This window comes from Molossus molossus, unplaced genomic scaffold (genome assembly GCF_014108415.1).
Source record: "Molossus molossus isolate mMolMol1 unplaced genomic scaffold, mMolMol1.p scaffold_m16_p_1, whole genome shotgun sequence".
In the NCBI taxonomy this organism is placed as follows: Eukaryota; Metazoa; Chordata; class Mammalia; order Chiroptera; family Molossidae; genus Molossus; species Molossus molossus.
The window spans coordinates 197,687,695-197,976,052 of record NW_023425344.1 but is presented as its reverse complement, the minus strand read 5'-3'; the positions used below and the strand labels follow the sequence as shown (position 1 = coordinate 197,976,052).

General features: G+C 41.6%; 2 protein-coding genes across 8 annotated transcripts; both read left to right on the top strand.

Annotated features, from left to right (window-relative positions):
• The first annotated feature begins 93,115 nt into the window (after positions 1–93,115).
• Positions 93,116–194,108, top strand: RORA (RAR related orphan receptor A). The gene is made up of 10 exons (XM_036252348.1): positions 93,116–93,255; positions 152,643–152,728; positions 168,962–169,103; positions 171,548–171,943; positions 177,428–177,549; positions 179,097–179,229; positions 180,066–180,173; positions 181,826–181,936; positions 183,380–183,492; positions 184,871–194,108. Exons 1-10 carry the CDS (start codon positions 93,225–93,227, stop codon positions 185,033–185,035), a joined length of 1,407 nt encoding a protein of 468 aa, XP_036108241.1. The 5' UTR covers positions 93,116–93,224; the 3' UTR covers positions 185,036–194,108.
• Positions 194,109–199,138: 5,030 nt separating this feature from the next.
• ICE2 (interactor of little elongation complex ELL subunit 2) lies at positions 199,139–272,309 on the top strand. 7 transcript variants are annotated; one of them, XM_036273156.1, is made up of 17 exons: positions 199,139–199,237; positions 200,401–200,532; positions 202,052–202,171; positions 202,295–202,399; positions 216,342–216,603; positions 217,841–217,960; positions 232,320–232,457; positions 233,320–233,436; positions 233,606–233,765; positions 234,742–234,923; positions 243,797–244,796; positions 245,513–245,688; positions 251,794–251,923; positions 259,911–259,995; positions 261,346–261,396; positions 266,053–266,311; positions 271,593–272,309. In XM_036273156.1, exons 3-17 carry the CDS (start codon positions 202,164–202,166, stop codon positions 271,713–271,715), a joined length of 2,916 nt encoding a protein of 971 aa, XP_036129049.1. In that variant the 5' UTR covers positions 199,139–199,237; positions 200,401–200,532; positions 202,052–202,163; the 3' UTR covers positions 271,716–272,309. The 7 variants fall into 7 exon arrangements, 6 of the variants coding, with proteins under 6 accessions (XP_036129049.1, XP_036129041.1, XP_036129024.1 ...); XM_036273148.1 differs by having other exon boundaries at positions 202,019–202,171; XM_036273131.1 differs by lacking the exon at positions 202,052–202,171.
• The last annotated feature ends 16,049 nt before the right edge of the window (positions 272,310–288,358 follow it).

Genomic DNA, 288,358 nt, shown 5'->3' with positions numbered 1-288,358 from the left:
ATTGAAGAAAATATATTTTCTTTTTTTTATTAATCCTCATCTGAGGACATCTCTCCATAGAAGAAAATACATTTTCATGAATCGCAGAGGGAAGGGGGTCGAGAGAGGGGTGACGGAAGAGATTAACCAAAGCACTTATATGCCTGTAGGCATTGCCCATGGACATAGACAGTAGTGTGGGGAAGGCCTAGGGCAGAGGGGAACCAGGTGGAGGGGGACCATGGGGGAAAGAAGGGGAGACATCTGTAATACTCTCAACAATACAAAAAAGTGAAGTAAATAAAGTAGTGTTTAAGCTAAAAAAAAAAGTTCACAGGAACTCTATTATATTTCACAATTTCATGTCAACCTACGATTATCTCAATAAAAATTTCAATTAAAGATTAAAAAAAATAGCCCTGGCCAGTTTGGCTCAGCAGTTAGAGCATCAGCCCACTGACCAGAGAGACCTGGGTTCGGTTCCCGCTAAGGGCACGTACCTCGGCTGCAGTTTGTCCCCAGCCCCAGTTGGGGTCGTGTGGGTGGCAGCCACTCAATGTGTCTCTCTCACGTCGATGTTTCTCTCTCTCTCTCCCTCCCTCTCTCCCTCCCACTCTATCTCAAGATAAAAATGCAAAAATGTCCTCGAGTGAGGATAAAATAAAATCTCAGTTGTTTTAATAAAAATGTAGAGAGATTTTTTCCCCCTTCTTTTCAGAGATAAGGAAACTGAGGCTCAGAGAGAGATTTTGGCCAAACTCAAGCAGCTGGCAAGTGGCAGAGCTGAGACTGGAGTCAGGTTTCCTGACTCCGAATCTCATATGGAAAATAGGTGACCTGATCGGAGAAGCATCCTACCCGACAAATTCTGTAAATGCAAAGGAGACGCCTTGGTGACTCCTTTCTTTGCTTGAACTGTCACCCACGAGGGGCCAAATACAGGCACCCTGTCTGAAATTCCGTCAGCAGACGAGAGTGAAGAGGCTACACACACATATTTAATTGACGTTTTCTTCTTCCTTCTTCAAGATAATACAGTTATCCCTCACCACTTCGCGCTTCTATACTGTACTATACTATATACTATACTGTATTTGAAAAAACCGCAATAAAGTGAAGCTGCAAAAGTTGAAGTGCAAAGTGGCGAGGGACGACTGTGCATAAAGAATCCTACTTCGTGGAAATTCATTTATCGTGGTAGACTCTGGAACTGATTGACGGTGATAAACGAGGGCCGACTGTCATTCCGAGAACCCCTGTGCAGACCCTCGGTGTCCTCTGAGTTAAGGAATGGTTGACGCCTCCTCTCCACTTTTCAGTATTGATTGCTATCCCGTTGATTGGCGCCTGGGCTCGTAGTGCTGGCCCTGCTTCTGACAGTGGAACTCATTTTCCCCCAGCCTGGAACCAAATCCCGATGGTTTCCCCTTCAGCAGGTTCCCTCTTCTTTCTAGGCGATTCCGGACATGAGTGAATCCCTGGAATTGTTTCCTCTCTTGCCAAACGACACCCCTGGTATATCCATGCTTCTCCCATCAGTAGCAGAATTAGTTTGGGGTAGGTGCAGACCAGGTGAGCTTTTTTCAGGCATTACTTGCCTTGATCTGGTAAGTTGGCCAGGATCCATGCTCCGTGAGGTGTGATTTAGGTTGGCTGCACAAGGGTGTGATGTGTGCAGCATCCGCAGTGCCTGACTTGCTCTGGGGCCGAAGCTCTCTAACCTTTGGGTCATCCTCGCCCGACCAGTTCTGGTAGCTCTGAGTGTGTGGATTGCAGCTGTGGCCACGTGTTACCATCCCGGCAAGTCACCTACAGACAGTTCAAGTCAGAACCTGCCCCTGTTCATGACAAAGATAAACAATTTCAACAGATTTCAGAGGTACAAAAAGTAAAGCATTTCCTGGAAATGTGTGGTAACAACTGCTGATCTTCACCTGAGTTGTACTATGTACTTATAAGATAAAACCATTTCATTCTAAAAGGTGAAGTTGGAGGTGTTGCTAGTTGTCATTTCTCACATCCCTGCTCAGAGCACCACAATCAAATTTAAGTCAACCGAGCAATAGCTCCTGGGTAGCTCCATTTTCCACATAGAGACTCGTAAAAAGAAATCACTTTGAAAGAACAAGAATTCTTATTATTCTTACTGTCCATTAGTGCTAATCAAGTACTTGGCACCAGTAAGTCATAGGAGGAGAAAAAAGCTAAAAGAAAGTTCACAGGAACTCTATTATATTTTACGATTTCATGTCAACCTACGATTATCTCAATAAAAATTTCAATTAAAGATAAAAAAAAAAGTAGCCCTAGCCAGTTTGGCTCAGCGGTTAGAACGTCAACCTTTCCTAGCTATGGACTTTTCATCATGCATTGAATAGTAAACTCTAAGACAAGATGGGAGTTTCCCAAATAGAGTATCAAATTTTCTTTCTAGGATAAACTGAGGGTCTCTTTATGTTGACTTTGCTGAGGGACCAGGAATAAGGTTTTGTCCTTGGAACTGTGTTGTCAAAGATAAAGGCAGGACTTGAAAGAGGATGTAGCTTTGGCCCGTCTGTCCAAAATTAAAAGATATGTCTGGGTATAAATGTCAGGGCATATGAGCTAGAGGTGGAAGACAGTCACACACACAAAAAAATTTTAATTCAAAGAACAGAAAAAAAAATCCCTTATCCATACCAATAACCATTTTGCAAACTAAAATGGATTTTTTTTTCATGTTGTAAAAAGCACCTTGACTGGTAAAAGAACTGAAATATTACTGAAACAACTCAACCTAGGCTCAAATCTGACATAAAAAAAAAAGCTCACGTTAAAGTATTATCTTCATAATTAGCATTTCTAAATGATTTTTAAAGGCTTTTTATGCAATTACTAAATGTTTGATTGTCGTAACATCGCTAATGCTTTGATGCCTTCTGAGTGTTGTCCTTGGTCCCTGCAACCCTGGCACATGATTTATTTCTCTTTTGAGTGAACCCTAAGCATTAGTGTCCATTAAGAATTTTTGAAACAAAGTCCAGAGATTACTTGGAGCACTTTCAGTAATATGTACTGATTATCATTAATAGCTCTTTTGTCCTAGACAAGGACATTGTTTTGTAACATCATGTTGTTTGGTGAGGCCCTTCTCGGCTGCCTTCCTGATCCACCTTCTGCAGAGACTCTCCTTGACCGTGTGCGGAATGGAGCAAGCGCTGGGCCGACTCCGGGTGTGGGGGGAGGACAGGGCCAGCACAAAGTGACATTTTGTTCTTCATGAAACAATTGTTAGTTATTAAAAAAAGAAAAATAAGAGCCTAAATGTTGAGCCTTGTTTCTTCACTGGTGTTCATGCGCCGCTTTTAAACTGCTGTTTTAACCACTAGCTTCTTACCAGGAGGAATCACAGACAAGTACAGGTGGGAGCAGGTGGACGCGGCAACTTTCTTTGCAGGGTGCTTGTGGAGAATATGCTGGGAGGGAGGTTCTGTGTTCCAGAACCTCCTTTGAAAGTCTGTCTGAGCTCTCCAACACAGGTGAGCCACCTGTTTAACACCATTGCCCTAGTGGGCATGTCCGACTATTGCATGCAAAGCGTCTGCCACCGGAAGCATCTAGGAGAGAGGCCAGGTGTCCTTCGTGAATTCTCTTATGGAAGTCTTACTCTAAACTTGGCACAGAGAATTTCATCCCCATTATATAGAAAAGAAAACAAAGGCTCAGGGAGGTTGAGCCATTTGCCTGGGACCTCACGGCTTGACCAGGGAGCATCTTATTCCACTCAGGGACCTTGTGAGGAGGGAGAATAAGCCTTCGGAGCGGGAACCCCCCTTTCTTAGAAAATAAACTCAGTCGACGTGTGGGGCTAGTGGAAGGGCTAGTTGGCTAATTAAAGATTTTGTTAATTATCACTTAGTACATCTCCCCGTCCCTGCCATACAAACTCACTTGAAATGTGGAAACACGGGCATATTTTAAAACAAAAAGAAGAGAAAGAAAAGCTTCACCGCATTTTATTTTAGGTACTCTTTGCTCTGCTTGTTTGTTTTCCTTTTTGTTTTTTATTCTAACACAGAGCTTATCCGTGTTGAGCAAATTCTTTCTCAACAAGTATTTTATTTTGTAAGAGGATAAGAGAAGATGCACAGGCTGAGTATTGGTCAAGTGGCAGCTGGGGACCTGTCCAGACTGCAGGGCCTCTGGACATGCTAGTTTAGGAGTTGGCATGTCCAGGGAAGAGGAAAGATGCCATTTCTTACCACCCTGCCCCCCACAAAAGTTAAAATAAACTTGGTACCCAGAAACCAAGAATTGCCTAGAAACCAAGAGACAATAAGAAGTCCATCGAGGAAGTTAATTGGTCCAAGATTTGGCACTGAATGAAAATATCAGATTACATTCCTAAAGTGCTCTGCTCTGTGATGACTATAACTCTAAAACTACTGATAACTGTGACAGTGATAAATTCGTGGTATTTTCAGCACATTTCCTTTGCTTTACTTTGAAGCATGGTTGACGAAATAGAGTCAGGCAACCTTGCTGTATTAGAAACCCTACTCTGAGTAGAGTATTTGTGGAGATTTTTTCTCTTAGCTTTAACAGTATTAATTGGCAATTTAAAGTTGCTGTCATATTTTTAAGTTGGAAATTAAACTATTACCTAGAAATAAATCTCTCCTCTGTCTCAGTTCTGGGCAAAATATAAGGAGTCTTGCAACTTTATCAAAAGGTACCATTTTTCTCTAGCCCAGATAATTTTAAAATATCACCCAAAAGAAGTGTATCTTTTACTTATATAACCTTTTGTGAGTACTGCCTTCTTTATTCTTTGGATTTAAAGGCAAAAAGGAAAAAGTTTCAGGTGGTTACCTTTGATTGTGAGCTACATCAGATTCCGTACGGCAAGAAATAGACCTGGCAGCCTGTTGCCCAGAACGAGGAGGGAGGCATGCTAGCCAGAAAGCAGGGCGAGGAGCCACTGACCCTGAGCTAGAAGGAAGACTAAGGATCATGCAGTTCATCTGCCTCGTTTGACAGATGAGAAAACTAAGGCCCAGAGAAGTTAAGTGACTTGCCTAAATAATCCAGTAAGTGCACTTTGGCTCAGGGTGTGTGAGTGCTTTGGGTTTAAGAAGTTGGTTCCACCCTCTCTCACCTACAGCTCCATGAGGCGTCTATAGGGAGCATTACTCTGCTCCGTGGCCTGTTTGCAAATCTTCCGGGAGAAATCCCAGTGTCCTTCCCAGTCCTTTGGAAGTGCACCTGAACCTTCCCAATATCAGGGCTTGGTTTGACACCCTTTGGTGGTGGTGACCTAAGTCCTTCCCAGTGCTGGTCAGCCGCCCACTCAGCCCGCCTGCCAGTGAGCAGGTACCTTCCCTTGATTTCAGAGAGCCCAGCGTCCAGTGGGGCTCAGGGTCTAGGACAGAGAACATTTGCTTTTAGGAAGTTGGTGGTCTGTCTCATGCTCTCCTGCATCAAGCATGAATTTTGAAGTCAAGGGCATTGACCTCAAAACCAGAGTCCTAGGCCATAAGTCAGTGTGCAACCCAGAAATATCATGAGTAGCTATGGCTTATCTTTCAGTAGAACATTCTAATTCAGTTTTGTTAAAGTAAGACTGTGTGGGTTGGCCACTCTTTGTCAAAGTAAATAATTAACATTTATATTACCTTTCCTGGGTTGTATAGCTCTTTACATATCCTTATTTCATTTTAATTTTCACAACAGCCTTTTGAGTATTATATATATATCATATAATACTTTACAATTGTGAAGGCCCAGAGAAGTTAAGTAACTTGCCCAAGGTCTCTCAGCCAGGAGGCAGCAGAGTGGATGGGTTAAGAATACAAGCTCAACCCTGGCCGGTTTGGCTCAGTGGTTAGAGCGTCAGCCTGCAGTCCAGAGAGACCTGGGTTCGGTTCCCGCAAAGGGCATGTACCTTGGTTGGAGTCTGTCCCTGGCCCCAGATGTGGTCGTGTGGGTGGCAACCACTCAATGTGTCTCTCTCACATTGAGGTCTCTCTCTCTCTCTCTCTCTCTCTCTCTCTCTCTCTCTCTCTCTTCCTCCTTCTCTCCTTCTCCCTCTATTTGAAGATGAATGCAAAAATGTCCTCTGGTGAGGATAAAAAAAAAAAAATAATGCAAGCTCAACCCTGGCCGGTTTGGCTCAGCAGTTAGAGCATCAGCCTGAGGACCAAAGAGTCTCGAGTTCAATTTCGTGAAGGGCACATACCTTGGTTACAATTCAACCCTTGGCCCTAGTGCGGGAGGCAGCCAATCAATGTGTCTCTCTCACATCAATATTTCTCTTTCCCCCCCTTCCTCCCACTCTATCTGAAAATCAATGGAAAAATATCCTTAGGTGAGGATTTTTAAAAATTATTTTTAAAATTAAAAAAAAAAAAATGCCAGCTCAGGTCAGCTTGACTCCAAAGCCAGTTATCTTAAGAAGTACCTAAAAAGAATTTACACTTTTACTCTTTTCACCCTGGCCAAGTGGCTCAGTTGGTTAGAGCATCATCCTATACACCAAAAAGATGCAGGTTCAATTCCCAGTCAGGGCACACATCTTAGGTTGCAGGTTCAATCCCCAATTGGGGTGTGTGTGGGAGGCCACCAACTGATGTTTCTCTTTCACACTGGTATTTCTCTCTCCCTTCCTCTCTTTAAAATCAGTAAAACATATACTTGGATGAGGATTGAAAAAAAAAAAAAAAGTTTACTCTTCTCTACTCCTGGGTAGAGTTACAGCTATGTGCCTCCTAAATACCTATCAAAATTTGTCTTTGGAAAACCCAATTCTCCCAAAATGTTTTTATTCAGAACTGCCACCTCCCCTCATAGCATTAGGTTCAGGCAAGTCCTTCCTCCCCCAGGTGAGGACCTGGGCGACATGTGACTGCTGCCTTCTCACTACGGATGAGTCCTGTGACCAGGAGATAGGCATCCTGCCACCTTTGGGGAAAGGAGAAGAAAGGGAAAAGGCAGACTCACCCCATTTAAGGGTGAAGCAATGGCTGCAGGTTGCAAACCAGGGCACAGGGGCCGCGCTGGTTGACCTTTGTCACCCAAGCCCTGTGGGGCTCCCTGGTGTAGACAGGCTGGGGAGCAGGGAGTTGTTGGCAGAGCTGGCTGCTGAGTGGTATGCTCCGGGGAGTAAATGGTTTTTTTGTTTTTTTTAATATTTACCCTTTTGAGAGGCACTCTCTGTACCAGGCTTTTAAAATAAGTGCCCGGGGACACACTTCCAGTCCGATGTTAACTTCCCCCATAAAGTTTTTATTATGCTAATTTAAAGCTTCCCTGGGCCTCAGCTGATCCATCTGTGAAAGGAGAAGGACTGTTTTGCTTTTTTCCCACTTCTGCGGAGTCAGTTATGACGAAGTACTAGAGCTCCTGTGAAGAGTGCCCGAGTGTGACCACACTGTCACTCGCCAGGAGGGAGGAGGGAGGCCACTCCAGCCCGTTTTCTGATCCCTCCATTGAATTTGTCTGTGGCGTGTTCATAGTTTCCGTTCGTTTGTTTTTTCTGGGGAAATAGTATTTGTCTTCATAATGGATATCAAGTAAAAATAACATTAAATATGCACAGTCCTATCTCCATAATGAGAAGTTGTGATGCATTTTTTAATGTTGCTATTGTGAGAGGAGTGTCTTTTAATCCTTTCTCCATTAAAAAAAAATGTGTTTATTAATTGATTGGTATATCCTTCATTATAAATTATATCCTTCAGATAAAATTTACATTATATTTGTATAGGTTAGGGTTACCCAGTTTAAATCTGAACTTCAGAGAAACACCAAACTGGTCTCTGAAATTCAAATTTAACTGAGCATCTGTTAAATCTGGCAACTCTCATGCAGGTGTCTCCCCAGTTGTTTCTACTGATTATTAATTGGCAGTTAAACAAACCCGAGGGACCGAGTCTGTGCTGTGGCTGAAGTCACGCCGTCTCCCAGGGACGGATACGAGAAGTTTCAGCTCCGTGCAGCTATAATCGCAAAGATCGGGCACCTTTCCTGGAAAGATTTTCAAAATCTATTATCAATGTAACCATCATGAAACTATTTGATGAGAACACTGCATCACGCTGTATAATACATTTAAGTAGAAAAGTCAAAGCAGTGGTATTTTCATCAGGCCTTTGGATGTCAGGAGAAAATAGTTCCACACTCAGCGAATATAGATAGGTCTGTTTGGGGCTGTGTTAAATCCAATTGTGTGGAGGTTCTGAATAATCAGGAGCGACAGCATAAGCACTTTCTCTGCAAAGTGATTTTACAGAAAGCGGTATTTCCTAAGGAGGGGACACACAGAGCGCCCATAATGCTGAAAGAGCACTAATGGATCAGTTTATTGGTGCTGGTGTCCTGAGCTGGAGTTGCAAATTGTATTCAGATTTTAAACTCGACTCACTGTTGCTGTTGGGGGAAGGTCCCTTCCCGTGATCCAGCTTATTTCACAAAATTCTGGAGGAGTTTTTCAGTTCCCATGTGGAGAGCCTTCAAGGCTCTGAGTGATATGTGAAGCCAACTCAAACATGATGAAAAACAATGGTTTAGTTTTCCTCAATAAATATGGCGTGGGGGTGGTTGAGTCGGGCTATGCAATTTCAGCCTCCCCAAATACAGTCCTTTGGAAAGTTGTGGGGGGAACAAGTGTGTGATTTTGGTCTTGGCGTACAACTTTGGAACTAACTTTTTTTTTTTAATGTCTACCGCGGATTTTCAGCACGGATTTCTTCCCTGTACCATATGTTCCATCGCTAAGTAATAAGTCTGATGTGGGCGCCACATTTTTCAACAACTTTTACTTTCCAGAGGAGGGTTAAACAGCTCTCTTAATAACTAGCAAGAAAAAAAAATGTTCAAGGTTTACCACAGTTCTTAGTCACAGGCTAAACGTTTTCAGGAGTTTTATGACTTTGAGCCTATTTGGTCTCAAGAATAGCCCCCAAGAAGAATGAAGCCGGGAGAGTTCAAATGAAGTACTTCTGAAACAGAGATAGCACTGTGTGCACTGAGCATGGGTTCCCGTTACTTATGTGGTCTTATGTGCCTGATCTTACTGGGTTCCACTCATCACCTGCTCCCTGTAAATAACCTTGGACACGTCCAGGGTGCTGAGTCACGAATCCATGTTTTCATACGGTCTGTGTTCATTTCGGTGCCCTGTAGCGAAGTCCTTCCCTTTCTGACCCTAACGAGTATGAACAGACAGGTATATTTTGTGGATGTATTTTCCCTCACCATTAAAGGTTATGCTTCAAGCAAACAGGAAGAGTCATGTTCATTAAAAAGTAAACATAGAATCAATAGCCATAGCAAATTAATTGCTCTGTTGTCTGAGTAGGTTGGCATCACTCTCTTGAGCCTTAAATCTTCCCCACTCTGCCTATAAAGATGATCATCTCCCCTATTTAAAGTAAAAAATAAGAGTCTACTCTCACCTGTTTAATTACTATCCATGCTACTTCTTTGGACCACAGGACCTCGTAAATCAATAGGCAGTGCTCCCTGTCCCCATCATCCATGGCTGCGTTACCCTGGGTGGGTCCAGTGATACTGCCATGTAGGATTAAGACTAACCCTGCCTCTGCATCACCACATGAACAAAATATGTTTCTGAGTACACTGTAATGATGTCCTTTCCAAGAAGCACACCCAGGACGCTTTCTTATCTTGGTCATTATTTCTTCTCTTCTAGGTATCTCAGTAACGAAGAAGACCCATACATGTAAGTAATGCATTTTTTTTCTTGTCCCAAGTTTTCTGAAGAGTTGGAATTCGCATATGTCTGGCTGCTGTGACCCTTCAAGTATAAACTAATGTTTCCGCTGTGATCCATGGTCAACAGAGGTCATCCTTTTCTACCTGTAGTGGCCGGAAGTGGTACATTTCCACCTGTTTGTAGTGAGTGTGTGTTAAATAGAGTCTAGACATATTCTGATGAATTCCAGTGATTTAAGCCATTAAGCTATAGAAAAATCGTAAGATCTCGCTGGGAGGATCAATTAATTACTTACTGATCATCCTTACTCTGGATCCTTCTTAGAAGAATTACGTTTCTAGGAAACATCACCTTGATTTCTTTTAAACTTCGGTCTCCTTTTCCTCACCACTAGTTCACGACGTAGGCTGTCTTGTACTTGTGTCTGTGGAGCAGCAATACCGACTGGGAACATAGGCGCTGTTGTTTGACCATGAGCGTGGCCTCCACGGGTCCCGGTTAATGGCCTCGGTAGTTTGATGTGGAAATGTGTGCTGGATTTATACTCTATCCTCATTCCCACTCTCAGGTTCAATTGTTTTCATCAACTGCCTTCATTCGAACTGCACCATAAGCTGACACACTCACATCAATGTAAAGTGTTGTGACTTGCAGTCTGAGCCATGATGTCTGACTGTGCTTGGAACCTCAGGATGAAGCTAGCACATCGTGGATGCAGGCGGTCCACGCCACTGTCCTTGGCCAGCATATTTAGACTTAGAGTGAAGTGTCCTTAGAATTTGATCGCCAGACTAGACCACAGATGTGTGCTACCCACGAGATGTGTTTGGGCATCCTTCTAAGGCAAGCCATGGAGATATTGATGGCACAAGTTAGGGCCGACAAAGATGTGTCCCCAAATTTTTCTTAATTACACGTTAAAAAATTTTTATTTCATGGGAAACATTTGGGGGAAAGAAAAATCTGTGTAACATCAAAGTAGGTTATCGTGTGCCTCAGTTGATTCTTGAAACCTGCTCTTGAGTTTGTCTGTCTGTCTATGTATATGTAGCAAGCAAAAAAAAAAAATCCCACCAAATCTGCAGGCCGCCCGACACTAGGGCCAGTCCCACAGCCCCTCCACGTGGCCTTCCTGTGGGCCTCAGTGGAGCAATTGCGTGAGGAAGGGTGAAAGGTCAGGCCTGTAACGGACACACGATCAGCAGCACCTCCACCTTTCAGCGCACAGTTCCAGTTGGCTGTCCCTCCATCGGGGTAGTCAGTCTGCGGCCCTTAGCTTTTTGGGGGTTGTTTTGTTGTCGTCGTCATTGTTCTTGCTGTTGTCGGTGCGTAATTGAGCTCATGATGACTGAGAGATTGACAGTACAGGAGACTGAAGTCCTCTGTATATCCGCAGGGAGGCATGGTACAGAGCGCTTCCTTGCACAGCCTTGCCCATGAGCTCGTCCCTGGCCTGGAGGGACCCTCTCTAGAGGTGGTAAGTAATTCAGTCTTTCTGCTAGCTCAGTCCTGGGCCTCTGCCAAGCAGAGACCGATGATTGTGCCTACTATTGATGGTGGTTTGGGACACGGACTCCCGGCCACCTGGCGATATACAGAAAGCCACTGACTATTTGCATTACGACTGGGCTCTTGGATAAGTAGACAGAATCACTAGTTCAACTCCACTGGATACCAAGAGTCCTTCTCAATTAATGACAGAGACTGCAGATTGTCATTAATATATAGACTGTCCACCCATAAGGATCTTCAAGGAATTGTCATCCCCGAGAGTAATTTCACTGGTCTATTGCAGAAATAATTAGCTGTGGTTGGATCTAAATTCGTGGAAGGATTTAGGTGGTAGCATGAGAGTGATACCAGTGAAGCAAAACTGGATTTCCAGGAAGAGGCTATACTACCAGGTTGGCCTTGCAGCAGAGGTTCAACTAACTCTATCAGCTATATGTCTGCCTAAAGGCAAAGTCAAGAGAGAGCCCGAATGGGTGGATTTTGATTGCCTTTCTAACTAAGAAAATGAGCAGAGGAATTCGTATGCATGAAGCATAAAGTAAATGTAGAACGACTTAAAGCTCCCTTTAATTGATTCAGACATTAAATTGACAGAAAGATGTAGATCAGAAATCATCTTCGTTTGGGGGTTGATGTTTACTTTCATGATTTGGGTATGGAAGCCCCAAAATAAAATGGCCAGTCAAGTTGAGAAGAATAGCACCCGAACAGACAGCTGACGTAAAACTTGGCACTTCCCAAGGAGAAATGGAATTGTCCAAGTTGTGTATTAGTCAAAGCCACTTAAACATGGAGATTGTTTTTGTCACCCCACTCGGCAGACAGCCCGTCGTATTTCTGATCTTAGCATCTCTACGGGGCCCACAACTTGTGAGGAGGAACAAAAGCAACGAGTTCTTTCTCTGATAACAGCCACCCAAATGACTTCTTTAGCGTCTGTCGGATTGCGCTTGAAAACGGAACTGTCCTAACTTGCCTATAAGTTTTCTTGAGATGTTAAATTCCAGCTGCTCTTAAATCATCTTGACATCTGTTCTTCAGAAAGTTCCACTATCAGTGAAATGTATGAATTCATTTTGTGCCGTCTCACGACTTCCATTTTTAGGCAGGGTTCTGGAAAGCTTGGTCAAGGCTTGACTACATCATCGTCGACAGCTCCAGTCGGCCCCCATTAGCACTTTCCATCTGGGTTTCCTAACTGGCCTCACAGAGAGATTGTTCGGCTTACAAATTAACATGTACAGTTGCAGAATATATTATCAGACCAGAGTGTCAGCTCACAGGTACACCAGTCAGAGGTGCAAGAACTACAAAATGAACCTGAACAGTTGTGACACCTGATCATATTTTAGGCCACCTTATTACCTGGAAAGCACAGGTATTGCTTTAAAAAAAAAAAAATGTTTTAAGTGAGTTGAGCCAGAAATTCCCAGGAAAGGAAATCATATTGTTAGCTTCAGAGGACTCCATAAGTATGGTCTTTGGAGACCTCATTCTCCTGAGATCCTAAGACGAGAATAAACACCTTTCTTGTCACTCACTTGACTTGACCACTGGGGAAAGGCAGAGCTTTGGGGCTTTTTAGCACAAAGTCATCAGGACCAAACTGGTCAAGGAATTTTTACATTTTTTATATTCTTGGATTGTTGATAGGAAATGTTGCTGTTGGTTTTTGGTGTGGGAACATAAAAGGAGTTATTACTGGTGGGTTAGGGACATACTAGAGAAATTTTACACGGTGGGATAGAATTTCAATTTAATCTTCGTGGTGATTGCGTAGCGCCTGTAGTAGGTTGGACACTTTCGAGATTGCTTTTGCGTTGGTGTTTCACCAGTTTGTCCCGGTCTCTTTCCTGCTGAAATAGTGCCACATGGAGAAGCGTCTTTTTCTTGGAATGAACTCCTATCTTGGTTTTCCTTATTAGCCAAGGACAACTGGTCAGGGGTCCTGACTTCTTACTTAATCTAACTCTACTCGGATAATTCTGCATCCGCTGAAATGTTAGACTATGACAGATACGGAGGAGAAAAGTGAGAAATACGAGAGGTCATCTTAACTACTTCCAGCTGCTGGGAACTCTAGCATCATGGAGTCCTACCCTGAGGGCTCACATCAGCCAGCCACCACCTCCCAGACCACGGCAACAGGCCATTGTCACTTCCTTCTGTTCCCATCCTTGTTTCATTCAGTCCCTGTTCCTCCTGTTTCAGTCTGTTCCGCCTGCTTTCTTCCACCCTCAGAAGCAGGTACTTACCAACATGCAGAAACTGCAGGCTACTCAGTAAGCAGTCAGGAAAATATGTCCGTTTATCCGATTTAACGTCACTTTTCCCCAATAAATAACAAAATAAAATAGTCATCTGAACCCTCCAAAATATATTAATTTTAACACAAATTGCCATTAAAAGGTAAGTTAGTACATTATGTTTGGCCGTAGCAGGCTAATACCTAAAATATTAAATCAAAACACTGTTTTATTTACAAACAGATTGAGTTGTCAATAGTAAAAATGTTTTAGAACAAATCAGGGCAGTTCTTGGAGCAATAATCCTCTGTATCGGTAAAAACAAAAAGTGCTCACTGCGGCCCTTTAACGCAGAATAGGTTAGTGTATTCACTTTTACCCCGAGAGACTTGGCTTTGAATTTGACTTAGAGAAAATAGTCCTGACGCCTCGGCCTCCTCTCCTTAGGCATGTGTCGATATCACAAAACAACCCAACAATTTGTCACGATTGTTGTCGTTTACTCAGGAGGTCCAAGAACGAGAGTAATCGTGTTTTCTCATGTTCTTTTCCCTTCCTTGAGGCCATTCCTTTTGATCGTAGACTCTTAGCAACCCCAAACTTGGGGCTCACCCACATTATTTTCACAGTCCAGGAAAACTCAAGAACCATTCTTGGCAAAGCGAATGGAAGGTGCTTTGGTTGTATAGTTAATGGGTTGCCGTGACAACCCATGTGACTCATGGCGTGACTCACAGCAATTATAATTTCAATTGCTGGCTGGGTGTTTGTTAGGACAGACCTGAGAAGAAGCCACACTGAAGTTCTTTTAGCCGGCGTCGGCCCAGATCCTCTCTGCGCATGGACACAGTCCGGAAGAGGCAGGAGTGCTCCCTAAGGAGCTTGGGGGGTTCATTCCCGGCTTGCTAAGGCCAGAGCGCTCCTGTGGACCACCCCTCGCTGAGGAACCTTTGTGCTGGCGGGTTCTTTGCCCTCAGGGAACTTACACACTAGGTCGAAGGTGGGAATACACACTCGGGGGTGAGGACAGAGTCACAGAAAACAGTTTGAAACACCAGCTCCAAGTGCACCATTTCCAGAGAACTCAGTTCACAACTGGAAAGCAGACCAAGGGGGGAGTGCGGGAGAGGAGAGACAAACCAGACACCACCCAGGATTCTGATACTGTGACAAGCATAGGATAGTATCAGAGGGAAAGGGAGGATTTAACCCTGAGTGCTAAAAACGGTCCTTCCTGCTCCTCTCCACCCATTCGCACCCAGAGTAGCACCTCTTTAGTCCCTTCAAAGTCAGCTAGTCCAGGGAAGTAGAAATCCCCCCAGTACTATCTGGAGACATTATGTCTTGTGTTGACTCAGCCTGTGTGCCCGGAGCCCAGCCCTCCTGAGCTGAACAGGATTCCTCTGCTCCATCATATGAAGATATAAATGGACCGCACTTGGCCCTGCCAGTCAGTTCTTCTGGTAGAAGATTCGCATAGTATTAAAACCCACAGTTTATGGTGACAATCTGTGAATTCCATTAAAAAAAAAAATACACACACACACACACAGACTATTTAGCTAAGTGTTTCCATCAGAGCATCCAGCTGATCCAGGCTTGCTCTGTTAGTAGACCTCAGATTCATGAATTGAACTTGGACAAAAAGTATTTGTGTTACCCTTTCATGACGGGCTTAAAGGGGTGTGTTCAGAAGGCGAATGGCTCTTTAAAATTAGGGGTCACTACAAGGGAGAAAACAAAAGTGCCTAACCTGCCAAATACGGGTATATGTTAGACTTATTGCATATTTAATAAAACTCTCATACACGATGGGGCTGATCTTTAAAGAAGAGCTGGATGTTTCCTTCTCCAGGTGTGATGCCGGGCGCTGTATGTGCACGACCCCATTCGGTCTCCTCATCGGCTCCATGAGCTTTTGTACTCTTTGCACCCCCATTTTAGATGAGAAAATTTATCTGAGAGATCAGTAACCTAGAGAAGTGGGAAAAAAATTTACAAACTCATCCAGCTGGTAATGGGCAGGGCCAGGACCCAAAATAGAGTAGGTTGACTCCTTGCATGCACACAAGTGCCACGCCATTATCTCCACTATCAACATTGGGTAACAGCTGGCAAACACTCACTAAGTGCTAGATGCTTCTCTAAGCACTTTATAAGCGTTCATTTATTTCTTTACCACAATCTTGCATGAGAGGCCATTGCTGCTATCCCCACTCTCTTGATGTAAACTGAGGCCCAGGGTCCTGTGATTAGGTAGCAAGTGATGGAGCCAGGACTTGAAGGCTAGTCACACAGCCTCAGCGCTTCAGCAGAGAACCTCATACCTTCAGGTGGTCCTTCCCTTCTAAAATATAGGAAGGAAGCCAAGTGCAACACAGTCATTCTTACAATGGACGGGTTTTCTTTCACCACACAGCTTTTACCTGTAAAGGCTGCTAAGCTTGGTGAAGCAACTGACTATATGAAAGGGGGAGCTTGTTCTTGCCATATGAAAACATTTATTTCAACCTGGTGGTCTACTCGAAACTATGCAACCTCCTTCCTTTAAAATGGTCATTGCTTGCCTTGGCCGGTTTGGCTCAATAGTTCGAGTGTGAGCCCGCGGACCAGAGAGTCCCGGGTTCGGGTTCATGCTAAGGGCATGTACCTTGGTTACAGTTTGTCCCTGGCCCCAGTTGGGGTCATGTGGGTGGCAACCAGCTGATGTGTCTCTCTGACATCAATGTTTCTCTCTCTCTCTTCCCCCCTCTCTCCCTCCCATTGTATCTGAAGATAAATGCAAAAATGTCCTTGGGTGATGTTTAAAAAAAAGGTCATTACTTGCTCTGGGCAGTTTGGCTCAGCAGTGAGAGCATCAGCCCGCAGACCAATGAGTTGCAGATTGGATTCCAGTCAAGGGCACGTGCCTTGGTTTCAGTTCGACCAGGAGGCAACCAGGGGAGGCAACTAGTGGATGTGTCTCTCTCACATCGATGTTTCTCTTTCTCCCTCCCACTCTAACTAATGATAAATAGAAAAATATCCTCGGGTGAAGATTTAAAAAATAATAAAATGGTCGTTACTTATTTTTTTTGACAATTTAACCTAATTTACAAAAGAACAGGCATCCACTTAATGTCACTGTTCATACAACTCGGCTGATTCCATCATAAAAGAATAGTTCCAAGTGGCCACTTGTGCTTCTACGAGAGTGTGTTTCCCGTACTCCCAGTAATGTATGTCTCTTACAGCATGAGCTCGTTTCCCACCATCACAAAGCCGCCGATGGACATTAATGAGATTTAGAATAAATTTGTGCATTATTTCTTTGTCAGACCAACTTGATAATTGTTGCCACTGAGAGGTGGTATGATTCGGGATACTGTGGTTTCCCCGAAACCTAACCAAAAACAAACAAAACCATCATAGCTAAAAAATTACCTAGGGAACTGAAATAAACACCCAAAGGATAAGTAAGAGAATTACGTATCTAGGTTTTGAGTATGCTGAAGCATACCTGAACTTGGATTTGCAGTTACGTCAGCTTCTCCCTTTGCAGCCAAAGAAATAAAACTTAGGAGAAGCAGGGGTGCCAACATGTTTGAAATATGAAGTCGACACTCGCTTTCTTTATAAATTGAATGACATTTTTCTACACTAACTTTATCAACTCCGCTGCCAGGAAGTCAGTGTACCTGAGTCCTTTCGGTGTCACCGATGTCAGTGTCTGTACATTAGAGGGACTACGGTTTTCATTTCCGAGCTATTCGATTCCCCGTTTCCTTCGCCTGCCCGAGATTCCGTGCAGAGGGACGCTCTGCACGCCACCTCTGGGGAGACATTTTTCCTGGACGGGAGCGATCGTTCTTCCCGTTTCACTTGGTTGGTCTCCTGCACATCGACTCCGGCTCCTAACGTCCTAACAGCCAAGCCACACATACTAATTAGAAGGCATATTAAGGAGCAGAAAATGCTAGAATGTGCAAGATTAAAGTTTGGATGCAGGGAAAGAGACTTCATCCATAAACCCTTTATTTAAAATTCTCTTTTTGGAAGAGCCGCCACGGTGATAACCCAGACACCTGCAGCACGGGCGTGGCGAAGGAAGGCTGGGAGCAGACCACAGCCGAGCCCGCAGAAGGAGGTGGGGCTGGGCATCAGGAGATTCAATCAGCTGAGTGTTCCCATCCCCTCCTCTGTGCCTGGCCCTGTGTCAGGCACAGCGTAGTGTCGGGCGTTGAACTCGTAATTCTCACTGTCCAGTGGTTTAGCCTGCACCAGAGGAGGGAGGACAGACCCACGTGAGGAACTTCCAGTAACGAGAGAACTGCAGGAGCACACAGGGCTGTGGTTTGGGTGCGTGTGTCCCTGTGAGCTGGGAACACTGCTGGTGAGCGGAGCTGGATCTGGAAGGGAGCAGGATCGGGTGGATCAGGTGGATCAGGGGAGAGCTTGGCGGATGGCCGTGGAGACCTGTCTGACCAGGGGAGAGTGTCAACAGGGAAAAGACAGGATGTGAAGAACGGAAGTAAGGCTTGGGCCTTCTCGCATAACTAATGAGGAGCCACAGGATGTGTGTGGAAAATCCAGCGACCTGTAAACAATGTTTCATTGCCACTGTCACTGAGTTGCATGAATGTTCTGTACGTCAGTCCGTTGTCTGAACTCAGACAAAACCCTTGTCTTTGGATAGAAGTTCTCTGGCCTGTCCTCTGATCAGCTGCCTAAAGAAAGTGCTCATTGAGCAAGTGAGATCCAGCCCAAACAGGGAAGGCTGTTCAGATTAGTACAGAAAAAGAGCATTTCACTTTTTCTCCATCTCCCTGGTCTAATTGTAAGACGAGTCCTTGCCATGTCATTAAAATCAGAAGGATGTAAGGAGCAGTGAAACCCGAAAAATACAAATGCACTCTGAATAGTGTGGCTGATGGTTCTTGTTCCGTTCCCTCGCAATGCTGATTGGCTGGGGGCTACCACCATATATTAGGAGCCGATTCCTTCCAACCCTTTTAAGCTCAGCCGCACTTAGCGTTTAGAACTTGAACCCCAAATTCCAATCTTGTTCCTGCCTTAGGTAGGCAGGGTAAAATGCAATGCTTATTATTTTGCCATCAAAGAATTATTTCCCTCACATAACTGAACAATACAGTTAGAGGATAATTATGCTTCCTTTTCTCTCTGTTGGTATTTCTTAAGTTTCCGAGAATGCTGTTCCGTTGTTTCACTTAAAGAACACAGAGGTCCGTTTGAGGCATTTTCATTGGCTGCGTGTTCATAAAAGTCTTCAGTATATAATGAACCGTATCACGCTAATTTATCTGCCTCTCTCACACTGTGTCCTTTTGTGTAGACAAAACTGAAAATTCACTTTCCCTCACCAAGTTGGGGCATCAGGATAATTGATTGTCACCAGTCTGTGCTGTGCGTAGACAGGATAACACCAGTGCCCCCAGAGAACAGGTGGAAACTAAACTCTGTCCCCCGAGGCCAATGAAATAGCTGTTTGGTCCCTTGTGTGAAACTTCCTAATAACTTAACTGGGCAGCCTCTGGGTCCCTGGAGGGTTTCTCCACAAGAGTATTCCCTCTCTTTGTTAAGATTGCTTATTAAAAATGATTTTATAATGAAGTTGCCTCAAATAGCAGCTCTTTTCCTGGTTGTCCTTGAAGCTGTGGTGAAGAATCTTAGAGACAACTGTCTAGGGTTTTCCTCCTTGTTAAAAACTTCTCTCTCACCACTGTTCCTCTTGATTCTTAAGGAGATAAAGTCTAAATGACACAAGTCCCACTCCGGTTGATTATGTCGCTTAAAACCCTGTGCAAAGCATTATTGGTAGTCTTGCTTGTCACTCGGGCTCGGGAATCGGATTGATCTCCATGGGATTGGGGACATTTAAGTCTGCAGTGGGAACACGGCTGGTGGGCTTCCCCGGGAGAGCGGCGACCAAGGGATGCTGTTGCTAACTCTGCCCTTAACAGCATCAAAACAATGATTTCCAATTATTTTAACTCTTTGGTCCTGGATTTATCCTGCCTGCACACTAACTACTTTCCTGCCACAAGGGTCTGTCGTGAAGAGGAGTCAGATCACAAAAAAGGAGTATTGCATTCTTTGATATCATGCACTGTGTAAATCCAAAGACATCTCATAAAGGTAGGCAAGTGAGAGAGAGAAATCAATGTGTCGTTCGCATCATCAGCTTGGCTTTCGGGCTTGGAAAGGGTTTCAGGACGCTGGTATATTTAACATAAAAAATGATACAGCCATCGTCAGTGAGACTCCCCATTGGAAACATCGACTTCAGATTTGGTCTCCCAGTGACCAGGCAACTCGGGTAACCACACACTGTATAAAGTTGTTAGTGACAGACTTAGCTGGAAATATTTTTTGACTTAAAGGCTTACCAGGCAGTAAATCTGCAGAGCTGAGTGTTCGAGGTTGGCACTCCTTTTGCTTTGCTGTGTGACGGTCACAGAACACCAAGGGCAAGAGGGACCCTTGGGGACGTTTTAGTGCAGAAATCGGAGACCCGTCTAGTGGTGCCGAGAATTATTGTGTGTTTAGAACATACCTAGGCTAGACGCTGGTCTCTGACACTGGGCATCTTAGAAAAGACTACCTTCCATTGAGCAGTTCCACCTCTTCCCTCCACCAAATAAAAAGAAAAGAAAATGTGGGCCCTGCTCTGGAATGACACTGCTGGCAGGATCTTCTCATCCCACCTCCTCAGTAACCTGGGGTTTTCATTGCCCGAGGAGTCTAAACTTCTCAGTGTCGCTCTCCAGGCCCTTCACAATCTGATCTTTCTCTTTCCACTGCTCTTTCCTTGACTTCTACTGTGCTGGCAGTCGATGACCAGTTCCTGGGAGATTCTGTGCGCAAGCATACCCCAGTGCCTTTGCTTCTCCGTATCTTCTTTGTCTTGGAATGCCCTTCACCAACTCCTGCGCCTGCCATGCAAAGCCTCCTCCAGCCTGCCTTGTTTGTCGCTGCTGGTCCTCCACCCAGGTATTTCAGGTGACAGAACGGAACATGTACTGTAGAATAGTTGTGTATGTAGCTTTGTCCCACTAGATATGCCCTAATTATCTTTGTATCCCTTGGACTTAGCAGAGTGATTGGTATCTACTATGTGCTCATTTAATATCTGTAGATTTTAAAGACATGTCTGTGTCTGTGTCTGTGTCTGTGTGTACACACACCATTTTATGACCAGACACTCTTCTTGCACATTTGAGTCTAAAGAAAAATAATAATCTTTCCATTGTCATAGCCGTAAGGAAGAACAGAGATTTATTATTTGAAACTATATTGTGAGGTTTGTACTATATTATTTTGGAAACCAATGCTACAACTCAAAGGGTTTCTTGTTGTCTGGCAATTTATCACATGTATGTTGAGTCTTAGCTTTAGGAGGTATTACTTTAAAGTTCCCTTTAGCAGTTTGTAAGATTTAAGTCAGAATCTCATCCAAAAGGTGTAAAAATGCTGCGTATCATTCTAAAGATGAAGAACGGGCTATTTTTCCGAGTGACCTTGTAAATACCATGTGACATCTATTTAAATGTAAAAGAGAAAACTACCTACTAGAGAAAAGAATTGGCCAATCTTTCCAAGAATGGAGAGTATTTTCTACCAAGGGAAATACCTATATTTGTCTGGTCTGTAGGGGAAAACGCATTCCTTGTATGTTCAATGATTTGGGAAGTAAATATTCGGATAATCCTAGATTATTTACTGAATCATAAGGGAAAATCTGGAAAATATGACATTGATATTTTCCAAGTCAGCACATATGACATTGCCATGTTGGTCTGGTATGTATGTTTCCTTAGGTTTGCAGGGCCAGTGATTTAAAAACGGTTGCCCACGTACACGCAGCGCTCGCCACGAGGGCTTCGTCCGCTTCCCCAAGGAATCCTCTGTCTTTTCAGTGTCTTGTGCAGCTTCCTCCCTCCTTTCGTTTGTCACGGTTTCGCGAGTCAAAACAAGAGGAACAAAATTGTCCCCCGCAGTATCCATTTTTTGAGTGGAAATCCTGCTTATAAATGAGAGGATGAGATGTGACCCAATAAAAGACTCTATTTTTATTTTAATTTTAATTTCTTTCCTGGTGGCCTTTTATTCCTCCTTAGGCGATGACCTAACCAATTCTAACTTCACACTGATTTTTTATTTTTTATTTTCAAGGTCAAAAAAGCACATTGGAGTTATTACAGGAGGAGAATGAATGTCCTTTGCCTCTGATGCAAAGTCCCGTCTCTTCCTATGGAATTTAAATCCTAGGTTTCCCCGCTTCACAATCATTTTTCTCTCATTAGGCATCGATTAGCCCGCTAAATGAGAACAGGAGGAAGTAAGATCTTGGGGGACCCTGAAGTTGATTTTTGATAGAAACATCCTCTCTTGCAGCCCCTTTCATCCCCTTCCTTCGCAGACGGGGGTCTTTAAAAACGCAGCGAGGGGTGCTGCCTGCATTTCGTGCTGCCGTTCTCAAGCAAAGCGCAATCAAAGTAGAAACTGCCCCGGAAGGCAGCTCAGACTATGGTTTTCAGGTTGAAAAGGGAAAAGCTGTCGCACCATCACACATACACACCACCCCCTGCCCCCACCCCCTAAACGGAGGTCTGATAGCTCCAGATCAAAGAACTTTTCATGGCCTGATTTGTGGAAGTTACCTAATCCTGAGTATAATTGGGGTGATTTGAGAGATGGGAAAATGTTCTCATTTTCATTATGGGAGCCACTGGGAGACAGTATCATTTAGAAGGATACGTTTTTTATCGCCCTAAATTGTTTTACCTGAGATTCTATTGATGTGCTTCTCCTAAGATAGGTTTTTAAAGAACAAAATGACCGAGATGGGTCCTGTTCTCACAGAATCTCCTAATGCTTAAGCGCCTCCTTAGTGGTCAGTGAGTTTTTATTTGTTGTGCCCCAGAGTGTCACTTACAAGGAGGAATTCGAGAGGGTTGGGTTACTGTACCCCTGAAACACAGAAGAGCCAATTTCCAACATTCTGCATGTGGCCAGGGGGTCTCCCTACTGTCCATGATTCGTCTGTATTAATACAATAGTAAAGCTGCATCACAAAGTTCCTTATATTAGATGATCACCATTAAGTGAGCTCACCGTGCGAGTCTAGGCTTAGATAACTTCTGGAACCACCCTGTTGGCATAAAGGCTAGGCTGGGCCTACCTCACACTAAACAAAGTGAAGTTCTACCACATTCTCATCTAAAATCGTGATTCCTAATTTGTCACCTCACCAAAGTATCTTTAAATAAGTGGCTATCTTAGATTGGGTTCCCCAGAGAAGAGGCCATGAGACTCAGAGGTTGGCACACCGAAAGTTGACCGGGGCGTGCTTGGGAACAGCACCTCCGGGGTAGAGGCAGCGGGGCTGGAGGAGAATCCAGCTGTCATCACCTGTAGCCTGAGTGCAGCAGGTGTCACAGAGAGATCAGAAGCAGAGGTAGTTCTCGAGAGACGTCCCAAATCAAGGCAAGGGGGTTGGGTATTTCACCCTGTATCAACTCGCCACTGGGTGCCAGCTGCCCCCGGGAAGGGGCATAATCATGGGTAGTGCTTTTCCCTTCAGCAACAGGCAAGTCTCAGGTGTGAGCCACAGGCAGCCAGCACTCGGGGTCCCCGGGGAACAAGGGCCTCCATCCCGAAGGGGGGGATTCGGGTGGCACACCACAGCGTCACGACAGGGGGCCACCGTGGATGTTAAATTTAACTTTTGTGAAAACCATCTTTTCTTTATTTGAAATGACACACATTTTATTGCTTAGCTAGGATTTAAACTAATAAAATATATGCCTGGTCTCAGCATTATGGTATGGTATACCAGATTGCAAATGCTGAAGAAAAAATTTTTTTTTCTGTTTAATAAGTCTCTTCGTTAGAATCTCTGCTCCTCTGTATGTGTGTTATAAATCATATATGTGTGTGCGATTCCATGTAATGTTTTATTTTTTCACACATGGACATACCAGAGAGTGAATACATTTTTCTCAATTAAAGAAATAAAGAACACATTTCCAACTCTTTGGGCTCCTGTCAAATGTATTCATACAGGAACAAAGAGCTTGCTTGCAAGAGGAACTAATTATACACATTCCATGTTACTTTTCAGATTTCTGACAGTCTGCTACTGTCTCATAATTGAGATACAGTATCTGAAATTTTTAGGGTTTATCTTACATAAATAGCATCCTTTTTTTAGTGGTTTATGAGACTCCATCCTTATTTTGCCTGTTAGTAATTACTTACTAATGAACTTGGAAGTAAGCTGGAGATCAGTAATGTCTTTTCAAGATGAGAACCATCATGAGCCAGTAATCCCATCCCCCAACTGTTGTCATATAAGAAAGGGCTTCTCAGTAATAATTAGTGATAAAGACAAAATGAATTTTAGTTTCATTTCTCCACATCTCGACGTTACCTCTGATTTCCTGAACTTTGCCTTCAATTTTACTTCTAAGAAGGAGAAATCCCACGTGAGAAAACCAATCCAGGCTGCCTTCGTGGGATATTATAAGGAGAGAAAGAACTAAGTGTGTCGACCCTTTCTTCCTTGGCTCAAGGTATATCTCCCCAATCCCAACGCCAACGTTCTAACGCCCCGAGTTCTCCTTCATGTGTTTCTGAGACTTTCACAGTTCAGTGAACCTTGCTCCCTCCGCACCCAGCAGCTCGAGATGCCCACACGGGGTTTCCGTCTCGCAGGTGCTGAAGGTTCAGGCGAGTATCTCCATCTCTGGAGCTCAGATAGAGTTGGGGTTTATCTAAATGGAATTCAATCTTCATGGCTTTCCAGGGTTCGGTTTCTGTGCCTCTGCCTTGGAAAAGAGGGGCCCCTTTCAGATTGATAGTGAAGTGAATTCAGATTATTCTTTCCCTTATTCAAAGAGAGTTAATAGACTAGAGAAACCCTTTACCTGATCTGAAAGCTTCCAGGGTTCCAACAGCTCCTCCCTGGGAAAATCCCCAGCCATTATTTTGGAGATCCCTGTGTCTGAGCCCCAGTGAAAGGAATTCTGAAGCTGCCCATTGCCATCACTAGGTTGATCAGTCTGCCCTGGTTATTACCATAATAATTACAAGGTCCTGACAGATAGCAGCTTTTCAAGTGGCAAAATCATGGGGAGGACAGTAACTCCCGTAACCTGCTCTTGGGAGAGGAATGCCATGTATGCTGTATCAAGTAACCATCTCAATTTGCCATTTCACAGAATGCGTCTGACCCAACCCATCCAATTGCATGCATTGTGCAACTGCTGTTCTTTACAACACATGCTGAGAGTCGGTGCGCATTGCCGTGGTGTTTTTTATATAAAGGTAGCTAATGAGCTGAAATGTAAAGTCGTTGCTATTTTCAATAGACAGGGTGAATTTGCTTCTTAATTATTTTCCTGGAAAAAAAAAAACAACAACTCGAGATATAGATATATATACTTTTTTTTTTTTCCAGAATTTCAGTGAGTGATTCACATTACTGTCAATTACACGCCCTTATTATGTATTACAGCTACCAGGCAGCTGTCCAGGAAAACACAAGTCTGAAAATGCTTCTGTTTTAAGAAAATTCAGCTCACGATTGCTCCTCCTGTGGGCATGTGCAGCAGGCAGAAAGCCTGGGAAGAGGATAAGGCCTTGCCTCCTGTATCTGGATTAAACAGCTACTCTGACATCTTGAGATCTTGATACCAGTGCCCAGATGCAGGGCTTGGTTTGGGTTTCTGCACAGTCTTATTGTTTTGCGTTTCAGTGTGTGTTACAAAATGCAGACCGGTGTTATAAAACAGTATTTCTAGTTATGAGTCACAGCAGTGTCTGTGTGTTAGCAGAGAGGCCTCTTGAAAGCTGAATGGAGGAACTGTTCACTGTCCCCCTCCCCAAAAGTCTGAGTCGGCAACAGTGTGGGCTCTTGGTCCTATTTACAAAGCTGACCTTGCTCTGGTCTTGTTCAGTCAGGTGCCTCTTTTTTGAAGTGCAGAAGAAGCTACAACCAAAAATGCTCCGTTTGCTCCTGGGCTGTACGGTCTAGGAAATTCAGCTTCTTATGGGTAAACGAAAGGCTGCTAGTGTTTGTTGGATGTTTTCTTCCTGGGAACGCTATAAAGTTTAACAAAGTATCTTTAAAGCATGCAGTTAAAGTTGCCTAAAGCATTTATGCATTTGAGAAAACTATGAGAATTACTTGATATTTTTCCAGACTTGAACTGCATTTGTATCTGATTCACCGACTCAGACCTTTCAAATAATGAAATATTTAGTAGCAATGAAGTTGGCCTTCACATTTTTTGTGTTTTCCAGATACATTGTGTCTAAGTGATGTAGCATCTAAAAGAAATATTTAAAAGACAGGATTGTGAATGGGGTGAAATCATTTTCACCTCTGTCCTTGTTTGGATGTTGATTCAAGCCAAAAAGTGGGGAAAAAACCCATATTTTTAGATGACTAATGCCATTTCAATATGGACTGGTATTTTAGATGATATTAAGGAATTATTTTTTAAATATCGTCAGGTGTAATAATGGCATGGTAGTTGTTGTTTTTTAAAATCTTTATAAGTTAGAGGTAAAGAGTGAAGTAGTTATGAGTGAAATGACAAGCTATGTGAGATTTACTTTAAAATGCTCCAAAAAATAAGTATATTGGGTGGGACTGGAAAGTGGTGAACCCAGAATGGCAAAATATTGTTTCCTCAGGGGAGGGAGGGGGAATATGTGTATTATACGATTCAATTTTTGTATGAGGTTGAACTTTTTTAATAGATTAACTTTTCTTTACCTTCTTGTTGTCTGTGATTTATAAGATGGTTATTTTTACATTGGAGGTTTGACCACCTTGAGTAATCCGTGTTCAAAGAGAAAGACATGTTACCTATGAACATATCAACTTAAGGAAGTTGATAGTGATCTGTTACACTACATGAAATCCATACATCGCTATACAAATTCTGATTAATTGCTAGCAGACACATAAGGGAAATCATCTTTTTCATAGTAAGGTTCCCTCACCTTCATTTCAGCTAGGAAACAAAGTGGGAGCATTAGCTGTTCTTATTTTTTTTCAATCTTTTCAGTACTATGGTCATCCAGGCCCAGATTTGAGAGCCGAGTTGGCCTGGGGGTTAACCTGGTGGTCCCCTCCTCCCCCGGTCCAGACGAAGGCGTTTCTCAGAGGTATAAAGTGTCCTGTGTAATCAGTGCCACTCGATTTTGCAGAAGCGAAAGCCAGACTGGAACCCTCCATACCAGTACCCTTTTCGACTCCGTCATGCTCCCTCCATCTCGTCCTTTAAAATACTCATTAACAATCTCCTCTCTGGGGATCAAAGCAGCTTTCTAAATCCAGACCAGTGACTGCATGCCCGATGTTCATTCCAGTAGTGTGGCCCCAAATTGTCTTTTCTTTTATTGAACACCATTTCCAAGTTGTGTGAGAAGTCCCAGAAATGATCGTCTTTAATTCTGTTCTCCTTGGTGCCCTGTGGCGGGTCCGCGGTGTGTTCTTCCCCCTCTGCCTTCCAAGCCTTTCTGTCAGGGACAGGTCAGGGCACCGCAATGGCAAGCTGGCTGACAGGAGGGCACACTTGGCCAGGGGACTCTGCAAGGACCACCAGTCTTCTCTGGGGCCTTTCCCGAGGCCTTTTGTAGTTTCAGCTGAAATTTCGAACATCACCATTGAAATAAGGACATTTTTCTGTGATGGAAAAATGGATCCCGTTTGGCATTTGTGGCCCAAATCTTGTAAGCACAAACTTCCTGGCTGAACTTTCTCTTTTTTGCACTGTACTTAGTAGCAGCTCATTGAGATAAAGTAGAGGATCAGACTGGCATGTATTTATAAGATCATTGTTACCCGGTCTTTAAAAGAGTTTTATACAGAGCATGCCTCTAGGTCCTAACAACATTGTTATCCAAGTAGATGGAAAGTGGGAACAGAGTCAGAGGACTTTGTCCTGCTGGTATGGCCAGGGGGAGAGCATCCACTGAATGCTGCTGTCCATTGCTCAGGACTCTGGGTTCTCTTGTCCGATGGATGCCCGAGATTGACAGATTTGGTGTATTCCTTTAGGAGTTCTCCTGACTTTACTGACCTCCTCGTAGGTGGAAGGTGGGGTGGACGGAGAGAGAAAAGATCCCATCTATCACCACCAGCACCCCTTTTTTTGGAGGAGGCAGGACTGCAGAGACAGAAAAATATACAAATGCCTCATCTCGGTGCTTTGGATACAAGAGTGAAGTACAGAGCTGAATGGGACCTGCCTCCCCCTGGGGGCTCCCAGAAATCATCTCAGGTGAAGACCTGGTATAACCAAGTGGGAAGGAAGAACTGGGGGAACATTCCAGGCCAGAGGTAAATGAAACTCCCAGGCCAGAGGTAAACAAAAGTGCAGCATTAAAACATACCTAATTTATCTGTGTTCAAGGTATACTTAATCCAGGGGATTTGAAAAACTCATTGCATCATTTTCTTTTTTTCTCAAATTATACCTTCCAAAAGACTTCTACTTAACCTAGAACTCAAGAATCCCATAGCAGAGCCTCTGATTGGACAGATGAAAACAGGGAAATACTTTGTTTCCACTTCCCGTTCCCAAGGAGAAGTTCTTAAAGGGTCCCCACTCTGGCTCAGCCTCTGGAGATTTGTCGTTAGTGCGGGGAGCATCGTCTCTTCTCTGGGCCTTCCAATGCAGAGTGATCTGACTTTGTTGGGGGGCAAGTTGGTAACTCTTCCGGTCCTCCAGGGGGCGAAAGAATCAGTTTATGATGGTTTTGTTCATGGAAATATGGCTTGTCCCACTGTCCAAAGCTGCTTACGGATTTTGAGTTAGTGGTTGTCATGGAGAGGGCCTGTTTCCTCTGGGGGTTGGCAGAAGCATCATAAATAAGCTAGAGTCCGGCCCAGTAAGATGCTCATATCCAAAATGGGAAGAGAAATAGGGGAAGGCGGGCAGGAGCGGGAGGAGGGGACAAGGGTGAGGAGAAGGAAATGCACAGGTGGCTTTGGAGGTCACCCAGGGGCTTCTCTCCTGAGCCAGCCTCCAACCTGGCAATCTGTAGGCAAGGCCCCTTACTTTGTTTGGGAAACTCTAGAGATTTGTGGTTTCTCATATTCACGGTGCTATGTGCCAACCCACAGAGCCAATTCTGCAAGCAGCGAGGGCTGCCGACACATGACCCATATTTCTCACAAATCCCACTATTCAATGGTCTTTCTAGTCTTCTAATTATACCAAAAGGACGGTCTCTAGTGGGTAATAATCTCTCTTTGCGAAGACTTCGTAGCTGGGTTCCAAACCAAGAGCTTTCCCCTATCACAGCTTGAGCATGTTATTTTTACTTTAAAGCCGGCCACGCTAATAGGGAGGAGAGAGTCTCTTGGCCTCCTGGGGTGGTGGTCAATGAGTTTATCCTTTACTCTTTCTTCCTTTTTGACCCAGTGCCTCATTTGGTTTGGCTGGCCTGGGCAGACCAAGCTACCTGCCCAGAAGACCTCATCCAATATGCATCATGTGGTCTGGCTTGGTTGTTTACTTTTCAAATCAGATACTCAAATAGCCTGTGTGGTGAAATCAACTCAATGGTCCAAGTGCTTGGTTTAAAGGAATCTTGAAAAAAGGAAGAAATTCACTATTTCACAAGTTTAATTATTATTGTACAAAATTACAAACATTTCAGGGATCAGTGATTTAAAGATTTCCTTTAAATCCATGCCTCTCTTATCTAGTTTATCTGTTTGCTTTGTGTCGTGACTTTTTATACACGTGTGTTAACTCCGCTGCCAGAGTGTAAACACCTTGCTGGCAGGATTGGCGTCTGTTTACTCCTTGTTCCATCATCTCGTGAAAGAAGGCCCTTGGGGATGCACACGGGATTCGGCACGCGGGAGGGCTGGGCCCTGGTCCTGAGTCCGCTGTGTCCTAGCCGTGTGATCTGAGCAACTCCATCTGGGCCTCAGTTTCCCTCATCTGCAGAGCAAGGAAGCAAGACTAGATGATCCCCAAGGTCTCTCCCTTCCTAAATTATAATTCTGGGAGTCAACCAGATCTTGAATTGGAAGCCCTGGAGTTATTTTCAGTCTTTCTCATTCATTTTTTTTTCTGTTCCTACATCTCAAAAATGAATAAATTAAATTTCTCCAGCTTGGTAGAGTGTATTGATTTTACCTCTATGGTAAATCCAGAAGAATCCTGAATGAGAAGTTACTGGAGATCACTAATATAACCATTAAGTGTTAAGTTCCTTAGGGGAACTAGTCTTCAATCAGCCAAAGGGCTTAATTTATTTTCCTTTAAATTAAAAGACTCGCAAAAATTGAACAACCGAGAGGGTCCCAGAAAAGGCGAGATATAGTGCTTTGTCTGCAGTCCTGTGCCCTGAGTGCACGTGGCATGTTGACAGGTGGGTGTGTCTGAGACTTAGGTTGGAGGGTGCTCTAGTTTATATGAGTAAAATCTTATTGAAATTAACATCCAAGGAGGCAGAAAAGGCCAAGATGGCAGAAGGTTGACTTCTGTAGAAGGATTTGGGGAGGGGGTGAGAGGGTGACATTTATACACTGGCTCCGAATATTATTTCTTCTACCATTTTCCTGTCAAGTGCTTACTATACACCAGATGCTCTTCAAGGTGCGTTATTTGCTAGTTCTGTTGTACAGTGTGGGTGCTGCCTCCTCTTCTTCCCCATCTCCCTGGAAGCAGCAAATTAGTGTCTTAAAGCAACTGGCCTCTACACACTATTTCTCATGCCTGTGGTCACTGCACCTGCTCCCAGGAAAGAGCTTGCTCGCCCTGAAGAGCTAAGACAAAGCTGCGTAGTCACACACCCAGCTGAGCTTTGAAGAAATGTTCTTCTCGTCCTCAGAAATAGGACATTTTTCCAAGCCAAAAATATTGCCATGAATTGGGTACATTTCATTCTCATGACTTCCTTCCTTTACATTTTTAGTGTATTCGGTTGATATTCATTCACGAGTCTGTATTATATGTCAAGCACTAGGCTGGATATAAGATATGTAATAAATGATAAACAAGCTTATTAGTCTTTTGATGCTTCCGTAACAAAGTACCCCAGATTTGGGATATCAAACACCACAAATGTATTCTCTGAAAGTTCTGGAGGTCAGAAGTTGTGAATCAGTTTCATGGGGCTAAAATCGGGGTGTCAGCAGGACTGTTTCTTTCTAGAGGATCCGGGGGAGTCAGCTTCCGGATCTCCCGGCTGCAGAGTCACTGGCCTCCTTGCCAAGAGGCCCCTCTCTCAGTCTTCAAAGCCAGGAACGCGGCATCTTCCTCTCTCTCTCTCTCTCTCTCTCTCGTTAAATCACTGTGTCTTTGACCCGCCTACCTACCTCTCATAAGGACCCTTGTGATCCCATGGAGTCCACCAGGATAATCCGGAATAATCTCCACATCTCAGGATCCCTAACTGAATCACACCTGCAAAGCCCCTTGCGCCTCTTATGTAACAGTCGCAGGTGCCGGAGGTTAGGATGTGGGCACGTCGGAGGCAGCAGAGACCGTGTTCAGCCCATGGATGCAGCATTTCTGTCTCAGAATGCTTTGCTTCCAGTCGCCCAGCAGGGAAAAATGGGGTCGTTTTTGTTGTTGTTGTTTGCTTGTTTGCCTGCTTGTTTGTTTTTTATGCTTTATTTCAGCCATACAGTTTCGGTGGAAATAAATTTACAAAATATAATATGGAAAAAAAAATGCCTGTTTAATTCAAATCGTGTCAAGGTGAAAAATAAATCTTCCTCTTCTAAAACTCTACGTTGAAAACAGAACATTAACTCTACCATCAAACATTTTGGGCTATCTGTCTAAACTGAGGCATTATCCATATTTCAGTATGAAAAGATTGGAACCTTTATTTGCAAAGGCAAGAACTAAGCCTTCTCTGTCCTTAACCTGGGAGAGACTTCAGTCAACAGTCTTTATTCAGCAGCTTCTTTGATTAAAATGATAGACATTCTAAACCCCAGTTATGGAGGAGGCGGCCTTGGAGGGAGAGGAGGAGCAGCCACTTGGCTACAAAGGGGGGGGGGGGGTATCTCCTGGTAGAATTCATGCTCTTGTTGAGATTTTAATTGTCCCTAAAGTTCTTTATAGTTTTGAAATTTCAAACATGAAAAATGTTGCCCTAGGACATCTGAAACACGAATTATAACACGAAGCAACTAAGAGAACCAACTCGGAGAGGGAGGAATCTGGTACAAACAGCAAGAAATATAATATCAGAGGCAAAAAAAAAAAGAGAAAGAGAGAGACAAGGTGGCCAGAACAGGGCCGGCAGGGTAGGTACAATGAGCGTCTTCCCTGAAAGTCCCCAGAAAAGGACCCTCATGAACAATCCAGAGGCCTCACAGGCCTTATCCTGGGGCCGGCGTGGCCGCCGCCACCACCTGAGTCATGTGGCCTTGGACATCCTCTGCAAAATGGGGAGAATGGTCCAGTAGTCCCGCCCAAATCCACGGTTTTGTTTCCAGAGGTTTCAGTTGCCCCAGGTCAACAGCAGTCCAAAAAGATTAAATGAAAAAATTCCAGCCCTGGCCGGTTTGGCTCAGCGGTTAGAGCGTCGGCCCGCGGACCAATGAGTCCCAGCTTTGGTTCCAGTCAAGGGCATGTACCTCGGTTGCGGTTTGTCCCCGGCCCTGGTTGGGTCGTGCGGGAGGCAGCCAGTCGATGTGGCTCTATCACATTGATGTTTCTCTCTCTCCCTCCCTCCCACTCTATCTGATGATAAGTAGAAAAATATCCTCAGGTGGGGAATAAAAAAACAAAACAACAACAAAAATTCCAGAAATAAACAACACGTCGTTTGAGTAGTGCGATGACTTCTCAGCCATCCGGCCTGTCCTGGGGCGGGAATCATCCCTGTGTGCAGCGTATCTACACTGTGGACACTGCCTGCCCGTTGGTCACGTCGGCATCCTCTCGGCTACCAGATCAGCTGTCACAGTAGCACAGTGCTTGTGTGCAGGTGACCCTTATTTTACTTAATAATGGCCTCAAAGTGTGAGAGTCAGTGACACTGACATTTCGGATATGCCAAAGAGAAGCTATGAAGGGCTCCCTTTAAGTGAGAAGGTGAGTGTGTGGATGGATGGATAGGGAGACAGGTAGATAGTTCGGTACTGTCCACAGTTCCAAGCACCCACTGGGGATCTTGGAACATACCCAGTGGGTAAGGGGGACCATTTACCTAGCTGAATAAATAAGATTGTGTGGGTCCAAGCACCTGCTGCCTCAGCGCCCGGCTGGCCCACGCGCAGTCAATAATGACAGTCATTTTGTGATGAGGGGGAGGGTGGCAGGCTTCCCCCCATTTAAAGCTGCTGCTAATAATCAATTTGGTCAAACAGAAGATGCTGTTTTGTAAGGCACACTTATGATTTGCTCCGTGTCCTGGGCATGTTCCAATGCACACGTACACGTTCTCCCAGAGGATGACACCGTATCTATGATTCATACAAGGCAGCCAATGTTCCAGGCAAACTCAAGGACCATTACAAGGGTTTAGGCTTTGCCCGATCCATTGGGATTTGTCTGCAGGCTCATAGGTAATTTCCCCTAGGAAGCTACCAAAAAATCACTTTCAAAGTGGTTCATAACCTGTAGAAATGAAAGCCCCCCATGTAACACCTCAAGTAAAAAAATCCAGTGCCACCCAGAACATGCTTACTGGCTGGCCTCTGCTGAGCGTGGAGTGAGCCTCAGAGCCTGTCCTCACTGTTACTGCAGGGGTCGCGGGCTCAGTGGGCGAGACGGCAGGATGGCAGGGGACTGCCCAGCCTGTCAGACACAGAGACAACGGAGAGGAGAGCAAGAGGCAGCAGAGAGATTCAGATTTTTCTAGAAATGGAACTATTTGTGTGGTGGGAAGTAATTAAAACTTATAGCCATGTGGTTTGTGTTAAATGTTAAATGTTTCTAAACGGTTAAATGTGTTCTGTGCAGTCGGCGAAAATGGGATTCTCTAGCAACTAATTGAGTGGAGGGGAGAAAGAAACATGGGAGGGATTAGTTTTCTAGAAGGAAAATAAAAATAGAAGAAGAAGAAAAAAAAAAAGAATGTCTTCTCCATTGGGGATTTTGAGAGGCTTTGTCTCGGCTTTTCTGGAAGGACACATATGCAAATGATAGAATCGTGGAATTTCAAGATTAGCAGGGAAATTAGGAGGAGCCGGTTTGAACTCCCATCTGTTCCCAGGATCCTCCACCAGCATCCAGCCTGTGCTCAAACCCTGCAGGAGAAGGTACTTACTTCTTCATTTCTTTTCAAGGCCGCCCGTTCTGTTTTTGAGACAATCTGGTTTTTAGCAAGTTCTTCTGTCCACTAAGCAGGAAATCTCTCTCCATACACTCTCCACCTGTGGGCCCTCGTTATACCTTTCATCGACTATTAATTATCTTTACCAACTTTACAATCGGAAAAGACTGGAGCTAAGATGGGCGAAGTGACTTGTGCTTTACTTTATAGCTACAAATGGCAGAACAGAGATTTCAATCCAGGTCTGCCTCATGGCAAATCTGTTCTCTCCACATGTCACCCAGACTTTCATTCTAGGTGAGAGAGGCGGCCTGCAATCTTGCCCAGGGGACACGTCATCAAAACCTGACAAGAACTGGGCTCGGAGGAGGGAGGGACAAGTGGTGAGCGGAGTGACAGAGCCAGACAAAGGACACCCTCCCTGATCAGGGCTCCATTTCTTTAGCCCAGGCCACGTGGTTATGTCCATGTGGCTCCCATCCTGCTGGTGACAGCTTCCCACCTGGTGACATGCTTCGTGGCCCGTGAAATTCTAGCCCTCGGGTTCCCCACATAAACCCAAAGTGGATTATAAATTCACCTCCCTCAGGTTTAGGTGACTGAAATGGCTGCTCGAAACTCCGAAAGGGATAGATTACTTTTTGGACATGTTGTACCAGCTTTTTTAAAATTCGGTTGGGAGGCGGGTACAGAAAGCTGCTTGCTTCCAGAAGCTTCCTGGAGTAGAAGCCTTCTCATGTACTTGAGGGTATTGATGTTATGAGGGAGGGGGGAACACATCGATTTTGTCCCATAGAAAAGTTGCATATTTTGCATCACCGAAACCTATTATGTCATCATGAACGAAGGGGAGGTAGTCAGCGTAGGCAGGAAGCTTTTCTGAGCTCCAGAGTCAGCCGAGTGGATACCTGTTTGCCAGGCATCGTTGTCGTAGGAGAGGTCTACCTGGCCCGGGGAAGACTCGTTCTTGCTGGCGTCGGATGAGCCCCGACTCCTCCAGCGGGGAGCAGCTGGGGCGTGTGGGTGAGTTCACAGTGCACCTTCGGATGGACACTTCTGGGGACAGCAGCTTTCTCGTCTCCTGCTTCTCCAGTGAGAATTTGTACCATCTACAGGAGGTGACAAAGTTCAACAGCACATTCCAACATGCAGGTGTTAAAAGGACACTGTTGGCTACCTCCATGAAAAGACAGAGACATGGTAACAACAGCCACAGTGGTAACATCTCCTGCCTCAGGCTCACTCCCCAGTCACAGGTCTTGGGTATTCTTTTCCAGAAGTTTCTCTCTTCCCGTCGATAATAATAGAGGCTTTAGGAAGGATGTAGTTAGGAGCAGACATGAAACGTTGGAAAGAGTTCAGGCATTACAGCAGAAAGGCCCTGGCCGGTTTGGCTCCGCGGTTAGAGGGTAGGCCCACGGACCAAATAGTTGCGGGTTCGATTCCAGTCAAGAGCACGTACCTCAGTTGTGGTTCGTCCCCGCCCTGGTCAGGGTTGTGCGAGAGGCAACCAGTCGATGTGTCTCTCACGTTGATGTTTCTCCCTCTCTCCCCTCCCCACTCTATCTGAAGGTAAAAGGAAAAAATATCCTCGGGTGCGGATAAATAAATAAATAAATATAAAGGCAGAATGACCCAGGTTTGCTTCTTAGCTTTTCTCTGTGTTTGTTGTATAACTTTGGACTTCATCTCCAATCCTCCGTTTTCTAATGCATCAAATGGGGATAAAAATACCAATCAAACCATTGTTACGAGCATACGTGACACTAAAAATTGGAAAGTAATGGGTTTGTACAAACAAGAATATTGTTTGCAAAGGGATGGGATAGTTCCTCCTTTTTTCTGGGAGATCATTGGCTTGAAAATTCAGCCGTGTATGAAATCGTCCTCCCCAGGGAGCATAAGAAAATTGCAAGCCCTTTCTGAGTGGAAACCTTCCCAGGGCTCCACAGTCTCTCTCATCTCGGGGTTTCACCTCCTCGCAGGCATGTTCACGCCATGAGAAAGCTGTCTCGCCCTCTCTCTGTGGAATTCCTGCCTCCAATTTTTGAGATATCCTCCCCTCAAGGACAGAGCCGTGGTTTGGAAACCAGTTCAAGTCACAGCGCTCCCCTCCCCCAAGCTGGGGATGGGCCCTTCGGGCCTCCTTTTCTGAAGGTGCTTGGTGAGGAACCTGAAGTTGGAATGCCCTCCTGAGGTCGATGTATAAAAGCAGCATAAATAGGAAGTAAGGCCGAAGTAAGCAGAAATGTTCTCGAACAACTTCAATAGAGAAAGGCTTGTTTGATCCTCTTTAAACTTCCTGAAACTGAACTGAATGTTTGTTTGTTTTGTGGTAGCTCAACTTTTTTTTTTTTTTTCAGGCCTTGTAGTGCATGGCTGTTGGTTTCTCCGTTTAAAAGGAAAGTGCTTTTTCTCAGTAATGGTGCTCATGTTCTGAACCTAGCGATACCCACTTCTAAGAGCCATTTCATCATAGAGATAAAGTTCTGCTAAGTCTTAGGACTCAACAGATAAAGAATGTGGCCAGGTACCCTGACTCGTGCTCACCTCCCCAGTCATTTGGTTCACGCACCTGAAAGTGTGTGAACAGAAAGTTCCTAGATTTATTTTCACATTGAAGATTTGATCCCACAGGGGGAAATTGTCAACATAAATGACTATGCAAAAATGACAAAACAGCATTTTGACCTTTCACTTGCCAAAGAGGCAAAGGCCAAGTTCAGGTGAATTTGCTTTTCCACCGGCACTATTGTTCGTTGTGATGATTTTCGCGGACCCCCAGTGCCAGAGGTGCCCCATCCAAAATAGACGGACGGTCCAAGAACAACACTGGAGAGATGCCCGGGGCAAAGCAGGGCATCCTTTGCAGCAGAGAGCTGTGGAGGTGGGTGTGTATCAACACCATGCAACAGCACATGACGCCACACTCACTGACAACTCCTAAGACAGAATGTTCTGAAGTTGGAAGAGCCAACCAGTGACATGTCAGGGCCGAGGCGCTTGGCAGAGTTTTCAGATATGTGTAGAGTGATTTTCTATACCGTGTCTCCCAAACACTGATATCCCCAGGAGTCCTGTGTCTCGGGGTCCCTCAAAGTGTGGGTGACAGCACTGAGGGCCACGGCAGCAGTGGCCAGATCTCCTCTCTGTGGCCCACGAACAGTTGAAATTTGCCATGTGTCAGATGCAAGAATCTTATATGCGATGGATTTCTTCTTTTCCTGGAAGCAACTGGAAACCAACTTAGTGACACTTAAGTCCTTCACCTGCTGCGTTGCCGCCGCCAGTGGGCACGAGCCAGAGTGGTACCACGAAGGGCCTTTATTTGAACAGCCGCGAGAGTTATGGGCTCTGGCTCGGACTGGAATGTTATACTATGCTCAGAGTCATGGCAACTTGAACTTGGCAGCCGGGTCTGCTTCTGAGATTACAAGTGCCTCCCGGCCAAGTGCACCTGTGACGAGAGCTGACCTCGGAGTGGGATGTAGATTGAGAAACCTCTCTTTTCCAGCTAACCATTCAGCCAAGCTCCTGCAGCAGCTGGAGGGTTCAGTAGCAGTTTGAGTGTTGGGACTACCTGGTACTGCTTCCCACCTTCCATATATTGAATAAAGGACACATATGGAATCATTAAAAGCTTCCCTCCCCCCAAAAAGAGAGGGGGTGCTTAGAATTAAAAGGATGTTTCCATAGTGTCTTTAGTTTCCATCATCAAAGTGTATAAAATTAACTTTATTTGAAACTGAGAACCCTCCATGAGGTATAATAATAAGTTCTCTTTGCAAAAAAGCTATTTTACAGAGGGTTATTAAGACCATATTTCATGATAGGCATGTTTCGACGTATTTGTGCGTCTCAGAACAGGCTACGTTGGCTTTCTGGTGTTGTGATTAGCTGGTTTCTGCATTTAATCCATAGCGTGTGGCATTTTCTATAATAGTGCTTCTATAGAAAACTTTACTCCAGGCATGTGGGAGAGAAAAAACCAAAACTATTCAACGTTCCCACTAACCACATTTCCAAAGAAAATGGTCTGTGGAGCGTCCAAGGTTAACGGTCTAAAATTTATTTTTGCATTTTCTTCCAGTGAATTTTTTTTTTTTTTTTTAATCCTCACCCGAGGACATTTTTCCATTTTTTGTTCAGATAGAGCAGGAGGGAGAGAGAGGAAGAGAGAGAGAGAGAAACATCGATGTGAAGGGACACATCGAGTGGCTGCCACCTGCACGACCAACCAGGGCCGGGGACAAACTGCAACCGAGGTACGTGCCCTTAGCGGGAACCGAACCCGGGTCTCTCTGTACCGCAGGCCGACACTCCAACCGCTGAGCCAAACCGGCCAGGGCTCTTCCAGTGAATTTTAAATGAAGTTGAGAAAAGGTATTAATAATACCTCCAATATTGATGTCATTAGGGTGTGTGTGTGTGTATATATGTTTATATATATATAATATACATCCTATATATATAAATATATATATATATATATTTATCTTTACCCGAGGACATTTTTGCTTTCATCTTCAGATAGAGTGGGCGAGAGAGAGAGAAACATTGATGTGAGAGAGACACATTGACTGGTTGCCACCACACGACCCCAACCGGGGCTGGGGAGAAACTGCAACCACGATATGTGCCCTTAGCAGGAACCAAACCCGGGACTCTCCTGTCTGCAGGCCAACGCTCTAACCGCTGAGCCAAACTGGCCAGGATATATTTTATATTCTATTAATACCAACCTTCTTTCATATGTTTGTGTCTATTTAAAGTGGCATGTGGTTTACTGCATATCAAATTTCCCACTTACCCCACCTCTGTTTGGAAGGCTGGGTCTCACTTGCATACAAATGAGATGAGGAGACACCATCCTGCTTTCAAGAGCATCTTCTCTCCCTCCTCCCCTCCTCCCTCAGTTGGCCTTATGTGAAGTTAGCCAATCAGAGTCAACATTACATCTTCCCCTTTGGCCTATGTTCTCTTTCCTTCTTATATAAGCCTTCGTGGCCCCACATCTTTCCATAGTCACTGCCACACCTGGCTGGGCACCCTGCAATAGCTGTCTCCCTCTCCCTCCTCCTCACTCATCCCAGCCTGACCCAGCTGCCCCTGGGGAGTGATGCCAGGGATTCTGCAAACAGCTGTGGCTGGATGTGGGTGCAGAGGAGGCTCTGTGTCAATAATGGGCATTTTCTGGCCTGTTTGCCTCTTTCAGTGGTGAACACTGCACACCGCGTGGTTTTGGGGTATAAGACGTCGGACTCCTTTTTCTTTCTGAACGGTTTTGGTCTTCGACTATCCCTAGCTCAGGGGAAGCCTCTGTGATTAAAACACACACACACACACACACACACACACACACACAAGGTAATAGTAATAATAAGGCTTTTCAAGACAGTGAACCTGTTCCAGTGTGTTTTTCTCTCCCTCCTCCTCCCCCTTCCTCAGGATCAGTTGTCCTTTTGCTCAGTGGCTCAGCAGCAGCGCCGAAGCCGCAGGCAGTGGTGGGGACGTGGAGTCTGCTGAGGACGCGGGGTGCTTAACAGAGGGGGGGGGCATCTGCAAAGCCAGGCAGAGTTGCGGTGTCATCTGTGAAGCCCTCACAGGTCCCTGTGTTTTCTGGCTCAGGGAACCAACCCTAATGGGTTTGCCCACAAACATTTTTGTACCACCCGTGAACCTTGTTTCCAAGTGTGGTTTCAGAGCACAGGCACCGAGGTCAAAGTGTAAGGCCTCACAGCGCATCTGAGCATAAAGGGATCACCGAGAAAGTCCTTGTCATCAAGGAAACTGAGGCTGGAGGTAGTAAGCTGGACACCAAAAGTTAGCAGCAGGGCTATAGAATGTACTGGAATAGAAGACAGAAGCAGGTGCTCCATTTCCCAATCAATACCAAATGAGCCATTTTAGAATGAAGAGAGTAGCTATATTTTTTTGCTAACCTCACGTTCCAGGTCATAAACACTTCCTACTATGGGTGACTGAGCCCAGAAATAAATACGAGGAGAAAATCCTTTGCGTGCGTGAAGCACTTTATATTTTCTTCCTCCTTCCAGTCCTTAATTAAGCCTGCAGCCACCCTGCGAAGCTGGTCATTACCACTGTGTGAGGAAACGGAGTCCCACAGGGGGATGGACTTGCCCAAGCAGACAAGCCAGACAGGCTGGGCAGGGTGCGACTTCCCAGTTTCTGATGCCCACGCCCATGTGCAGTGCAGCCTCGTCACCCTGGGTCGTGGCGTGGGGATAAATAAACAAACAAATGATGATTGCCTTGCTTTTACTTCTGGGGAGCAGTGGGTTCTTATTCAAAATAGGAAGAAGGAGCAAGACAAATAACATTTAATAGCCAAGCTATTGGGGGACCCTGGCGCCTCCATTCAGGGCCTTGGGGTCCTGCCCTTTCCGAAGCCGTGTGTCCGATTCTGGTGTTCCCTTTACCACTCACACCCCAGGTTTCACTCAGCAAAGGTGCCATGTCTTGCGGGCAGTGGAAATTCAGAAGAGGCCCCATGAAGCCTACTCTGTTGTATTCAGGTTCAGTGCCGTGTAACCCCAGGCAGTACGTGCTGTGCTAAAGACACAGATGGAGAGATGGGGGCGTGGAGAGGAAGTGCGCCCTCCCTGGGGGTCAGGGAGGGCTCCACAGACAAAGAGACATTTGAATAGACTCGAAAATGAGGAGTAGGAGTTTGCTGATTGGAAACAAGGGAAAAGAGCATTGGGGCAGCTATGGGTAGAGGTGTGATAAATGATGACTTCAGAACCCACTCCCGTATTCAAATCGTGTTCCTTGTAACCTACAATGTACCTGGAACAATGCGCTCAGCTCTCAACTCCGACATCGGATTGCCTGTCTCTGCCCTTTGAGAAGTCGCTCGGTGACTCTTCCACACCATAGGGACGGCCAGGGCCGTGGCAAGTGTCTGCGAGTTCCAAGGTTTGAGGGCATGAGGGGGGGCACCCAGGCCTGTGCTTTCTGTCTCTGCTGGCGCCGAATCTCCGCTTTTCACTGATGTTCTTTACGTAGTAGTTACATGTCCATATGTGTGTGTGTATGCATGTTCATACATGTGTATGTACATGTCATCTATACACATCTAAGTATATGTGAAACACATGTGTCATATGTGTGTACATACATAAATACATATATCTACTTCTACATGATACACTGTACTTGATTTAAAAGAATCTATTTTGCTAAAGGTTTTGTGGGGATGGGGAAGAGGGTGGGCAGCAAAAAACAGACTTCTCCCACAGAAACACAACCTCCTGTGGATCCTTAGCGGCCTTGATGTTGGAGCCCTTCTGCAGCGGAACCACCGTAGACTGTTTTCGTTTTAGCCGTGTTGCTAAATGTCCTTGCGTCTTCCGCCTTGGTCCTTTTCCCCGCCCCCATCCGTTTTCCTCCCCCTCACCCTGGGATTCCTAGTTCTCTCTCTCCTCCCTGTCCCTCTTCTGTCTCCTCCACCCCAAGATCCCGCTCAGCTCACTTATGTTGCCTCTTGGTCCTTATCGCTCATATCTTCAAGGTCATAGCTTATCGTGGAATTTTCCGAAACCAAGATAGTTCCTTTGCTAAGAGAAATTTTGGTATTACAGTGGTTTCAATTTCCATTTGTCTGTCGGCGACTCACCAGGTCTCTGCACATAGGATAGTCTCAGGCAATAAGAGAGCAATCAATATTATCTGTTCCATGAATTAATCAATTACTTAGTACTTTTAAAGGGTCTGTCTTATCGTGGTGTTTGACTTTAGTAGAAGTCTGCCCTGAATGCTGAATAAAACAAGACGTATAAGACATCGGAATCAGAGAGGCCCGGCGGCTGCCCACTGGTGATGCCCACAGCCCCTGAAGGCAGGCTGCTGAAGACTCCAAAAGCTAATTGGTCAGGCCTGCACCAAGGCCAAGGATGGAAGGACACACACCAGCTACAGAACAGGGAAAGAGGAAGAAAGAAGCAGGAGAATGGGAAGGACCCAACATAGCATTCATCTCTCAAAGAGAATTCAAGTAGCAATTGTGAAATCTTGGGCATAGGATGCGCACTTACCAAGTCTCTGCGTTGTCATGTTTTAAATACTTTGTAGTTGAAAAAAGTTCTCATAATTGTTAAAAAGAGAGAAAAAATTCCACATCAGAGATGCCAATTGAAAATGAAATTGCCCCTGCTCATCAAGAGATATTTCGAAATATGATGCTTTTCCAATAAGAGAAGCATCTGGGGCCCTGGGCACCTCAAAATGGGAGATGGCTCCCAGTGAATGGATCAGCATGAGGCAAAAACCTCAAGTTTCAGGAGAAATTTTTGTGGCTTCAGGTGTTGGTCTCTAATCACTGTTAGGTCATTAACTTGTTAAAGGCCTGGGTAAAGGACTATGCCCTGGGTACCTCTAATTCTTTAAAAAGTTTGCTGAAGGCCCTGGCCAGTTTGGCTTAGTGGTTGGAGCATTGGCCTGCAGACTAGAGAGTCCTGGGTTCGGTTCCCGCTAGGGGCACGTAACAACAACAAAAAAAAGCTTGCTGAAGTGGTCTTCTCTCCCTTGCCTCCTTGTACAGGGAACATTACAAAGGGCTGTAAAGAATTCTCTCAAACTAGTCTCGTCCTCAAGTCCTTTGCAAAGCAAATAGTATTTCAAAATGAATCACTTGGAAAAAAAATCCCAGTGGCTTCCAGGGCTATTCTAGTAACTTCCTGGGAAGGTGAGAGAGAGACACAGACATCCTCGCAGCCGCTTTGGTTACTAAGTCTCAGAGAAGCCCTTGGTCACAAGGTTCAGTCCAAGTTGCCACACACTGTCCTGAACCTTCCTTCTCCGTGTGTTTATTTATTTATTTATTTTCTCCCATTCTAGAGCAGCCAGCAAATGATTTCACACCTTTTTGTCTAGCTGCTAAAAGCAACACAATCACTCCCCTCAGGGCTGCCTCTGTGGGTTCCAAAAATAAAATGGGCTCATTTTCATGCTAAGCATGTAAAGGCTCCTAGGAATTCTAATGAAAAGCAAATGAAGGGAAAAAGAAGAAAAGAGGGGTCAGGCTGAGGGCTGTCGCTGAGGTGGGTCGGTTCTGGGGAGCCTTCCCAGCCACCCCTGCTGGAAGAAATATGTTTAAGAAAACAGATTAGTAAAAGGTGATCTAATTCAACCCTCAAACTCTCCATCTCATCTTCTATCCCTAACCCCAGGTTATTCTCGGAACACACGCGTGTTCACCAAGAAGAGCAGTAGCCGCTTCAGCCTCCCAGGGAAGAAATCTCTTGGGTAGGAAAGAGCCAGTCATGTGCTTCCAGGTCTGAATATAAAACCACGTGTCTGGGAGAGTCTCGATTAACTTTTGAAATTCGAAGTTTTCTGAGCCTAAGTCATTAACAGTGGCAGACTCATCCTGCGCCACCCGTTGCGTGTTAGAAAGAACGTGTGTGAGGCCACTCACGCGATGCTCGGGCCCTGCTAGCCGGTCGCAAGTGCTGCAAAGCATTTCCACGCAAGCGTGCCGGCGGTGTGCACGCTGCCCACCCACAGCCAGAGAGAGCCTCGCAGGACCCTGCTGACTCCGGGCTTGCCTGCCCGAAATTCAGTGATGGGGCCCATTGCTTACATTTCCACTCAGGCCTCTTCGTTTGTAGGAGGCCAGACTGCTGGAGATTCCTTCCATCGACTGAGCCAAACTCTGCCTCGCCGTAGCTTCTACTCATCGGTTCTCGATCTGGCCCACAGCATGTGCCGCACGGGCTCTGTCTTTTCATGAGAAACTTTCCAACACTTGACAATAACTCTCAGCGGCACAGTCTCCCCCCCCCCCCCCCCAATTAGGCTATCCATTTTCTTCTCCTGACAGTTTCCAGGTCCTTCCCTAGGATGTGATCAGTTTACAGCGTGTTCCTCTTACGGCGCAGCCCAGCAGTGGGCTGCCGATCACACAGCCTGCGCCCACTGCGCCCTTTCCCTTAGCGCACGTGTCGTGCTGCGGAATCACGCTCCTTTCCAAGGTCTGGGAAGAAAGGGAGTGCTAAGCCAACTGTAAATAGGATGGCTCAGAAAAGTCTAAACGCTCCTTCAGGGAACCCAATTTTTAAATAGTTTAAAATGACCCCTTCACATACAAGTAATGGATGTGCAAATGGTAAGTCCTTATGCTTTTCCTTAAAGCAGATACCCCAGTGCCTCTACTTGGCAAACTTAGGACAGATGACTCTGTGCGGAGTGTTTGAACATTTTCTAACTACATTTCTTTGACATTATTCTGGGATTCAGACTTACTGTGGAAGGAATCAAGGAATCTTTAGAAATGGAAAGGACAGAGAAAGATTTTCAAATCCAGTCACACTTACAGGAAGGTATCAGTGCCCCTTTTTACATATTTATTGAGAATTTATTCACTGAATGGTTTCCGAGTACCTACTTTACATTGTTCTAGGCTTATTCAGGGGTGAAAATATTGTCCCTTCTGTTCATGGAGTTTACACTCCCATGGGGGAAACAGAGAAGCAAAATGTAAAAGAATTTCATGTAGCAATAAATACTATATAGAAAATAAAACAGGCCTGTGAGAGAGACGAGGTCAGGAAAGACGAATTTTAGGAGGGAACATTTGATCTCACAGTTAAGAGCGTTTCAATCACAGCAATACCGAAGACACTTCTTCCAAGCTATGGAAACAGCAGATGCAAAGGCCCTGAGACAGAAGTAAACTTGGTGTCTTCTGGGAAATAAAGTGAGGCCAGTACAGCTGGAAAACACTGATAGAAGAAGCAAGCGATAGCGGATGAAACCGAAGAAGGCAGGGGTAGGCACGGCAGGGGTCACATGGGGCCTCGAAGACGACGTTGAGGAGTTTGCATTTTCTTCTAAGTGCAGTCCAAAGCCGTTGGAGGGTTTTCGGTAGGAGAATGACATGATTTAATTGACATTTTAAAACATTCTCTCTGCTCGTGTGCAGAGATGGGTTGTGCAGGGTTTAAAAATAGAAGAGACACGAGTCAGGACGCTGCTGCTGCGGCCTAGGCGAGAGAAGGCAGTGGCTTGGGCTGGCGTGGTAGTGATGGACACAGAGAAAGTGCGTGGACCCTGGTTCTGCTCTGAAGGTGGAACCAAGGGGACTTGTTAGGAGAGAGACCAGTGGAGTCCAGGGAAACGTGAATGACTTGCCTGAAAGGGAAGAAAGAGGTCAACAGAGCTGGGCACTTAGTCGCACCGTGTACTTGAATCCTATTTCGAATCCTAATAACACTGTGAGGGAGATAGTATTTTACTGACATTTTCTGTAGGACCCTGAATTATAGATTTGGTTAGGAACCCCTAAGAGATGCTTTTCAGACGTTTAGATTGCCGTATTCTTAACTGACTGCCTTGAATGACTACATCTAACTGTGCAGCTATCCCCTCTCGCATTGCTTTTCAGCCTTCCTGGATTTCACTTTCTAAAAAATAAAGACATTTTTAGCAGAGCCAAGGGCTCAGAGAAGTTAAATAATTTACTCCAAATCAAACATTGGGTCAGATTAAGCTGAGATTCATACTCAGGACTATCTGATGCCGTATCTCATCATAGTCTCTTCCCACTAGACCACATTGTTTTCCAACGTGCACTAGAGGGGAACCCTGGGCACCAACTCCCGCCGTAGGTGTCCTTCTTTCTTTTTAATCCTCTCTGGAGGATATTTTTCTCCATTTATCTTTAGATAGCGTGGGAGGGCGTTTGGGGGGGTGTGGAGAGAGACATCGATGTATGAGAGACACTTCAATGGGTTATCTCCCGCATGACCCCGACCAGGGTCAGGGACCAACCGCAACCGAGGCACGTGCCCTTGGCCAGAATCGAACCCGCAACTCTTCGGTCCTCAGGCTGATGCTCCAACCACTGAGCCAAAAGGGCCAGCGCTATAGGCATCCTTCTGTGTATCTTTTTCTCCGAGCTACTGCCCCTTAATGAGATGGTAAGCGAATACCATTATTTGCTACAGATCCCCCAGTGTGTCATTACATTTAACCCAAACTAAGAGGACCCCCGCCCCGCTCCATTCTGCCCCTTTCCCTGGCGTCAGGGTCCACTCCTTTCTGTGCAGTTTAACCACCGGAGACGTGGGCCCCTGCGCCTGCCTCCCTTCCTGAGGAGCTGTAGCTGGAAATTGCTTGTGCAACCCGATGACAACTTATCTATATTTAGCAGAAAAAGTGGTGCTGAGGATCTGTCCAACTCAATTTTTGTTACAGTTTCAATGTTTGGAATCTCACAGACAGTCTCTTGAAAGGCACATTGGCCCTGACAGTATCTGAGTGCAAGGAGGCTTCCTCCACCCCACGGGGTTATCCACCCACTGGAGCCTCGTCCAAGAAATTGCGTGGACACCCGTTGGAGAGCAGAGGTTTTTTCGAGCTCAACACTCCCCCCGCCCCGATGAGAGAGCTGCTGGTACTGTGGGCGCTTTGATGGCTTTTAAGTGTTATTCTAAGACAGGAAAACAAGCATGAAAGGTTTAAGGGGGAAATGGACTATTACACAATTGTTTATGTGTTTAAGTGATGTGTATGGTGCTTGGTTTTTATATCTTTTCAATGTGGCATAGAAAAGAGATACGAAGTGCTGCTTATGGTGTGAGAACAAAGACAAACTTGCTTTGGGGCGGGGGGTGGAAAAATTGCAGCAGGTATTCTCAAGTGCTTACTATGACAAAATCTTTGCCACAGAGGCTGACTATCCCTTATACTTAAGTGACTAATTCGAGGCTGAGGCACAGTTTAGCTTTTCTGGAGCCAGACCAAACCAGATATAGTATATTGTCCATGACTCTGCCCCTCATCACTGTTTGTTGGTCAGCCAGAGAGAATTCTCTACTAATGAAAAGCTGAACAATTAAGAAGAGCTCAGAAAAGAGGAAAGTAAAGACCATTAAAGAAAAATGGGAATCTTTAAGACAGTAACATAATGCCAATTGTATCACAGAAAAGGGAGATTAACAAGGATTGTAGCCGTGAGTACTTCCTTGGAGTCTTCTACTTTTTAACATGCAAGGTGTATCAATTCTTGGTCATCAAGAAAAAAGCGATTGAAAAACACTTCCAATTTGCTTTAGCAATAGCAATTTCAAAAGGTAGTTTTTTCATACCTTCTTCCAGTCCCCAACCTCATTTGGGGTTAAATGTTATTCAGAAGGAAAAGCACTTGGTTTAGAAATGGCCTGTCTCATTTTCACAAAATCTCTTATAATGAGATGAGTTTTCGCGTTGCTGTGTCTATTAAGGAAAAGAGGTGAAGAAATAGCAAATCCACTTTTTGTACCGTTGCACTTCTTGGGACTAAGCTTCCCGTACTGTATTTCAGAAGTTAATTAACAGGTCATTATTAAGGGGGAGAAAAAGGTTTTTATACAATTTGGGGAAAAGTGAAAATACAATTAAAATTTTAAAACCCTATCATCCTAAGATAGTCACTGTGAACAAGCCTTAAAAACACAACAAAATTATTCAGCATGTACCTTGTATAACCCCAACAGGACCAATTTAACTCAGGCTTCCTCTCATTTTTCATTTTGTGACAGTTTCTGGCAATTTGCTGCAGATACATGGGTTGATATCTTTACTGACACCCTAGGATCCCGAGCAGAGGTGATCTTTCAACATTAAATGTCTTAACCTCCTCACAGGAAATTTTCTTTTCTTGAGATGAACAAAAAGATACCTAATTCTTCTTTGTATTACTATTCCTACCACTATCAAGAAACCCAAAAGGCCTTTCTGGTTTTCTGTGTCATAGCATGAACCCCGCCCTTCAGAGCTAACGCCGTATTGTTCTCACCTAAGCCCTACAGCTTTAAAGGCAGACACCCCCTTCTCCAGTCATTTTAGGCAGCCTTCTTTGTGTGCCATCGTGGCCACCTGTTAAGTTGAAAGAATCAGTATAAGTGCTGAAAGAACTTCTAAAAAAAAAAAAAGATTAGGGGTGGGAAAACTCCTGGTAAAAGAATAGGCAAAGGGAACCATGAAACAGAGAGAGAACACCCAGAAACATAATTTTGCCTATGTAAGAAGAGTCTTAAATTCCTATAGACAGAGCCCTGGCTGGTGTGGCTCAGCAGTTAGAGCTTCGGCCTCTGGTCCAGAGCGACCCGGGTTCGGTTCCCACTAAGGGCGCGTACCTCGGTTGCAGTTTGTCCCCGGCCCTGGTTGGTCGTGCAGGTGGCAGGCACTCGATGTGTCCCTTTCACGTCGATTTTTCTCTCTCTCTCTTCCTCTCTCTCCCTCCCACTCTATCTGAACAAAAAATGGAAAAATGTCCGTGGGTGAGGATAAAAAAAAAAGGAAAAATGTCCTCAGGTAAGGATAAAATATATATATATATATATATATATATATATATATATATATATATGCTGTGGTAAAAAGCAATCAACAAGTCGGGCTGTGATGATTGATAGCTTATCAGGAAAAAATAATTTTTTCTCATACCATGTAACAAGTGCTAGATAGAGTAAAGATATTTTTTTGTTTCTAAATCCTCACCTGAGGATATTTTTCCATCTATTTCCAGACAGAGTGGGAGTAGGAGAGAGAGAGAGAGAATCATCGATGTGAGAGGAACACATCAGTTGGTTGCCTCCTGCACTGACCCCGACCAGGGCCAGGGACGAACCACAACCGAGCTACATGCCCTTGACCGGCATCCAACCCATGACTCTTTGGTCCGTGGGCCAACACTCTAACTGCTGATCCAAACTGGCCAGGACAAGAAATATATTTTTTTCAATTTTTATTAATTTATTTTTGTTACAAATGTTTCTTCCTTTCTCCCTCCAGAACCCTCCTCCCGATTCCCCCACCCCCCACCCCCAGCATTGTTGTCTATGTCCATTGGTCATGCATACATGCATATAAGTTCTTTGGTTTATTTCATCCATCCCCACTGCAAGAAATATTTTTTAAACTAAAGAACTAAAGGAATATGTCTCTACATCTTTCTCTAATCTAGATGGGTAAATATCTTCTCTAAAGCAATGGAAGAAATCACAGTAAAAGGTGAATAAATGGAAATATATAGAAATATAACATTTCTATATGTCAAAAATAATCAAACAAAATCAGAGGACAAAAAGCAAACTGGTAAGAAAATGTATTTTTCCAAAAATTGAGGCACAAAAAGTTAATAACCTTAATTTATAAAGTGTTACTCTAAATCAGTGAGAAAATAGACAAAGATCATGAAGTAACAATTTATATAAGAGAAAATACAAGTAGCTAATTATACAGTGAACACTTTTCTTCATCACCAGTGAATACAAAGTTAAATAACGGGACCTAACAAAATAGCAAAGATTTGCCCTGGCCAGTTTGGCTCAGCGGTTGGAGTGTCAGCATGCAGACCAGAGAGTCCCGGGTTCGGTTTCCGCTAGGGGCACGTACCAAAGAAAACAAAATAGCAAAGATTTTTAAATGACATTAATCACTGCAGCCAGAGCTTCAGGAAGACATTCATATTCTGTGTTAAAATAAATTGGTACACCCTTCCTGGTACTATGTATTAAAGTCCTGAAAAATGATGCTCTTTGATCTGGTAACTCTACTTTCAAGAGATTATCCTAAGGAAATAATTTGAAATGAACACACACACACAAATGTTTATTTAAGTAGTCCCTCAATGCCCAATAATAGGAAAATTATTAATAAATTGTAGTGTAGTTATAAAATGGAAAATTATACTGCTATTAAGATAATGTTTAAAGAATTAATAATGGCATGAGAAAATATGTTTGATTGATTGAACAAAAATACAGCACATGAAATTCTGTGTACAGAATGATCTCAGTTATGTGAAGATTTTTAAAAAGCACAGGAAAATATCCTGGAACCATTTCTAGATGTTAATGGTGGTTGCATTTGACTAATAAGATTTGGTAATGTTTTGAGTACTTTTTTTTTTTTTTTTTTAGAGAGAGAATGGAAGGGAGAGAGAGATAGAAACATCGATGTGAGAGAGAAACATCAATGTACTGCCTCCTGCACGCCCCCTACTGGGAATCGAGCCCACAACCTGGGCATGTGCCTTGACCAGGAATCAAACTGGCATCTCTCAGTCCATGGGACGATGCTCAATCCATTTCTTGTTCCACTTATTGATCCATTCAATTGGTTGCTTCTTGTATGTGTCCTGACCAGGGATGAACCTGCAACTTCTAACCAACTGAGCTACTCAGCCAGGGCTTGTTGTGTGCTTCTTTTAACTTCTTTCTAAATTCCATGTGTATGTATTATTTTTATAACCTGTTAAAAAGAAAGAAAAGTTGAAAATTTAAAATGGCTCAGGGTATGCCACCCACAGACATGCCTCTCTGGCATAAGGTTCATTGTGAGCTGAAGGCAGCTGAGAGGAAACAGACACAGGACAAACTCTCTGGCCTCCCTCTCTACCAGGAAGGGCAGGATGATTCTAACCATCAGAGACAACTCTAGACTCTTATCAGCCCAGAAACTGAACCAGAGGAATCTATGCAGCAAATCTTGCCAACAACCGTTCATTAGTTTGCCCCATGTATCTACCTACCATCCCACAATTTGTTGCCCTTGGGAGCCTAAAACAAGTCACCTCTCTACAAATGTATTGTTCTCTGCTAAGGTGCTGTAGAAGCTCAAGATCTGCTGTTCCTTTGAGTTACTCATCACTGAGTCTTCCATGTGTTGCATTCTGCATGAGTTAAGAAACTTGTTTTGGTTTTGTTTCCTGTTAATCCGTCCCTTGTCAGTCTAATTTGCAGGACCCCAGCAATAATTAAATCTAAGATGGATACAGGCAAAAACATTTTTTTCCTCCCCTACAAATGGCCACAATAATTAAAAAGAACTAACGATAGCCATTCTTTTCCTTCAGCAATGTTAGATTGCACTCTGCTTGCGGATAAGGATAACTGGAGACTTCCAAGCGCCTGAAGGTACTGTGAGCAAGTGTGAATCAGTTTACTCAAAAGTGCAGATTGCTGGGAGATTTGGAGGGGCAGCTGCTTTCTCTTTTTCTCCTTCCTCAAGGTTTAGTCTCCCTTCCCGTTCTTTCCTTCTTTCTCCCCCACTTGGTAAAGTAAAACCCAGAGAACATGAGCACCACATCCCTTCCCTTTACAAGAGTGGAGAAATAGGATTGTTTCCATCTGTCCTTCCAAGCCTGAGAAGATAAAGCTGAAAAGAAAACAGCTTCCTGTAGGGTGCAGAGGACTGGTCTCTGTAAGGAGCTGGGCACGCCTCTCCAGCTTCCCCGTGTGCACAGAGCACACGCCCTCCGGGAGCGCATTGGAGAAACAGACAGGGAATGTTTCACCTAAAGAAAAGATTTTGATGTTTCAAATGGTAACTCAGGATGACAAACCCCATGACCTCTGCCACTACCACCACCACCAAGGGAGCCAGATCCGAAAACAAAGGAACTGAAAATTGACTCAGTCATATCTGAAGTTGACCTGGGCAGAGGATGGAAGATGAACAGGGTTAGGATATTTCTCCGGCCAAGTCTAAAGAGAAAGGGTTTTCTTATTTTTGCTTTGTTTCTAATTAAAATGTAAAGTGAAACGCAGAGTGTACTTTGCCTAACGCATGCACCCCGATGAGTTTAGCACACTTCTGTTTCTAAGGAAGTGGAGGGCCCAGGTCTCTGATTGGTTTCCATGGTGCCGCAGCATCTTTGAGTGAGAGGATCTCTGTCCAAGAAGTCTTGAATGCTTTTAAAAAGCCTTTGAACATGTTCTTTTCCCTTTAAATCTTGTAGTTACACTCGGATTGCAGACAGCATATTTTAACCCGATAGAGAGAAATGTAATTAAAATCTGAGTTCACATTTTGAATGTCAGGGAAGAAGCATCTTGTTAATGACTACAACTTCCTACCATGTGAATATGATATTATTAATTGTGGCTATTTTATCTTCATACCTAGAACCCAGGAACTAGGAAAATCTAGCTTTTTCATCTGATTTTCTTTGGATTCCATGCTCTCTTTGCTCCCTTCTCTCCAACAAAAACCTAATTTATTCCAGTCAGACTAAAACACATAATTCAGCAATATGCCACTATCACCCTAAGGTTTAATGTTCTTTCCACTGGAAATAAGTAAAAATAGTACCTTATCCTCAAACTTGGTGGTTAGGAAGAGAATAAATGGGAAGAGTATGAGCTAACAGCTCTCCTTAGGTTGCGATTTGAGGGCCCCGGGTATTTGCATCCGTCCACTTGCCTGAGGCAGCACCCCGATGTGCAGAGTCCTGGTGGCCGGCTTGGCCCAGGTGACAGGAGCCCCAGAGAAGCAGGGGCCAGGCCTCCGCGCGTTTCATCAGCCTGCTTGTTGTGTAGGAGGCAAACGGTGTCTAAAGGGCTCTGGACTTGCTACCCAAAACGTTCATGGCTTAGAAACAGTGAGAAATTCGTTAGTGAGATATTATCAAGTGCCTGGAACAAGAGTTGACTTTCTGTGAAACATCATTCTGGAATCAAAGCCAAAAATCTCTCTCTTAGTTGAGCCTAAAAAAAAAAAATAGTCATGTCAGAATTAGTAAGGCAAAAACCAAAGAGAAAGGAATGAAAACAAGCCGATATTAATAGGGCTGGTGCGCGGGGTGGGGAAGAATACCTGAGCTTCAACAATGACACAGGCGCTGGGATTCGAGAGGTTACCCGCTGCACTGCTTCTCGCAGAAAGACAAACGTCTGCGATGCCGAAGGGGTATCGAACTTCTCGGGTATGTCCAGGGACAGGACTAAGGCAGGTGCAGTTAGGGGAGATGTTACATGGCCTCCTAAAATTTCAGTTGAAGTGATTTTTAGTGGAGTGTATGTGTTTTGTATCTTTGTTTTTTTACTTATTGTAAAAGGAACAATTATAGTCATTTGAAAACACCATCACTACTGCCGGGCCGGTGTGGCTCACCGGTTGAGCATCGACCCATGCACCAAGCAGTCGCCAGTTCGATTCCCGGTCAGGACACATGCCCAGGTTGTGGGCTGGAACCCCAGTGTGGGGCATGCAGGGGGCGGCCAATCGATGTTCTCTCTCATCGATGTTTCTATCTCTCTCTCCCTCTCCCTTCTTCTCTCTCTCTCTCTAAAAAAAAGAAATCAATAAAAATAAAAACAAAAAAAAACACCATCACTACAGAGTATCACTTATTAAAAGTTGGGGATAAAAATATTTTTATGTGATTTGTATTATATATCCTTTAAAATAAAGTTTTGGATAGATATAACAGCATGATACATATTTATATGATAATATTAAGTTTAAAAAGAATTAACTATTGTATGCATAACAGAATCAAGAGATAGCAAGCAACTTATTAGAAAAAGACTGAAATAAAATGTGTCAAAATATTTTCAAAGTTGGGGTTATTCTTCATATAGATAGATAGGTAGATAGATAGATTTTTTTTTTTTTATTCTCACCCCAGGACACTTTTTTTTTTTTGCATTTATCTTCAGATAGGGAGAGAGAGAGAAAAAAAAAAAATCGATGTGAAAGGGACACATCAAGTGGCTGCCACCCACACAACCCCAACCAGGGCCCGGAACAAACTGCAAACGAGGTACATGCCCTTAGCGGGAACCAAACCTGGGACTCTCTGGTCCACGGGCCGACGCTCTGACCACTGAGACAAACTGGCCAGGGCTATTCTTCATGTTTTTAAGGCATATACTAACGTATAGTTTAATGCATGTGTGTGTTTGATGACTCCTTTGAAGAGCCCCTGAAAAGGATACTGGTTTCCAACTTCATAGCCATGGGGAGAAGGAAGATTATTTGGAGGTCATTAATAAATAATGCTTTGAATCTCTCTATAGCATAAGAAATTGAATTTCAGTCTTATTTCAAGAAAAGTTCCCTTGGTTCTTTTTTTTAAAAGTCTTTATATGTGCTTCTCGGGCAACAGAAAGATAGAAGACACTGCGCACAAGACTTGGGTTGGGCGATTGATTTCAATCGTGGTTTCTCTTAATTACTCAGCAATTTCAGGCAATCACCCACTGTCACACCATAGTTTTCCGTCGTGTAAAACGGGAAGGGTGATAGAAAACCTGAACCTAGGGACTCGGTCTCCAAGCGCTGCTTCCAACGGCACCTGCCTTTTGGCTCATCTTCAACTCTGCTCAGCTGGGGTCACACACCCTTCCGCTCATGGGAGCCGGGAGGCTTAATTACCTGTCGTTTCAAAGACCTCTGAACTCTCTTAGGAAGGGGGCTCTTTAAGTTCAATGTCATATAATTCCGTCCCTGAAGCATTCATTGTGCAGAAATAGAGAGGAAGAGTACAGAGATTAAGCTATGTTCCAAAGGAAGCTTAGAGAAAGGTTTTCTATATATTACAGGTTGAGGAAATGCTTCGTGGTTTGAGAAAAGTCACAGTGTACTTCCACGAAAATACAATATGCTTCTCAGAAAGAAAAATATTGAAGTTACGTATTAATTTAAGGTCATCCACATTTAAACTGGCTGTGTTGACCTCCCCTTTCCCTTACTAAAGGGTGCTCTGTGATGATCTCCTAGCAGCACACACTTGTCACAGGTGCCACTGTGGGGTGACCTTGTCTTCGAGCTCTCAAACCCCGGGGCCAGCGCCACGTTGTCACGAAGTGTTCACAAAACTGAGGGCAACACATTGGGAGACTGCAAGCCTTGTTTAAGAAGCATTGCTCTTTAATCTAAGTGTGTCCTTCCTGTTTGGGGGTGTTAAAATGTTACTTTCTTTTATGAATGAATGGCAATTGAAGATGGTCTTTTTTGTGTGTTTTTTTTATCCTCACTCACCCAAGGACTTTTTTTTTTAATCTTCACCTGAGGACATTTTTCCATTTTTTATTCAGATAGAGTGGGAGGGAGAGGAAGAGACAGAGAGAGAGAGAGAAATATCAACGTGAAAAGGACACATTGAGTGGTTGCCACCCACACGACCCAACCAGGGGGGGGGGGGGACAAACTGCAACCGAGGTACTTGCCCTTAGTGGGAACCAAACCCGGGTCTCTCTGGATTGTAGGCCGTCGCTCTAACCGCTGAGCCAAACCGGCCAGGGCATTTTTTTTTTTTTTAACATACTTATTTGATCAAATTTAGACTTGGCAACATGATATTGATCTTCTCGCAATTTCCTTTCTTTTGCATTTTACTGATGTGCAAAATTCAAACTCTGGAAAAACATCAGTTTATGGCTAATTCTGTCTATATAGTAATAGGAAGAATGCAGATAATCACCATTTTTAACCCAGAATATCAAATTCCTCCCCTATTAAAACATGTGCCTCAGCTCGTAAGTAGGACACCCAATGTGCTTGAACTGTATCTCTCTCTCCACCCTTTAATAGGGTTCCTAAAATTAAGCTACTGAAAAAAGAAGGAAGCAGAGAAGAAAACAATCTGGATAATAAATAAACCAGCTAGTTAATGGACCCAGTGTTGATTAACAGTGAATAAAATAGGCCCCATGCAATATTTGGACTATACTTACACTGAAACTTATTCATTGTTTTTGTTTTGTTTTATTGACAATGTTACAGATGTCCCCCATTTTTGTTGTTTATTTGTAATTCAAATATGACTGGACATTTTGCATTTTATCTGGCAACCCCACACCCAAGAGTATCTGACCCTTTAGAAAATACGTAGGTAATAAAACATGAATTAAAGTAGCCCCCACGCATAAGTGCCCATTGATGAAATGCTCTTTTGGTTCCTTTGTGTTGTCTAGTTTTCTCTTCTAAATATGAACTATTTGGATTTGCGTTTTTATAAAGAGCATAATAACTTTCCATGAAATCCAGAGAGGAGTCAAACAAGTTCAGTTGCCCCACTTGGCTTACCTGGTAAATGAGCTGATAACCTGTGTTTACAAGCAGGTTCTGCCAAGTCACCTCGGCTGCCCATCTCTGAGCCGGCTGCCCAGGTGCTGCAGAGTAATTCCCTTCAACCCACACTGATGTTTTAGGATCTGAAAGTCTGTGGGTGGGAAGTGAGGAGGGAAGCCAGGATCCTCAGAGGAGCCTTTCGACATACTCAGCATGCAGTCAGCACACTTGTCCTGTTTCTTATTTTCCCCTCTGACGTTCAAAGGAATGCAAAGTTAAAAATGCTGCATTTTTTTCCACCACGCTCCCTGGCAAACGTAGAGTTCTCCACCTGAGCTTGAAACAGAAGCAATAATGAAACTGTCAAGTAATGCTAGTAACCTCTCTGGTAATATTTGCAAGGAAATTGCTGACTCGTATTTTCTGGTAGGGAAATGAATTGATGGGAGCTGGAGATTGGCAGGGAAGTGGGAGTCGGGGGTCAGGTACCTGGTGTGCATTTCATTAAAACAAGTGGGAATGTGGGTGGTGTTTTGTTTTGTTTTTCCTCTGGCAGCCTCAAGGTTGTTGCAAAAGTAACACAAGGAGAAAAAACCATGGTGAACAGTGCTCATATAGTCAAATAAAAGGAGAGTGGAAATCCCAGTGTGGAATCAGAGCCCAGTCTGTGGTCAGTCCCCAGATGGGCTGCTTAGGATTGTGCAAGGAAAGCTGTGTCAGAAGGTCTCCCCCTGGCCCCGAAGCCATCTACCGGGGTGACTCTGTGCCGGTTATGTCGTTCTTGGACATCAGATCCCTCCCTTCTCCCCTGGAGAGACTGCACGGCTACTGCCTCTTCTCCCGGTAGCCCTGATCTAAGGAGGCACAGAGGAGAGGAGGGATTCCCAAGTTCTGAGTCAGTCAACGCGGTTCACCCACTTACCTTCTGGGACTTCAAAGGCTCTAGATTTGGAATAAAAACGACACACTCCTCGCCTCGCATTCTGACCTTCGCAAGCAGGCACGCAGCCGTGTTTTATGCCTTGCTCTGCCCACCTCACCTTGTCAGAGGAAGACCGCTGGTCCTGGGAATCCCCTGAGCGCTGTCACCCACATTCCCTTGGGAATCTCAGATGCACGGGTCATTGTCATCTTTTTCAAAGCGTTACTTAGGTTGGATGAAAAACAAGCAGCGTTGCACTGGACAGTGTTGCTCAGCGGTTAGAGCTACGGCCCTTGGACCAAAGAGGCACGGGTTCATTTTCTGCTCCGTTGTGGTGTGATCGCCTGCCCAGCAGGGGTCATGTGGAAGGCAACTGATTGGATCTTTCTCTCTCTCCTTGTCTTCCTCCCTCCCACTCTATCTGAAGATCAATGGAAAAATATCCTTGGGTGAGGATTAAAAAGAAGAAAAATAAGCAGAATTCACCCATCATAAGTATTTATATGGGTATACAAAGATGACACTTCTCTTTTTGTCTCTAAATCGGGCTCTGGGCCCCCAGAGTATCTTTGCTGTTTGTTTTCCAGGCCTGTTCCTTCTGGGCTCGTTCCAGACACAATTCGTGTGAAACACTGCCCCTTTGGTCAGCATTTTCACATTGAACTCAGATGGGGAAATGGGTGCTTTTCCGAGTAGTCAGTGTGTTCACTCTGGTTCTGTCCTCTGCAACCATGTTGAAAATACGGGGGGAGAGATCAAAGGCTTCTCTGGGGCCTTCCCATCGGGGCCTGGAGCTCGGGACCGCATCGCTCTCGATGTCCTGGTGCTCACAGAGATGGCTGTCCTTGCCCTGAACCGAACCCCGTAGCAAAACCATGAGTCCTCATCATCCACCCTGTCTGTCTCGCTCAGAAACACCTGAGAAGTTAAACTGGGTTCCCCCCTTGCTTTCCTGGAGCTTCTGTGTTAGTCTCACTCATGGGATATGTTCTCAATTCATGCAGACATTCCTATGGTCCCGGTACCTCCCCTAATCCCAGTTATTCCTTATCCCCATCTTTTGTCCTATGAACCCCTGTTAGCCTTCCCAAGATGGAAAATTACCAGATGGCCTCTAGCTCTGTGCGGGCCACACCTGTTACATTGTTGGCCTTGGCCCAAATGATGCCACCCCATTTAGGCTCACCTGACACCATACGATCAGTCTCATGACCTGGCAGCATCCCATCGGCTGCGCAGAGCAGTCTTGCTCCATCCAGTGCCTCTTCCAGCGTTTGCTCACATCTCGCCACTGTCTGACGTTCGGTCAGGCTTATCCAGCATCAACCCCCTTATTCCTTCACCAAGGTCGTTTGAGTGCCACTAGGTGCCAGGGAATGGGCCCTGCCAGAGTGAATTAAAAATACAATACTTGTCTTCAAGGAGCATAGACTTCAGTGAGGGAGACAGACGATAAAGAAATAGATAATAAATCATTATACACGTTGACAGAAGCAATGAAGGAAACACACCAGGTCACCGAGGGAGAGGCAGGTGGAGCCTGTGTTGGATAACATGGTCCGCAGAGGTCTCAGTCAGGCCTAGACTGAAGAATGAGGAGAGCCCGGCCGTGAAGAGAGAGGTGGGAAATGCAGGAAAGAGCTTGGTGTGCTTGAGAAATGAAAAGGGCTCTCTAAGTCCTCCCCACGGTTCCATTCCCTTTACACACAGGTGTCACTGGCTTCACCCACTCGTCCTGATTAACCCATCTCCTGAGCTGCCACAGGTCATTCTCTCGGTTCCCTTGTTTGCACTTGGTTACATCCTGCCCTTTCTTATTCAGCCGTGTAGTAGTTCTTTACAGGGCTTGCGTTCCATATTCAATCACTCCAAGAGTATCAGTCGGGGTTCTATTTATACAGAAGGTGCTAAAGAAGCCCTTGGATTCTGTTCACTTCAATAACCATTAATCAAATGTCTGGGCTCTGCGAGGTGGTACATGCTAGGTAGTTAGCTCAGTGCTGGTGTTTAAAAATAAATCCCCGTGTAACCATGAGAAAAACATCAGACAAACCCAAATTGAGAGGCATTTTTACAACATGCTTGACCGGTATGCCTCAAAACTGTCAAGGTCATCAAAAACAAGGAAGGTTCAAGAAACCGCTGCAGACCAGAGGAGGCTAATGAGACATGACCACTACCCATGACGTGCTACCCGGATGGCATCCTGGAATAGGAAGAGGACGTTCGGGGTAAAGGAGTGAAATCGGAATCAACGGTGAAGTTTAGGTAATGGTCATATACCAATGCAGGTTCCCGGACAAGGGGTATATGCGAACTCTCTGTGCTATTTTGCAACTTTCCTGGAAATCTAAAACTATTCTAAAATAGTTTATTTAAATTAAAAATAAATCAACTATCAAAACATGATCCTTCTCCCCTTTGAGTGTACGCTCCAGTAAAAGAAACATACATCTAAATAAACATTTGCAGCGTAGCCCGATAAGGGCCACGATACAATTGAATGCCAAGCGCAGAAGCAACCCCGGTGAGGCCTCCGCTGCCTCTCAGGACTGAGCAAAGCTTCACTGAGGAAGGAGAGGCCTGGAGCTCAGTGTGAAAGGGTTACTAGGAGTTTGAAAAGTGTGGAAGACAAGCCTGGAAAGGGTTAACTCGGTGCTAGGAACCGCCCTCTCAAGAGGCATGGAACCCCTTCCAGAATCAGCTTTGACCGAAAGGAAGGAGGAAGGGAAAGCAGGGAGCAGGCCCGGGTATTTGCTGCCCAGTTACGGAAGAACCGTTCCTAACTTCGTTATTCGTGCCCGGGACTTGCCTGCCCATGGCAGCTGACCCACAGGGCCTCTGAGCAGTGTCCACCGGATTCTCTGACCTCCTGCCCACCGGCTGGCCACCCGGGACTCTGCAGCAGCCGGGGCACGGCCCAGCCGCGGGTCCTGGAGATGGATGAAGAACCAGCAGAGAGCCTGAGAGCAGGGAGCCGCAGGGGTAGTGGCCCATGACTGAGGAGGGCTGTGTGGTCGGTCATGGATCCCTGTCTCTGACCTGACAGGCCAGCATGTGTGCCACGCCCATAACCACAGGTAAAGGAGGGAGAAGGGAAGTCCCTTGGGGCAAGGGCTTTGCTCTGGGTGCTGTGTCCCATTGGCGAATTAACTCATTTCTCCAAAAACATTGGGTAAGTGATGGAAAAGACTAATCCCAGGAGGCCTGGTATCCCTCAGCCACGGATCAGTGAACCAAATAAGAACCGGACCGGGCCGGCCAGCCCCAGGGAGGGAAGTGGCTGGCCTCCAGTGGACAGATGGCCCCTCGGGCTCTCTTGCATGGGAACTTGAGCAGGGGTCTGAAGAGGAGGAGGCAGTTAGGAGGCAGCTGATGCACCAAGACCTTGAGGTGGAGCAGGGTCTCGAAGGGCCTTGTGGAAGCCGGTGTTGGAAGGGACCAGAATCAGCGAGCAGGCCCGTAGGGAGTGAATATGCCACCTGGCATCAGAACAAAGTGGGGACAAAGGTACAGAGAGAAGCAGCGACCCCAAGACAGGTGCCGTGCTGCCTGTGAGTGCAACTAAGAGAGGGACGTGTCCAGGTCCCATTTCCAAGGGCCCGCTCTGTCTGTGGCGCCTGTGACCTCTTTCAGCCTAGATGTCCTGTAAAATGGAGGCAGTGACGGTGACGGCCTCACGGGTGTGTGGTGTGATGGAGGCGGCATCACCCACCCAAAGCACTTAGCGCAATACTGGGCACTCAGGTGCTCCAGGAGTGTTCTTTCTGAGGCTGTTGATTGTTCCTACTAGATTCCCATGAGAACTGCGCTATTCTTATTACCCCACATGTATCCTTCAGTAAGCATCCCCCAGCTTGGTGAGTCTTTGTTCCTTGCTACCCCAAACGGCCCAATTCCAAAATTATCTCGGGGTGGAGTGCAGCAAATATGTTTGGCATAGCCCGGTGGGGGCTCTATCCGTTAGGGATCATTTCCCCTGCCGGTCCCACAGGGAAGGTCCCTGGTTTGGGGAGATGTAGCTCAAACAAGCCCCATGTTGAGAGGAACATGGGAACACGAGAGAGCTCTGAAGACACAGTCCTCCAGCCCCTACCCCCGGAAAATGGTACTAAGTTCTTTTTTTTTTTTTTAATCTTCACCTGAGGATATTTTTCCATTTATCTTCAGATAGAGTGGGAGGAGGTGAGGGAGGGAGGGAGGAGGAGAGAGAGACAGAGAGAGAGAGAGAGAGAGAGAGAAACATTGATGTGAGAGACACACATCAATTGGTTGCCTCCTGCACAACCCCAGCTGAGGACAAACCGCAACCAAGGTACGTGCCCTTGACCAGAATCGAATCCGCGACTCTTTGATCTGTGGTCCAACACTCTAACTGCTGAGCCAAATGGGCCAGGGTCCTAGTTCGTCTATTTACATTGTGGTTAATCAGTGGTTTCACACACATTAGCAGTACAGTGATACCTCGGTTCTCGAACGCCTCGGTTTTCGACCAAATGGAGATTCGAGAAACTTTTGTCTCGGAATCCGAACAAATATTTGGAACTCGAACTTCCGAGATGAGCCGAGTTGAGCCGAATGGCGTTCATTCGGCCCAGCGCGCCTTGCTCGCGTCATCAGTGTGAGTGCAGAGAGAGAGTCACGCTTTGTGGAGTCACGCTTTCCTATTGGGTTTCATTGCTTCGGTTCTCGAACAATTCGGTTCTCGACCGTCCTCCTGGAACGAATTATGTTCGAGAACCGAGGTATCACTGTATTTAAATTTTGTAATGGATCACACAAGTACATGACACAATATTCAACAGAATATAAAGTTAGAGGTTGAGCCGTATTCTTTAACCAGTAACCAGTTTCTTAGGCAGCCGTCCAGAAATAATCCATTCTGTGAACATATGAGCATGATGAATTTAAACATACATATAAATGTATACATACACAAACATATGCAAATGTATATATACACACACATTACATGCATATGCAAATATACACATACACATATATAACATGCATATGCAATATATATGCAAATGTATATATTATACACACATATATAACATATATACACACATTGTTCTGTATTTTAATGTTTTTGTTAACACTACATCTTTGGAGCTGATTCCAAAGCAGTGCACAGAAAGCCACCTTATTCTTTTTTTTTTTTTTAATTCTCACCCAAGGACATTTTTTGTATTTATCTTCAGATAGAGTGGAGGGAAAAAGGGAGAAAGAGAGAGAGAGAGAGAGAAACACCAATGTGAGAGAGACACATCGAGTGGTTGCCACCCACACGACCCCAACCCAGGCTGGGGACAAACTGCAACCGAGGTACGTGCCCTCAGCGGGAACCGAACCCAGGACTCTCTGGTCCGCAGGCTGACTCTCTAACTGCTGAGCCAAACTGGTCAGGTCCACCTTCTTCTTTTTAAGCACAGTGTGATATTCCATTTTATGGATACACCCGCAGTTATTTAATCCCCCTACTAATCAACTGTTAAGTTGTTTTCAGACTTCACCAATACAAACAGTGCTGCAATGAACATATGCCTTTTCGTATACGTACAGGGTAAAGTCCTAGATGTGGAATTGTTGGGACATAGGAACGTGCATTTTTAAGCAATGTCTTTGGATAGGCAGTGTCCTCCATAGAGATGTTAGCAGCTTATGTGCCCACCAATCATGTATTTGAGTGTCTGTTGCCCTATACCCACCAACACGGAATGCATACCTAAAAAAAAAAAAGATTTCATTTTGTAGCAAATATAAACATCTGGGCAAAAGCCTTTTGCATCGTTTTCTTCTGAAGCCCAGGCTGTCTCTCCTCTCATCTCCTGTGCAGGGACGTGCACACACACAGCACCTTGCCCTCTCCCTGCTGGAGCTTGATTTTTAAAAGCTTTCATTCTTTCTTTTTCGTATTGCATTGGGTTTTCATCTTTGGTGGTTTTCATTGGCAAAAAAAGAAAAGTAATTCTTGGGCGAGTGTTTTCACTGAGGCCTACATTCCCGAGTGTAGAGGGTCTCTTAATCTTTCCGGAAGCGATTTCTGCTGCCAGTATGCCAGGATCTATTTCTTCATTAATTTTTTCAAAACCCTGGTAATACTGAGGGGACCGATACTGGGGCCGATAATGCCTGGTAATTCTCAGTATTTACGGAGCTTCTTTGTCTGCGATCTCAAAGCACTTGACAGCATTAAATCTTCATTCCCTTGGCTCTCTCGAAGGCATCTTTGAACCTGGATGGATGAGGCACAGAAATGAAAACTCCGCTTTCTATCCAGCTTGTCTGAAGTGTGACTGGGAAGAATACGAGCTAACCAACCTCATTCATAGCCATAGTAGCATGTCTCTGATTACTCCAAGTTTTTTACCTTTTGTGGATGCATTTCCAGTGAATCGTCTGCGTAGACACAGCAAATAGAAAAGTCTCTCTTCCATGCAGGTGGTGAAGGGGTTACATGATATCTGGGGGTTGAGTCCCTTGATGCTTTCTAGCCACTCACATTCTCTCTGGTCCGAGTCTCTGCTAGTCTTTTCTATCTGAGAAAATGTATAAATATGATAAAACACCACTTCCACTGGCAGAGAGAGAGAGAGAGAGAGAGAGAGAGAGAGGAGGAAGGCAAGGGGGAAGGGAACCTGATTCAGATCTGATGTTTTTTCCCCTGCTGGACACTAACTTAAGGTCAAAAGCCCAGCCCATCCTCATGCATCATGTTTGATTTCACCGGTGACTAATTGCCCTTTTAAAGAGTTTTTTACCCTCACTCCCCCCTAGTCCTCCCCAGCCTTTCTTACCCCCTAATCTCCACACCCACCACGTCCTATGCACACACAAAACAGAATATCAACCATAGAGCAAGTATTTTAGTGGGAGAATGTTAGCAAATATTATCTCAGGTACAGAAACCAAGGCACAGAGAAGCTTTAATTTACTTGATGACAAAGATTCTGAGTTAGCAACAGGTATCTCAAACTGATTCTGTTGGGTCAGGAATTATCAATCTGGATTTTTTAAAAACTATTTATTACACAAATAACACTGAACATTAAAATGAAAATAAACATCACTGCAATCCTACCTCCCCAACGAATCATTGCTTTTATTCACCCCACCATGTCCTTTGAGATTCTTAGTTCACATGCACATAAAGTATAGCCAGAGCCCACGCTACTTAGGCTTATATCTAATTCCACCATTGACCGTCTGGGCCTTAGTTTCTTCATCTGTAAAATGGGAATATTAGTACCCACCTCATGGATCTGTTATGAGCAATCACTGAGGCATCCATGTTAAGCAGTTAGCAAAGTACCTAGAATATAGTATACACCTCGTAGATGTTAGCTGCTGCTGCTATTATTCAATTTTGCTTTCTGATTTTTGAAATGTATCATAAGCAAGCACAACAGAATTGTCTGATAGACCCGGAATTCTTACTAAGCTGGCTGCCCACTGCTGTTGGCACTGCCCCCTCTAGGCTCCTGGGCGTGGATCCTTCCACCGCACAGGAACAAGCAGCAGCTTTTAGCCCCTCCCCTTCCAGGGCTACACCTGGTGTGGGTGTCCTGCCCTGCTGACCCTCTCACCCTACAAATCTCAAGGCTTCAGGGTGGGGAAGTAAGGAGAGACCACAGAAGACACTACGCTCCTCAGAGGTCTGAGTCGCCTGTGTGGGTAGCTGCCTCCATCTGACCAAGTTATGTCCTGGTTTTGCTGAAGCTTTTCCAAATTCTGGTAATACAAGGCAAAATAAAAGATGAAAAAGGCATCCTAATTTAGTTTTTTGGTATTTTAGAAATTCTTGTTAACTTTTTGTGTTGGTGTAATTTCAAATTTGTAGAAACTTGCAAATATGACACAGATGCCATTTCTCCAGATTCGCCAGTTGTTAACATCTTGTCCTATTTACTTGCTCATTCTCATTTTCGCTCTCTGCCTCTCTCCTATGCCTGTATGTTTGTGTGTACATACAAATAGATACATGCATATGTGTGTACATACAAATATATACGTGTGTGCGTGTGTGTGTGTGTGGAGATAAGACAGTCCTCTTTACACTTTCTCAGAATAGATTTCCTAGGAACTTGGTCTTTCTCTTCCGTGGCCACGGTACAGTGATCATAATCAGGGACTGCAGTGTTGATGTAATACAGTTCTCCAACCCACAATCTGTTTTTGTATGTTTAAAGCCTCACTTGAAAAAGCAGGTGTGAGACAAAGATAATAAATGTACATCACAGCCTAATTAGGCCACTTGCTCACCTAATGACCTTCCCCCTGGAGTCATTCTTCAAAGCCCAGCCCTAACAAGACTCCCCTGCAGGCCCAGGCAGGCTGCTCTCCCACCTGAGGGGAATCATTTCTCTGCAGGGCACCCTGTGTGGGCAGGGAGACAGCCTTCCTATCCTATAGCAACAATGTCCTGTCTCCACACTGGACTGTGAGCTTCGCGGGGTTCCCGGGGCCCACTTGGGTAACTGACAGAGAATTTGTGCTTAGGAAATGTTTGTTAAAAAAATGAATGAGCAGATAGACACACAGAAGACTCGGGGGAGTTGAACTTTATAAAGAGTCAGGTTGTATTTTTAAATCTATTAGATGAAAGTTCAACTGTACACAATACACTGGGTAAAATGACATATTCACCTTGGGGACATCGTGGGGCGTGCGTGGGATCTTGGCTCATGCCCTTACTGCCACTCCCTTAAACTTTTTCTCCTCCCTCTGCCCCAAAATATAGTAACTGCTGAGAGAATACAGTTATGCACAGGGGACATGTATAGACTAGACTCTCAGAGGAGCCGTGCCTATGAGCCTAAGCAACACAGCCCAGCATTTCAGAGCTTGGCAGCCCCGCGCTTTCCATTGGTCCTGCCACGTTAGCACGCTGTAACTTTCCGCGGCTCTGGGCGGGAGGCGGGGCGGAGCCGGGGCAGCCCCCCTCCCCGCAGCAGCCGCCCAGCAACTGCGCCTCCAAAAGCCACGCGTCCCAGCCCTGGGAACGCTCCAGCTGAGCCGAGTTTGTGGCAGAGCCCGGTACCTTCGGGACCCTTGAACTGGAACACGCAGCGTGCTGTGCTCCCAAGTTTCTTCTCCTGGAAGGCATGGTCACCGACCTGCCCATGGGTCCTGGCAGCTGCTCCATCCCAGGCCCACGCTGCTTCAAGTGTCACAAAACAAAGCAGGCAGTTGAGTTCAACCTTTAGAGAGCAGCTTCCCTGTGGCAGGCACTATGTATGGTCGATTTTGACATGGCAATGCTATTTGATATTTTCATTTAACAAATGCCTGTGTGCATTTTCTGCGTGCCTGGCACTGTTCTAACTCATTTAATCCTCATGACAGCCTGTGAAGTAGGTACTATTATTTTTTCTATTATTATTTGAAACTGATATACAGAGAGATTAAGTATCATAAGAGGGTGAGACAGGCTTCTGCCCTTGTTTGACTTCTACCATGATGTTTTTTCTCTTTCACGTTTTTTACATCATTTTTACTTACCTACTTTTCCACTTGACAACGATCTCATCAACAATGTTATTTGGATCAATCTATAACATGCATGAAGACTCCCCGTGCACTAGATATCCCGGGGAATCCGAGAAGTGTGAGGGGCTTCCTCGCTCTAAAAACAGCGGAGTTTGATTAGGGGAGGAAACATCGACCCTCTAGCAAAAGGCTGAGAGAAGCTGACCATGGAGCTCTGGGAGCTGAAAGGAAGGAGGGTCTCATGGGCTGGAATGGTTGGGGAAGGCCTCCGAAAAGGTGTATGAACTGTGACAATCTGTTGAGCTTCGGATAAACCAAACGAGAGGATCCTTGTGTGGACAGTGGCTTCCTGTGCCTTGGGGTCTGAACATACAGGCAAAGATGCAGGCAACTGCTGCAGAAAGAAGCTCAGGTGGTGCCTGCGGTTCTGTCCCTCCAAACCCGTAGAGTCCTAAAATCTTGGGCAGTTTGGTTGTTCTGCCAGCCCCTGAGCCACAGTGCAGTGGTCAGATTGGTGGGTCCTTGGGCTGCAAGCCATCCTGATTCATTCTGATGAAGTAAAGATGCAGAGAAGCATGAGGGCAAGCAGAACTCCAGCTTCGTGCAGACAGATGTCAGTGCTATGAGACGAGGAAGAAGGAAAGCTGTCTGACGTGTTCAGGGTTTCAGAATCTTAAGTGAGTTTCTTAGTTTCCTTATATGTTATATTATGTTGTTGTTTTCTTTTTTAAACTTTTTAAATTACAGTTGACATGCAGTGTTATGTTTCAGGTGTACAACAAGTGATTAGACATGTATATACCTTACCAAGTGATCATCCCGTAAGTCTAGTACCCACCTGACACCATACATAGTTATTGCAGTACTGACTATATTTTCTATGCTGACCTTTACATCCCTGTGGCTATTTTTACAGCTGGCAATTTGTGCTTCTTCCTTCCTTTCACCTTTTTTAACACAGCCTCCCAAACCCTCTCCCATCTGACAACCAATGTGTTCTTTGTATCTATGAGTTTGTTTCTGTTTTGTTTATTCATCTTATCGAATGAAATTTATTTATTTTTAGCAAAGCATAAACAAATATTTCTAAACCCTACTGACTATGAGTACACCCAAAGGAATCATCGTGGTCCATCGTCCATGAACAGGGGTGGCCACGTTGGTAGCCCCGATATCTGTTGCACCAAAGTTGATCAAATGAAGCTGAAATGGCTGCTGACAGCCATAAAACTAAATTCGATCTTCAGTAATCACAGGGATCAGAACTTGCTTTTGTGTCCAAAGATGATCTACCGAAGAAGTGTCAAGTTTTGTAGTGGTTCTATTACCATAACAATCCTTCAAATCAAAGAATTCCAGGGAGTGCGTTTTTCATTATGAAATGTTACGATAAGCAGCTCATGTCCAACACGATTGCGACTAGAGTCTAGTGAACCACAAGAAGGGACAATCCATGTAGTAAACTCGTTTGCCAGGAACAAGTTTTAACCTTTGTACAGCTGTTTAGGGAAAGGCTCCAATATTCCCTGTGAGAATTCTTGTCAAGCTTTCCTTTGAACAGGGAACACCTAGTTTATGTTTTCAAAGACCACTCCCTTTTTAAGCTGTACACCTTTGGGCATGTGTCAGCAGGAGGTGTTGGGACAGATTTAAAAAAAAATTCCAGGAGCTTCAAACCCAGAAGATTAGTGAGATTTGGGGAAACAGCAATACAGGAAAAATTCCAAAGAAACTGTCCATTCCATACCACACGTTTCAAGAAGTGAGATTTGGAGAGTTATTAGGGGGTGAGAACGGGATTGCTTTAAAAGGCAAAGCTCACGGGAAAAGTGGCCTTCCGCTATCTTGAAACGAGGAAGTAAATTATTTTTATTTTTATCACCAAAGTACAAAAAAAGTATTACCTATGGATCCTGACTCTTCTAAAGCTCCTTTATAGAGAATGAATACATGAATAAAAGTTGTGTCCACATAATTTTATAGTGAGTTGAAGCCTGGTAAAGACAAACCCAGGATGGAGTAGGTACCCTGCCTCCTGATATTTCAGTCCAGTCATTCAACATGCAACATATTTATTGGGCTCTGCTGTGTGCCGGGTGCCTGGGGTGCACACAACAGGGCAGGCTTCAAGGTGTGTGTGTGTGTGTGTGTGTGTGTGCGCGCGTGTGTGCTCTATTAGCGTGTATTCTGAGTTGGGGGGGCTGTGTGGGCAGGTGGGGTCATTGAGGGGAGGAAGACAGCAGAGGTGGTTATCTCTTGGCCTTGGTCACAGTTGAGAGGCTTGTCCTGACGCCCACACATGGCTCCATTGCTGTCTCTGAGTCCAGTGTTGCTATCAAATTCTCCAAGTTGCTACTTACTTCTGCCTCACCTCCAGGAACACGAGAGGGGGAAAATCAGCCAAGCCAAGTGTTAATGACCCAACAAGAAAAATGTGTGGTAATAGTTAGAGCTGTTTAACAACTTATCTGTGGCCCGTAATCGTCCTGTTCCTCTCTGAGCATTAAAATTGCCCTCAGGTAGAAGCCCGGTCACTTCCCTGGGACTTACTGGTTTTAAGAACCCACGTTTGACCTGCCGTTATCCCTCCCGACAGAACAAGCCCCTTGCAAACACCTCCCAGCCCCAGCTGCCTCTCTGTCTTCCCCTGTGCACACAGGGCCACCCCAGTCCCTGACACAACCAGGCCCTGCCTTTGAAACAGCCCGCCCCGTGGGGCTTAGCCATTGTAGTCAGGGCCAGAGGAAGCCCAGCTGTCCGCCCTCCACGGGGAAAACCTGCCCGTCTGAAGACTTCATGAAGACTGGGCTGTGGAGAAGCTCACAGCTACAAGTTTTCCTGTGTGAGTGGATATATATTTTTGCTTTATTCTTTCTTCCTTCCTGATCACTACAGCTCATCATCCACTGTGTTATAAAACTGGAACAGGCATTGAAATTGGCCCGTGACAGTCCCTCCGCGGGAGCCTGTGGCGGGGTGTTCTCAGGCTACTCGCCGTCATAGTTCTTTCTTTTGCTAAGTTGTGACCTCAGACTCTTGCTGCCAGACTCAAAAAAGAGGCTCCAGCCCTGGCCGGTGTGGTGCAGTGGTTAGAACGTCGGCCCGGGTCCAAAGGGCCGAGGGTTCAATTCCCGGTCAAGGGCCCATACCTGGGTTGCAGGTTCGATCCCCAGCCCTGGTCATGGAATATGAAGGGGGCAACCAATCCATGTGTCCCTCTCACATCGATTCTTCTCTCTCTCTCTCCCCCCTTCCCTCCCTCCTTCTATTCTCTCTAAAAATCAGTGGAAAAAATATCCTCGGGTGAGGATTAACCATAAAAAATGGCCCCAATGTCATTGTCCCCAGGTATCTTTTTTTGGCTTCAATTGGGGACCCACTGTTCTCCCCACCCTGCATGATTGATTGATTGATTTAACAAATCTGAGCAATAAAAACAGTACCTGTTGTGTGCCAAGCACTGTGGTAGGCCCTGAGACTGTAACTCTGAGCCAGACAGACATCCTGGTCCTGCTGGGCTCACAGGCAAGGAATATATGCATAATTTTGCTAAGTTATGCTAGGGACTGAAAGGAAAAAGCATGGGGCTGCTGTTAGTTTTTGCAGTTTGTTTTGTTTTACTTTGTTTTTGAAGTGACTCTGTGTTGTGGAATTCTTTTCCAAAATGCATGGGCTTTTTATCTGAAGCTTGTCTGTCGCAGTAAAAGCATTTCCATCAGCTCCTCCTCAGGTTCCTGTCTTGGAGAGAGGCTCCAGATGTGTGTGCGACAGCAGGCCGGAAGCAGGGGGCTTTCCTGTAGCCCTGCCACTGACTCAGCAAACCCTGGAGCTGCTTGGGCTGAACCTGGCTTTGCCCCAGCCCTGGAACGGAGGTGCGGTCCTCATTTGTGCACCGTGCAAGCTTATTCAGGGAAAATCAGTTATTTTTACCTGACGGGCTTCCTTTTCCTAGCTCTTTTCCTGGAATGCAGTCCTGACATATTTGGGGTCTGTTTTGGTTCCAAGATCAGAATCTCTTAAGCCGTGTGGCCGCTGGAATTCCTGGAGACTTCCTGCAACAGCCTCTTTGGGGCTCTTCCAAGACTCCGGTTTCTCTCGGAACCTGTCTAAGGACTACAACGGGTAGTTTCGAACTTTTCGTCAACAATGGATGCCAATGAAACAACACACAGCGAAGTTTCTCAATCCTCGCAAACCACCGACGGCCTTCGTGCCGCTGGGAGGGTGCCTGGCAAGTGTGGGAGACAGAATTAAATAGACACCAGGGTGAGAGAGAGCAGAGTGGGCGCACGTGCTGGCCTTGGTCTCGCACACGCGGACGACACGTCACAGCACCACCCTGGAGAAACACACACCCTTCTGGGGGTTGGCCAACACCTCGATTGTTTAACACTATCAGTCCACATGTTCTCGACTCCCCTTGCTCTTGTTGCTATCCAAATCACACATACCCGTGTGTGTTGTGTATGTATGTGTGCATACATGAAGCATGGCATAAAGTGTTTTACGTGTGTGTCTGTCTAGTCACAAAACTGTACTTGTTTTTTAATACTTTTCAGACTGAGTTTCATGAGCTGTTTGGAGAGGCACTGGCTTCTCCTGGATCACGAAGTCAATGCAGGTCACCCAAGCGCGACATGCCCGTGAGAGTAATCGTGCCGTGGGCGGGCCACGTGGGAAGGCGCGGGCGAGAGAAACAGACCCCTTTCCAAAGCACCCCTCAGAACATCCTCCAGCCTGTCGGCGTCTAAGGGTTTTCACAGAATAGGGCCTCATCGGTCCCTCCTTGCTCATTAGCAAGAGGACTTGTCACCAGGAGAACTGGTTGCTGTGTGTTTATTGTTAGGAGTTCAGGACAAACAGGTTTCAGCAATGCACAGAGGCTTTTTTGGCAAACAAAAAACATAAACAGTTCCCTTATGAGCTGGATGGGGCGGCAGCAGCTTCCCCAGACCCTGGCTGTCATGCGTTCGGTCTTCCGCCTGCCGAGCACCGGCTCTGTCGTGGGTTTTGCTGGTGAACTCAGATCCCATTATTAGCCTTCTCCTCCTGGCTGCTGGTGGAGCCCAGGTACAGAGTTCCCTGCCTGTTCCCAGAAGTTTTCGGAGCCCCGTGGGGAGAATCTTCCCTCCCTTCCTCATTTTACATATGTTGCAGGGTGTGGGTTAGAGGTATTGGCAGGGGTGTTCTTTTCTTCCACCAGCTTCCCAGATGGACTAGGCAAACCTTCAGCACTTAGAAAAATCTCAGGGCTCCGTAGAGACTAGAAGCCACCCTCTGCCCCTTTATCTATACCCCCTGACCGCAAGCATGGAGCATTACACGATTCAAAATACAGGAATCAGAGCGATCCGCTCAGCCAAGTGCTCTGGCCTGAAAATGAAGGGACATGAGGGCATTAGGACTGGGGACTGTGGCTAATGGCAGCCAACCCACCACCACATTCTGAAGACAAAGGGGGGCCTCTGGGGCCGTGGCGCCCATTTCTACTGGCCACCTTTGAGAAGTAGCATGACTCCCTGAGAAGGCTGTTCTGGTCCCTCCTTGTGCTTAGAACCTGGACAGAGCTGCAACCTTACCTTTATTAATTTTCTTATTATCTTAGGATGGGACTTATCTTTTCTGGTCCCTATCACAAGAACAGATACATTATTTGAGAGCTTACTATGTTCCGGGCATTTTTTTATGTATGTAAATGTGTGTGTATAGTCTCATTTAAATCTTATGATAATTATGACTATTAAGTATAACTATGAATATTAATTGAGGAAACCGAGTTTCAGATGTTAAGCAACTTGCCCAACCCACATAACTAGTAAATGGCAGAGGTGGGTTTGAACCTGCCAAGTCCGGAGCCCTTATCCTTCCTAATGTGCCATGCTGTCCCCCGCCCTACACGTTCACAGAACCAAAGGCAGAAGGGATGTCTTCATACAGAGTGTCAGTGAGCTATGTTCTGAATTCTTTTTTAAATCTTCATCCAAAGATATGTTTTCATTGGTTTTTTAGGGGGAGAGAGAGAAACATCAGTGTGAGAGACAAACATCGGTCGGCTGCTTCCCATACGTGCCCTGACCAAAGGTGGATTGAACCTCAACCTGTGTATGTACCCTGACCGGGAATCAAACCCATGACCTTGGTGCACAGGGCCATGTTCCAAAAAACCAAGCCACACTGGCCAAGGCTGTCCCGAACTCTTGAATACTTCTCCTGGAGACTTCTTGAGAGATAGGAAACTCATCAGCTCCCTATGGATGCCTCTTTTCTTCAGAAGTAAACACCCCCCCCAAAAGAATCCATTCCTTAATGCCCCTCCCTACATTACTTGCCCTCATCCAAGATGGCAGCAGAGTAGGTGGAAACTACACTCCCCTCCTCCCAGGACCAAACTGGAAGTACAACTAAATTACGGAACCATCATCCTGAATAGCCTACATTAGTTGCCTTGCCTCTATAACTTTTCTCATTTCCACTCATTCCACCGTCTCCACCCCCGTGAGCTCCTATCCAGAGCCCATTTTTCTCCAAGTCTGCTCCCCTCGGCGGGTGGCCTCCCTTCCTAATTGTCCTTTCTCTCCTTCCTTCCTCTTCCTTACCTCAGTCAACAGTTGCTTTCTCTCTGTGCCATTAGGGGGAAGGTATCCCATTAATCCAAATTACATTTAAGTTCCATTCCTGAGATATTTAAGATATTTACCTTTCGACTAGGTAGCCTATCAACCTAAACTCTCCAGTCACAGAATTTCCTGTTGTCCTCCTAAATGCCCCACCTCATTACAAGAATGACAAAGAATATTATAGAGAAAAATGTACCCACTTTTCTCACGAATCTTCCAAAAAGATTTCCAGTTTTCCGTTTTCATCTTTCATCATATACATGTCACTTTTATTTGTTATACTTACAGATTCAATGTTGTATTGTTTTTCCCCACATAACTCCCCACATCAGACATCAGCTGTTGTCGGGGGAAAGGCTGACTGAGGTGGCCAGTGTGTCCTCTCCAAGTGCTGCCGTCCCCTGAGTTCTGTGCATGAGAACTGGACGGTGCCCCTTTCCTGAGCAGTAAAGATAAAATCTTTCTCTTTGACACCCCTCTTTCAGGTGACTTCAGTGACCCTAATCCTAACACAAAAACCAGACATCAAATTTGAAATGTTATGATTATTATCCTCTCCTACATGTTCATGATTTTTAGGATTTTCAGAGGAAATCAGCAAGAAACATTCACGGAGCACCTTGTGCCCGGCACCCCGTGGGCCTGCTATCATAAGTTGTTGTGTTTAAATCACACAATAACCCTGTGGGGAAGGTACTGTTACGCTCGTTTACAGAAGAAAAAACCAAGGCTCAAACCACGAAGCTCCCTGCCCAGCTGACAAGCCACTGGAAACGTTTCAAAGTTGAATCCGCCTGACTCCAAAGCTCGTTTTTAACCTGCTGCCTGTCTTCCTCTCATCTTAGGAAACACTTCCCTAGAGCACAGTCAGTCCAGGTGTCATTTCCAAGGCCGACCCGAGCAAATGTAGCAAAGAAAAGGAAATGGAGAAGGTTCTATGGTCAGTGACACAACGATTATTACAGACACACAGGGAATATGAAACAAATGCAAATTTATTCGAGAATTAGGAGCGAGGTGGTGGTAGTGGTACATGTTAACAGGAGACCTATTACTCGTAATTGATTTTACTAATATTTTACCACCTGACCTGTTTCTCTTAATTGAATTGAAATGGATTATGCAACACATTCGTTTTTACTGACTTTGGAAAGATACAATCACCTTCACCTACACTTTTCATTTTAAAATTGAATTTTTTTTATAAAGAATTCCTGGCCTTACAGATAAGTAAAACACAATCCGAGTCTTCTTCCCTAGGAAATGCCTAGAAAATTGCGGTTACTTTGTTTTAAGGGAGAAAAAACAAAGAAAGGGCATTTTGTACAATGATCGGTGAGGTCACCCTGAACGAAAATAAAATATGTCCATTAAACTCTTCCCAAGAATCACAGATGGAGTCACTCGGGAGTCACTACTCTGCCCTGTTTAACTTAGTCAAAATTAGTCATTCCAAAGCCCTTAAAATATAAACTAATTTCATGTTTGCAGAAAAAACTTTACCACCGGGAACAGGGTAAATCAGAGAGGCAGAGAGAGAGAGATTCTTATGGGAGCAGCGGCGTCTCAGATCTCCGCTTCTCAGGACAAGTGACTTGCCCTGCCAAGCTGCAGAGGATGCCAGTCTGCTGGCTTTGCCAGTGTCTGGGCCAGCAGTAGACCAAGGATGAGAAGTCAAGAACATACCAAGAAATTGTTCACTAAAGGAGGTAAAAATTACAGCCCTAACCTCAGGTTTCAGCTGGGCACACGTCCACCAGTTTCTGCCTGGGGTTAGTCGAGGCTTGGAGAAACATGCCAAAATGAGCGGAGGTTCTTTTTTATTTTTCAACTTGGCAGGTCTTGTCTTGGAAAAGCAGCAGAAGTGGTATACCAGCTTTAATGGATTATTAGATGATTGGGCGTTGGGCGAGAGCAGAAGGGGAAAAAAGGCAAGCAAAAAAGAAAGAAAAAAATATTTTTGAGAACTTGCAAGAAATGGGTCTTGCTGGCCAACAGTGGCCCTAGGTTGACATCTGTTGTATGTTAGTTTCAAAGGCGCCTGTTTCTGAATAAATGATCTCAGAACTTCAGCGATAACATCCAAAGGAAAATTACAGAATGGGCTTGAGGAAACCTTTTTCTGGGTTCCTTCTCCCTGTGCCCAACAGGGAAAGAGCCGATAGAAGCCCTGCCTAGTCTAACTTGAGGCCGCCCATTGGCTGGTAGACTAGGATAAAACATCAGCACCTTTAATGTGGGGTTGAAAAACGGAATGCCAGGAAGTTAAAAGGACTTAGGGGAAAATGTCCTTTGGCCTTCCGCTGCGTGACAGGATTCTGAAGTGGCAGCTAGTGAACAGAGTAGACTCAGTTAGTCCAGTCAGAGGAAAAAAGCAGCAAAACCAGAGGACCAACATCAGTACTATCTTTGAGTACAGTGATGAAAGAGCCAGGACGGCTCTTCTGCCAGAAAGGCGGGTCTCTTCATCAGGTTCCCAAAGGCAGCTGTGTCTCTGGCCAGCTGTCGGAGGAAACCAGCCCTACCTATTGGCTGGGATTTCTTGAGCACCTACTAGGTGCGCGGAGTACGATAGACTCTTCGTGCAAAGAAGACTCCAGTCTTCCTTATTTTTGCCAAACTGAAGGTTGTTTGAGACGGATGGCCATTTTGTTTTCTACCAGGACAAGGAAAGTGAAATGTGGAATGGGATCATGAAAACAGTGTACCCATTTTCATACCGATAGGAGCCTCGTAGTACACAAGCACAGAAGACTCTGAGGAGGGCTGAAGCTATGGTGAATATCATGCCTTCTCCTTCCATCTGTGCCCCATTCTCATGCCGATCCAGGGCTGGTCACCTGGTGGGTATGGAATGAACGCCAAAGGTGAGAGACCGAGAAAATCAGAACCACTCCTGTCAGGAAACTCTTGGAAATCTGAGATCTAAGAGATTGAACCCATTGAACCGGTTGAAGAGTACAGCATTTTCCATTCCCACTGCCTCGGTAAGAATACCCAGCCGACAGAGTGAAGATAATCAACCAGGCAGAGAAATGTTATTTCCCTCCGTATGCACATTGCCTTGGACATGTCCCTGCTAAGGAATACCTCCTCCCTCCCTTACGTCCAAGATTAGGTTAAAGATTAGCACAGGAAAGACCATCAGCTCACAAATGTTAGACGACACGGCTTCTTCACTTTGCTACAAATACATGCATCACTTTTTGTCATTTGATGATTTTGTACTTTATGTGAACCAAAACACTCTCAAACCAGAGGTGTTATGGACAATTATCTGCATGAAAACAGAATAATTTTTGAAAGTCTCTATGTTTTATCTCCACAGTGCAATGCATCTGCGTTGCACTTGAGTGAAATTGACATCCCCCCCCGCCCCCCCATGATTGCCCTGGATTGGACACAGTCTTAAAGAGCCTCTCTGATCCTTTCATTTTCTCTTCCTCTCTGATCGGGGTGCTATTGCTCAGTTCTGCTGCTTCGGTCGTTACCGGCTTAGTAGCAGTGATGGGAAATGAGCCTTAAAAGTGATAACCCATCATACGTGCTTTTTTTGTTTTTTTATTCTGCTGGTCTTATAAAAAACTACCAGTCATTTATTTCATCTTACTGATTGTCGATCAGTCCCACATTCTTCACCTCCTTGCCGTGATTTTCTTTGTGCTGCGGTTCCCAGCCACGGCCTGCTTCCTGCTGAATTAAACCGCAGCCCAGACAAAACCAAAGAGCACATCGCTCCCAAAGTTCACTCAGAAGGTCGCCCCTGGTGAGATGGACATTGCAGATGTGCTAGAAAGATTAGAGGCTGCTTTGATAAAACCTGCGTCTGTTCTTTGCTCCTGGTCCTCAGAGTGGAAGATCAGATTTTCGTTGCCTTGCATTATTTAAGAGTTTTGATGAGCAGCCCCCATCAAAATTCCCCACAGATTCTGGACCATGTGTGTGCGTGAGCGTATGTGCATGCGTGCGTGTGTGTGTGCGCGCGCGCGCTAAACAGCACTGTAGAATGATTGAGATGTTCAAAAGGACCTTACCAAGTGAGCGCTTTGTAGAGCTCACATTCCATTAGGTTGTCCTTCCTTAAGGTCTCTTGGTGGCCTTCTGTTCTATTTGATGGTGAATTCTGTTCATGCCAGATTGTATGAAATCTCTTTAGCAGCTTCAAACAGCTCTCTCACCCTGCAGTTTTAGCACTTGGGTGCTGATCACATCAGTCCGTGGACTTTTGTTATTTTCCACCCCTTTGATGGTTTTCCTCCGTTCTTCTGTTTTTGCTGGCTTCCACTTTCATCGCCCCTGTCTGTTCCGCGCTGGCGTTAGCTATTCATTTGAGAGAGTCCAGCCATTCAGCCCATGAAGAAAGGCCTTTTCCTCACTTCTCTGGCCTGGCTGCCCCAGGGGGTGGTCCATGATTCCTGCCTTTCATCTCGCAGCTATGGAGGCCCCTCTTTGGGTAACCGCTTTGGTGACGGGATAGGGATTAGTGCGTCGTGATTTCGTTTTCATCAGCCTCTTCTGTGTCTTCCCATTTTTAGTTGAGATGCAGCGGTTCCTGTTATGGCAGGTATTTTATAAATGGCTTCGTCTCTGATCATTGACAATAAAGAAAGGAAGGCTACCTCATTTCCATCTTACAGACTTTCCACAGATTCGCATGTATTGTCTCTTCCTAGAGCAGCGGTTCTCAACCTCCCTAATGCCGCGACCCTTTAATACAGTTCCTCATGTTGTGGCGACCCCCAACCATAAAATTATTTTCGTTGCTACTTCATAACTGTAATTTTGCTACTGTTATGTCTTAGGCGACCCCTGTGAAAGGGGTCGCGACCCCCAGGCTGAGAACCGCTGTCCTAGGGTGTGACCGTACAGTCAGAACATTGACTAGAAATGAGACCTTGAGGGTTATGTCCCTGGGTCTGTCGGGAGCTCTGCCCAAGACTTGGTATGTCATTCACCCCTAGGGCTACACCGTTTCTGTGCCTTCCAAAATCCTTGCCATAACTAGTGAGGTTATTTTGGCCCAATTAGTTTGTGTTTTATCTCAAAAGCCCTAGTACCAAATAATATAATTTTTAAAGTTAATACAACCTATTAATGGTTCTTTTTCTAAACTAATTCAGTACTTTATACCAAACAAAGGGGAGTCAGAGCAAAGTTCTGAGGCACAGAGATGCCACATGAGTATCCCTTAAGTGTGGAAGAAGGTTGGTTGTAGAATTAATCATAGGAACCACGCCCTAAGCTCTTGGAAAACACATGTGATACAGCCTCCTGGACCCGCCTCCCATCCGAATGGACAAAATATTACAATTTATTTTCAAAATAAATTAATGAAAAAGCAAGCCATAAAAAAGAAGAGATGTAACTTCGAAATATATTCTTAATGTCTGAGGCCAAGGTCATGATGAGAACCAGAGCCCTTAAAAACCCTCTGCGTATCTTCTCACACTGAAAACACTAGCAACTATGAAATCGCTAGCGTATGACCGGGCTTGTTTAAGGTAGATTGTTATGAGGTCCAGTTCATTAACAATTAATTGGTGATTTATTGGTGGCATATTTTTTATTGAATTTATTGGAATGACATTGGTTAATAGAAGTATATAGGTTTCAGGTGTACAGTTCTATAATACATCATCTGTATAATGTATTGTATGTTCACCACCCAAAGTCGAGTCTCCTTCCATCAACATTTATCTCCCATCCCCTCCTCTACTATTGGTGGCATATATTTGAAGAGCCATGCAAATTATCTCTTGTGGCAGGAATGACTAGATATTATAAAAACGCATGAACCGCCCTGGCTGGTTTGGCTCAGCGGTTAGAGCGTCGGCCCTTGGACCAGAGGAGTCCCGGGTTCGGTTCCCGCTAAGTGCACGTACCTTGGTTGCAGTTTGTCCCCGGCCCCAGGTGGCGACCACTCGATGTGTCTCTCTCACATCGATGTTTCCCTCTCTTCCTCCCTCTCTCCCTCCCACTGTATCTGAAGATAAATGCAAAAATGTCCTCAGGTGAGGATAAAAAAACAGACAAACAAACAAACAAAAAATGTATGAACCAAAAGGAAGATATAATTAGTGACCAAATGCTGAAAAAGTGTAAGCCAGCTTCGTGTTTAATTTTCAAAAACTGTCCTACGGAGAACTTTCCTTAGACTTGCCAATTCCTTGGACTATAAATTCTTGAAGAATGGGAAGTCAGTTGTTAGTATGTAGCACATGGCAACATTTATGCAGCACCGGACTGAGAGTCAGAAGCCCGGGCTGCGGTGGCAGCCCTGCCATTCGCTGTGTGAGCCAGGCTACGCCGGATAACCTCTCTGAGCTTCATTTACCGCACCTGTGAGTGGGGATACGGATCCCTGCCTGCCTGCTGTATCCATTTGTAGCTCTTACTCTGCATTCTCATTAGGAACAACAACAACAACAATGTAATAGTAATGAAGAAGATGATGATAAATGTCATAGCAATTTAGAGGTGACTGTAGTGATTTTAATACAAAAAGCCTTATTCTGGTGTCCGGGCAATGTGTGGAGTGAAAGTGAGAGGAATCCAGACGGATGGCCCGGGACATTGTCGCGGTGGCTTCCCCTTCCTTTGTCTCGCCTGGAGCAGAGAGAATTCATCTCGCAGCGTCGGCTCCTGCACCGTGGAGTCTGCACAGGCAGGTGTAGAGGCAGCAGTTTCCATGACTCCGATAAATTAACTAGTGTTCACGGATGTTTTGCAGCTGCCCTGGAAACAGGCTAGCAGTTTTGAAAAAGAATTGGTACAGCCATGAAGAAGGTGTTGGTATCATGTGTGTGCATGCATAAAGCATACTTTAAAGAGCCAGGCACTTCACGGGCTCTGAGTGAAAACTGTGCCACGTCGTGCCCATGTGCTTCTTTCTTTTATTCCTCACGAAGTTACTTTCATTGCTAACCTTTTCCTCTCCAGAATTCCAGCAGGTTAAACATGATTATATAAATAGCAATTGATATATACTTAAACCTCAGCCTTGAACACTTATATTTTAAACATTTCCAAAAACATTGTAGCCTTAAAAAGAGAGGGGTGTATTTGAACAGTTTTTATTTGATTGATATTTGGCTAATATTAGAAGGGAAATACCGGAGTGCAAAACAGTGATTCCTACTGGGGAAAGCTCCTTAGGTTGCTAGTAGGCTCCAGAGCATTGCTTACTGAAACTGCACCAAGACCCTGTTGTAAGGGCTTAATTCATTAAGGTTATTCTTTCAGATATGTGTATCCATATAGATACCCATTCACAGATAGTGAGATAGTCTACATACTTAAGTTAATTTTCTGGAGTATATCAATGTAAGTGCCTAAACCACTTCACTTTATATGGGGGACAGAGAAGCTTTCAACGCGTGTAAGGCCCCATCTTCTTAGAGTTCATGTTTCAAACTCATTATAAACATTAATTATTGTGATGTGTACAGTATGCTGTCATACAGGTTGTCCTCAGTCTCTGCAGGTGTGGCTGGTTGTGTGCCCCTGTGCTAAATGGCCCATGCTGCCATGCCTTCTGAGTTCTCATATCTAAGTTGTTATCATTTTTTAATCTCTTCCTTCAATATTTATTGTTTTTCCTTGCTCCTGTGAGCAGAACTCTCTCCTCCTCTCCGCCGTGCTTTTTATGTATTCCACATACTGGAAAACCAGGTCTCAAGGTTGTCAAAATTGTATCTTACATAAGAGTAAATAGTCTCTGAGTGAATGCCATAGGGTTTTTTGTTTTTGTTTTTTAAGCACAGATACGAACTTTAGTTCTTAGAATTTTAGTGGTATCTTTGTGGATCTTTCTCTACTTTTCCCCTTCCTTCCCTCCTTTTTCTTTCTTCCTTCCTTCCTTTCTTTGTTTTTTTCCATGTTTCATTTCATAAGGCTTTCAAATGAGAAATCTGTAATTATGAAAAGTGTTACAGCAGTTATTTATACTTACTTGATAGCAGTTCTAATTTAGTATTATTTCATTAACCATGGCCTCACCTAGTGAACATACCAGAACCTACACACCTACCAAGTCTTAATAACAGTTGTTGCTGTGTAAGCAAGGGTAGGACTTTTTAACTTCCTTTTTCAAATATCTCACACAGTGCCTCACCCACAGTCTGTTCCCAGAAAATATCTAATGATTAACTGAGATTTAAAAATGATTAGCATGCACAAGCTACATTCACATGCAACTTTCTAAGAACTATACTTGTCTTTCATGTTCTAGAGAATGCTTCTGTGCGTTTCACACCTTGGTTTAAAAAAAAAATCAAGAAAGACCAAGTTAAACTAAATGATTTTTTTAAATGTATAAAATGAGCAAACTAGACTCATAGACGGAGAGCAGGCTCACAGCTTGGGGGCGGGGGGTGTCTGAGGGGGTGGAAGGATGGAATAAAAAAGAAATTCTAAAAGAGAGAAAACTCACAGACATGGACAACAGTATGGTGATTGTCTGCGGGAGAAGGAGGAGGGTATAGGGAGGATAAATGGTGATGGAAGAAGACTTGGCTTGGGGTGGTAAACACACAATCCAGCGTGCAGATGATGTGTTATGGAATTGTTCACCCAAAACCTGCATAATTTTGTTAACCAGTGTTACCCCAATAAATTCAATAAAAAGGAAAAATACATATAAAGTACCTGAAAACAGAACTTCTCGTAGATACAAATTCCAAGTACATTGTAGCTTTCCTATGGGATTATTTTGTTGATGGAGGCATTTGTAGCTCATAATTAGAGTCCCTTTAATTCATTTATTCATTCATTCATTCATCCCAACAATAGCATTTATTGAATGCCTGCTGGGCCCCACCAGGGATGCACAGGCTTATCAGACACAATCTCGGGAAACAGACATTTTGGCCAGAATTTCAAGGTTGCTGTGAGTCACAGCCCAGCTGCCGTATGTTAGAAGCATTCCCCCAGTTAAAAATGAGAGCTTTCACATGAAGTCTAAGTTGTTCTTAAAGTAGTCTTGCTTCTATTAGAACGATCCCAAATATTTCATGTTCTGGGAAGAAATCTGGAGAAGCGGTGTCATAATGTTTTCCCGTTCCCTGACAAGTCATTCAGTAGCCCTGTCCAAGGTCATTTAAAATAGCCTGGAAATAATCGGAAGTGATGTGCCTCCGTGGAAAACACTTGGAGGATGCCTGTCGGCAAAAGATGTTTTAAACCCTAGGTTTAATTTAGACCTGTTGTTGGGTTCCGCTAAAAATCTATGTGTTTAAAAAATGTCATTGCAAAAAAAGTTAATATAAATGTAAGTTAGGAAACAATGAAAGTTTCACATAAAATAATGACTACTGAGTCTGAGGTTTTACCTATCTATTCTGCTTTGTAATCAAATATACAAAGTTAACATCTCCCCTCCCTAATATTATCTTGCTTTGTCAGTGAATCATCATGTTTTGCATTTAGTAAAGACCAATAATCTTAAATAGTGTTACTTAATCATATCTGATCATCATAATTTTGTAAGGTAATCATATGTATAAATTTTGAGTGAAGAAACCATTATAGGTTTATTGTAGCTTCTTTTGTTTTTGTAGCTTTTTTTCTACTGTATTTTAGCATTTAGATTATATTGTTAGCCTTAGTTACACACAGGAGGATTGGGATAATTTTATATAAATTACTGATTTTTATTGCCTTGAGATCATAAGGGACATAATAGATTTTTGTAAGAAAACATTTCAGGTAAAATCATAATATGCTTATTAATTAAATTTAATTCTTTGTTTTTTCAGGAGTGTTTGAAAGAAAATGAAATCTTGTTTCGAGAGAATGTAAACTCTATGTTGTTAAAGAATCACTTTAAAACATTCAGAAACTATTTTGAATTGGAATAGCTAAATCATCTGTTCTCATGGAAGCATATTTATAGTATATAGTGTACATAACCTTTGATCCTGAAGAGTGTGGCTAGATGGACAGAGTGATACAACATCTACTTCTAAAGTGGAAAATCCTCTTAACTGTTGAGTTCCCTGCGTACATAACACCATACACACACAAAAACAAGCTTATGTATTGATCAGTTGACAATAATATTATGAGCACGACAGTCTCACAGGTACCTAACCCTAGGGGAAATGATATAATATTCACTAATTCAGTGATCCCAATGACTTTATAGACTGAATCTACCTCAAATTACAAGAATTGGCAATAGACAGACATCTGACAACACCAAGTGCTGGTGAGGATACGTAGCAACTAGATCTCTCATAAATGGCTAACAGGAAGCCCAAATGGCACAACCACCGTGGAAAACCATTTGACATTTCTTAAAAACATCTATATCCCATATAATCTAACAGTCCCATTCCTAGATATTACCCAAGTAAAATAAGAGCCTCCGTTCATATAAAAATCTGTACATGAATTTTCACAGCAGCTTTATTTGTGATTGTTAAAAAAATGGAAATGACCTAAATGTCCTTCAGTTAGGACATGAGTGAACTGTGGAATGGACTATTATATTACTCAACAATAGAAAGTAACAAGTTATTGATATGCTCAACATATGGAATGTATCTGAAATACATTTGCTAAGTGGAAGAAACCAGAGTCAAAAGGCTACAGAATAAATTTTTCCACTTACATGGTATTTTTAAAGGTAAACTATAGGGATGGAAAAAAGATCTGTGGTTGCCAGGGTTTGAGAAAGGGAGTAAGTTGCCTACAGGGAATTTGGGAGGAGAGGGAGATGGAACTGTTCCATATCCTAATTGTGTTGGTGGGAATACAATGAAAAACCTTTGTCAAAACTTGAAGAACCGTACATAAAAAGAGTGAGTTTTACTATATGTAAATTATATTTTCATAGCAAATGAAAAAAACAGATCTGCAGAATGAATCGAAATACAAAACAAGTTCTAATTTGCTACACTAACATCAGAAAATACCATTAAAACAGTACTTCCAGTGTTTTACTATAGTTCTAGTTGATAAACACTGTAGTAATTTATGTTACACTATGAGTTGAGCAATGGACACTGGGAACATGTAAAACATATTTTCTTTTTATTGTTTGGTAAGGCTAAATGTAACTGGTTCTTACTGGTTTACGGCAAATGGTTTTTTTTCTGTTTTTGACAAGGGGTGAAATGTCCAACCTATACTATAATTCTCATATATGCATTATTCCTAAGAGGACAAAACTCTTCTTTGATTTGAATTACCCAATTAAGTGGCATTTTGACCCCAGGATAAGAGAAAACAAGATAATAAATAATATCACTGATCTGGCGACTATTTAATGAGAGACAGCTGTCAGAAATGGAAGGTTTATCTGCTCACATCCTTTGAGGCAGGAAGACCTACCACATGATCCTTTGGGTGTCTAACAATTCTGCTATTTCCCTTTTTGTTCTTCCCTGTTTATAATGTCTTTGCCACATTACCTCTGCCATACTTCAAGGAGCAAAGATGTTGTAAGTGAAATCACCATTACATTCTAGGCTATGAAAATTGGTTTCACTACACAATATGTAGCTTCCCTTTGGAACAATAGGCAAGTTGAGTTATCTGAGACTTAGGCCTTTATAACAAATTCAATAATGCTTGTCAATGGTTTCTCAGTAATACCTCCGCTTACACAAACAAGTCCTTCTTTCGCACATTTGTTGTGGCATTTTAAAAATCACTTTATGTATAATTTACTTAGGATGTGTTATCAAAACATTTCAAGGCTATATATGCACTACGGCTTTATATACATAACAAGGCCATGCATGACTGTAGTCAGTCAATCTAGACTATTTTTTGAAAGCGCATTGAAAATTAAGTGGCTGTGCTTAAGATTATTACACTATCAAAGCCATTTGTTGGATGATTAAAATAGGTGAAAGAAATGCTATATTATATGACATGTTGCAAAAACTTGGTGTAAAGAGCAGCGGTGATACAGTTTGTAGTAGTAAAAATAGTAAATATCTTGTGCTTTTGTTAACAGCCTGAACTCTGGAGTTTTGGAAATGCAGCATTGGCCCGTAGTTCTGTTTCCCTGCGGTCCTCTCTAACATTCCAACCAGTATTTAGAGTTGTTAATTCCAAAATCAGAAAGAATTCCCCCTCAAGAGTTAATTTATTTGTAACAAGTGTTTCTTAAATGTACAAATGGCAACATTGTTTTCAAACAGGATAATTACAACAGTGTACAGTATGTTTCTTCATTAGTAAGTAATTAAATAATTTACAGTATTGTGCAATAATTCATAATGACACATGCTAACCTGCTCAATTACAGGAGCTAGTGATAAAAGAATTTCTTGCACACATGCCTAGAGTTTATTAGAGTAGTACATTTTTATTCCTGAAGAAGTCAGTTTTACTATTTTCAAAATACTGAGTGGTGCTCAATTTCAGGAAAACTTAATAAAAATTTTAGAGCGGTAGCATCATGGTTAATGGTACACACCCTGGAATCAGTTTACATATGTTGTTGTTATGGTTTCACCACTCACTAGCCCTGTGTTCTTGGGCAAGTTACTTAATTTGTCTGTGCCCTACTTTCCTCGTCTGAAAAAAAGAGAGTTTGGGGTGAATTAAATGTTAAAAGAACATCAAAGAAGTGCCTGCCACAGATTGTGTCCCTGGGAGTTGTTAACCAATAGGAGAGGTAAAAATCAGCAGCAGCAGTAGGGATGTATAATTATTGGCAATTCATTTTGATTTTGGAAAATTATCTTTGGGGACACAGGGTTTCACTGGATACTCAACAATCGAAGGTGAATTCTGGGGTCTCTGAGTGGAATGCCTCATTTAATCTACTTGCATCTTACAAAATGTAGGAATTGTTTTTCATTCAAGGGAAGGGTATTGATTGTTTTCAAAAAGTATGAGTCTGACATATTTAGAAGAATTTAACATTTTTTATTAAAACAAGGAAAAAAAACATACCCAAGTCTATTGTTGCTTCAGTATTCACAGTGTATTTCCCCGGTGCAGGTCTGGACATAAATAATACGTGTACCTCTAAGAGCTGAGAATAGACGTCTGGTCAGATGCTGTCAACCAGATGAATCCCATCCTATCAGCTGGAGCTTAGATGTGAGCATCCAAACCACTATTGACGTGTGGCACAACTGTCTGAAATGTCAATAGTTATAAAATGAGTATTTCATAATGCAGAATAATTGATTACTTTGCTTGACTGAACAGAAACATATTTTCTCTGAGAAAGCAAAATAATGCCAGCATTTGCTCCTGGAAGGCTCCTAGCTGCGAGACTCGGATTTCCCAGGGAGGCCCAGGGTCCTCGGCAGTCCTTAATCATGCATGACAAAAAAAGGGGGGGAGGGGACCATCTGTAACTGCTTATCTTTCCTCCATTATTTGAAAATATATTTTTAAGATCATTTTTTTAAATAGGGCCTATATACGAAACATCTGTATTAATGGAACTGTCTCAGATAATTTTCAGAATTGAAATGGATGAGATACAAAATCAAATAACATTCAATTTATCTTGTTCATCCTAAAATGCTCTGCTTAGCTTTTTGCTCTGATGAAATAACACCCATTTCCAGTTTTATTCTTCCTCAGTGTGCTGTGATATGGAACTCTTTGGCTCTATGTGTTTTATTAAGTGTAATTTAACTTTATGACTATCAAGCCAACGATTAATCCTTACAATAAGACAATGAAACGGGCAAGCCGAAAAGAGATTTATTTTCTAAAGCACAATTCCCTTCTTCTGCCCTCAATTATTTTTCAAAACTCATTCTCTAACTGTGCATAGTTTGCAAAGCTCTGTACTAGGCACTTGGAGGGAAAGCAGAAAAAACAGCTACAACCTCTAACATGAGCTTTTACCCCTCCTAGTTCGTATGTACTTTGTTACTATAAACCTTCAGTACTGGTTGTCCTTAAATAACAAATGCATTTTCATCTGGCCGGTGTGACTCAGTGGTTGAGCGTCGACCCATGCACTAAGAGGTCACCAGTTCGATTCCCAGTCAGGACACATGCCCAGTGGGGGGCATGCAGGAGGTGGCCAATCGATGTTCTCTCTCATTGATGTTTCTATCTCTCTTTCCCTCTCCCTTCCTCTCTCTAAAATCAATAAAGAGAGAAAAAAAAAGAGCCCTGGCCAGTTTGGCTCAGCAGTTAGAGGGTTGGTCCGTGGACCAGAGAGTTCTGGGTTCGATTCCCACTAAGGGCACGTACCTTGGTTGCAGTTTGTCCCCCGCCCCAGTTGGGGTCGTGCAGGTGAAAACCACTCTCTTGCATTGCTGTTGCTCTCTCTCTCTCTCTCTTCCTCCCTCTCTCCCTCCCGCTCTGTCTGAAGATAAATGCAAAAATGTCCTCGGGTGAGAATAAAAAAAGAAAAAGAAAAGCATTTTCTGCTTCTGTACTTTTACCTGTGTTCTGGCCTCTTTCTAAGATGCCCATTATTCCTTTTTTTTTTTTATCCTCACCCGAGGACATTTTCCCATTTTTTGTACAGATAGAGTGGGAGGGAGAGAGAGAGAGAAACATTGATGTGAAAGGGACACATCGAGTGGCTGCCACCCGCACGACCAACCAGGGCCGGGGACAAACTGCAACCGAGGTACATGCCCTTAGCGGGAACCGAACCCAGGTCTCTCCGGACCACAGGCGGACGCTCTAACCGCTGAGCCAAACCGGCCAGGGCCCGTTATTCCTTTTTCGGGATTTGATTTGTCCCTCAAGGCCTAGTTCAATTGGTACCTCCTCCATGAAGTTTTTTATCTTATCAAGTTTAAGATTAACCCTGCACCAAGTAACCTCTCTTACTCTTGGCTTACATAGCACCTTATGTCTGGAACACTTCGAGTTTGCGTCACACGCTCTGCCTTACCTGATAAACATTGCATTCATTCGCCTACTGGATTGCAAGCTCCATGAGGGCAGGTGTGACATTCTGAGCATTTCCCTTCCCTCTCCGTGTCCTAGCGCAGTGTAACGTACAGACGGTGTTTATCAATGTTTATTGGGAACTTGCGCTCTTACAGGAAATGAGATATAAAAAAAGCTTGTTCTCTTATACAACATTAAACATAAAAAAGGCTAGACTATGAGTACCCTTAAGCCATAGGGTAATTTAATTTTTATTCATCTTTGCTTTCCCAGTACTTAGCAGGTACTTAATAAATGCTTGTTTTATGCACACACATTTTAAAACGGCAGAAAGCTTAGCAAAATTGCATGCTGATAGTCATTTCAACACATTTTTATTGAGGTCAATTATTTATGCTAGGCACAGTTTCTATGTGTGTATAACAATGTAGGGGCTGGTGGTGGTGGTGATAGTAGTTCCACTTATGAGCCCTACTAAGAGAAAATCACTTTGTCCCTCTTTTATTTATTTTATTTTTAATTTTCTTTTTCCTTTATTGATTTGAGAGAGAGAGGAAGGGAGAGAGAGAGAGAGAGAGATAGAAACATCAAAGAGAGAGAACATCGATTGGCCGCCTCCTGCATGCCCCTCATTGGGAATTGGGCCCACAACCTGGGCATGTGCCCTGACCGGGAATGCAGCCAGCGACCTCTTGGTGCTTGGATCGACGCTCAACCACTGAGCCACCCGGCAGGGCCCTCTGTCCTTCTTTTAAATTGTTTAATTTATTTCCCCCAGTGGCCCTACAGGGCTCTGCTTTCCTTACTTCACAGAGAAAACAAAGGTTTGCTCAAGATCACTCAGCTAGTGAGTGGGATGAAAGTTGGTTTTGAGACCAGCGTTGTCTAATGCCAGAGATCATTGGACTACACCATGGAGTTCAGTGAAAGAAAGACAGCTCGTTGGAGAAGTGGACATGGTGCCGCAGAGAGAAAGGAATGAATGTGTTCTTGAGAAGTGGATGGGTCATGGCCCCTAAAAACTAGTTATGGGATATTTGAGTTGCAGGAGACCTTTGAGGCCTGTTCCCATTCCTTCATTCCACAGGAAAAGGGCCAATATCCTGAGAGGTGAAGTGACTTGCCTAAGTTGATGTAGAAAGCTAGTGGCAAGTGTGGAACTTGAACCCAGGTCTCCAGGTGTGAGTTCACTTCTATTTCTCATAGTTCTTTAAGTAAAAAATCATAATTTTCTGAATGGCCTATTGCACTGCCAGGCGCAGGAGTGGGGTGAGAACATTCCATAGGAACACGAGGGTTGGAAGTCCCTCTGGCCTGTGATGTGCATTTCCTTCCTTGCTGCCATGGCAGGTGTACGTGTAGTGAGCCACCTGCTACCTACCTATTCTGTCGAGATTGCTCAGTTCCGTATGCCCGTGAACTTGACCCTTTCCCTCGTTGTGATGGTTGCAAAATACCTGCAAGTTCTTGAATTTCCTAATAGGTGTATGAGATGTGGTTTCAGAAATTTCAGAATCCCTTCTCCACTGTCTCAACCCAGCTAAATCTTTCACCTTCCACGTCCCATTGCACTAAAAGCCACACTTGTGACTTGGAGCCATCTATGAACTGTGAGGGGCAAAGTGCTGTGCAGGTGTCTTTTCAGTGGGAACCAGACACTGCCTTCCTTCAGGAATGTTCGGACTGACTCAGGGGACTGACTTCTTTGCAGGGTTTTCAGAGCCATGGTCAGCTGACTAGTAAGCTTCTCAAGATCAGGGCCATGGTTTTGTTCTTGTTTGATTCTCTAGTTATAGTGCCAGGCTCAGAACAGGAATTCAGTAAATGTGGTTGATAATGTGGAATGTGTGTGTGTGTAAACCTGAAGATGTCTCTCCACCAAAATACAGTTTATTTCACCATATTCCATGGCTATGTATGTATATGCACACCTGAGTGTACGTAAATCTACATCTATACTTGGTTTAAAAGCTTGAATAAGACTGATAAGCTATGTTCATCAGTTCATCCCTTAATACTCATATAAACAGGGGTCCCGTCTGTCACTGTTGGTGTCCAGGTCTCACCAGTACTATTCCATTTATAAATGTTCCTTTATGAGACACTGACTCCTTCCAGACTCTAAATTAAGCAAGGTTGTGATCTATTGCAGGTAAGTTTGTGCATTCTCTGTAGTTTCCCAGAGAAGTCTTGCTTAGAACTGTCCGGGTCTGACCCTGTTTGGCCTGCAGGAGACTTGATGCCTGGCTCTGTGTGGGTCAGAACAGCCTGACTCCTGCAGCTCACGGTGCACTGGTGGCTGAGGATGCAGCCAAATCAAGCTGCCTAGGACCACATTAACCTTTCACTGATCCCTTTCTTGTTCAGCTAGAAAGAAATTAATTGAATTAGCAAGCTGCCACACACTGGAGAGAATCAGGGCCTGGGTGAGACAGAGCCACACAGCCAAATGCTCTCTCTCGTGCATCAGCAAACTCTGAAATCATCTTTGTACCAGAAGCCGCTTGCCATCTCATTGGTTTGCCATGTTCCCCAGTAGGCCTGTATTTGTGCTTCAAGGTGGTATATCATGAGCTCAGACCCCATTTGTAAGAAAAACAAATATACTCTCATTAAAATCAAGTATCATTTCTTTATGTAACCACTGAAAGTGCAAAGATTGGCACTAATTTACCAATTATACCCCAGTTTAGAATCCTACAGAAATACAGCAGGCTTTTCTCATAGGCAGCTGGGGTCAACCTGGCATCAGAAGTGTCTCTCCACCTCCTGCTAAGTGACAGATCCAGTGTGAAACCCAGTGCACAGGGACAAGATGTGGGGCTGTCACCTTCTCTAGAGGACTCTGAGTTGAATTACATGTGTGCCTTCTTTTTCTGAGATTAGCCAACAGAAACATTTGAGTTGAGAATTGATGTATAACATGATCCCATTCATGGTAAAGAATTCCCATCCTGCTTATCCTCATGTAAACAATAGTCTATTTTTTTTTTTTTTTTTTTTTTTTAGAAAACTTGGTAAAATAATTTTTAATGGAAAGAGTATATTGCTTAACACTGTTTCCCCCATAGTAAGTATTTCCTAAGCATTTAATATAATCCAAATAATTATTCCAATTTTAATACATAGTTGGTAAAAGTCTGCACTGAACTGTGCAACATTTATGGCTCCATTTTGGTAGTAGTGAAGGAAGATATGGATCCTTTCATTCCTAGATGATTTATTGGGTTGAGAACTTATAATTCCATAGAAAATTTGTATTTCAAGGGGTTTTTGTTTTTTGTTTTTGTTTTTACTTTAAAAGTTTCACAAGAGCATGGTGTTAATATAAAGAACAATAATATACTCTGGATTAAAGGCTGAAGACATTTCATAAAGTCATGTTTACAAATAGCATCTAGCCACACAGGAAGGTTAAGACTTAATGTCTGCAATTCTGTTGCTCATTAGTTGTAGGATGAGAATGGAACACATTTCTAAAGGGCAAGGTCAGTATTACATTATCCTGAAAACGTCTTTGTTGAATACATGCATAAATACTTCAAATAAGTATTATGAGATTATATTTCTATTTGGGGACATACCTACAGGATGAATGATTCTGCTACATGTAATTGCAGGAGCACGTGTCATGTTACATGTCGTTCCTGATTACCAATTTTATTTAAAATGGTCTGGAAATAAATACCAATTACTAGTAACGTAAGACTATTTACCTAGCCTGACAGGCAAGCTAGAGCTAATGGATTTGGTCATTTTCAAAGCATTATTTTCTAAAGCAGGATACTGTTTGAAAGTAACATTGTGAATTTTCAGAGTTGTATATCTGGGTTCATTTGTAGTGAGTATGGAAGATCATAAATATGAGCATGCAGTCTCTGATGGTTTCCCATCCTTTAACAGTATAACAGAAAGAAAAATGATACCTGGGACCTACCTAGAGGATGGGTTGGCATTATTAGCCTTCCTTGTTAAAGTCCTTAGCACAAGGAAAATCAAGACCCAGAACAAAATATAAATGACAGTATCAGGGTAACCAAGGGGTGTTGCCTCACTTTGAGATGCAGTTGCATCATGGGAATATGGTGTGATTTAATTTCATAATTGTAAACATCACAGAGGGTATGGTTGATTCATTTGAAACTCTTGTCCAGTTCGCTATGGCTGGACAGCTGAGTCAACATGGGTAGGTCTTGGCTTCATATTTTTATGACTTCTTTTCTTATTTTTGTGGTTTTATTTGGGGAAAAAAATTCTAAAGGAAAAACTGTGTTAGGATGACTTTAGCTGAAATCAGACTTTTATAAAGCTATGGCTTGATTTAAGGTACAATGAAACTTTTTGACCTTCTAAATCAAAGGTCTGCGTATATTTTGCCTTGAAGAGGGGGTAGGGTGGGCAGTGTATGATTCTAGCTTCCTACAGTGCTGATTGTCTATGTGTATCTTAAATTACCGCCCAGCTCTGGGGGCAAGGACAACTCAGTTACATGGAAAAAATTCTAGGACTCTTCCTGTTTAATCACCATGAGTGCAAAAACGAATAACCATCTGATATTTTCAGTTGTAAATGGAAACAGACCATCAGAAAAGAAAGCAAAATTGAAGGAACAGTAGTAGGTATGAAAACTTGGCTTTTGATCATTTTTTCTGTTATGCTCAATACAACAGACAAGCCTGATGAAATTTTAAACAATGCAGATATGTAGCATCTGAAATTCATGGTAAAGAGATTCATCTGATAATACTGTCATGATTTAAGTTTCCATAAAGCCAGTTAAAAAGGATTTTGGAGGGAATTAAGTCTTAGTTGCGAGTTAAAGTTCACAAAGTTGACCTTTAGAGGTCTTTTTTTCCCCTGTCCAAAGTACCACAGAGTCTCATTTTTAGGGTGTGAAAACTAGAGCCTTTTCCATTTGTGGATGGGTTCTGAGAGTTGGAACCCAAGACATGGAAGAGCCTGGGAATTTAGTGGCTCCAATTGGCTGGCGCCCGCTCTTCTTCCAGGTGTCAGTGGTGGGGGTGGGGGGCAGAGGAAAGAGAAGCAGTTGTAAACCCTTATTGTGATGAGGCTTACCAATGTCTGGGTAGGCGGAGTTCCCCCTCCCAAGCTGAGTCTCTCAGGAAAGACTTAGGAGGCACTTAATTCACACCCCAGGGTGGTCCAGATGGCTGCGTTCTCCACGGATCTGGAGGGGCTCTACCTTCTGCATAGAGCTGGAGCGCTCTGGAAAATGGGTAATGGGGCTGCTTACGGCCCCCCCAGACCAAACGCCTCTTTTCCACCAACTAGCCGGATCTTAATACCCCTGGGGGCTCTAGGAAGGGAGCGGGCGAGTGGCATTGGGTTGTGTGCCTCTTGCCCGCGGGCTGGGGGGAGAGAGTGGTCAGGCGCTAGCTCCGCGGAGCGCTGCGTACAGAAAGCGCCCAGGCGGCCACAGGTAACTGGCCACGGCCAGGAGAAGGCCTGGGTCCCGGCGCGGGCCGGGGGCGCGGGCGGGCAGCGAGGGGCCTGGTAGCGCCCGCGGAGCAGCCGCTGCTCACCTGCCCGCGGGGGCGGGGCGGGCGCGGCGCTGGGGCGCGCCTGCCTCCCGCCTCCCGCCTCCCGCCTCCCGCCCGGGGAGGAAGCGGAGGGGCGCGGTGTAAACAGAGCAGCGGCCGTGATGTCAGCCGGTCACATGGAGCCTCTTATGGCTCGGGATGGCTCTCGGCGGGCGGGCAGCTACGGCAGCTGCTGCTGTGGCTCGGGCGGCGGCGGCGCGGCGGCGGCAGAGGGGGCTCCGGGATCGGACCATCCGCTCTCCCTGAGCTTTCCGCACCGCGGCTTAAATGATGTATTTTGTGATCGCAGCGATGAAAGGTGAGCCCGGGCGCCCCGCCGGGGCCGGGTGGGCTGGCTGCTCCGGGGGGCGGGGAGGCGGGCGCGCAGGGGGAGGGGTGGGCGCGCCTGCCCCAGCGCACGTACTGCCCGGCGCTGGCCGCCGGAGCCCCGCCAGGGCCTTCAGGGCCAACGCAGCGGCGCCACCTGAGCCGGCCGCGGGATCTGCTGCCTCCGATTGGGAGCAAAGGCGCACGGGCTGGAGCCCCCCTCTTCCGCCCCGTCCGGCTCCTGTCAGTTGCCCGGGTCCGCCTGGCACCTGGCGGGGCTCACGAAAGAAACTTTGCGGGCAGTCGCCGCGCTTCTGGAAGGGAGGGGAGGTTCTGGGAAGCTCGGAGGAAGCCGGGGGCGCTCGCGGCGGGTCCCCAAGGCCCGCATCCCGGACAGCTCCGGCCTACGTAGGGAAGGCTCTGCGGCCGGGCCGGGCCGGGCCGTGCGTGCGCGCGGACGCGATGTCATCCCGGGGGACTGGTCAGCGCCCCAGGCCTTGCGCCCTCCCGCCTTGGCGGCCCAGCAGCCCCGGGCGGCCGCGCGCCGGGGAGGTGCGGCAGGTCCGCGCCGCGTCTTGCCGCAGCCACTTCCGAAAGTGCCCGGGCCCAAGTGAGACTGGCTGCTAGAGCTTGCCAAGACTCACTCCCTCGGCGGCCGCCGGTAGCCGCAGCCGCAGCCCGCCCCAACTTGATACTTTGGGTTGTGGATTTGCGGGCGGTGGTGGAGGTTACATGGCGGTGAGGGCTGATGGGCGCGGGTTGGTCGCGGCCAAGCCTACCCACCAGCCTTCGCCTTGATCGGGATTCCGTAACCAGGCCGGTGGCAGGATGGCAGGGGGCACTGGTCGAAGAGAAGACTAGCTCAAGGTCCTCCCAGGTGAGGAGGAAAGAAAACATGGCAAGTCGAGGAAGTTTCTAATGGGAAAGCCAAAGTTTGGAGGTGTGCAGGAAGTCGCCTGCGCGGCCGGGAAAAAGCTCCTAGAACTGTTACAAACAGACCCAGAGACACTCGATCCGAAGCGTGCTTCCGGCTCGTGCAACAGCAGGTTCCTGGGGTAGATAATCCGCTCGAGCGGCTTCGCAGACCCGGCCGCTGGGAGCGGGGATTTAGAGCCCCATCTGTTTGCCGCGGACAGGGCTCCCCTAATGCGCAGCATTTTTTGCAGATCCAGACTGTCCTACGGGTTCTGTCATCCGTACGGGCGCCACTCGTTAAATGTGCGCTGGGTTGAGGTTTTGTTGCAATCCAGGATGAAGGGCACCGGTTGGATATCCACACTGGGTTTACTTTCGGATCAACGAGCTTTGCCTTTCTTCACTAGAGATTGGGTGGCATCTCTTTTATTAATTATTAACAGGCCGAAACGTACTGGACGCCGAGATGAGCTGCTTGAGATGAAATTCTCTCTACAACGTGCCCACAGCAAATTTTCTTTTTTTTTCTGTGGCTTTCGGGAAATAGGATTTAATCATTTTTAGAACATGCAGCTGATTTAAAAGAGAGGAAACCTCCCTCTGGTTCACGTTCTTAAGCACTTAAAATCATTTGGAAAGAACACATTTTAAGATTTCTTATCGACTTTTATGTCAAAGAAATCTAAGCTTCTCCCCCCCCCAAAAAAAAACCACTTTTATTTTGTTTACTGGATTTCATAATCCTGTAAGAATAAAATGACTCAAGTATCCTTTGTAGTTCAGACTTTTTAGTTTTTTCTTTTCCTTTAAGTTATAAAATATATTTTGCTGTTTGAGAGGTGCCAGTGCCGGTCCTAATCCATTTTATTTAGTATAATTTGTGTTGATTGGGCCAAGGTTGAGAAGCTGAGACCATTTCCGCTAATGAACAGTAACCAAACGATAAATTACATTTTAATATTTTAATTTTGACATTTCCAAGCATATAGGCTTTTTTGCTTTTATAGTTCTAGTACAAAGTGAACTTCCATACCATCCCTCACTAATACAATCATCAGAATTATACCACCACCATCATCCCCCAAAAGCTTAGCCCACACATTTGTCTTGGAGTGACCTCTGGCTGCCATAAGATAATGGATTCGTAGTATTGTGCTTCGAGAAAAGTAGCTCAGAAGTACTGGCAATACAGTTTTTCAATTAGCCACAGAGAGAGAGAGAGAATTATAATGCATCTAGATGATTAGAATATTTTATTCCCAGCATTATAACATCCTCTGTTTTAATGGGATTATCTTGCTTTGGTGCAAATTTAAACTAAAGAGAAATGGTTTGTGGGAAAATGAGGAATGCTGTAAATATTTCCATATCAGATTTAAAGGGGGAAAAAACTGGCCCAGAATCATATTTAATATGTTAAATACTTCCCTACTGCCTCTCAGTATTAATAGCTAAATTGGTTCCATATGTAAGAGTTTGTATAGTTAAATTTTTCATGCAAAACAGAAACTCTCTTTATAATATAGCTTTTTGGTATGTGTATGCATATGGATGGAGGAGTACAGAACAAGTGACCATAAAAGAGAAACATTCTCTTTGTGGCTGATTTACTGTTGTTTTTTAAAACATCATTAAATCAGGCCTTTTGAACTCGCCAAAGAAGAAAATTCTTCCTCTGCGTTAGTTGTCAGATAAGTTTAGGCTTAAAGTGGTTTCATGCTTAGAAGTAATAAATCTTCATTTGAGCCTCTCTAGTCTCATCCTTCAGTTTTGTTTTTGTTTAATTAACAACAAAATTCCAATACCACTTGGGTTGCTGCTTGGGCGAATGGAGAGAGCCGGCGATAACATGTATAATCAGGGGAATTCTCGTTCTGCTCGTCATAAAAGTGCGTTGGCCAAATGTCAGGCAGCAACTGAGTGCTGAAAAGAAATGCAAGTGCTTCAGGACTTCAACAGATTGTACATCCCTTTGCTTCGTGAGAGTTCTCAGCCTGTGCTCATGTACATAGAGTTTTGAGAGTGAAGGAGAGGCTTAAAGGGAATTTCTGTCCCGTAATGGATTCTTCTCCAATACAATTTGTGTGCAAATGTAAGGCACCTTGCCACTTTGAAAATACTGTGTATGTTGGTGATGAGCAGTATTTCCAACTCGAATAAATTTTGATCTTGAAATTTTGAATAATTTGGCTTTTCTTTTTTACCAAATGAGTTTTGGATTTTATCTCTTGCTCTCGTTTTAAGCACCAGGTCGGTGGTATCCCATAGTTAGAATTTTTGTCCCGTTTTTCTGACTTTTGATGGGTAGATTTGGGAGAAGGTGATGGCCCGATCTTGAAAAGAGGAAACCCAGACAGCTGTTCCACTGAGCAGAGGGCTTAGTGGGCAAGGAGAGGTCAGTTCTTTTAAAGACAAAGAGGATCTCTGAGTCCGTTTATCCAGGGAAAGATGGGGGAGCTCGGATTCTCTATGAAGTGGAGAGTATTTTAAAAGCACCGTTTTCATGAGCAGCCTCTTGATTTTATATATTTCAATCGCATTACTTGAAATGTAAAGCAACATCATATTCAAACCACTAGTTTGAGAACCATATAACTTCTTTAATGCTGCCAGTTAAAAAACAATACAATCTCTAAATAGAAGTTGTCTTATATGTGTGTGTGTAATTTAAATTTTAAAGCTTTTAAAAACCTAGTAGATATGTTAGTAAATATATTAATAGTTCGTACTAGACTCCTTTTTTTCCCCACCTTTCCCCCCCAATCAAGTGAACCACAATAAAATAGATGTGATCAGCAAGTAGATAATAGTAAAGCACCTGCCATAGCACCCAGACACTTTGTAATTTCATTTAGGCCACCTAAGGAAACAATATTTACAAATGACCATTTACTGGGAGAAAAAGCAACTGGATGGCTATGTAGATAAGTAGATAGATAGATAAATAGGTAGGTATGTAGGTAGGTAGGTAGGTAGATAGATAGATAGATAGATAGATAGATAGATCTGCAGAGGTAGAGTTGGAGTTCAGTTTTATTAAAATTCTCTTAAATTATTTTAGCAATCAATAAACATCATTGCGTGAAACGAATCTTCTAAGACTACTTTGTCATAGAAATGTTTTCTACATGCATTTTAAATATTCACAGTGTTTATTAATAAGAAATTAGTCTATATATTTCACATTTAGTAACTTTAAAGACCGTAATTAGATGCTCAGAGTGAGCAGCTACACCGTGTTTATCTTTGCTTAAATAATAATAATTGGGAGACATCCACCAGTGACAACACAGGTGTGAACTGACATTTCATACCATCTCAAAGATCATATGTCGACCCTTTGAGGAATGATTTACAAGTTCTCTCTCCCCGCTCCAGCTCCTCCACAGAGAATACCTCCCTTCTACACCAGCCTTTGAGTCCTGCACTTAGAGATTCGTCGTCAGAGCTTTTGGTATCCATCAGCGTTTTGTGTGACATGAAGGAACATGGTTTTTCTGTACATTGTCAGAGTACTCTGTGTCCAGAGATAGAGGTCTCCATGGACAGATAATAGCATATATTAGCCACTGGGCAAAATGCAAGAAAGCGGTTGAAATCTTTTTATTTCTGGATTTGACATTTGTTAGCCTCATCACAGTAGGAGGAGGTAATATAAATCTTTGCTCCTGTATAAAAAGTAACGTCAAACAATTCCTAGACTTGCCAGTGATTTCTTTTTTATTTTATTTTATTTTTTTTGCTTTAGATTTTCATTGTCTCTGAAGTTTACTAGGTATTTCACACATAGAGGGATGATGTTAACCTATATTTGTTTTGTGCTGTATGGTTTACAAACATTCTTACTTATTTACTCCTCCTTGGAAAGGCATAGATACTGTCATGTTTTTTAGTTGAAGAAACAGGCTCACTATCTGCTGTAGCCAAGCTCTTCCAGCTGATACATGGTGGAGTGAGGACTTGAGCCCTAATTTCTCCTATCTTCATGCTGTCTCCCCTGGAGGAAGCTGTGAAAATGTCCTGGATATAACTTTGTCTCTAGTTAGTGGAAATTATAACTCTGGCATTTATAAGGGAAAAAATAGATTCAATTATGTAATGCTTTGCTGAGCCTAATATCCTTAAATTACTATTTAATAAAATCAATTTGGTACAAATGGGGTTATTCTTATTTGCTTATCATTAGCTCTCTTCATCCATGATTTTCATTAAGTCCTCTTGTTATAAGAGGATCTGGGTGAAATGTAAGCATCTCTGTACTTTCCTAAAAAATACAGAATACCATGAAGTGCGCTAACCTGTGTAACCTATCTTCAGAGTGATACGAGATGTATCTGTATCTTCAGGCAGAGAAGAATTTGCAAATGCACCTGCTAACTTTCGTATGCTTTATGCCGTAGAACTCTCTAGAGTCCTTGGGCTTGAGAATACTTTCCTGGTTGTTTCAGTGACAGCTAAGGGGCATGTTTGTGGACATACTCTTGAGAAATCTGTCGTCTTTTAGGAAATCACATGAGGAATAAAAGTTTCCAAGTAGATAGATCTGCAAAAGCTCATCTCTCACTTGATAGGTGTTTAGCTCTCTGTTGACTGGCTTAAGGTATGTTTCTCTGAAAGCAAATAAGCATTATTTCATAGAGTTCTGGGGAGAGAAGAAACCTTAAAAGTAATTCAGCTACATGTCCTATTGGCATTTGGTTTCTCTCCACAGGATTTCTGCCAACTGATTATCTGGTTATGCCGGAACACCTCCTATGATGGGGAACTCACTGTTGTTATAAGTAGCTCATTCCATCTTGAATTACCTTATGGCAACCATAAATCTTCCCTTTTCTTTCAATTCTGATCTTTTCTTTGGGGGCTGTGTAGAACACATTTAATCCATCTTTCATATGAAAGGTTGTCAGCAATTTGAAGACTAAGTATGAAACAAACACACCCCCTACCCCCCCCCCCCCCCACGACCCTTAATCTTTGCTGTTCCTCTCCACTCCTTTGTTCACGGTAAGCTCTTCCACAATCTTGGTCAGTTTCTTCCTCAAACACACTTCAATTTGTCTAGAACCTCTTGAGATTTTTTGTGCCAAAAGTGGAACCCGAGTACTAGTTGTGGTATGATTGACTCAGCACTTAACCCACCATGGAATAAAGAGGAAAGGTTTTAAAACTTAGTTTTAACATTTGAAGATACAGAAGCTAGGCTGTATCTTTAGACCACCTCAGTCTTTGTGATGTTGTAATTGTGAAAATGATCCTTGGACCTATTTAGAAATACCTTTAGATAAACTGAAGTTGATTATTAAATGTCCAGGAAAACAAAAAATATTGCAAAAAAATAATTAAAGGAACATTAGAAGCATTTATGTTTTTTTCCAAAGTAGTGGCAGATCTAAGATAAGTCTGCCCTCTAGTGGTTGCTTACTCAAAGCCAAAAGCCATAATAATGGTGCCAATGAATTTCCCATCAGGCTGGTGGAGAGGGAGGTCAAAGGTTGACATTATTTTCTCAGTTGTCCTGGGGAATTCTGCATCAGATTCAAAAGTGTAATTCATTATTTTACGTGGTTATTAGAAATGTAAGTGGGGAAGATCATGAATTTTAAAAGTTTTCTTGGAAGGAAGGGAATTTGTTTTTTTTTAAATTATTTTTATTAATTTATTTTTGTTACAGATATTTCTCCTTTTCCCCCCATTGACACCCTCCTCCTGATCCATTTCCCCTCACCGCCCCATCCCCAGCATTGTTGTCTATGTCGATCGGTTATGCATACATGCATATAAGTTCTGTGGTTTATCTCAGGAAGGGAATTTTTTTTAAAAAAAAACTTAAGATAGATTATAAAATTCTCTTTGGCTCCATATTAAATTTAAAACTTTAAGTGAGATTTGGTTTGTAAGTAAACAATCATTTTGACCTTTATGCTAATCCTTTTTGGGTGTTTTGATTATTTGTTTGTTTGTTTTAGGGTTTCAGCTTCAGTTCTATTCCACTATATCCTCAAATATGATTTTTAAAAGACTGTCATTTTGATCAGAGAAATCCAGCATTTTCCCTTTTTAAATCTAAAGCATTTTACTTCCAAAAAGATAAACATTTAGAAAGAAGTAAACAGTCGATAGTAGCTGTTTTTGGCAATAAAACAATTTTAAACATGGATGCAAAACTATTAACCCCTTGGTTTCTGAAAACTTATGGTTAGATCATTTGGTTTGTTTAAGTATATACAGTTTGCCAAAAACATAGCACAGATGTTACATAGGTTTTTGGAACGTTATATAGTTTATGCTTTATACCGCACAAAGTAGTGATAAGATCCATTTGTGTAATTTTTAGGGTAAATAGATAATACAAGTGAATTGCAGGTTGAGATTTTGATTGTGTGAAACAGTCATAAAACAGTCTTATTTCTGTGTTGGAATCAAAGAAATAAGTACTGATCTTCCTAATTCCTTCGGTATCATTTGTCCTGATGCTACCCGGAGGGATGGTTGCGGGTGTGCGTGAGTTTTGCATTGCTCAAGAAGTCAAGGCCTCTGAGTTGAGCGACAATAACCAGGGTGATGATAATGACAGGTGATCACCAGACTCTTAAAGACCGACAGGTGATCACTTGTTCGTACTGGAAAGATGAAATTGCCTCTGTATGTGAAAAACAAGTAAGGGCAGGGGGAACGCAAGGAAAACCTGTTTAAACCTTTCCATCATAGAAATGAGATAGTGGTTCAGAAGTGAGGACTTGTGGTTAAGTTTCTGGCCGGTTCTTGAAACAAACTGTTTTTCAAAACTGCGCCACCCAGAAGTGTGATTCTTTCACCACATGAGAACCAATCTCTTGGTCACAGAATGTTATTTTCATGTTTCAGTTGTCGGGTGTTTTTTGTCTTCTTCTTCTTTTATTTTATCTCATGTCACATCTTCTGTAGCACACTGGGTATAAGTAATTAAAGAGATTTGTCTGAGCAAATATGTATTAAGGGCCTACTGTGTGCTGGGTTACTCAGGGGCCGCTTGTGTGCTTTTATAATGGGATTGACACAACTTCCTCCTAATCGTATCTCGGAAACCATGAATCAGCGTCTAAAAAAATGCATTGAGAGTCTGGCAGCCGTGCTCAGCCAGAGGAGACTGCTTTAAGACTATTGGGCTTATAGGTTTGCAGTTTCTATGAACCACATGCCATTTAAAATAAAGGAGAGCTTCCAGTGTGCACTGAAACGTTAACGCAATTGGATAAAGCCAATCCTTATACAAATGTGCGAACACGATTTCCTTTCAAAGAAGCCATGGGAAGGCTCTGAAATCCTGCCGGAAGCAGTGGTTCTGAAACTTGATAGGACAACCCGTAATCTGGAGAGTTCCCAAGGCAGGTTCCTGAGTCCCACCCAGAGAGAGCTGGGTTCTTCTGTCTCATCTGTCGTCTGGTCTTCCTCACCCAGGAAACCCTGTGTTTGAAAAGTGTCTCAGGTTTGAGTGGTGCTCAGAACTCGCTCTGAAAAACCTTGTCCTTGCCTGTCAGCGCTGGAGTCCTCCAGCCCTCCAGCTGTTTCCAAACATCATTGATCTTCACAGTCAAGTAGGAAGCGTTTTGAAAATAATTGCCTGTTCTCCATCACCTGCCCGGACCCTGCTTGCGATGGTCTGGGGTGAGGCCCAGGAGTTTGACTTTGTAAAAACTCCTCGGGTGACTGAAGATCAGACAGATTTGGGAATCACTTTCTGGTCTAACCTCTTACTAGTGAGGAAAGTGAAGCTCAGAAAGGTAAATAATATTAGAGGAAGCATAAGCTTCCTTCTAGTCCACTTAAATCTCCTTCACAGTGGTAGAGGTGCCCATCATGAGCCATTATTTGGATGTTATTCACACACTTGAGATGTTCTTCTGGCTATTTTAGCCTTGTTATCAGCCAGCGAGTAGAAGGAAGTTTGTTACCCCAAACTTGACCTGTGTGGCTCAGTTGGTTGGGCACTTCCCATGCACCGTGCACCAAAAGATTGCTGGTCAGTTCCCAGTCAGGGCACGTGCGGGCTGAGGCCTGATCCCCGATGTGTGTGTGCACACAGCAGGCAGCCGATCGACACTTCACTCATCAGTGTCTCTCTCCCTTCCTTTCTCTCTAAAAATAAATAAAAATTCAGAAAGAAAGAAAGAAAGAAAGAAAGAAAGAAAGAAAGAAAGAAAGAAAGAAGAAAAGAGGAAAAGAAAAGAGGAAAGAAAACTTTGCAAAGGGTACAATTTCTGCTCTTAAAAAAAAATGTTACCCCAAATGGTCCAAGCAGGAGAGGGCCCTGGGTTGCTGCGGTGCTGGAGGTGCCTGTAACACTTCCCAAGCGCTGGCTTCCTTTTCTGCATGAGTCCTGCCAGGGAGCTGGGGCCTTCCAGCCCTCGGGGAGCTCTGGGCTGGGTTTTGCCACCATTGTGACCGCTTAAGTAGGGGCAGGCTGAGGATTATGCCACAGGCATCAAGGCCAGCTCCAGTGGAAACAGTGATGTCTGTTTTATGTTGCTTTTTTCAGCAACAAAGTAAAAGGTTTCAGTGCCCTGCAAGCTCATCAATGTTTCCTACTTACAAGATGTTGTTTCTCAGGCCCTGAGCGCATGGCTTGTATCTTGCCCACGTCCAGGCACTGAAAGGGGAGAAATCAGAGCGAGGTCGATTCTAGTCCAGGAAAAGAGGAGAAGTGGAACAGCTCTGGTTTATGTGGAGGAGGGCAACTTCCACATGGCAGCCCCAGACGCCTCTTGGCAAATGGCTGTGTGATACCCCATGGCTGTGGCTGAGCGGATGCCGCAGGGCGGGGGCAGCAGAGAAAGCCACGGACTTCGTTTCTGCTCCCTGGGAGTGTACGTTCCGGTGGAAGAAGGGAGACATTACCTGAATAAACACATAAGTGAACTAGATTGGCAATTTTCAACCCTTTTCATCTCGTGGCACACATAAACTAATTACTAATTAAATTTAAATGTGTGGCACACCAAAAAATATATTTTTTGCTGATCTGACAAAAAAAAAAATAGGTATAATTTTAATTCATTCCCATCAGCCGGCTATTGTTGTGTTGGCTGTTGTCATTTTTTTAACTTGACAGTCTAAGGGAAAAGAGGTCCGTGCCCCTGACTAAATAGTCAGGTATTACATGTTTTAAAAGTTCTTGTGGAACACCGGTTCAAAATCAATGAACTAGCCCAGGTTGGGTAGCTCAGTTGGTTAGAGCATCGTCCTGATATGCCAAGGTTGTGAGATCAACCCCTGGCCAGGGCACATATAAGAACCAACCACTGAATGCATAAATAAGTGGAACAACAAATCGAAGTTTCTCCCTCTCTCTCTAAAATCAATCAATAAAAAAATTTTTTTTAAATTGCTGAGCTAGATAAATACAGAGAGTGACAACAGCTAGGCTAACTTAAAACAGTGTAATGGCTTAGAAATGCTTATGGCCTCATGGGTGGATATCGGGGAACAGAATCCAGGAATATTTTTCCGCCGTGCTGAATGTTAGGCAGTAGTCCCAGAAGAGGACTTAGAGGTTATCTGGTCTCCTGGTTCTCAATCTTGTCTATACATTAGACTGTCTAGAAAGCTTGTAAAAAATACACAAGCCCAAGCTGTGCTCCTAGAGGCTCTGATTTTATTGATCTGAGGTAGGGCTCAAGTACTGGTAATTTTTTAAAGCTACCCAGATGGTTCTGGTTGAGAAACCCCACGTAGAGTCCAACACCCTACGTTGCACATGAGTCACAGTCCCTTGTGCAGGGAAACAGCATTGGATGGTGAAACCCCCTTACGTTGGGTGGGAAAGACGTAAGTTCTTCTCCAAGGTCCGTTACCCAGTCACTATCAGGTTACCTCAATTGTTCAGTTTCCCCATTTGTCGAATTAGAGGGTTGGACATGATAGCCATCAAGATCTTTTCCAGTTCCCTCATTCAATGAAAATGTTTCTATTAGAACAGAAAAGGGCTCTGGTTTCTTGTTCAAGACTTGAAAGGAGTAAAGGAAGGAAGGCCTCTGGTTCCCGTATGCCCTGTCTCAACCCCTAATTGCTATAGGTGCTTCAATCAGCGAATCAGTTCCTTTTGGAGGTGAAAATTTAAGGTAAAATGAGGTGATTACTTTTTGCCAACTATTTAAATAAATTAAAGAACAAGCAAGCTTTCATTAATAACAAATATGTCCTGACTTAGTTCTTGTAAATTACAGTCATACCTTATTTATCGAATTCTAGCCCAAAGCCTTTTTTCCATTTGTGATGGTTGAGTTAAAACCCATGCGGTTGGGGGTAGGGAGGTTGTTTAAAAATGGAAAACCTGGAATAGTCTTAACAATTGCACACCACAGTAATTTTATTCCTTACCAAATATTCCAGGCCAAAAACCCAATGACATTGAGTCTTTCCTAATACATATTGTTTGGAGTTTATTAGCAAACAGAAACAGTGTATCTCCTGTATTTCTTATAAAAAGAAGAAAAAAACAAAACTAAACTCTATCATGAAAAATATCATTGTACTTCCTCAGTTGAGACCCTTTATCTCTAAGAACTTGGGTTTCATTGAAACATTTACTCAGAAAGATAACAGTTCATTATAAACCAGCATGGTGTGATGTAAGCACCTTAGCTTTATTTTCTTCTTGTGTGGAATCTCCCTGTGGGGTTTGATAATATTCAGCAGTTCCAGAAGTGATAAAATAGTTTGAAAAGTAAATCTGATGGGAGCTGGTAAAAGACATTAGAGCCTTGTCCTTTTCAACAGAGATTTTTAAAGATGAGCGTATTGCCTATTTTGCATGTGTGTATTTAAGAAACGGTACACACGTTCTGTGCGTGTCCATATGTTTACCTTAGACATAAAATTATGAACAACCATCTTCCTGTAACTTAATAACAGCAAGCACCTTCGAAAAATGATACTGTTTAACAAAATCATTGGTTTGGCAGAACTCTATTTCAAAAGCAATGTTTTTATCACAGACTGCATCGTGTAGAACAGAAGTGTCCTATTTCCACCATTGCAGAGGAACAAAGTTGTTCAGGATGAGTGAAGGCATCTCCAAGTTTTGGCCGCCTGAACCCCCTGCTGCTGTTTCAATTCAGAATCCTCTTTAAAGTGGCTTGGAAATTTCTATGTGATTTCAATGGCTGCTTAGGGGAAATATTGACTAAGCTGCTCATTGTGACTGTTAAGATGGCTTAAGCATTTTTAGAATGTTTTCATTTGCTAGAAATATGTTTTGCGCTCCGGCTTCTCTCGTTGAAGAAGGTTGGTTACCAGCCATCTGATGACGCCTCAGGGTGTTTACAGAAAATGTGGGTGCTGTAGTTATATTTGAGCACAGCCCTCCCCCAACAAAGATAGTCTGGTAATCAGCAGGAATGTGAAAACATGTATTTAAGGATTGATGCTTGTAAAAGAAGTGCCATAAAGAAACATGGTTGTTCAGATGTAAGACATGACTGACAGCTCTCCTTGTAGGCATGCTAGTAACAATAAAATCTAGAAGTTCAACATCAAAGCGATCACAGCTTACTCCACCAGTGACTTGCACATCAAAGAGGGAGCTCAAGACAAAGGAAGTGCACTGAGGTATATTTCTGCCTCGCAGCCAGATGCTCAGGGGGAGCTCCCAGAGCTCCTTTCATGAATGCAAAGTGATTTTTGCAGATCAGCGTCTTCATTTCATAAATGACCATGAATATAAAGGCAGGCAAATGAGTGCTGTAATTGCTCCCATACTTTGTTTGGTTAGGAAAGAGTCATCGCAGGAGAGGTGGGTCTCTCCTGTTTCCTTAAGTAGCGAATTCGGTACCAGAGTGGGCAGCTCTAACTTCACCAAATATAGTTCCGGGAATTATTCATAAAATGAGAGAGTACATCTTGGATACACTTCAAGTTCAAGTTGATTGTTTTGAATTATGCTTGAGAACATAATACTGGACCTAAGTTTGTGGATATCTCCCTCTCTCTCTCTCTCTCTCTCTCTCTCTCTCTCTCTCTCTCTCTCTCTCTTGCTTCCTTGTTTGTTTTTTTTAAATTATCCTTGTGGGTGGATTTTTGCTGATTCAGGTGTGCATTACTTAACAGGTGTGTGTGATAATGAAATTTAGACCTGTTAAACCGGCTCTTAATTAATCACCAGATCTGTGCCTCAGTTCTCTAAATCAAATGGCATGTACTCCAAAATGCCAAAAGTAGAACAGGAAGAAGGGTGTGGATTTGACTCCCCACCCCCACCATGATATTAAACTGAAAATAAAATTAACCATGCAAATATTAGGGGTGGTTTGAAATAAAGTGCTTTTTTTTTGTTTTTGTTTTTGTTTTTGGCTTGCCTTTGAAATTTGAAGTTCTTTTATAGTTCATCTTCAGTAATTTACTCATTTTTAAATGCTATTGAAAAATAGTAGTGCTCTGTGTAGTCATTAATAAATACAAAGCAGCTTTCTCGAGGCTCCAGGGAGACCTAATAAACACAACTGTGTTACTAATTGATGCTATACTGAGCTGACAAAAGTAGTGCATCGGTAAACAGAAGTTAGAAAGCAAGAAGTTAAAGAACTATAGGGGATTATGTAGACATCAAGCGTTGGAAATTATAATAAGGCCTCTTTAGGGGAGCATTAATTTTCATGTGGCTGAATTAGGACACCCAATTATTTCTGAGGACACTACTAAGAACTCATCTGAAATACCCCCGAAGTGAAAGGTTTGGGGAGGGTTGAGAGTTAGATGGGGTAGAAGGGGGACTAAGCATGTCATATTTCCTATAACTCATGATAGTTTTCCCAATAGCTTGTTAGGGTAGCTTTCTTTGTTAGGGAGAAAAATGCTGATGAAGTCAAGTGTACTGCAATTTCTTTGTTCTGTACACACAAGTTATGTTGAATTGCCACAATGGAATTTTCTTTTTCTTTTTCTTTTTTTTTAAAGCAGGGAGGGCAGAAGGGTGGAGACAGAAATAAACCTTTTAAATCTTCTTTAGTGAACTCCACAAGGACATGAGCATAGAGCAGATTAGAGATTAGATTTATACTCTTACTGTCCTCTACAGCAGTGGTCCTCAGTGTTGATCCAGGCACCCCTGGGGTTCCCCAAGACCCTTTCTGGGATTCCAAGAGATAAAAACTATTTGCATAACAACACTAAGATATCATTTGCCTTTTTTACTGCACTGACCATTTGCATTAATAGTGCCAAAGCATGGGTGAGTAAGATTCAAGGCAGTGACACCAACTTGTACTGGTAGTCATTTGTGTTCGTTATTACTGTGGACTTGCTGTTAACGAAACATTGCCACGTTCATTTGAGAATGTCCTTTATGAAGCAGTAAAAATTATTAAGTTGATTAAATTTTGACCCTTGAGTACAAGTCTTTTTAATATTCTTTATGACAAAATGAGAAGTACTCATAAAGCACATAAAGCGCTTCTGCTCCATACCAGAAGAGGAGGTCTGTCTCCGGGGAACAGTACTTGTACCGTTGTTTGAGTTAAGAGCTGAACTAGCTGCTTTGTTAATGCAATGCCATTTTACTTACTAGAACAGCTGACTGTGGGTATTCAGACTTAGGTATATATGTCATACATGTTCTCAAAAATGAACCGAGAGCCCATCATTTCAAGAAAAATGGTTGGTCAGTATTTGTTGCCAATAAATTCCAGCTTGCAGGCAAATATTAGAATTTTAGAACACTTGTATCCAACTCCATGAACTTGACAGCTTCCGAGTACTTTAAAGGCTTTTCTGATGATGTCCGTGGTGATACTAATAAATGTGATTACTTGATATAAATCACATTCGGTAACAACATATGTGACCATCTGTAAGAGCTATATAACTCAGTGAACTAACAGTTTCCAAGTGACCAATGCATGCTGTTATAAAAAATATTCATGAGTAAAAGATTCATTCAAGGTATAGACTATATCAATGTACTTAGATGTCACAGAGTACAAAAAAATTACTGATATAGTTTCAGGATTTATATTCCAGCTCACCTTTAAGAATCTGTACAACTTGTTGAGTTTTGGTGTAGTATCAAACAAGACTATCCTAAGCTATCTGAAAAGACTATTGAAATGTTCCTCTCGTTTCAGCCACAGCTCTGTGAGGCCATATTTTCTTCATAACCTTCAACCAAAAAACAAAAAACAAAAAAAACAGCAGATTGGATGCAGAAGCAGATATAAGAATTCACCTATCTATTAAAGAGATTTGTAAACGTAAAATAATGGCATTCTTCTTACTTTTTCATGGAAAATGTATTTATTTTTTATAAAAGTAATTTCTGTTAATATGTAATGAGTTATTGCTATTATTTTTAAATTAATTACATATCAATATTTTTGAATATTCTCAGTTTTACTTTCATTACAAAGTAATTACTAGCATAGAACCCACATAAATAAAAGTTCCTTAAGGCTTCTAAGAGCATAAAAGGATCCGGGCACCAAGACTTTGAGAACCATTGCTCTGCAGTGTAGTCACTAGGACATAGAAGATTTTGTGACAAAGCACAAGGTAGCAATAGAAGGGGCTTTACATTAGACACATTTATCAAATAAGCCATAAATTATATATTAAACAAATCACTCTCAAACATGCATTCCAGACCAAATTTCCTAATCCCCGTTTTCTTCATACTGTCTTCCTGGTTAATGGCCCTGGACAACAGAGCCGTTGCTGGTGCCCCATTTTTCTAGTCTTTGTTGTTTTCTTTCTTGATATTCAGAGATTTGGCATCAGATGGTGACTTGCAGAGGTTTTACGATTTATCTGTAAGCATCTGCAACCTGTGTTAGGAAAAACCGACTGCTGTTTGTCTTTTCAGTTTGGATTTGTCGTAAGCAAAATATATTTTGTATGGTTAGTGCAACTTGCGGGGCAGTCCCGGCTCCCTCTGGCTGTGAGCTCTCGGCCACCACTGTGGGCGCTTTGGGGACTTTGGTTACTGTGATAGAGGCAGAGAGCCCTCCTGACTCCTGCTGCTGTGCAGGTGATGGGACCTTCCCCCGAGGCCCACTGTGCGCACTCCCTCAGACCCCTCCAAGAGGGACGAGTTCTGCCTGGATGCCCATCAGCCCCTAGAGTGTGTCTCCAAGCCGGAGCCTTCCAGTAACTTCAGATGCCCTTGTCAAAACCAGTTCCATTTTACTAATTAAATGTGTGCAATTGCAACCTTTCCTCAAATTTTTTGTGAAGAATAATGTACAGTTAGAAAACAATGCTCAGACACTTGTTCTAATTTTATAATCGCTTCGTTGGCACCTAACACACAGACATTTCCATTGCCCTTTGTCGCCGGGCCATCGGCCTCTTTGTTATTATCAAATCCGGGGCACGCAGGTCTTGGTTTCATTTGGTTTCCTATCAATAGGTTGTCAGTGGAGTGAGAGCAAATGCGTTTTGGCACATTCTGCATTTCCAAGGTCGCTCCTGACTCCTGTGACTAAGAGAGGAACTGGTGCCCCGACAGCCAGATCGGTGTCCGACATGGGGACAGCGCCCTCCAGCATGGTTTCATTAGCCAGTTAAAGGGATAGGCTGACACACACTCGCTGTGCCAGCAGGGGCTGCACAGTGGCCCACAGCTGGCCTGGCCTTGAGAAAAAGCACCTCATTTCCTCTTGGATTTGCCCAAAGTTAGGAGCGCGCAGGGCAGTGAGGTGGCCTCGTTTCAGAGCAGCTCACAGTGACAATGTGGGGAAGGATGGGAGTGGAGAGGAAGGAAACAGACAGACAGCATCCTCGCTCCTCCGAGAGGCTGGCGGGAAGGTGAAGTGCTGCTAACCATTGTGAAAAGGGTTAGAGAAATAACCGTGCGCCTACTCGTGGTTAAAACCCAAACAGAACTTCCTCCAAATGCCCGCGGTCGTGGTCCTCCTCGTGTAACGCGGCTGTTTCAGGCGCGGCGTTGTATGAAATGTCTGGCGTGTTTCTGCTCACTGCACCTAGAATGATACGTTTTATGCATTAAGTTTTACAGGATTCGGTGGTTCTGACCCAGGTATAGAAAACTATTAAAAAACTGAAAAGTTGTTTTTTTTTTTTCTTGATCTCAGATTCTTTGCTCTGAAGATTGATCAAGTGTACATTTCTGATTTGGGCCTGTTTCTGAGTGTTGGTTGCACTTCAATAAAAAAGCTTACTATGTCACTTTTTTGGTAAACAATACACTCCCAGTACTGAAAATATTCTCTAGACTCACGGCTTTGGAATTTTTCACTGTCATTTAACACACATTTTGTTTATCCTCAATTCCTCTGGTCCACCACTTCACAAACATAAAATTGAATCTACGACCTCACGGAAGGAAACCTAAAGGCATTTATATACTTCAAGTGTGTGTACAAAGCCGTAACTTTATATCACGAAGGCCTCGTAACAGCCTTTACATTTTCCTTTTCCTTTTTTTTTTTTTTGTAAAGTATCTTTGGAATGACCCCTAAGGAGGGTGAGAGGAGAAAATGAATCAGAAGACATGATGATATTAAATAGGAGTAGGAAGTTCTAAGACTCAGTGCTCTCTGTCCACTTTTTAGCCCTTTTCCAAAGTTGCTGGCCCTCGGAGAGGATGGCCTCGGGCAAACTGGCTCTGTTCCCAGAGGGCTCCAGGCTCAGCAGCCCAGGGCAGGGTTGCCCCTCCCACCTGACTCCCCTTCGCTCCCCCCTGACTCAGGGCTTCCGCCTGGTGCCCCAGTTCTCCTGGCTCTTCAGGTGACATGAGAGAAACGAGGAAGAAGGAGTCTGACATCTGACATAGGCAGAAGAGCAAGCATGGATTTGGAAATTTTTTCCAAGAATAAGGTTTAAGTCTCAGAAAGGCTACAATTCTAGCTGAAGGATCTTGGACAAGTCACGTAATCTCTCTCAACATCAGTTTTATCAACTGAAATGAAAGTAATAATAATATTGACTTGATAGGGGTTTTGGAAAGTAGGAAGTAACTCACACAAGGCGCTCCCTACAGTGTCTCACCTGCGCCAGGTACTTAGCACATAGCAGACACTGAGTAAGTGTGATTAATATCGTCCTCCTCATGTTCCCATGGGGAGGGGTACACATCGGGTCCATGAGTTTGAATCAGGGTCATGACTTCATCCCCTCTCACCTCAGCTGGAGCATGTTAGCGTTTTTACGGGGGCCTTTGCCAGTGCCCAGAGACATGACTTCTGTGATCTGGTCAGATGGGGACTGATGGAAGGGGCACTTTGATGATATTTCTCAACACATGACATAAGGCTTCTAATTCTGCATTATCCAGGCCCTGCCACTGTAAGCAGTGATCCATGCTCCGAGCCTGTCATTTCTGAAGTGCTCCCTCTGTGCCAAGCACTGAGAACTGGATTACCACATTTAATACTCGTGTGAGCCTTTCATCCCCTTTTTACAGAGGAGGAAGCTGAGCCTCAGGAGGCGGCGCGCCGGTCCAGGAGCCCAGAGGCCGCCCGTGGCTGGCATCGCAGGCCAAGCCTGTCCGACTCCCAGGCCATGTTCTAACCTTGCTGTTCTGACCCAACAGCACAGCACCAGGGGAGTCTCACAAGAACCACTGGTCTCTGGACTCTGAGATGGGGTCATTGTGCGGATCGGCGTTGGGGGTTCTGTCAGAACACTGGAGGAGTGGAGGCAGGCAAAATACAAACAGCTATTTACGGAGTATCTGCTGTGTTCCAGGCTCTGTACGCAGTGCTAGGTCCAGAGAGGTGAAAAGGTGTAGCCCTGTCTTCATGGAGCTCATAGGCCGGTGAGGGAGGACCCCAGGTGGGACTGAAACCATGGCACAATGTAAGTGCCAGGCTAGAGTAACGGGGATGTGAGGGGGGGCACACAGGGGGAGCCCTCATCAGGCTGACGGGTTAGGAACTGCTTTCTGGGGGAGGTGAAGGCCTAGCTGAGCTCTGCAGCAAAGAAAGGCATTCCCGACAAAGGGCAGAGCCTGGGAAAGCCCTCAAAGGTAGACTTTGGGGATGGCGTGTGGTTCCATGTGGCCGGTAGGGACCCCAGGAGATGAGACAGCTGTAGGAGGTCAGTGGAGTTGAGACCAAGAAAGGCCCTGGCTGTCATTTTAAGGGAGTTGTTCTTTATTCGGAAGGCCACTGAGGGGTGTTGCCAGACATTTTTAAGACATGTGGCATCATTGGGAGCAATCAGACGTTCTCCGCATCTTCCTTCCCCTTAATCATTGTGGGGTGGGGGAGGGGACCATTTGGACGCAGCAGAAGAGCCCGGCGGGGTGCGACCCTAGTCTTCTTGGCCGCACGTGGGCCGTTGAGAGCTATGAAAGGCACCTGCTGCAAGACTCCTTCCCTGGGTTTTTGTACTTTGCTTGTTATAAATTGATTTGGGAACTTCATTACGATGTGGCTGAGATGAAGGGGGCAGTCGTGTTTGGGCTTGTGCCGCCGGCGCAGGGAAAGCACGTTTCCGCGGTGCGCAGTTCAGTCGGCCGCTCACAGGCCGCGGGGCCGCGAAAGGGCGGAGGTGAGTGGCTTTGATACTGGGAACCCTGTGGCCCTGTGGGTGCCACAGGCCAGTGCTTCAGTTAAAGGTTGCAGCCAGCTTTCAAGTACTGACTGTCGGGCGAAAAGCTCAGCCCACACTCGTGCACTTACTCAAGCTTGTTAAAGTAAAAATACACTCGGCTAAGCTCATGTCACAGCCAGTGCAATTATCACACTGGAGATGGTTGTTTGCATTGCAGTTGCTGTAGCACACGTTTATTTAAAGATATGCTCGGTAATTTAATATACGTTCGTCAAGACTCCCGCCCAAACCGTGAAGAAGGAAGTGTTCCTGCCAGCTGCCTCTGGGTTGTTTCTCCTCCACGGATTCAAGACAAACCCTTGGCACTGGGCACGTTCATCCAGAACAGAGGTGACTCGACTTCCTCACCGAGGGACCAGCTGCTTAACGCACTGAGCTCTGGTAGGCTAAGGAGGATAGCCATGGCATGGTCCCCAGTGGGCTGTTTTCTGTTTTTGTTGGGGTGACACTGGCTAATGAAACCATATAGGTGTCAAGTGTACAACTCTATAACACAGTGATTTTCAACCTTTTTCATCTCATGGCACACATAAACTAATTACTATAATTCTGCAGCACAGCAAAAAAATACGTTTTTTTTTTGCCGGCCTGACCAAAAAATAGGTATAATTTTTATTGATTGTATTGATTTACCAAAAAAAAGAAAAAAGAAAAAAAAAAAAGGAATTACCTGGCCTTTTTGCTCCAAAGTGACTTTTTAAAAAAATAAGGTGCCTATACTTGTATTTAAGGATTTGGGATGCCAAGAATTAACCAGTTAGAGGCAACCGTATTATATGATGTGACCAATAAGATGCAGCTCTATTATATGACCTATATATTTATGGTGCAAGATGGGGCATTCACACCACACAGCTATTGCTGTGTTGGCTGTTGTCATTTTTTAATTTGACAATCTAAGGGAAAAGTGGCCAGCGCCCCTGACTGAGTAGTCAGGTGTTGCATGTGTTAAAAATTCTTGCAGCACACTGCTTGAAAATCGCGGCTGTAAGACAGCATCTGCACACTGCGTCACGTGCTCGCCACCCAAAGTCAGGTCTCTTCCCGCCACCATTTACTAGGTGGATTGTTTTCAGGATTCAGTGAGATAATATTTTCAAGGTGCTTGGCCCATCAGCAAGTGCTTCATAACTTAGTGTAATTATTGACATGTAAAGATATTTTTTAAATGGTGGGAAAGAGTATGACTTAAATGCCACTCTTTTTTATCTGGCTGCCGATGATAAAGGCAGGACAGTCCAGCTATCTGTAATAGCTGGGAGTTTACTAAACCCTTTGATTATACTCCCCACATTTCTTGTTGAATATACCCAACTTATTCAAGTTGTTGCAAAAGCGATGAAAGACTATGCAAATATGAGCTATCATGCTCATTTTGTGATGGTTTGTTATGGGATTCTTCCTTCCCCTTGACATACAAATGTCTAAGTCATTCTCCCTTCCTGCCCTGTATTGGCCATGAGAAATGCAGGACAGCATCTTTCCAACGAATGCATCCACTTTATACCCAATAGCTGAGCTTCCTCCTATATTTAAAGCTACTCAACTTTGCCACTCAACATTAGGGTCCTGAAATTCAAATCATGGTTATGTAAGGAACGGAGGAGGGTGTGCCGAGTATCTTTTCTGCAGACCTATGGAAGCTCGTGGAGAGCACACAGGTCAGACAGCCCTCTCCCCATCTCAGAGTGCGAGGGTTCTGACCTCTGCAGAGTGCTCTGATATGTTCAAGTTGGGATATTGTTCTTTCTAGCAATTACTCTCACACCCTACACTTTTGCAAGAATCAGTACCTTTTAACAAGGTAATAGGAACGTGGTGGGGTCCATTTATGTGTTGGCACAGTGTTCTGATGAGTGAGTTTTGGTAACTCCACATCTGGAGCAGAATTTCAATCGTGGGAGGTGACATAGCAAAAAACAACCACCCTTAGGTAGTTGGGCATCTTCTAGAATATTAGACCTATGAGCAGCTTTAGATGTCATCTGGTCCATTTTGTTTATGTTCTAAATCTGGTGGTTGGGAGATGAACCACCATGGCCAGGATGAGTGACGGCCAGCTAGGGCTTAGAATCAGTGTCCCTGCCACCCTGCCACAGTGTTTTCACTGCTCATGGTTAATCTGAGTGCGACGGAAAGTTTGCATGTAGTAGGCCTGTTTAACTCTTCAGTAACTAGGCCAGATGTTTTTATCAAAAGATCAAATTATAGCCCTGGCCAGTCTGACTCAGCAGTTAGAGCGTCAGCCTGTGGACAGAAGAGTCACTGGTTTAATACCTGTCAAGGGCACGTACCTCAGTTGCAGTTCGGTCCCAGCCCCGGTAGGGATCGTGCGGGAGGCAACCAGTCGATGTGTCTCTCTCACATCGATGTTTATGTGCCTCTCTCCCTCCCTCCCCCTCTCTCTCTCCCTTCCCCTCCCTCCCACTTTATCTGAAGGTAAATGGAGAAATATCCTCAGGTGAGGATTTAAAAAAAAAAAGATCCGATTATATACTTATTTGTATTTTCATAGAAAAGGGGGAAAATATCAGCTAAGAGTAACAGCACAAAGACCCATATGCACCCGAGCTTTAATTCAGTCTTTAAAAGCCCAGAAAAACACAGGAAACCACTTCAAATATGCCATCACAACGAATTCCGTTCAAACCCTGACAGCGAAGCCAACAGAACAGGGTCCCTTCATGCTGAGCATTGTGAAAACCTATCCCTGTTGTTTGCTGTGGTCTCCCCGCTAAAGGCACATCGAAGTACCCCAGTCCCGCCCCCCCCCTTAAGAAAAAAAGAGCAGGAACGGTAAATAACAACCCTGAAACAATTCAGATGGGTAAACATTTCCAGAATTGATGATATACAGTACTGTTGCGAAGCCGCTAGCAGGTAAAGTGAAGAGACAGGGACCTTTTATCTGCCATTCAACTCTGGGCACACAAGGCAGGAGAGAGACAGAATGAAGTGTGAAGTACAAGCTTAACATGGTGATGTACTTCATTGCATGCGTAAGATCGCAAGAGGGTCCTGAGAGTTATCTGGTCCAGGCCACTCCTGTTATTCCAGAGGAGAGGGAAGTTCGGAAAGGTTAAGTGCCTGACCCAGCGTCGCACACTTCACAGCAAAGCCAATTTCGGAGCCCTGGTCTCTTGGCTCTCAGTCCAGTGCTCCAGCTTCTGCGGCATGACCTCCTAATTGAATCTATGACAGGACCAGCGTCAGGGGTACAAGATGAGACTCATGGAAATTTCTCTAAGTAGCTGTTGAAAAATCATCGTTAAAGCTATCCATGCCTTTTAGCATCTCCAAAGGGCAACAACTTGTTAATAGGGTATTGTATAAAAAGCTTAAGTTATTGTCATATCCAGCAAGGAAGGAACTTCTCAGGTATGTTTAGGGAGTCAACAAATATTTACTGAGCGCCTGTGCTGCATGTGTGGGATCTGTGGTCCATGATCAATGATCCTCTCTTTTCTCTGAGTCTAGCAGGGGATCGTTGGATCTGTTCCCTTCACCTCCCTACTGTCGGAGGATGTCATGCTCACATCAGCTTACTCTTCTCTAGTTTTTCCTAACCTTTTAATCTGGTCTTTAAATGTCAGTCTCTGTTCTCTTCTCCGTGATTTTTTTTTCTAGCCAGTGTGGGTGTCTCCTGTTTATCTTGCTCTCCTTTTGCTGACGTATTTGCATCACTGTAGCTGCAGTTAATATCGGCTAAATCAAACCATATTGGCCTGAATAGCTTCCATTGACTGGTGAATAAAAGGATGCTTCAGCCACCAGCCCTGCTCTCTGTCTCCCTTTGTCACCAGTAGGTTTAATTTACTCAAAACCCTCCTTGTCCCAGTCCCTCTTCTACCCCTGCATTGTTCACCCTCCCCGTCCAAGCCGGCTCATCCGTTTGAGTTGTCCTTACCGTGAACGCGATCTCTGTTTCAGTGGGTGACTGCTATTTCACTTACTCATTATTTAGTGAATAAGGAGACCGATTGTCGTTTCTCCTCGCTGTTGTCCTGTTTTCACATCTAACCACCCACCCCCGCCCCAAAGTGTCGTGGAGACCAGAATCACTTTTGCTGTTAGCTACACCCTAGAAAGCCTCTGCTCTGTATTTGCTGAGCATCAGTCAGATTTTTGAAAGAAAAGAAAAAAATGGAGCCTTTGGTTCCTTTTAGGAAGGGTCATGAAGAGCCACTTTCGTGGATTGATTTAATTCAGCCAGTGTCCTATATATGATACCTCCCTGCAGAGAAACGATTAGATTCTGTATGTCAGAGGAGAAGGTGTGAAGAGACACTAACCACAGAACGATGATCATGTAAGTCATGTCACCAGCCTGTCTGTTTTACACGCCAGGAAATGCCATAATCTCAATAGTTTTTGCTTAGCCCGTAACCAATCCAAGCCAACATACACCTGAAAAAATACAAAAACTCTTCAGTCAACATTTACCTGCTTCTTGGCTGGGTCATTCAACAACAGCCCGCTCCTCCCCCACCACATGAAGCTCGTCATTTTTACTTACACTAGGAAAACATGCAAAACCTCGTGCTGATGGCTTGCGACTGGAACACGCCTGCTTACATTCACGGTAAGCGTGTGTTAAAGGCAACATGAAAGAGGCTCTGGTGCGTGAACTCAGATGCCTTCGAGTCGGAGCACGGCGAAGCCCTGCAAGGTGGTCTGAGGTCTCGGTAGGCCTGCCTCCGACCTCCAGGTGTTAGCAGCAGCAAGTCCGGCTCTGCCCCATGACACCCAGACTGGGCCTCACACTGCCCTTTGTCCTCAGAGGCGTCCCGACACCACACGTGGCCAGGGTATGTGGATGGAGAGGTTTGGGTGTTGAGAGTTGATCGTGAAGTTTCTGTCTTTCTCTCAACTACATTAGTAAGAGAGGGGCCTTCCCTGCTGCCCCGTCCGTGGAGGCGCCGGAAGGTTCTCGCAGGGAGGAGAGGCCGCGGGGGCCTATCTGGGCATCGGGCTGAGGCTGCCTGGCTGTCCCCCCTCCCCGCGGTTGGGGCAGCCTTTGCCTCCGGCAGGATGGAAAGGTGAACCAGGCAGAGGGAACAGCAGGAGGCATGACACGTCCCCCTGTCCCTTCTCCGGCAGAGCAGCACTCCTACCCAGAGCTGATTTTCCTGGAAACCCTCATCCCGTGCAACAGTGGTTCTCAACCTGTGGTGATTTAGACCCCCAGGGGACATTTGTCAATGTCCAGAGACAGTTTAGATGATGACAACTGGGAGTGCTCTAGCACCCAGTGAGTAGAGGCCAGGGGTGCCGCTAAACTTCCCACACCCACACACAAGGAAGAATTGTCCACCGAATGGCAGTGGTGTTGAGGTTGAGAGATCTTGTCAAAGGGGATGTTCTTTACGTCGTGTTTACCCTGGGCTCCTCACAGATTGTATCTGCATTTTCAATCCCAATACACTTTATTTAAAAGTACTTATCTTCACTTTTAAATAAAGAAATAAATGGGAAATCTCATTGGCATGAGCACAAAATAAAAAAGGAAAGTAATGCATTAGCTAAAGAAGCCACAGATAATCAATATAAATTAACTCATTTAAGTTAATGCATGCTATCTGCGATGGTAGAATGATTCTTGCTGGTGAGAGAGGACCTCTCTTTAAACAGAAGGCAGAAACCAAAATACACAGTGGCCCTAGGCGGGTGATGAGAGTGTGGCAGACAGAAGAGGCACCGGACCGCATACGCCATGTGGAGGGAGCCACCTCCCTGGGCTCTGACCACCTGTTGCCGTTGAGACCAGCTCATCCATCATTGCCAGGTCTTTTGATTTTTCAAGAGAATCTGAAAATCTGAACTTCACTGTAAAATTCCCTGATTATTGTTAGAAACAAATTTAAAAGCTCATGAGCCTTGTGTGGTTCAACAGTGGAGAGATGAGACACAATCTCTAGCACATGGATCTGAATCGTTAACTTTAAGTTAATAAAAACTGTTTTTAAAAACTTTAAGTAAATAAAACCTTTACAAAATAAGTGCAAACCCCTGAGAGTATCCAAGACCCTTAAAGATGGGGTCTTGCCAACCTCACTTCCTACTTGACAACCATTTGTTTCTCACACCCTTTCCTGGAGGCACAGCGAGCCTCTCCGAATGCTCTGTGCACCATTTGAACTGTGATATTCATTCTCCATGGCCCAGATCAAATGACAAATGGTCTTCCTGAATTCCCTTGAAAAGTCTGGATTGTTATGTTATTATGATCTTTATAGCTTACTACATATTCATCTAGCCATCTGTCTCTCCTGCCTCCAGTCATATATAAGGCTGGGAGGCTAGGAACCCAACTTACTTATTGTTCTCCCCTCCATGTAAACTTGGCTTTCAGTAAGTTTAAATCACCTGCTCCTCATCCACCCACCAGTATGCACTGTGATTAATGCGACACTTTCTGCAGGCAAGTCCCCAATTTTTTCTCTTCCCTTCCTGTGACCAAATTTTCCAAAAATAAATAAATAATAACATTAAAGTAATGGAATTACCATTTTGGGAATCATTTAAGACCTTTTATTAAGAGAAAAAGTAAAACTTGTGAGATGAGTAATACTTATTAAACATTTGAAATAGCATTAAAATCAGTATTTTTACACAGTTAAATATTTGCGTCTATACTTAGGAGTATAAATGACTACTCTTTGAACTTGAAATGGAATTTGAACTGTGCTCTCCATAATTATAATAATCATACATTTATTTATATATAGTTGGGCTATATAGACATTAACCAATTAATTCTTGATCGCATTGCCTGCCTAATAAGAAGACTTTCCTCTGCACCCTATTTTTAGAGTGTCCATATGAGTGTGTGTTAATTATAGACCTCTGTTACTAACTTTGCATCAGTGTTACCCCTACCCCCTGCTTACTGAACAATTTGGCAACTTCAAGGGGGTAGGTGGGCAAGATACTTGTATCAGAACTAACTTCTGTTTTCAAGCCAGGAGATGAGTGACATTTATAAACCCTTTCAAATACCTGGCATGAGTCCAAGAACAATTCATTTTCCTTAAGTGTTTTGAGTGGTTGTTCAAGGGGTGTGTTTACTTTCTCAGTTCAGGTCACATCATAATTAGCTAATTAAAAAAAAAAAAAAGAGGAGGGGGTGGTAGAAACATATGTTTGAGCTGAACTGAGTTTCTCATGATCCTGTTTCTAGTTAGATGATGTAGCTAATAATTAAGTTATCACTTTAGGTTATACTGTCAGAAGTTGCTGTTGCCTGCTACTTATACCACTTTTATCACTACTTTTAAAATGAACCAGATCCATTAGGGAAAACTCCCATTTTGAAGGACAGAATTGGTTGTTGAATAACATCAGTTTAGGTTGTTGAATAACATAATTTATGTTATATAAATGAGAAGATATTGGACAAATGCAATTTATCTCATTATTCAAGCAGCAGAGTATTCCAAATGCGTCAGCTCACGAATACATAAATGTAGATACGTACACGCGCACACCGTGAGTCGCATTTGCAGAATTATTTCTTCCGCCTTTAACCACTTTCTGAACCCAATCCAGTTTGCAGCAACAGGACTTGAGCTTCTGGTTATAAGAAACAGCTCCTTTAAAACTAAAACTAAGATAAAATTAAAAATGCACAGAAGTCGGTGTTTTATCTGTGGAATTTACCTTTGTGGAAGAACTTGGGAATACACCAATTTTATCTGAATCCGATTTTGTTGTTTTCTGTTCAACCTCTGTTTGTCCCTTGAAATCAGCCCACGTGAAAAGAAGACAGTGTTCTTCTTTAAAGCTCTGGTGGACAAAAGCAGAGCCTGGGGTTCCAGGAACAGCCCGTCTTTCTCCTGAGATATTGGTTGAACACAATAGATAATGCTCACCGAGCTCCCGGGGTGGTCTCTGCTTCCTCGCAGCACTTTGTAAGCAGTTGGTTGTGGCTCTGAATTGAAAGCCCCAAAGGGTGAAGTAAAAATGTATAATGATGCTGTTTATTACCTTGGGTGTTATTAGGGTATTATTTAAGTATCAGTACTTGGATGTTCTCACCTAACTTTCTTAGAATAATTATAATTTCACACGGAGAAAATTGTTTTAATCTAGGATTTGCTCTGATGCTTCATCCTTGAAATATATTTGAAGAATAAACTTGTTGAAAGTTCAGCAAGTCAAAGATGCCTGGCACCTGCGGGCCCCGATCTTTCTTGGTTAGAAGATTGTCCCGTTGAGACCAAAAGATCAGATGTATTACGACCCAGGAAGCTTTGAATCCAGGAAAATCGTATTTTTCAGCCCACAGTTGTTCCCCTAACCCTCACCGGCTCTCTCATAAGTGAAGGTAAAAGAAGCTAGATGAGGAAGTGTGAATGGTTCTCTCTAAATTGTCACCACTCCAAATAAAAAATTAAAATTAAAAACTGCCCCAAAAGAAGATCTGATTTGGTGAACAAACACGTGAAGAGAACCCTGTTAGGATAAAGTCAGCAACCATGATAACACCAGCTGACGTTCACTGAATCTTCTCCAGGTGCCAGGCCCCAGGCGCAGCCGTCGAAGTGCACGGTCACATTTAACTTTCAACAACTCTAAGGAGGAACCGTCGCTATCTCCCTATTACAGATGAGAGGAAACAAGGATCAGAGAGGTTAAAGTGACGTCAAGATCACACAGCAGTGGGAACTGAGATTTGAATTTAGGGGTCTAAGCCCAGAGCCCCTCACCCATGTCTCCACAGCTGCGCCGTATACCGATGGTCAGCATGTGTATTTCTCAGACGTTGGGTTCATTGTTTGGACACTAATTCACAGGGGAAAGGAAGGTGCGTGGTGACAAGCATGTTCAAGGTTGACGGCCACGTGTGAGAGGACAGAGGGAAAGCTGGATCCGGGCCAGGCATGCTATGAGGTATTCCACCCAGCTCCCAGGGCTGCGTTGGCTGCTCAGTGCACACCCGGGCCGTCGCTGCCTGCGTCGGAACAGACTGCAGTGACCACTGGGAAGGGACCATAGTGACTGGAGCCTGTGCCCTCTGGTAAACAGTGTCTGGGATGTAGCCACACAGGAAAAGCACGGTTTGAACCTCTGGGGAGTGTTTCTTAGTAGGCAATTTGGGGTGCACCATACGAGCTGTCATTTACTCAGTCCCTTACCCCCTGAGCACTGTGCTGTCTCGTTTCGTTTTTAGAACACCATCACGTTAGGTGACTGGAAAGATCTCCATGCTACACGCGACGAAACCGAGGTTCCAGGACATTTTTCTGAGGTCTGTGTGAGTGGCAGACAGGAATCCTAAGTGCTTTTGATCACTGCCGTAGTTGAGAATATATACATAAGGGCTAAAATCTCCTGAAATTTCCCTAATCAAACTCACAAGGTAGACTTCCTTTTGAAGCAAAGTGAGATACCTATTAGTTTAAAAGCCTGTTTAATATCCATCAGTATAAATGTACACTTCAGCCCAAGTACAAAAAGTGGAATCCCACGTGGAAAACAGCAGGTGTACCTAGTTAGACAAAGAAGCAGAAAAGGCTAGGCATTCCTGGCATTTGCATAGTCAGAATCTTGGACATAGTAGATGCTAAGCAAATATTTGTGGCTTGCTTTAGTAACAGGGATTTTTGTCTGAATATTTGAATATTCACCTCATTTTGGTTTTGCTTTGGTAGGCTGACTCTGCTCACTTTGGGAGAATTTAAACTCTGTGGATATAATTTTAGATTGACATTTATTTTCCTTCTATTTTGTCTGACCCTTTTAAAATGTATTGGCCATGTCAGAGTAGCTCAGTTGGTTAGAGTGTTGCCCTGATATGCCAAGGTTGTAGGTTCGATCCCCAGTCAGGGCACATATAAAAATCAACTAATGAATGCATAAGTAAGAGGAACAACAAAGTGATGTTTCTCTCCCTCTCTCTCACCCTCCCTCTCTCAAATCAATAAATGAAAACGTTTTTTAAATGCACTGGTATTTTACAAATTGGAATCTATTACTTTATTGAAGGGCACCCAGAACCTTGGGAGCCATCTTGTGAATAAAGCATCTTCCTCAAGTTTTCCTGGATCTACAACACTGGGTGAAATTCTTTCTTTCATTTCAAAGTAAAGAATTTAACATTTTCTTATCATAGATGTTACAGTTATATCTCAATTACTTATAATTAATTTGCATTTGCTAATATTAAAAAAAAATACAAAATAAAACTCCCCATGTATAGAAACACACAGTTTAAAACATCATTGCCAACATGTGTGTGTGTGTGAAGATGTGTGTACACAGATGCATGTACACTATTAAAGCCTTGATTATCTCCTGGAGTAAAGACTATGAATATGTGTTTTTCTTCATATTTTTCTATATTTTCTAAATTTTGTTCAGTAAGCCTGTGTAACTTTTAAATAGGAAACAATTTTTAGCCTAAAATTACAGCTAAATATTAGCAGCTGCTGCTCAGGGCAAATTGACAGAATGCCCAAGCAGCCACATTACAGGGAAGTAACCACTGGAATATAGTTATTAAGCATAAGCACAACAAAAATGGAAGGGCAGCTCAGTTCCTGTGTTAATAAAGTACCGAGGGTGTGACAGGAGCAAGCTGACCCTGCTTATATCACACGAATTTGTTTCAGAAAACTCTCTTGAAAACAAAAAGAAACAAAACAGAAATAATTTTTAGAAAAGCATCCTTTTCACCCAGTGTTTTTTTTTTATTTTTTATCCTCACCTGAGGACATTTTTTCTTTTTTTTTCAGACAGAGTGGGAGGGGGGGAGAGAGAGAGAGAAACATCAATGCGAAAAGGACACATCAATTGGCTGCCTCTTGCACAGCCAACCAGGGCCGGGGACAAACTGCAACCGAGGTACATGCCCCTAGTGGGAACCAAACCCAAGTCTCTCTGGACCGCAGGCTGATGCTCTAACCACTGAGCCAAACTGGCCAGGACCACCCAGTGTTTTTTCAATCAATTTTTATTTTTCAATTACAGTTGACATACAATATTATATTAATTTCAAGTATATACCCCAGTGATTAGAAATTATATAGCTTACAAGTGATCATCCCAATAAATCTCATACCCATTGATACCATACATAGTTATTGGAATATTATTAACTATATGTCCTATGTCCTATGCCATACTTTATGTACCCATGACTGTTCTCTAATACCAATTTGTATTTCTTAATCCCTTCCCTTTTTCACTCATCCTCAACCCCCCTCCCATCTGGCAACCATGAAAATGTTCTCTTATGAGTCTGTTTCTGTTCTGATTGTTTATTTTGTTTTTTAGATTCAGTTGATAGATATGTATTTATTGCCATTTTATAGTTTATATTTTTAGTCTTTTTTCCTTCTTAAATAAGACCCTTTAACATTTCATGTAATACTAGTTTGGTGGTGATGAACTCCTTTAGCTTGTTCTTGTCTGGGAAGCTCTTTAAAATTGTTCCTTCAACTCTAAATGATAGCTTTGCTGGATAGAGTAATCTTGGTTGTAGGTCCTTGCTTTTTATCACTTTGAATATTTTTTGCCAGTCCCTTCTGGCCTGCAAAGTTTCTGTTGAGAAATCAGCTGATGGTCTTATGGGAGCTCCCTTGTAGGTAACTCACTTCTTTTCTCTTGCTGCTTTTAAGATACTCTCTTTCTCTTTAACTTTTTGCATTTTAATTATGATGTGCTTGGTGTGGGCTCTTGGGGTTCATCTTGTTTGCGGTCTCTGTGCTTCTTGAACTTGTATGTCTATTTCCTTCAACAGGTTAGGGAAATTTTGTGTCGTTATTTTTTCAAATAGGTTTTTAATTTCTTGCTCTCTCTCTCTTCTCCTTCTGGCATCCCCATGATGCGAATGCTGGTACGCTTGAAGTTGTCCCAGAGGTTCCTTACACTATCCTCATTTTTTTTTCTATTCTTTTTGCTGTTCTGATTGGGTATTGTTTGCTTTCTTATACTCCAAATCACTGATTTGATTCTTGACTTCATTTTCTCTAATGTTGATACCCTATAAATTATTCTTCATTTCAATTTGTGTGTCTTTCATTTCTGACTCATCTTTTTTTATGCTGTTGAAGTTCTCACTAAGTTTCTTGAGCATCCTTATAAACAGTGTTTTGAACTTTGTATCTGTTAGTTTGCTCACCTCCATTTCATTTAGTTCTTTTCCTTGTTCTTTCACTTTGAACCTGTTTGTCTCCTCATTTTGGCTGCGTCCCTCTGCTTAATTTTATGTATTAAGTAGAGCTGCTATGTCTCATGGGCTTTGTAGAGTGGCCTAATGTAGTAGGTGTCCTGTAGGGTCGAAAAGCACAGCCTCCCAGTTCATCTGAGTTGGGCACTCCAAGTGCGCATCCCCATGTGGGCTGTGTACACCCTCCTATTGTAGTTGAGCCTTGATTGCTGTTGGCACGTCAATGGGAAGGATTTGCCCCCGGGCTGATTGGTTGCCAGGACTGGCTAGGACCACCATGGAGGATTAGCTGTGCAGGGGCCCATCCCGAGGAGCAGGACTTACTCCACTGGGGACTTACTTCTGGTGCCCACTGAGTCCTCCCCTTGCGTATGTTACTTGTGGAGGTGGTTGGGTAGTATTTCGACAGTCTGAAGCTGTCCACTGGGTGCACTGGCTCTGGGGCCTCCCAGGAGGTGCAGGCCAAGGTCAGCCACTACCTGTGTTCTGTCCAGGGCTACCTAGCACGAGCTACAAAGTGATCTGCAGATGGCTGCTACTTGTGCTGGGCTTGGGGGTACCCAGGAGAGGCCAAGCTGCAAACCAAGGCTGGTCCCGGGGAACTTAGCGAGAGGTATGGGCACTCCGAGGCCAGATGCTGCTTGTTTGAGAGATTTTAGGAAAGTCTGAAGTGTGAGCCAAGACAGACCGTTCATATGGAAAAGCCACTAAAAAGAGTTTGGGTGGGCCTGCAAGTTGGGTGGGGTGGGTCTCAGGGATCACCAGGATGGGGCAAACAGTTTGAGCCAGGTTGACTGAGACTCAGATATGGTGTCCACCTGCTGGCTCTATTTGAGGAGGGCTCAGAAAAGGAACAAGGGCCTCTGCCAATACTTCTGTCTGGGAGAAAGCTGCCCCTTGAGCTCTTGCCCTGATGCCAGACAACCCATTCCCCCCGGTATGAGCTGCTGCCCCAGCACTGGAGCTCAGAGGGAGTGAGTCTGAGTAAGTCTATGCAAGCGGGCCCTTGAAGAGGAACTTCCTGGGACTCTAGTAGCCTTCTGTCTCCCCCAGCCACAATCCTTGCTGGTTTTTACAACCAGAAATTATGGGGACTTCTCTTCCTGGCAATGGAACCCTGGATTGGGGGGCTTAGTGGGAGTCTGGGACCCCTTGCTCCTCAGAGGGGAACCTCTCAAGATACCTCTCCTGATTTTTATCCACTGTCCTTGGGTGTGGAAACAGCCGGTTCTACGTCTCCACCCCTCCTGCCAGTCTCAATGTGGCTTTTTCTTTATATCCTTAGTTGTAGGACTTCCATCAGCTAGGTTTCAGAAAGCTTTCAATGATGGTTGTTCATTGTTTAGTTGTAGTTTTGATGTCCCCAGTGTTTTTTTATAAGCGACATACATTTTAACATACAGCCAGACTTCATTCTGTGGCTGGATAATAATTTTCAACCTACACCACCTGAAGTCAGTCAAATTCTCTGGCGAGATTGAAATTTAATGCAGCCTCATAGGGAGCAGAATAAAGACTTGCCCTGATCAACATTTTGCTTTACCAAATATGGACTATATATGATTGGTTGACATGGTCCAAAAGTGAATTAAAACCACAAATTCAAAGTCACAGGCTGCTTGTTATAACTCAAGTTGCTTTCTTAAGAAAAAGCAACTATAGTAACTTTGGGCTGTGTAATCAAGAAAAAAAAAAAAATAGTAGCCAGAATTTTGAACGTATGTATATTTGCCTTGGAGTATTTTGGGGGACATAAAATGTGTCTGAAGTCATATGAAATCAGTTTGTCATTCCTTGAAACATGTACGAGATGACGCTGAGAAATGATTGAAAGACTTTCTCAAACTGAATGAGTCTTTGAGAAATGCCACAGGCCATAGTGTAAATAACAGAACGGGGAGCGCCCTCCTCGCTGCACCTCTTTCTCCGGGTGATTTGAAGAACGTGGGCTTTCGGTCCCCGTGTCTGCCCTCCTAACCCAGCAACGCGTCGCCTATGATGAATCTATCCTCTTCCAACCTCTCCCGTTAGGCTCCACCTGAGAACTTCAGAAATAAGCAGACATGCCTTTGGGCTGCCAAAACAGAGTCCCAACGTTCAAGTGCAGCTCATGCCCTTGACTCAGAGGAAATCCCTGCAGACCCAACACATCCCATCTATAATGGCTTTGACACAGGTTCTCTGACAAATTTGGTTATCCGAGTAGGTTGCAAGGACATGGCGAATTCTAAGATGAAATATTAGTTCTAAGTTGAAGGGCCTCGTTAGATTGAGCACACAGATGGAACTCATAAAGGGGGAAAAACTATTAAAAAGTCAACATATTGGAGCATTTAGTTTTGGGGCAAAATGTCATATAAATCTTAGAAGGCCTTCAGAACACTGCAGCATGTATAATAATTTTGTATTTTGAGGGTAAGTTTCTGATACGTTTTAAAATATTTTATGATAGCACTTCATCAGGGAAGAGTAAGTGATGGTCAGAATGCTCTTGGAGGAAAAATAAATGTCACAATTTTAGAAACAGTCCATAAAAAATATTTCTGATAACTAACTCTTGCTTTGATGTGCTTGCTTGGATAAAACTCCGGCTATTTGGAAATTTCGCGACCCCACATTCCTTACTGAGGCTCCAATCAGCTGAGATTCATGCTGTGCGCTCTGGTGATATTCTAAAAAACATAATGTTCACAAAGGTTTCTGAAGTTAGGAGAATTTGCTTCATTGGATTCTTTGAGAGAACTATCTAGAAAATAACTTGTATTTGTTTCCAATTTGCAAGATGTTTCTCTTGTAGCCCAAGGGAATGTGCTCCGGAGGCACCACGGGCTTGACGGACTAGAGGACAGAGGACAGAATTTATTGGATTTATCCTGCCATCCCAGAGCTTGTAACAGTTGACTCTGACCATTTCAACTCAGGCAAGGTTATATCTCATTACATAATAGTACAAAGTAGCTTAGCCGAAACACAGTGTTCACTACCCTGGCCCTTCCTGTCACATAACCATGACCTCTGTGATTTGGGCTCCTTCCAAATGAAGGCCAAACCACACGCCATCTAAGGCCAAAGCCCCTCCCCTCTAGTTCCCAGGTAACTGTCACAGTTGAGTACGTTTTAGATCTCACTTAAGAAAGTGGGTTAATTTTAGGTGTGACTATAGAGGGACAATGCAGATTTTTCCACAGCACCTTGAAGTTCAGCCCTCACAGAATCGGAGCACTAAGCAAAAAGAATATAGGTAGCAGAAAGTGACTGCTGCCGGCAGGTAGCAGGAGAAGGAGTATCTTCAGAATAAAAGGGGACGAACGCATATCCAGTGACAGTGGGACAGAATCAGAGCAAGGGTTCGCTCTTTTTTTTAATCCTCACCCGGGGACATTTTTTTTTTTTTAATTTCTCTTCAGATAGAGCAGGAAGGAGAGAGGGAGGAAGAGAGAGAGAGAAACATCGATGTGAGAGAGACACATCAACTGGCTGCCACCCACATGACCCCAACCAGGGCCGGGGACAAACTGCAGCTGAGGTACGTGCCCTTAGTGGGAACCGAACCCAGAACTCTGGTCCACGGGCTGAGCCTCTAACCGCTGAGCCAAACTGGCCAGGGCTAAGGGTTCGCTCTTTAAAGAATATTTATTGGATATGTGTTGCTGTTCAAGCATTTTGAAGAAGTTCAAACATTTGGGGAGGGTGCAGAAATATAGGCTTCGATGAACCTGTTCCTTGTCATTTATCATGGAACAGGGGTGGGCCAGCAAATGTTCCTGGAGAGGACAAACAGGCAAGGCAACATATTCACAAAGGAAGGTAAGGCAGTTCAAGCTGGAGACATGAATGGTGGATGGCAAGGTCTATTGTAATTGGCACGATTTCTTCATTTGAGAAGGCTTTGAGGAGGAAGGGGGGTTGGATCAAAGATGGGCTTTCCAGTGGAACCTGAAATGATGGAGACAGAGGGGAAGCCATGAACTTCCGGGCTCTGAGGACCTTATTTGTACCCAGTGGAGCCATGCGATGCGGACGATGGTTTATGACCCACAGACGCATCCACCCACCATACCTTCCCAGGGGTGTGGGGAGCAGTGTGTGGCAACAGCTTCACCTGCAGAGCACACAGAACTGAGAAGATGGCCTGGACACTCAGAGGAGGAAAAACATTCCCCTAAAATAGTTTGATGAGTAATGCAACACTTACGTTCAGATAACTGCCTTCTGTCCTCTCCCGGGATCTGTTCATAGAAGAGAGGAGGCATGGGAGGAGATAAAGGATTTGAACTCTGCAGTTGTCGCTTAGGCCAGATTTTTCTCCTCCCTGTTTCTGTTTCTAGAACTATCCACAGCACCTTCAGTTTTGAATAGATCTCATTTGGGGGTGTATCGGGAGCCCAGAGCCCCTCGTCCGCAGTTGAGCAGGTCTAGAAGGGAAGAGCTTGAAATCAAGATGAGAGAGAGACACACCCAGGACGCTTCCCATTTTTTCCTAAACACACACATGAAATGCCAGACACACCAGAAGCTCTGGGTTGAGGTAACGCCAACTCCCCCGCTGTCTGTTCTTCACTAGGAGGTAGAAGGCCCCGGGTTCAAGTGGAGGAGATTCGTGTCACCGAAAGAAGTGGCAGAAAATAGGTCAGCAAAGTCAAGTGACCTCCACAGGTGGATGTTTCGAGATGCATACGCTGTGGTTCCACAGTCACAGCCTCACTGATGAGTATCAGGAGTACAGACCGGAAGTGGAAAGACATTTTCTGGGCAGGTGGGAGTGGGGAAGAGGGAGAAGTGGGTTATCATTCTCCTTTCAAACAACAGCCACTTGAAAGATTTGTGAAAAGTTTCCTTAAAGGCATTGCACTCCAAAGGTGACAGTGTTTCTTAGAAATGAAGCAGAAAAAATTTCAAGCAATATGAGAGTCCTCCCACCCACCACCACGCTTCTCTCCCCACCTGTACACACAGTGCACACAATGTCTGTTCCCGTGATTGGCCGCATTCTGGTCGCCTGTCGCCACACGGTGCGGTCACTCCTTTCGGTCTCCTGACCCCACGCAGAGTTTTAGCATAGCCACGGATTCTTCGGAACGGGGCTGTGTTGGCAATTATGAAACAGGGTCGACGTTGGCAGGCGCTTTCGGAATAATTATAGGGTTCCTCGAGTCGTACAGTATAAATAATTGCCGGTTTAAAAGCTTTATTGTGAGCAGCAGTTTATACTCAAATTTATATTTGCTCCTTGAAACCAATATACGTCAAGAGTGCCTCGCTCCCACCCCCGGAGCCCCACATTGAGATCTCAAGGGCTTTGGAACCTTTTGATTCTCTTACACTTTTTACTGAGCAAGGCAACTGCAAGGCACGCCTGGGCTATGCGGTAAATACGGTAAGAGTAATGCATTTAATAAATGGGCACGCAGGAAGGAAGGAGCCGGTTCTAGCTCCGGCCACCTGGGGTGCTCCCAGGATACTGATGTACAGAGAGGCCATTTGGGTATGGAGACCAGCGAGGAACTGCAGTGGCATCACTTCTGCCCAGCAAGAAGGGCACAGGGCGGAAGATGATCACCTCCTCTTTGGCTTTGAAGGCGTGGATGGGAGGCGCAGAGGACCGAGACACAGGAAACTCCGGGAGATGATGCAGCTCTAAAATAGCCACAGAGACTTATTAACACATATATTTTCCTCTCCGTGGAAATTTTCATTTCAGCCTATGGCACATTAAAAATGGGTAGGTATGTCAGAAAAACAGGGTGAGAGAAGGGGAAGAGAGTCTGGGTGAAGGGGGAGCTGTTTGTAAAGGGCTCTCTTCCTGGTGAATGCTGAATAGAGGCCCTTCTTTTCCAAGCAGGTGACTGTGACCGTGTGTGTCATCTCCTTGTCTTTCTGTTGATCCTAGTGGCTTCTCTTACCCAGCATGAGAACTCCCCCGAGATTTTCACATCCTGAATGTTTCTCACCAAAGTGCCTAGTGTTCTAGGATACTGTGTTTTTTGTTTCAACTGCTGTTCCTGGTTTCTGCTCTCTAAAACCCTTTCAAGCCATATTTTCCATGATTGTTCAGTGCTGGCTTTGGTATTTAAATAAGCATTTCAATGGGTCATTAGCTCTGTAATTAATTCCAGCTATTTTTAAATGGTGCCTTGGTTATTAAAGAGCTGCCGTGTTCTCAACAGCCTTGTCTTTCTTGGAGCATCCCTAAGCATTAGCTGATTTATTTCTTTTTAGTGCCAAAAATATTGTAATCTCTTTTCTCCTTTCAAAAATATTCCTCCCTTGTAGGAAGAGTCAAACTTTTGAATGAGGCCAGGAAATATTTAACTACTACACTTCTGTATGATAGTCTTGGGCTTTTGTTTTTCTTTCAAATGATCTCAACAAATAACCATCAAGGACTTCCTGTTGGCCAGGCCTGGCCCTATATGTATTTACTTACATTTTCAAAGTCAATATTGGCAAATAGCAGGATTTGAATATGAAGTGACTTTATGAAGAAGTGACTGGATCAGATCACTTAGGCAGTTAGGTCCAGAGCTAGAATTAGAGCCCAGACCACTTGGCTCTCAGCCCATTCTCTCCATTTCTTTATGCTTTGTTACTATTAGCATAGCTGTTGGTCTCTGTGACACTGGAAGAGGCTTACGGCCTCTAATGTTAGAGCCAGGGGCCCGGCCCGCGCCCTTGGCAGGTGGCAGCATGGTGCATCTCAGCCAACATCCCGAGCATCCACTGGAAACCCCTCTGACTTGGGAAATGAGCTGAAACCCACGGGCTACCTTGACCTTATAATAATCCCAGGATAAAGCAGTAATTTCTGGTTCAGAAAAGCAGATGGAGATTAATTTTGATTATTGAGTATTATCTGAGATCAAATAAAAATACCAACAGCTCATATAATAATAGTAATAGTGGGCCCGGGCTGGTGTGGCTTAGTTGTTAGAGTGTCAGTCTCTGCACCAAAGGGTTGCAGGTTTGATTCCCGGTCAAGGTCATATACCTGAGTTGCAGGTTCAATCCCCGGGTTGAGGCACATGTGGGAGGCGAGTAATTGATGTGTGTCTCTCTCTCCTCTCTCCTTCCTTCCCTCCCACTCTCTCTAAAAATCAATGGAAAAAATGTTCTCGGATGAGGATTAACCAATAAAATAATAATAATAATAACAACAACAACAACAACTGCCATTGTGTGCCAGGCACTGAGCTAGTTGCTTAGATGTATTCTTACATTTAAGCCTTAGAACACCCTGTGGAATAGTTTCTACTTCTTTATGATACAGATTAGAAAATTGCAGAGGTTAAATGACTTGCCCATGATCACTGAGCTAATAAGTGGCCAACTTAGCATTTAGACTCCCATCTGTCTCTGTCTAAAGCTACTCCTTGACCTCGAACAGCACACACAGGCATCCACGTGCTGACCACTTATGGACCAGCCTTGATGTCAGAAGAGCAGTTAAACTACCTTTCTCTCCATGAGAGTCCCCTTACCCCTCTCTCAGCTCCCAGGGCTTTGCTTCCAACCCCCAAATCCTGTGAATTCTTTCGGCATCTTTGGGTTGCAGCTTCTAGTAAATGTAGTTCAGAAACAAGCTTGCCTTCACTGATTTTATTATTTGTTGCATTTTAAGATTAATTAGGAATCCTTTAAGTTGTTTTGGTTCTTGCTATGGAGTTTCCATGCTAGAAGAAAAACTGCTTAGGGCCGTCTGGGATCGCTTTAACAGCCCTTCCATTTCCTCTAGGGCATCAGGGAATCCTACGCGCTAGAAGCAGGTGCTAGGATTCTCTAACTTATTCATTCCTTTGGAGCACCTGCTGTATGTCAGGCCCTGGGGATATAGGATGAGAAGGACAGGCCCCTGCTTCATACACCTTCCGTTCTGAATGAGCTGGGAAGCATTCCAGGAAATGAGAAATGCTATGAAGCATGAATCCAGGTGTTATAATAGCAGGTGACTTGGGAAGAGAGGGTTAGAAATGCCTCTGGTATTTGGTTTCCTGGGGACCCTAAGACAAATATTAAGGGAGATTTTGAGAAGCAAGTTAAGATGTATCTCTAGATAGTCTGCAGTGCATGTGGCTAGGACTGAGACTGGGGGATTATCAAGTGGGCACAGTTTTAATCCAGTGTAATCTTCTTTGGCACCCCCGTCATTTTTCCAGTCTACTGGGACCTTCTCTCCCTGGTGGCTGTCTCCACCCTCAGTTGCCTAGCATCTGTCTGCGATGCCAGAGCTTACTGCCTGTCCTTACCTCCACTGCCGTGAACCATGAACTATCCCATGTCCTGTTCTCAAGGTCAGGCCCCCTGCAGCGGCCAAGGCCCAGCCAGCCACCCTGATGAACCTCTGTCCACTCCTCCCAAGTGAGTGATTTCTGTCGACACTGGTTCTGTTTTCCATCTGTGAACTGGAAGAGCTAGCATAAACCTGGTGGGAAAGCAGGTAAGAGAATGAGCAGTTGTGGTGGCTGCTCCTGGGTTTCACCCCAGTGAGGTGATCTCAGGACAGTTACTTTACCTCGCAAGCCTCGGTTACCTTGGCTAAAAGTAAGAGGTCTGCCCAGCCGGTTTGGCATAGAGGGTCGAGTGTTGTCCCATGGACTGAGAGGTCCCAGTTCAATTCCTGGTCAGGGCACATGCTCAGGTGCAGACTGGATCCCCAGTAGAGCGTGTGCAGGAGGCAACCGATCCATGTTTCTCTCTCACATGGATGTTTCTGCCTCTCTCTAAAAAATCAGTAAAAACATAGTAAAAAAAAAAAAGTAAGGGGCCTGACTGGGTCATCTCAGAGGTCCCTGAGGTCTGAAATCTGGGATTGGAAAGGGTCCGTGCTCTTCAGAGCATACTAAACAAAACAAACCGTGACTGCCTGTTCCAGAGAAGGAGTTTCAGACGAGGAAGGAGGCCAGCAAGGCATCATCGCGAGGCAGGAGGAGAAATTATTCAAGGTCTTTCAACTTCCCCTCCCGAGGAGGGTTAGTGTGGGCCATGGACTCCTATTGTGACGGCTTATGAAATGAAAAGATGACTCTTTATACACCCAAATTATGTTTAACATCTTAAACCTTAAAAATAGCAGGTTTTAACTGTCAGCCACATCTGCTGACAAGGATGTGGTAACTAAGCAGAGACCAGAAAGAGCCAAAGCTTTAAAATCATTTTCTTGTGTAAGTGACCAGCTTCTACTTCTTGTTATCTGTCATTTTACTCCCTATTGAGGTCAGAGTAGGAAAGCCATTATGCAGTATACATTTCCTTTTGCTTAAAAGGCATGAGATTATCAAGAAACAGGCAAGGGCACCGAATCACTCTCACCAGTCACCGTGAAAATAAATATGCACCGCTGTCTTCTACATGGGTATGTTAATGTCTTGCGTGTTCCCCGCAGAGCTATAGTTATTACTTAATTGATTTCACTTATGGAATTCGGTGCAAACTCCTTGCAGAAATCTAAAAGATGAAAAGAGACTGCTTAATGCAGAGCTGCCTTGTCTGCTCGTGGAGGTGTGATGAAGAACAAGGGGTCCGCACAGTGAATCTTCTGCACAATCTAAATGAGCAGAACGGGCAGCAAAGCCAGCACGCTGCTGCAGAATGCGCCCTTTGTTTTCCGTAAGTGTGGTGATGATCTCACACAAATTAAAACTTATTTGGGGGAGCCTGTATTTGGTCTCATTTGAGGCGTGAATTTAGCCATTCGTTGCTTGCACCTTTATTATTTGAGAATTGTTTAGACTCCTTTGTCTCTCTTGAGAGTCCATATATGTGTAACCATTTTCATTTTTTTCCTGACTGTCCTTGAGGGAAAGAAACAACATTAAGAAAGATTAGTTTTTTCCCAGCGAAAGCTTATTGTATGTGGACAGTAGCTTTAATCTCTTTAATGTTAAAGGGAGAAGGATTGATCATTGATAACATTTCTACTGATATTTTTCAGATATGATTCTGAAGCAAAGTTTAAAAATTTTTTTTTGTTGTTGCACAGTAAAGGGGGAAATCATTGATCCCTAGATTATAAGTTTTATGGCTTTAGACATTAGTTTTTGAAATGAGTGTGTTTGGGGTTGGGTATAAACAACTTTAAAACATTAAAATTCCCGTCCAGATGTCAAGTCTGAGGTGTTCTTCTCCTATACTTTTTACTAGGTCAAATATAGTAAAAATATAAATAGCAGCTCAAATATAAACAGTTATGTCCTTTGGCCATTTAGTTTCAAAAACTACTTATATTTTGTTATATAAAATGAGCTGCATTGTCCTTGTGATTTCACTGTTGGCTGGGAGAAAGTCAGACACTATAGAAAGCAAGACATATGAACCCCTGGAGTCTTATTTGTAGATATTTTACAATATAAATAATGAAATAAAATTTTGTTTCTGTTTTTTAGATTAAAAATGAGGTAGGAGAGGACAGATAGGACATTGCACTTTGAATTTGTAATTTGAAAGCACAGAACATGACCAAAATAAAAAGGTTAGCATAAGCATGTCACCAGATACCCCTCCCTCCCCAACACTGCAGCAATCTCTTTGTGAAAATTCACCTTGGACATTTAAAAATCATCGCAATAAAAATGTGATAGTAAACATTACATACTACCACTGTAGCAAGTACAACAACTATGGGATATCCTGGGATTTCGCAAAATATTTTCTTATCTAAAATTTGGTAGTGCCCTGACCGGGTGGCTCAGTTGGTTGGATATTGTCCTGTATACCGAACAGTTGCAGGTTCGATTTCCAGTCAGGGCACATACCTAGGTTGCAGGTTCAACCCCCTCCACCCCTCCAATCAGGGTGCATACAAGAAGCAACCAATCAACCTCTCTCCTCTAAAAAAAATCAATCAAGACATATCCTCGGGTGAGGATTAAAAAAAAAAAATTGGTATCTTACTCTTAGAGTGTTTGAAACCCAAGAGTAGAGCAAATACTGCTTTATATTTAGCCCATTCCCTGATGCCTTGTTTGTTTCTTAAATTAATTCACGGGCCATGAATGGGGGGAGGAAAATAACAAGAACAACAAAATACCCTGGCGATATGATAGCGAATACCACTTCCTACTGCTTCCTCCCTACGTAAAAAAATAGCTTTCTTCTCTTATTTTCTTCTCTCTTATTTGTAGCTTGATTACAGAGCAAGAAAGAGGGCAACTTTGTTGTTGAATGTTGTGCCGTTAACTCCAACGCACAGTGTGCTTCATTCTGCAGCCCTCATAACTTTGGGATGAAGTATGGTGTTTTGTTGCTTGTTTACAACATAGTCAGGCAACAGACACAGTACATAAAAGGTGCTACATATCATCATGCATATCAAGAATACCAGACATCTTTCTGCTTTTTCAATTTGACCGTGTTTAACTGTACATATCGAGAGGTTCAGGGGGAACAATATAAAGCTACTCTGAGAGTTTTATAGTTGTATCCACCACATTATTTTGAACCGACACCATGTGCCTTTAAATGCCTTCCAAAGTTGGAGGATTTCGTCGGGAACTCTCAGTATTTCTCAGAAAGGAACAAACAGATTTTCCCGTAGCAATGATTGGATGACTTTGGCAAATTGAGGCCACCTATTAACTGAAAACTGTTGTGTGTGTTGGAGTACCTAGAATGGAGTGACCAAAGACTCCTTTTTGGAGCAGTCCCAGCACAACGCCCGAAATGCCGGAGAGTGGAAAGTCATGGTCTCGATGGGGAAATGACGGCTGTGTTCATGGAGACAGTGTTTTCGCATGGCTGACATTAATGACAGCCCAATGCTATGCACTCGCTGAATGTTTTCATTCCAGAAGAGCATCAAAACCACTGAGTCCTTTCAAGTCGTCTTCTTTTACTGCGAAACCAGAAACCATGCCGACGACTTTCAGTAATAACCTGTGTCCCAGCTGCAGGCTGTCTTAAACTCCTTGTCATATAATTTTCTAATTTGTGTGTAGGTAGTTGTAGCAAACAACTTAGTTTATTTCAGAGCATGACATCAGAAAGCATACTTGAATAGAGCGGCAATGGCAATGAAATCAGAATTTCCACCAAGTCCACTCTAATGGAGCAGTATGGGAAGGAGAAATAAAACATGAGACTCCGAGTTTCCTCCCAAAGTCACTTACATTATTAGGTCACAAGGCTGATTTTATTTTAACAAATGTACTGGGAGGTATGCTTCCACGTGAACATTGCCCCTTCAAGGCAGTCAGACCAACAGACATTTGTGCCAAAAATGCCCACCGTCACTGCCAAAAACCCACATGCAGTTCCTCTTCTGGAACTGCTTTCAACGCCATTGCCATGTTGTAATAGTCTCCAGAGTGGCCATTGTTCTCCTGGAAAAGTGAATTTGATTTTTGAGACCAACCAATAGTTAATGGTAAGAAGAGAAATCAAGCCAGGCCATTTTCCTTTAAGAAAAGGGAGGGAGGGCGGGGGGGGGGGGTGGAGAAAGAGCCAAACTTGTCTTTCTCATCAAGTGGTTCAAAGTACTCTGTGGCTATGACGACATCACTACTTTGAAGGTCAAGCCTCATTTTGGTGTAGAGACTGGTGCCAGCGATTTTATTGGAAGAAAATATTGGCCGCTAATTTTCTTCTTCCAGAAAATTAACACGATAGATGACAGCAACAACAAAAACAAAGGACATTCAAAGGCCATCCGCCGCTGCCACGCAGGAGCCCCCCGCACAGACACCGGCGCCCCATGCCCACGGCGCCCCTCGCCCGATGGTGCGCGCTTCCCGCTGGGTCAGAATCAGCTCGCAGTGGGAGTGGGAAGCTGAATGGAGGGAGAACCGAAGGGAAACTCCTGCCCGAGAGGACCACAGAGTGGTGACCTCCGTGGTCATCGTCTCTGGTCATCACAGGAGAGTTCCCACCTCAGCCACCAGATCAGAAGTCACTGAGGCAGCGGAGAGGGTCATGGGGCAGCTCGGGGCTTTTCCTGTGGTCAGCGCGGGCTGCTTCCCTGTTTCTGGGCTGGGCAGACCTCACGTGGCCACGGGGTCAAGACAAGGGCACGCTGGGGAATTTGATGGACATGTTCGTTGAGACACAGAAGCTCTCCCCATGAGAAGCCGCATGGAACTAGCAATATTTTATCCCATTTCGCAGTTTGGGGTGTTTGGAGATATAAAAATGGACTTCCTTGAAGTTTCACTTTTTAAGGTTAGGAGATGTTACTGAAGAATGTGTGAACTGCTACTTATTTTCTAGTCCCTGTGACTTTCTCCCAGGGCTGGTCTGGGCTTGCTGCTGCGGGCGGGGGCGGGGGTGGGGGTGGGGTTACACCCTGGGGTGAACCAAGTGACACCTTCATGGAGAAACCACTGAGCTCTGAGATCTGCTGTTTGCGATCTCAAACCCCTTGGCTCACCGGCCACTTGTACCCATTGCTGACATCTCTGTAACTAATTTCCCCGGTTTAGCAACTACTCCCTCAATAGCCTCGCCAGACATTCATTCAGATAACAATTAATACAAATTTAAATTCCCAGAATATTAAAATACACCATTCGTTTAGGAAATTTGTTACAGTTGGCCCTTGGGGTCTTCCGTTTTCTCCTACATCATCTTGTATGCTCCCCATTTTTTGGTTGCAGTTGAATAAAATGTGAGGCCTGGCGAAGACAACAGGGAAAATGCCACCCAGCGCTGTCAGGTTAGGAGGGGACTGGAAAATGGGGTATCAGGTGGGTCTGAGGTCTCCTCAGCCCCTGGACTCCCAGACTGGTTGACTGAAGGCAGCCTGATCTCCACCTTCAAAGTTTGGTTTTTCTCCATATTAATCTCTTCCTTACAGCACCTTTCAGGAAAGTCCCTGGAATGACACAATATAAAATTCACACAGACTTTTAAAACCATTGCTATCACTATTCCTGAGATCTCCCTGCCTTTTTGATGACATTGTTTTTGCAAAGTGCCTTTAACTTTGATATAGGGTCTCAAAGAATATTTGTAAAATTATGCCCAAAGAAAACATACTTAGAAATTAATTAGTAATATCCAAAAGTCAAGAAAGAAAGGAAATGAGGAAAGACAGGAAAATAATAGATTCACTCTAAAAAGGACTGTGCTATCTAATTGGCCGATGCAATGTACCTCTTGAGTATCATTCACCTTAACAGACCAGAAGAGGAGAAAGGATTGTTCTGTCACAGACGGAAGAATCCACTCTCAAGAAACATTTTGAAATGGACTGATATTTTTCTGGCAAGACAATGGTAAATTTTATAGTTAAGTAATCAGTTCATCTTGTCTAACTGACAATTCAAAAAGCTGATTCCAAGAACAGGAAATTGATTTCAATAGAAAGACTATTTGTTTATTTTAGAGGGTGGGGACGGATGGGGTGAGGACCAGTCAAGCTTATTCTTATGACATATTTTAAAGGTTATTTTAAGTAAATACTAATTCTTCACAGGTGTTAGCTATCCTTCTGAAAATGGATGGGTGTGTTTGAGGTGTGACTGATTGATTTCTTTTTTAAACAAACATACCAAGGTATGTACCCAAAAAAAATCCTGTCCCATTCAGAATTTCAGTTTGGAAGTCTGCACACTTAGTCAAAGAATTTTTTTCTAAACCTTAATTCTTTTTCTTTTTTTTTAAACTCCATTTCTTGGAATTGCTTTCAGGGACTGCTTTGGGTCCTTTTGAATACCAGTGGAGGCAAAATAAGGGCAGGTCATGGTGGGCAGCTGGGCTGACTTTCCTGGAGCATTGGCCCGACTCCAACCCCCCTCTGGACACTGGCTCCCTCACATCTCCCAGGGGTGGCACTGGTCTGATGAGTGCACTTTTGTGTTACCACCAGACCCTGCCTCAGCAGTTACTTCTCTGGGACCTAATGGTCCTTGTCATGGCCTTGGCCTTGGTCCTTGACATCTAATGCCTTAGACAGTTGTAGCTGGGAACCATTTAGCTTGAGGTCCTAAAACGCTTTGCTGATGGAGAATGTTTTTTGAGAAATAAATAATAATGGGAAGTAGTTTTGGATTACTGATGCAGCCTGCCGTGGTCCACAGCTAGCGGCCTTGCGAGAAAGGGGGATGGGGAGAGAGACAGCCTGACTCTGTCCTGGCACATTCAGTAGGAAGTGTGCGCCTTGAAGGCAAAAAAGACTTTCTTTTCCATCAATGCCGTATTCGTATTGTGTTGCCCTGTCTCTTCTGTAATGGCAGGGTGTGGTGTTGAAAAGAATTCTCATTGATTGATAATAGTAAACATGATTTTAAAAAAATAAGACAAAAAAAAAAAAAAGAGGGGGCAGGGGTACTGAAGCAGAGTGTTCTAGCTCCAGTGGGTGCTTTGCCGAAACTTCTACCCTGGGCTTCGACGAGAACATCTCAGTGTGTCCCCTTTTCCACACCTAAGTGCCATCAAAATAGACAAACTGGTGGCCAGGCGAGCTGCTCTTCCACTGTTTTTCACCACTGTTTCCTGACTGGATGGTGGGTTTTGCCATGAAAAGATGTCGCTGCAGTTGGGGAAATGACTTAATCATCAAAGGGCAGTGTGCTCTGGCAGGCCCGCGGCTGGGAGGTTACCGAATGCAGCGCTGTACCTAAGCACAGGGAGGGGAGCCGAGCCCTGGAGGAGGGGTCCCCACGTTTCTCGGGTAATATGTGGAAGTTGCCCGTTACACAGGTAGTTGTAGAAGCCTCCTAACCTGCAGTGCAGGCTCTTTCCCACGTCACCCAGCTCTCAGTGGTCTCTCCCACTTCCTGCAGGGGCCGGGCGGTGGGCTTTCCCGCAGGGTGAGCAGCTGACATGCTACGCGCTGGTTTCCTTCAGCCGCACTCGGTGCTACTTCTCCGGGTGGGCCTCTGCGTCACCAGTAAAGCTGCAGAACTCCGAGTCTTCATCTGAAAGCAACAAGGACCTGTCCCTCCTCATTCTTCTCATAGTTCCCTCAACGCCAGTTGCAACTGTTGCCACAAACCACCATCCTTAAAAGATAAGTGACGGTCGCCCTGGCCCAGTTGGCTCAGTTGGTTGAGTGTCATCCTATGCATCAGAAGGTCGCCAGTTCCAGTCCCCGTCAGGACATGTGCCCAGGTTGTGGGCTCAGTGCCCAGTGGGAGGTGTGCAGGAGGCGGCCAGTCCATGTTTCATTCTCACATCGCTGCTTCTCCCTCTCTCTCCCTCTCCCTTCCTCCCTCTCTAAAAATCAATTGTAGAAGTTAAAAAAAAAAAACCCAGGTGGTGGTGGTGCTGATGATGATGGCTGACGTTACTGAGCACTTACTGTGTGCCGGGCACTGATTCGGCAGGCACTGTATTGGGCACCATATACTACTGAAGAGAGGATCGTTTTAAAGGCGGGAAGGTCAGGCACAGATTAAGCAAGCTGCTCAAGTTCCCATGACTAGTACGTGACAGGGCAAGGATTCAACCCTGGCACATTCAACCTTGACATGTACCTTCAAGACTGTGCTCACTCCTGCCACAGCAGCATTCACCTTCAGCCTTCATTCATTCATGCCCGGGGAGCTGCCGCAGCAGGACGAAGGTGCTGGAGGGCTCCGGGGGCCCTCTTTGCTTCTCAAGCTGGTCGTGCAGGTTCTCGGCGAGTGGTGGCGTGACTGCAGCTGCATGGAGCTGGTGTGAACACGGTGTGTGTGCGTGTCATGATTTAAGATGGTAGCCACCATTGGCATTAAAAGGGACCTGCTGTTCTGAGCTCTGCCGTGACAGTAAGCTGTGCCTGTCACCACTGTTAGCAGTCAGGGTGTGTTTCCATCTGCTGTGCAGGGTGCTGCCTTCGCTTGTGAAACGGATTTCAGAACCTCGCTGCACTGAAACACCAAAGTGCGTGAATGGCGCACTTTTACTAGAAACTAGAAAGACTCACTCATCCCGGTGATAGTGTCGCACACAGGCGCTTGAGCTATCTGAAGTGACAGAGACGTTCCCGAATGCTGGTGGCAGTCTGAGCAGGAAGGTCATCGAGTGGCACAGGGAATGCTCGTCCGCAGGCAAAGGAAGCTCCTTGAAAGGCAGGAGAGGTGGAAAACGGAACGGTGGTGCAAAGCTAACGCTGATGCCTACGTAGGGCTGTGGCGTTGTACCTCACCTCCAGTGCATGGCGTACATCAAAATAGGGGGCTTCAGTAAACACCACGATACACATTTCCTTTGGTTGGGAAAAAAAAAGGACATTTCTCAGGTGGTGTAGTCTGTGAATTGATGCTTAGATGTCAGACCTTCTTAAAATAAATCTGCCATCTCTTAGCTTGGTCCGGAGCACTTCTCCTCCTCATGTCTCACAACGGCTTACTGTCCCCAAGGCTCTGCTGCCTGGTTCTGTCTCTTCCTTTCCTGGGAAGAGATAGCTGCCAGCTCCTGCCTTCTGCCCCGTGGCCTGGACCCCGGCAACACCTGCGTGCCGGCCTCCGCAGATACTGTTTTCCATGCTCTGGTTGACCGTCTGTGTTTTAATTAAGAATGAAAATGTTTCTTTAATAAGCAAGTTTAAAGAGCATGTGTTTAGAGAGGATATCAGAAAAAACTCCTCGGGTGATTTGTCTGGTCACTCCTCTGCCGGACCACACTGGTGTCTCAGAAAAACACCATGAAAGAGAATTAAAGAAACAACAACGTTCAACTGCAGTCCCAGATCACATCTATGATGCGTTTATTTGAAAGCTTAGACCTTGCCGTGTCTATTGTTTTCATGTCACTGGCTGCATCCTGGAAATTGTAGGTGGAGAACTTAGAAGAATTTTTCTTCCAGAAGGAATTGGTCACCAATCCTTCAAGATCTTACAGTCTTAAAATGATTAATAGGACAACATCTACACTTCTGCTTCTGGCAAGTCTAAATAATTTGCTTGTGATTTTTAATAAAGACCAGACCCTTCCCTGGTCTCTTGCCCCAAGCTCAGTTCTCCCTATTAATTCTAGGGAGACTGTGAAGTGGAAGGCAGCACAGAGGCAGAGCAGGGATCTAGGCTGTGGGATAATCCTCTTAGCCATCCTCACCCTCTGAAATGAGCTGTAGACCAGGAGGGTTTTGGTGTCACCAGTCCATGTTGCTGTGGCTATGGGTGTGCTCTGATTTTAGCCCTCTATGGCTTAATACAGAGGAGTGTGAATGTATTTTTAAGGTTTAAAGTTACAAGTTATTTCCAATCTTTTGCCATGAATTCAAACTTAATTTGGTTACGGACTATTTCTTAAATGATCTACTATTCACTGAACAGTAACTGATCTTCAAAAAACCACCAAGGCTAATGGAAAGAAGTAATGGGTTCCTCTGCCTGGTAAGCTTTGATGACTTGACCTGAATTCTTGTTATTTTGACCCACTTCTGCACATGTGCGTCCAGCTGATTTTTGTGATGGCGCTGCAAGCGGTCATAGAAATTGTGCAGTTGGAATTAGCAATCGATGGCTGACTTTTGAGGCAGGAGACTTTGGCCCTTGAAGGAGTATTCTGAGGCAAACTGAATGTTTCGATTGGTTCTTGTCAGTGAACTGTGATGCTGTATGCTAAGCATACAGTAGGCCCGACTCTAGTGAAGCTGTAGAACCAGCTGATTTAAATAAATGTCCTATTTGTTATAAGACCCATTTTTGTGTCAATAGACTTTCCTGTCTATTTGGATATGTAATTGAATCACCAGGTTTGTTCATTTTTGTAACATTATATGTACCCCTTTAAAAAAGTAAAAGCTTCTAAATTGAAATATTAAGATTGTATAATGGGCATAGCTTGAGGTATGCATGGGCATATGTGAAGAAGATAAGAGAGCTATAAAATGAGTGATTATCTCTTGGGCTTAGATATGAGAATTTGGTGGGGGAGGGTGTTGTATAAAGTAAGGTTATTTCATAGACTGCAGTAAGAATAATTCTGACGCTTTGGGCTAAGCAGAAACTAGATAAGATCTTCTAGATTTGGTTTGGTTTTAAAGATGTTCTTTTCTGTTGTTGTGAAAAACAGACTTTGAATGATGAAAGCAAAGAGCTGACACCATGGCTCTCAACTGTGAGCGAAGGAAGACTTAACCTAAATATGGCAAAATTTTTCTTGTTAAGGGGGGAAAAGGAATTGGTATCTAGAGTGAGGTTGATCACTAGAAAAGATTAGATGCAGTTGTGTGACTCAGAGGACATTTTTTTTCTTTTTTAAATCTAGACTCATCCAGAATTATATAAGGGACACACAGCTATTGTTGGAAAAAGAACTTATTAGGAATTTCCCTTCAGTATAGTCTAACCACTTAGTAAAATAAAGTGGATTTTTTTTTCCTGCTGATATGAAATGACAGTTCACCCACACTGAGAAGTTCAAGAGAAAGATTTTCTGATATCGGAGTCCTAGAAGATCTTCCAGAATTATATATATTTTAAAATGCAGTTAATTCTAGAATCTTAGAGGGACTTTATTCCAGTTGGGAATAATTGGCCAAATGGCCAGTTACTGGTCCACAATTTCACATAACCCTACAAATTCCCAGCAACGAAAACATTCCATTGTTTAAAAAGGCAATCGAGAGTTTAAATTAGGAAAACAAAAAAGAGGAAGCTCTTTGTATTGCTAGTCTTAATGGCATCGCCTCCTATTGGATGAGAACTTACCAGTACTTGAAGCACTGGATGAAGTGCTGGGAAGCTGCTTCTCTTTCTGTTCAGTTCCTTTATTCAAGGTTTAGTTGGTTACTAGTAGTTACCCAAAAGGTAAAGAGTCTTAAATGTACGTGTTTTGTGCATGACTGTGTAGTAGGAGAGTTCTAGAGAGAACTGGTTCTAAAAATCAAAGCTATCCACTGTTCCTCTCTGTGAAAACTCGGCTTTCTCTCTGATTTGACAGAATGTCCCTGTCTAGGTACAGAGATGTTCATTTGGATTGGGCTTTTAGCAAAGACACGTATGCAGCAGGGAATGCGAGTCGGTTTCTCTGGGAAGCTTAATCTCGCAGGGATAGAAGTGTCTCACCCAGGAGTAATATTCCGTTCTCATTGTCAGAGCTACCTGCGTCTTCACAGAAAGCCGCTCGAGGAGATGCGCCTGTCGTCCTTGTTCTCCAGAGAGTTCCTGCGTGCACAACTCCGCTTGCTCTGAACCTGTGTGGGGCATTCTGGCCCCGTGTTTGAACTCTCATGCACCTACCTCTTACTTGTGTAAAGAGTGAAAGAAATAGTCAAAGTTCCAAAACTCCAGTTTCGTTTTGGATCTAGTTTGCAAATGCTTGACCTCTCGATTGTTTGAGGCATGCTTGTGGTCTGTATTGGGCAGGTATATGCAATACTTCTCATTTAAAAGTGACTTTTAAAAGCTGTTGTGATTTCAGCAGAAACCACAATCAAGTTAAAGCCTTTAAGAAGTGGCTTTAAATAGTAGGTAAGGGGTAGGATTTGGGAGGGGCAACGTGAGGCACTTGTTCCTTTAATAGCTACAGTTTGACAGGGTCCTTTGAGTCAGCTGTCAGCGTAACACCAAGGCTCGAGATGTCAGAGGACTCTGCGTGTGTTTATAGTGTTTACAAGTCCGGGAATCGGCATTTTCATGACGCCCCCGTGAGCCCATACAAGCCCTGGTGAGAGTTTAGTTCAGTGACTTTGCTGGTGGCAGCTGTTGTAGAGACTTCTCCATCAATGTGCTCTTTTTCTCTCATCTGGATGCATTCGTTTTTCAGGAAGGCATTTTGGGAATCAACAATTTTAAAACAACTTTAGTGAGTCTAGCTAGCAGATGAAAATTACAGTTCTGTATGTTCTTCTTTATTCTCTTCATGGCAGAGCCCATTGTGGGTAGTGAGGGCACAGCGTCCTGGCCCTTGCCAAGAATGATATGCCAAGCTTCCTAAAGCTTCCCATTTATGTACATCTTTTCATCTTCAAAGAGCTTTGCGAGCATTCATTTACCACCACCTGCCTGGGAGGTAAGAATTATTCCCATTTTATAGATGCAGGAAGTGGAGGTGTAAGTGACTTGCTTGAGGCCACCCAGAGAGTTGAGGGTCTGGCAGAGCCTTGGAAAGATGCTGATTCCACTCTTTCTCTCGTGTCTGTTCCCCCTTGAGACCCCCGAAGAGATAATAACATAAATCTAAAGGCAGCAAATAATCAAGAGGAAAGATACACCAAGTCTTTCTGCTTTGTGGCTGGCTGCCTTTACAGTGAGATCCTGGGAAATCTAGACATAAGCCATTTAATCCTCCTGAGGTTCATTTTCCACACCTGTAGAATGGGCATAATGACACCCATCTGCCGACTTCAGAGTTGCTGTGAGCACCGAAACCAAAACAAGCTAACGAGGACAAAACCTTACAGAACCCTGCAAATATCAGGCATTATCATTGCTGCCGGAAATGACCATTCCAAAGAGGCAAGGTTTTTCTAATTAGGTGGCTAATCGCTTAGGTGATGTTCAGTGAGGATCAAGTACTGTCATGAAAGAATCCAAAACTGGTGGAAGACTCGACTAAGGAAACATATGAATATTATATTGAGCATTTATTTAGTAGACGAAGTGGCAGAACAACTTGATTAGTCGTTTGCATAGTATGCAATTGGAACTCAGCCCTCCCTTCCCCGGAGGATCACTGAGCAAGCCTGGGTCACGGAATGTATTAATGCTGTACTCCAAGCCAGAGGTCCAGGATGACAGAATGTGTCAGACTGCTCAAAGCCACAATCTGTTCCCCTCCCACAGTGGACATGTAACAAGAGCTCTTTGCAAACCCATATAGAGAGGCTGGGGCCTTTGGCAGCAGCAGGGAGATTCCCACGGCCACCACACAGCACCTTTGCATGCTGCAGAGAAGGGCGCCACCTCTGGAAGGGTGCTTTGGACAAATGGCTCCCAGCTGGGCAGACAGGTTAAGCAAAGGCTCCCTTAGTCCAGGCTGTCACAGCCGCTCTGCAGCAGGGCTCACAGCCAGGTGGATCTCAGCCCCTGCCTTTGCCCCCTTGCCTGGGCTCCGCTGGGCAGGGTACAATGTCCTTGGAACTAGGAGGTGGCTAAACCCAAAGGAGTCACAAAACTCTACAAGCCAGGAGCTCCCAAAGTCCCTCCAGGGAAGCAGGTGAGGGCTGCGCCACTCTCTACCATCAGCCTTGACAGCACGCCTGCTTGCCATCCGGGCCACTGCAGAAGCCTTAATACCCCAGCAGTTTTAAACTGGGGATAAAATAAAGTGACTAATCCATGAAGGATTCCAGCCATTTTACTGAAAATAAAATCAAATGCCGTAGGGTTTTACTTTTTAATCTTTATTGGTTTTTCTGTTTACAAAAGTCATACATGCTGGTTGTAAAAAAAAAAAAAAATTCAAACATGAGAATACATAAAGAGAGCAAGTGAAAAGTCCTCTATATTCTCAGCCCTCCAGGGATGAAAACAACAACACTGTCAACAAATCATGTAGAAGATACTTTGTAAAGCAATTGTTCTTGACCGTTCTCTGCAAGACACACGAAATTACTTGAATTCTTACGGGTGCCATACTCTCCTGGGCTTAGCCATGTCCTGGTGAGCCCTCCCTGTTCAGTCTAATTCAAGAAAATACGTGATTGTGTAAGTGAGCTGGATGAAAGATATTATTGGGGTAAGCTTGGGTCCGCATGAGTTTATATTCTACACGAACCCACAGAATTTTAATTATGTTCACTAGTGTTCCTGACACATTCTGTCCGCGGCGTCATCGGCGGCTCGCTGCCCGTGCCAGTGGCGTGGCCGTGGCTGCCGTGGCCTGCCTGCCATGGCCGGCCTGCCTGCCGTGGCCTGCCTGCCGTGGCATTTGGAGGATAACCAGCTTTGCTCTATCCCCGCTTGGAAAGAGCTTACAGACTGCAGGCAATAACTTCATTTCGCTGTAAGGCAGGATTTCTTATCAACAATAACAATAATAATGACTATTCGTTGAGTGCCAGTGATTTTAAGAACTGTGTGATGTGCGTGCGCGTGTGCACACACACACGTATATATAAAATACAATCATATATGTGCTGTGTCATTTATACATTGTATCAGTGAGTCTTCCCGTATGAAACTGAGGTTCAGAGAGGTTCAGTAACTCTCCCAGCCTTAAGAATTGCTCAACCTTGGTATTGGTCACCTTAAGGTCACAAACTACTTGGAATCATATGAAACGGAGAAAAATGGCCTAGGAGGATGTTGATTACCTCCAGTTATGACCAATCAGGTAACTCCCAGAAAGGCATCTTGATATCAGCTCTGACTAGTATGTAAGTTTAACCAAATCACTCATCAGATGTCTTTCGAACCCCTGGTAGCGGTTGCCTGCCCAGGGCAGTAATCTCCTGGTGTTTGTGATCGGAGTGATGAGATCGTGGCCGTGCAGAATGGTGAGAAAGTGGGGGGAACCCTAAATTTTTAGTTAGACAAAAAGACAAAATATGTCCACACTTCAGTCTTACCTCTTCCTAGCTCTCTAACTTCGGGCAAATTATTGAGCCTCTCTGAATTTGTTTTCTCATCTAAAAAATGCAGATGATGACGATACCACCTACCTCATATGGTTGTTGAAGTGAATTCAGTAATGCCTTTACGTGATCACCACAAACACATGTTAGATATTATTATAAATCCTTTAAATTATTACCAAGAGCTCACTGTTGTCCTGAGAGTGAAGTGATAGGTACAACTAACACTATTGTATTTTTTTTTTTTTCCAATTCTTTGGGAGCAGGGACATTTTTCTCAAGACCAAGCTATCTCCCAAAATAGGTCCTGAGAAATAAGCGAGGTGTTAAGAATACCAGTGCCCGTGTTCCCATTCCGTTTATAATTAAAGGTAAAATGCAGGCTTTGTGTGGAAGTCCACCCAAGGCTCCATGACAGCCCAGCCCAAGGACCGCTGGCTGATGAGCGCTCTTGCATGGTCGGGTTCCCGCCACCTCGCTGCCACTTGTTACCAGCGGCCTGCAAGCAGAGCCAGGCCTCTGCAGGTGTGGAGCTCCTGCTGGAATTACTTAGGGTGCATGAGAGAGCAAATCATTTAGGCGATAGAGCTGGGAAAGTGAGCAAATTAGAATTTTTCATAGCAAGAGTGTTCATTGTTCAGCCAATTCGTGATTATCTGTGTGCATCCTGCTTCAGATATTCCCCTCCACAATAACCCTCTCTGCGGGGATGAATATGTATGCAGGCTAATTTAATCAATATACTTGTGACAGGAGTGGTGCCTGACAGAACTCATCCTTTGAAATACTGGCTGAGTTCATGCGTGCAGTGTATCTATGGGCCAAGACTCCTAATTTGTGTTAAAAGATTCTTTGGAAAAAACCACAACGCGGTCTGTTGGAAAACGGAAGGCCTGAGGGATGGAAAGCAAAGGGCAGGGGATTTCTGTCCCTTTTCCCTCTTCTTGGACTGAAAACTCAAATTTATGAAACGAAGCTGCCTTCCTTCTGAAAAATGTGCAAGTCAGAGACTGCGTTTTTTATGCTCACTGCTACAGTTGAATTCGGTAAATTGACTCAAGGGTGGGGGGGCGGGGGGCTGTTGTGCATTCTTGGATTAAATGGAAGACTGAGTGCCCTGCTCCATTCTGCAAATGTTTGCTTTCTGGAAATATCAACATGTGTGATCAGATGACATTTAGAGAGTTTGCTTTTTGGAGCAGGTGTATTTTAGTCATTTCTTAAAGAGCACTCGTAACTGAAATTGTCTCCTGAGATAAGATTGCCCCCCAGGAGGCAGGCTAGCAGAATAGTTTGATTTGACCAGTCAGACTACCCGAACCTTGCTTTGGAGGACCCTTCCGTTGCCATAATTACCATGAGCTTCCTAGTGAAGCTTGTTCTAACCACATCTGATTCTTTGGCCAGCATTGCCCACTGAAACTCAGCACAGACACAGTGGGTGACAGATGGCCTCCTGCTTGAAAATATCGGTCATCTACAGTGAGTATAGAGACCCACTGGCTTCCATAAAGCTTGTAAAATATATCTTAGCTTGAGTGTCCTCCAGATCGGAAAGACCCTGAGAGCTGAAACAGCTGAACACCAAGAGGTTGGGAGACTGACTCGCCCAACAGTCAGTAGAGGCACCAGACCCTGGGTTGGTGCTACAAGGATGCACCCTTCCGGCAGCTAGGCCATGAGCCACTTCCACGGTGAGCGTGCTGGGCCAGGGCGGCACTCCCATCGCGAGCAGACGCCTTCAAGCCAGACCTCCGGATCACTTGCAGGGTTACAGCAGCCTTTAGAAGACATTTTGGTCACTGGCGTAAATATCATCATTTCACTTCTGATGGGTACTACACTGAGTGAGAGTCCAGGCCCACTGAACAGCAATGTATCATTTTCCATTTGATCCAGATAGTTCACTTGGCAATCCCAGTATGGCCCACCCAGGGCCTTCATAGCTGATGAAGAACGAAATAGCTGTGCTTGATCTCCTCATCGTTCAGGTAGAATGAAGATAAGTCTGGAAAGCCCCAAGTTTAGCACTAGTGTTACTTTACTTGCTTATAGTTTTCATACTGACTTAAACTTCAGGGCCCAACCAGGTGGGTCAGTGTCTAATTTCTGTGATGAGACAGACACAGAAGCTGCTCGGTGTTAATCTGCTTTATTCCACATACAAATTTTGTTGAATAGATGGTCCAAGTACCTGTGTTGCCTAATTATTCTATTCTTTAGGGGTTGGGTGGAGGAGGCAGGTTCTCATTATAGTCTAGTTCATTCATATGGAAAATCCCAGGCAATAATCTGAGCTGATATCACCTTTCGGCTACCACTTGGCTTTTGTGAGTCCCTGAAAAATGTTGGGCATTAACTATTTCTCTGTCTCTCGAGTTGCAGACAATCCGTAGCACAAAACTTTGCCTTGACTATATTAAGAATATTGGAGGGACTGTAAGCGTGAAACATTATTAGATTTCATAGAGAATTTTTCTTGAAGAAATCAAGCAAGGCGCTAAGGATAAGGAGACTGACTTAGAGGTGATCATTTTTGTTAAATGTGACCTTATAACATACAAAGTTGCATACCTCAGAAATAGGTATATTTGACAGTGTACAAAGACACCATTATTATATATATTGGTGTATTAGAAAGCTTCAAGATTATGGAAAATATATTGGATGTGATATTTCAAACCATCTCTAACTCTGGACAATAAAACTCAGTATGTCAACCCTAAAAGTGACCCATAGGGCCCAGCTGGAGTGGCTCAGTGGATTGAGGGTCATCCCATGGACTGAGAGGTCCCGGTTCAGTTCCTGGTCAGGGCACAGGCCTGGCTTTCAGGCTTGATCCCCAGGAGGGGGCGTGCAGGAGGCGGCTGATCGATGTTTCTCACATTGATGTTTCTCTCTTTCTCCCTTCCTCTCTCTCTAAAAAAATTAATAAAAACATATTTTAAAAAATAAATAAAAGTGACCCACAGGAAAAGGGCTCTCCAAATAACTTGCACTCCCAGATCAGTACTGTACGAGTCCCCTTGAAAGGAAGTCATCGGGTACACATGCTATATAATGAGGTTAAGTCCAAGAATTGCATGTGTGCTCTAATTATTAAACGCAACATCACATCAAATTCAAAGTAAGTGTTGTGGAAATTATCCCAGGGTATGGGATACTGGAAGGAAGAGTGGACTGTGTGCAGATGTGTGCTACTTACATCATGTAACTTAATCCTTAGATAAGTCATTGCTTTGAGTAAGGTATGGGGCCATGTAGGAGCGATATGAAAATGAAATGTACTTGGGCACTTCCAATTGTGTTTGTGTGAGTGATTTAGTAGATAATCTGATATTATGTCCAGTAGTGAAAACCATGGACAGTAAACTTAGCATAATGGAACATTCCAGGGAAACTGGTGAACATAGCCGTCTGTATATATACCTCGGTGTTGATCGTCTTTTTTTCATATATAAATTATATTTCATAGTTGATCCAAGTACTTTGTTTTGCCTAATTATTTTATCCTTAGGTTATTTTTTTAATACTTAACTATGCTATTTCCAACTCTGCTCAAGATTTAATGTGTTTACTTAGAAATGTGCTTTGTCATATTTGGGAACTTTGGTGTAATATACATTAACTACTGGGTTAGGTTTACCGCATGAGGCATGTTTAAGTAATCAATGGGATAGAAACACAAGCACACTGAACCAGGAAATCAATTTCCAACGTAAAGAATTTCGAAGCCACTTATTCTATTTGTCAGGATTCATCATTATTAAAATCAGATAGGATATTATCTTTATGGTTGAAAGGTTTTGATGGTACACAAATGGACTCATTTTTAACATATGGCAACTGTGTTAATTAAAAAAGGATGAGTAAGGAATTCTTAATGTACCATCATATGTAACATTAATATTTTGAATGGAATCATTTTCCTAAGTAGTCTTGACTTTTTGGAGTATGTTTTTCTCTACCAGTCGAGCTACATGCTCAGCCAGGACAGATTTATGACCTTTTAAAAATAATGATGGAAAATGAGATCGGAGGAAACATTTTAGTATCTGCTTTGCTCTGAGGCCTAAACTGCGAACTCTCCAGTTCTGGGAGGCTTTGAAATGCTGATTCCAGCCTTCTTGTGGGTCCTTAAACACCTTCTCAAATGACCCATTTTAATAACCCGAAAGCTATTATATAACGAGCAGCCATAATTTAGTCCAGGGCTCTAGGGGGACCCTCACAGTTCAGCAATGAATAGTTAATGCAGTATAATGTTTAGCAGGTTATTAGTTTTCACTATACAAATGCCGATCAGGGAACGCTTTTATAAGGTGTTTAAAAGAAAATGTAATTAACTGGTTGCGTGCTTCTGTTGCAGCTCAAATTGAAATTATTCCATGCAAGATCTGTGGAGACAAATCATCAGGAATCCATTATGGTGTCATTACATGTGAAGGCTGCAAGGTAAGCCTTTTTAATTGTTGTTGTTGTTTCTATTAATGTTAGACTGTATCTTTGAAATTCTCGGTTTTTACTACTCCTGTGTCTAAAAATTCAACTCTGGGGAATTTCGAGTGATGAGAAATGACAGGATAGAATATTTCAGTGTTAAATTACACGTAAAAATGTTATATATTTTTTATGCCTTCCATTAAATTAACAGGAGGCTAGATAAAGGTATTTGAGCCTTGCTTGTTTGTCACTTCCAATCCCAGAATTGATTAATCTGATGAACAACCTCTTGGGTTATCTTTTTTCAAAAGAGATGACTCTCGACTTCTATAATGTCCCTGTTTAAGCTTTTATAAAAAGGCATTTGCAGTAAGTTCAATCGGAATATGATTGAAAGTCTTACTGTTGGCACACAGATGTTGACACAGCTGGCCAAATTATGGCAAGACTGTTGGAAAGAACTGAGCTCTGGTCCTGGTGCCACCGCATGTCCATTCTGTCTGGGGCATGTCTTAATCATTTAGTGACTCAGTGTCTTCATCTATAAAGTGGGCATAACAACTGTTCTTCCTATCTTGTAGAACTATTCTTAGAATGAAAAACTGTAAATAAAAGTTCTTATAAACTGAAGAGCACAGTTTAAATCCAAACATTATCCCTCTTGTTGCTGTTAACGTTTTCGTGTTGACGGACGCCGCTCTCGGGGCAGAGTGTACGGAGCACACACAATACGGCAATGCCAAATGGAGATGTTGATCCTAATCATTCAAGACCCCCAAACCCAGATTGCCTCTGTTATTCAAATTTCAATTTATTGAGACTTAAATCCTCCTGCTTATATTGGAAGGGCCTTGAGACAGCTTACAGGATAAAACAGTGCAAAGTCAACAGGAGAGCAGCTATTTAAACATGCTGCAGGCTCGGAGACCATCGATCGCCACTGAACCAAGCCGGAGTTCGCCCGAAGGCATTTTGAAGCTGAGGCAAAAAATAAAACCCACGAATTTGGTTAGCTCTCCTGTGGTGAAATTAGAAAATACAGTGTCGTAAAATACAAAATCACCTCCAAACACAAATAAGTACGGAAAGGTTGCAGGGAAAGTTGCCTCATAATGTCCTGAAGTCTTTGTTTTACTGTTAATCGTCGCAACATCTGCCACTTTGTACGGGTGCAAACGCTTCATATGGAGCCCATCTTGGTGAAGTTTGAGATTTCTGTATGACTGCAAACATACTTAATTTTTTTTTTTTTTTTAAATCACCAGCCTTTTAGGAATAGGGGACCTGCTACTTGAAGGGGAATTTGAAGTATTTATCTCTGTGGTATCCCTCAAGGCCTCAGGGTTATGGATTACCAAGAAAAAAAACAAAACGGCTGTGCCCTTTTACTTCCTCAGTTTGCCCTCCCTGACAGTGAATTAATTGATTAAAATAAAACAAAATGGAATCAACTGCCCAGCCTATGCCTGTGCCATCTCTGAGAGGGATCTGCCGGTGACAGCTGTCACCTGATGCCTTTCAGAATGAATCTGGCTGATGTGGCTGGGCAGGTGTAACACTTCACCCCCATCGACTCTGCCCACACCTTCCCAAAGCCATGTTCCTGGTGAAGATAGCATGGCCTTTGCGGATGAGGGATGTGTAGACAGCAGTCCTTCCCCACCAGGAGTTCCAAGCAATGGTGATTTTTGTGCACTGCCTATTACCTAGGTGTTTTCTTAAGTGGACAGGGTCCTAGACATTAACCACTCTGAGTACCTTCATTCTGCCCAGGAACCTGCTCCCTCCCTTCGAGTCTTTCAGTAATGCCACATGTAGTTTTACGTGGCAAACTGAAGTGAGAAGCTACGAATGGAGTCTGTGGGTAGGGGCTACTTCCTATGAATCACCCCAACAATTCGGATTAATTAACAGCATACTATTCAATAAAAACTGAACTGCCTGCCCAGCTGGTGCGGTCCAGTGCATTGAGCATCGTCCCATGGGCTGAGAGGTCCTGGTCCAATTCCTGCTCAGGGCACATGCCCAAGTTGTAGGCTCGATCCCCAGTAGGAGGTGTGCAGGAGGAAGTGATAGACGATTTTATCTCCCTCTCTTCTCTAAAAAGTAAAAAAAGTGTGTGTGTGTGTGTGTGTGTGCATATATATACTGAATTGACTGTCTGAGTACCACTGTGTTTACGTAGGCATGAACAACATGTGTTTTCTGTTTATCCCCAGTGTTTATGAAAGAAGTAAAAGCAATAGAAAAAAGAAAGAGCAGCTATTACTTCATAATTGTCACTTCTCTAGACTCCCTTTCAGATCTTGTCCATATACGGACTCAACGCCAAAGTGGCTTTCGGTTATCTGTGTTCCTCTGTTCAATGTCACCGAAACAGACAATTAAAACTTAATTTTATTAACAGATTGGGCCTATGCCCAGCCTGGGTCCTATACAATGATATGTTTATATTGGATGCACATAGTATTTATTCTGCATAATAGTTTCTCTCAGCTATTAACTAAGGTTTTCATTTCTCGCTGTGGTGAAGTCAAGAGCTTTCTGCTTTTGCCACCTCGTGTTAATGATTTATCATATTCTAACCAGGTGAAGGTGGTTACATTTTGACAAATGGTAAATAATTTATCTCTGTGTTAGTATCATTACTCATAAGGACAATTTATAATTCGATATATAAATAGATGTCCAATGAGAGGAAAGAAAGTGACTCAGTCCTTTTCTGAGCTAATCATTCTGTGAATGTATTTTAAATTGCATTTAAAATTGACAACCTGAAACAACAAAAAAACTAGAGAACTGAGTTAATTGCTGAAATGAGTATCTATTAAATCACATATTGGCTCAGGTAAGCCTTGTCCAGGAACAGCACAAACGGTGGGGGTTTCGGTGGCTCTTTCTCTGGTTCCTGGGTATTCACAGCTCACCTGCTCCTGGTCCCTTGGCCTCCCAGCAGAGAGAGAGGATTGGCTCATGCCTGTGCTCTGACTCGGGAACCACCCTGCCTGGGTTTGAATCCCAGCTCTCCTGTTTACCAGCGTGAGCATCTCCTCAACCTCTCTGTGCCTCTGTTCCCTCCTCGGTAAAATGAGGGTAGTAATTGCAGTTCACGTCATAGGGTTATCCCGTGCGTTCCGGTAAAGCACTTAGAAAAGTGCCGGGACATCAGAAGCACTCAGTAAGTGTGCGCTGTTGTATTATCATTCCTGGCCAAACTCCTTACGCCTGAGTTATGCTGTTTCTCCATAGTCAGATACTATTTCAGGTTATCTATGGGTCCAGTCCTGATTTTCATGACGATTTGTGATTTGTTATATAGACTCTGCCAATAAAAACAGCAAAAATATGAGCATCCACTTTGGGACCAGGCACTTAATAAGCATTGTAAGGGATTCAGAGACATAGAAGGCCTAATGCTTTCATCAAGCAGTTTACAGTCTAGTTGCAGCGATGAGGCCAGCATAGGAAAAGCTTAACAGCAATGCAAGAGCCAAGTACTAGAGTAAGGCCACACACGGGGCACTTGTCCACGAGGCAGCAAGAGCCTACCAGTGGCGACATCTTAGTTGTAATTTAGGGACAATATATAACCCAGTTTTACTGGAGCAAGGGGTCACTTCCTGGATAGTGGAATATATAAGGATAGACAAGTACACCATTCCCAAAACTTTAAGGGCTCCGTTATGCTAAGATTTTTATTTTAAAAGTATTTTAGCCCTGGCCAGTTTTGCTCAATGGTTAGAGCATTGGCCTATGGATCAGAGAGTCCCAGGTTCGGTTCCCGCTAAGGGCGAGTGCCTCTGTTGCAGTTTGTCTCTGGCCCTGGCTGGGGTCGTTTGGGTGGCAACCACTCGATGTGTCTCTCTCACATTTATGTTTATCTCTCTCTTCCTCCCTCTCTCTCTCCCACTATCTGAAGATAAATGCAAAAACGTCCTCGGGTGAAGATAAAATAAATAAATAAAATAAAATATAAATAAAAGTATTTTAACCCTGGTTCAGTGGTTAGAGTGTTGGCCCATGGACCAAAAGGTCACAGGTTTGATTCCTGGTCGAGGGCATGTACCTGGGTTGCAGGTTTCATCCCTGGCCCCAGTCACAGTGCATGCAGGAGACAACTAATCAGTGTATCTCTCTCACATCAATGTTTCTCTCTCTCCCCCCCCTCCCTCTTTCCCCTCCCTCTTTCCCCTCCCTCCCTCACACGCTCTCTAAAAATCAATGGAAAAATATCCTTTGGTGAGGATTAACAACAACAATAAAAAAGTATTTTGTTTTTTGTGTTTTTTGAAATAGTGAGGTAACAGGGTAACAGCCCCGCTCAAGCCCTGAATATTGCATTTCAGAAGAACATAGAAACCAGGTCTGCAAGCTTAGTTCTGTCTGTCAAGACATTTTGAGCTCTTGGAACAGAATTCAGTCCCAGCCCTGGGTGAACACCAGGAGGGGTGTATGGTAAGCTGGGGTAGACCTGCCAGCAGCTGGGGCTAGGCCCTGGAAAAGGCCAGAAATAAAGTGAGAGAGAGGCTGTCGATGTTAGGGCTAAGATTCAGTCTTCAAAGTGAATTAAAATGCTGAAGTGTTTATAGAAAAATGACCATTAGTTGAGGTTTTCTTTTGAAAATGGTCCTATTTATCATTCACCTTCAGTTCCTAGATTTATCATTAGATACAATGGCTGCTCAGATGACGATGATAAAAAATGTATCTCAAGATAAAACACACACACACACAGTTTTTTAAATCTGTATCTTTGTAGACTTTTTAGCTCTACAATTTCAACTGTAATTTTTAAATGCTAATGTACAGTTGTGTATTGAAATTAGTGAATTGATTTCTGATCATGTTTAAGACCCTTTGCTCTTGATAGATCTGAGAGTAGCATTTGCTTATCCATATTTACTCATCATGATAGATTTAAGGTGACTTATGCTAAGCTTCCTCTTCCACCCAGTAAAGGGAGAATTTGTAATAGTTTCTTTGCATTTGCAAATATATTATCTGAAATTAACAATAGAAAGCCTTTTCAAAGATATCTAGAGTGTATAATTATTCCTTTTTTTATTCCTGAAAGAGGTAACGCAACTTCTGCAGCTTTTTATGTATTAGGTTAAAAACCAGTATCCACAAATGTTCCTTTAGGCCCTGGTTGTTTTTAGAGGAGCCTAGTATTTTTATTTCAGTTGTGAAGCGTCACTAGTCTTGGACCAGTTTTGCCCACTTTCCAGCATCAGTGCATTCATGTTCAACATTTGTATTTGAATGTCTTATGACACCTGGCTACACGTATCAGAGCTAGCCATTTAAAATGAAAATTGGACTCGGCTCTTGTTGTATACTGTGATGTCAGAGTTCTAGTCCTGCTATGCACAAGTGAGAAGAAAAAAATTTTTGTTCAGCTAGATTTCCCAGTCCTGTGATGAAATGCACAAGTGGTAGGATGTGTTAAAACCCCGATTTACATCAAGATGGTTTGGATTTCTTTTTTCTTTGTTTGGGTCTTAATCATGGTTCAGTAACTGCGTCCTTTCTTCTACTTACAGAAAACACTGGGCTTGAGGCCTTGTTGTAGGTAGGGCTCTAACATGGTGTCTGGCTTGGGGAAAGGCCCCTCATGCCTGCTTGGGAATCACTGTTGTTGAATGTGTTCACTTGGATTGGATCCGAGTATATAGCAATCACAGTGTGGCAAAGCAGACATCTACACTTACCAACTATGACACATGAGGTCAGCTTTAATCAAAGATCGTTTGCACATATATTCGACAGGGAGGCTAGGCATTATTGAATGAGAAAATAGTTCAAGATATCCATGTTCCTGTGATTTATTGCTGTCAGATGTATCAGTGTAGGGTTCATACATGATTGGAGGAAATGACCACACCCTCCCTGGCCCTGCCCTGTGATTGGAGGAAATGAATACTCCCTCCCTGGCCCTGCCTGTGATTGGAGGAAATGAATACCCCCTCCCTGGCCCTGCCTGTGATTGGAGGAAATGACCACAATAAAAGTGTTTTGCAAGTGAAGTTGCCTGTTCTTTTTTAAAGAACAAATTTGCTTCTTCATTTACTTCATTGGGGACTGTTATTCCTGCTCCTCCCATTTTAATTTTATCATTTCTTCTGCCTCTCTCCCTTATTACAATCTATGCATGTCCTTTCTTGACCCCTCAATAAAATTAAGTTGACAATTATATTCCTTTTTTCTTTATCCAGATAGTTAGCTTTCAGCCCATGTTTATCCAACGATGTTTCTCCTTTCTCACCCCATACTTCTGAACATTCTCAACAGAAAGCTCCAAGATAAATAAAATCTTAACGTCGCACATGTATTTACATGTAGGATTCTCTGTTCTTCTCAGCCTCAGAAATCCCATGAGAGGGAGACATACACCCACTTCAACAGTACCCCAAGTTCCAAATTTTTACTTGTATTGGAAAGTACAATAATTCGGGCAGGCATGTGAACATTCACAATAAATCGTAGAGTTATGAATAAATCTTGGTTGTCAAAAGCAAATGTGTAGTCGCTCCAAAGCGTCTGCCATTAGAATTCAGCAAGGCAGCTGTCAGCTGTTTTCTTGTAATTAAACAGCCAATGAGCAGCTAATTAAGACATATGTGTATACTGAAGTGGAAGTGGGTATGTTAATGAACTGTAGGAATCAATTCATTAAGTGAAAATTGTCAAAAGACCAAACATCAGATCAGCATTTTAGCCTGTGCCTCACAGAGGAGGAGCCCCAAGCAGGAGGGGAGCCCTTCAGGGGTTATTAAGTAGATCTTGCAAATAAAAGTGTTTACTAGCTATATGTTACTATACAGAATATATGTAGTCAATAACCTATAAAATGCCATCTCCCTCACCTCATGTCTGAACCATTATGTGGAAGTTTGACTACAGAACTGAAAAGTGGGTTTTTTTTGTTTTGTTTTGTTTATCTGTTTTTGTTGGCTCTGCCCTTTACACGTTTGTCTCAAGGCTTTTTTGGTGGTGCATTAAGAAGTGCATGGCCTTGTCCTGGCCACTTTGGCATAGTGGTTAGAGTGTTGGCCTGTGGACCAAAAGAGTTGTGGGTTCGATTCCAGTCAAGGGCACGTACCCCAGTTTCGGCTCAGTCCCCTGATCAGGGTTGTGTGGGAGGCAGCCAGTCCATGTGTCTCTCTCACATTGATGTTGTTTTTCTCTCTCTCTCTCTCTCTCCCTCCCACTCTACCTGAAGATAAATGGAAAAATATCCTTGAGTGAGGATTTTTTAAAAAACAAAGTGTACACCCAGGGTTCAGGAATTCAAATCCCAGCTCCTCTCCTTACCAGCCATGTGATTTGGGCTTAACCTCTCTGCACTTGAGTTTTCTTATTTGTAAAATAGATATAAAAATACTTACTTGGCAGAGTTGTTGTGAGTTGCAAATAAACAATGTTTGCAAAGCATCCTACATGGTGCCTGGTATAGGCTAGGTGCTCAGCTTCTGATGTCACTACCGTTTCTATCACTGCCATCATTTTTGCCTCTGGACAGTTACTCAGCAAGTATTTGCTGACTTCTCTAAGCCCTGGGTTAGCTGTTGGAAACAAAAAAACAAGGCAGCCAGTGAGGGTGGCAGATTAGGAACACGGAAAGTTCAGGGGTAGGAGGGGGATACATACAGGGCTCTGAGGATACACATGGGAGGGGGTCCTCAGCCAGCCTTGGGAGGGGCGAGTTCAGAAACAGTGAATCCTGAAGAGAAAGAGAGAGCTTTCCAGGAAGAGTGTGTGGGGGGGGGGTTGGGGTGGGAGGGGTCCTTTGAGGAACTGTGAACACAGCAGTTCAGGCTTGGCCAGAGCGTGACTTTGAGAAGAGGATTAAATGTGAGAGAGAGTTGTCTGGACAGGTGGCACAGCCCAGTCATCAGCAGGGAGACATGGAGGACTAAGAAGCAGGGAAGTGCCTTGACCAAGTGTATATTTTTTAGAAAGAGATCTTAGGTGAACGTGTGGAAATGAATTGGACGGAATGAGAATGGAAGCAGGGAGACCAGTTGGGAAGCTGAATAATAACCAGTTAAGGGGGAAATACATAAGGAAACTTTAGAAAATTATAGTAACAATGGAAGCAAGTAGATAAATTTGAGAAATATGAAGGTAGCAAGAAATGGCTTAATTTGGTGTGGATTATTTTATTTTATTTTATTTTATTTTATTTTATTTTATTTTATAGGGAGAGGGAAGGGAGACGGACGGAGAGACAGAAACATCGATGAGAGAGAACATCAGTTGGCCACCTCCTGCATGCCCCCCACTGGGGATGCCCTGACCGGGAATTGAACCGGTGATCTCTTGGTGCATGGGTCAGTGCTCAACCACTGAGCCACACCGGCCAGGCAACTGTGTGGATGTTAGTGTGGAGGAGGCAGGGATGAAATGAAGCCCATCTTTCTGCCTTGAGTAACTGGGGTGAAGTTGGTGCCCATCACTGAACAAGCAAGCAAACCCTGGAGGAGACAAGGCTGGGAAAGGTCGTGGGCCAGGATATATTCTGTCCTGGAATAAAGACAAAGCTATTACCTAAAGTTTTGGGGGGATGGGAGGGGAGGATGGAGCTATGGAAGGCAAACCCACAACTTTGGGTAAACTCCTATCCAGAGTTGGGAGGACTCATTCAGACAGCCTGATGAGAAACGGGGAATCCAGCAAGGACTGGGCTCAATCCAGCCATGTGCCAGTCCGTGTTTAACAGCCAGCTCTCTAGAAAACAAACGGTTGTCTACATGTCTGTCCATAACTTTAGTGTCTATTTCACTGATATAAGTTCACATAATGTACAAAGAGTAAAATCTATAATACTCTTCACTTACGAACTCCATGCAGATGATTCTCAGTGAACGGTCTCACTGATTTTTGCTGATCTTACTTTCGTGCCGGAAGTTTCAGTTGGCGAAGGGCTGGGGTGCCCACACAAACGTTGGTTGGTTTTTTCCATTTGCATTAACGAATAAGAGGACAGTGAAGCAAGGATGGCATTTGGGAACTTCATTCATTCGTCAGTGATGATGTGAGCAACTTCTTCGCTGAATTCAGATCATCGTTTCTAAGTACTAGAATGTTTCCGCGATGTTTGTGTGCTATTTACAATGTGATGGCTACAGGCATGACATACTTTTACATTTAGCCCACATCGTTATCATGCTCTTCATCACTTTTCAAAACCAGACAGAAGGCAGAGCAATTAATCAAGCCCAGATGTGTAGCATTTGCCAATTTCTGTGTTGTAAATACTACCACCATGCGGCAAATTTCAAGCCTCCCAACATGTCATCTCACTGAATACAGAGCAGGGAGGAGATGCAGCAACACACCATGTTTAGTATTTCCACCCATCAGACAGAATTGATGTAAATAACCTCCAGAGCATGGACCATAGCAAAATGACAAAAGAATACATTGATTTTTAATAATGGTTATGTTTAACTATTGGCTCATGAAATTTGAACGTTCTGCTCTTGCAACCTGGTATGAGCCTTTTCCCACGCACCCTTGCCTCTGTCCTGTCTCGGAGAGCTCCAATCTAGTGGGGCTGATGAACAGTTTCATAGTGTACTGCCATTTTGTTAGGGGGAAAAAAAAGGCAATAGAATTCTCCAGAGAATGAAAGGCAGATATCGGAAATAAAACTCAATGAGAGGCGCTTCGGAAGGCTAGGTGGAATCAAGGAGGAAACACTCGGGAGTTGTCCCTGACAGAGTGGAATCAGACAGGAAGTGGGTGCGCAGGAAGGCTGTGTGTGAGCAGATCGAGACTGCGCGATGCCAGTTGTACAGTCCAGCACTTTCGAAGAGGTACTGAAGTGACACGGCACTGCACTCAGATTTGGGACACTGAAGTTTGAATCCCAGCACGGACTCTTACCTGCTGTGGGACAACCTTGAACAAGTCACTTTCCATTCTGAGCTTCATGTTTGTGATCTGCAAAATCAGAAAACTAGAGTACACCTCTGTTCCTGCAAGAGGAAGGCAGCAGAGTCTTCGGGAAGCTTTGTTAAAATATTTACCACTCAAAATTTACATTTCTGGGTCATAAGACAGTTCTATTGTTGCCCAGCCGGTGTGGCTCAGTGGTTGAGCATTCAGCCATGCACCAAAAGGTTGCTGGTTCGATTCCCAGTCGGGGCACATGCCCGGATTGTGGGCCTGATCCCCAGTGCGGGGCATGCAGGAGGCGGCCTATCGATGTTCTCTCTCATCATTGTTTCTATCTCTCTCTCCCTCTCCCTAAAGTCAATAAAGGGGAAAAAAAAAATGTTTTTTTAAAGACAGTTCCTTTGTTAATTTTTTGAGGAAATTCCATACTGCTTTCTATAGTGGCTGCATCAATCTGCGTTCCCACCGACAGGGCACAAAGGTTCCCTTTTCTCCACGTTCTCACCAACACTTGTTGATTTATTGACGATAGCCATTCTAACAGGTGTGAGACGGTATCTCACAGTGGTTTTAATTTGCATTTCTCTGATTATTAGTGATGTTGAGCATCTTTCCATGTGTCTATTGGCCATTTGTATGTCTTCTTTGGAGAAGTGGTCCTTTGCCCAATTTTTAATTGCTGGGTTTGTTTTTGTTTTTTGGTGTTCAGTTTTATAAGTTCTTTATAAATTTTGGATATTAACCCCTTATCAGAGGTCTCATTAGCGAATATGTTCTCCCATTCAGTGGGCTGTCTTTTCATTTTGTTGATAGTTACCTTTGCTGTGCAAAAACTTTTTAGTTTGATGTCGTCCCATTTATTTATTTTTTTATTGATTGATTTGAGAGAGGAAGAGAGCAAGAGACAGAGACTGATTGATTTGTTGTTCCATTTATTTATGCATTCATTGGTTGATTCTTGTATATGTTCTGACCAGGGCGTTGAACACAGCCTGGGTGTATTGGGACAATGCTCTAACCAACTGAGCTACCCAGCCAGGCCATTTGTTTATTTTTTATATGATTTCACTTAGATGTGGAATCTAATGAACCAAATAAAATAACAAATAAAAAAAGAAACAGACTCATAGATACAGAGAACTGAGTGACAGCTGTCCGAGGGGAGGGGGAGGGAGAGGGCTGGGTGAAAAAGGTGAAAGAATTAAGCAAAAACAAACAAAAAAACTCTGCCCAGCTGGTGTGGCTCAGTGGATTGAGCATCCTCCCATGGACTGAGAGGTCCCAGTTCGATTCCCTGTCAGGGCACATGCCCAGGTTGCAGGCTTGATCCCCAGTAGGGGGCGTGCAGGAGGCAGCTGATCGATGTTTCTCCCTCACATCGATGTTTCTATCTCTCTCTCCCTTCTTCTCTCTCTAAAAAATCAATAAAGACTTTTTTTTTTTTTTTTCAAAAAAAAACCTCATAGACAGACAACAGTGTGGTAACGGTATGGTGATTATCAGAGGGAAGGGGGAGAGGGGGGAGGTAGGAGAGGGTAAAAGGAGGGTAAATGGTGATAAAAGGAGACTTGACTTGTAGTGAACACACAATGCAGTACACAGATGATGTATTACAGAATTGTACCCCAAAAACCTATGTATTTTTGTTAACCAATATCACCTCAATAAATTCAATAAAATATTTTTTAATTGACATCTCTGTTCTTTGGACCTACAGAAGTGACAAATTCATATTGTTTAAGTAAAATGTATGCCTGGACTACATCCCCAAAGGTTCTAGTTCAGTAGACCAAAAGCGCATTTTTTTAGCAGCTCAGTGGGCGATTCTGTGTCTTTTTGAGAACTACTAAACTGGTCGTCTCTCAACTCCCTCCCTCTCTAGGCCTGTTTGTTTTCTAATTTGCTCTTTGTAATAACTGCATGTTAGTTTGCTGCCGCTAGGTGGGGCTAATGTGCCACAGTCACACCAAGGCCTTACTCCCTTAAAATTCATCATGGTGGCTCTCTGCTCCAGCCCAACAAGTTTATAATGGCACAGCTCCATGTATTTTAACATCTGTTAAAAATGAACTTTTAAGAAGAAGCTAATGAAATAATTTACTAGCTCATATTTTCGAAATAAAACGTCCAAATTATGTGCTTAATATCTTTCCCAACTAACAGCTTCACACTTTCTCTGTTCTTTCTACATACCTCGTCCCTTCCACCCAGAACTCCAAGCACTGGCTTGCACTACCCCTGTTCTTTCCAACTCCCTGACCCCTAGAACTGATGTCTCAGCTCACTTATTTCTTTTTTTTTTCCATCCACACCCGAGGATATTTTTCTATTTATCTTCAGATAGAGTGGGAGGGAGGGAGAGAGAGAGAGAAACATCCACGTGAGAGAGAGACGTCGTCTGGCTGTCTCCCCAAGGCCCCGATCAGGGCCAGGAGGAACCGCAACCAAGGTCCATGCCCTTACCTGGAATGGAGCCCGTGACTCCTCTGGTCCGCGGGCTGGCGCTCTGACCGCTGAGCCAACGGGCCAGGGCAGCCCACTCCTTTCTTCGTGAACCCTCTCCAGGACTGCCCCCAGTCAGTCAGGATCCTCTCCTACATGCATGCGCATACACCTACGTTTACCCAGGGAGGCCCCTCCACACTCTCCACCTTTCTTCCTCACTCTTCTAATATTTCTCCCTTTTATGTGTTCACTGACTTTAAATATTTTATTAGTTTAACCTACTAAATCCTTAAACCTCTGAGAAACCCCAAGGAATGCAGAAAAGAAGAGCCGGTGCAGGGAGGAGGACCAAGCGTTCGTTCCGTCTGGCTTGCAGGTCCGTGTTTATCTCTGTCACAGAGGTTAACGCTCTCTCCCTTCAGGGCTCTTTATAATCCCACTGACCCCTCCTGTCTAGTGTGTGACAGCTCTCCTTGTGGCCATGGCTGTTGACTTAGTCCAAAAGAAAGATCTCTTCTCTGGTGCTTAGCTCTGCTACTCTAGGTGCTAGTTCAGCGGCTCAATGAAGAAGAAATGGTGCCGTGAAGAACAAGGTGTCTGTTTGCTCCCTTGCTGTCCCCAAACCATCGTCATCATCCTCCCCCTTCTCCTCCCCTCCCTTCCTCCTTCTTCCTTTCCACCCTCCAACAACAACAACAACAACAACAACAACTCCTCCTCCTCCTCCTCCTCCTCCTCCTCCTCCTCCTCCTCGCCCCTGAGAGTTTCCTTATAGCAGAGCAAACTGGTGGTTATATATGGCTTCTGTGCTAACATTCTGGAACTTTGTTAGTGGTGGTCGATGTTAATTTGAGTTTAACATGTGGAAACTGAAAAATAGCATCCCTTTCGTTAATGACTCAATCATTATTCAAGAGATGTATCTAGTTCTAGATTTCAGGTTTTTGAAGGAAGTGGAGAAATTGGAGATGATCCTGAGAAGAAATACTAAAGGTGGAAAGGAAGGTGGGAGATGTTATGATTTGGTGTACAGACTAAATACCGGTTGATAGCTTGGCAGACCCCAACCACGGCTTCCATTTATAGAAGAAAAGGTCACTCGAACAGTGTCTATAGTCAGTGATCAAAGAACAAAATGGAACAGGCTCACTGTCAAGCAAACAAAGTTCAGCCTCAACTAAAGGAAGAGCAAATAATTCCCAACCCTAGACATTTGCAGGGATAGACTCAGACACAGAAGGTCTGAATGTGGTACGATCTCACGAAAGAAAGAAATACCTTTTAGCTTGGACAGGGATTATGTGTCAGGCGAAGCTGAATGCCTGACAGTTGGCCTCCTGGTATCTCTTTCTAAGGATGATTGCCTCTGTTACCATTTATATTTTCTTGAATTCTCACCATTAAGCCCCAAAGAAAGCTTTCCTTCTCACTTCCTCTTCACAGAGGAAAAAAAACAACAACAACAACCCACAGCGTTAGATATTTTGAGAAAAGAGAAATTGCTTCACAGAAGAATTGCTATAAGGAAGGTTTAAATTCAGTAGAGAGACATGCTCTGCCCACGTTGAGGTCAGTGAGCAGCCTAGCAGTGATCAGAGAGGACCTGTGAGTGCCCGGTCCCTCCCTCCTGTCCTGGCTGCCAAAGGGACGGACCTGGGAACTGAGGTCATAGCGTCATATCTGTCGGCTTCATCCACGTAGTCCCCAGCCATCACAGGAGAGAGCAGGTGTACTAGACTGTTTTTCCCGAGTCTCACATGCTTTTCCACCTGCATGTAGGGAAACCAGAAAGCACAGGTATGTTTAAAGCACGGGTAAAGTTAAAGTCACCTGTGGCCCCACCAACCGGTGCCAATAATTCTTTTCACTTGGGGACATAGTTTTCCAAAGTTTCTTCTATGTTAAATATATGGATTCTTTTACCAAAAATTGGATTATATGTGTTTAGTTTTCAGCTGTTTATTTTAAATTCAGCAGTATATGAATGTGTGGATATCCAACCTGAGCCTTCCAATTCACTAATGTTGGACATTTAGCATCTTTCTGAATTGTTTTATATTTCAGGTAATGCTGTGGTGGATATCCTTGTAGGTCAATCTTTGTATTCCTTTAAAATATATTCCCTGAGCCCTAGCCAGTTTGGCTCAGTGGTTAGAGTGTTGGCCTGCGAACCAGAGAGTCACGGGTTCGGTTCCTGCTAAGGGCACGTACTTCAGTTGCAGTTTGTGCCCGGCTCCAGCTGGGGTTGTGTGGGTGACAGCCACTTGATGTGTCTCTCTCACATCAATGTTTCTCTCTCTCTCCTATCTGAAGATAAATGCAAAAAATGTCCTTGGGTGAGGATAAAAAGTATATAGATATATATAGAGAGATAGATATATTTTTCCCTGAATATATATGTATATTCCCTGAAAGAGTAATTACTGGTTCATGCCCTAGATGGTGTGCTCAGTGGCTAGAGCATCAGCCTATGCACCAAAGGATTCCCAGTCAAGGGCATGTACCTGGGTTGCAGGTTTAATTTAATCTCTGGCCCTGGTTGGGGGGTATGCAAGAGGCAACCAATCAACATGTCTCTCTCACATCGATGTTTCTCTGACCCCCCCTCTACTCTCTCTAAAAATCAATGGGGGAAAAAAGAGTAGTTACTAGTTCAAGGGATAAGTGGTTTTTAAGGATTGTGATACAGCTTCCCAGTCGGCCTCCAGAAAAATTTTGGGGTGAGGGAGGATACCCTTATCGGTCTGCCCATCACTGTCAGTTCTTCGGGACTTTACCTTTCCCCTCTCCGCTAGGGTCCCTTTGGTTGGCATCATTATCTTAACCTTTAAAGATCTGAAGATGATAATACTCTTTTGTACACTTTGTGGCTCTGCTTCGTGGAAATAACTCGGTTACCTTCTCTTTCTTAAGAGTACTGCAAACCCACTGAGATAACTCAACAATAAAAGGATAACCAAAAACTGCCCATGTCTTTGGGTAGTAAGAAATGTGCTTCTAAATCACATGTGGCTTCCAGAAGAACTCTGTTGAAAATTAGAGCATGTTTTCAATGGAATGATAATGAAAATGCTACATAAAACTCGTGGGTTGCTACCCAAACATAACTGAGGGAAATGTGCACTTTTAGGAAGAAATACTGAAAATGAATGACCTAGTAAGGATCCAGCTCGAGAAGTTAGCAAATGAATGAGTGAGTGAGTGAAATCCTTGACGTCGGCAGCGTCCACGCACCTTTGTACATCCTCTCATCTCCAAAACAGTGCTCAACGAACGAGTGCGACTTGCTGAACACCAAATTGGACTCGTTAAATCGTAAAGGTCACGATACTGAACACGTGGTATTTTCAGATGGTCAGGGTTGAGTGTTTCCCATCTGTCTGATCTGCCAAAAGAATCCATTCAGGCTCATTTGTCATTTAACTTCTGGGGGCAGTGGATTCTGGCCTGGGGAATCTCACCTAAAGAGTGGTGGTTTTAAGTGGGTTAGTAGCGATTACCACAGAGTCCGATGCGTTTTCACTATCTCTGGACATCCAGAGAAGTCTTTTGTGTTTATTCTACTAAAAATATTTTGGAGCTAAAGGTTAAATGTAAGTGACTTTGTACTGTTTCATAAACCATTGCTTTTGATCACCAGAAGCCAAGGACAGGGCACCTTTCTGTTGGAGTTCAGGAAAGTTCTGCACGTGTAAGGGACAGAGGATTGGGCTCTGGGGATCAATTTCACTCAAGGAAAAAGAAGTGACTTTAATTTCATGAATGGTCTCCTGGATTGATTCTGCTACAAGTTTAACTCTCATTAAATATTAATGCTCAGTTCTTAGTGTACAGCCTTTCGTATCGTACAGCTCGAACGAACACTAACCTGTTCTATATTTTATAACCGAATCACAGGGCTTTTTCAGGAGAAGTCAGCAAAGCAACGCCACCTACTCCTGTCCTCGTCAGAAGAACTGTTTGATCGATCGGACCAGTAGAAACCGCTGCCAGCACTGTCGATTACAGAAATGCCTTGCCGTGGGGATGTCTCGAGATGGTGAGCACTCACAGCTCCAGTTGTCGGGCAGCATGAGGTTATGAAAGTGCCTTCTGACAACCAGACCCAGATCTGCCCAAATACGCCCTCCCTCGAGGCCCTGGCGGTTTTGTGGGTTTCACACCAGTCACTGCCTCCTCCATAATCCATCAGAGTCAGCTGACTGGCTGATGGGAGATGCATGGAAGGTGTGGTCAGAACACCTTTGGATCTTTTATGTTTAAGCTGTTACAAGTGGATGAATTGATTGAAGGTTAGTGTCACCCGAGGGCCTTAGGAAGTGTACCTCCTGCAGGCATTTCCCCGAAGGAGACAGTCGTCACCTGCTCTCCGCTAAGTGAGCTTATTGGCGGTGGGGTTGAAGTAGCTTTTATGCTAACTGGGTATTTTGAATCACATGCCAAAGTCAAATATTTGTACATGCAGAATGTGTGAAAATAGTGCAAAATGTGGCTCAATGACAAATGTTCTTTTCATTAAAAGAAGCTATTTTAGGAAAATAGAGACCATCTACCATTCAATTGCAGAACATTTCAAGGTCTTCCTGGAAAAGTAGCCTAAGTGCACTGAATAATCAACACCAGATTTCAAGACAGTTATTCTTCTGGAAGGGAACTGGGCAGAAAGTAGAGTGGGTGTGTTTGAAGGACCTTTCCGCATACACTGGCTGGTTCTCTTAATGATCCCTTTGAAGGAAACAGCTCTCCCGATAGAGTTTCAGCTTGTGGAAAAGTACGTCAGGGTGCTGGGCAGGCATTCTGCAAGCCTGGCTTCCCCATCATCAGATGTTCTTGGGCCTGTGGGCCCGCCCAGGCACGAGTAGTGATACCTCCACAGGGGGCCTCTTAGAATATGTAGAAACAGAAGTAGAGTGTTTGCCCTCAGAACCTGCACGTCACAGGACTACGCCGTATTCTCAGAAACTCCTGTGACACGCAGCCCTGCAGATTCCGTCCTCCGGTGGCACTAAACCCACAAGGTGGGGTTCATCTGTCATGAACTTTTAAGTTAAAATCACAAAGTGTGTGTGCATTTTCTCAGTAGTTGGGCTTTTCATTTCGCCTACAGGGTGGAGTGATTACTGTTGTTAATATTCAGGCAAATGTTAATACCCAATTCAGAGTCCCAGCAGAACAACCTTCACTTGTGGGTGTTATTCCCCCTGGGTGTCCTAGAACACAGATTCTTCCAAAAACAATCAGGTGCCTGCAGGATGCCTTCTGGAGACTTCCGGGTGGCGGAGACAGCGGCACAGGGTTGTGGTGGGCTTGGCGTGAATGTGGGGGCTTATCCAGATTTAGGCCTGAAATTCTGAGCCCGCATCAGCTAAGATGCTGTCTGAGGAGCCCCAGCCACATTGTTCCTTCAGGCCTGGAACCCGGAAATCGACCGGTATCGCGCTCACTTGTTCCCTCTCTGCAGAAGGACAGTATGTCGTCCTTGGCGGGAAAGAGTCCACTCCATTCCATCCACCTGCTTTCTTCCCATAGACTCACATAACTATGATGGTCAAATGGGTGAATTCATCTGCCCCATCAGGTATAAATTTAACCATAATCAGTTAGGACAACGTAGTCCCTCCAGCTGAGGCTTTATCCAAATATACAGGTCGGGCTGAAGAATAAGTGGGTTAGTGGGAGAGTTGAAACCAGGAAATAATAGGGTTTTTTCCCTCAAATATATGGGTGTTTTAGAAATCATTTGGGACTCTGAATGAACTGGAAAGTTACCCCAGTCATTGCTCCACTTTAAATGCGGGACATCACAAGGAGTGTTAACACAGATTCTTCCAGTGGGGAGGAATCTTACACAGGGTTTCCTTTCCACAATTCCGAGACTCTTTTTACCTGAGGCAAAATAAGAACAGGAGAAAGTGTTTAAAGATGGATCCAGTCACTTTTCGGGGCCACCATGCCTCGGCGCAGGGCCGGGCTCCTCAGGTAGACTCAGAGATGTCATTCAGGGAATTGCAAAGGCCTCTTCCAGTCTGTTTCCATCTCTCAGTGAATCCCCAGATTCAGCTGTTTGATAGAAAAGACTCCTATTCGAGTGCACAGAATAGCGGAGCGAATGAAAAGGAGGTTTGACTGCGTGCGCCTCGATGTACCTCTGAGTCTGCATTGGTCTGAATGCTGCAGAGAGAGAGATGGCCCCTCAGTCACGTGCCAGGGGCCCATGAGCACAGGGTCCTATGACCACAGGAACCCAGGTGGTCATTGCCCCAAGTCCCTTCTGCCTGCCCGTCCTTAGCTCCTCTGGGATGTGTCTTTGCTGTTGTGGGTGTGGGTGGAACTGTTTCCACCCCTGGATCACGTCCTTATTTTGTGGTTCTGTGGTTTGTGACTGAGATTGTCTGAGACTTCAAAGGAACCCCTAGAGCACGCTGGAGAGGAGAGTGAAGAAAAGCATATGGCACATGGTGTGGTTTGGCTTTTTTCTTCCAGCTGTAAAGTTTGGCCGAATGTCGAAAAAGCAGAGAGACAGCCTGTATGCAGAAGTGCAGAAACACCGCATGCAGCAGCAGCAGCGAGACCACCAGCAGCAGCCCGGGGAGGCCGAGCCGCTCACCCCCACCTACAACATCTCGGCCAACGGGCTGACGGAACTGCACGACGACCTCAGCAGCTACATCGACGGGCACACTCCCGAGGGGAGCAAGGCAGACTCTGCCGTCAGCAGCTTCTACCTGGACATACAGCCTTCCCCGGACCAGTCAGGTCTTGATATCAATGGAATCAAACCAGAACCAATATGTGACTACACACCAGCATCAGGCTTCTTTCCCTACTGTTCTTTCACCAACGGAGAGACTTCCCCAACTGTGTCCATGGCAGAATTAGGTAATGGCCTCCGCGTTTCTATTGCGACGCGCTGCGTGTGTCCTGGGAAGTAAACGGGGTGTGGATGACTTTCCTCCAATGAGTTACGTTATTCAAATGAGGCAGCTAGAAGGGAAATTCGCCTTTGCCATTCGGACCACCTCACAATTCCACCACCTCGTTACCCCACAGCTTCTGGCTGTTTCCCACCGTCTGTGCAGACAGACATCGACCTCTCGGCCTCAGAGACGGGTCAACACCAACACAAAGCGTCTCACAATTCCACAGAAGACTGGGCAGCTCAGGGAATGGTCCCAGTAACTTTGTTAGTTATTTGCTTAGTTGTAGTCCAGGTATTGCTGTATACCTAATGTCATAAAAATAGCAGTCCACAAACAACCTGGTCCATAGACATTTTTTTTTTTTTGACCAGTGCAGAGTCTTAACATTTGGAATCGGTAGCCAAAATTTAAAACCTGGTCGATTCCACACACACAAAAAATCAGATTGTCAGCTTCTTGTAGGAGGGGAGAAGTGATCTAGGTATAAGGGAACCGGCCACAACTCAGTGGCACCCGTTAGGCGCGAACCCCTTTGGGTGGGCCCGGGTGGGCCCGCCCCCACCACCACCACCACCCCACCTCCCCCGTCCGTGTCACTGCCCAGCCTTTGCAGGCATCTAAGTTTTGCAACCCTGGTGTATTCTATAAGTATTAAAGGGAATTTGGCTCCTTTATATGCCAGTGTGTTTTAGTGATGGATGTTGGTGACAAAATTGATGTATTTGATAGAAGACTTGCCGTACCAAAAGACAAAACCAAAAACTGCCAATTCCTCATTCCCGCGACATTTTTGCCTCTTGGGTGATGTGCCCGAGAAATGTTGAGAACGCAGGCAATGGAAAACTTTCCGTTTCAAGGAAGTTGTGTTGGCATCCTCTGTTACATGTCATCAGTCTTTCTGCACAACCCTGATGTCAGAGGCACTTTGATAAGAACCTTTGCAGTTTTAGAATTTGATCTGTTCCTCCCCATGACTCCTGGCACAAGGTTATAATCCTTTGGGATATTTCAATTAGTGCCGTGGAGATACTCAGTTAATACGAGGAGAGAATGAAGACCTCAGAGGGACAGCACCAGCAGGTTCTGACTTCAGCACAGAAATTCTCAGTTCACAGAAAAAAAAAAGGCGGTTGTGTTCTTTAGATGGTTTCTCCACCTCTGTACTCCATAAAACATTTTTTAAGTGAAATTTATATTTCCAGTAAAATCCTTCTCCAAATAGAACAAATTGAATGTTCTTTACGGTTTTTGCACAAGCGCCTCTTTATGGGTCTAAATTTAAATCCTCAAGAGCAGGGACATTTTAAGCCTGGTCTTTAACCACTGGGCAGCATTGAAGGTGTATCACAGCTCTTTTGATTAACAGAGAAACCTCTGAACTAGAAGCCAAGCTGAGCAGAGGTAGGTTTGATTTTATTTTTCTTGAACTAGAACAAAAACCTTCCATTTTTGTCATGAAATCTTGGTTGGCTGAGCCTGAAGCGGAACTGTAATGAAAAGTGAAATTTTCAGAAATGAATAAGGATTTGATTGAAAGCTGACATGCTATCATGGAAAATGACCTGGCTCGCTTTACCTTAGGTCTGCTTCCACCTTATCTTAGTGAATCTCTCCTGTTTGCTTATCAACCCTGAAATAAATCCACGGGGCTCCACCAGAGTGTTGTCTGGGAACATGGCACTTTGGCTAACCGTGTGTCAGAACCGAGTGGGGCCAGAAGGGGCTAAGCCGATTCCCCAGCTTCCTCCTCGGCCTGTCACCCCCCAGGGTGGTCTGGGAGCCGTGTGCCCTCGTGCTTTCTCCATGTTCTTCTAAATTAGGGAATTCTTACCTGTGTGTGGCATTTTCCAGGATGAATGAAATTAACTTGTCGCTAGGATTAGAACCAAACCCAAAACTTAAACGAGAATTTATCTGAAAATGATATAACTGATTTGAAGAGCCAAGAGCGGCATAAAAATGGCCGAAGACTTTGCTGTTCCTTCTTCAAAGCTGTATTTCCTTTGGGGCTGAAGTCCTGCTATCTCTTTAACTAAGATTCTTGACTTCATTTCGGACTAAACTTCGTCATCACGTTTTACACAAATGAAAACAATTATTCAATTGGAAAACAAATTGAAAATTAACATATCAGAAGCCCATTTCTATCTTTCAATAATAGTGTCCACATCCATTACTTTTAGTGGGAGTACATCTGCATTCATGGCTAGGAAATGTTGCCCTTGATGGGCAATTAGTACCTGAATGATATATTCCACATAAGTGATCTAGGTTCATTAAAACACACACACACACACACACACACACACACACACCCCTAACTTCACTTATTACTGTAATCAATAATTAAAGCCTGTGCAAGAGAGACAGTGACATGCTAGACAGAGCATGAGACAAGAAGTCAGCTTATATGGGTTGTCCTGGCTTTGCAATAAGTTGTGCAACCCTTCCTCCTAAGGTTATTACAAAGATAAAGTAAGATATATATTCTGAATATATATTTGTGGATAGCACACAGGAAACGCTACATAAGTGTTAACTAATATTATCACCATCAATGTTGTTATCTGTAAACTGAAGAGAGTTTGGACCAGATGATGTCTAAAGTTCCTTCCACTGAGAAAAATCTGTGGATAACTCAGAAGTCAGGATTTTCCATCTGAAGCATGTAGTACACCTTGGCTGTACTGATGAAGCAATCCTGATTGAGAAAGTAAACTGATTTGCCCATCACAAAGTGAGTTATCCTCTGAACTCAGCAGAAATCAGGTCTCCTAACTCTTAGTTCCCAAGTATTTCACTATTCCAGGCTGTTTCTCTGAGAGACCACACTAACTTGTTGACTCTTACTCAGTCTGACCATGTTTGCCCTTGTTGAAATGGAGATTTAAAAACAGCAAAGTGTCTAAGATCTTACATTTCCCAAATCAACCTGTGAGTTGGGACTCAACGGCCCTTGGTGAACAGTTGGCAAGAAAGCAGCCACTGCCCTCTACTGGTTAATCGCGTACATTGTATCGTTCATTATGACTTCTGAAAGCAGGACCCACACAGGCAGGGGTGAGTGGGAACGATTTTTAAGATGAAGTGAAATAATAACATGCTGAGCATAGTAGCTGGAGAGCAAAGCATAATCTTCAAGAGAAAGCTATGATCTTCCTCCTACCCTTCACCTCATAGGATCCCCCTGTTCCTCTCTGAACACGTTATCATTTTTTTTACAATATCTACAAGACTTGGTTTACATTCTAGAATCTGTGAGCACTCATTCTATAGGAGATAGTTCACTAACTTATTTACACACTTATTTTATTTTTTCTGACTTCCCATTATTTTTGGCTTCATTCGCTTTTTCACAAACATCATTGATTCTAAGACACATGATTTACTGGCTTTTCTCTCTTTCTCTCAGCTTCTCTGTGTCTTTCCTTTACATTGTTTTCTTTTGTTCATGTTTTATTTTCATGCTATTGACTCGTATTGTTTTGAGACTGTGTGTTGTGAATAGGGCCATTAAGATGTATTGTCTCAGTGTCTAAAGAGATTCTGGTTTCCAGCTTCATTGAGGTGAGCCTGCTCTGTTTTCACACACAGTCTGATTCTGTTTGACAAAAAGCAGTAACAAATTCCCAGATAAACAAATAGTCTTACTACTGTTACCAAGTTTGCATTCAGCACCTTTCTCTTAAGTGACTTTCTTAGTAAATATTCAAGACCCTGAGAGGGGGGTATGCCTTTTTGATATGGTTTCATATTCACAGAATCTTATCAATTTTCTTCTAAAACTTCATCATCCTTCCCTTCCACAACAATGATTACCAGCCTGCTTCTGGCATCTAGATTCCAGCAGCCTTGTAAGTGACGCTGCTGCCTCCCTCCTCCCTGTCCTCCAACACGCCCCTCACTAAACTGCATGTTCTGTTTCCCCAGGCACAGGGTTTAGTCCTCAGCTCCTCCTGGAGAATCTGCTGACTCCTTTCGTTACATCCAGTCCAGACTCTCAACCCTAAGATTCAAGATCCTTCAGCGTTTGGATTCTTAACTACTCGTATTTCTAGTTCGACTCTATCACTTTATCACATCTGTCTGTCTCCTATAAATGCTACGTTGGTTCTTCATCTGCCGTCCCTCAAATGTGGAACTGGCTTACCCCTCACACGACTGGCCTCCACCTACCAAATCCTCCCCATCCTTCACAGTCCGACTCAGATGCCCCCCTTCTGCCAAGAGACACCCACTAATTCCCCTAAGCCAACATTCATCTCTCTCTTCCCTGACAGCGCCTAGTATCGATTTTTTTCTCTTCTGATATGATTCTATATTTTCCTGTTTCATGCCTTGAATTGTCCTTTCAGCATGTCCATGCATGCTCACCAGATTATAAATTCCTAGAGAAACTTTTTTGGCATCTATTTCTTATAATATCTTCCAACTCCCTATACTCTAGTATAATAAGGACCTGTGTGAGGCAGCACACACTCTGTAGCCCTCCCTAAGTGCTCAACTCGTCTGGTTCTCACAGAAGCCCTGTGATACTGTCTTCCTCATTTTCTTTTAGTTTTTTCTTTCATCCTCACACGAGGACATTTTTGCATTTATCTCCAGACAGAGGGGGAGGGAGAGAGGGAGGAAGAGAGAGAGAGAAACATCTACATGAAAGGGACACATCGAGTAGTTGCCACCCACACAACCCCAACTGGGGCTGGGGACAAACTGCAACCGAGGTACATGCCCTTAGCGGGAACCGAACCCAGGACTGTCCAGTCCGTGGGCCAATGCTCTAACCGCTGAGCCAAACTGACCAGTGATCATTTTACAGATGAGGAAACCAGAGCACAGAGAGGTTAAGTAACTTAACCAAGATCACACAGCTAACAAGTAGCAGGGCTGAGGTTCAAACTCAGGCATTCTGGCTCCAGAGTCTATCTAGTAACCACTGCACTATGTACAGTGACATATAAGGCCCTCAGTGGTGCTTGTTCTGCTATTTGTGGGGAAAAAAAACTAAAGAAATGCATTGCTTTGTCATAAAGGAATACCACGTACTAATATTTCAAGAGTAATCCTTTCCTGGTCAATGTATACGGCAGGTGTGTCTTTATAAAAATGCCAAGAATGGCTGTGTCTGTCATTTCCCACACCCATCTAGGTCAATATTTCTTCATGCCCAAACACTGATGGAAAGGCATGGAAGAAGGTCAAGGTCAGGCATGTGTTTGAAGTCACCGAGACTTATTGCTATTGGCTTTGCCTGTCCTTCATCCTCATGTTCCTAAATACAGAATAGTGCCAAATGGCTCGTTTAAATGTATAAAGATAATTAAAACTGGTTAAGCATGATGCTTACTACTTGTTACTTTTTAAAGCAACTATTAAGTGGGGGAGAACACTGATTACCCAAAGAACTTGGCTTTTCATGTCGTGATCTCCTGTTTCCCCTTAGAACACCTTGCACAGAATATATCTAAATCACATCTGGAAACTTGCCAATACTTGAGAGAAGAGCTGCAGCAGATAACGTGGCAGACCTTTCTGCAGGAGGAGATTGAGAGCTATCAAAACAAGGTACACCCTGAAGAACTGTGGAAGGAACAGGGGGAGGGTTTTCATGCAGGTGATTTGCTCAAAACTACCAAGGACCAGAGAATGAATGCCTGACATCAGATAGCAGATTTCTGTTTAAAACTCTTGCTTCCAGAGCCGATTATGTACTTGAGGCATTGTCGTCTTACTGAGGTGCCAGCATGTGAATTTCAGCAATAGCAAACAGATTCTTTTGTGCCTATAACCGTACACACATCTCCTGTCATTTGTCAACAGAGGGCTAAATGAAGCAGTTTCCAGAAGCCTAAATGAATTGGGATTTGTCCCAATGCTATAATGGAAGATTGATTCAAGGTCAGGAAGTTCATGTAAAATAGTAATCTTAGCCTCGTGTCTCCAGAGGTTGAGAGGAGTTTATCGAGTGTGTACACAGAAAGGTTTGAAATCTGCAGTTGTCACTCCAGTCTGAACCTAGCTGTGTGAGGCTGACAGGTGTTGCTACTAGACTTTTTTTTTTTTAATAAAACATTCTGATCAACAAGCTACCAAAATTGGAGGGCAGGGCTGGAGAGGGGAAACTTAATTATCCATTCTCCCTTTGGGTAAAGAAAATGCCGTTTCCCCCTGATGATTATAGAAATCAGGCTTAGGAAGGACCATAGAGATTTTCTAGGCGAATGCTGCCCTTCACTTCATATAGGAGGGAACTGATATCTGTTGGCATCTGGCTGGAGAGGGCCAACATCAGGACTGGACCATGACTCCTGGCTCCTAGTTCAGTGTGTCTTCCACCCCATCATATTGGTGGAAACAGCCTTAAACTAAGATTTGGGGAACAAGGAAACAACACCACAGATCCAGGCCACCCTGTCACTACATTGGCGAGTGGGTATATAAAAAAAACTAAATAGGACGGGTTGGGGAATAGCAGCACACGTCGCTTGCCTTTGAGGTCGCGGGGAACACCAGCAGCCAGCCTTGCAAAAGGAAGCAGTAAAGCAGCAAGCAGCAGCCAGGTGGATGGGACTCAGAGTCAGAGATGCTAGGAATTGAATCCCAGCTCCGATACCTATCGGCCGGGAGAGCTCCGTGAGCATTCGTGCCCATGTATGGAAAATGGGAAAATGTTCTTGTGGAAATGAAGTGAGACAAGGATGTCATAAAGCACCTAGCTCAGCACCTAGCAGGTACCCAGTAAATGTAATTGGCTCCCTCTCCCCGCCCCCCCTTCCCCTAGTAAAATGGTGTTAAATTCCCCAAGGCAAAATAATTGCTTAAAAGAAGATCCTGCTTTGCTATTCTCCGTGGCCCAGGGTGAAAGCTACCAAATGCTCATCACATCTTCTCCCCGTCCCCTTGCCACCAAAGAGGCACAAGAGGAATTGGAGAGGAGAAAGGGCTTGGAAGCAGTCATTATATCCAGAACAACTGGCCAACTGTTTATTTTGTTAATCCTCTAGCCTTTTGAATCCATTTCCAAAGAAGGATTTCGCAGAAGAGGGACAGTTAAACGCGGTGAGCCGAGGCTGCGGGTACCCGCGTGTGCTAACGTGTCTCCTCTTTAACAGCAGCGGGAGGTGATGTGGCAGTTGTGCGCCATCAAAATCACAGAAGCTATACAGTATGTGGTGGAGTTTGCCAAACGCATCGATGGATTTATGGAACTGTGTCAAAACGATCAAATTGTGCTTCTCAAAGCAGGTATGTGCTTTGCAAGTGAATTTTGAGATCTCTTCCTAACCTGCTTTCTCCCGCCTATTAAAGAAATGCTTGGTAAGGAAGGTGTCGGGAACAGTTTCTCTCCGATGATAATAGCTCCCGTTTCTCCTAGCAGAGACTCCGTTCTTTTTAAAGGGTCTTGAGCTATTTGCAGGAAACATTCCCTCCGTTTTGCTTCTCCTCTGGGTGAAAAGATTAATTTGAAGGATGCCTGCATTCCCTCATCTTACCATGACCTCTGTTTTGTTTCGATGCTCCAGGTTCTCTGGAGGTTCCAGTAAGTTGTTAGGAAGAAGACTGGAACCTTGGAGAGGCAGCCCTGGTTTTTGTTTGTTAATTTTTTTTAATTGATGAGAGAGAGAGAGAGAAAGAGAGAGGGGGGGGGAGGTTGATTATTCCACTTAGTTATGCATGCATGCATTGGTCGATCTCGGATGTGCCCTGACTGGAATTGTACCCCGTAACCTTGGAGTATGGGGACAGCACTCTAACCAGCTGAGCTACCTGGCCAGGGCTTTTTTGTTTTCATAAATATGAATAAATGTTTGACTAGCAGCTCTGAAACGTCATACTGCAAGACAGAAGAGTGACAAAGACGTAATTTGTGAATCAGTCCTTTCTTCAGTAAAGCAGGCCTGGGCCTCAGCACAAGTGTTTAATGACACCTGTGAACTTTGCCCTTTGAGACAGAGAGCTAAGGTGACTCAGAGCCACTAGCAAAATAGTGCCCAGGGCGCTCACTCAGAAATGGGTCTCCGTGTCAGTGCCTTCGAAGCAAACTCAGCGAGGTGGACTAATCCAGACCATTCTCTGCCCAGGTTCTCTAGAGGTGGTGTTCATCAGAATGTGCCGTGCCTTCGACTCTCAGAACAACACCGTGTACTTTGATGGGAAATATGCTAGCCCCGATGTCTTCAAATCCTTAGGTAAGGGACTCTCTGGCTGTTTTGTCTTTAAATCAGAGACACAGGAGCAGATGGGAGCTGGGTGAATGCTCTTATCGGAGAAAGGGGAAACTGGTTATTTGGAAAAACAAAGAATTTTATACCTAGCTTACTTTTATAGCTAGACACTATAAAAATTTACATACCTTAGATCCTTTTGGTCTATATTACACGTACAGGTCTAAAGTTTTATTTTGTCTAGTTGGTAATCAGAGAAATTTATGTTATGTATCTTTCCAGTGTCCTTCCAGATTTTTTGTTTAATCCTCACACGAGTACATTTTTCCATTTTTTGTTCAGATAGAATGGGAGGGAGAGAGAGGGAGAGAGAGAGAAACACCGATGTGAGAGGGACACATCAATTGGTTGCCTCCTGAGAGACCCCGACCATGCCCGGGGACAAACCACAACCGAGGTACATGCCCTTGGCCGGAATCGAACTCATGACTTAGCAGTCCGCAGGCTGACTCTCTAACTGCTGAGCCAAACCGGCCAGGGCCTTCCAGATTTTAAGAACCAGATAGGCAGGGGGTATATTATTCAGATAAACTAGAGGATGTGATCTGATACATAAAATCAAGTGATGAGCTAAAAGTCTGCCTTTTCTAACTCCTCAGATAACAATCATTAGTGAGAATTAAATGTAGATATCAGAGAAATGAAGTATCACTAAGTGAAACTGACATGTACTTGATAAATAATTTATATTGGGTTTCTGTGCTTGAAATAGAATGGGGTATAGTCATTAAGAAGAATGGGACAGTATCTAAATATCTTACGTGATTTCAAAAACAGGAAAATGACATAAAGTAGGTATGTTTAAGTATAATGTAGCCCATTTCCATTTAAAATATTGGGTTGGGCAAAAGTGGGTTTACAGTCGTGACTATGCGAAACAGAGTTTATTCTTGTCATATTATTTATTAATTATTGTATTATTTTCCATACGAAAAACTGTAAACCTACTTTTGTCCCACCCTGTATATATAGAACATGCAGATCTGAAAGAATAGACACCAAACTTAACCAGTCGTTGGGGGTGAACTATTTTATAGGACTTTCACATACTATATTTTCAGTTCTGTAACAGTTGTAATGATTTTACCTCTGTAATATGTCATATGTAGTATTTTTAAGGGTGTTTTAGATGAAATAGAGTCAAACACCAAAATGAGCGAGTGTTACATTTCAGTTAGACTGTAGCTGTTGTACTGTTAAACGCTGTTGGTTAAGAGCGTGAGCTCTGAAGTCAGGCAGCCTGGGTGTTACTTCCCACCTGTTACCTTAAGTATCTGACTTTTCTCTCCAAGTCTGTTTCTTCACCTCTAACGTGCGGATAATAAAAATCATACTTCCTTCATAGGGCTGTTGTGAAATAGTAGGAAATCCAAAGAAATCTCTTAGAGCAGCACCTAACATACGAACCACTCAGCAGAAATTCACCCTTATTATTTTAAACGATGAGGAGATGATGCTGGGGGTGGTGGTGGCGATGGTGATGTTGGCTAAACAGATTTTTCTTCTAAGATTTCAAACTATGAAACTGTAGAAATGTTATCACTATCCCCTCTGATCTTTCATATTTTTCTCCTAGGATAATAACTAAAATCCTAAACTGTCTTTAATTTTGGCAGGTTGTGAAGACTTTATTAGCTTTGTGTTTGAATTTGGAAAGAGTTTATGTTCTATGCACCTGACTGAAGATGAAATTGCTTTATTTTCTGCATTTGTACTGATGTCAGCAGGTAAGATAACCACATAAAAATAAAATGATTTAAAAATTGTCCAGGTAAAGAATTTTTACAAGGTTCATAACTTTGAGAAGATTTGGGAGGCTATCAAGAGAGGCTGCCTCACTTAATAAATCTATTTTTAATTTTTTTCAAATAACAACCTCCCCCCACACATATTTATATATATCCCTTTTAAGAAGACTTCATGCCCTGGCTGGTTTGGCTCAGTGGTTAGAGCGTTAGCCCACAGACCAGAGTCCCGGCTTCAGTTCCCGCTAAGGGCATGTACCTGGGTTGCAGCTTGTCCCTGGCCTCAGTTGGGGTTGTGTGAGTGGCAGCCAGTCAGTGTGTCTCTCTCATGTTGATGTTTCTCTCTCTCTCTCCCCCCCCCCCTCCCTCCCACTCTATCTCAGGATAAATGCAAAAATGTCCTCAGGTGAGGATAAAAAAAAAGACTTCATGCCATTCTGATAAAATCTTAGGAAATGAGAATTGAGTCAAACCCCATCCACAAGTAACTGTTTCCTGATACCAAGAGAAATGCTATGGTAGAGTCGGGTTGCCCTTCTCAACACCAGCCTCCAAGATAACATGGTTTTTAAGATATCCAACTTTTTCCTGAAATCCACTTGGATGTCATCCACAAGTTTATCTGAATTTACATTCGGCCCTCGTTTATCGCAGTTAATCAGTTCCATACTCTACCACGATAAATCAATTTCCATGAAGTAGGATTCTTTTATTTATACACAGTCGTCCCTCGCAATTTCGTGCTTTGACTTTCGCGGCATCACTCTGTCGCGGTTTTCTCAAACGTAGTATAGTATATAGTATAGTACATTATTTGAAGAAGCCGCGATAAAGTGAAGCCACGAAAGTCAAAGCTCAAAGTGGCGAGGGACGACTGTAATCCATGTTTTCAACCAGCATTGCCTCTTGGAGATCATCCGTTTTGCTAATTTACTGTCTTCTACTCGGAATTCTTACCTATAAAGACTTTATCCTAAATTACAAACTTTTAAGTCATCTGGAATTCTGTTGACAATTTTAGTTGCCTTAGATTATAAAGTTAGTTTCATATTTTCCAGAAAGGCTAGCAGGACCTCTGTGAATATTTCATTCAGAAATGTTCTTCTTAGAAAGGCTTGAGGGGCCATGGCGATGCCATTACCCGTGTGCATGTATGGCCTCAGACTTCAACGGCTATCCTTTCGGAAGGGGGGACCCTCCCTTCCTGTGGGTATCAGTAACAATGGGAAGGTTTAATGCCCTTTTAAAACTGTCATAGATCAGTTTTCCACTCCCTTAGGAGTATATTTTGAAGGAAGAAGGAAACTGGCCTGTTAATCTCAAACTCTGCCTTGTGGTGTAACACTCTGGGCCTGAGTCGGGGGGACCTGGGGAGTCTGACACCATGTTGGAGGAACACTAAGGAATATCATTTTTCATGTTTAGATCGCTCATGGCTGCAGGAAAAGGTAAAAATTGAAAAACTGCAACAGAAAATTCAGCTAGCTCTTCAACACGTCCTACAAAAGAATCACCGAGAAGACGGAATACTAACAAAGGTGAGAGCCAAAGGCTTCCAGTTGGCGTAGCCTGACATATCCCTTGCCACGTATCATGCTGCCAGCGCCCTTGTAAGTCACCTGACCAGCCCCCAAAAGTGTCAGTAAGCAACAGGCTACTGAAAAGAAAGAAATATCTCCATTTCAAAAAGGTCTGTTAGACCAAAATTCAGGTTAAATTCTATTTATTATCATTGGTTATAAAGTACCTTACAATAATAGGGAAATACTGTAGTAGAATTTTTTAAGCATTAACACACTCTGGAAATCCTCTTCCTATCCCATCAAAGTTGAACACAAAAAGTTAATGTTCTGCATTGATAGAAATTAGAGAATTTTTGAATGTTGAAAGAGAAAGCTATAAAGTACTAAAACAATTAACCAGGATAACCATATATTCTAATATTAGTTCGCTTTCCATTAACCTCATCAGTCATCAACAGTAAATGACTTTTGTATTTTCTTCATCAGTTTCCCATTACCACCCTGTATTCAAAGCAAAAGGTTTCATTTTTGCTCATTATTATCTTTTGCCATAAAAGCATAATTAGGATGTCAAATTAAGATATGCTAATATTCTTCAGTGCCAAAGCCAGGAGTATGTATTCGGTCTGAGAAACATCAGCCCATTGTTAGATTATTATGTGTTTTATTGTTCAAGAGGGTGATTTGAAAGGTTTTTTTTTTTTTTTTTTTCCATTTGTTTATTTTCACTGGATAGCTAGGTTAGTTCAGGAAGGGAAACTTGGGGGTAATTGCTGCTTTGTTTTTTATTTTGCACCTGTTGAGTGAAAGATTGGGGCGAGAGTGGGAACTAGAAGGAAGATGAACCCTTGGGAGCTTTCCCCATTTCTCCATCTTCTCACCCCAACTCCTGGGTGCCATTAGGTTATTTTATTATAAAAAGTACTTAACACATGGACAAGATCTATGACCTGGTGAAAACATTTCTTAGAGAGGAATTTGAGGGGGTTGAAATAATCAATATTTTGTATTTGCATAGTGTTTTAGAGTTAAAAGCATTTTTGCAAATCATGTTATTATTTTCAACTGGTAAATGTTTGTCAACGCTGGGACTTTCTCCAGGCCTTCTGACTTTTCTTTATTTCTTTACTCAGGGACTTAGACTCAGAATTGCTTTGTTTTAGGCAAACTCTCAAGAAGAAACTCGTTATCAGTAGAGATGAATGTATACCTGGTATTGTGTGATATAATTATATCATCATTTATTTTTACCAACCCTCTATTACTAGACGATTAAGTTGCTTTCAGTGTGTTTTGCCATTATAAACAAAGTTGTAAAGATCATCCAGATTCACTGAATTTTGATTCTCCTGTCTGTTCTCTCCTGACAACATGTCCTTTCTTCCACTTACAGTTAATATGCAAGGTGTCTACATTAAGAGCCTTATGTGGACGACATACAGAAAAGCTAATGGCATTTAAAGCAATATATCCAGACATTGTGCGACTTCATTTTCCTCCATTATACAAGGAGTTGTTCACTTCAGAATTTGAGCCAGCAATGCAAATTGATGGGTAAATGTATCACCTAAGCACTTCTAGAATGTCTGAAGTACAAACATGAAAAACAAACAAAAAATATTAACCGAGACACTTTATATGGCCCTGCACAGACCTGGAGCGCCAACACACTGCACATCTTTTGGTGATCGGGGTCAGGCAAAGGAGGGGAAACAATGAAAACAAATAAAAGTTGAACTTGTTTTTCTCATGCATATGATTTCCATTATGCCTACAGATATGGACCCTTTTTCTGTCTCGACTTCTTGATCGTTGACCTCTGTTTACAACAGAAGGAGGGTACTAAAGTTGGAGGATTTCCTTTTCTTGTAGCTCACTGCCCACAGACTTTCTACAGAGTCACCAATCTGTTAGTAACAAGAGAGTCCAGCAATAATCGGTGACTGGTGTGCATAGCGGAGGTTGCAGCATTACTTTGCACAACTTGTTCTTTGTTTCATGAAGGAAGTTTTTATTTTTTTCACCGATTATTGCCAGTCAGCAGGATGGCACAGAAAGGGTCCATAGCACTAGCAACAATAGCATTATAATATATTACAGGGTAAATGGGCATGAAGACTATATATAGCTAAAAGAGATATTGTTTATATATTGTTTTAATTAATATAAAATGTAGTTACTGGTGTAGCTTTTCCTGTTGAATTGATAAGGCACTTTCATTTTGCACCTTTTTCTTTAAATTAAATGCTCGCGTGTTCACTGTCGTGTCGCATGTGCACCAGAAACACAAGTTTAACTGAGAAGGCTTGGAAGGTACGTCGGGAGGTATTTATGCTGCTGTTTACAAAATTACTTTTAAAAGACTGGCTGGTCATATCTAGAAACCATGATGTTGGATTTTTTTTTTTTTACATGTGAATTTGGAATTAGAAATGGAACTCTCCCTAAATTACACTTTGTGTTTGGGTAAGTTTAAGGATAGATGTGTTTATGCTTCATACAAAGTTGAATGATTGATTGGTGCTGTGGACTTACATCATCATGAATTTTTTTTAAAAGCTTTTTAAAATGCCACCTCTAGGAGGCAGGGGTGGGGAGGCTCATTTTATACAACTCAGTAGTTATATAGACTCAGTCTCAACTTGGAATTCGTATGCTTTGAGAACAAATCAGTAGCCAGAATATCTTATTGGAATTCAGCTTTTGTTATAAGGACCCAAAGATTATATGTGGAGCCATCGCACACTCCCCATGTGAGGACAGGAAGCATTCACTTTGTGAATGTTTATGTTCTTGGTATGATCTAGGAGCCCTAAGAGTTGATCTCAGAGTGAACTGTTTCTAGGCTAGCTGCCTCTGGATGCTAGAATTCTAGAATGTTGTTCTCCATATTTCATAGACAATGAATGAGAGGGTGAGGGAGGCATGCCGTGTTGAACAAGTTTGTTATTTAAATATTAAATATTTTAAGCCTTTGAAGTCAGTGCTAACTGCAAACATTTACTTTCCTATTTATCGTCGCTAGAAAACTGTGGACTGTAATTTATTTCATTAAGTATTTAGAAGATTGTTTGGCTTTGGTGTTCAGGTGAGAAATAGTGAGTTGTTGTTGTTTAATTGTGTGGGTTTTTTAAAAATAATTCCCAGTGGAGGAAGGGAGAAAAACTGTCTGATATACAAGGGTGCATATTTTAAAAATAAGTGACCTTTGGGAATGTAGGCATTCAGATGATGATTTCAGTCCCACTCGGGGTAGGAGTCCAACTTCGGGAAAGGGAACATCCTTCCATAGTGTAAAGGTGCAAGTTTCCAAGCAGCCCTTTATAGTGGAGAAAGTGTCCCTCCTTCCCCACCAGGGTCCCTCCTGGCTCTTCTGTGGGAACTGTGGCTCCCAGTGTCATGCTGGATTGCAGCGCAGGCTTCCCAGAGCCCTTCACTCTGCTTATGACTCCACTGACTGACCTGTTTCCTGAGAAACTTGGAAAAGGAGAAAGAATTATTCACACAGAAGTGTGTATGAAGCCTAAATAACATCTAAATTTTTTTTTCTCAAAAATATAGTAAGGGTTTAATCATAAATAAAAGACAAGAGTATTATTTACTTAAATTTCTTACAAGCATATAAAACTTTATGAGTGTTTATATAGAGAGGTTAACTATAAGCATATAGTATTTATATTTGGGCAAGAAGGGTTAAATCAAATTTTTAATTTAAATAAGCATAGTTCCTTTAAAGAGCAATAGTATTTATACTCTGAAAAAAGTACCAAGCTTAGTTCAGTTATTTATTTGTCTGTGTTTTTCCTATTGTTTCTCCTTTTGGGGGAAAATGGTGTATTTTTATTTTGGTTTGGTTTTGTTTTCTTTGTTTTTTGTCGTTCTGATTCACTAAATTTGGGGATGGTTTTATTAAAGTATATTAACTTCTTTTTAACCAAAGCTTTCTGAATATGACCAGCCTCAGGTGCTAGCGCATAAAAGAGCAACTAAACCTAATTCCAGTGTCCGTTTTTGAAATGATAAGAGTTCATTGAACTTCTCTAAGGGGTGAGAGAGAACATAATGTTGAACTTAAAAGAAATTCCTTTTTCCAGAAAGGATTTTACATGTACCTAATGCAAAAACAAACCAACCAACAAACAAACAAAAATGATGCTCTAATCAGAGTCACACCATGGTGACATTGCTTTTAGAGTAAACCAAGATACATTGACACGATGCTGCTACTAGGTCTTTGTGAAAGAAAAGCAGGGTGTGGACTTTAAGAGCAAAGCACAGCTAGAGTGTAGAAACAGTGTAGTAGAGGCATGCTCAATGCAATGAGGAAACAACTATTACTTGGATCAAAGTTGGGATCTAAAGTTAAACAGTAAATTCAGCTAGGAAAAAAAAAAAACCAGGTATAGAAAAGGATGTGGAAAACTTTGCATTTTTATTTTCTTATTATAGAAACACCTGTGTGGTGATACAAAATATTTGGTGATGCCGACCAATTATTCATAATAGTTCTTATAAAGTTCCCTAAACTTAAATGTCCACTAGTCTTTTTAATATTGGAATCACCTCATTGTCATCCGGCTGCTATAAGGCCTTTTATATAATATTTTATATCGGGCACAAAGACCGAATGCCATTGGTTACAGTGGTGTCCAGTTGGCTGCATTCTATTGTGAAGAAACTGGCCTTGGTCACAGTGGAATCGAAAGTGCAGATGAAAGTGCTTTCTTGGACAGTTTGCACATTGTGTTAAAGCTATGGATTTTTTTTTAAGTGTTCAGCATCCTAACTTACGTTAAAGCTATGGATTTTTTTTAAAAGTCTTCAGCATCCTAATTCACCCTTTCTAACGTAAGGAAAACATGACTTAAGACACTGCTTCTAAGTTTGGTTGTTCTTTATAGTGTGGATACCCAGATGTCTGTGAGCGTATAGGGGTGGGCTGAGGGTCAAGTGAGAAGGGAGTGTGTGTGTGTGTGTGTGTGTGTGTGTGTGTGTGTGGTTTTTGTGTATGATGTGCGTGTGTCAGACCGCTTCTAGGCTACTAAGTGTCAATGGAAAAGAAAATGTATTCAAAATACTTAAATCAAAACTAGAAGATGGGGAAAAAAAGATTTATTCTATACAAAGCCTTGTCTGGACCACTTTAGAGAGACTTCTATTTTTTTAACCCTTCTATAAATATTTGATGGCACTTGAAATATTCCTGCAATAAAATGTGATTTGTGTAAAGAAAAAAAAAGATTTTGTAATGTGAAACAAAGAAAGAAAGTAATGTAATTTTCTAAAAAAAAAATACAAACAAACAAACTTTGTATTATTTTCTTGATGGAATTTGTCTATCTGTCTTTGGAAAACTTTTTATTTCATTGAATGTGCCATAGTAGACATATGTGTTTTTAGTTTTAGACTAAGAAATAGCTGTTTGTGTTCCGACATTCCAAAATGCAAAACAACCTAGTAGAATCTTTAATGAAAAGGTTTAAGTAGGATGTAAGCTTCTCTCATCGTTGCTTTTTTGCACATGTTCTTCATTCCTCTCTAGTGCAATATGTACATAGAGCACTTGCGGGTGTACCTTGATCCCTCAGGGAAAAATACATATTTGTACAGTTGTTGTTGTTGTTTTTTCCTTTTGTTTTTGGCTAAGGAATGTCGACTGAATCACTTGTTATTGTTGAGGGGCAGCCAGATAATAATCCTAAAGCCACTGTTTCAAACATTGATTGTTTAAATCATGTGTCCTTCCAGTGCTATTAAGATACTAATAATAAAAAGTTATTTTCTGACAGTTCTTTGTGCTGATTGGTGAAAGAAAAAAGGGTAAATAAGCACCTTATGATTGACTTAACTGTGAATGACAATCCATCTGGATATCAACAATAGAAAGCCCTATCATTTTGGAGTTGGGGTTAAGAGTCAGAAACAATGTGCTCAGGGATCTTCTAAAACTCTTAAAACAGGGTGGCCAGTACTACTGGGACAAATTTTGTTTTTTATTATTAATAATAATGATAATACTATCCCTCCAAGGCACAAGTGAACTGTGTAGAACTAACTACATGTGTGTAAATTTCACTATCATCTCATTCTGTTCAGTTCAGAACTTATGCGTTCTTCAGTCTTGTGTACTTAAAAACATTGAGTAACTTCCAGAGCTGTAGAAAGTTATGCCAGTATGTTCAAAAGATAAATTAATAGGTCATATACCCACAGAGAGCATCATTCAAAAGACAATCCTGCATACTCCATTTACCATTTCTCGAATAATTGAAATATTCATGATAAATATATTTATAGCATTATACAGTATATTAAAAACTACTTCAAATTCTACATAAGATGGATAAAATTTTTTTAAACCAAATGAGATAAGGGCCCTGCCTATCAGTGGAGTGAGCAAGGTAAAAGGTAAAATGTGTTTTGTTTTTTTGTTTTTTAATGGCAGCAAACAACTATTATTTTCACTATGTTCTCCTTTAGAAGCAAACCAAAAACTCCCTTTAAGTAACACAAGTCTTCTACTTTCACATCTGTAGTTTTTAATCTGTTGAATTAATACAAGAGCTAATGTTTAAAGGTAAACAAAATCCACCTGGTAACAACATAAGCCAGCTTTTAGGGTCACGTTTTACATTTTTGAAATACAGTTCTCATATTTTAATTTATTGCTTTCGTTAAAGTCAGTGAACCTCGGTGTAATTGTTGGCTTTGATTCTTCCATTTCACACTTGGAATACACATTCAGATGGTTTTTACTTTTTTTTTTTTTTTTGACCATCATACAAGAGCATAATTTGGGAAAACTTTTCATGTCATTTAGCCTTTACCTTGTTTTTGATATGATCTCTCATATATATACATATATATACATATATTAATTATTGACATTTTTACATATTATAGCATTCGATTGCCACTTCTTACTTAGAAAAGGATTACACAGCAAAATCCCATAAAAACTAGTTTATACAATAGATCACATTATGTGCCCAGAAAGGCAATATCAACAGTAAATCTTGATCTATTGCTGATAGTCTACCATACAGGTCTTCATTCTATCCCTACACACTAATGTTATTAATAGGTTCCACCAGATTTCATTAAAGAGACCTTCCTATGGTTGTTTATTCTTAAGAGATGAGAAGGCTAACAGCTATGCCTTTATGAAGCAATTGGTCTCACTTCTGGGTCTGTTTGTTTGTTAGTGTTGCAAGTGCAATCAGTTTTGTCAAGCTCTCAGAACAATTTTAAACATCATCCAAAAGCCTGGTTTCATGCCCAGGAAATGTCATAGATGCGGGGGAGAGTGGGGAGATCTTCATGTTTAAACAGACCCTCAGAACTTAGAGCAACAAGTACAGTCATCATTTATTTATTTATAAATGAATGACAGAGTAGTCAATCCAAATAGAAACATTTTTTTTTCAGCAGTGAAACATAAAATGGAGTCTTGTGTTAAGAAAGTGAATATGAATATTTTAAATGGATGCCTAGAGAATCTGTTTGCTGTTTACATTTAGTATGTTTACCACATTAGCAGTATCACACTTCTATTTTTCTTTTAAGAACTAACGAAAGATAGCTTGCTCTCAGCTTTGACATGCTACACATACCATTCTGTTCTCTAAGAGCAACTAAATTTTCTCCACTGTTCATGTGTGGTTCCTTTCTCACTCATTATTACTTCCATGTGGATGAATACTATTTCTAGGAAGTTGGTCATCATTGAACAGATTACATATGTAAATGCAGATAATTCTTAAGCATATAGTGAATATGATTTCACACACGCAAAAATTCATATGTACTGTACACACTTTTCTGAATCAAAAATTCTCTTCTATCCACAGTGGTTTGAAATCTCACATAAAACAGTGGTAAATTTTTATACATTAGGACATTAGCTGGCTGCTTCTTTAAATGTACCTGTATTGTCTGCCTGCTCCTTTTGTGGAGATGTGTTTTTGTATTGGATGTTTGGGCCAATGGGAGGCTTCAAGCTACAACATATTTTCCCAGTTTAAATATATTTAACATATGACAACCCCCAGACAAGGCTTTTAATATGTATAAAGAACTGCAGTGTTAGGTGGTTTATTTGCAAACCGTTTTCAATGTTGTCCATTTTTATGGCACCTTTAACAATATTCTTGTTTCCAAAGTACAAAAAAAAATAGGTTAAATATCTAGCCATAACTGAATGTCAAGCAATAAAACAAATGACTTTTGTGCATAGACTTAAAGAAAATACAAATTTTAGACATCTGCATGTAAATGCAATCTCTTGTTTACTGCTTTCTTCAACTCGAGCAATTGATTCCTTATTTACTATTAACTTAAGAACTTGTAATGGCCTGTAAACATTTTCTCTCTTACTCTTCTTTCAAATTTACCTTCATCCCTGCTTTTGAGTCATAATATTTAATGTTGTTCTGCACATCTCTATACAGTTAACTTTTTGGCTTTCATTCTGTATAGATAAGAAAATGTTATATTATAAACAGCCTACTCAGTGCAAATATTTATCTGTTTATCAAATCCACAATATGCTGTATAATACTGGTTTTACTATATAATCTATTTTAGACATAGCTGTTTAGAACTAGAGTGTGCTATTTTTGTGTTTTTCTGATGTGTGGTGCTAGATAAGTTACTTTTGTGAACAAAAAACCCTTTTATTCCTAGACAATACCACCTTTGGGTCTTGTTAATTTCACTGAGTATAACTATATATTTGTATATATATACATATATATATATATATATCTACCTGTACCCAACTGGCAGCTGTATCAGAGTGCTGGATTTGGGACATGCTTTTCTCTTTAAATACATAATATCATTATATAAATTATTCTAGAGTGTATTTAATTAGGATAAAATTACTTCCTTAGTATGGATATTTGACATCTATAGGGTGAATTTGTTTATAAATATGGATATATGAAAACATATTAGCATTTACTTTATGTTTGCTACTTGGCTTTATACCACATCTCCTGAACTGAAAAATAATTTGCCAGGCCTTCAAGATCCTAAAGAAACACTCTAGTTTAATGGAGTAATCCTTTTTTTCTTACTAAGGAATTATATTATTAACACCTGACAGGGTTGTGTACTTAGCTCCTATTCTAGATAATAGGCCTTTATATAACATAGCCTGGGTGGCTTGATGGTGGAATAAACCGTTCCCCTCCTACCTGAGCCGTGAGAAGGATGAAGACATTCACTGTCGTGGCAGAACGTGGGCCACAGAGCAAATTCGACAAAGAATGTTCTGTTTTAATATGACCTCAGCCAGTTCCATGAACTGAGTGAAGGACCTTCATTTTAAGAGTCATTTAAAAATGCCCTTAAACTTTTTCACCTATTCTCCCAAGACCTATTGGCATTGTTAAAAATCAAAGTATATCAAATATCTAACTAAGGATGTAGTTAACCTTATTAAATATTGATTAGAATTGTTCTGTAATATTACTGAATTTGTAAGATCTTTAGCAAAGATTTTTGAGCAATTTATAAATATAGAGCAAATGTTTCTGTTTACTGCACTTTTTGTAATTGAAGGTGATAAATTCTCAAGCCATGGTTATTGGCTTCCATGCACTGCGTATTTACCCACAATTTAGACATTTTCCATTTTTATGGAAGAGTTGCTGTTACCTTAATTATAAATGCAATCATGTGGTTAATGAAAGCTAATGCTAATAGTTAACCTTTTAAAGTGAATTGGTTACAGTTTAAGGAGAAATCTCTTTTAATACAAATCATGTCATTCCTTATTGCTTCGCTTAAAAAGAGATGGAAACTTTCTTTTAAAGCACCATTCAGTATCCTAAGCTTCCTGAAGATAGAGATTGTATTTCTTTGTGTCTGCACAATGGCCAGCACATGCCAGCATTTGATCATTGTTAAATGACAATAAAGTGTGCCCCAATCCAAATTCTTTTTCTGGGTTGTTACCATAAATTATAAAATATGCCAAGCCTTATGGTTCCCACTTTCTTCTACAACCAAGTTTTAAATCCACATTTAAAAAGACCACATGAAATGCTGATTCTAATTGTGTGTAGGTCTTGAAGATTAAGCACACAAATTTCACAAAACTCATGAGTAACAAACTCAGCCTTCTGTAAATATACATGCAAGTTTGGAAACAGTAATACTGTACCTATAAATATATCTGTCTGTTTTGTGTACAGTATGTAAAAACTTTTCTGCCACACTAAAAATGCAAGCCATTTATGGGTATCCTAAAAATTGTATTGTACTAAAACTTTGCTAATGATCTTTATTAGAAGATCATCCAACCTTTCACATACATTGGGTTTTCTTTTCAATTCACTCTTAAGTAGTCTGCTTATTTCCAGCTGTTTGTTATTTTATTGTGTCCTGAATTTAAAAAAAAAATATTTTGATTCATTTTGTAAATACAAGCTGTAAAAAAAGAGAGATTTAATGTTGTCTTTTAAATACTCCGATTTTCATTCTAATATGAATGTTGTTATATTGTACTTAGAAACTGTACCTTTAATATTACATTACCTTTATTAAAAGTGCATTGAACACATCAATTTTAGATGTGCTTTATGTACTGTTATCCTATAATAAACCTTCAGCTTCTAATGGAACACTTGCCTTGTTTTTCTTCTTTGTTTTTGCTTATTGAGTTGCACTATACATAGTTTTCTACCTTACATCGTGTCTCCAGACAACTGTTTTGAAGAACCTTGTGGTTCTTCAAAGTGTGGTCTGCAGACCAGTAGCACTGGCATCACCCGTGACCTTGACCTTACTAGAAATGCAGAATCCCAAGCACCACCCCAGAACAACTAGATCAAAATCTGCAGTCTTACAAGATCCCGGGGTGATTGGTTTGCATACTCAAGTTTGAGAAGCACTGATCTATAATACAGTATTTAAAAAAATAATTCATTTCCATTTTGCAGAGGGAAAAGCATGTACAAGGATCAAACTACTCTTTTGATCAGAGAAGGCAAAGAAGTTTTCACCTGTGAGCTAATGTCTATTGATGGGTACAGGCTTCAGAGGCTACTTCCTGTCTCAAAGGAGAAGGGTGCCGTGACTGATTAGTGAGATCTGCTCTGAGTGTAGGAGGGGAGAATGCACACCATACTTTGTCCTCTCTGCTGTAGGAATCTTTAAAGCGGAACATCAGAAATGCTGCGGAAGACTGTAATGATGCCAGAGACTAAAATTCTGACTTTACCTGGTCTAGCCTTGCCCCCCTCCAGCCCCACCCTTGCTCTTGAGTAGATTATATAGAAGTGAACCAATAAATTTAACATCAGCTAAGTATCACACGCTTATAACAATGCAAAAGCCTCACTATAAATTATTTTTAAAGTAACATCAAGGACAAATTATGAAATATTCTGATGTCAAAATAAAGGCAACTAAATTGGCCTTTCCCTACACACACACACACACACACACACTACAATACCTAAGTGTCTCTTGCACTTGGTAAAATAAATATTAGAATTGATCCCCAAAATCGCCACATGTAACAAACAGCCCCTAATCCTGTTTTTATTTCCACCTGCCTCAGAGAAGAGGAAGAATGACATCATGCATGTGAAATATTTGTGGACTGTCAAATTAGTTCTATATAATTATATATATTCACCACCTTCCAACATCTTGGAAAATTGAGAGTTAATGGAAATAGTGAAGTTCAAATTATGAAATCTGTCACCTCTAGGCCTTTGGCCAAACTCATGCCCAGGCTCCTTCTGATAAAAACAATAGTTAACACTCACCTCTCCATTGTGGATTAGCTTGCTCCACTTTAAAAAGCGTATTTAAACAAGAGTATAATAGGGACATCTTACAGTTCTGATTATAATGATCTCATGGGAGAATCAGATAAAGAAAACAAGTGTCAGGTTATTAAACTCTTGGAGATAAAGCCAAAGAAATAATCATAGACTAGTTAGTAAGACCTGACCACACATGTCTTAGTTGCTACTGTTACTACTAAGCTTTGTTTCATGGGGCAAGATCAGACTAGCCCCTTAAAATTAGACTTCTACTTCTAATGTGTATTTGGCTCAAATGCACTGGTGCAAAGCTGGCCTGCTTCTCCAGCAAGGTCTGTGAAAAGACCAAGCCATGCTCCTGTTCTGGGGAGGCTAACTGCTGATGTGCTAAGATACAGATGATCTTGCACATTTCTGTCTTGGTTTGGTCCACAAGAAGAAACACACACCTAGTAAGAAGTATGATAACTTTACTTAGCCAGGTGCTTGCCGTTTTAAGCATTCTTTTTGAAATTTTGGTCTAATGAAACATTTACAAATTCAAAATAAGGACCTACTGTTATAAATTATTTCAAACTGAAATTGGCTTCTCATTCAATTTCGGGGTTGGTTTGTTTCTCAGTTTAGAAGAAATGGGAAACCAACCATTCTGCTTAAAATTTCAAAGAATAAAACAGTACAATAACTTTGAAAAACAGTTTGGCAGTATCTTAAAAGTTAAATATAAATTTACCATAAAATCCAACAACTCCACTCCTAGGTACCTACCCAACAGAAGAGAAGACACCAAGTTCACAAAGACTTGTATACAAATGTTCACAACAACATTATTCATAATAACCAAAAAGTGGAAACCACCTAATGTCCATCAACTGTCAAATGGATAAGCAAAATGAGCCATATCCATAAATGGGCTACAATTCAGCTACAAAATAACTACTAATACCTGCTACAACATGGATGATCCTCAAACATATTCTAAGAAAAAGAATCCAGATGCAAAAGACTATATATGCTTTTATTTATGTGAAATGTCCAGAAAAAGGCAAATCTATCAAGATAGAAAGCAGATTCATGTTTCCTGGGGTTGAGGGTGGGAAGAAGGATTGATTGCAAGTGGGCACAAATGATTTTCCAGATTAATGGAAATGTTCTAAACTTGGTGATGTTGATCATTGCAAAACTCCTCACACTTACTAAAAATCACCGAAGAGTACAACTAAAATGAGTATATTTTATAGTAAGTAGATTACACCTCAATAAAGTTCTCTCTCTCTCTCTCTCTCTCTCTCTCTCTCTCTCTCTCGCATGGGCACGCACACGCGTGCGCACACACACACACACACACACACACACACACACACATTGGTTTTCTCATCACTAGAGAATAAAGTCCAAAAGTACAAATTCTCCAGCGTGGCATGAAGACCATTTCTAGCCCCTCTCCCCCAATGATCTTCAACCTGCCCCCCCAACACACACACACACAATTAGGCAGTCGCTTTTCCCCTTACCCAGAACATACCACTTCACACTCCTGTTATTTTTCACACCTGAAAATGTGCAGTCCCTTCTCTACCCAGCAAACTCCTACTCATTCTTCAAGACCCAATGTAAATCAGACTTCTCTGAAATAGTCTCTAAGGTGTCTCAGTCAAAATGAGTTCCTTCCTCATTGTGTTCCCATAGAATCTTCTATAATATGTATGTATAGCATTTTTTTTTTTTTTTGGTTAATCCTCACCTGAGGATATTTTTCCATTGATTTTTAGATAGAGTGGAAGGAAGGAGGGAGAGAGAGAGAAACATCGATGTGAGAAAGACACATCAACAGACTGCCTCTCGCATGACTCCAACCTGGGCTGGGGATCAACCCTGCAACCCAGGCATGTGCCCTTGACTGGGAATCAGAACCCTCAACTACTTGGTCTGCAGGCCGACACTCTAACCGCTTAGCCAAATCGACCAGGGCATGTGTATTGCTTCTTATTTATATTATAATCACTTGTTTTCAATGCCACCTCCACTGTGCAGAAAAAGTATATACTAAATAGCTACTATTTGTTGAACATTTACTCTTTGCATATTTACTCCTTTACATATTACTTCTAATCCTCATTATCCTATAGGTAAATTATTACTATCTCTTCTAATTGGGCTCAAAGGAAAAAAGGATGTATATATTTAATATATTGTGATGGCAAAAGTTTTGAGAGTTGATTTTCAGTATCAGCTTTATCACTGATCATGCACTTGACAATCTGGGCCTCAATTTCCCTATCAGGAAAACAAGAGGGTTGGACTAGATAATCTCCAAAGTTTCTTCTGCTCTAAAAATTCTGATTCTGTGTTCTATCTTATAACCACCAGAACTCAAGATACACCAAACCAGAGCAGACTGTTTGATGATAATCTAGAATCTCAATACAGGCCACATCTGGGGATGTTATCACAGCACTATTCTGTGGGCTGGTGCAACCCAGCAGTGTGAGTGCTTAAGTGGTTCTCAACATTCCTAATGCCATGACCCTTTAATACGGTTTCTCATGTTGTGGTGACCCCCAACCATAAAATTATTTTCGTTGCTACTGCATAACTATAATTTTGCTACTGTTATGTCTTAGGCGACCCTTGTGAAAGGGTCGTTCGACCCCCAAAGGGGTTGCGACCCACAGGTTGAGAACGGTTTACTAAACAATTCTGGAGCTGTCCTTGAGCAGTTTCTGAAGACTGGGACAGAACTCTCAACTCTCTCTCTGACAGCATGCTTTATGAGATAGTACCCAACACATCAACTTCTACATTGCCTTGGCGCCCATCTCTATCCTAACACAGGCCGTGGATATAACTCACCTAATGAGGAATGCTACCTCCACAGTGCCCAGCATTGCACAGGTTGATCTGCGAGCATTAACAACCACTGTCTCCTAACCAGCCTCTTCCTGTAACTCATCCAGTACCTTGCCAGATGAACTTTCCTGAAACACAGATCTGATTGTGTTGTTCCTCTCTTTAAAAGCTCCCCTCTCTTCCTGGCATTCTATTTCTTATGCAATAAAGTAGAAATCCGTAGTCCAGCTTACAAAATCTTCTGTGGTCTTGTTCCAGCCTATTTTTCCAAACCCTGTTCTGCTACTCTTCACAAACCTTGAATTCCAGGCAAAATAACCTACCTAAAGGTCTTTATATTTAAAGGAGAATTTTAACCTAAGTATAATTTTATGCTAACATACTTTAAACAGCATAAATCATTCTAAAATTTAGAACACTCTTCCCTGATAGCACACAAACTGAACTCTGTTCATGCAATTCGCTTATGTAACTCCTTGTGCTTGTCTGTCCAGAATGCCCTTCCCCATCATCTTCATACTTCAAATTCTTCATATGAGCTGCCATGTCAAGTGCCCAATGCGGTAACTGACATCATTACTCACACGTGTCTTTAGCTATCTGAAGCTGCCTTCTGTCCCTAGATTCTCAATGATCAAAAGCGCTTGGAAGAAACCGGCATTTGGTCTTAGTCCACGCACAAATGAAGCGCTCAATAAAGCTTTCCTTCATGAATGGAAAAAAGAAAAAAAAAAGCCAGGTGGAAACTGACATCTAAACTGGGGTGGGGATGGAGTGAGCAGCTACGATGTGCCAGGTACGGAGCCGAGCGCAGTTCACCCCTTACGTGAGGGTAGGGAAGTTCAGACAGTGGAGTCCGCTGGGTCTTTCCAGTACTGTACCAACCTCCGCAAGGTGGAGGGCTTCCTAGCACAACCAGCGGCCGGCAGCCGTCCGGCCCAAGAGCAGTTTCCGGCTGAACTACTCGAGCGCGCGGGTCGCACGGGCCCCGCCCCTGCGTCGCGGGTGACGTCACCACGCTGTGCCGGGGCGGCGGAGCCACGTCCTTTAAATAAGCGCTTCGCAGGGCGCGCGCGACTGTGTGGAGTCGGGACGCGGCCCGGGCCAGAGCCACCGCGGACCGCGAGGTGGGCGGATGGGCCGCTTGGCAGCGGACACGCGCAGGGCCGGGCGCTGCCCTGCGGGCGGGCGCGCTCTCGAGGGGCGGGAGGAGGCGCCATGGCGGCCCCGTCGGCCGGGACGGGACGCTCTGCTCTGGGTTCTGGCGCGGCCCCGGGCCCCGGCTTAGCTCTCCCCCTTCCTTGCCCCCTGGAACCGTGTATCTCTGATCTTTTAGTCCCCTTTCCCCCCGCCATTCCTTTTGCCCTCATTGAGTCCCTCTCCCCTGCCCCACGCTGGGTTCAAGTGCCAGAGCTGGGCCAAGTGGGAGCGGGTCAGGCCTGCAGGTCCCCAGAGACCGACTCCTCAATTTGTAAGTTTCTCATCTGCCCCTTATCAGCCCGCCCAGGGTGGCAGGAGAAGCACCGAACAAGGAGTGGTCGAGCCTGATTTATAGTCCTGGTGATTCCTCTAAGTGACCCTGTGAAATGCCACTTGAGTTGCCTGGACCTCAAAAGTGAGGTTCTCTTTGAAGGATTTTTTGTTTGTTTTTGTTAATCCTCACCCAAGGATATTTTTCCATAGATTTTTTTTTTTTTTTTTTTTTTTACATTGAGAGGACTGGAGGGGGTGGGGGGGAGAGAAACATCTGTGTGAGAGAGACACATCCATTGGTTGCGTCCAGCAGGTACATGCCCTTGATGGGAGTCGAACCTGAGACCCTTCCTCTGCAGGCCAAGGCTCGTTTAAAGATTTTATACCCAGGAAGCTTTTGGCCTGCTTTGCTTGCCAAATCTGCCCCATGATGGCAGGATTGGGAAACCCGAGGCAAGATTTATTTTGGCAGTTAGGGGTTGGGGGAAAGTGGAGTGAAGATGTGCAGCTCCATGCCATGAAGTGATGCTGTTTGTAAGCAATGACAGCGCCATTCTGTTTGGGCGCTTATTTTCCCAGTGAGTGTTCTGAGAGTGATTCCTGGAGCAAGTTAAATGGAGAAGGACTTAGCCTACATCATCATTGCTGTTTTACTACCAAGAACCTTGGGAACGTTCATCTCTGCTGTATTCTGTTGTAGGTGTCTTTCAGTTTTAGGGTAGGTGTTAGGAACTGATTCTTCCTTACATGGGTTAACAGCCTCTGTCCCACCCAAACAATCACTTGAATTTAATGTTGACCTTTTGTTTTTCCCCAGGAAGTGTTGATTCTGGAGAAATCCTGCCTTTGCTGGAACCTGCATGACGAGGCAGCAGAACTGAGCTCAAGTGAAGCAGAAGTGTAAGAATATGAGCTCCCTAATGGCCATGAGCGAACCAAGGCTGAACTGGTGAGTCACATCTGTTTGCAATGGCCTAAAGTGAATTAGAGTAGGATTGGGCTGGATTAGGAAAGGAGGGTTTCTCACCTGGAGAGATTTGGAGGAAACAGGAAGAAAAAAAAATTAGTAGCTCAGAATTTATCCCACTCTCCTCTTCACATACTGAGCACTTTTGAGTTATAGCTAACTGCACTTCCTCTCTTAAAGTGACAATTCAGCGCTCAGATTGCTACTAGGTATAATTCCCTCATGCATTTATTGTTGGTCTCTTAGTGAAGGAGAGATGCTGGAATTTTCTTGTGTCCAAGAACCTTGCCCACTTTTGTACAAGCACTTAAAAGACCCCTCTTTAAGAAAGACAAGCTTCTTTCTGTTATGTTGGAATCTGTATCAAGTGACCATGTAAACGCATGGACTGTTTTAGAAGTATATGAGAACTTCACAAATAGAGGACTTAGTTAAGTAACCTAAGTGGCTTTGTAGAGATGTAACTAATACATGTGTTGCTTTAGATTAATTTAGCACACATTTACTGACCATCTACAGTTTGCTAGCCAAGGAGAATACAAACGTTACAAGAGATTATAAGGATAATTAAACAGCACCTGAGTCTAAGAAGATGGAATTAGTATGTGCTCAATAAGTATTTGTTTATTGCAGACAATGCTTTCTTCCCCCAAAGAGCTCGCAATCCCTGAGCCCTATGACTTTGTTTTTGTTTGATATGCAAAAACCTTAAAATGTAATGAGATGGCACATATACAGTACCATAGTAAGTAATAGGAACTACACTGGTGCATAGCAAGTAATACATTCTAATTTTACCATTTATACTTTAATCATACTTTTTTTGGATAAATGCCTTTAAAAACACTAAGAAATTAGTATGGAGCAAATGTGCTAGAATTTTCCATTTTGGGAACAGGCCCACCAAAAGTAACTGTTTAATTAGAGGTATACACATTTATGCTTCTTGCCATAAAGTGTGTGTTCTGATGCAGCATGGATGCTTATATATACCATTGACTTTGTGAAACCCAATGTGGTTTAGAGCCTTTGCACAGTATTGTAGCCCTTGAACTATACTTTTCCATTGAATCCTACTAGTCTTTGTCCTCCCAGATAAATGGTTCTTAGTGTTTTTAGTTTTTTAATTCTTTCATTCAACCAACATTTACTGGACGTTTACTATATGGAAGGCATTGACTATAATATGTTGGTCTCTAAATTATTAATGTTATGGGAAATCATATATGACCTTAGAAGTGGTTTTAGTACAGACATACCATTTATCACATTTGCCAAGTTAATGAAAATAAGAAGGTATACTCTTTGTAGTGTATTGTGGCCTGGCATAGTAGCGTATGAAACAAAAATAAATTGAGGAGCATTTTCTGTCAGTAACCAAACAATGTTAGGCCCAGAGCCAGATGTGAGGCCTGCCCCTGACAGACCTTTTATTGTACTTTAATCTCTTCTATTTTTAACTCTCTAGCATCTCTGACATTTATTTCATTGGATAATAAAGGAAAAGCAAAGCTGATTGTTGGAACTGGAGAACTTCAGAATGGGCCTAGGCTAAAAGCTACCCAAGAAGGAAAACATGTAAACTCATACATCTGTTATATGAAATTAATATTATGAAGAGGTGACTATCTAGAAAGGGGGTATAGAAAGCATGTAGTTACAAATTGCAATTGTACCTTTATGCTGCTTACTCTGGCATGAAATTTTGAATTGTCAAATACAAGTAAATTACTTTGCTTCACAGGGATGTCTCCTCAAAAAATGGCCTTAAGACATTTTTCTCTCGAGAAAATTACAAAGATCATTCCATGGCTCCAAGTTTAAAAGAACTATGTATTTTATCTAACAGGTAATATGTTTATTTATGTTTATTTATTTGGTTATCTATTTCCATATCTGGTTGTTATTTTTCTGATAGTTGAAGTTTTATATCTATCTATATCCACTATTAAACATTCTAATTCTAGAAATGTAAAAATTAAAAAACAGAACCCAGTACCCAAAGATGACGACTCTTTGGTATATATCTTTTCAGACCTTTCTCCACACTTGAACAGATAGATATATATTAAAACAAAAATAGAATCATATTTTAAATACTATATAATACTATACATACTGTAAAACTGTTTTATAGTTTGCTTTTTTATTTAAAATGTGTTCCTCTTTTTGAAATGAGAATACATTGATGAACGTTTTATAATTATTTCTGAGACAAATTAGTATAAATTGAAATGTTTGGTTAGAGGACATATACATTTATATTTTAATAGATATTTCCAAGTTGCCAGAGATTTTCTTTTTCTTCTCTGATATGAAAATGCCCATTAAGTGATCATTTTCCCTTCTCTCTGCTTGCCTGCCTCTAAAAGTTCTCTCCCTGGTAATAGGCTGTTTCTACTGTATTGTGATTGGATCTTGAAACCAAGTAATCAGGTTTACTAGATATGAGTAAATGTGCCAAATGAGGAAGTAGGAAGCTCCCCTAGGGGAGCAGAACATTTACTTTCATCCTTTGTCCACTTCAGTGGAGGAAGTATACTTCCAGCCTCTTCATTGAATGTGATTCCATCGTTTCCTCCCTTTTCAGTACCCTTTCTATCAATTAGCATCCCCTCTTACTCCTATGTCTTTGTTCTGTCTTGATTAGTATAGGCATGCCTCATTTTCTTATTTCATTTTTTTCCTCCAATATTTATTAATTGATTTTTGTTACACATTTCTCCTTTTTCCCCGCTAAATCTCCTCCTCTCCATTCCCCCCACCAGCATTGTTGTCTGTGTCATTGGTTATGCATACATGCATACACGTTCTTTGGATCATCTCATCCATCCCCCATCCCCCGCTCCCCTACCCTGAGGTTTGTCAGTCTGAACCATACTCCTTTCTATATCTATGTCTCTGGGTCTATTTCATTCATCAGCCCACCTTGTTCATTATATTGCACAAATAAGTGAGATCATGTAGTATTTCTCTTTCTCTGATTGGCTTATTTTGCTTAGCATAATACTCTGGAGGTCCCTCCATGTTGTCTCAAAGGATAAGAGATCTTTCTTTTTTACAGCTGCATAGCATTCCATTGTATATATGTACCACTGCTTTTTTATCCACTCATCTATTGTTGGACACTTGGGCTGTTTCCAGATCTTAGCAATTGTAAATAGTGCTGCTATGAACATAGGGGTACATATATTCTTTCTGATTGGTGTTTCAGGCTTCTTAGGATATATTACTGGAAGTGGGACCACTGGGTCAAATGGCAATTCAATTTTTAATATTTTGAGGTAACACCATACTGTTTTCCATAGTGGCTGCACCAGTCTGCATTCCAACCAGCAGTGTACTAGAGTCCCCTTTTCTCCACACCCTCACCAGCATTTGTTTGATGATTTGTTAGTGGCAGCCATTCTGGCAGGTGTGAGCTGATACCTCATCGTTGTTTTAATTTGCATCTCTCTGATGATTAGTGATGTTGAGCATTTCTTCATATGTCTCTTGGCCATTTGTATGTCCTGTTTGGAGAGGTGTCTATTCAGCTCCTCTGCGCATTTTTTAATTGGGTTCTTTGTCTTCCTTTTTTTGAGTTGTATGAACACTCTAAATATTTTGAAAATTAACCCCTTATCTGATGTATCATTGACGATTATGCTCTCCCATACAGTGGGTTCCCTTTCCATTTTGATGGTGGTTTCTTTTGTTGTGCAGAAGCTTTTTAGTTTGGTGTAGTCCCATGTGTTTATTTGTTCCTTTGTTTCTGTTGCCTTAGGTGATGTATCTGAAGATTCTGCTGTGTATGACATCTGAAATTTTGTTGCCTGCATTTTCTTCTAGGATTTTTATGGATTCACGAGTCACATTTAAGTCTTTTCTCCATTTTGAACTTATTGTGTGTGGTGTAAATTGATGGTCTAGTTTCATTTTTTTTGCATGTAGCTGTCCAGTTTTCCCAACACATTTATGAAACAGGCTGTCTTTACTCTATTGTATGCTCTTGCCACTTTTGTTGAATATTAATTGACCATAATGTTTTGAGTCAATTTCTGGGTTCTCTGTTCTATTCCATTGATCTATATGCCTGTTCTTGTGTCAGTACCAGGCTGTTTTGATTACAGTAGCTTTGCAGTATAACCTGATATTCAGTATTGTGATCCCACATAGTTTGTCCTTTTTTTTAATCCTCACCCAAGGACATTTTTCCATTTTTTGTTCAGATAGAGTGGGGGGGAGAGAGAGAGAGAGAGAGAGAAACATTGACGTGAAAGGACACATCAAGTGGCTGCCTCCTGCACGACCCAACCAGGGCCGGGGACAAACTGCAACTGAGGTACGTGCCCTTAGTGGAAACTGACCCAGGTCTCTGTAGACCACAGGCTGACGCTCTTAACCACTGAGCCAAAATGGCTAGGGCTACTTTGTCCTTCTTTTTCAAGATTGCTGTGGCTAAGACTCCCAGTACTATGTTAAATAAGAGTGGCGAAAGTGGGCATCCCTGTCTTGTTCCTGTTCTTAAGGGAAATGCTTTCAGTTTTTGCCCATTGAATATGATGTTGGCTGTAGGTTTTTCATATATGGCCTATATTATGTCGATATATGATCCCTCTATTTCCACATTGCTGAGCATTTTTATCAGAAATGCATGCTGGATTTTGTCAAATGCTTTTTCAGCGTCTATTGATATGATCATATGGTTTTTATCTTTCATTTTGTTTATGTAGTTTATTACATTTATTGATTTGCAAATATTGTACCAGCCTTGCATCCCTGGGATAAATCCTACTTGGCCATGGTGAATAATTTTTTGAATGTATTGCTGGATCCGATTTGCTAGTATTTTGTTCAGGATTTTGGCATCTATGTTTATTAGGGACATTGGCCTGTAGTTTTCTTTCTTTGTAGTATCTTTTTCTGTTTGGAATTAGAGTTATGCTGGCCTCATAAAACGATATTGGGAGTCTTCCTTCTTCTTGAATTTTTTGGAATAGTTTGAGGAGAATGGGTACTAGTTCTTTAAATGTTTGGTAAAACTCCCCCGTGAAGCCATCTGCACCTGGGCTTTTGTTTGCTGGGAGAGTCTTGATTACATCTTCAATTTCCTTAGTTGTTATTGGTCTGTTCAAGTTTTCTATCTCTTCCTGGTTCAGGTTTGGGAGACTGTGTGTTTCTAGAAATTTGTTCATTTTGCTTAGGTTGTCCAATTTGTTGCCATATAATTGTTCATAGTATTTGTTAAACGATCCTTTGTATTTCTGTGGTTGTTACTTCTCCTCTTTCATTTCTGATTTTGTGTATTTGGGTTCTCTCTCTGTGTTTCTTGGTGAGTCTAGCTAAGGGTCCATCAATCTTGTTTATCTTTTCGAAAATCCAGCCCTTTGTTTCATTGATCCTTTGAATTGGTTTTTTTTGGTCTCCATGTTGTTTATTTCTGCTCTGATCTTTACTATTTTCTTCCTTCTACTTGCTCTGGGGTTTTCTTTTTGTTTGCTTTCTAGTTTTTTAACTTGTGAGGTTAGATAGTCAATTAGAAATTTTTCTTATTTCTTGAGGTAGGCCTGTAGTGCTATGAACTTCCCTCTCAGAACTGCTTTTGCTGCATCTCATAGATTTTGTGTTGTTGTGTGTTCATTTTCATTGGTTTCTAGAAAGTTTTTAATTTCTTCCTTGATCTCCTTGGTAACACATTTATTGTTTAATAACATGCTATTTAGCCTCCATGTTTTCAAGTGTCTTTGCATGTTGTTGTTGCAGTTGATTTCTAGTTTCATGCCATTGTGATCTGAGAAGATGCTTGATATAATTTCAGTCTTCTTAAACTTGTAGAGACTTCATTTGTGTCCTAACATGTGGTCTTTCTTTGAGAATGTCCCATGTGCACTTGAGAAGAATGTGAATTCTGCAGTTTTGGGGTGTAATTCTCTGTAGATATCTATTAAATCCATTTGATCTAGTGCTTAATTTAGAATCTCTGTTTCCTTGTTAATTGTTTGTCTAGAGGATCTATTCAGTGATGTCAGCAGGGTGTTGAAGTCCCCTGCTATGATTGTATTGCTGTCAGTTTCTCTTTTGAAGTCCTCCAGAAGATTTTAAATATATTTTGGTGCTTCTATATTGGATGTATATATGTTTACCAAGGTTATATCTTCCTGTTGTATAGATCCTTTCAATATTATGTAGTGGTCTTCTTTGTCTCTAGTTATGGCCTTCATTTTAAAATTTATTTTATCAGATATGAGTATTACTACCCAGCTTTTTTTCTTTTCTGTTTGCTTAGATTTTTTCCCATCCCTTCATTTTCAAGCTATGTGAGTCTTTTGTTGTGAGGTGGGTCTCTTGTAAGCAACATTTTGGGTCCAATCAGCTACTCTGTCTTTTGATTGGAGCATTCAATTCATTTATATTTAAGGTGATTATTGATATGTACTTATTTATTGCCATTTTTGTTTAGTGTGGTTATATTTTTCTTTTTATTTCTTCTACTAATTACAGCATTCTTTTTAACATTTCTTGCAGTGCTGGTTTGGTGCTAATATATTCCCTTAGCCTTTTTTTGTCTGGGAAGCTCTTTATTTGACCTTCTATTTTGAATGATAGCCTTGCTGGATAGAGTAGTCTTGGATTCAGATCCTTGTTTTTCATGACCTTGATTACTTTGTGCTACTCCCTTCTGGCCTGTAGTGTTTCTATTGAGAAGTCAGCTGAAAGCCTTATGGGGGTTCCTTTGTAGGTAACTTGTTGCTTATCTCTTGCTGCTTTTAGGATTCTCTCTTTGTCTTTAATTTTTGGCATTTTAGTTACTATGTGTCTTGGTATGGGCCTGTTTGGGTTCTTACTTGGGGCTTTCTGTGCTTCTTGAACTTGAATGCCTTCTTCCTTCAACAAGTTAGGAAAGTTTTCTGTCACTATTTTTTCAAATATATTCTCTAACCCTTGCTCATTTTCTTCTTCTTCTGGAACTCCTATGATGCGAATGTTACTATGTTGCTAGTTGTCCCACAGTTCTCTTAGGCTGTTTTCCTCTTTTTTAATTGCTTTTTCCTTTTGGTTTTCTGATTGGTTGATTGATTTTTTTTCTACCCTGTTTTCTAATTCCCTGATGTGGTCCTCAGCTTCCTGTACTCTGCTGGGTATTCCTTCCAGTGTGTTCTTTAGTCCTGCTATGTAATTCTTCATTTCCATTTGGTTGGTTCTCAGTGTTTCTATATCTTTACTCATGGTGTTGATGTCCTTACTCATGCTGTTGAGCTTCCTCAAGATCATGGCTCTGAACTCCACCTCTGATAACTTGCTTAACTGCATTTTATGTATCAGTAGAGTTCTCTTGTTCTTTCATTTGATATTTGTTTCTTTGTTTCACCACTTTGGCTATCTCAGTGGGTTTTGAAGCCTGTCAAATTTTCCCAGTGGGTGTTGGTGTTCTGTTTGTGGCTCCCTCTACTGGGTTTGGATATGTGTCGGAGGACCCACGTTCAAACACACTGTCAAGTCTTATTTTCCTGGGTAGATTTGCAAGCCCAGGAAATGTTCAGTTATCCTCTAGCTTTTTGCTTGGAGGCTATTAGTCTCAGTTACTTGATGAGCCTTGGGTTGTAGCCCTCAGCTGAATGAAAGATTCCCTCAGGTATTCAGTGTAAGAGCATTTTCAGAGGGTGGGGCAGATGCTGGTTGTTAATGAGCCTCAATTTGCATTTTTCTGGCCCAGCTAGGTAGGGTTAAATCTCTGAGGGATGGGCTGCTGCTTCTCCCCAGGGCTCCAGGAAGGAGCAAGATGGTCACTATCCTGTGTGAATATTACTCAGCATAAACTCTGAGCGCCCTTCAAATCTGGGGTGTCTCCACAGATTTCCAGGCCAGTTCACCCTCCCTCTGCCAGAGCCCAAGGTGAGTGGCTGTAGCTAATTTAGTGCTCTGTCCCGGCCCTCTGCGCTGTAGAGCCAGCTTGGGATTTTAATCCCGAGAGAGCTGCTCACAACTAAAATTGCTGCTGTCTGTGAGCTCCCAGTTCAACCTCTCATGCCTCTACAGACTTACCAGGCTAGATTCAGTGTCCTTGTTTTCTGTCCCTGGTTATATGATCCTCTTCAGTTGTTTTTCTGATGCCTTTTTCTGACAATTTATCTTTACTTTAGTTGTAATTCTAGTTTGGTCTTGGGAGATGGTCTGTGTAGCTTCCATTCACTCCACTGCCATTTTTGGAATCTTCCTAGGCATGCCTCAGTTTATTGTACTTCACAGGTGTGTCTTTTTACAAATTGATGGCAAGACTGCTACCTGCAAAAAGGTTACTTCTCACTCTATTGTGAAACTTACTTTATTCCAGTAGTCTGAAACCAAACACACATAATGTCCAAGGCATGCCTGTATTTAAAAGTGCTCAAATTTTTCTTGTTTTTAATCCCTGGACTCCAGATTCCCTTCTAGTTACTTTTTTACTTCTTTTCTCATTTATACTTAGACTCCTTTAAAGATTTGTATATGCTTGCTGGGAGGAAATGGGGGATAAAAATACTATAACATATGCAGTAAACAACAAAATGGCAATAGTAAATTCTTCCCTATCAATAATTACTTTATTTATTTATTTATTTATTTTTATCCTCACCAGAGGACATTTTTCCATTTTTTGTTCAGGTAGAGTGGGAGGGAGAGAGAGGAACAGAGAGAGAGAGAGAGAGAGAGAGAAACATCGATCTGAAAGGAACACATCGAGTGGCTGCACCCGCACAACCGACCAGGGCCGGGGACAAACTGCAACCGAGGTATGGGCCCTTAGTGGGAACCGAACCCGGGTCTCTCAGGACCGCAGGCCGACGCTCTAACCGCTTAGCCAAACCGGCCAGGGCTCAATAATTACTTTAAATGGATTAAACTCTCCAATCAAAAAACAGATTGGAGAATGGATTTTTAAAAAATCTTTCACTGCACAGCTCACTGGACTTGCTTTCACTGAACATCTCGCTGTAATCTGGCTTCCACCCTCTCTTGTCTACTATGACAGTTCCTCTCAAGATCATTGAGCTATTACTGTGGAGATATATCTCACTCGCTTAGTTTTCTGATGACTGTTATTTCTCAGTCTCTTTTACCATCTTCATTGTTAGGTTTATCATGATAGCTCATCAGACTGTGGGGCTTTTAAAAAATACTGATTTTAGTCCAGGCTGGTGTGATTTAGTTGGTTGAATATTGTCCCATACACCAAGAGGTTGCCAGTTCAATTCAAGAGGTTGCTAGTTCAATTCCCAGTCAGGGCACGTGCTTGGATTGTGGGCTCAATCTGGTTGTGCAGGAGGCAGCCAATCGATGTTTCCCTTTCACATTGATGTTTCTCTCTCTCCCACTCCCTTCCTCTCTCTCTCAAAATCAATTAAAAAATAATAATAAAAACTAAGTAGCCCTGGCTGGTTTGGCTCAGTAGTTAGAGTGTCAGCTCACAGACCAAAGAGTTGTGGGTTAGATTCCAGTGAAGGGCATGTACCTTGGTTGCTGTTAGGACCCGACCCTGGTCAGGGTCGTTCGGGAGGCAGCCAGTCAATGTGAGAGAGACACATCAATGTTCACTTTCTCTCCCCCTCTCCTTCTCCCTCCCTCCCTGTCCCCCTCTCTCCCTCGCTCTCTCCCTTTCTCTCTCCCTCCTACTCTATCTGAAGATAGATGGAAAAGTATCCTCGTGCCCTGGCCGGTTTGGCTCAGCGGTTAGAGCGTTGGCCTGCGGTCCAGAGAGACCTGGGTTCGGTTCCCGCTAAGGGCATGTACCTCAGTTGCAGTTTGTCCCCGGCCCTGGTTGGGTCGTGTGGGTGGCAACCACTCGATATGTCCCTTTCATGTCAATGTTGTTCTCTCTCTCTCTTCTTCTCTCTTCCTGCCACTCTATCTGAACAAAAAATGAAAAAATATCCTTGGGTGAGGATAAAAAAAAGAAAAAGAAAAGTATCCTTGGGTTTGGATTTAAAAAAATAAATAAATACAAGTTATTAAAAACATATATACTTTGATTTTGCACTCTCAACTCAACCTTTTGAATTTGAACCTTTGACTATGTGTCTGTGCAATCAATTAAGCCCATCGATACTCGTTTAAGTTGTCTTTATTCCTTTACTATTACAAACAGTGAGCATCCTTTTTATACGTGTGCTGGTATAAGAACTATGATAAATTTGTATAAGAGGTGGGTGTGTGTTTTTATTTTGATAAACAATTGACAGATTGCCATTAAAAACATTTTAAAAAATGCTTTTTTTTTCCTCACCCGAGAACTTATTTTGCATTTATCTTCAGATAAAGTGGGAGGGAAAGAAGGAGGAAGAGAGAGAGAGAGACATTAATGTGAGAGAGCGACATTGCATGGTTGCCACCCACACGACCTCAACCGGTGCCGGTGACAAACTGCAACTGAAGTACGTGCCCTTAGTGGGAACCCAACCCAAGACTCCCCGGTCCTTGGGCCAATGCTCTAACTGCTAAGCCAAACTGGCCAGGGCACAAGTGCCTTTTTTTTTTTTTTTTTTTTTTTATATCCTCACCCGAGGACATTTTTCCATTTTTTGTTCAGGTAGAGTGGGAGGGAGAGAGAGGAACAGAGAGAGAGAGAGAAACATCGATGTGAAAGGAACACATCGAGTGGCTGCCACCCGCACAACCGACCAGGGCCGGGGACAAACTGCAACCGAGGTACGCGCCCTTAGCGGGAACCGAACCCGGGTCTCTCAGGACCGCAGGCCGACGCTCTAACTGCTGAGCCAAACCGGCCAGGGCACAAGTGCTTTTTTTGATTCCATCAAATAGATACACAGGTACACATAAAAATAAGCAAAAGTTATATTAAAGAGACTATTCAAAAATAAATATTCCCGAAGAGGCAATTTTTAAAGTAATATTCTTCTCCCCAAACTGCATAATTATGTCTTAGCTAATATCAGGTATAGATGGATAAGTCAATAGGTGCCTGATGAATGTGTATCTATGGCTGTTTTTTTATTTTTTATTTTTTTTCTTTATTGATTTTAGAGAGAAAGGGAGAGGGGAACAGAGATAGAAACATTGGTGACAGAGAACATTTATTGACCGCTTCCTGCATGCCCCCCACTGGGGATCAGGCCACAGGGCATGTGTCCTGACTGAGAATTGAACCAGCAACCTCTTGGTGCATGGGTAGATACTCAACAACTGAGCCACACTGGCTGGGCACCCCTCACTATTTTAAAAACTTTTATCTCAGTTGTCTTTTTTTTTTCATTAGACTAAATATTTCTAATATTAATCTTCTTTATCTTGCCACTGCTTCTTAATTAATTTAATGATTCTTTATGAGCCCACTTCTGTTTAGCATATCCCAGGTGTGGGTTCTAGTCTATATTATGTAAGGGAGAGGACATCTTGCTGGCAGTTGGGCTCACCTAACTCCTAATTTTCTTTTTCCTAGAATATATTTGTTTTTCTTTAGATTTATATATAGCACAAAATAATTTATTATTATATTATACCTTTTAGTATAGGAAAAGCAAAGACAAAGGCATTGGTTCCATATGGTTTCCAGTCTTTTTGTCTAACCTTGAATTTTATTAAGTTTTACAGTAAGGAATGGATTTTCCGATTGTTAATTTACAACTGTTTTCTTGATGGAAAACTAGGAAGACTACAACATTTTCGTTAGCCTTAATTTTGTATTTTTTGTATTCTCTAACATTTGGGAAAATAGTAATAACCTAACTGGACTACTTTCAACAATGCAGTTTTCATTCAGCCCCTTGTTGAAATGTAAACATTTGCCTTTTTTAAAATGTATTTTATTGTAAGTATTGCAGATGACCCCTTTCTTCTTGCTCCCACCTCCCCTCCTGCTTTCCCCAACCTAATGTCTGTGTCCAAGAATAAGTTACTTGGTTTATTTCTTCATGCCATTTTCTTAAATATGTTTTTATTGATTTTTTTAGAGAGGAAGGATGAGAGAGAGAGATAGAGACATGGATGTGAGAGAGAAACATTGATCAACTGCCTCCTGCACACCCCCTGCTTGGGATTGAGCCTGCAACCCAGGCATGTGCCCTGACCGGGAATAGAACCGGGACCTCTCAGTCCATGGGACAATGCTCAATCCACTGAGCCACACCAGCCTTTTTTTTTAAAATGAAAGTGTCTGGCTGTAGATGTTTATAACTGAGTTTCCAACAAGAGGGAACATAGTTGTGCATAGAAAAATAATTATCATATTTTAATATGTTTAATATAGAAAAGTAAATCAAATTCAGGAAGTACAGGTAGACTTCAGATGGAGACTAGAAGCATCATTTCCAAATGCTGCTTAAAGAAGCTGCCCCAACCAGTAGACTTAAAAATTAGGAAACTTGAAGTTTTGAATTCTGCCTTTTTCCCAAAGAAACTTTAAGTAAAAAGGAGACTGGGTAGTAGACAAAATGAAGGGTGAAAACTTCAAACCATCAGCTGAAATAAAATATAATGCTGTAAATGTGGATAGAGAAACCCTGTCAGATGCTTTTGGCTTGCACCCTGATGAAGATTTTGACAGCACTGCACATGGAAATGGTCTTGATGTGCTGCCATTTTCGTCTTTGCTGAATGTAGCCAATTTAAACTGCTAGAATTTCTTGACATTCCTACTCTGGCATATCTGAGTCAGCATCTTGTTGCTGCAGCAGCTTAATTAAATTTGCCAGTTTGTGCCACGAGGACAGACATGTTCTCATATTCAGAGAGACAGCTGTGAAGCAGTATTGTTAAGAATTGCGGACACAATACTGTTAGGTTTGAATAGCTCTCAAGGCATTTTCTAGTGAGAAATCAATTTGCTGTGATACATTTCTCCCAAGATCAGCAGTTAATATTCATTTTGTTAACCTAAAATATGCTTTTTTTTATACAGTTATTGGAGAAACTTTAGTCGCTAAGTATGTCTTTTTCACCTGTATTATTTTCAGAGCCAATTTAATCATCCTTATTTTAATTTGCATAATTCTTTTCTCATTCACTAACCACCTATCTTGATTAGTTTTCCATCCATTGTTTAAAGTGGTCTTGAGTATGTCTGCTTTATTTTGGGACCCTAAGTAATTTTCTAAAAATTTTGGAATTTTTACCATATTATTCTATATTGTCAAGTTGATTTAAAACAAGTCAGTGTTAGTTTTGGATGGAGCTTAACGTACCCTTTGTCCAGATACAGATCTAGATTGTAATTCTCAACCTTAATCAGGCCAAAAACCTATTTTTCATAACAAATATTTGTAAGAAATAAGACACCTCTTTTACTGGCCTGAATTGAAATTCATAGATAATAATAGCCACAGACATATTTAGAAATAATGTCATAGATATATAAATGTGAAACAAAAATAATTTATATTCTAATATGTAAATGCCTAAATACTACTGCCTGGAAGATATAATAAAGTAGTCAGATGCACCAGCTAAAATGAATAAGGTTGTATTTAAGAGAAGATAAACTTACCACAAAGCAGTGATTTTCAACTGGTGTGCCACAAGAGGCACATGGTTCTGCCGCAAGGAATTTTATTTTAAAACATCCAATACCTAACTATTTAGTGAGGGGCACTGACCCCTTTTTCCTTAGATTGTCAAATAAAAATCTTACAACAGCCAACACAACAATAGTTGTCCAGCGTGAATGTCAAAATAATACCTTTTTTTGGGTCAGATCGGCAAAAAATATACTTTTTGGTGTGCTGCAGAATTTTAATAATTAGTTTATGCATGCCATGAGGTGAAAAGGTTGAAAATCCCAACCATAAAGGAATCATAAGAAAATCAAAGAGAATAAAATGTATTGTTAAGTAAAACAGACCAGATTTATTTGTATATGATATCAGAAAGCCTGAAGAGACCTTGAAAAAGTTGTGCAGGACCACCAAACATCACAGGCAGGTACTATTTCTCACCTCTATATGCCTTTAATTCTTTCCCTCTTTTTTTGACAACCCAGATTGCACCCACAGGTTTCCAAAATACCCTAAGGGAATTAATACTGTCACAATTGAGAACCACTGCGCTGGATATTTCTTGTCTCCCCTCTCTTCCTCTTTTTTTTTTTTTTTGGCGGGAGAGAGAGAGAAAGAAACATCAACATGAGAGAGACACATTGATTGGCTGCCTCCAGCACCACCCTGACTAGGGCTGGGGACAAACTGCAACTGAGGTACGGGGTCCTTGACCAGAATTGAACCCTTGGACCAAAGAGTCATAGCGCTCTAACTGTTGAGCAAAACATGCCAGGGCCCCCTCTCCCTCTTTATCCCTGATCTGGACGTCCTTAGGAGTCTTCTCAGTCACCTATTCAGTGTGTTCAGTTTGGAAACCTGAGAGCTCTCCATAGTTGCATTGTATTGATGTACATATTTACTTTTTTCCCCCTCTTCATTTGACTGATCTACTTGATTGTAAGATCCTAGAGAGTAGAGATTGATTATATCTGCTCAATGTTGATTGTATCCCCACTACCCAATACAGGGCTGGCGCATGGTAGTCACTCAATAAATATTAATTAATAGAGGAATGAAAACTGAATCAACATACATCCATCTTTCTCATTATTCTTTCTTCCTCTTGGTTTATCATTGTTGTTTAATTTGGAACTAAATCATAGAGAATAGTTACTGGTGTAGAAATTAGAGTCATTGAGGTTAAAGAAATGTGTGTGTGTGTGTGTGTGTGTGTGTACTTTAAAACTTATACAAATGTAGATTGCAATAGCTGAATATCAGGAATAAAGACAGATTACGAATAAGATAAGAAATTTGTATTCATATACCTTAATTGGAGTGATAAGGTAATTTTTTTTTTTTTTTCATCCTCACCTGAGGACATTTTTCCATTTTTTGTACAGATAGAGTGGGAGGGAGAGAGAGAGAGAGAGAGAAACATCGATGTGAAAGGGACACATCGAGTGGCTGCCACCCGCACGACCAACCAGGGCCGGGGACAAACTGCAACCGAGGTACATGCCCTTAGCGGGAACCGAACCCGGGTCTCTCCGGACCGCAGGCCGACGCTCCAACCGCTGAGCCAAACCGGCCAGGGCGTAATTTTTTTTTTTTTAGTTGGGGTAGCATTTTATAAACATATGGTAACAGGTTCTCTAGCTACTCACTGCAGAGCATTTCATTATAGATATGCCAAGATTTCTCTTTTGCATCCATGCAAAGTATAGAGACATTTCCATGGATTCAGCCATGTACATGAGTGATAGAAGGTTGAACAACTTTTCTAAAACCTCTGTTGCTTTCATAAAATATGACACGCAGTTGGAATTTTCTTTTTAATTCTTGAGATAATAAAAGCAGAAGAAACCAGAAAATTAGAATCTCAGTGAATTGGTTAGCATCTAGCTTGTGACCACATCATATCCTGCTCTCTGGCTTTTGTTCATCATATTAACTGATATGTCTTATTGAAGAATTTAAGCATTATAAAACAACTAAAATGTAAACATGAAATACCTGCATATATAATTGGCAAGAGTGATTTACCTCTCTTCAATAGAGGGGAAAAAACCTCCGAATTGAATAATTTGTCTAAGGATTATGCCTCTTCCTCTCCCTCAGATGATTGAAGGTAAGTTTATAGTGCACTCCTATCCTGCATAATACTTAATTTATATCAAATAGCTAAACATCAAAATGCAGGTGGCAAAGTTAGATAATTCATAATTTACTGTGTTAATCATGCTATATTCTCCCTGGTGATTAAGAATCTTGAGGTTCCATGATAGTAATCTTCATATGAAAAGCACATGTTTGTAAATTGTAATTTTTTTTTCCTTTCAGGCGTATAGGAGAAAATTTGAATGCCTCAGCAAGTTCTGTAGAAAATGAGCCGGCAGTTAGTTCAGCAACTCAAGCAAAGGAAAAAGTTAAAACCACAGTTGGAATGGTTCTTCTTCCAAAACCAAGAGTTCCTTATCCTCGTTTCTCTCGTTTCTCACAAAGAGAACAGAGGAGTTATGTGGACTTGTTGGTTAAATACACAAAAATTTCTGCTAATTCCAAAGCTGTTGGAATAAATAAAAATGACTTCTTGCAGTACTTGGTATGTATTCTGTTCTTCAGCTTCCGCAAAAAATATTTAAAAGTGAAGAAATATTTTAAATTTGCTTTTATGTTTTTAGGTGCAATCATATTAACAAAAATGGAAAATTTAAGGTGTTTAGTTGATGGACAAATTGGTGCTTTAATTCTTTTGTTGGTTCTGGTATGGTTTGGGCATTTTGCTCTAGTTCTGGCATATTTCACTCTATTTCATCTTAAGTACTATCAGTAGAGCTTTACATAGGTCATTGAACCAATTTAAAATTTTTGTTTATTACTTTAGTTTCTAGAGATTCAGCTATATAAATGATGCTACGCTGAACATCATTGTTGCAAACTCTGTTTATATCTATGATTGTTTCCTTAAGATAAAATTTTAAAAATAAAATTGCTAGCCCTGGCTGGGTAACTCAGTTGGTTAGAGCGTTGTCCAGATACGCCAAAGTTTTGGATTCGATCCCCGATCAGAGCACATAGAAGAATCAGTCAGTGAATGCTTAAGAAGATGAAACAACAAATCTCCCTCTCCCTTTCTTCCTCTCCTTTTTTCCCTCTCCCTTTCACCCTCTCCCTTCCTTCCTTCCTTCTTCTTTCTCTAAAATCAATCAATCAATAAAAATAATAATAAATAAAACTGCCATATCAGGAATTATACAAGTTTTTAAGGCTTTGATCTGCAATTACACATAGGTAAATTGTTCTCCAAAAGTTTTAAATCGTTTTGTTTATACAACTATTGTGTAGAAGGGTTTTTTTCTTTTATTTTTTTTTCAATATTTTCACTAATACTGGAAATTACCTTTTTTCCCTTTAATTTGATATGGAAGAAATGGTGATCCCTTGTTTTACATTAATTTACAGTAATTACTAATAAAAATAAGCATTTCCCATGTGTTTATAAGGCATTTCTGTTTCTTTTGTAATTTACCTATTCATTTGCTCATTTTTCCATTTGGGTGTTTGTTCTTTTATTGTCAATAGCATTTTATAAAATAAGCTTACTAATTCCAAAGCATGTATTATAGTATTGGTAATTTGCTTTTCTGTTTTTGAGGAGTTTTTAGTAACAAATGTATCATCATTATATAATAATTTTTATTAACTTCTTTGTGATTTTTGCTTTGGATATGATACTTTTAATTATTCTTTAAGTCCAAATTATTAGAGTAATACTTGAGAAGTGATTGTTTTTAATCAAGCTTCTTATTCCACAACATGTCTGCTTTTAAAAAAAATAGGATATGAAAAAACATGTGAACGAAGAAGTGACTGAATTCCTAAAGTTTTTACAGAATTCTGCAAAGAAATGTGCGCAGGATTATAATATGCTTTCTGATGATGCACGTCTCTTCACAGAGGTAAAAAAATATTAACATTTACTTAAACTGCCAAGTAGTAGGCACTAGCAGTATTTTATAATGTGTGATGCATCCTGTCAAATGCATATGTAAATACCAGTATTATCAATTTAGAGACCAAATTGTATGTAGGTTTTTTAAAATCATACATTTAAATAATAGAAATACTGTGCTAAGACCTCAAAATCATGTACTGTAGTATATTCTTCTTTTACTGATCCAATTACCATATTTGAGATTATATTTTACTCACATGGATGGTTTGATCTGATGCACTGATTTCCTTTATGAGAGAATGGTTGTTTAAGGAGTTAACTTAGTCATTAAAAATCTGAATGGTCCTATAAAACTTAGTCACATAAATTGGTATTTATTAACTTCATGGTAACCAATCACCAAATAAATTTCAACTGAGTTCATTTTTTAATATAAGTCATACATGCAAATGTATTAGCAAAGCATATAAGTCACTCTGCCTTGTACCCTGCCATCATTCAGTGAACCTGGGAGAAATTTAGAGTAACCTATATAAGTAGTTAATATTAATACATGCAATTGAGATGTAAACAACACAGGGGTTAGGGTTGTCGACCCCTCACACTGTCAAAATTTGCATATAACTTTTAACTCCCCAAAAACTTAACTACTAAGAGCCCACTGTTGACTAGTAGCCTTACCAATAATAAGCAATTAACACATATTTTGTATGCTACATGTATCATATACTGTTTCCTTACAATAAGGTAAACTAAAGAAAATGTTATTAAGGAAATCATAAGGAAGAGAAAATATATTTACAGTATTTATTGAAAAAAATCTGCATGTAAGAGGACCTGTGCTGTTCAAACCATATTGTTTAAGGGTCAACTGTATTATTGTAGCAGAGTTCATCTACATACATGCCAGTCTGGATTTTTCTTTAAGCCTTAAACTAGTCATTGTATACAACATTGTGCTACCCTTAACACTATTGAACTCAACACTTAAAAATGGTTAATATGTTAATTTTTTTTTTTTTTTTTTATAGAGTGGGAGGGAGAGAGAGGAAGGGAGAGAGAGAGAGAAACATCGACGTGAAGGGACACATCGAGTGGCTGCCACCCGCACAACCAACCAGGGCCGGGGACAAACTGCAACCGAAGTACGTGCCCTTAGCGGGAACCGAACCCGGGTCTCTCCGGACCGCAGGTCGACGCTCTAACCGCTGAGCCAAACCAGCCAGGGCTAATATGTTAATTTTTATGTATATTTTATTATAATGTTTTAAAAATGGTCACTGTGAATTGGGGAACAACGGTGTATTAGTTTACTGTTTTTGTTTTCGAGAGAGAGGAAGGGAGAGAGAGAGAAACATCAATAAGAGAGAACATAGTTTAACCACCTCCTACATGCCCCACGCTGGGGATTTGGCGCACAACCTGGGCATGTGCCCTGGCTGGGAATTGAACCAATGACCTCTTGGTGCATGGGTCAATGCTCAACCACTGAGCCATACCGCTGGGCTTACTGGTGTTTTTAAAACACTTTTTTAAAAAAATCCTCACCCAAGGATATTTTTTCATTTATCTTCAGATAGAGTGGGAAAGAGAGAGAGAAAGAAACTTCGATGTGAGAGAGAGACATAAACTGGTTGCCTCCTGCACAGCCCGACAAGGGCCAGGGACCAAACCGCAATTGAGGTACGTGCCCTTGACCGGAATTGAACCTGCGGCTCTTTGGTCCGCAGGCTGGTGCTCTAACCAGAGCCAAACTGGCCAGGGCTTAAAGCACTTTTTAAGATGAAATTTTATTGTTACTATGAACCAAAAGAATGATTCTGCTAAATAAAAGAATTCCACTTTTATTTTCTCTGAATCTAAATGTGATGTACTCAAACAGTGTCATATGTTTCCATATGGAAGAGGAACTTCTTCCATATTTTAATAGTGCTTTTGAGAGGATCAGAATGATGGTTTTAAAACATAAATCCTATCCCCTCATTTCACTGGTTTAAAATGTCTTCTTATCTCACTCAGGAAGAGACAGTTTACAAAGATCACGCCCCCACCCCCTAGCCTGCTTCATCTTCTACGTACCTTCCTCCCAGCACTTGGCTGTTCACATCTTTCTGGCAAGCTGTTCCCCAGATGTCTGCATGGATTATAGTTTCTAGATTCCTTTAAATCTCTCTGTTCAGATGCCAGCTATCAATGAGGATGTCCCTAATTACCCTCTAAGAAATAGCATCACCCTTTGTATCTCCTTTACCATGTTTTATTTTTGTTTATTATCTTTCTTCACAATGCCTGTAAGTAAGTACTCTTTTGTGCACTGCTGTGTTCCCGATGACTAGAATAATGCCTGGCATACAACAAGTGCTCAAGTGTTCATTGTAATTATTTAAGTGAGTATAAAAATGTTTATTAACAGAGTACATTATTTAGTAGTTAACAATTGGTATTATGTCTTGTTTTTTAGCCATAATGTCTTGGTAGCACATTTTCTCTAATTTATATTTTACATGTCCATCCCAAAGATTCACTGATATTTTTTTTAATGTTTTACTGTTTTAAAATTTTATATTATGAAATGTAAGGTACCTATGAAAAAGTATATAGAACAAACATATACAGCTTAACAAAGAATTATGCCATAGTGAACACCTATGTAATTCAAGTCAAGAAATACATCACCAGAAACCCAAACGCCTCCTGTGTATATTTCCTAGATAATTACATCCTTTCTCTTTGAAGAAATAATTACTATCCCAAATTTGGTATCATTAATTTCCATGCTTTTATTTTTTATTTTATGATAGTTCTTCAATCTCTCTTGCTTGTTTTTGAATTTTATGTGAGCAGAAAATTCTTTTGTTCTTTTATGTGAACAGAATTCCCTCTTCTTTCACTCAATATTATGATTGTGAGATTCATACGTATGTGTGTAGTTGTAGTTCATTCATCTTCATTTCTGCACATTATTCCATTTTATAAATAAACAATTTATTCTGTTGATCAAAATTTGAGTTGTTTCCAGTTCAGCGCTATCTTAAGCAATACTCCTATGAAAAGGCTCATACTTGTCTCTTGGTGTATATGTGCACACATTTCTACTGGGTATATACCTATGAATGGAATTGCTGGATCAAAGAATATGCATGTCTGCAACTTTAGCATTTAATGTCAAACTGTTTTCCAATGTAATTCTACCACTTTACATTCCATCCAGCAGTGTTTGAGTTTTGTTGCTTCATATCCTCTAACAGTTGATACTTGAAGTCATTGTAGTTTCAGCCAATCTAAAGGTTATGGTGCTATATATTTAATAAGACTGTGCATCTTTTCATATGCATATTTTTTCAGTATTTTTTATTTTTATTATTATTAGTTTTAATTAATTTATTTTGTTAGATACTTTTCATTTTCCCTCCTTTGACACCCTCCTACTGTCCTCCACCCCCCCCCCCCCGTCCCCAGTATTGTTGTTTATGTCCATTGGTATGCTTATATACATAAGTTCTTTGGTTTATCTCTTCCTCCTCCCCCCCCCTCCTTTGAGGTTTGTCAGTCTGAACCCTACTTCTGTATCTCTGGGTCTCTTTTGTTCATCAGCTTGTTTTGTTCATTCTACAAATAAGTAAGATCATGTGATATTTGTCTTTTGCTGATTGGCTTATTTCTCTTAGAATGATACTCTCTAGGTTTCTCCATGTCATCTCAAAAGATAAGAGATCTTTCTTTCTTACAGTTGCATACTATTCCATTGTATATATGTACCACAACAATCCACTCATCTATTGTTAGACACTTGGGCTGTTTCCAGCCTTAGCAATTGTAAATAGTGCTGCTATGAACAGGGGTACATATATTCTTTCCGATTGGTGTTTCAGGCTGCTTAGGGTATATTACTAGAAGTGGGATCACTGGGTCAAATGACAGTTCAATTTTTAATTTTTTGAGGTAACACCATACTGTTTTCCATAGTGGCTGCACCAGTCTGCATTCCAACCAGCAGTATACTTGAGTCCCCTTGTCTCCACACCCTCGCCAGCACTTGTTGTTTGATGATTTGTTGATGGCAGCCATTCTGGCAGGTGTGAGGTGATACCTCTTAGTTGTTTTAATTTGCGTCTCTCTGATGATTAGTAACATTGAGCATTTTTTTCATATGTCTCTTGACCATTTGTATGTCCTGTTTGGAGAGGTGTCTATTTAGGTCCTCTGCGCATTTTTTAATTGGGTTCTTTGTCTTCCTTTTGTTGAGTTGTATGAGTACTCTATATATTTCGGAAATTAACCTCTTATCTGATGTATCATTGGCAGTTATGCTCTCCCATATAGTGGGTTCCCTTTACATTTTGATGATTGTTTCTTTTGCTGTGCAGAAGCTTTTTAGTTTGATGTAGCCCCATGAGTTCATTTTTTCCTTTGTTTCTCTTACCTTAGGCGTTGTATTGGTGAAAATTCTGCTGCGTGTGATGTTTGAAATTTCGTTGCTTACATTTTCTTCTAGGATTTTTTGTGGATTCACGAGTCACATATAAGTCTTTTCTCCATTTTGAGTTTATTCTTGTCTATGGTGTACGTTGGTGGTCTAGCTTCATTTTTTTGCATGTAGCTGTTCCCAACACCATTTATTTAAGAGGCTGTCTTGACTCCAGTGTATGCTCTTGCCACCTTTTTCAAATATTAATTGTGCATAATGTCTTGAGTCAATTTCTGGGTTCTCTGTCATATGCATATTATATTGCTCATTTCTTGTGAACTAACTATTCAAGTTTTGCCCTTTATTCTGGATTTTCCTTCTTTTTGTTATATGTGAGAGTTCTTTATATGTTTTAAATTCAAAAAGCTATTGGTTATATATTGTGTTGTAAGTTTTTTTCTTTTATCTGATAAACATTTCTTTTTAATCTACAAGTTCCCCCTCTATCCCTTTCTTTTTCTTAAAATTTATCTTTTCAAGAACCTGGGTCATTGAACCTGTAGTTTCCCACAGTCTAGATTTTTATGATTGCCTATTCATGATGATGTTCAACATGCTCCTCTTTTCTCTCCCATTTCTTACAAATTGCCAGTGGGATCCAGAAGCTTGATCAGAATTAGTTTTACCAAAGTGTTTGAACACATGATTGTTGGTGTATTCTTTAATCAGGTGACACATAATATCTGGTTGTTTCTTTTTTGTGATGTTAACAGCTATTAATGTTCATTGTCTAGATGCATTCATTCACTGGAGTTTGCAAAATTGTAGATTGTAATTGAATTATTTATTTATTTTTATTTATTAGTTGAAATAATTTTATTAAACTCTGTTTTCCCTCATCTGCTATTTGGTTTCCCATTTCATGTAACAAAAAATGCTAGAATCTTTCCCTTCATATACCAGTTTTGGAAAAATTTATTGGTTCCTTCTTATTCTCCAACACTGGTGATCAGTGTTTTATTTTGTAAATACTATTTTTAAATATTGAAATTAAACATACTTAGTGGGTTCTAGTCCATTATGAATATCCTTTTCAAAGCTCAAATAATACCAACTTTGGCCAGTTGACAGGCTCTGCATATTGACTTTTGAGTCCTTTTGAGTCACTCTAATAGTCTTTGTGGCTCATTTTGTGCATTTCCTCTCCAGCCCTAGAATCAGCCATTGTCCAGAGCCTTTGTAGTTTTCTGATTTTATTTTTATTTTTATTTTGTTGTTGTTGTTCTATTAGTGGAGAATGCTATTTCAAGACTACAATCTGGGCACTGGGGATTCTCATTGCTCCTGGGTAGGTGGAGCCAGAGATATATATTTAAAAAAAATAACAATGTGTCTCATTTGCTCAACCCCCACAATGCACTCACAGCAGCCTTAGAATAACAATACTAATACTGCTGATCCATAGGATTACTGAAAACAGTTTGAAAAACAATTTTTATATGTTCTCCTACTCTTACTTTTTAGAAAAAGTTTGTACTACATTTATATTGTTAAAGCATATAGTCATTACATGCTAAATAAACTCTCCATTTTAAATCTACATTTAATTTTAAAATTTGTTTTATTGAAGTATAATTCACATATAATAAATATCCATTTTAAGTGCATGTCAGTAAGTTTTGCCAAATGTATACACTTATGTAACCATGATCACAGTCATGATATGAGATATTTTCACCACATAAAAAGATCTCTGTGCCTCTTCCCATCCATGGCCTCAGGAAACCACCAATATGCTTTCTGTCACAATGGATTAGATTTGCATTTTCTAGGATTTCATAAAATTTGAATAACACACAGTATACTTTTTTGTGTCTGGCATCTTTCACTCAAACTTTTAAAAATACATTCACATTGATGCAAGTATTTATAATTTGTTCCTTTCTAATTTATTGTATTGTTACGCCCAAAAAGTGGTTTATCAGTTCAGCTGTTGATGGGTATTTGTGTTATTTCCAATTGGGGGCAATTATGAATACAGCTACTATGAACATTGTTATACAAGGTTTTGGGGGGATATGTGTATTCATTTTTCTTAGGTAAATAACTAGAGGTAGAATTTCTAAATCAAATGGCAAATGTGGTTAAATTTCATTAGAAACTGCCAAACTGGTTTTCATAGTGGATGTAACCCTGTCACCAGCAATGTATGAGTTTCAGTTGCTCTACACTTTTACTAAAACTTAGTATTGTTAATCTTTTTAAATTTTAATTGTGTGTAATGGTATTTCATTATGGTTTAATTTGTAGTTCTCTGGTAATCAGTGATGTTTGAACATACGTGTTTCCTGTCAATGTTGTTTTACTGATTTTATTGTTTTTTATTTAGGAGTTCTTTATATATTCTGAACAACAGTCCATTATATATAGTTTTCTCCCAGTTATGCTTTTTAATTTCCTTAACAGAATCAGAAAACAAAAATTTTCAAACTGTTTTATGGTTGGTGCTTCTGTGTATTCTTGCATGGAAATATTTGCCTACCCCAAGTGATTCTCATCTGGGGTCATCTTTACTCTTTTAACCTCCCCTCCCCCCAAGGGACTTGATCAATGTCTGGAGACATATTTGGTTGTCAAAATGGGAAGATAGCTACTGGTATCTACTGAATAGAGGTCAGGGATACTGCTAAACACTCTACAATACATATGACATGCCCACAAAAAAAATTATCCAGCCCAAAATGTTAATGGTGCTTCTATTGAGAAACCCTGATCTAGAGGTTTTATAGTTTTAACTTTTATGTGAATGTTTTTGTTCATTTCAAGTTATTTTGTATGCAAGTTGTGAGGTTTGGATCAAAGTTAATTTTTCTTTTCATGTGGATATCTAGTTCTAGCTTAGTGATTCTCCACTGAGAGTGATTTTGTCTCCCAGCGGAGGTGTTGGCATACGTGAGGAAGGAGTACTTCTGGCATACAGAAGGTTGCTCAGTGGTTAAAGCATTGGCCCGCTCTAGGATGCCCCTACCAGAAAGAATTATCTTGTCTAAAATGTCTGTAGTGCCAATGTTGAGAAACTGTGCCTAAAACTATTTTTTTTTAATAGTTTTTTCCCATCTGGTATGGCTCAGTGGTTGAGCATTAACCCATGCACCAAGAGGTTGCTGGTTTGATTCCTGGTCAGGACACATGCCCAGGTTGCGGGCCAGATCCCCAGTGCAGGGCATGCAGGAGGTGGCCAATTGATGTTTTGTCTCATCCATGTTTCTATCTCCCTCTCTCTCTCTAAAATCAATGAGGAAAAAAAAAAACTTTTTTCACTTATTGAATTGAAGACTGTTTTTTCCCTCATTGAATTGCCTTGTCACCATGGAAGTATGGTCAATTTCCTGATTCCTTTCCATTCCATCAATTTATATATCTGACTTTATGCCGATACCTCCTGGTCTTGTAGTAAGTTTTGAAACCATGTGGTGGAAGTCCTATACATTTATTCTTTTTATTTGTTTTGGCTCTTATCTGTTCTTTGTATTTCCATGTGAATTTTGGTATCAACTTGTCAATGTCTACAAAAAAGCTAGGTGGGGTTTTAATTGGGATTGTTTTGAATCTATACAACTTGTATTTTACAAAAATTTCTTAAAATGGTGTTTAACTATATTGCCTTTTTTTCTTTTTAAATAAAATCTGATCAGCTCTTTTTCTTTTAATTAGAAAGTGTATTTATTTACATTCATTATGGTAATTGATGTATATGGACTTCTTGTGATTTCTACTTGTCTTTTTCTAAACTTATTTCTTTCACTTCTTTTAAGGGTATTGATTCCCTCCCCACCTCATTTCTTCTTCTCTATTGATTTGGCACTTAAACATTGTTTTGGGTTTTTTTTTTCTTAGTGGTTACTTTTGAAATTTTAAATTTTTTCTCTTTGTTGAATCACCTTGTTACCATTGATGTGTGAGTCAATTTCTTAACTCTATTTTGTTTTGTTAATCTATATACTTACAAAGACCACAGAGCATTTTGACTTTATCACATCCTCCTGATAGAGTTTTAATGCTGTCTCTTCTTAAAACCTAACTCAGCTCTGGCTGGTTTGGCTCAGTGATTAGAGCTTTGGCCCACAGACCAAAGGGTTGTGGGTTCAATTCCCAGTCAAGGGCATGTACCTGAGTTGCAGGTTCGATCCCTGACCCTGGTTGGGGTTGTGCAGGAGGTAACCAATCAATGTGTCTCTTTCAGATCAATGTTTCTCTCCCTCCCTTCCATTCTATCTAAAATCAATGGAGAAAAATATACTTGGGTGAGAATTAACAAAAATAAAAACACCTAAGTACATTACTGTTTAATACAATGTTTAATTTATCTAATTTTTTTTACTTTTTTGTCTTTTCTTATTTCTCAAATCTACAACCTGAAATCCTCTTCATTATTCCTGAAATGCTGTATGTTCTACATGTTCCTTTGATGAAGGTCTCTTGATTATAAACAGTACTTATTTTAATCTGGAAATATTTTTATTTTGCTCTCTAGTTCAGATCGTTTTGTTCTATACATAACTAACTGTAAGTTGATAGTTTACTTTATTAACATTTGAAATAAAATTTTACATTTTCTGGCTTATGTTATTGCTGTTGAAATGCGTTATCTGTTTGAAGTCATTTCTTTTAGAGAATCTATCTTTTCTCTCTGACACTTCTTCTTTTTTTTTTTTTTTTTTTATTCTCATCCGAGGACACTTTTTGCATTTATCTTAAGATAGAGGGGGAGGGAGAGAGGGAGGTAGAGAGAGAGAGAGAAACGTCGATGCGAGAGAGACACATCAACTGGTTGCCACCCACGCAATCCCAACCAGGGCCGGGGACAAACTGCAACCGAGGTACGTGCCCTTAGCGGGAACCAAACCCCGGACTCTCTGGTCCGCGGACCTACGCTCTGCTGTGCTAAACCAGCCAGGGCATCTGACAGTTCTTTATTTTTGGTATTTTATGGTTTCATTAATTTTTTAATTTAATTTAATTTTATTTTATTTATTTATTGTATTTTTATTCTTCCATCACCTTTTATTCCCCCCTCCCTGCTGCAATTACCACACTGTTGTCTGTGTCCATGAGTTATTTCTCTCTTTTTTGTTCAATCCCTCCACACACCCGTGTCCCCCTCCCACCAGATCTGTCTATGAGTAATGTGCTTTTTACTGCGTGGGTCGACCACTGAGCCACACTGACCAGATGCAATGTGCTTTTTAAAAAATCCTACCTGATTCATTACATTCCTTTAATATATGAAGTTATATCCTTCTTAAGTTCTTGGAAAGTTCCCAGACATTTTCAATTATTGCTTATCCTTCCTTTTCTGAACTTCGTCTTTCTGGGATTCCCAAATCCCAAGTTAGACCTCAGACCATTTTGACTATTTTTAAGGATAGTTAAATGGCATTAAATATATTCACAACATTGTGAATATTCATAACCATCCATCTCCAGAACTTTATTTTCTCAATCCAAAACTCTGTACTTGTTAAATAATGTCATTATTTCTCCCTCCCCCAGCCCCTGGCAGCCATCATTCATCTTTCTATCTCTATGAATGTGATTGTCTCAGTACCTCATATACTGTCCTTTTGTGATTGGTTTATTTCATTTAGCATTCAGTCATGTTGTAGTATGTGTCAGAATTTTCTTTTCAAAATACACATAATATAAAATATACCATCTTAAACATTTTTAAGTATGAAATTCAATGGTATTAATAAGTACATTTATTTTTTTTTTTTTATTTTTTATTTTTTTATCCTCACCCGAGGATATTTTTCCATTTTTTGTACAGATAGAGTGGGAGGGAGAGAGAGTTAGGGAGAGAGAGAGAGAGAAACATCGACGTGAAGGGACACATCGAGTGGCTGCCACCCGCACGACCAACCAGGGCCGGGGACAAACTGCAACCGAAGTACATGCCCTTAGCGGGAACCGAACCAGGGTCTCTCCGGACCGCAGGCCGACGCTCTAACCGCTGAGCCAAACTGGCCAGGGCAATAAGTACATTTATATTGTTGTACATTCAATCCCCAGAACTCTTCATTATAAACTGAGACTTTATATCCATTTCTACATTGTTTCTACTCAGCACTCTGGCACCAAATTTGTGGGGGGGTTTTCCCCCCACACCAACCAATTCTCCAACTTTCCAGACAGTACACCTGGGGTTCCCAAGAACCCCTCCTCTGATTCAATAATTTTGCTAGAATGGCTTACTGAATTCAGGAAAGTACTTACTATTTTCAGTTTATCATTAAGGATACAATTTGGGAACAGCCACACAGAAGAGAGATGCATGGGGGAAGGGGCACAGAGTTTTCACGCCCTCACCACGCACACCGCCCTTCCAGCACCTCCATGTGTTCATATGGAAGCTCTCTGAACCCCATTGGTTTGTTATTGATGTTTCACTTTGTTGGCATGGATGATTAAATCATAGGCTATTAGTAACTAATTTAATCTCCAGCCCCTCTCTCCTACCTGGAGGTGAGGAGTGGGGTTTAAAGTTCTAACCCTTGCCCTGGCCAGTTTGGCTCAGCAATTAGAGCATCAGCCCGTGGACCAGTGAGTCTCGGGTTTGATTCTGGTCAATGGCCTGTGCCTTTGTTTCAGTTCATCCCCAGTCCTGGTTTGGGTCATGCGGGAGGCAGCCACTTGTTGTGTTTCTTTGACGTCAATGTTTCTTTCTTTCTCTCTTTCCCCCTCCCACTCTATCTGAACAAAAATGGAAAAAATGTCCTCCGGTGAGGATAAAAAAAAAGTTCTAACCCTCTAATCATGCCTTGGTCTTTCTGGCAACCATTCACCATCCTGAAGCTATCTAAGGACCAACAGTCATCTCAGGATAAACAAGACATTCTTATCATTCAGGAGATTCCACAGGTTTTAGGAACTGTTTTTCAGGAACCAGAGATAAAGACCAAATGTGCATTTCTTATTGTATCACCTATTAAACAATAACTCCTAATTCCCCCCTCCTTCCAGCTCATGGCAACCACCATTCTACTTTCTGACTCTGAATTTGTCTACTTTGGGTGACCCAATATGAATAGAATCACAGAGTATTTGTCTTTTTGTGACTGGCTTATTTTAGTTAGCATAGTATCTTCAAGAATCATCTATGTTTTAGCATGTGTCTGAATTTCCTTCATTTTTAAGGTTGAATAAATATTCCATTCTCTATATATGAACATTTTATGTACCCATTCATCCATTGATGGACACTTTGGTTGCTTCCACCTTTTGGTTGTTGTAAATAATGCTGCTGTGCACGTGAATGTATGAATATCTGTTAAGATCTCTGTTTTGTTGTTTTTTTTAAATTTTTTTTTCTTTATTGATTTTAGAGAGAGAGAAAGGGAGAGAGATCAAAACACCGATTGACCGCCTCCTGCATGCCCCCACTAGGGATTGGGCCCACAACCTGGGCATGTGCCCTGACCAGGAATTGAACCAGTGACCTCTTGGTGCATAGGTCGATGCTCAACCACTGATCCACACCAGCCGGGCAAGATCTCTGTTTTTCAAGGATTAAATATACTAGGCTGATGTTCAGCTCCTTGCTTAATCTTAGAAATGGTTGACGCATTTGCCCCCAAGCCACTTTACCTTTCATGGGTTTTCCTACTGTTTACTGCTCCTGTATCCCCTCATTTTAGGTGTTTGGGTTTTATTTACTTATGGTCCTTGGAGATTCTCCTTGCTTTTTCCCATATCCAGTAATGAATAAAAATTGTTAGTTGTAATTTATCCAGGATCCAGTATTATTTAGTTAGGAGTGCTCTTCAAGATATCTACCGAGCCATACTACCAGAAGTAGTATCTATTAAATTTTTAAGTTTCAAACATGTATGATACCTACATACAATGGAATACTACTCAGCCATAAAGAGGGATGAAATATTGCTCTTTGCAACAACATGAATGGAACTTGAGAGTATCAAACTAAGTGAAATAAGCCAGGTGGAAAAGAACAAAGAACCATATGATTTCATTCACATGTGAAATATAAAACAAAGCAACAGTCAAACTCAGACACAGACAACATTATGCAGTTTACCAGAGGGGAAGGGGATGGGGGAAAGAATTAGATAAAGGGACTCAAATATATGGTAATGAAAGTAGAATAGACTCTGGTTGGTGAGCACACAATGCAGTCTACAGACATTGTATTATAGAATTATACACCTGAAACTTGCATAATGTTATTAACCAATGTTACCCCAATGTATTTAAAAATAATGTATGATGCCATTATTTTTCTGGCCCAAAATGAAATTTAGGGAGATAGTCATTTTCACCTTTTTCAGTAATGACAGCTCTGTATTATGGGCATACATGTGTTTTTGATGTATTTAACTTTCAAGTTATTTTTAGTGTTGTACAGCATTCAGGGGTTGCACCATGGGGAGCAGCCCAAATCTCTTAACCTTCTTCATTCACTCTTAGCTGTTTTTCAAAGACAAATTATTAGTTAAAAAACTTTTTTAGTTAAATATATCAAATATAGTTTCTTTAGTTGTGTAATACCTACCAGTTGTGAAATCCCTTTAATAATATATTATGTATGGAGTATTGGTGTAAAACTGTCTTAGATTTTCCTTTGACTCTTTCTTTCTCTTGTCATAAAGGGAAACTCAGTTAACAGCACTATGGCATCCGGCAGTTTTACCACAAAAAATGTGCCAATAAATATCTAGCCAGAATAGTCACTATGTCACATAGTTCTTATATATTGCTTTCCTTTGCATGTTCAAATTCTCGCAGTGACTGCCATAGGACAGGGATGTTAGGGATGAAAGTTAATATAAATGAAAAACATAGATACTATGCTGATCTGAGTTTGCATTTGACCAGGGTTTTCTAAAAAAAATAAAACTTTTCCATGTTAACCTGCATCTGCCTTAGTTGCAAGTAATACTCTGAATTAAATATTAAAGGCAGTATTGAAAAGCATGGATGGGGGGTGGGGATGTGAAAGATAGCTGGGAGTGAAGATTGGGAGGGGAAGAAGAAAATATGAAACTATAGATGAAAAGATATACTGTAGTAAAGTTATTGATTTATAATGACACATTATATAAATGTCTGAAGGGAAAGGAGATATACATATTGTATAAACACATGCTTATTGTGAAGGGCTTTTGTGATGTAAAGTACATTCTAAAAGGTTCAGATTTGGCTCATTGACAAGAAGAAAATATACTTATCTTAGAAGATAATATCTGTGTATTTTTAAAATTATAAGCCCCTCACCCCCACCCAAAACTGCGTGCTCCTTTGCGTTATCTACATGTTACCACAAGTGGCATATATTTTGCTTGGGTAAAACTGTGAGTTTTATTTCCTTCCTGATTACATTTCCTGGTAAATTATTGGTATTTTAAAAACAGTTTGGAGAGAAGGGAAATACTCCATATTTGAATTAGTTACAACATTTCTCATTTATTTTTTAGATTATAGATTAGAATGACATGTAAAATAATTACTTCGTTAATTCCTTGTGCTTGGGAATCTTTTTAGGATATTAAACTTATTTATTTATAATTATTCACATAACTGCTTCTATTGCAGTAAAGTGTGTTGAAATTTTTATGTGGCTGTATTTCCTTGACAATTTCTTTAATAGCATAGAAAAAGATGTCTTCTCTCTTTAATTTTAAATTTTAATATAATTGCTAATTTTAGTATTATTAAAGATCAGTATTTTAAGAAGTTAGGTTTATAAGTATTATGAAAAATAAGAAATTAAATTAAATAAGGAATATACAGTATGCCTGGATTGTTAGAAGTTTGATTAATGAAATGAGGCTATATTTGAAATGAATAATTATTAATTTATGTGTAACAAATTATTTTTGTTGGATTATTAGAGAGGTACAATACAAATGACTTTCTTTTGGTTTTTATTTTCTAGCAAATTTTAAGAGCTTGCATTGACCAAGTGAAAAAGTATCCAGAATTCTATACTCTCCATGAAGTCACCAGCTTAATGGGATTCTTCCCATTCAGAATAGAGATGGGATTAAAGTTAGAAAAAACTCTTCTCGCATTGGTAAGGTTTACCATGTGAAAGTATATACTTATTTTTGTTTGAAACATCACCTGTATTTCACATAGACAACATTTGTGTTTAAATTTTGAACAACAATGAGATATAACTTTTAAAATATGCAATATAAATGTGTCCTTATTTATTTTATGGATACTATTACTTTATGTTTTTTAAAAAAGTCACTACCCACTTTATTTCTTGATTTTCTTTTCTTAGTTCCCATCTTAATGTTACTGAATATAAGCAGGAAGTTCCCTTTTTTTAAGGGATTTTATGCACAATCATATTGGAAGTGTGTGTGTGTTTGTAAAGAGGATATTTTAGAGTTTCTGCTATATCCTATGATGATTTTTACCTCATAAAATGAGAGGTTAAAGTGGCAGGGAAAATTCCATGGCACCCTTGTGTTGGACCCTTTTATTTATATATATATATAAATAAATATATATTTATATACATATATATGATGGTTGTCAAGCAAAACCATTAAAGTCTTGACTTAAAAGGCTCTAAATTTGACATTTGCATTTAGTATAATGAATAATTTTTGTTTGTTTAAAAAATATGTTTTTATTGATTTTCCTTTTTTTTAGAAAGGGAGAGAGAGAGAGAAAAAAAAAGCATTGGTCAGCTGCCTTCTACATGCCCACCATAGGGAATTGATCCTGCAACCTGGGCATGTGCCCTGATTGGGAATCCAGCTGGTGACCTCTTGGTGCTTGGGACAGTGCTCAAGCCACTGAGTCATACCAGCTGGGCTACAATGAAGAATTTTAACCTCAAAGTTTCATGTGATGAAAGGATACTTAATGAAAAATACATCAAGATTTTTGCAATAAATATGTATTTTATTCTTATTTAGGGTAGCGTGAAATATGTGAAAACAGTATTTCCCTCCATGCCTGCAAAGTTGCAGCTCTCAAAAGATAACGTATCAACCAGTGAGACACCAGAACAAACAGCTGCAGCTATGCATTATGTAAGTACAAAGGTGGTTGGGATCTCTGTAAGTAATCTTCTGTACCTCATAAAGTACATATAATCTGATTTTTCTAAAGTCCCCTTCCTGAATGTCCTTCTTTTTATTACTTTATTAAAGAAATTTCCAGTAAGTATAATGACGTAACAGGTTATATTTTGTTTTTCAGGATATTAGTAAAGATCCAAATGCAGAGAAGCTTGTTTCAAGGTATCACCCTCAGATAGCTCTAACTAGTCAATCATTATTTGCCTTATTAAATAATCATGGACCAGACTACAAGGAACAGTGGGAAATTCCAGTGTGTATTCAAGTAATACCTGTTGCAGGTTTGTGATTTGCCATGTCAGGTAATGCTCTTAACAGAGGAGTTGGAATGGTTTTATTACAGCTGTCTAAACATAGGTAGTCATTTGTCAAATATGAATTTATAAGTTTTGATTTAAAGAGGATGTAAGTTTGTCATTTACATTCAGTAGAACTTTTTAAATAGTGCTACCATTGAATTGACACAGATAATGAGTTATTAGATTTCCACAACCTGTATTCATGTTGAGGGGTGAGAGGTATTAGGGAAATAATTATTGTTTTGTATGACCAAAAATACATGAAATGGTGTTCTTCTATCTTTCAATGAGATGAAAGGCATGCAATACTTTATCAGACAACATCAAATGGGTGAGTTTCCAGGACTTACTTACTAGTCTGTTATTGGAATGCAGAATTAAAATAGGTCTGTGCTTTTGAGCATAGGATAGCCTGTCTATTGACAGTAAAACTATATTTGCATGTAAATTCCTATGTGCAGTTGATTACTCCCCTTCTGTTTTGGTTAATAGTTTTTTCTTATCTTCCAGAATTAATACTATATGTAACAACATAATTATAATAAATGGAGGACTGTGTCTAATGAAACAAAACTACAAATTAGAGTTAAATGTAATAGTTTCTGTGGTAAAAACTTCATCACTTGTGAAAACATAACCCTGTAAGAACTGAGTATTAATGACAATAAAAGTATAACAATAAAAGCAGAAATTCTTTTTAAAATTTATAGAAAGAAAACATTTTTATTTCATTTTATTTTATTTTGTTTGTTTGCCAGTCAGATTCTCTGATCCTTAGATCTCTAAGGGACTTGAAAAGATTTTCTGGTTCAGTGGTAGCAGATATACAGGACTTGTGCTACCTACCCCTTTCCTATTCCATGTCTCTTTGTTTAGGGATCCTTTTGTCATACATCCTGGTTTTGTTTTCTTAAATATAACTACTAGAAACTAATCACCCCTCTGTTTCTGTTTTAAGGTTCAAAACCAGTTAAAGTAATTTATATTAATTCACCACTTCCCCAAAAGAAAATGACAATGAGAGAGAGAAATCAAATCTTCCATGAAATTCCATTAAAATTCATGATGTCCAAAAACACATCTGTTCCAGTCTCTGCAGTATTTATGGACAAACCAGAAGATTATATGCCTGAAATGGATGTATGTAATGTTTGTTTGTTTTTTCTTAAGGGAATGTATTTGTTTGTTCTATTGAAGCCTGAAGTTTTATTACAAGTCTTTAAATCTGGTAGTTAAAAATCGAGGCTTTAGATTGAGACTTAAAATTGAACCCCAAGTCAGGCTAGCCTTTAGGCAACTAATTTAACTTCCCTCAACCTCAGTTTTTTCTCCTTTTTAAAAAGAAAGGTGAACCTGGCTGGTGTGGCTCAGTGATTGAGCATCACTGTCCCATGGACTGAGAGTTCCCAGTTCAATTCCCAATCAGGGCACATGCGTGGGTTGCAGACTCGATCCCCAATGAGGGGTGTGCCAGAGGCAGTCATTCAATGTTTCTCTCTCACATCAATGTTTCTATCTCTCTGTTCCTCTATCTCTAAAAGATTTTAAAAAATATTTAAAAATAAATAAATAAAAAGAAAGGTAATAATCTACTTCACGAGATTGTTGTAAGCAATAAGTTTGATATTACATATAAAATGCTGAGTAGTCTTTAATATATGTGTAGTAAAAACTCAGTCAATGGTGATAACCATGGTGGTAGTTTTAATTGTTCATATTTATATTAAAGATTTTTTAAGTTTGAAAAAGAACAGATGAATTTTATTGGTACAGGAAGTATTTGGCCAGATTGTTAATCCTTTTCAGTGTACTTAATAGCTGTGTGACCTTAAGAAAGCTACATGATCTCTCTGTGTCTATTTTGTTCATCTGTAAAATGGGTATCATCATATTACGTAACTCATAGGATTATTTGGAATTAAATGAGTTAATACATGTAAAGCATTTAGAACAGCGGTTCTCAACCTGTGGGTCGCGACCCCTTTGGGGATCGAATGACCTTTTCACAGGGGTTGCCTAAGACATAACAGTAGCAAAATTACAGCTGTAAAGTAGCAATGAAAATAATTTTATGGTTGGGATCACCACAACATGAGGAACTGTATTAAAAGTTCGCGGCATTAGGAAGGTTGAGAACCACTGATTTAGAACAATGCTTGGCACTCCAGAAATACTAGCTTTTGTTATTTTGTGTATTTTTAAATACTTTTCCATATTAAAGTAAGATATTCTGTTTATACCAGACTTTCTTCATTTGTTCTGTAAATATTTATTGAGCAGATACTTTTCTATCCTCTGAAGATACAGCAGTGAAAAAAATTAAGTCTCTTTTCTCTTAGAGCTTATAAGAGGACAAAGATAATTAACAAAACAATTGCAAAAAAGCAGGTAGTGATAAATGCTATGCAGAAAAATAGAGTAGGTTAAGGAAAAAGAGATAGAAATGGGACTGTTTTAGATTCATGGTCAAGAAGGCTTTTTCAGGGAGAGGAAATAGAAACAAAGACTTGAATAAAGTGAGAAAAGAAACAAAATTAGAAAGTAAAATAGCCCTGGCCGGTTTGGCTCAGCGGTTGGAGCGTCGGCCTGCGGTCCAGAGAGACCCGGGTTCGGTTCCCGCTAAGGGCGCGTACCTCGGTTGCAGTTTGTCCCCGGCCCTGGTTGGTCGTGCGGGTGGCAGCCACTCGATGTGTCCCTTCACATCGATGTTTCTCTCTCTCTCTCTTCCTCTCTCTCCCTCCCGCTCTATCTGAACAAAAAAAATGGAAAAATGTCCTCGGGTGAGGATAAAAAAAAAAAAAAAGAAAGTAAAATAGAAAACCATTTTTCTTATTACTGCCTAAGAGCTTACATTATTTTGAAGATATTGGCTTTCTGTCTTTTATATTGTTTGTATTTTTCTCTGTTTGCCATTTGTCTTAATATTTTTATGATGTATATGTCATAGAGCATTTCCACTTAAGTTTTTTTTTTTTAACATTTTTAAATCTACCTGAAACTTATATTAGTATGAGGTGAATGTCAGGAAGTAACAAGTATTATGAAGAAACATGAAACAACTTAAAGGGAAGAAACCTGACAGAGTAACTCCTTTCATTAATGGCAGACCAGGTTCTTTGGATCTTTCTCATTACTGCAGACAACTACACTTGATCTTAGCCAAAAGGCCAAGAAGCAGTTATTACTGCTGACAACTAAAAAAGGATGGACAAAATATAAAAAAAATCTTTCTTAAAATCATCAAAGAGCTGACAAGATAGTGAGAGCTGAGATATCCAGGAAGACCAGAATCCAGGGAGGTGAGGCTGTCACTTAGGGTTATTTTTATCCTGGATGGTATTGACCAGGTCTGAAGAGACAACAGAAAATGAACCATGGTTTTGGCAGCATCACAGGATAAGGGAGACAAAAGTCAGAGTTCAGTTTTTTATCAAAGGCTTGAACACTGCAGATCTATACCCCAAAAATAAAGGTGAACCAGAAATAAATCAGCCTTTTCAGAGGTTGTAGCCTGAGTTTTCAGGCCTTAAACTAGGATTCAGATGCTTTTGCATTACTAGTGTCTCTAGATACTTAGCAAAAGCAAATGAAAGTAATTCTTAGAGGAACATAATGTCATTTTGAGCCTCAAATTGTTTCTATGAATAACTTTTTGAAATATAGATAACTAGCCTGGCTGGTGTGGCTTAGTGGTTGGGCATCAACCCATGCACCAAGAGGTCACTGGTTCAATTATCAGTCAGGGCACATGCCCAGGTTGTGGGCCAAGTCCCCCAGTGGGGGGCATGCAGGAGGCGGCCAAATATTGTTTCTGTCTCATCAATGTTTCTCTTTCTCCCTCTCTCTCTAAAATCAATAAAAGAAACAAATTTCAAATATAGATAACTATAAACAGGAGGAGACCAGATACTGTGAACTGGAACCATCAGAAACAATGACCAAAGAAACAGACCAAATTGGATCCATAAATGGATCTTAGAATTATCCATCAAAAACTGTTAACCAACTCTAATTATACAATATTCAAGGAAATTAATGCTTGAAAAATTTAGTGAGGAACTGGAAACTTTTAAAAGTTATAACGGATTTGAAAAAGGACCAAATAACTATTTTAAAACTGAAAAATACAGTAAGTACAGTTAAGAATTCTGTAAATGGAGTTATTAGCACATTAGATAAAGCTGAAAAAACAATCAGTAAACTGGAAGACAGATCTGAACAGACTATCCATATTATAACACAGACAACAAAGATAATAGGTCGAGATCCCTAACCCATAATGAGAATGTCTAACATGTGTGGTTGCACCCAGAAAGATAGTGTAAAAGAGGTATTGGGATGAAATTAATACTTGGAGGCAAAGAAAAAACTCTTGAAAGGCATCAGAGACAAAGGGCTGTTAGAGTGTCAGCTAAGCCAAACTGGCCAGGGAGCAAACTCAATTTTTAATGAAAAATATATTTAATTTGCTTAGAGAATTTTAGTGAATGTTCTCTTAGCACAATGTGTCATTCCAATGTCTCCTGACTTCCATTGTTTCATTGAGAAGTTATTTGTAAGTCTAACTCTCAGTCCTGTACAGGTAATGTGCCCTTTGTTTCTCTATCTGAAGCAAAAATGGAAAAATATCCTCGGGTGAGGATTAACAAACAAAAAAGTCGAATTTGCTATGGGCAGACCTCCTTCCCCCTCTAGTGAATATTCTTCAGGCACAAGGAAAGTAATCCCAGGCAGAAGGAGGAATGAAGAATAACAAAGTGAAAGTAATATGTATAGGCTTTAATTTGTAGGTGATGACAGGGTCACTCAAGAAGTTAAGAGATTTCTGAGATGACTCGGGCCCTAAGAACTCTAGAACCTAACCAGCCAAAGTCCCTTCCAAGACAGAAGCCTTTGCTCAGGAAAAATTACCAGTAGTAGAATCCATATTGAGCAGAACAAGGACATTAAAGGTAAAGAAAAGTTTTCAGATAACTAACTGTATGAGAAGGGAATAGAGGAACCAGATTTCAGAATGTACTAAAGATTCACACACATACACACAAACCTGCATATATATATATTCGTACTTGGTGGTAACAGTGAAGTGTGAGCTTAGAGCTGTGGAGCTGAGAAGGCTATTCTGGCACACCCACGCACGGGATCATTCTCCCATAGGAGCAGGAAAACCCATCTGAGGAACAGAAAAAGATTGTTGGTGGAAGCTCTTGCAAAGGTATTAGAGGGGAGAAAACATAATTGCTATATTTCTACAGTCAAGATGTACCCAAATTTCACAAAATGTGAAAACTCTTCATCCTAGAAATCTCACTTCTAGAAATGTAGCTCAGAAGTACCAGGAAAAGAACAAAATGTATGTGCAAGGCATTCATTGCAGTACTATTTGCAGTAGCGAAAGTTTGGAAACAATCCACACATGTACCTTATTTTAAGGTATTGATTAAATAAACTGTACATTCTCAATAGCATACTAAGCAGCTGTTAAAAAGAATGAGGAAATTGTAGTTATGCCACTATACATTAACATCCAAGGTATATTGCTAAGTGAAAAAGGCAAGGAAGAGAACGTTTTGTGTAACATGCTACTTTTTATTTAAGAAAGAAGGAAATATAAATCTATGATGGGGCAAACATAGGTTTACAGTTGTAAGTACATGAAACACAGAGTTTATTCTTGTATTATTATTTATTAATTATTTTATTATTTTTATACCCACAATTGTAAACCTATGTTTGCCCCACCCTGTATACACATATACATATTTGTATATAATTAAAGAGAAAATCCTGCCCTGGCCGGTTTGGCTCAGCAGTTAGAGCGTAGGCCTGTGGACCAAAGAGTCCTGGGTTCGATTCCAGCCAAGGGCACATACCTTGGTTGGGGTTCATCCCCAGGCCCAGTTGGGATTGTGCAGGTGGCAACCAGTCAATGTGACTCTCGCATTGATCTTTCTCTCTTTCTCCCTCCCTTCCCCCCACTCTGTCAGCAGGTAAATGTGTGTATTTATATATATATGTATATCTCCTCAGATGAGGATTAAAAAAAAAGAAAGAAAATCTACACAATGAAAAATAAACCTAAAACGAATGAAAATGGTTGATTGAAGGAGGGATGGAACAAAGCAGAGGAGGCAGGATTTAACTAGATTTCTCTGAATGTCCTTTGTTTCATAGTGTTAAGTTTGAGCCATATAAATGTTTTATATGTCTATAAAACAAATTTTAAAATGTTATAAAAGCTGAAGTGGCCCTGGCCGGTTTGGCTCAGCGATAGAGCGTTGGCCCGTGGACCAATGAGTCGTGGGTTTGATTCCGGCCAAGGGCACGTACCTCGGTTGCAATTCCTCGCCAGCCCTGGTTGGGATTGTACCGGAGGCAGCCACTCGATATGTCCCTTTCACGTCGATGTTTTTTGCACGCTCTCTCTCTCATCCCATTCTATCTGAACAAAAATGGAAAAAAGTCCTCAGATGAGGATAGAAAAAAAAAGCTGAAGTGAAACAAATGAACCCATTGTATACCAAGTTAGTGGTTTAACCAGTTAGAGAAGAATTATTTTAAGTGATTAGAAACGTAATTTGACTCTACATCCCTAAATATTTATGTCCTAAGTTCAGAAAGAACTGCTGAAAAATCTTAAACTGCCTTTAGTAATCATATTTTTAATAATAATGCTGTTTTTATTTTGAACACATTAGATATTACAAAAAAGCAAATAAGTAATTATATTTAGGAACCAAGAATTTCAGCATAAGAGATACAAATGCCAATCAAAGAAGTTAAGTAAAAGCCTTATAATAATATTGGAATTGTATCAAAAAGATGCCAGAGCCAACTTGAAGGGCTACCCATTGGCCAGAAACATGTCAGTTTGACCATGACAAAGGATGACTGCAGTAGATTGAAACATATGAAATATGTTAAAATCCGTTACTTTATAATGATATTTTATAAAAAGTACTAGTCACTTTTGGAGAATACTAGTGCATGAAGTCATTATTCTGAAAACTGATTTAAAAAATCAAGTATTTGTCTTGCCTTTCTAGTACAAACTATATTTTCAGGGTAATGAGAGAATATGACTGTCATCATTTTGTAGCCCCTAATGAAATAGTGAATCTAGGCAATGATCCTCATCAATGGCTGCTAAAATCATTAGAAGATCAATGAGGAATTTTATAATGGATAGATTAAGTTGATGAAACTTGATGAACCAACAAATCAATTGTAATATCACAAGAAGAAAGATAACCAGACATCATTAGCCTCCTGATTGAAGTGGGAGTACACAGTCCCATAAATAACATATTCAGGTAAAAAAAAATTATACCTGAATCTGATCAAGCTACTAAATCATTTTAATAGGAAATTCCAAGACTATAAGAATGTGTTAAATCACATCACAAGGATGCAGAAGTTAAAATCCAAAATGAGGAAATTGTGGCCCTGGCTGGGTAGGTCATTTTGTTAGAACATTGTCCCGATGCACCAAGGTTTTGGGTTTGATCCCTGGTCAGGACACATACAAGGATCAACCAATGAGTGCATAAATAAGTGGAACAACAAACCAATGTTTCTCTCTCAGATCAATTTTAAAATGTGGAAATTTTTACAGGATAACTAATCTGGTTTCTTCTACAAGTACCTGGCAGATGTGGGAATTGGCAAAGTATGGGATGAGGCATTTGACAAAGAAAATTGAGAGATGTGTCAACCAAATGTGCTGTAGAGATCTTGATTGGATACTTTTCAATAAACAATTGTAAAAAGATATCACACTGGGAAATTTTAACACTTGATTAGAAATTTTATGACATTAGGAATTATTAACTTTTATTGATATAAGGATATATTTTATAGAAGACTTCTTTTGTAGCTACATGCTAAAGTATTTACAGATAAATGATATTTTAATTTTATCTAAATTCTGTTGGGGGGTGAGAATTGTTTTTCAATTCATTAATTTTTGGCTTTATATTTATCAAATTTCTTTATTTTACTATTATGATTATATTATTTTCTGATTTCTTATAAAAGCTAGAAATGATACTTCTGATTTTTAAAGTCTTGTGTTCTAATTTTTGTTGCTTTTAAAGTATTTTGTAATTACATTAATTTAATATTTGGAGTGTTTCTTTTCATTTCCAAGTGCTTGGATTTATTGTTTGTTTACCTTTTTTAATGATTTATAATTTTATTCCCTTCGAAGCAGAGAGTAAGACCTTAGCAAATTGTGTTTTGTGCTGTATTGATGTTTTCTTTGTATATTAACTTATAGTCCATCTTTGGAAATGCCCCTTGGATTCTTGGGAGGGAAAAGGTATATCTTTGTGGTCTCTATATATATGTTTCCAGCCATTCGTCTATATTTGTTTCAATCATTTAATGTTATTCATACTTTCTGTTTCTATTTTTACATACGTAGAGACAGTATGGCATTCATTGACCAAGTACAGTTGTGTTTCTGTCAAACTTTCCTTTTACTTTAACATTTTGACTACATATTTTGATGTTTTTTGGCATGTCATAATTCATGACCAGCCATTATCTATTTATCATGGATTTCCTCGTTTTTCAACATAGGATTTCTTTTTCTGTCTAATGCTTTTTGCATTGAATTCTGCTTTGTCTAACACTTAATATTGCTATTCTTTTTCTCTTTATTTCTTGATGTTAGGCCCTATGGTTTTGTTTGGAACCTTTTTTGTAAAAGAATGCCTTATAAATAGCATATAGTTTAATTTTATTTTTTTACTAAATCCAGTATTTTTATTTTAGTAAGAACTGCCATTTACTGAGAGGCTATTTACTATGTCAGGAACTGTGTCAAGTAACTTTCTATATGCAATTTCTCATTTAATTCTTGGAACAAATCTAGATGACCCTATTATCACTATTTTAGTGATGAAGAATTGAAGGTTCAGAGAGGTTTTAAAAACTTACACAGGTTGGTCTTACTCACTGCCTGATTGCTGTCAAACTCTTTCTTTCTTCAGTCCTAAGCTGTAACACTAATGGGTGTACAGAGCCCAGCCTGTAACCAAATTTTCATGGTATTTATTTAACATCCTGTGCCAGATTGAGGAGAGAGCGCTGCTGTTTAGAGGAGAGGACCGTTTATTCCTGAATAAATTAAAGCTGCTGTAGTTCTTCCATTACCAAAATAGTACATGAAAAACTACAGCTTCAATGGCTTCATGTCCTAGAATACAATAAAATCACTTTCTGGCCATTTCACCTCATGTTACTGAGGTTTGTTTTCCCTGAATAGATGTAGAGAGGGAAAGGCGTGATTGGTGCAATAGACCCAGAGGTTGACGACTCTTCACCAGCTGCATTAAAACAGCAGCTTCCACCCTGGCCAGTTTGGCTCAGTGGTAGAGCATCAGCCCGCGGACCAGTGAGTCCCAGGTTCGATTCCAGCTGAGGGCACGTACCTCAGTTGCAGTTCATCCCGGGCCCTGGTTGGGGTTGTGCGGGAGGCAACCAGTTGATGTGTCCCTTTCACATTGATGTTTCCCCCTCTCTACCTGAAGATAAATAGGAAAAATATCCTCAGGTGAGGAATTAAAAAAAGAAAAAGCAGCTTCCTCACAGTGGCAAAGAGGCTTTTCTCCTGTTAGCTAAGGCCAAGTGTCTCAGCAAGAGTGTGTGAAGTGGGTGTGAATGAAAATCTGCTTCCTTCCTGTTTGGCCCTACATGTCTTTGAGGTCCTGTCTACTTTTTGATTAGTGGAAATTCCTCTTGGGATGTGGTAGTTCACAAGTATTCCCCATTTCCTGTGTTGTTACAGGTTGGCAAATTTGTGTCTCATCAACATTTCAGCGGGAATGTAAGGTTTAATAAATTAGTTGCTAGTAGTATATTGTCATCTTAAACAAGAACCTTCAGAGCCATTAGACTTTCTGCTTTTAAAGAACATGAACTATGTCTGTAAGGAGTAGGGGCATTAAGAGACAGCTGAGGTGTGGTCTGGAATTTTTGCTAATAGCTTACCAATATATTTTCTTAAGATGTCTCATGAAGTTAATGAGTGCCGAAAAATTGAGACCCTTGAAAATTTGGATCTGGATTTTGATGAAGATGTCACAGAACTTGAAACTTTTGGAGTAAGCACCACCAAACCATCCAAGTCACCAAGTCCAGCAAGTACTTTCACAGTACCCAACAAGACAGACACTCCCACAGCCCCCCGTGCAGCAACCACACCTGTGGCACCAAATGCACCAGTAGACATTTCTGCTCATTCTAGGAGTTTATCTCAGATTCTAATGGAACAGTTGCAGAAGGAGAAACAGCTGGTGACTGGTATGGATGGTGGCTCTGAAGAATGTAAAAATAAAGATGATCAGGGATGTGTACCATGTGGTGAGAAGACATCAGATAATTCTGAAAAGTCTCTGATGCAAGATGGTGACTTGAAAACATCTGATGCCTTACAGTTAGGAAGTTCTGCAGAAATTGAAACCTCTAATGAAAATGAAATGGCTACTGATACAGTGTATGCTGATGAAAGACTAAATGTTCCAGAGAACACAGACAATTTGAAGGAAAAGTCTGTTACATCAGAAGCAGCGAAAACTGAAGATGTAGTTCCTTGCCATAGTGATACAGATGAAGACTGTTTAATCATTGATACAGAGTGTCAAAAAAATAGTAACGGAAAGACAGCTGTTGTGGGTTCTAACTTAAGTTCTACACCAGCCAGCCCAAATTCATCCCCAGGACAGGCTTCTGTAGGAAACCAGATTAATACTACTTGTAGTCCTGAAGAATCCTGTGTTTTAAAAAAACCTATCAAACGAGTATATAAAAAATTTGATCCAGTTGGGGAGATTTTAAAAATGCAGGATGAACTTTTAAAGCCAATTTCCAGAAAAATACCTGAATTGCCTTTAATGACTGTAGAAAATTCCAAACAACCTCCTGTTTCCGAGCCACCCTCTGCTCCCTCAGATGCCTCTACGTGGCCCAAAACTATATGGTCTTCTGCATTTCAGAAGCCAAAAGGACGTAAGTAAATATTTACAAAAAACTTTACATTAACTGTTTTGCCTGTTGTCTTTCCATTTTCTCCCTCATTCTCCCACTTTCTCTTTGTTAAAACCTGTTTTATAATCTTTACGTAGTCATTGATATTTATGTTTTTAATCTACTTATCAGGATTTTAGCTGCCAAACCTTCTCTCTAAATATGTACCCAGAGTTGTATGGATTTTGTAACCTATGTTTATCCAACATGTACAGTGGCTACTAAGCTATAGGTAATGTAGGTTGCCAACCTGATGAAGGGAAAGTGCATCAAAAATAATCATAAACTTTTATTAGTCCAAAATGGATTTATTCTTGGTGTTGGACTACAGTTTTGTATTTTACACTTTGTGAAATAGATATAAAGCTGAACTTCACCTCTGCCTAGATTAGGAATAACATTTTTTTAAAAACTCTTCTTTTATTCTCACTTTACATGTTGTCTCACTAATTTATACTTTGCCTAGGGATAGTTAAGGTAGTAGTTAAAAATAGTTAAAACTTCGATTTCAGTTCTTGCTACAGTTCCAGTAAAAGTAAACAGAAATGGTAGTAGTGTGATGGTCAGCTTAGAGGACAGATGCTCTAACGTTGATAGAAATTTAAAAATAGATCATTAAATTGTTTTATCTTGGATTATGATGGATAAACGACTAATGTATTTTAAAATAAAAATGAGAAATATAATTATTTTTAAAGGATTGCCATATGAACTTCAGGACTATGTTGAAGATACATCAGAATATGTAGCTCCTCAGGAAGGAAATTTTGTTTACAAGTTATTTAGCCTGCAAGACCTGTTGTTACTTGTACGATGCAGTGTCCAGAGGATAGAGACCAGACCACGTTCTAAAAAACGGAAGAAAATCAGAAGAGTAAGTTGTTACTTGGGGAGTTAGGATATAGTAGCCTAAGTAGATAATCAGCAAATATTTAATATGGTATTGTTATGAAGTTTAATTGTAATATGGCATTGTTATGAACTTTAAGTTGATCACTTGTATAGTTTTTCCAGGTTGAATTTTTTAGTAAAATACTGAAAACATTTTTAATAAGGGAAAATGTTTAGTTTATATAAATATAATTAGTCATGAATGCTGAAAACCTTCTTGCATGAAATATATAAACTTTGTGAAAAATAGCACCTCCATAGATTTAACCTAGACCAGCAGGTGTGTTCCTGCTTCCTCTGTAATTTGGATTTCCATTCTGACACACTGGATCTTGACTCATTTTAGAAGTCCAAATTGTGAAAGGTAGGCTTTCACACACATTTGAAAAGTCTTCCCAGGATTCTTTGAAGACCAAATATCTTCCTTTTTTTTTTTTACCCTCTTATTTTTGGGGGTTTGAGATAAATATTTTCCTTAGTTTAAAAAGTTTTTGCTACAATTTGAGTAATTGGCTCTTTCAACTGCTTTCTGTATTTGACATTTGAAATTATCTTCCAGATTACTTGATTTTTGTGTGTGTGTGCGACCACTGAATTCTAATCAATAAAGAGGAGCTTGATTATAATTAATAATGAAGTCTCTAATATTTTTCTTTCTTTTTTTTTTTTTTATCCTCACCCAAGGATATTTTTCCATTTTTTGTTCAGATAGAGCGGGAGGGAGAGAGAGGAAGGGAGAGAGAAACATCAACGTGAAGGGACACATCGAGTGGCTGCCACCCGCACGACCAACCAGGGCCGGGGACAAACTGCAACCGAAGTACGTGCCCTTAGCGGGAACCGAACCCGGGTCTCTCCGGACCGCAGGCCGACGCTCTAACCGCTGAGCCAAACTGGCCAGGGCTCTAATATTTTTCTTAAGAGAATTTTTTCTTTTGTGTACACTTGTCATAGTGTACTTTTTAAAAGTTTTTTATGTTTTTATTGATTTTAGAGAGAGGGGGGGAGGGAGAGAGAGATAGAAACATCGATGTGAGAAATACATTGATGGGTTGCCTCCTGCACAGCCCCCACTGGGAATCTAGCCTGAAACCTAGTCATATGCCCTGACCAGGAATCGTACCAGGACCTCTCAGTCCATAGGGTGATGCTCAATCCACTGAGCCACACCAGCTGGGCGCTTTTGAAAAGTTTTAATGTCTCTGTCTCTTGCTGTCTAACCTCCCATCCAATAAGAATCCTCAGCAACCACTTTATAACATCAGTGTGTTTTTGGGCTAGGGATTAGGTAAATCAAGAATTATCATCTTCTGCCCAACCGTTGAGGCTTAGTGGTTGAGCATCGACCCATGCACCAAAAGGTCGCCAGTTTGATTCCCAGTCAGGGCATATGCCCAGGTTGTGGGCCCGATTCCCAGTGGGGGACTTACAAGAGGCAGCCCGTTGATGTTCTCTCTCATCAATGTTTCTGCTTCTCTCTCCCTCTCTCTTCCTCTCTGTCTGGAAATCAATAAAGAAAAAAAAAATTAAAAAAAAAAAAGAATTGTCATCTTCCAGCTTTGGTCCTTATAAATCAAATTATTGAGGAATAACTGAAAAAAGAAAGTGACATGTCAACCTTTTTAAGGTGCTAACAGCGGTAGTGTTGGTGTCTGTCATGGAAACACTCTAAGGCCAACTCTTCAGTATCTAGGATGTATACTTTGTCCACCAGAATCCAATAGACTTGGTGGATCTTTTGCTTGATGATACTTTATGCTTTAAGTTTAAGAAAGATTGTGAATACATTATTAAATTCCTCATTCTTGGTTTTCATCACTACTTCAGACTTGAAATTTTAGAAAACAAATGGTTTTCAGTTAAATGTATGAAGGAGTTTTATGTGTGTGTGTTTTTTAATAAGAGAAAGTCAAGGAATGACAATAGACTATACATTTGATATCAGTCTCCTCCTAAATACTAATATTCTTTGTATTAAAAGATTTTACTTTATTTGCTAATTTTTCTTGTCTCATCTGTATTTAACTGATTAACTTAATGGGAATACCATGAACATCTTGCATACATGTAGTGTCAGTCCTATGGATTATATTTGCAAGGTTTTCTTTTTCTTTTTTTTTTTCACTTTGGTACTTGCCCCTAGCGGGAACCGAACCCAGGACTCTCTGGTCTGCAGGCCGATGCTCCAACCGCTGAGCTAAACTGGCCAGGGCAGGTTTTATATCTTTAATTCTTACTTACTGTCTCCGATTTCTTGGGGGATACATTACTTTCACTTTCTAACCTGGGAACCCATACCACTTTGTATTAATCTGCCAGTTTACAGCCCTCAGAAATTATTGATGGCCAGTGTCACTTAAGTAAGAATAGCCTAGAGATATTTTGAATACTTATTTAATTCCTGAATTCCTGTTAAAGGACATTGTTGTTCATTTGACTAAAGTGAAATTTGTAAATGTCAAAACAAAACTTTATAGGAGAGAATCCACTCTTCATCAAAATATATCCAAAACAGTCCAGTCCCAAAGAATATCTGAATAGCCTTATATTTCTGACTGTGTCAAACCCAGAGTAAAATTTAAAAATTTTTAGTGAATAGTTATCCTATGGCACCTATCATTGTATGTAATAGTTTAGTACACATGGTTTAAATCCCTTAGCAGAATGTGTTCTCCTTGGAATCATGTCCTGTTTTTCTCTGTTTCTTTCAAATATTTTATACCATAGAAACTCAATAAATAGGTATTGAATAAATGAGAAAAATTGAGTGGTGAGGAAGAAGGAGGGTGTTGTTAAAGAAGGGAAATTAGGGAAGTTGAGGCACTAGTTTGAGAAATTTTAAAGTGGTACTATTTAAACTGTAAATAGGTTAGAATCCATCATCATTAGTATTTCCTACTTAAAAATCAACTTATTTAGATAAAGCTTTAAAATAAGTTATAGAAGTCTCTTCAACCTCTGATGTCCAAGAACCTCATTTCTCTTTTCTTTTTCTTTTTTAAATATGTTTTTATTGATTTTTTTAGAAAGAGGAAGGGAGCAAGAGATAGAAACATCCATGTGAGAGAGAAACATCGATCAGCTGCCTCCAACATGCCCCTCACTGGGGATCAAGCCCTCAACCCTGGCATTTGCCCTGCCCAGGAATCAAACTGGGACCTCTCAGTCCATGGGACAGTGCTCAATCCACTGAGCCACACTGGCCAGGCTCTCTTTTATTTTTCTTTGGTTCTTCAATTCTCTGTTTCATAGTTGAGATTTTAATTTCCAATATCATTTGTCCTTCCTCATCAAAACACTGCTTAATAAGAGCTGCACATCAAAGAATTTAAAGCAGCAACCAATCTCAAATGATGGAATGAAATTAAGAGGGCTAATTTGGCCCTAGCCAGTTTTGCTCAGCGGTTAGAGCATTGGCCCACAGACCAGAGTCCCAGGTTCAGTTCCCGCTAAGGGCATGTACCTCTGTTGCAGTTTGTCCCCACCCCAGTTGGTGTCGTGTGGGTGGCAACCAGTCGATGTGTCTCTCTCACATCGATGTTTCTTTCTCTTCCTCCCTCTTCCCCTCCCACTCTATCTGAAGATAAATGCAGAAAAAGAGGGCTAATGTGGACCACAAAGTGAAGCTAGAACTTACTGAGTTCTACACATAGTTATGAAGTACACACCAAGTAACTTTGGATGATTTGATATTATCTGTCTCAGTTAACCAAATTTCCTGAGATGTATTCTAAAATGCTTCAAAAATTTAGATTCAATTATTTTGTAATTTATATTGGTATTCTAGGGTGAGAAAAAACATAATGAAGGTGCTTGAATCTTAGGAAAGAGTAGAATAGACCCAGTGGGATCAGTGTCGGGAAATAGTTATGAAGTATCTATTTAGGAATATATGCAACAATTTTAAAGGTTTATGTGAAAAATTAGAAGACAGAGAACCAAGAAAAGCTTTCACTTGGGGAGACTAGGAGCTACCTATCAAGGGAGAAAGGAAATATTAGACTTAATTTTTATAATTAGAACACTTTCATTGTACTTAGACTTTCCCTTTAATTTTGGAATACTGAGATAAAATATTCAGATTTTCTTTCCCTTAACTTCCTGGAGATGGCAGTAGAATACATATAGAAATTAAAACCAGATTCATGAATTAGTTTTACAGATATGGCAGTATTATCAAAGAAAATCCTCCAAAGTATTTTCTTTTCAGAAATAGTAATTTTTTTTTTTTTTTACTTAAAAAAATTTTAACTCTTGTTATCTAATCATGATTCAAAAGGGGGATCTTTTTCATCAGTTACTCTTTTTCCAACCCTGCTGTAAACTGGCTATGTGTCCTTGAGCAAATTTCTTAACTCTTTTGGCCGCCTTTTTAAAAAATCCTGACCTGAAGGTGTTTTTATTGATTTCAGAGAGGAAGGGGGGGGGGGGAGAGAGAGAACAAAAAACATCAATGTGGGAGAAAAACTTTGATTGGTTGCCTGCCATATACACCCCAACTAGGGATCAAACCTGCAACCTCAGTGTGTGCCCTGACATGAGAATTAAACCCACCACCTCTTGCTGTACAGGTTGATGCTCCAACCAGCTGAGCCACCTAGCCAGGGCTGGGCCTTCATTTCTTTATCTCTCACTACTGTCTGCAACTATAAAAGTAACTTTAAATGTAGATTGCCAGTTGCTCAAGAATTATTATACAATAAAATGCTTTTAGCAATAAAATTAAATCGAGGGGCCTTACTACTTGAAGTTTGGCCCCTGAAACAACAACTTGTTAAAAATGCAAAACTGTGCCCTGGCAGTTTCACAGTGGTTAGAGCGTCAGCCCATGGAAGGTTTGCAGGTTTGATCCCCAGCCCCAGTCAGGGTCATGCGGGAGGCAACCAATTGATGTGTTTCTTCAAATGGATGTTGCTCCCTCCCTCCCTTCCATTCTATCTTTAAAAAAAAAAAAAAAAAAAAAAAAAGTAAAAATATCCTTGGGTAAGGATTAACCAAAAACAAACACTTGGTCTTCACCTCAGATGCTACATTTTAACAGGATCACCAGGTTATTCCTTATGTACACTGAAATTTAAGAAACACTACTTCAGAGTTTTACAGCATTCAAAGGTAATCATATGAACCAAGCCTCCAAACTTACTGTTAACAGAAATTTTACTGGATTTGATTTGTTCTTAGCACCACCAAGGTGCCAAGCCCATTAAATTTGCCACTTTGTGAAAATCAGGAATTCTGAAACATTTATGAAATATTTTCAAATATATAGTGACAGCTTAGTATAATTTCTAAAGTACTAAGTAGCCATATCAGTCTGAGTAAGATCCATGAATCATGTGTTTCTCCTTCTGCAGCTGAAGTGAAGACACTGCTAAGAGAATTTTCTTTGACAGAAATGAGATAATATGGGCACAGTGAACATGACTGACATTTTATTATTCACAAGCACCTCTTTCTTACATATCCTCTTTAGACAGTTGTTTTACTCAATCTGTTTATTGTCCTGACCAATAAAGTCTAAGTCAGTAAGTTGCCAGGTACTTAGTGTCTAGAATAAAGCTTCTATATTAATGAAGCTAACAGCATTCACAGATGTTAATGTAGGTATTAATGCTCATACATTCATAGAATGAAAACAAGCGACTCAGATTATTTGAGCCTTAGATAATGTGACTAATATTTAAGGGGCAAAAAAATTTTTTTTTCTTCTTGAGAATTATTAGTATATTTTGGTAGTCATTGCTTCCCAGAATCTAGTTTTTAACCTTTGGGCAATTGTGTATCATAGGCTCTATTCCAGGGTTTCTGCTGTCAGTCACATTCCCTGGCAGAAGTAAAGTATGTGCATATGTGGGGAGGTATATTACTGGGACGGGGCAGGTCGGGAGAGGGTGATTAGGATCTCTTATTCACCTACCTCTCGCCCCCGAGGGTTCTAGCTATCGTTCTGTCTCAATCCTACTATATTTGAAAGGATCAAATACAATTACTTGAAAGCATTTTGAAAGTGGCAAAACTAAAGGCAAATATATTTGCTGCTAATAGTAAATTAATGGAACTTTTGAAAGAGTATAACCTTGCATTGCAGCAATTTCCAGTTTATGTTCTACCAAAAGTGGAGTATCAAGCTTGTTATGGAGCTGAAGCTCTGACTGAAAGCGAACTGTGTCGCTTATGGACTGAAAGTTTATTGCATTCCAACTGCTCATTTTATGTTGGTAAGTTATATAAAGGCTTTATTCTCCTTTTTCATTCCCTTATAAATACATACTTTTAAATTCAATTATAAATGTGTATTCTATATTTTTTGTTTTCAGTTTTTTTATTGTGTCAACATTCCTTTCTATTAAAACACCATTCCTACTCCAGAGTTAAATAAATGACAGTGTCGGACTAGTGATATCAAATATTTTAATTTCTCTTTTATTCCTTATCTATTTAGTTGTTCATGAATGTCAACAAAATTATTTTAAAAATATTTTTAACAGTGTAATTAAGTAAAAATACAGATGTTTTCTAATGAGCTTCTTTCAAAGTACTTTTTAATTAGTTTAAGCATTAGTTGAAATGTTTTTAAAATTATAATGACATTGTTTTTAAAATTTCAAATATTGATAAAATAGTTGGTTTTTTGGTTGTTTTTTTTTTTTACTTTGTTTTTATTTTGTCGTCTTTTAGAGGGGGTAGTTAGGCAGGGATGTAATTTGTATTGGCTGGGTTCATGTACAGTTAACATCCTTCACATGAAGAAGAATTACTTGCGAATTATTATTGATACTGTTCCCTCCCAGTGGAGTGCCTAACCCCACACATCTCAGTCCATCCCAACCAATTCAGATTGCCCCTCTAGTACGTCATTTTCTTCCTGTGATCTCTCAATGCATTCTTTTTTTAAAAAAATTTTTGCTACTCTTATGATTTGTTGCTGTCTACTTTATTGTTTTTTTTAAACCTATCTTTTCATTAAACAGTAAGCAGTTTAAGAATCTGATGAAACTTTGTATCCTCATAGTGCTTAACATAATTATTGGTATATAATAAATGTTATGAGTGTGTTTTTCTTCCTTAATCATAAAAAGGTTGCTAACCTGAACATTTTTTTTGTATTTTGGTTAACCAATATTTTGTCTTCATATTCTATGACAGTATTAATGAGATAATTGATTCACTCTCTGTGCTTAAGCCAAAAAGGAAGTGGTTAAATGCACTTCTTAGTGGTACTCTTGCTTCCTCCTCCCCCTTCCTAACACACTGCCAAAAATGTATAGTAGTAGTTTTCCGCCGGTGAGCACGATTTCAGTGGTCCTCCCAAAGACCTCTTGCCGTGAAACATACCAACAGTTTCATGTAAGCTACTTAAAGGCAGTTGTCATCCATATCCACTTTAGGAAAGGACCAATAAAAGCTTATCATTGAAATCATTTCTAATTAAAAGTAATGACAGAGAGTAGATATTCATGACTAAAACATTGAAAGTTGTTTTTTTTAACAGTACCAGTTTTAATGTAATGGCATAGATATGCAATTTACTCAAAGTAATTCAGCTTTACGTATCAGAGTAGTGTCAGGAGGACACCTGTCCTTGTATATACTACATTATGTGGTGCCCCCTCCTCTGTAAAATTACAATAATTTTTACTTAATTTTTTTATTTTTCGATTACAGTTTACATTCAGTATTATTCTGTATTAGTTTCCGATGTACAACAAAGTGGTTAGAAAATTATGTATTTTCGCCCTGGCCGGTTTGGCTCAGTGGTTGGAGTGTCAGCCTATGGTCCAGAGAGACCCGGGTTCGGTTCCCGCTAAGGGCACGTACCTCGGTTGCAGTTTGTTCCCAGCCCTGGTTGGGTTGTGCGGGTGGCAGCCACCTTATGTGTCCCTTTCACATCGATGTTTCTCTCTCTCTCTCTCTCTCTCCCTCCCACTCTATCTGAACAAAAAATGGAAAAATGTCCTCAGGTGAGGATTAAAAAAAAAAAGGAAGAAAATTAAATATTCTCCACAGTAGTCCCCACCCTGGCCCCATACATGGTTGTCATATTATTGACTATATTCCCTAAGCTGTAATGTACATCTCTGTGACTGTTCCATAACTACCAAATTGTACTGCTTATTAATTCCTTCACCTTTTTTACACAGCCCCAACCCCCCCTGCCCCCTGACAACTGTCAGTCTGTTCTCTATAAGTCTGTTTCTATTTTGTTTATTCATTTTATTTATTAGATTCCACATGTAAGTGAAATCATATGGTATTTGTCTTTCTCTGTCTGACTTATTTCATTTAGTGTAATACCCTGTAGGTCCATCCATGCTGTTGCAAAAGGTAAGATTTTATTCTTTTTTTGTGACCGAGTAATATTCTTTTATATATATGTACTACAGGTTTTTTGTTTTTGTTTTTGTTTTTTTTAATGTCACCTGAGGACACTTTTCGATAAAGTGGGAGGGAGAGAGAGAGAGAGAGAGAGAGAGAAACATCAATGTGAGTGGTTGTCACCCACACGACCCAAACAGGACCCAGGACAAACTGCAACCGAGGTACGTGCCCTTAGCGGGAACCAAACCCAGGTCTCTCCAGACCGTAGGCCAAAGCTCTAACCGCTGAGCCAAACCGGCTAGGGCTGTACCACAGTTTTTTGATCTGCTCATCTATTGATGGGCAGTTGGGTTGCTTCCATGTCTTGACTGTTGTAAATAACACTGCAATGAATATAGGGTGCATATATTCTTTCGAATTCTTGTTGTGGGTTTCTTTGGATATATTTCCAGAAGTGGAATTGCTGAGTCATAAGGCAATTTCATTTTTAATTTTTTGAGGAACCTCCGCACTGTTTTCCATAGTGGTTGCACCAATCTGCATTCCAACCAGCAGTGCACTAGGGTTCCCTTTTTTCCACATCCTCACCAAATTGTTGATTTATTGATGATAGCTGTTCTGACAGATGTGAGGTGATGTCTCATTGTGGTTTTGATTTGCATTCCTCTGATGATTAGTGATGCTGAGCAACTTTTCATATGTCTGTTGGTCATCTGTATGTCTTCCATGGAAATGTGTCTATTCAGGTCTTTTGCCCACTTTTTAAATTGGGTTTGTTTTTCTGGTGTTAAGTTGTCTGAATTCTTTATAAATTATGGATAGTAACCCCTTATCAGACGTATCATTGGCAAATATGTTCTCCCATTTTAGTAGGTTGTCTTTTCGTTTGTTTATGGTTTTCTTTGCTGGGCAAAAATTTTTAGTTTTATGTAGTCCCGTTTATTTATTTTTTTCTTTTGTTTTCCTTGCCCAAAAAGATACATATCAGGAAAAAATATATTGCTACAAGAAATGCCTGAGATTTTACTGCCTATGTTTTCTTCTTGGAGTTTTACGGTTTCAACTCTTACATTAAAGCCTTTTTCCTCCATTTTGAGTTTATTTTTATGTAAGAAGGTGGTCTAGTTTTATTTTTTGCATTTATCTGTCAAATTTTCCCAGTACCATTTATTGAATAGACTGTCTTTACCCCATTGTATGTCCTTGCCTCTTTTGTCAGATATTAATTGACTGTATAGCTGTGTGTTTATTTCTGGGGTCTCTATCTGTTCCATTGACATGTATGTCTGTTTTTATGCCAGTACCATGCTATTTTGATTACTGTGATCTTGTAATATAGTTTGATATCAAATAGCATGATACCTCCAACATTGTTCTTCTTTTTGAAGATTGCTGAGGCTACTCGGGATCCTTGTGGTTTCATATAAATTTAGGATGATTTGTTTTAATTCTGTGAAAAATGCCTTTGGTATTTAGTAGGGATTACATTGAATCTATAGATTGCTTTGGGTAGTATGGACATTTTAATCATACTGTTAATTAATCCTATCTTTGAACACGGTACATGGTTCCACTTATTTGTATCATTTCAATTTCTTTCTTCAGTATCTTATAATTTTTCAACTACAAGTATTTATCTCCTCGGTTAAATTTATTCCTAGGTACCTTATGTTCTGTTGATGCCATTGTAAAATGGGATTGTTTCTTAGTTTCTCTTTTTCTTAGTTCATTATTGGTGTATAAAAATGCAACCAGCCCTGGCTGGTTTGGCTCAGCAGTTAGAGTATTGGCCAGCAAACCAAAGAGTCTTGGGTTTGATTCCGGTCAAGAGTATGTACCTAGGTTGCAGGTACAATCCCCAGTTGGGGTTATGAGAGAGGCAACCAATCAATGTGCCTCTCTCACATTGATGTTTCGCGCTCTCTCTCTCTCTCTCTCTCTCTCGCTGTCTCCCTCCCTCCCTATCTTTCCCTCTCCTTCCCTTCCTCTTTCCCACTCTATCTAAAAATCAATGGAAAAATATCCTCAGGTGAGGATTAAAAAAATAATAAAATAAAAATGCAGCCCTGACCAGTTTGGCTCAGCGGTTAGAGCGTCGACCCGTGGACCAATGAGTCGCAGGTTCGATTCTGGTCAAGGGTGGTTCGGCCCCAGCCCTGGTGGGGGTCCTGCGGGAGGCAGCCAGTCAATGTGTCCCCCTCACGTCAGTGGTTTTCTCTCTCTCTCTCTCTTCCCTTCTCTCCCTCCTATTCTATCTGAACAAAAATGGAAAAATATCCTCCGGTGAGGATTAAAAAAAAATGCAGCCAATTTCTGAATATTAATTTTGTATCACGCTATTTCACTGAATTCATTTATTGCTTCTGGTAGATTTTTGATGGAATCTTTAGGGTTCTCTATATATAGTATCATGTTATCTACAGATAATGATTAACGTTTGTTTTAATGTACAGTTTAACATATAAAACTGCCATCATATGTATGGCTTACTTTATTTAAAGCATTCTTAAAATTTCTAAGTAATCATTGGCCTATGTGCTGTTTATCCTCAGCAATCCTACCCACTTGTAAGCCATTCATTTTAATGTAATGGGAAAGTGTATTTGGGTTCTTTGACAACTGTTTGGTGAGAAACTTATATTCTATTGTTGTATAGTTGTGCTTTCTCTGGGGTTTTTGTGTGTGGGTGAATGTGTTTTGAAATGCTACTTTTAAAGCATGTATGGGTTTGAGTTTTTTTTTAATGATGTTATTTACTCTTAATTTAAGAAAAATATTGCAATAGGGGAGGGAGTGTAGGAGAGAAGGTAGCCCTCATAGCACTTAGTATGGAATTCTCTGTATAGTTATTTTTGACTGACTGTATTTGATGTATGCTATAATACATACTTTTAATTGAGATTTCTTTAAAAAGTAAGAATTGTTAGTCTCTTTGAAGGTGTATTTAGTAAATGTCTAAAAATATTTTATTGTATTTAGTATTCCCTTTCTACAGTTATTAAACCATTAGTGTATCTTTGTTATTAGAAATGTCATTCTATAATAAGAGTTAGAAATGCAGAGGTGAAACCAAAACTTAGCATAGGAAGTAACAAACAGGCATGGGGAAAATGTATTTGTTGTCTTAGAAGAAAAGCATCTGGCAAAAGTGTTTCTAATTCTTTCTATGAGCACAAGTTAAATGAAATGAAAGAGGGCTAGATTTGAAAATGAGGTATTAAAAATTATGTACATTTTTGTTGTCCCAGTGAATGACCTCAGCTTTTCAGATAATGTGTTTTGATAACTAAATATTGGAAGTTTAAAAAGTAAAAACAGCCCTGGCCGGTTTGGCTCAGCGGTTAGAGCGTCGGCCTGCGGTCCTGAGAGACCCGGGTTCGGTTCCCGCTAAGGGCACGTACCTCGGTTGCAGTTTGTCCCCGGCCCTGGTCGGTTGTGCAGGTGGCAACCACTCGATGTGTCCCTTTCACATCGATGTTTCTCTCTCTCTCTGTTCCTCTCTCTCCCTCCCACTCTACCTGAACAAAAAATGGAAAAATGTCCTCAGGTGAGGATAAAAAATAAATACATAAAAAAAAAAAAAAAAAAGTAAAAACAAAAAAACAGTGTTATGTTCAGTATTTGTGAGAATTACACTCTTATAAAGCAAATTGAGGTTTTTTAACTAGGGTACTGTAATAATGGTTTTTGTATTGGCTTGATTATCTAACATTTAACTCCAGGCTTTTATATCACTCTTCTTTGGTACATTTCAGGGTCTCAGTGTTGTGTCTCAACCTTGTTTTGTTATGGAAACTATGCATTGCTTTTTAAAATAGAAGTGTCATCTTGAGAATTTGCCAGTTTGTTTTTTTGGAATTCTAGAATTATGCCATGTTTGTAAGAAAGTAAAACTTTGAGCAGACTGTTTTATTTTATTTTTAACCATACAAAGTTAAACATATGTTGTGCTTTAATTTAAAATAAGCCAGATTTTTTCAGCTTTATTGAGGTACGATTGATAGATAAATAGTAAGATATTTAAACTGTACATTTTGATGATTTGATATATGTATACTTTGTGAAAGAATTTCTCCTATATAGTTAATTAACACATCACCTCACATATTTATACTTTTATTTTTATTTTTTCTAGAACATTTAAGTTCTACTTTATCAAATTTTAATTATAAATTACAGTGTTATCAACCATAATCACCATTTATACATTATTTATCTTATAGCTGAAAGTTGTACCCTTTTACCAACCTCTCCCTATTTTCTTTCCCCATCCCTGGGAATCATTTTTCTACCTCTGTTTCTACAAGTTTGACCTTTTTTTTCAAGAATTTTTATATAAATGATACCATGCAGTATTTATCTTTGTCTGACTCATTTCATATAGTATAATGCCCCTCAGGGTCTATATTTGTTGTCATGAATAGCAGAATTTTCTTCTTTCTCATAATTGAATAATATTCCATTATATATATGTGTGTGTGTGTATCTATGTGTGTGTGTGTATATATATCACATCTTCTTTATCCATTCTTCTATTGACAGATACTTAGGTTGTTTCTATGTATTGGCTATTGTGAATAATCAAGTTGGCTTTTTATAATCTTAATTTTTATCTTAAGAATCAAGTATATCTTAGAGATGTATAGCGATGCCCAAAAGAAATTTGATTTTATTCATTTACTTTGATTAACAAATATGTATTTCTTTCAAAATTTAATCTCCATAAAAATTCAACATTTATAGCAATAGGAAACACCAATATTTTAAGTTGTTATTCTTTTTGTTTTTATCCTCACCCAAGGACATTTTTGCATTTCTCTTCAGACAGAGCGGGAGGGAGGAAGAGAGAGAGAGAAACATCAATGTGAGAGAGACACATCGACTGGTTGCCACCCACACGGCCCCAGTTGGGGCCAGGGACAAACTGCAACCGAGGTACGTGCCCTTAGCAGAACCAAACCGGGGTCTCTCTGGCCCGCTGGCTGACGCTCTCATCGGTGAGCCAAACCGGCCAGAACAAGTTATTATTCTTAAATTATGGGCTTAGAGATTATTTCTTTGTGGTTGTTGTTGTAGTTTTGGACATGTGTAATCTTTTATATGTTCAGCACATTTTTTAGAATTAATACATAACTTCTTTTATAATCTGTTTAGTCATTTATTTTATTTTATTTTTTAAATCCTCACTGAAGGATATTTTTCCATTTATCTTCAAATAGAGTGGGAGGGAGTGAGGGAAGGAGGGAAGGAGAAAGACAGAGAGAGAAAGAAAGAAAGAAACATTGATGTGAGAGAGACACATCGATTGGTTGCCTCTCACACAATCCCGACCAGGGCCAGGGACTGAAGTGCAACTGAGATACTTGCCCTCGACCAGAATCAAACCTGAGACTCTGGTCTGTGGGCCAGTGCTCTAACTGCTGAGCCAAACCAGCCAGGGCTATGTCATTTCAAAATACAGCTTTACTTAATAAACTTAAAACGCCTATTTTGGAATGTAAAGTGTGTTTATAGTTATTACAGTTTTATAAAAACATCTTTAAAGAGACTGGATGACTTGATGTGGTTTTTTTAAAATATGGCAATTGGCCCTGGCTGGTTTGGCTCAGCGGTTAGAGCATTGGCCTGCGGTCCTGAGAGACCCGGGTTCGGTTCCCGCTAAGGGCGTGTACCTCCGTTACAGTTTGTTCCTTTCCCTGGTTGGTCGTGCAGGTGGCAGCCACTCAATGTGTCCCTTTCACGTCGATGTTTCTCTCTCTCTCTCTGTTCCTCTCTCTCCCTCCCACTCTACCTGAACAAAAAATAGAAAAATTTCCTCGGGTGAGGATAAAATAAATAAATAAATAAAATACAGCAATTGTTTTTAAGTTTGATATTTTATTTTAGGTCATATCGATGCATTTACTTCGAAGCTTTTCCTGCTAGAAGAAATTACCTCAGAAGAACTAAAAGAAAAAGTTTCAGCACTCAAGTAAGAAAGTTTATTTTGTGATAGGAATTTAAAAACTTGTTAATGTATTAGATCACTAATTGTTTTTACATTTTAAAATATTAGTTAAGTTTAAATTCTTTATTTTCAAGACTTTTAATCCTTTTTACACATTGAGGCTTCTTGTGATCCATCCTTATTAATCATCTCCATCTCCAAATTAAATATAATGCCAGTGGCACCAATCTTTCTTCTTAAGACAAAAGAGGCTGGAGCAAGAGAGTAGCCACTTCTTGTTGGAGTGGTACAGAACCATACATTTCAGGGATGGGAAAGAGAAGGCGTTACAGACTCGTAGCTCTCAGGATTGTATGCACTCATTTAGACATCCTAATTTCTAAAAGTGTGTCCCTCCACCAAGCATTTCTGTACATCAGACTGAAATGAATTTCCTGTACTCAGAACAATAAATGCAAAGGAAATAACTTATGAACATTATGTAATTTGCATCTCACAACTTTCTAAGAAGGACTGGTGGTAGTATTATCTCCATTTTTATAAGAGGAAACTGGGACTCTGACTTGCTCCAGAGCACACAGCTGAGCTAGTGACAGCCTTGGTAGATAATGTATTTGATTTACCATTTAGGATGAGAAGTTGTCCTGTTCTACACTAGTTACATAGTTCCAGCCTGGAGGCTTGACACAGTTTTTCAAGCTTGATTTCTCTACTTAAACTCATAAATGTCCTCTTCAATGATAAGGATTGCTTCTTTCGAGGGGTAACCTATGTAAAGCTTTTTCATACATTACATTTACAAAATATGTAAAGTTTTTGTATACAGTATTCACCTCCATCCCACCTTTCCCAGTGAAAACCATTTTTAAATAAATAAGAATGGCAATGAGTCTAGGTTTAGAAGAGATACTAAAGAAAATACCTTATATTTTATTTATCTTTATCTTTATCCTGTCCTGTCAGTGGCTTCTCTGGCATCACTCAATTTCTCTCAAGTTAAAGTATCTCTCAATTTCTTTGGAGGCTAATTCAAGACCATCTCTGAAAGGCAAGTTCTTTTGCAGATTAGTTCTGCTAAAGACTTCTGAACATTTTTAAAAGTTTATAATTTGAATATAAAATAGTGATCTTCTTACGACTGCTCTAACGCAAGCCAATACTTGATTTTGAAGAAAAGTCAGGAAATGGCAGAAATTAAGTAAATATTATTATTTAATTAAATTAGAAATAAATTTTGGTATTCTGTGTTTTACACTGTCTCAGCTATTTTCTTTGTTACTGAAGGCATTTCTCTTCCTGAAGAGCTATAATTGTTAATGATAAGGGTTTTGTTGTTGTTGTTTTAATTTTACATCAATTTCTTCCATTTTATAGGATTTCAAGTTTATTTAATATCCTCCAACACATTCTAAAGAAATTAACTAGGTAAGTATATTTTGGACAGTTTCATTAATATGTCTGATTTTCTTGGATGAAAATTCATACAAACTTTGAATATATACTATTAGGAATAAATACAATATAATGCAAGATTTATTATTTTATGTCAAAGTTGAAATTGTGAAAATGTAACTAAAAAGATATTTACATTTTTCTATAAAGGCTTATTATTATTGGTTTCCTGTTTTCACAGACTTAGTGGCTTAAAACTGCAAATGTATTCTCACAGTTCTGCAGGTCAGAAATCTGAAATTATTTTTCATTGGACTAAACTCATGTCAACAGGGCTGGTTTATTCTGGATCCTCTGAGTGGACAGTCGTTTCTTTGCCTTCATTTTCAGCTTCTGGTAGCTACCTGTATCCCTTAACTTGTGCCCCCTTCCTCCACCTTCAAAGCACATCACTCATATTTCTGCTTCCTTTGTCACATTGCATCCATAATCACTTTTGCAAAACCATTAAAAGTAACATTAACAGTTCTGCAGATCAGGAAGTGGACATCCTGGGTAACCATCATTCAGCCTACTATGGCTATATTTTTCACATTTTCAGGATAAGGAAGCAACATAGAGCTAGTGATCAAAAGTCCATGGCAAATTTTAAAATATGGATTCTTCACCAGATGATTTATCAAACTAAATAAGTGAACTTGTTATATGAACTTTAGTGTTTCTTCTGTTATGCCCTTACCAAAAAGATAAACTAAAAAACAGTTCATGAGTCTGGTTAAAAAAAAAAAAATCTCAAAGTTCTAACTCTTCTACTTTTTTTGCAATTACATATATTTCCTTATTTATAAAATGATGGTGTTGAGTTCAGTAATTTCCTATGTACTTTTCAGTTCTCTGATTCTGTGGCAGGATTTTTATTTTATGTATTCTGTTCTTCATGTAAAACACAATGCTTACACATGAAATTTTCAAAATACTTTAAAAAAATATTTATTTATTTATTGTTGACAGTATTACAGATGTCTCCCATTTCCCTTCCTTCACCCAGCCCCCACCCCACCACAGCCTTCACCACCACTATTGTCTGTGTCCATGGGCTATGCATATATGCATATATGTTCTTTAGCGTAATAATATCCAGGTCTGTCTGAACTGTCACAAAGGGTAAGAGTTCCTTCTTTTTTTACAGCCATATAGTACGGTAAACCCTCGATTTTGTGGACCTCGATTTAAGGGACTTCAGATTTAACATACAACATTTCCGGTCTCTATGTCATATGTGAAAATTACCACCCTGTTAATTGTCAAATGCTTTTAACCAAGATTTCCTCATAATTAAATTAACAGGGGTTTTGTTATTAATTCAATTATTTTTAACAAATTTTATCAAATAGGCCATGTGTTGGGTAAAACACTAGTTATTTCACCGACATAAATATTACATGTTTATTTATTTATTCCATACAACTGTAGTCTACATATTTAAATCCAAGAGTCACTGCTCCTAAACAATATTTAGCAAATGATTAGCACTTGATCATACTGCATCACGCCTGATAATTAATTCTCTTGTCCTGCAGTGTGACCTTCTACAGCAGGTTTAATTGTGCTGGCCAGTGTTCCGACATGTGCTAAGCCACGCCCCAGCCCTGTGCATTTGTTTATTCATAGTGACTGGTGAATGCAAGCATTTACCAGAACTATTTAGTTTAAATGTAAAATTACAATAATACATCTAGAAAACTTTTCTGTGAAATTAAACTTTTCATACATACTTAATTTTAATTATACAAATGTGTCTACATAAGTAAAAACAGGTAAACTAGTTTGTCAAATTTTTAACATATGTATTTGGAACACCTGCTTTATTATATTACAGACTGTTGGCATGAACAAATACCCCTTGCCTGAATTAATCCATTATATCACGGTTTTACTGTATTCCATTGTATAAATGTACCATAGCTTTTTTTATCTCCTCATCTACTGATGGGCACTTGGGCTGTTTCCAGATCTTAGCTATTGTAAATAAAGCTGCTATGAACATAGGGGTGCATATATTTTTTCTGATTGGTCTTTTGGGATTAGTAGGATAAATCCCAGAAGTGGGATCGCTGGGTCAAACTGCAGTTTCATTTTTAATTTTTTGAGGAAACTCCATACTATTTTCCACAGTGGTTGCACCAGTTTGCGTTCCCACCAGCAGAGTACTAGGGTTCCCTTTTCTCCACATCCTCGCCAGCACTTGTTATTTGTTGATTTATTGATGGTAGCCATTTAGGAGGTGTGAGGTGATATCTCATTATAGTTTTTATTTGCATCTCTCTGATGATTGATGACCTTGAGCATTTTTTATTTATATATCTATTGGCCATCTATTTGTCCTATTTGGAGAAGTGTCTGAGAATGGGTCTCTTACTTCCTTGGTTAGTTTATTCCTAGGTATCTGTTTTATTGTTGCTACAGTGATAAATGGATTTTTTAAAATTTCTTTTTCTCAGAGTTTATTATTGGTGTATAAGAATGCCATCAATGTCTGGATGTTAATTTTGTAACCTGCTACTTTGCTGATTTCATTTATTAAAACTAGTAGTTTTTTGGTGGAGTCTTGAGGGTTTTCTATGAAATTTTATTATCACTATCTTAGTTTGTGTGTTAATTTTCTACTGCAGCTGTAAAAAATTACTACAAAATTAGTGTTGTAGAACAACACACATTTATTATCTTGCAGTTCTATAAGTCAAAAGTTCTAACGGGTTTCCCTGGACTAAAATCAAGGCAGCATTCTTTTCTATAAGGCTCTGAGTGTGGTCTGTTTCCTTGACTTTTGTATATTCTAGAGGCCACCTGCATTCCTTGGCTCATTTCCCTCATCTTTCGTCTCAGAGTGTCAAAAGCGAGTTGAGTCCTCATCACATCACTCTGACTTCTTCCACGGTGACATGTTCCTCTGAGTTCTTCTGCCTCCCTTTTCTACATATAAGGACTCTTGTGATTACAGGGCCCACTAAGATAATTCAGGAAAATCTTACTGGTTTAAAATCAGCTGATTAGGAACCCGAATTTCATCTTAATTCCCCTTTGCCATGTAATGTAACATATTCACAGATTCTAGGGTTTAGGTCATAGGCGTTTTTGGGGAGGCCATTTATTCTCTGTGTACATTGTACTTTTTGGCACTTTTTTTTTTTTAATCCTCACCCGAGGACTTGTTTTTTTTTTTGCATTTTTTGTTCAGACAGAGCGGGAGGGAGAGAGAGGAAGAGAGAGAGAGAGAAACATCGATGTGAAGGGACACATCGAGTGGTTGCCACCCGCACGACCAACCAGGGCCGGGGACAAACTGCAACCGAGGTACGTGCCCTTAGCGGGAACCGAACCCGGGTCTCTCTGTACCGCAGGCCGACGCTCTAACCGCTGAGCCAAACCGGCCAGGGCCTTTTTGGCACTTTTAAGATACTCTTCTTTGGAGCATCTATTTAATTTTTTAATGAATTCTCTCTGTAAACTAAAGTCACCTTTATTTTTAGTGAAGTTAGTTAAGATCTATGATTTTCACTGATGTAAGGTCAATCTTTAAAATTTTATTTATTCCTACTACCAAATCAACTGTTATTCATTTCCTGATATGGAAATATGAAAGTGCTTGTTTGGGGAAGAAATTCTCCAGAGGGTAAAAATAATTGTCTGTACCACCTTTGTCTATACTCATTACTTTCTGTTTAAAAAATTAATGAAAATGTAACTTATCAGGTTTGTAGGCAGATCCAGATGACTAAAGTATGATTAATCCTTATTTTTAATGATATATTGTGGGAAAGAACTGTTGTTCTTCTTAATACTTTGAGCTATAGGAGTATAAAATCCTAAGAAAGTACAGTATATTAATCATATTCTTTTAGCTTTTTATGTTGATACACTGAATTCCTTAAAGTTTTCTAAGGAAAAGGAGAAAATGTATATTTGATGGTTGCCAGAACTGATTACTGTGACAGTGGGGATCATGATTAAGGGTATGGCCGGTGGAGTGTGACTGTCTGATTTTTTATCTAAGCCTTGCACTCAGAACTTTGGGCATTTTGCTTCCCATCTCTAATTTCTGTTTATCTCTAATATTATGCCTTGAAGGTTTGTTGTGGAGGATTTAATAATAAAATGGATATAAGTAGTGCAATAATTAATTCATGATAAACATTCACTATCAGCTTTTTTGTATCCCTCATATTGTTCTGTTGAGTGTTTCTGCTACTTTCTTTTAAACTACTCAATGTAGTGAATATATCAAATTTACTTTTGTATCTCTAGTCACCTGTCACTAGATACAAAGTAGATGCAGTGTTGGTTGAATGAATTAAAATGTTCTGTGTAAGAATGATATAAATATATATTCATGAAATGCGTTTCTGAGTGAGTGGATTAGAGAAGTAGGCACACTAATTGTTTTCCATTAAGTTATTGAAAATTTATAAATTGGCTGATGTGACAGTAAAAAGAAAATAATTATAAAAAAATTAGTTGACTAAAAGATGTGAAACTAGTTTAATAGACTTCTTAAATCTTATTTGGTCATAAAAGTATTTTTAGAGGTGATGTTCCATTCTTATATGGTTTTTGATTTTACTCATAGACCCGATTAAGAAAATGCTTTAAAATTAACACACTGAGTTGAGTTTCATTGTGTGGATTTAGCTTGCAGGAAGGTTCCTACTTATTGTCTCATGCAGCAGAAGATTCTTCACTCCTGATCTATAAGACTTCTGACGGAAAAGTTACGAGGACAGCATACAATCTGCATAAAACACATTGCAGCCTCCCTGGTGTACCTTCCAGTCTCTCAGTGCCCTGGGTTCCGTTAGATCCCAGTCTGTTATTACCATATCATATCCATCATGGAAGAATTCCTTGTACTTTTCCACCTAAGTCACTAGGTCCCACAACACAACAAAAGGTAAGATCTTCTTTTAAATTAAATGTTCTATTGCACTAACTATACAGTATTTCAACCTGATGTCCACATTTGCCATATTAAACATAACATCATTATAAAAACTTAATCCATAGGAAGGATAAAGTTGTATGCTCTTTTGAGCCCAGTTGTTCATCAGTGGAATGTTCTCTTTGTAAGCTTTGTAAGTCAACTAAAGAAAAATTTACTAGCCCTGGCCAGTTTGGCTCAGCAGTTGGAGCGTCGGCCTGCAGTCCAGAGAGACCTGGGTTCGATTCCTGCTAAGGGCACGTGCTTCAGTTGCGGTTTGTCCCCGGCCCTGGTTGGGTCGTGCTGGTGGCAAACATTCGATGTGTCCCTTTCATGTCGATATTTCTCTCTCTCCATAACAAAAAATGGAAAAATGTCCTCGACTGAGGATTTAAAAAAAAAGAAAAGTTTACTAGCTTGCCCAGTAGGTGCATGAGTAAGGCATCCACATAGTTAAATCCCTGTGTTCTGCCCTGGCCGGTTAGGTTCAGCGATTAGAGCAAAGGCCCGCCAGACCAGAGAGTCCTGGGTTTGGTTCCCACTAAGGGCGTGTACCTCAGTTGCAGTTTGTCCCCGGCCCCTGTTGGGATCATGTGGGTGGCAACCACTGGATGTGTCTCTCTCACATCAATGTTTCTCTCTCTCTTCCCCACTCTCTCCCTCCCACTCTATCTGAAGATAAATGAAAAAACAAACAAAAAAACAGTCCTTGGATGAGGATAAAATAAATAAATAAATCCTTGTGTTCCTATGAAAAGCAAAGTTATGTTTTTGGTATTTTTTGTTTATGATGCTGCTTCATTTCATTAAATATTTGAGGCAATTTATAGAACATATAATAAAATTATACAATTAAAAATTGATAAGTAGGTCATAGAAAAATATAAAAATAAGTGTTAGTAATTAGGGAATGCAGTGTCTTATTAAAAGTACAATAAAATGTTAAAGACTGTATTGTGTTTTGCTAACTATTGTATACCTCAGTAATTATTTATTGAGTTTTAATTAATGTTACTTTCTTTATAGAATGCTACCCAGAAATACCAGTTGAATGATTTTTCTCTGAAACTTCTGTAAAGCCATGAGTAGAAATACTCTTCACCATGTCACTCATCCTTTGTATCATGGAAGAAATTCCAATCTGAGTTTAGTTGTAGAAGTTTTGTTCTCTACAAATCTGAATCTGAATGTTCAGGAAACAAAACCCAGTGTATTTTCCTTCCCTGCTGCCAAAAATCTTTGAGTCAAAATCATTGTCTGAGTTCTATAATCTCCCAGAACATATATCACCTGTGTATCCTGTGGGTATTTATTTTCCTTTTTTTTTTCCTTTCTTTCTTTCTTTTTGAGTAGTTGTACTCAAGTCCTTTGAGAAATAGCTGGAATGCAAATACTGAAAGTTTTTTTTATAGTTTAGTGAGCAGGCTTGTTTATATGTTTCTCAGTTTTTTTAATGTTTTTGTTTCAGAGGATATTTTTAGAAATGAGAACTCCTTACACATTCTTAGTTAACTTTGTCCAAGAAGATATATAAATGTTGTTAACTAGTTGCTACAAGTGAAAGAATGGAGAAAGTTAGTTGCTAGCATTTTAAGCCATTTTATCTCAAGCTTTGGTTGGCTGTTTTCAGTTTACATTTAATGTCAGTTGTGATTTTTATAACTTCCTAAGGCACAGTTTTCTTTTAAAAAAAAATTTTCTTTTTAAATCCTTACCCGAGGACATTTTTCCATTGTTCAGATAGAGTGGGAGGGAGAGAGAAGAAGAGAGAGAGAGAAACATTGACGTGAAAGGGACACATTGAGTGGTTGCCACCCACACAACCCAACCAGGGCCAGGGACAAACTGCAACCGAGGTGCGTGCCCTTAGCAGGAACCGAACCCGGGTCTCTCTGGACCGCAGGCCGACGCTCTAACCGCTGAGCCAAACCGGCCAGGGCAGGCACAGTTTTCTTAACTAACTTAAAAATAGTAATTGAAAACTATTTTTGAAGGATTTATATTCTTTCTAGAATAATGATTTCCTTTTGATTTTGAAATTCTGTTAGCTTCTGCACCTTGTAACATAATTCTCTGTGGATTAGCTTATTCCTTTTTTAGTGAAAGTGAATGTTTTAATATCTTAACACAATTGTATATGTTTAGGGTTTGGCCACATCAATACAAAGTTAAACAGTTGGATTATATGTATACTACTGAGTAGTATTTGTATGTTCATTTTTATTTTTTTAAATAATGTTTATTGATTTTAGAGAGAGGAAGGGAGAGGGAAAGATAGAAACATTGATGGGAGAGAAACATTGATTGGCCGCCTCCTGCATGACCCTCACTGGGGATCGGGCCCACAACCTGGGTATGTGCCCTGACCCGGGATCAAACCGGCGACCTTTTGGTGCATGCGTCAATGCTCAACCACTGAGCCACACCAGCCAGGATCCTTTGTATTTTTTAAGATGCTTCATGCATTCAATGTAGGGGCAAATACTTAGTGAGGTTACCCAGGACCCAGCTGTACAGCCTAGCATTAGGTACAGTAGAAATTACGTAACTAATGTTTGGTTTGACGTTTTCTCCAACCCCATGGAAAGCTTTTGGTGATCTCTCACACACCTCCCTACATTTGGTGGGAATTATCCCACCTTCCTCCTTGCTTCCTCCTAGATAAGCCATATGAATGGCACTTTCTAGTCTAACCTAGGTAAGCACAGATAGGGATTCTGGCCTTAGTAGCCATAGGAAAAAGACCAAAACTTCAGGAAACTCAGGGAAGTAACACTATATGAAACAGAAATCATCTACATATTTCATAGTGTAAAAACTCAAATAGCAAATGTTTATGCCTCTAATGTGATCCCTTAGTCTCCAGTCCACTTGAATTGAGATCTCATTTGTGTGTACTTCCTTGGACACTAGAAGCCTGAGAGCGCCCGAGTAGAGCCTCCCTCTGCATAGAGCAGTGCTTACTAGGAGGATCCCATTTGCTTCCTGTGCTACTCCTGACTTCTGCTTCCACTCCTTTTGCAGTGGCTCTGAGCCTATCCCTTTTCTCCTTTAACAATTTCTATGATAAAAACATTTATTTTACACACACACACACACACACACACAGTTTTACAATGGAAGTTTCAAAATGCTTGCTTTCCACAGTGATATAATAGATACAATTAGTGTGGTCAGTATACTTTTACAATAAATACCAGATGTGTGGGGAGTGGTCTAGATAATCTAAAAGCTATAGCACTTTTTTTTTTTTTATCTTCACCTGAGGACATTTTTTGCATTTATCTTCAGATAGAACCGGAGGGAGAGAGGGGAAGAGAAGGAGAGAAACGTTGATGTGAAAGAGACACATCAACTGGTTGCCACCCACACAACCCCACGCAGGGCCAGGGACAAACTACAACCAACGAACATGCCCTTAGCAGGAACCAAACTCAGGACTCCGGTCCATGGGCCAACGCTCTAACTACTGAGCAAACCCGGCCAGGGCCTGTAGCACTTCTCTAATCATTACAAAAGTTCATCAGATCCAAACAGAAATACTGGCAGACTCACATCCCAACTTGAAATTTGTCCTTTCCAGTCATCTAATTGTAAACAAAAAATGCCCCTGAAGGGACTAGCTATCAGGTGAGAGAGGCTGGGATCTGATTCATTCTTAGTGAGCCAGTAGCTCTTTGGAGCAGTGCTAGTAAAATATGTCTGTTGTGTTAGGAATAGGAGAGGGAGTACTTGGAGTTACAGTATCACCCATCCAGGGTCTAGAACTGGATAAGATGTGAAGGGTACAAGGTGGCTAGGGAAAATAAAGGCAGATATGGACAGGTTCTAGGGAAATGGTTTCAGGCTATACAGATTTGGTACTTCTCTGAGGCCTGGCTTTCTCCATTAACACAATTCAAAATGTAATGCTCTCTCAGTGGCCAGGGAGATTACAGCATTTCCAGATCTCATCTTTAGCATGACTGTAATTAGCAAGGAGGGATTGTGTACGATTATACCTTCTGCCCGGCCAGTGTGGCTCAGTAGTTAAGTGTCCACCCATCATGCACCAAGAGGTCACAGATTTGATTTTCAGTCAGGGCACATGCCCAGGTTTCGGGCTCAATCCCTAGTAGGGAGTGTGCAGGAGGCAGCCAATCGATGTTTCTCTCTCATCAATGTTTCTCTCTCTCTCCTTCTCCCTTCCTCTCTCTATAAAAGTCGATTAAAACAAATTTTTAAAGGAATATACCTTCTCTCCTCCCTAGACAGTGTGAGCTAGAAAGTGAGGATGAGTAGCAGCTTGCACTGAAGAAGTAGACATTAAGGTAGAACCAGCACCCACAAAGTTTCTTCCCTACTTCCCTTCTTTCTCTTTTTCCGTGTTCTTTAGTCTCCTTCCAAATTCTTCTCCCCCCTTGTCTGTCTGTCTGTATTGCAAGAATCTTCTCTCTCGGCCCTTCAATTTTTTCTTTCTAACTTGGGCTTGTTTCTCTTTTCCCTTTTTTTTTCAATCCTCACCCAAGGATATTTTTCCATTTATTTTCAGACAGAGTGGGAGGGAGGGAGAGAGAGAGAAAGAGAGAAATATTGACGTGAAAGAGACACATTGATTGGTTGCCTCCTGCACGACCCCGACCAGGGCCCGGGACCAAACTGTATCCGAGGTACGACATGCCCTTGACCAGAATTGAACCCACGACTCAGATCCACAGGCAGACACTCTAACCACTGAGTCCAACTGGCCAGGGCTTTCCCCTTTTTTATATTTATTCTTTTTTTCCCTTCTTCTCTTTGGACTCTTCTGTTTTTCTTACTCTGTGTCTTTCTCTGTTTTGTAATTTCTCCTCCTGCTTTACCAGCTCTGACTTTCTTGTGTTTCCTTTCCCTCCCTTCATATTTTTTATTTCTTCCTCTCTCCTGCCCTTCAGCTTTGCTGTTGCAGACACACTGCTAAAAAGGCCTGTAATTCCCTCATTTTCTAATTTAACATTTCACCCTCTTCCAAATTTAACACAGAGTGGTTTCCCCTGCGCTTCTCTTCATCTACCCTGATCTATCCCCTTTCTTAGCTGTTACTTGAAAATGTAGTACTTTAAAACTTTGTCAGATTAACGGTTGTTTAGAAGTAGCCAGGTGGCTAGGGATTAAAAAATATATAAAGGACTATTCACAAAGAAAGTAATACATGTGGTAATAATACAGAGTTGACTGTATATAAATATGTTGTAAACATGTTAAACTATTTTCTGTTCTTTGCTTCATCTGCTAGATTAGTGGAACAAGAATGCCTACACACAGCCGCAGGAATCCAGTTTCCATGGAAACCAAAAGCCTGCCTGCTCAGCAAGTTGAAAATGAAGGAGTGGCTCCAAATAAAAGAAAAATAACTTAAACTCTACCGTGGAAAATGAAGAAACGGCTTTAAGAATGTTCAATTTAGAAAGGTTTGCGGGGAAATATGCCCAGAAGATCAGTAGACAAGATGAACATTTTTCTTTTTTGTCCTTGAGAGTTCTTAGAGTGCCTTGAAAAACATGTTGGCTCTGTGAAGGAATATTTTAACTACAACGGAATGCTACACTTAACTCTAGATGTTTGAGGAGAATCTGGATATGCTTTAACATTGTCATGGCAGGGAAATTATAGAAAAGAAAATTATTTTTATAGTAGAACTTTTCCAAAAATTGTAAATAGGAAAACAATTTGCTTTTTTTCAAGAGCAATATTTATCATCATGTGTTATATTCATAATTTGAACTGTATCACCCACCAGTCTGTGGAAAGTGGCTCAGAAGTCAAGTCTTGCCACTGTAAGAGATCATTTTGAGCAACGTGTAAACCTTGTTTCTGACCCACTGTGACGTTTTTTCTATGCTATTTTTAAATGATGATTGTTGCAGGTTAATAAAGTTAATACTTTCAAAACTTGGCAAAATTCCATTGCAGAAGCTAAAATTTAAAATAAAAAGCTTCCTGCCTCTGAAAAGTTAACAGTTTTTTGTTGGGCAACTATCAGTTTGCTAAACAACAGCAGCAGCTTTTATTGTGTTACATGTTTGATGACCAGTGCCTCTACCTCTTGGAGAAGTCCCAGCTGAGTATTGAAGTATACTACTAAAAGTGAAGAAATTAGCATGTTTTCCAGAAAATCTCATTATTTCAACTGATAAGGCTAATGTGAGGTAAAGCATAAGCTGTTTTTTTTCCTTATCACTACTTATTAATTTAAATTCTTTGTGACCACATCAGTGAATTTGGGCAAAGGCATGACCAGCTGGTGTTAATGTAGCTAATTTGGACTTAAGAAGGGACGGACTTATTTAATTTTTGTATTCTTGTTCTTTAATATCCACTAACGTTTTCAGAAATATATGCATCATTTATAAAATAAGTTTTGTAATCCAAAGCAGTATTAGCTTTGTTTTTACAATTTTGATGTGTTTTATATTAATATTAGAAATGTCTATATTCCCAGAAATCTTCTCAATTGTTGTAAGAGTTGAGTATTTTTATTTTCAAATACCAAGTTTTGTTTTGTTTGGATTTTTTTGATTAGCTATCAAATAGTTTATTGATGAGTAATTATTGCTAAAATTGTTTTATGTATTTTAACATAATAATTTCCTCATCTTCCCATTTCCTTTTTAAAACATTGAGCCACTTTTTTAATGGACTTGATTTTTTTTTTTTTTTTTTTTACTTTGTCATGGACTCCCACGTCCCAGAAATACCTTAGTTGTGAATCATTTGGCGACGAACCTAGGGAGTCAGGGATTCCCTTGGAATTTGCTCTTTTAAAAAAGTTAGTGATTTCTTCAGACTTCTGAATACTGGAAAGTCTTGGCTTTTGTTTAATATTACTTTTTACTTAGTAAAGTGTGTAATCTTGCAAGTGATTATTTTGAAATTATCTTAGCCATACATTTGAGTAACTCTGTAACTCTGATAATATATATAAAACTAGCCTTAGTTTTCCACCTGTGCTTAATTAAGCCTTTTATAAAACATGATTGATCGTGCCGTGTCCTTTTTCTTGATTTTTGGTGCTGAAAATGTACAACAAAGTGACGCTGACAATATGAACAAAGATTTTTCTTCGACTTTCCTTAAAATTTTTTTTTTGTTTTTTAGAGAGAGAGAGGAAGGGAGAGATAAACACATTGATGTGAGAGAGAAACATCGATTGGCTGCCTCCTGCACGCCCCATATTGGGGATCGAACCTGAAACTGGGCTATGTACCCTAACCAGGAATTGAATTGGGACCTCTCAGTTCATGGGGCGACACTCAATCCACTAAGCCACACCAGGCAGGCAAGATTTTTTTTTTTAAAAAAAAAGAACAAACAGCCCTGGCTTATCAGGCTCAGCCGTTAGAGCATTGGCCCACAGACCAGAGTCATGGGTTTGATTCTGGTTAAGGGCATGTACCTTGGATGCAGTTCTGTCCCCAGCCCTGGTCAGGATTGTGCAGGAGGCAACCGATCGATGTGTCTCTATCACATCCAGGTTTCTCTCTCTCTCCCCCTCCCACTCTGTCTGAAAATAAATAGAAAAATATCCTCAGGTGAGGATTTAAAAAAAACAAAACAGACTCCGTGTTATCAAGGATGTGATGGACCTTGCCCACTTATACTTCCGAGGTGAAAGTATAATTTTTACAGACCTTTTGGAAAATATTTAATTCAGCAAAAGTTTGAGTGTATCTGTGTGCCACACAATCTAAAGTAGGTCCCCACTCTCTCATAATGTTTTTTTTAACATCACAATATTTATTTGTTTCTGTGACTCACTTCTTGCACAGACTACATACTCTGCAAGGGCAGGGGCGTATTCATTTTGTTCACCATTGTGTAACAACACCTAATAAGTGTCTGTCATATAGTTACTTAGTAAATATGAGTTGGATATATGAATAAATGAATGTATAGATGTCAAGATTAGAGTTTTTTCCCAGAAGCTCACATGCTAGTGAAGGACGCAATACTGATCTATGCAAATAAGTCCTCTGGTAAAATGATGTGAGTCCTCTAACCTAGACCTGACAATTAGGGCAGATTTTCTGAGATAAAGGTTAAGTTGAGTCTCTTAAAAATGAGGAGGAGTTAGGCTCTGGCTGGGTAGCTCAGTTGGTTCGAACGCCGTCCTGATACGCCAAGGTTGTGGGTTTGATCCCTGGTCAGGGCACATACAAGAATCAGCCAATGAGTGCATGAATAAGTGGAATAACAAATGGATGTTTTTCTCTCCAAAAACAAACACACACTTTTTAAAAATGAGTAGGAGTTATAAGGTTAGAATGAAGGACCTTCCACACAGAAGCAAGCACCATATGCAAAGGGAAAGATGGCCAGATTATAGGCTGTGGACACGAGAGATGAGAGAAAAAGATACAGGACAGAGAAACATGCCATCCTATGACACTTGAATTTTGTCCTACGCAATGTGAGAACAGGTAGTGAATTTTAATAGAAGTAAATAACATGTCCTGGCCAGTATGGCTCGGTTGGGAAGGGTTGCAGATTCCATTCCTGGCCAGGGCACGGGCCCCGGTGGTGCACTCCCTGCTTGCGTGCAGGAAGCAAGCAGCTGGCCGATCTTTCTCATTCTCCCTCCTTTCCCTAAAAGTTCATTTAAAATATATTTAAAAAGCACAATGAGACATGTGCTTGGCAGAGCCCTTGTCGCCCTCAGTCTACAGAATGGAGTGGCACTGGGAAAGACGAGAGGGGAGAAAAGTTGGAAAGCTGTGTGTTGTATGTAGTAATGGAAAAATGGTAAAGGCTCTAAAAGCTGTAAGTATAGAGATGGGCTTAAATAATGATTAAAAAAAAGACAATTCAGTGACACGGTTGGTAGGGAGAGTCAAGGATGGCCTGTTGCTCATTGGAGTGCTGGGTAAATGATGGTTTTGATACCAGACGAAATGGGGGTTCTCTTCCCCTCGGAGTGCTCCGGGGGTAGAGTTCTTACGATATACTTAGAAAAGGAATTTTCTAAGACTTGTATGGGAGAAGGAGTGATTTTTATCTGTGTGAAATTAAATCTGTTTCTGAAGTCCCATTTCCGTACGGAGTGTAGCTGGGGCTCCAGTGAAGCTAGAAGCAGCACCAGTGTCCAGAGTTTCCCTCCATGTTGGAGCCGGGTCCAGTGCAGCGTCAGGCTGGCTGCGGTCCTTAGTCCCTGTGTGTGGCGTCTGCAGGCCGTGGGCCGTGTGGCAAATGCAGGGAAGCAGGGGCATGGGAGCCTCACAAGCTCAGAGCCACACGAGTCCCAGGAGAACCGAGAGCACGAGAGAGAGAACTCCTTCGTCTGGGGGTTAGGTATCCCGAATCTTCAAGGGTTTGCAGTGGCCATCCCATGCTGGCCAGCGACCTCTGTTCCCAGGCGTGACTGACAGCAAGCGCCTGGACTGGGCATGCGTCTGTCTTCCCTTTGTCCAGTCCCCTTCCCTCGGTGTTTCGCAGGCAATATACCTGTAATGTCTGGCCTTCCCTTTACTTCTTTTCTGTTAATAGTTATCTAATTACAACAGTATTTTTATACGTTGAGAAAGCTTTGTGCATTGAGAAGGAGTGCAGAGGGAAGAAATTCAATTGAAATGTTCATTTTCTTCATTTCTGTTCCTTGGATTCGGAGTTTGAACACTATATTTGTTTTGTGTTGATACATAATGAATTACCCCAAAACTTAGCTAGTTAAAACAAAGAACATTTATTATCTTAGAGTTTATGTGTGTCAGGAGTCTGGATGCAGCTTAGCTGGGTGCCTGTGGTTCACAGTGTTTAATAAAGTTGCAGTCAAGCTGTTGGCTGAGGATACAGTCATTTGAAGGGTTGACTGGGGTTGGAGCACCTGCTTCCAAGAAGACTCACTCTTGGTGGTGATGGGAGGTGTCAGTCTCTCACTGATTGTTGACAGGAAGCCTCCTGCTCACTACATGGACGTCTCCATAGGTCTGCTTGAGTGTCCTGACCCAGCAGCTGCCTTACCCCAGAGTGAGCAAGTAGGAAGCCACAGTATCATATCCAAGCCTTGGAAGTAAAGCACTATCTTCTGACACATTCTCCTTGTGAGGAATAACTTAGTTCCACTTCTCCAAGAGAGGAGTATAAAAAAATTTGTGAACATATATTTAAATTATTACAAATGTCATGAACATTTTAGGGATATAGAAGAACTAGGTTTAACATGGAAAGGAAAGAAAGGATACTTTTTTTTTTTTTAATTTTTCTATATTGATTTTAGAGACAGAGGAAGGGAGAGAGATAGAAACATCGATGAGAGAGAACATCAGTTGGCTGCCTCCTGCATGCCCCCCACTGGGGATCAGGCCCACAACCTGGGCATGTGCCCTGACCGGGAATCTAACTGGTGACCTCTTGGTGCATGAGTCAGTGCTCAACCACTGAGCCACACCAGCCAGCCAAAGATACTTCTTTTTAAAATGTCTTATTTCTGCCCAGGCAGGTTTTGCTCAGCAGTTAGAGCATCAGACCATATTGAAGGGTCATGGGTTCAATTTCAGGTCAAGGGCACATACCTGGGTTGCAAGTTCAAGTCCCAGCCCTGGTCGGGGTCATGTGGAAAGCTACCAACTGATGTGTCTCTCTCACATCGATGTTTCTCTCTCTCCCCCTGCCTCCCTTCCAATTTATTAAAAAAAAAAAAAAATGTCTTATTATCAACGTGTTAAATCTGAGATGGAGATAGTTGATGTCAAAGATAGTTGATAATTTAAATTTTGAACTCAACAGAAAACTGATCATATCAATACAGATTTTGGGAATCAGTGTGTCTTTGACCTTTGAAGTCAGAAATCAATAAAACGACGTAGCAGAAATGAATGGCATGAAGAAAGGGCCATGAATGGGGCCCCAGGGAAACCATAAAACTTCAGTAAAAGAAGTTTCATTAGAGTGGCTAGTATGGAGGTCAGATTTATAAACCTCAGGAAGTGAGTACAAAGTGAGGGGAAAACAGTGACATTCATTGCCAATTAATCTGCAAACTTGGAAATAATTTAATTCTTTGGATCTTCTTTCACAATTGCAAATGGAAGTGACTTGTTTATTTCCAGTTCTCCTTGGATTCTGGGTTTTATTATCAACATGCTAACTGAAGTTTCTGATGGACGTGCAGATAAAGATGCTTGTTGTGTGTTATAGGTATATGGTACTTTTTTTTTAATCCTCACCCAAGGATATTTTTCCAGACAGAGTGGGAGGGAGAGAGGGGGGGGAGAGAGAGAGAGAGAGAGAGAGAGAGAGAGAGAGGGAGAGAGAGAGAGAGAGAGAAAGAGAAAGAGAAAGAGAAAGAGAAAGAGAAAGAGAAAGAGAAAGAGAAAGAAAGAAAGAAACATCGATTGGTTGTCTCCCACATGACTCCGACCAGGGCCAGGGACCAAACTGCAACCGAGGTACGTGCCCTTGACTAGAATCAAACCCACAACTCTTTGGTCTGCAGGCCAACACTCTACCTACTGAGCCAAACCGGCCAGGGCTATATGGTACCTTTTAATGAAAGCTTGGAATATTTTATATCAAGATTTGTTGAATTTCTCATTGAGATGTTGAAATAAAGGGGATGCATTTGATTGAGTCTCCCAGTCTTTCCATGTTCCTTTGGCTAATGTCTAGACTTCTTATCAAGGTACATAAGGGCAGGTACACAGGCACCTGTCTGGGGTTTGGATCTGATCTGCTGAGCAAAGCTTACTGAACAAGTTGAGACCCAGGTGCATGCTTGTAGGATGGCTCCAGATGGCCTCATTACATGGGAAGGTTCAGTCAAGAGTTGACCTTGGCATATGTGTTTGCTTTCAATGTAGGAGCTACTGTCAGTAAGTAAGCAAGGAGCTGCAAAGGAGTTGTTTTTATATTGCTGTACCATGCATAGTATAACCTGGTTAATTTTCTAAGGAATGTGGGGGTGGGTTTCAGTGTAAATTAAATGCTGTTTTGAAAATCAAGAAACAGATTCTGTTGTTAGTGGGTTGAATTCCTTCTTCCCTTTTCTTGAGAAATGCATTTCTTGGAGGGAAAAGGGAAATATTTTCTATACTTCCTATCCTGGGTTTTGCTTACTAGAAAGATGTACAACACAGGAGAGCCTGTGTGTGTTAGTCCCGAGGTGCACTGCAGCAAGGCAGTGCCACACCGACGCATGTCAGGTCTGTGCCAAGCATTGCGCTAATGCGCAGCTGCTCCAGCCCAGCTTTGCCATCACACGAACTAGCCATTCCTGCCCCTGCATGCACGCTTCTGCCCATAAAGCTACACCTGGTTGGATTTATTATCACCTATCAAAACCTTGCTGTCCTCTAGGGAAATAATAATGCATTTCTGAGCACCTGTAGGATGTTATACATTATACCAATCTCTTGGGATTTAAAGATAAATAAGATTGGTTTCTGCCTTAAGGGTATTTCCTAATCTAGTTGGGGATACACACACACATATATACACATACACACATACACGCATACATATGTACACACACACACATATATATATACATACACACACAGTTATACAGTGCAGAATATTCAAAAGGCACAAGAGTGCATAGGCGTACGAAAAAGGGATGCTTGCAAGTAGGAGAAACTCGTGATAAAAATGACCTTTGATCTGTGTTTGAAAAACCAGTACAATATTAAGATGGATAAAAAGGAAGCAGAGCATTAGAGCACAAAGGAAAATCATACGAAAAGTGCTGGTTTTAGGAAATAGGAACTGCTCATGTAACCAGCATGGGAGTAAGGATAGCAAATGGGGACGGAGAGGAAGTCAGAGCTCGATAGGGGAAGATGTTGGCTCGTATTCCCAGATAGTGTGATTCGATTTTGAAAGTAATCAGGACACACTGAAGGCTTTTTTAGCAAGATGACATCAATTTTAGGAAATGTATAATGTTAAAGGATTATTTAGAGAAAGACTTATGACAAGGAGGTATAAACTATACAAATAGCAGACAATGGTAAAGAGGTAAATTGGAAAGTTATTTAAAAGTTAGCTATTAGGCCCTGGCCGGTTTGGTTCAGCGGTTAGAGCATCGGCCTGCAGACCAACGAGTCCCGGGCTCAATTCCGGCCAAGGGCACGTACCTTGGTTCTGGTTAGTCCCCGGCCCTTGTTGAGGTCGTGCAGGTGGCAACCAATCGATGTGTCTCTTTTACATCGATGTTTCTCTCTCCCTCTTTCTCTCTTTCCCTCCCACTCTGTTTGAAGATAAATGTAAAAATATTCTCGGGTGAGGATTAAAATAATAATAATAATAATAATAATAAAAGTTAACTATTAGGCTCGGCTGGTGTGGCTCAGTGGATTGAGCGTCATCCCATGGACTGAGAGATCCTGGTTCAATTCCCAGTCAGGGCACATGCCTGGGTTTCGGGCTTGATCCTTAGCAAGGGGCATGCAGGAGGCAGCCAATTGATGTTTCTATCTCTCCCTTCCTCTCTCTCTAAAAGAAATCAATAAAAATATATATATATTTTTAAGTTAGCTATCAGAGTTAACCCTGTTGCCAAAATGAATGTCCACTCATATAACATTGAGTCACAACTAGGTAGTAGACATGAGGTGCTGGGAATACAAAGATGAATCGAAGGTCATAGCACATGAAACAGTAACTGAGAGGTTTTGAAATGAGAGGTTTCAAAGACAGCTGAGGGTTGTAGCCTGAGTGTTGCCACTAACTTACGTGAGTATACTACAGGAAGAATATGGATGCGGTGAAGAGACAACCAGTTGTGTTCTCAACCAAACGTCAGCAGTAAGTAAAAGTGGTGTCCTATAGAACCTATAGACTGAAAATGGGTGTCCGGAATGTAGAGGAGAGAACTAGATAGGAAGGTTGGGAGCTCCCACACCAAGAAATTGGGGCCAGCATGTCTGGGACCACGCTGGCCTTTCTTTGTTTTTCTGTTCTTCCTTTTCCCCTCTGTTTGGGGTTTGATTACATACTCAGTTAATTGAGCAAATAAATACATTGTGAATAATGGGAAAGGGGGAAGAAGGCAAGAATAAATCTTGTGCCATTGGTTTGGAATTGGAAGTATCAGAATGAACTCATGGTACTTAATATATACATAGAGATGGAAACAGATACAGTTCTCTGTGTGTGTGTACATAGGCACACATCTCCTAGTTCTGCTGATAGTGTCTAGAAGCAATGATACTCTAGACTCAACAGCACATCCAGCAGCCTGATCTTGGTTTCTAAATCCCATTCTTCGCTAAAAGAAATCAGAGCTCCTTGGAGAAATGACTAATTCCAAGACGGGGACAGGGAAAATACCAAATGAACCTGGAACATTATCTTGTACCAGGAAGTAAGAGAGTACTCAAAGAATAGGGGTAAATGTCAAGACACAAGAGCTAACCTGAATGAGTTCCCAGGTCTAGGAAATTTTGAGCATCAAATAGTGATAGTGACGCCTTGTAACCCTTTGAGTAAAATAGCCATCCACAAGCCCATACTGACACACAGGGTGCTGCAAAGTAGGGTTACTGTTGTGAGTACATGGAACAGAGTTTATCCTTTTTTAATTATTGTACTTTTTTCCATATGAACAACTGTAAACCTACGTTTACCCCACCCTGTAAATGAATGAATATATAAACAATGAAGGGAACATTCTGTCCTGCAGTAGAAATCCAACCAATAAATCTAGAGAGAGTGATGGAATTAGAACAATCACCAATTGGCGACCATTATAATAATTATTTAGCTAAGAATCATCAAAGGATGCTAAATGTGGTGGGTGAAAATTTGATGGCAAATAGGAATATCTACGTAGTCTTAAAGAATCTCTCTACACAACAGTTATTAATTTATTAATAAGCATAACATTAGTTTACCTAATACTGAAGAACCCTAGTACAACGGTCTTACCAATGATTCAAGTTAATATCACCTGTAATGAAACAAATCAACAGTGTGTGTTTCTTGGCGTGTGCCAAGAGGAGCACACCACCACTTTTGTGATGTGTTCCTGCCTCATATGCATAAGCTCTGAGGAAATGGCAGGGAAGTTCAAATTGAGGCCTCGGTCAGCAGTCTTTAAAATGTCAGGGCCATGAAAGGCAGACACTGTAGCAATGTTTCCCTTAAAGACTTGCTACATGTGACTCGTGGCCCCGAGTGGAACGGTCAGCAAAGCTTGAATGGAGGGTGTGGATTGTGAGCTAGTAAGGTATGGCCATGAATTTCCTGACTTTGATGTGGTTTTGTTCAGAACTGCCCTGTACTTCGGAAATAAACACAGGTATAAGTTAGTAACGGGGTATCATCTCTGCAACTTGTTCTGAAATGGGAGGACTGAGGCAGAGAAATGTTAACAGGGAGTCTTGAAAGGATGATGGAAGAGCTATGTATACTATTTCCATAACTTTTATATAAGTTTGAGACCGTTTCAGAATAAAAACTATAGGAAGAGTATAATTCACAGCATCAGGTACTACAGGGAGCTCATGGAGGACAAAGATTGGAAAAGAAAAAAAAAGACTATTGCATTCAAAAATCAAGCCTAGCCCTGGCCAGTATTTCTCAGTGGTTAGAGCATCTGCCCATGTACCAAAAGGTTGTGGGTTCAATTTCCAGTCAAGGGCACATACCTGGGTTGCAGGTTCAGTCCCTGGCCCTGGTCGGAGTGTGTGCAGGAGGCAACCAGTTGATGTGTTTCTCTCACACTGATGTTTCTCTCTCTCTCTCCCTCCCTCCCTTCTCCTCTCTCTAAAAATCAATGGAAAAAAAGATCATCAGGTGAGGATTAACAAACAAAAAAATTAGTCATAAAGACAAAAGTTGAAATGAAATTAGGAAACCAGGGATTCCTGATTTTAGGGTCTAGGGCATGAAACCTCCCTTATAACTCAAACCACTAAAAACCTTTTCTCCTCTAAGTTCCTACAGCACTTACTGTAATACCATCAACTCTGAAGCTCAGATATTATCATATGTTATTCTGCTTCGAGGATTTTATATACATCCCTAAACAGATGGTAATCTTCTCACAGGCAATGGTTGTGTCTTTATACAGCTGTGTGTGTACCACACACACAATCCCGGGGCCATGCAGCCTCCAGGTGTTCCGTCAACACGTACTGACGTGGGCGGTACCTCCAGCTCCCCACACCTGCGGTAGCTCGGCTGTCTCCACCTGGGTCTCAGACCTCCCTGCTCACGAGGGCGGGCCTAGGGGCAGCTACGAGCCCTGCACAAGAAAAGAAATTTTAAAAACGTATGTTTATTAAAGGCAACACCAGCCACCTCTCTAAAAAGAATAGAGCTCTATATTTTGGATACATTTTACAACACTAACTCATGTAACGTTATTCTCATTAAAGAGTAACAACAACAAAAATACGAATTCTGGTTAGGTTTAATACTTTGGAAGATACCATATATCAAAACCTCTTAAAAACATTCTACCTGGCAGCCAAAACTTTGTCTGGACAAGTCTGAGAGCCTCCCTGGAGCAGAAACCAAACCAAACCAACCGCCTCGTCCAAGGGCGAGACCTGTGTCCCATCACCGGCTTGTCAAAAAGAAGCCTGTTGTTTGCTCGGCTCTGCAGCTGAAGTTCTCCAATGCCAAGCAGACCCGAGCCGACCACAGGTCAGCAATCTGGACTTGCAACCGACCTCTACCCAGCTTAGGCTCCTGAACGAACTGTCTTTTGGCTTTAGCTCTAGATGGGACTCCAAATAAATAGGGGAATGAATATTGTGTCCAGGAACAGCCTTACCGACTGCGTAATCCTCCCTGGGACAATCTTCAAGTTTTCTCCTAACGTTTGCAACTGAAAATGAGAAATGAGTCCAGAAAAAAAAATGTTTGAGTGATTACAATCTTTGTTTAATTGAATAAGAAAGTTAACATTTCCATACAACTAAGACATAGTATATATTTTATGGAGTTTGTGTTTTATTTTTATCTATTTGGTTATGGGTCCCAATGAGAGCAAACAGCAGCAGTGTTGCTGATGTGAAAAATAAAGAATTGAATATATTTTGCAAGTATAACGTCTGCCCTCTGTCCCACCAAAAGTGATGCAAATGTCAGTTTCCCAAGCGCCACAGAGGCAGCTGGGAATAGCCTCCGTCCAGTCCCAACACGAGGTCTCAGAACTGCACACTGACTTCTCTGAGTTCAGAGGGAGGGTGAAGGGAGCTGAAATCACAGCGCATTCAACGTGGTTGTGTCTGCGTGTGTGCCTGTTGGGAGGCTAATAAAGTGGTAGGTCAGTCCCTAATTCGGTTTGGCTTTTTTTTAATGCTGCACACTAGTGCCTGAACACTTCCACTCTTCAGGAGCAAGGACAGTGTAACTTAGTAAGTGCCTACGGCCAGAATGTCATTTTGCATACGAGGAAGTGCTGAGTGTGCCGTCAGCCAAACCTCCTGCCTCCCTGGAGCCCTTGCTGGAGTTAATTCCCGTCCAGCAGTCGGGGAGTCTTCAGCATGTAGGACTGTCCGCTGCAAGCTGGAGAGGTGTGAGAGGCTGGCTCTTAAGGAGGGACCCAGAGCTGGGGTTTGTTGGAAGAGGTATTGGGGGGGGGGCACTCTTTAGAGTCTCAACTCCGTCATTTGCTCAGGGAATTTCTCTCCCCTCTTTGAGCAGAGGTCTTTTCATCTGTAAAATCCAATAATTATGTCTTCCCAGCATATTTTACAGGCTGTAGTGGCCTTCCCATAAATAATAGATACAAAAGTTCTTTTTACACTGCAACTCACTGTGTAAGTGCGAAGTATTGTCAGATTAAATCAGGGAGAGATGTCATTTGAGCTAAGACTTGAAAGGAGTTTGCCAGACTGGCAGGGAAATTCGAAGCTGAGGGACAAGGTGTGACCAGTGTTGCAGAGGTACAGACACGCATAGCATGTTGCAATGACAGTCCTCCAGGGTGGCTGAGACCTGACCCCTGGTACAGGGACTAAAGGAACTGTTAAAAGCATGCTGGGGAGAACTTCTCAATAAGTCCTGGGTGCCTTGTTAGAGACTGGAGGGGTTGTCTTGAGATAGGGAACGACCAAAACGTTTCTTAATGGGGATGACCATAGAGGTGAGCAGCACAGGTCAGCTTTTAGAATGGAAAGCATGGCTATAAAATGTAGGGTAGATCCGGGGGTGGACGGAAACGGGAGTCTGCAGGCAGGGAGAGCAGTGGAGACTATTTTTCAATCTAAACGAAAGCCTCTAGCAATCAATCTTACCTGGCAATCTGTCCTCTTTGCTTCTGCATTACCAAATAGACCTGCCACACGGGCGAGAACGTGGCCAAGACAATGAGATCTCAGATCCGCTGGAGCTGGACATCAGAAATAGGGTGATAAATACTACAGACCCTCGCTGGGTCAGGTGCCCTTTCATCCTCTAGAGCCCAAGGCTAGATGGAATACGGGGGTCTTTGCAAAAATAGTTATTTGGGGGATTAAATTCCAATTACATTATTTGGAAGTGGGCTCTAAATCTCAGGGTGGGGAGTAGAGAGAGGTTGGTATCCTCCCAAGAAAGTCACTTAAAAATGAAGGGTAGCCCTGGCCAGGTTGCTCAGTTGGTTAGAGCATCGTCCTGACACACCAAGGTTGTGGGTTTGATCCCTGGTCAGGGCACATACAAGAATCAACCAATGAAGCATAAATAAGTGGAACAACATCTCTTTCTCTCAAAAAAAGGTCAACTATAAATGCTACTTTTACCTTGTTGGTCTCCCTCCTAACCTTTTAAAACTTGGACTCTGAGGTATAGGAAAGAAAAGGAATTGGGCCAAGCAGCTGAGCCCAGATGCCCAAACTGAAATCCAGTTCCCCTCCCTTGAGGAGCTTAAAGGTCAAAATAAGTCATGCCATGAGCTCCTCCCAAGAATGTCTTAATATTTGTGTGGTATTTTGTTCATGTTTCAATATTTAAAATGAGTACTACAGCCTTGGAAGAGAAGGTTTGGCTTAACCAGTCAAGACGGAACGGCGAGGTGGCGGCCGGCGCTGCCAGCCCGGGGGCCAGCTGTTCCTTTGCGTCTGACATCACGGGCATGAGCACTTCGCGTATTCTTCTTACCAATGCAAGGCAGATCCTTATTACGTGCGTAATGTACCAACAGACTAATTTGTGGAAAGACAAACGGAAGCAAGGTTTGCGGTTCTGAGCGATTTCAGTGTACGAAGGATCCGGGGCAGGGCCTCGGGCCTGACTGCGCCCACTCGCCCGAGCTCCTCTCCCCTGCAGCGGGCGGGGCCGTGTCTGAGCTTGCCCAGCTGTCCAGGGGGCCCACAAGAACGCCCTGGCTCTGGGAAAGGAAAGGGCTCACGGTGCTGACCGAATCCTTTCTGATGGTGACTTACAGGAGGCCCCGCCGTGTATGGGAAACGTCAACCGACTCAGCAATGGGAGTCTTGGCTTTGGGGACTCTTTTTGGTGTGTAAGTACCTCACCCACAGGTATGTCATTACTGAAGACTGCATTTTAGTCCACACTCTTTTTGGATATTTTTACGCGCACAATTACTTTTAAATAGTATTACGTGATTTTGAATATTTAGGGTCTCGGGAACTCTGAACGTTATAGCGGACTGATGGACCGCCGCTTCAGACCTCGTATTAGAACGATCCAATTTCCTTAAAACTGGAAAGTAGATACTGAGTCCATTGAACAATGTCATTGAATGAGGGTCTGATCGTGGCTTGGTGTATTTTTAATTTTTTTTTCTTTATTGATATTAGAGAGAGAAAGGAAGGGAGAGGGAGAGAGAGAGAGAAACATTGATGAGAGAGAACACTGATTGGCTGCCTCCTGCATTCCCCCCACTGGGGATCGGGCCCACAACCTGGGCATGTGTCCTGACCGGAGATTGAATCGGCGACCTCTTGTTGGATGGGTCAACGCTCAACCACTGAGCCACACCGGCTAGGTGTGGCTTCATGTATTTTTAATCCAATATCCTTTCCTCCTACAATCCTTTGCCCTCTTAGTCATGAGCCTTGGCTCATGTTCCTCAAAACTCCTTTCATGTGACCAGGACTTGCCCTGGGCTCTAGGGAAATACTAAGGTAGAGGAATTCCAAAAAGATTTTCACAGCTTCCATAAGGGTGGCATTAAATAAATATATACCTTCTCTCGAGGCGAATGCTCTTTGCCTGTTTTTACACTGAAATGTTGGTTTAAAATTAACAGCCACACCTCTGCAGTGACACTCCCTCTGGATACTGAATACATTGGTATATGTGACATTTCCTCTAATGGTTACACAATGACTTCAAATAGCTCTGAGTAACTGTGACTGCACCGGCCAAGATGGAATGTCGTACTTCCTTTCACTGGTGGTTAACTGCTCACAGATTTGTCCTTTTCCTGTTGGGCTCCTCTAGCCCTTTGATTTCATTTCTGATACATTTGTCAAATTGTGGTTCTTTTTTTTTTACCTCCACTAGACCTTAAGGTTGGAGTTACCTTGTTTCTTGCTAGTATGCTTCGGCTGTACAGTCCTGCCCCGGGGCCTCTTGACTAGTGGGTGCTCTGTTTGCTAAACTGAATGAACTTGTCTTGAGACTTCCTTGATTTTTATGGTTAGGTACTGGCAGCTTTTTCAGGGACATGGGTGATCAAAACCAACCAGGCTTCCATCTGTACAATAAGCATTTTACCAATTTCCTAGAAAAATATTTATGAAACACTTGCTAAATGAAAAAGTTCATGTAATTGATCATTGAAGAGGAAAGCTAGGATGCATCAGATGTAGGAGACCTTTCAGAAACTGTTTCTGGGTTAGGAGTACTGTGAGTTCCACTTTTCTATTTGTTTTACAATCGTCGCCGTTTTTCTTAGCTCCCTTCCTCTGAGCTCTAACAGAACCTGCATGCTAGAGTTGTGTTGTTTGCTTTACCCCACCCTAGTTGCTACAGCACATGAATCATAGAAACCAGAGACGGGAAAGACCGGTGAAGTCATCTGGTTCATCTCCAAATTAGGGAGTGGATCATTGGGATTAGGAGAAGACTAACCTCTCATTTGAAAAGAGAGAAGGGAAAAAAACTGCAACCAGAGCTGATTAGAGCAGCTCGCCCACCTGGTTGCCTTTTACTTCTAGCACAGCCCTGAGATTCACCCTGTAGAAGTCATCAGGAATGCCCCTCAAGGCCCCAGGAACACGAGACACCAAAGCTGAAGGAGCTGAACTCAAATTCTACTGCCTGAGTAATAAAGTTGGATTATGAACCTTTCAATGGTTGTGCTAACTGAGCCTTACGGAATCTGAGACTGTTTGAGGAAGACCTTATAGATTTGAGAGCTAGCAATGACCTTCCAGATGATCTGGGCAGAAACTAAGACGGAAATGTTAGGAGATTACAGGCTGGCCGAGGGCAGGAGTACCTGTGGATCCGATTCCCCTTTCCCTCTGTCACAGTCACACACTACTCTCCTTCACTGTTGTCTCCTCCTCCTCCGTCTTATTCTTCTCTGTTGTGTTATTCTTTGAAGAAACGGCGGAGATGATTTAGCATCCATGTTCTTCGTGTCAGCCGAGCCTGAGCCCAGGCATCACTTGTCCTTGAGCCACGGAGACAAGGACCCTTCAGCCCGCCTGCAGCCTCTCCACCGTTTTCCTTGCTTCTGTGTTGTTCCGGCCGCAGAACCTGGCTTCATCTGCTGTTCAAACTCTGCTCTTGCCCTTTGGACTTGTCAACAAATGTAGTGTCCTTGGCTCCTCCTTTGGCTCTTAGCTCAGCTCTGCCCCAGCTTCCGGCCCTCTCCCGGCGCCCCTGCCCCAGCGCGAGCCTTGGGGTTGAAGAACCGGCTCCACGCTGCTTGCTTTTTGCCAATATCCCCTCACACTCAGCAGCGGTTCTCTTTGGCCGCGACCCCTTTGGGGATCGTACGACCCTGTCACAGGACATAGCAGTAGCCTAAGACATAGCAGTAGCAAAATTACAGTTATGAAGTAGCAACGAAAATAATTTTATGGTTGGGGGTCAGCACACCATGAGGAGCTGTGTTAAAGGGTGGCGGCATCAGGAAGGTTGAGAACCGCTGCC

Bases quoted from the DNA above. Each gene is read 5' to 3' on its own strand.
- RORA (XM_036252348.1), top strand. From the start codon at position 93,225: ATGATGTATTTTGTGATCGCAGCGATGAAAG. The intron at 177,550-179,096 runs GTACACCCTGAA...CCTCTTTAACAG, and splicing joins TTGAGAGCTATCAAAACAAG to CAGCGGGAGGTGATGTGGCA. The intron at 179,230-180,065 runs GTATGTGCTTTG...TTCTCTGCCCAG, and splicing joins AATTGTGCTTCTCAAAGCAG to GTTCTCTAGAGGTGGTGTTC.
- ICE2 (XM_036273131.1), top strand. From the start codon at position 200,492: ATGAGCTCCCTAATGGCCATGAGCGAACCAAGGCTGAACTG. The intron at 216,604-217,840 runs GTATGTATTCTG...TAAAAAAAATAG, and splicing joins ATGACTTCTTGCAGTACTTG to GATATGAAAAAACATGTGAA. The intron at 244,797-245,512 runs GTAAGTAAATAT...TTATTTTTAAAG, and splicing joins ATTTCAGAAGCCAAAAGGAC to GATTGCCATATGAACTTCAG.